The following is a 288,358-nucleotide window of genomic DNA, read 5'->3' as shown; positions in this document are numbered from 1 at the left end:
AATAGCATCAATCCATGTGTAGGGAGGAGATAAATCCAATTTGTAGAAAGAAGATACCCAAAAATGAGTAAATGCTCACATAAGATGAAGAGTTGAAAATGTACAAGGTTTATTAGTAAAAAACTATGAGCAATATTAAAAATATGAGATATTTTGGGTATAATGATTCCATTTTGACACATATGTAAGGAAGGGGAGTTCTTTAAAGGAGGTGCATATTTCACATAAGATGAAGAGTTGAAAATGTACAAGGTTTAATAGTAAAAAACTATGAGTAATATAAAAATATGAGATATTTTGAGTGTAAGGATTCCATTTTTGACACATCAGTAAGGAAAAGGAGGGCCTTCAATGAGGCGCCTAAAACACATGTTTAAATGAGTTTTAAACTCATAAAAATTGAGATATTTCATCTCTCCTCTCTCCTCATTCAAGTCTAGTTCCAAAAAGTTAGCTTAACTGACCAAAAAATGGTCAAAAAGTGACCAAACTGACTTGGAAAATTCTAGAATCAGTTTGTTTGGTTAGGAGCTCAATTTTTCCTATAAATAGAAGCCTCCCCTTGTTGAAAAAAATATAGTGTCTTATGCATTGTTACTCTACTCCACCTAAGCCAAGAACTGTGAATTCATTAATAATTCACTAGTTTTTGACACTTCCCTCTTCTTTAATTCCCATTGGTGACTCCATCAACATACTAAACCAATTGATTGGTTGGGGGCCTCTACCGTGAACAAAGAATCAAGCAATTTGTAAGGTAAGTATGGTGAATTTTGATCTTTTCTATAATTTCTCAATGTTTCTCTCTTCTCAACTCCTCTCAAGCTTGAGAAGTTTAATTGGTATGGTTTTTGAATGCTATTGAAGCTAATTGATTAATGATAGTAAAGAATTACATAAATTTCTATTTATGTTTAATTCTAATGGTTTTTTCTCTCTCTCACTTAAGAAATGGTCATACTCATGACCCTTTCTCAATCCAAATGAAGCTTTTCATAAAGCTTTTTCTTAATCCAAGATTAATCTATACTTAAAAATAAATTAATGGTTTTTTTATCTATGCTTTTAGTTTATGTATTTCATGATTATTTTTGATTCAATTCATTAAGGATTAATGATCCAATTAGGGATCATTCTAATCATTCTCTTAAAGATAAGCCTTATTTTTTAAAATAATTGAGATTTATCAGTCATAGTAGCGGAGCTATGGCAAAATTTTATAAAAATTTACACATAAAATAATTTCATTCAAAGCATGAAAAGAGGACTTCCTACCATATTCTAAGAATTATCATCCTAGATTAATTGAAAGAATTTCATTAGAATCATGAGAAAATTGAATTTTTATATTATGCATAAAGGATAAATTTTATATCAAAAGTATTACTTTTATCATTTTTATTTTATGCATAGAAGTATGCATAATGGATAAATTTTTATATCAAAAGTGTTACTTTTATCATTTTTATTTTATGCATAGAAGTATGCATAATGGATAAATTTTTATATCAAAAGTGTTACTTTTATCATTTTTATTTTATGCATAGAAGTATGCATAATGGATAAATTTTTATATCAAAAGTGTTACTTTTATCATTTTTGTTTTCATGCATAGAAGTATGCATAATGGATAAAATTTTATATCAAAAGTGTTACTTTTAGCATAATTAAATTTCATGCATAGAGGTATGCATAAAAGATAAATATTTTATTATAAAAGTGTTACTTTTAACATAATTAAATTTCATGCATAGAGGTATGCATAAAAGATAAATATTTTATTATAAAAGTGATACTTTTAACATAATTGAATTTCATGCATAGAGGTATGCATAAAAGATGAATATTTTATTATTCTATTATAAAATTATAAAGAAAAAAATGATTATTTTATTATAAAAAGTTATTTTCATCATATTAAATTTTGTGCATAGAAATGAAAAAAATAAATAAATTATTATTTTATTATAAAAATATTATTAAAAAATAATTATTTTATTACTTTTATCACAATTGAAATTCTTGCAGAGGTATGCATAAAAAAATGAGTTAGGATGTGATAAGAGGAGTTAGGATGTGATAAGAGGTGTATGAGATGTGATAAGAGGTGTACGAGATGTGATAAGATGAGATAAGATGCATATGAGATGAGTTAGGATGTGATAAGATGAGTTAAGATGTGATAAGATGAATTAAGATGTGATAGGAAGTGTATGAGATGTGATAAGATGAGATAAGATGTATATGAGATGAGTTAAGCTGTGATAAGATGACTTAAGATGTGAGAAAATGTGTATGGAATGAGATAAGAAGTGTATGTGATGAGATAAGATGTATATGAGATGAGTTAAGATGTGATAAAATGTGTATGGAATGAGATAAGAAGTGTATGTGATGAGATAAGATGTATATGAGATGAGTTAAGATGTGATAAGATGAGTTAAGATGTGATAAAATGTGTGTGGAATGAGATAAGAAGTGTATGTGATGAGATAAGATGTATATGGGTTGTCATAAGGTGAAAATGGATGTGATGTAAAAGAATAGATGTGAAGGCGTATGGGGCTATATGAAATGGAAGGAAAAAAATAGATGTATGTATGGATGTGAATGTGCATGTAAATGTGGATGTATGGATGAAGATGCATGAATGTGCATGTAGATGTAGATGTACGAATGAGGATGTGGATGTATGCATATGGATGTGTATGTATGGATGTATGGATGTATGCATGTGGATGTGTATGTATGGATGTATGTATGTGGATGTGGATGTATGAGTAAGGATGTGAAAATGGATGTATGCATGGATGTGTATGAAGAATAATGAAGGTGAATGTGTATGGAAAATAATGTGTCGTTGACATGAATGAATGGATGAGAACGAGTACATATGAAGGGAATGTGGAATAAGTGATATGGATTGAGGAGAGATAATGTGGAAAGATGGAATTCGATATAGTAACTGTATTTTGTGACTGTTTGTAAATGACTGTTTTATGTCAAGAATGCTGGGAAAGCATTTTGACCCTCTTGTGATCAAGGTCGTGGAGACCTAACTGATAAAGTTGCAACTGCTGACGGAGAGTCAATGGAGGACGTCTCGCGCACCAAGGTCGGCCGAGGTCTTGACTAGCCCGGTGCGATTAAAATGGTGAGCTTCTGGTACGGTGGATGAGGGGCCAAGGAAGCGGCCTATGAGTGAAGCGCTAGGTCACCTGCGAAGGATCCTAGAGGGTGCTGACCATACGGTGCTCGAGCTCTGGGTCGCCCAGGATACCCACGCGTTGTCGTGCCACGGCACGTCTATGGTGTGAAACCATGCATGTAAATCCATCAAATGCAAATCCAGATGCATGGGGTTAAGTGCCATGACGAGTCATTATATGATGCCTGAGTACATATGTTCATATTGTAAATGAGGTTCAATAAGACAAGCTGAGGCTGAGCCAGGTCTCGAAGCCTCTGACAGTGTGGTGTGAATCGTGGAGTTTTTTATGCTTATGGAGAATTTTGGAGATAGCAGAAACCATGTGCCTTGATAGGACTGAATTATGCTTGTGGGTTTGACTGCTTTTACTGATTCCATGAGATGGTGAAATGCTCATAAGCCGTGTCTATCATGGTTGAGTTAATATTAACACTGAGACAGAAAACGTTTATGGTATATAATGGTCGTGGTCATGATCATATGCTTCTGATGGCAAGGTCATATGTGTAATAAGGATGCCAAATGAAGCTTCTTTTGATGTGGCGTGGGAAACACCCTTAGCAAGGTTGTGGTGTGAAGGAGTTTAATTTTTCTAATGGTTATCACTCTAAAATAGATGCGTGGAATGGTAGGCGCAGCGTGGAATTTCAAAATGGAAAAAACGCGTTTTTAGCTAAAAAAGGTGGTGGGGGCGTCGATTCCCTTGCGGGAAAAATGAGAAAGAACCAGAGTGTGGGGGGAAGCGCTTATCAGAAGGAAGTCTGCAGAAAAATGGAGAGAACCAGTTCGCCTTTGACCAGAGGCTAAAAATCCTAAGTGGCGGCTACTGTTCAGCGCTTGTAGGAGTTAGAAATGATGAGTAAATCGTGTGCTATCTAGTGATAGGTTTTTTAATAAATATATATTTTCTGCCTTTCACGGCCTGCAGCGAAGCGCCGTTTGGAATTTTACAAAAATCATGTGGAATCCGCCTTTCACTTCAGATAAGTGTTGATTTACTTTTATTTAATTTCTCCACTCTACCTTCCCACGATTTGAAAAATCGTAAGGTCCATAAAACCTTAAAGGTTTTTGTAAATCAAGAATGACTTGGTGTGAGGAGTTGTGATACTAATGCATCAAAATTCGTGGGATCAAAATATCAGAAAATGCAGCAAGGCTTTTGGTAAATTTGAATTGTTTCTACCCTAGTGGATCTGAAAAGCAAGCTATGGAATTTCTTAAAAATCATGTGAGCATGTTATAGTTATGCCATATATCGTCTTGTACTTGTGAGTTGTTGGAATTTATAGGCAGGTTTTCAGGTGATAAAGAACATCATGAGATGATGGGATTGGAGATACTGGATGTATGGAATGAAAATGGTTACATGTATGTTGGAATTATTTGAAGGTTATGCTATGCCTACATGTGATTGGCTTGAAGGATTTGGAAAAAGGAGCCAGTGAATCTATGCTTGGAAAGGGACAAGCACTTGGTACACAATTTTGTGCAATCATCAGGATGAATTCAAGGATGTATTGAGGTGAATTGACACATGTATATGTCATTAGAAATGGATATGTCCTATGCTCCTTGGGAAAATTTTGTGTGTGAGTTTCCTTATTAAATTTGGTACCTACTCTCACAGCCAGAAGTCTCACACTTTCCCAGCGATACTGCCACGTCACGACAGCTCTTTGGTGAACCCGACGTGAAACTGCTGGGGTGAGAGTGTGGTGAAATATACAGGGAAGCTATGGCTGAGAATTCTGAGGGTCAGGGGGTTCATTTTGACCCCGGAGTTATGCAGATGTTTTAGATGTTTACCATGTACATGCAACAGCAGCAAGCTACTGAGAGGGGACAAATTTCCACGACCAAAGCATTACAATCAATTGTGAAGAAGGTGGATCAATTTGATGGGAAGGATATCACAAAGTACCTGCGCAATTACATAAAGGAAATGGAGCTAAACAGGGTGACTGAGGAGGATATGGTTCGAAGTTTTGAGCTGGTATGTGTTCCTGAAATAAGAGAGCGCATAAGAGGATTGCAGACAGCACATGGTGGCAGAAATTGGGAGGAGTTCAAGCTTGCTTTAAAGGACGAATATTTCATGGAGGATTCTGAGCGAGTGACCAAACGAACTTTCTTGGAATGGGTCACAAAACCTAAAATGGGAATTTCTGCCACAGAATTGCTAAGAGAGTTTGAGAAGCGCTATGCCCAGCTGTCAAGGATAGAGCGCACAACTTTGGACAGAGAAAAAACAGAGCTCTTCTTACAAGCAGCTCGGAAAGATCTCCAAGAGAAATTGGAAATCCTCCTTGAGGATAAGGATACAGAGCAGGGATTAAAGAGTGATTGGAATGATGTTGAGGATGCGGTCACCATGTTAGCAAAGCGGCAGCGAAGGAGGGATAAAATGGTGATGAGCTCCGCAACCCCCATAACTGCTGTTACCCCTGAGAATCTACCAAAACCAGCTACTACAATCCCAAAGGTAGAAGGGCCCATGGATGAGCTTATTAAGGGTATGCGTGACCTAAAATTGAAGATGTCCAGGATTGAAGAAAAGGGGCTACCATTAGGGCAGGCTTCTATGCAAAGGCCTCAAAGCAAAGAAGGGTTTACATACAGATGCATATGGTGTGATGACCCAGAACATGCAAAGAAAGATTGTGCTAGCTATAAAGAAGCTCTTAAAAATCAACTTGTGTTTTTCAAAGATGGGAAAATCCATCTTACAGAGACTGGTCTTCCATTGAGTACAAACTTTGGGAAAGGAGGGATGAAAAAGCTTGTTGAGGATATGGCTGCTAGTCATGCCATTTCTATGGTTGAGGCAGCAACCTATGGATTAAAGGTTGGTCAATCAAAGCAGGGATTTGAGAATGATGAAGATTATGGGAATGAGGATTTTTGGCCATCAACAATGGAATTAATTGCGTCAAAGAAGGTGTCTAAGCAAGCTTTGCATGAGGCAGGTGATTGTATACGTCTTGAGACTGGCTGGGAGGAGCCTGTGGATTCTTTATCTGTTCATGCCTACATTGCTAAATGCCAAAATAATGAGGCACGGGTAGAGGAGAAGCGTAAAAGGGAAAATGAGGAAGGAGGGCCATCAAAAAGAGTTACACGTGGAAGTGAAAAGAAGGATCCTGGGCCATCACATATGCCTCCACTCTATAGCAGACCTCCACAGGAAGTATCAATGGAAGAAGTGCCAGCAAAAATGAAGCATGAGAAGGAGAAGGGTAAAGGGAAAAGTCCACTCTACAAGCTTCAATCTGATATTGAAGCTGCAACAGATCTCAAAAAGGTGCTTGAAGAGAGGATTCTAAATAGCAGGGTGGAATTTACACTAGGGGAAGTCTTGGGGATTGCAAAGAAAGAATTTCATGATGAGATAATTGATATTATACGAAGGAAAAGGCAGTCCATAATTGAATCTATTCCATCACAAGGGGAGGCAAGCACTTCCAAGACTCATGGAGTACAGGTACAACAAAAGGAAGAGAGAGAAAATGTGGTGGAATGTAATCACTCTGCTGATGGGGCATGACAAGTGCGCTTTGTGAAAGAGGATGATGAAAAAGAAGTTCTTACAAAGAGTCATTACTCCAGGAGCCATTGGGCAAGAGCAACTACTGAAACCCTTGTCAAGATAGGTGATTTGGAAGAGCCATATGTTGCTCTAAATGATCATGGGTCTGAAATAAATCTTATGGCTAAAAATCTCTACAACAAATGTAAGTGGCCAATGGATGTAGATCATGGGTGGATGATTAAAGCAGCTAATAACTCATCTGGAGAGCTTTATGTAGCATGTCCAAATGTAAGGGTAACTATAGGGGATGTGAAAGATGATCAGAACTTCTTTGTTCAGGAGATGTCATCGTATCCCCTCATCCTTGGGCAACCCTACATTACAGCTGTGAGGATGGAAACAAAAGTTTTGGACGATGGCTCGGCATATGCAAGAATAAGGAGTAAAGATGGCAAGAAAGCTGTTCAGTTCTTGACAGTTTGCATTAACCATGAAAGGAATCGTGAGTCTCTTCGAGCACAGTCACTCCCAAAGATAAATAGAGAATTCATGAATTACAGGGAGATGAGGGATTTTGGCCAGGTGCCATTGTAAAGCGGGATTCCAATGGTACAAGGGGAAATGAGTTCTCACAGGACTCAGTCAATGTAAATAACTTTTCAACAAATTTTCAGGGATTCTCCAGCTATGGGTCACTGGTTTTTGTAAAAAGCAAGGATTTGAAGCGTGGCATGCGAAGACATGTGCAAAATGAACAAAAACGTTTTGAGCAGTGTGGTCTTTTGGAGAAGAATGAGTTTATTTCAGGGGTGCGTGATGAGGTGTCATTTGTAGATACTATGGATGTGCTTTTTGATATGGGAAGAGCATGCTTACAAGGTGGAAATGAGATAATAGAGGTGTCATCTGTGGAGATGTATGATATAATCCAGGAATTTGAGGGGGTGGAAAGTAAAAACATGAATTGCGAGATGGATGCTCATGTTGATACAAAGTACAAAACAGTTGCGAAGAAGGTGAAACCAGTTGCCTTGCCTTTGCCACCAGGAAGCAAGGAGAAGATAGATGAAGCTTCTATGCAACCAAATCTCAGAGATCCGAAGAAAATTGGGCATAAGTTTACTCAAGAAACTCTAAATGAGCTGAAGATTGGTGAGAAGGATTTTCTGTTTCCAGTTGAAAGGGAATGCTTTGAGGAGATGCTTGTGAAACATGGGAAAGCCTTTGCTTTTCAGCCGCATGAGATAGGCTGTGTTGATCCAAGTGTAACAGCACCAATGGTGATCTTTACTGTTCCACATGTGCCCTGGAACCTGCGGCCAATTCCAGTACCAAAGGCTCTCTTGCCAAAGCTGATGGAATTACTAAAAGAAAAGATCAGGATGGGAATCTTGGAGCCATCATGTGCTCCATATTCCAACAGATGGTTTACCGTGCCAAAGAAAAATGGAACATTGCGTTTTATTTAAGACATGCAACCTGTAAACAAAGTCACAATCAGGAATGTGGGAGCAGGTCCGATTGTGGATGAGTTTGCAGAAGCATTTGCAGGGAAAGCTATATACTCTATGGGTGATCTGTATTCGGGATATGATCAGTTCCAGCTGGATATACAAAGCAGGGACTTGACCACAATGAGAACTCCTTTGGGATTAGTAAGGATGTGTACCTTACCACAGGGAGCCACCAACTCAGTGGCACATATGATGAATGGAATGAATAAAGTCTTATGAGACTTCATACCACAAATAACTATGCCATTTCTGGATGATGTGCCAATAAAAGGCTGTGATGAGAAAGACAAAGATAAGGATTTGGATTCAAAGGGGTGCCGCAAGTTTGTGGCAGATCATATAAAGGATTGTAATATGATTCTATCCAGACTTGAAGAAGTGAATCTTACTTTATCTGGGTTGAAATCAGTGTTTGGAGTTGGTGAAGTGCTAATAGTGGGACATCTTTGTAGTACTAGTGGACGCCGACCTTGTCCAGCCAAGATAGATGCAATACAAAGAATGAAAGAGACATGCATTAATGTTACAGAGCTGAGGAGATTTCTTGGAGCATGTGTCTTTTATGTTATTTGGATCCCACATTATGCACATGTAGCAGATCCTCTTTATCAACTTTTGAGGAAAAACCAAAAATTTCTGTGGAGTGCAGTACATATTAAAGCTATGCGAAAGCTGAAATGTTTGCTCCAATCATCACCTACTCTGAGGAAGGCAGATTATGAGTGTGGCAGGCCTGTGATTGTTACAGTCGATACTAGTCCTACTGGGATAGGATGGGCAGTAGGGCAAGATGATGAGGATGATCACAGGTATGTAATCAGATTTGGAGCAAAAGTATTAAGCATCCGACAAAGAAAATATCCGCAGATCAAGAGAGAGTTATGGGAAATAGTCACTGCTCTAAAATGTGAAAAAGAATATCTTATTGGGGCATCTGTACTTGTGGAAACTAATTGCTTGCCACTTCTTGGGATGATAGCAAGTTGTACCACTCGAGATATTGCTATGCTTAGGTGGATTACTTATATCAAGTCACTAAATCCTGAGTTTGAGCATATTGCGGGAAAAGATAATCCAGTTGCAGATATGCTATCAAGAGCCAGGTATGAAGATGAAAAAGAGATGATTAGTGACATTGATGATGTGGGTACAAAGTTCTACACTATTGCATATGCAAAGGGGGACCATATTTGCCTATCAAATACACTTGAGTCTTTTACTGAGGAAATGTATGAAGGAGATTGGTTGCTTATTGGTCAATATTTGAGTACTCTGACAAGACAGGGAAGTTGGTCTCACTCAGAATTCAAGAGGATCCGTAGAAAAGCATATGGTTATTTCCTAAAGGATGGGTACCTCTGGAAGCATCCTAAGCAGAGGAATGCTATGCCACAGAGAGTCATATGTGATAAAGAGACTCAAGGGAAGCCTGTGAAAGAATTCCATGAGAGTCTCTGGGCTGGACATCGAAGTGTGTGGGCCACCTTTACCAAAATAAAGGAAAAATATTGGTGGAAAGGAATGTACAAGGATATTTTCCAATATGTGGAAACATGCATGGTATGCCAAATGTACTCAAATGTGCGGCATCGTGATGGCTTGCAACCAACCTACCCACCTGCCATGCACTACAAATGGGTAGTGGATTTAGTTACAATGCCTTTTGGAATTTGGCAGATGCGGTACATAGCACTTGCAAGAGAAGATTTGACAAATCAGGTAGAAGGGCGTGCTCTTAGAACAAAGAGTACGGAGATAGTATGCAAATTTCTCTTGGAAGATGTGATTTGTCGGTATGGTTGTATTGGGAAAATAACAGCTGATAGGGGTGAGCTAGATGTTGAAGAAGCAAGGGAATTCTTCTCTAGAATTGGCATCAGACTGTCCCTAACATGTGCTTACAATCCTGAGGGCAATGGTAAAAGTGAGCGAGGGCATCCTCCAATCATTAAAGCTTTGGCTAAGGCATGTAGAGAAAGAATGCGAGAGTGGCCAAGGCTGCTACCATATGCCTTGTGGGCTAACCGTACAACTCATAGCTCAGTGACAGGATACATGCCTGCAGAATTAATGTATGGTCAGAAGCCAGTAATGCCATTTGAAGAAGTAGTTCCAACTTGGAATGTTTTGCCCTGGATGGAAGGATTGAGCAGGGAAGACCTCCTTGCATTGCGAATAAGGCAACTGGAGAGAAGGCCAGAAGATGTAGAGCTTGCTAAAGCTTGCTTGAGAGATGCAAGGTTGAAAAATAAAGAAAGATTTGATAGAAGACACAGACTCCGGCCAAAACCTATTGAAGAAGGTGATTGGGTTCTAATGTATGATAGTAGCCTTGACAACCAATTCACTGTTCAAAGAAAATTTGCAAAAAGATGGTTTGGCCCTTACATTGTCAAGCATGTGCATGGAAATGCCACGTATACGCTGTGTGAGCTTGATGGAACAGAGATAAAGAATCTTGTGGCAGGCAAAAGAATCAAGATGTTTAAATGATAGTGATCCTTTTGATTCACAGGAGACTCAGGATGAGAGGCTTGACAGTGGTAGTATGGATATGGTTGAAGAGGAAGAGGATGATCTTCCTGGTAATGTAGAAGATGAAGACGACATCCAGTTATATGTGGATCTTGATGATGATTTGGCACATACCAGAGGATGTGCAGTTTTAGAGGGGGTGGATGTCGTGCCACGGCACGTCTATGGTGTGAAACCATGCATGTAAATCCATCAAATGCAAATCCAGATGCATGGGGTTAAGTGCCATGACGAGTCATTATATGATGCCTGAGTACATATGTTCATATTGTAAATGAGGTTCAATAAGACAAGCTGAGGCTGAGCCAGGTCTCGAAGCCTCTGACAGTGTGGTGTGAATCGTGGAGTTTTTTATGCTTATGGAGAATTTTGGAGATAGCAGAAACCCTGTGCCTTGATAGGACTGAATTATGCTTGTGGGTTTGACTGCTTTTACTGATTCCATGAGATGGTGAAATGCTCATAAGCCGTGTCTATCATGGTTGAGTTGATATTAACACTGAGACAGAAAACTTTTATGGTATATAATGGTCGTGGTCGTCATGATCATATGCTTCTGATGGCAAGGTCATATGTGTAATAAGGATGCCAAATGAAGCTTCTTTTGATGTGGTGTGGGAAACACCCTTAGCAAGGTTGTGGTGTGAAGGAGTTTGATTTTTCTAATGGTTATCACTCTAAAATAGATGCGTGGAATGGTAGGCGCAGCGTGGAATTTCAAAATGGAAAAAACGCGTTTTTAGCTAAAAAAGGTGGTGGGGGCGCCGATTCCCTTGCGGGAAAAATGAGAAAGAACCAGAGTGTGGGGGGAAGCGCTTATCAGAAGGAAGTCTGCAGAAAAATGGAGAGAACCAGTTCGCCTTTGACCAGAGGCTAAAAATCCTAAGTGGCGGCTACTGTTCAGCGCTTGTAGGAGTTAGAAATGATGAGTAAATCGTGTGCTATCTAGTGATAGGTTTTTTAATAAATATATATTTTCTGCCTTTCACGGCCTGCAACGAAGCGCCGTTTGGAATTTTACAAAAATCATGTGGAAACCGCCTTTCACTTCAGATAAGTGTTGATATACTTTTATTTAATTTCTCCACTCTACCTACCCAGGATTTGAAAAATCGTAAGGTCCATAAAACCTTAAAGGTTTTTGTAAATCAAGAATGACTTGGTGTGAGGAGTTGTGATACTAATGCATCAAAATTCGTGGGATCAAAATATCAGAAAATGCAGCAAGGCTTTTGGTAAATTTGAATTGTTTCTACCCTAGTGGATCTGAAAAGCAAGCTATGGAATTTCTTAAAAATCATGTGAGCATGTTATAGTTATGCCATATATCGTCTTGTACTTGTGAGTTGTTGGAATTTATAGGCAGGTTTTCAGGTGATAAAGAACATCATGAGATGATGGGATTGGAGATACTGGATGTATGGAATGAAAATGGTTACATGTATGTTGGAATTATTTGAAGGTTATGCTATGCCTACATGTGATTGGCTTGAAGGATTTGGAAAAAGGAGCCAGTGAATCTATGCTTAGAAAGGGACAAGCACTTGGTACACAATTTTGTGCAATCATCAGGATGAATTCAAGGATGTATTGAGGTGAATTGACACATGTATAGGTCATTAGAAATGGATATGTCCTATGCTCCTTGGGAAAATTTTGTGTGTGAGTTTCCTTATTAAATTTGGTACCTACTCTCACAGCCAAAAGTCTCACACTTTCCCAGCGATACGGCCACGTCACGACAGCGTGCGTCGAGGAAGATATTGGAACAAGGAGTAAGAGTTGTTTTCTAAAACCGGGCATGGATCTGGTTGACTGACCTTGCTGGTCCTCATCAACGGATGAGTCCATGGCTCTTTATATGGATCTGTTGGTTGATCTTACTGATCTTCAACGAGAGTCCATCTCGATAAGTGATTATATTACCGAGTATTATGGGCTAGGAACTATTGAAAATGTAAGATCCCTGTTCCCACCGAGCAACGGATTTGGGGTACTGGCAGCGGAAGTAGCGCTTCTCGCGCGGGACAGGGGTCCCACACTCGAGGCCTCGCCCACGGATATCCGGATAAGAGACTAATCCGTCGGTTGTTCCAAAACCGAACCCGGAAAAACTTTCTTAACCGGAAACACGGGCGATTCCACTAGGATAACTTTTTACTCTAACGTAGTCAAGATCATTTCTGATCGAGATGATCCAATTACATCTATAAGATACTTAGTCAGTTCAAGGAAGAAACTTGCACTTGGATCATTGGGATCAACGCTTTTTTCCCCATTCAAGAGGCACAGCCGTTGATTCCTATCCATAGAATAGTTACTATCCGGGATTTTTTTTTTCTATCGTAAAAACAAAAGTTTGAGTCTCGATTTACGGATCCATCAGTCCAGCCTAACCCCATCCAATCCCATGGATTAGCCAACCGCCCAACCACTGTAGTGATGGGATCCAATTAAAAATTTGGTTAGGTTTTGTCCCGGGTACCAAGGAAAAGAGTTCCAAGGCCCCCTAGCCGGATGTTCATGCAAAATAAAACTAGTCACACCACTCACACACCCAATATGAAATTGCCTTTTTCAACCAGATTCAACCAGTTTAAAACAATCCTTTAATAAAACCATAGTATCATTGATCACCATCTTTCAATTTATCCAATTGATTCTTAATTTCCCATCATTCCTTCATCAGAGTATCTATGGCATCATTGGCAACTAGAACGCTCAGGAGCCGTTTCGATAGTTCCTAGCCCATAATACTTAGCAATATAACCACTTAACAAGATGGACTCTCGTTGAAGATCAGCAAGATCAACCAACAGATCCATATAAGGAGCCATGGACTCATCCATTGAAGACCAGCAAGGTCAATCAACCAGATCCATGCTCGATTTCAGAAAACAACTCCAACTCTGTTCCAATATCTTCCTCGACGCACGCGTGGGTATCCTAGGCAACCCAGAACCCGAGCACCGTATGGTCAGCACCCTCTAGGATCCTTCGCAGGTAACCTAGCGCTTCACACATAGGCCGCTTCCTTGGCCCCTCATCCACCATACCGGAAGCTCACCATTTTAATCGCACCGAGGCTGGTCAAGACCTCGGCCGACCTTGCTACGCGAGACGTCCTTCATTGACTCCCCGTCAGCAGTTGCAACTTTACCATCACGACTTTAATCACAAGACGGTCAAAATGCTCCCCCCAGCATTCTTGACAGAAAACAATCATTTACAAACAGCATTTACAAACAGTATTTACAAACAGTTTACAATACTGTTTCTATTTTTACTTTCATTTTTCCACATTATCCCTCATCAATCCACATTACTTATTCCATATTCCATTTATATGTATACTCATCCCATCACATCATTTTCCATCTCAACACTTCATGTTCCTTCACATCACATATTGTATATTCACATCCATACATATATCCACATCCACATCCACATCCACACATCCACATCTACATCCATACATCTAATTTCACATCTATATCTACATGCACATTCATGCATCCACATCCATACATCCACATCTACATGCACATTCACATCCATACATCCACATCTATATGTGTACATTCTCATCTACATGCATACTTCCACATCTCTATGCATACATCCACATCCACATCCACATTCACATTCTCCTCATACATCTACATCTACATGCATACATCCACCTCCACATTCACATCCACATCTATACATCTACATCTACATGCATACATCCACATCCACATCCACATCTACATCTATACATCTACATCTACATGTATACATATACATCTCCATTCACAACTACATCTACATGCATACATCCATATCTCCATTCCCATCTACATCTATACATCTACATCTACATGCATCCATCCACCTCCACATCCACATCTACATCTATACATCTACATCTACATGTATACATCCACATCTCCATTCATATCTACATCTATACATCTATATCTACATGCATCCATCCACATCTCCATTTACATCCTCATCTACACATCTATTTCTACATGCATACATCCACATCCCATGCATACATCCACCTCCACATTCACACTCACATCCATACATCTACATCTACATGCAACATCCACATCTCCATGCATAATAAAATTCTTTTAATTAATCTAGGATGATAGTTCCTAGAATATGGTAGGAAGTCCTCTTTTTATGCTTTGAATGAATTTATTTTATACGTAATTTCTATAAAAATTTTGCCATAGCTCTGCTACTATGACTGATAAATCTCAATTTTTTTCTAAGGGATAAAGCTCATTATTAAAGAAATAATTAGAATGGTCTCTAATTGGATCATCAATCCATAATGGTCTCTAATTGGATCATTAAGAAAACAATTAGAATGGTCTCTAATTGGATCATCAATCCATAATGGTCTCTAATTGGATCATTAAGAAAACAATTAGAATGGTCTCTAATTGGATCATCAATCCATAATGGTCTCTAATTGGATCATTAAGAAAACAATTAGAATGGTCTCTAATTGGGTCATCAATCCATAATGGATTGAATCATCAATGTGCATAAATTAAAAGCATAGCAAAAAGCCATTAATTTGGCCTCAAGCATAGCTTAATCTTGGATTAAGGAAAAGCTTTATGAAAAGCTTCATTTGGATTGAGAATGGGTCATGAGTATGACCATTTCTTGAGTGAGAGAGAGAAATTATAAAAACCATTAGAATTTAAATATAAGTGAAAATTATAGCATTTATTAAATTATGTAACTCTTCACTACTATTCACCAATTAACTTCAATAGCATTTAAAAAAAACTATACCAATTAAACTTCTCAAGCTTGAGAGGGGTTGAGAAGAGAGAATCATTGAGTAATTATAGAAAAGATCAAAATTCAATATACTTACCTTATAATTTGCTTGATTCTTTATTCACGGTAGAGGCTCCCAACCAATCAATTGGTTTAGTATGTTGATGGAGCCACCAATGGGGATTGAAGAAAGAGAGAAGTATCAAAAACTAGTGAATTATTAAAGAATTCACAGTTCTTGGCTTAGGTAGAGTAGAGTAACAATGCCTAAGACACCCTATATTTTGGCTTAGGTGGAGTAGAGTAATAAAGCATAAGACACTCTATATTTTGGCTTAGGTGGAGTAGAGTAACAAAGCATAAGACTCTATCTAATTTGGCTTAGGTGGAGTAGAGTAACAAGCATAAGAGACTATATATTTTGGCTTAGGTGGAGTAGAGTAACAAGGCATAAGAGACTATCTTTTTTTCAACAAGGGGAGGCTTCTATTTATAGGAAAATTTGAGCTCCTAACCAAACAAACTAATTCTAGAATTTTCCAAGTTTTTTGACCATTTTTAGGTCAATTAAGCTAACTTTTTGGAACTAGACTTGAATGAGGAGAGAGGAGAGATGAAATATCTTAATTTTTATGAGTTTAAAACTCATTCAAGCATGTGAAATATGCACCTCCTTTAAAGAATTCCCCTTTCTTACATATGTGTCATAATGGAATCATTTTAATATTGCTCATAGTTTTTTACTAATAAGCCTTGTACATTTTCAACTCTTCATCTTATGTGAGCATTTAAGGGACTCCCCTTCCTTACATATGTGTCATAATAAAATCATTATTCCCAAAATATCTCATATTTTTAATATTGCTCATAGTTTTTTATTAATAACCCTTGTACATTTTCAACTCTTCATCTTATGTGAAATATGCACCTCTTTTAAAGAACTCTCCTTCCTTACATGTGTCATAATGGAATCATTTTAATATTGCTCATAGTTTTTTACTAATAAACCTTGTACATTTTCAACTCTTCATCTTATGTGAGCATTTAAGGGACTCCCCCTTCCTTACATATGTGTCATAATAAAATCATTATTCCCAAAATATCTCATATTTTTAATATTGCTCATAGTTTTTTACTAATAAACCTTGTACATTTTCAACTCTTCACCTCATGTGAGCATTTACTCATTTTTGGGTATTTTCTTTTTACAATTTGGATTTATCTCCTCCCTACACATGGATTGATGCTATTGGCCCATAGAAACCTTAATTGGACCATAGTCTAAAGATTTCTGAAAATCTAGATCCTTAGGCTAAGGTTCTTTATACCTATTTTCAATTAATTCCAATTGCACATTGAAAAATTCTTTTTAAATTTCTGTTTCAGGGAAACTCATCTGAATTATAAGAGATATTTTTCTATCCAAAAATATTCAAAATCTGAATATTCTCTCTCTAGAATATTTTCTCTCTCTAGGTTAAAACAGCCACAAACAAGATCTCTTATATTTTAGAAAAGGAATTGATTACAGGGGAATATACTAGACATCAAAAAGGGGTTGGGAGAGGAATCTTACATTCTACCCCACTTAAAAAACACGAGATGTCCTCATCTCGCAACTTGGAATAATTTCGCAAGATGCACGAATATGAGACTTAGAGAAAAATTTTAATCACGATTAACCACCAAGAAAAGTCTTAAAGAGAGCAAGATTCAAAATAATAACAAGATTTAAACTTTATTCATTCTCGGAACTTATACAGTAAAGATAGAGAAACTCTTTACACTTTCATAAGCCCGTCCATCATATGGTCACAAAAGCAGTCCTCACAAGCTGCACAAGTATAGGGTAACTCATCTATGGGAATGATTCTGCTGGTTATTGCCGCACCTATCTCAGTGGTATGAGGTGATCTAACAAAAGGACCTCTGAGAGGCAAGCCAAAAACGGGGTAAAGGCATATCTTCTCATGAGGAAGAAAACACGCCAGTAAGAAGACCCGCTCAGAAAACCCAAGATGCCTTGATCTCATGACGCAGTAGTATCGGGGACCCAAACCCAAGGCTTCGATAACCATGGCCAAGCGGACATTGTTACGAAAGTGCTGCTGTCCCCAGGGTGTTACCCTAGTTATGTTTTGATAGGTCCGCCATTTGGTATGCGCTACAGAAGTTCCTAGGTGAGGAAAAAGTGAGCGCTCATACTGTTCTATAAAGTCTTTCTTCACAGACTCTCTTGCGTCTTGAAGGTGAGAATCATCAGGGATAAAACTAATTCCTGTTGCCAAGCCATGAAGGAGATTAAGAAGGAAAGGAGATTGATGGGAGTAAGATTACTGTGAGTGACAAGTAAAAGTTACAACTTATATAAAGGAAGGAGCTAGCGTAACCTAGAAGCCAACGGTAACTTACCACTGAAGTTTTACCGTCTTTCCATGATTTGTGTTTGACACATTTTTCTATAGAAGGCATTAAGAATTTTGAGATGAGGAGATAAAAGAAACTTGTAGGCTAAGTCACCTACTTTCATTGAATTCAGATATAAGGATCACAATATCTGGGGGATAACTTCTTATACTCCCCAAGAGATAAAGAACTTCTTTTGGGCCATACTCGAATGAAAACCAAAACCTTGGTATCCAAAACACCGATTCTCACTCATTGTTCTAAATCCTTAAAATAGGCGTGACTCCTGAGAAGTATTTTAGGAAAAGGGTATTCCTTTTTTAAACAGAAACTTTCTTTTATTTTAGAGAGGAAATAATTATAAGATCCGAAAGGGAGATTCTTACTCCTATATACCTCGAAGGCTGGGGAGGAATCTTACATCCTACCCCACTTAAAAAGTGCGAGATGTCCTCATCTCGCAAGGTAGAGGACAGCTCTTAATCTTAAGATCCAATTTTATTCTGGGGTTCCTTATATTCTGGGTGGTCAACCCAACAGAACACTGGGATAAATATCCCTTATATAGAACTCATCATTAAATAACAATTCATTCAGATTATATCATTCATATCTTTAACATGATAATAGTCCAGTAGACCGAAAAGTTTCCTTCGGAATATTCCTCCACATGGAATTTTCAGTCAAGGAAGTTCTCAATTTGACATCCCTTAACTTGATCTACCGGTCAAGTATTAACAGTAGTAATCTGACCGCACAACCCACTAATCTCATAGTGATTTGCTGAATTCGTTATCATCATTCTAGTTATGAATATCATCACAGGGACTCGTCCCATTCCCCCTCATTGTGGTTTCATTATATTTCAACTAATTTTTAAAAATCAACATTTTTCAATCAGCATTTTCAATCAGAATCCAAATCAATTCATTCATTCTCAAACAGAATTAAAAATCATATCAATCACATTCGAAATCATCAGCTAGATAGCATTAACGCTTATAATTTCAAGTCTTAGATTTACTCGTATATACTGTCAGTAAAGAGCTGCAGTATACTCTCGGTATATACGGGTAGTCACGGCCTTTGGAATTATAAGGTAAATACTATCATGTCTAGGCCTCAAGCAAGTCAGGGTTTCTATATAATTGCGGTACTTCCATCTGAAGACCCAATTACCAAAATTCCGAGTTTCAGTTTGAATATCAAATTGTATGAATTATATCACACAATTATAACCTTTTTGTGTTTCTTGATAAATTTTTGACATATTTGTCTTCTCAGTTGATCTTTATTAACCAAATGCTCTGATACCAACTGTAAGATCCCTGTTCCCACCGAGCAACGGATTTGGGGTACTGGCAGCGGAAGTAGCGCTTCTCGCGCGGGACAGGGGTCCCACACTCGAGGCCTCGCCCACGGATATCCAGATAAGAGACTAATCCGTCGGTTGTTCCAAAACCGAACCCGGAAAAACTTTCTTAACCGGAAACACGGGCGATTCCACCAGGATAACTTTTTACTCTAACGTAGTCAAGATCATTTCTGATCGAGATGATCCAATTACATCTATAAGATACTTAGTCAGTTCAAGGAAGAAACTTGCACTTGGATCATTGGGATCAACGCTTTTTTCCCCATTCAAGAGGCACAGCCGTTGATTCCTATCCATAGAATAGTTACTATCCGGGATTTTTTTTTTCTATCGTAAAAACAAAAGTTTGAGTCTCGATTTACGGATCCATCAGTCCAGCCTAACCCCATCCAATCCCATGGATTAGCCAACCGCCCAACCACTGTAGTGATGGGATCCAATTAAAAATTTGGTTAGGTTTTGTCCCGGGTACCAAGGAAAAGAGTTCCAAGGCCCCCTAGCCGGATGTTCATGCAAAATAAAACTAGTCACACCACTCACACACCCAATATGAAATTGCCTTTTTCAACCAGATTCAACCAGTTTAAAACAATCCTTTAATAAAACCATAGTATCATTGATCACCATCTTTCAATTTATCCAATTGATTCTTAATTTCCCATCATTCCTTCATCAGAGTATCTATGGCATCATTGGCAACTAGAACGCTCAGGAGCCGTTTCGATAGTTCCTAGCCCATAATACTTAGCAATATAACCACTTAACAAGATGGACTCTCGTTGAAGATCAGCAAGATCAACCAAGAGATCCATATAAGGAGCCATGGACTCATCCATTGAAGACCAGCAAGGTCAATCAACCAGATCCATGCTCGATTTCAGAAAACAACTCCAACTCTGTTCCAATATCTTCCTCGACGCACGCGTGGGTATCCTAGGCAACCCAGAGCCCGAGCACCGTATGGTCAGCACCCTCTAGGATCCTTCGCAGGTAACCTAGCGCTTCACGCATAGGCCGCTTCCTTGGCCCCTCATCCACCATACCGGAAGCTCACCATTTTAATCGCACCGAGGCTGGTCAAGACCTCGGCCGACCTTGCTACGCGAGACGTCCTTCATTGACTCCCCGTCAGCAGTTGCAACTTTACCATCACGACTTTAATCACAAGACGGTCAAAATGCTCCCCCCAGCATTCTTGACATAAAACAATCATTTACAAACAGCATTTACAAACAGTATTTACAAACAGTTTACAATACAGTTTCTATTTTTACTTTCATTTTTCCACATTATCCCTCATCAATCCACATTACTTATTCCATATTCCATTTATATGTATACTCATCCCATCACATCATTTTCCATCTCAACACTTCATGTTCCTTCACATCACATATTGTATATTCACATCCATACATATATCCACATCCACATCCACATCCACACATCCACATCTACATCCATACATCTAATTTCACATCTATATCTACATGCACATTCATGCATCCACATCCATACATCCACATCTACATGCACATTCACATCCATACATCCACATCTATATGTGTACATTCTCATCTACATGCATACTTCCACATCTCTATGCATACATCCACATCCACATCCACATTCACATTCTCCTCATACATCTACATCTACATGCATACATCCACCTCCACATTCACATCCACATCTATACATCTACATCTACATGCATACATCCACATCCACATCCACATCTACATCTATACATCTACATCTACATGTATACATATACATCTCCATTCACAACTACATCTACATGCATACATCCATATCTCCATTCCCATCTACATCTATACATCTACATCTACATGCATCCATCCACCTCCACATCCACATCTACATCTATACATCTACATCTACATGTATACATCCACATCTCCATTCATATCTACATCTATACATCTATATCTACATGCATCCATCCACATCTCCATTTACATCCTCATCTACACATCTATTTCTACATGCATACATCCACATCCCATGCATACATCCACCTCCACATTCACACTCACATCCATACATCTACATCTACATGCAACATCCACATCTCCATGCATAATAAAATTCTTTTAATTAATCTAGGATGATAGTTCCTAGAATATGGTAGGAAGTCCTCTTTTTATGCTTTGAATGAATTTATTTTATACGTAATTTCTATAAAAATTTTGCCATAGCTCTGCTACTATGACTGATAAATCTCAATTTTTTTCTAAGGGATAAAGCTCATTATTAAAGAAATAATTAGAATGGTCTCTAATTGGATCATCAATCCATAATGGTCTCTAATTGGATCATTAAGAAAACAATTAGAATGGTCTCTAATTGGATCATCAATCCATAATGGTCTCTAATTGGATCATTAAGAAAACAATTAGAATGGTCTCTAATTGGATCATCAATCCATAATGGTCTCTAATTGGATCATTAAGAAAACAATTAGAATGGTCTCTAATTGGGTCATCAATCCATAATGGATTGAATCATCAATGTGCATAAACTAAAAGCATAGCAAAAAGCCATTAATTTGGCCTCAAGCATAGCTTAATCTTGGATTAAGGAAAAGCTTTATGAAAAGCTTCATTTGGATTGAGAATGGGTCATGAGTATGACCATTTCTTGAGTGAGAGAGAGAAACTATAAAAACCATTAGAATTTAAATATAAGTGAAAATTATAGCATTTATTAAATTATGTAACTCTTCACTACTATTCACCAATTAACTTCAATAGCATTTAGAAAAAACCATACCAATTAAACTTCTCAAGCTTGAGAGGGGTTGAGAAGAGAGAATCATTGAGTAATTATAGAAAAGATCAAAATTCAATATACTTACCTTATAATTTGCTTGATTCTTTATTCACGGTAGAGGCCCCCAACCAATCAATTGGTTTAGTATGTTGATGGAGCCACCAATGGGGATTGAAGAAAGAGAGAAGTATCAAAAACTAGTGAATTATTAAAGAATTCACAGTTCTTGGCTTAGGTAGAGTAGAGTAACAATGCCTAAGACACCCTATATTTTGGCTTAGGTGGAGTAGAGTAATAAAGCATAAGACACTCTATATTTTGGCTTAGGTGGAGTAGAGTAACAAAGCATAAGACTCTATCTAATTTGGCTTAGGTGGAGTAGAGTAACAAGCATAAGAGACTATATATTTTGGCTTAGGTGGAGTAGAGTAACAAGGCATAAGAGACTATCTTTTTTTCAACAAGGGGAGGCTTCTATTTATAGGAAAATTTGAGCTCCTAACCAAACAAACTGATTCTAGAATTTTCCAAGTTTTTTGACCATTTTTAGGTCAATTAAGCTAACTTTTTGGAACTAGACTTGAATGAGGAGAGAGGAGAGATGAAATATCTTAATTTTTATGAGTTTAAAACTCATTTAAGCATGTGAAATATGCACCTCCTTTAAAGAATTCCCCTTCCTTACATATGTGTCATAATGGAATCATTTTAATATTGCTCATAGTTTTTTACTAATAAGCCTTGTACATTTTCAACTCTTCATCTTATGTGAGCATTTAAGGGACTCCCCTTCCTTACATATGTGTCATAATAAAATCATTATTCCCAAAATATCTCATATTTTTAATATTGCTCATAGTTTTTTATTAATAACCCTTGTACATTTTCAACTCTTCATCTTATGTGAAATATGCACCTCTTTTAAAGAACTCTCCTTCCTTACATGTGTCATAATGGAATCATTTTAATATTGCTCATAGTTTTTTACTAATAAACCTTGTACATTTTCAACTCTTCATCTTATGTGAGCATTTAAGGGACTCCCCCTTCCTTACATATGTGTCATAATAAAATCATTATTCCCAAAATATCTCATATTTTTAATATTGCTCATAGTTTTTTACTAATAAACCTTGTACATTTTCAACTCTTCACCTCATGTGAGCATTTACTCATTTTTGGGTATTTTCTTTTTACAATTTGGATTTATCTCCTCCCTACACATGGATTGATGCTATTGGCCCATAGAAACCTTAATTGGACCATAGTCTAAAGATTTCTGAAAATCTAGATCCTTAGGCTAAGGTTCTTTATACCTATTTTCAATTAATTCCAATTGCACATTGAAAAATTCTTTTTAAATTTCTGTTTCAGGGAAACTCATCTGAATTATAAGAGATATTTTTCTATCCAAAAATATTCAAAATCTGAATATTCTCTCTCTAGAATATTTTCTCTCTCTAGATTAAAACAGCCACAAACAAGATCTCTTATATTTTAGAAAAGGAATTGATTACAGGGGAATATACTAGACATCAAAAAGGGGTTGGGAGAGGAATCTTACAGAAAAGGCCCCTGTGTGGACACGTGGTGAGCGTTCTAGGTCCCAATGATGCCATAGATACTCCGATGAAGGAATGATGGTGGGAAATTGAATCAACTGGATAAATTGGAAGATTGTGATCAGTGATACTATGGTTTCATTAAAGAATTGTTTTAAAGTTAGCTGATGTTGAGGAAAAGGCATTTTCATATTGGGTGTGTAAGTGGTGTGACTAGTTTTATGTTTGCATGAACTTCCGGCTAGGGGGCCTTGGAACTCTTTTCCCTGGTACCCGGGACAAAACCTAACCAAATTCCTAATTGGATCCCATCACTACAGTGGTTGGGCGGTTGGCTAACCCATGGGATCGGATGGGGTTAGGCTGGACTGATGGATCCGTAAATGGAGATTCAACAACGCCTGTGCCTCTTGAATGGGAAAAAAAGCGTTGGTCCCAATGATCCAAGTGCAAGTTTCTTCCTTGATCTGACCAAGTATCTTATAGATGCAATTGGATCAGTTTGATCAGAAATGATCTTGACTACGTTAGAGTAAAAAGTTATCCTAGTGGAATCGCCCGTGCTTTCCGGTAAAGGAAGTTTTTTCAGGTTCGATTTTGGAACAACCGATGGATTAGTCTCTTATCCGGATATCCGTGGGTGAGGCCCCGAATGTGGGACCCCTGTCCCGTAGGAGAAGTACTACTTTCGCTGCCAGTACCCTGAATCCGTTGCTCGGTGGGAACAGGGATCTCACAGTTGGTATCAGAGCCAGGTTGGCTAATAAAGATCAACTGAGAAGCCAATTATGTCAAAAAAAAATTTATCAAGAAGCACAAAAAGGTTGTAATCGTGTGATATGATTCATACAATTTGATATTCAAACTGAAATTCGTAATTTGGTAATTGGGTCTTCAGATGGAAATACCGCAATTATATAGAATCCCTGACTTGCTTGAGGCCTAGACATGATGGTATTTACCTTATAATTCCAAGGGCCGTGACTACCGTATATACCGAGAGTATAACTGCAGCTCTTTACTGACAGTATATACGAGTAAATCTAAGACTTGAAATTATAAGCGTTAATGCTATCGAGATGATGAATTCGAATGTGGTTGATATGATTTTAATTCTGTTTGAGAATTGATGAATTGATTTGGATTCTGATTGAAAAATGATGATTTCTGAAATTTAGTTGAAATGTAATAAGCTGAGCGAAACCACAATGAGGATGAATGGGACGAGTCCCTGTGATGATATTCATAACTAGAATGATGATAATGAATTCAGCAAATCACTATGAGATTAGTGGGTTGTGCTGTCAAATTGTTACTCTTAACACTTGACCGATAGATCAAGTTAAGGGATGACAAATTGAGAACTTGCTTGATTGAAATTCCCGTGGAGGAATGTTTTGAAGGAAATTTTTCGGTCTAATGGACCATTATCATGTTAAAGATATGAATGATATGATCTGAATGAATTGTTATTTAATGATGAGTTCTATATAAGGGATATTTATCCCAGTGTTCTGTTGGGTTGACCAGAATATAAGGAACCCCAGAATAAAATTGGATCTTAAGAAAAAGAGTTGTCCTCTACCTTGCGAGATGAGGACATCTCGCACTTTTTAAGTGGGGTAGAATGTAAGATTTCTCCCCCAGCCTTCGAGGTATACAGGAGTAAGAATCTCCTTTTCTGATCTTATAATTATTCCCTCTCTAAATAAAAGAAAGATTCTGTTTAAAAAGAGAAGACACTTTACCCAGAATACCTTCTCAGGAGCCCACCTATTTTAAGGATTCAGAACGATGAGTTCAGAAGTGAGAATCGATGTTTTGGATATCAAGGTTTTGGTCTTCATTCGAGTACGGCCCAAAAGAAGTTCTTTATCTCTTGGGAAGTATAAGAAGTTATCCCCCAGATATTGTAGACCAAAGAAAGAAGGTAACTTAGCCTACAAACTTCTTTTATCTCCTCATCTCAAAGTTCTTAATGCCTTCTATAGAAAAATGTGCCAAACCCAAATCATGGAAAGACGGTAAAACTTCAGTGGTGGCAAGTTACCGTTGGCTTCTAAGTTACGCTAGCTCCTTCCTTTATATAAGTCGTAACTTTTACTTGTCGCTCACAGTAATCTTACTCCCATCGATCTCCTTTCTTTCTTAATCTCCTTCATGGCCTGGCAACAAGAATTAGTTTTATCCATAATGATTCCTCACCTTCAAGACGCAAGTGAGTCTGTGAAGAAGGATTTTATAGAACAGTATGAGCGCTCACTTTTCCCTCACTTGGAAACTTCTGTAGCTCAGACCAAATGGCGGACCTATCAAGACATAACTAGGGTAACACCCTGGGGTCAGCAACATTTTCGTAATAATGTCCGCTTGGCCATGGTTATTGAAGCTTTGGGTTTGGGTCCCCGATACTACTACGTCATGAGATCAAGGCATCTTGGGTTTTCTGAGCGGGTCTTCTTACTGGCGTGTTTTCTTCCTCATGAGAAGATATGCCTTTACCCCGTTTTTGGCTTGCCTCTCAGAGGTCCTTTTGTTAGATCACCTCATACCACTGAGATAGGTGTGGCAATAACCAACAGAATTATTCCCATAGATGAGTCACCTTATACTTGTGCAGCTTGTGAGTGCTGCTTTTGTGACCATATGATGGACGTGCTTATGGAAGTGTAAAGAGTTCTTCTATCTTTACTGTATAAGTTCCGAGAATGAATAAAGTTTAAATCTTGTTCTTATCTTGAATCTTGCTCTCTTTGAGACTTTTCTTGGTGGTTAATCTTGATTTAAATTTTTCTCTAAGTCTCATATTCGTGCATCTTGTGAAATTACCCAGTTTGCGAGATGAGGACATCTCGCGTTTTTCAAGTGGGAGAGAATGTAAGATTCCTCCCCAGTCTCTCAAAATGTCTAGTATCTTCCCCTGTAATCAATTCCCTCTTCAGAAATATAAAGACCTTGTTTCTAACTGTTTTAACCTAGAGAGAGAAAATATTCTAGAGAGAGAATATTCAAAATTTTAATATTTTTGGATAGAAAATTATCTCATCTTATTAAAATAAGTTCCCTTGAAATAGAAATTCAAAAAGAACTTTCCAATGTACAATTGAAATTAATTAGAAATAGGTATAAAGAACCTTAGTTTAAGGTTCCTATGGGCCAATAGCATCAATCCATGTGTAGGGAGGAGATAAATCCAATTTGTAAAAAGAAGATATCCAAAAATGAGTAAATGCTCACATAAGATGAAGAGTTGAAAATGTACAAGGTTTATTAGTAAAAAACTATGAGAAATATTAAAAATATGAGATATTTTGGGTATAATGATTCCATTTTGACATATATGTAAGGAAGGGGAGTTCTTTAAAGGAGGTGCATATTTCACATAAGATGAAGAGTTGAAAATGTACAAGGTTTAATAGTAAAAAACTATGAGTAATATAAAAATATGAGATATTTTGAGTGTAAGGATTCCATTTTTGACACATCAGTAAGGAAAAGGAGGGCCTTCAATGAGACACCTAAAACACATGCTTAAATGAGTTTTAAACTCATAAAAATTGAGATATTTCATCTCTCCTCTCTCCTCGTTCAAGTCTAGTTCCAAAAAGTTAGCTTAACTGACCTAAAAATGGTCAAAAAGTGACCAAACTGACTTGGAAAATTCTAGAATCAGTTTGTTTGGTTAGGAGCTCAATTTTTCCTATAAATAGAAGCCTCCCCTTGTTGAAAAAAATATAGTGTCTTATGCATTGTTACTCTACTCCACCTAAGCCAAGAACTGTGAATTCATTAATAATTCACTAGTTTTTGACACTTCCCTCTTCTTTAATTCCCATTGGTGACTCCATCAACATACTAAACCAATTGATTGGTTGGGGGCCTCTACCGTGAACAAAGAATCAAGCAATTTGTAAGGTAAGTATGGTGAATTTTGATCTTTTCTATAATTTCTCAATGTTTCTCTCTTCTCAACCCCTCTCAAGCTTGAGAAGCTTAATTGGTATGGTTTTTGAATGCTATTGAAGCTAATTGATTAATGATAGTAAAGAATTACATAAATTTCTATTTATGTTTAATTCTAATGGTTTTTTCTCTCTCTCACTTAAGAAATGGTCATACTCATGACCCTTTCTCAATCCAAATGAAGCTTTTCATAAAGCTTTTTCTTAATCCAAGATTAATCTATACTTAAAAATAAATTAATGGTTTTTTTATCTATGCTTTTAGTTTATGTATTTCATGATTATTTTTGATTCAATTCATTAAGGATTAATGATCCAATTAGGGATCATTCTAATCATTCTCTTAAAGATAAGCCTTATTTTTTAAAATAATTGAGATTTATCAGTCATAGTAGCGGAGCTATGGCAAAATTTTATAAAAATTTACACATAAAATAATTTCATTCAAAGCATGAAAAGACGACTTCCTACCATATTCTAAGAATTATCATCCTAGATTAATTGAAAGAATTTCATTAGAATCATGAGAAAATTGAATTTTTATATTATGCATAAAGGATAAATTTTATATCAAAAGTATTACTTTTATCATTTTTATTTTATGCATAGAAGTATGCATAATGGATAAATTTTTATATCAAAAGTGTTACTTTTATCATTTTTATTTTATGCATAGAAGTATGCACAATGGATAAATTTTTATATCAAAAGTGTTACTTTTATCATTTTTATTTTATGCATAGAAGTATGCACAATGGATAAATTTTTATATCAAAAGTGTTACTTTTATCATTTTTATTTTCATGCATAGAAGTATGCATAATGGATAAAATTTTATATCAAAAGTGTTACTTTTAGCATAATTAAATTTCATGCATAGAAGTATGCATAAAAGATAAATATTTTATTATAAAAGTGTTACTTTTAACATAATTAAATTTCATGCATAGAGGTATGCATAAAAGATAAATATTTTATTATAAAAGTGTTACTTTTAACATAATTGAATTTCATGCATAGAGGTATGCATAAAAGATGAATATTTTATTATTTTATTATAAAATTATAAAGAAAAAAATGATTATTTTATTATAAAAAGTTATTTTCATCATATTGAATTTTGTGCATAGAAATGAAAAAAATAAATAAATTATTATTTTATTATAAAAATATTACAAAAAATGATTATTTTATTACTTTTATCACAATTGAAATTCTTGCATAGAGGTATGCATTAGAAAAAATGAGTTAGGATGTGATAAGAGGAGTTAGGATGTGATAAGAGGTGTATGAGATGTGATAAGAGGTGTATGAGATGTGATAAGATGAGATAAGATGCATATGAGATGAGTTAGGATGTGATAAGATAAATTAAGATGTGATAAGATGAGTTAAGATGTAATAGGAAGTGTATGAGATGTGATAAGATGAGATAAGATGTATATGAGATGAGTTAAGATGTGATAAGATGACTTAAGATGTGATAAAATGTGTATGAAATGAGATAAGAAGTGTATGTGATGAGATAAGATGTATATGAGATGAGTTAAGATGTGATAAAATGTGTATGGAATGAGATAAGAAGTGTATGTGATGAGATAAGATGTATATGAGATGAGTTAAGATGTGATAAGATGAGTTAAGATGTGATAAAATGTGTATGGAATGAGATAAGAAGTGTATGTGATGAGATAAGATGTATATGGGTTGTCATAAGGTGAAAATGGATGTGATGTAAAAGAATAGATGTGAAGGCGTATGGGGCTACATGAAATGGAAGGAAAAAAATAGATGTATGTATGGATGTGAATGTGCATGTAAATGTGGATGTATGGATGAAGATGCATAAATGTGCATGTAGATGTAGATGTACGAATGAGGATGTGGAAATATGCATATGGATGTGTATGTATGGATGTATGCATGTAGATGTGGAAGTATGCATGTGGATGTGTATGTATGGATGTATGTATGTGGATGTGGATGTATGAGTAAGGATGTGAAAATGGATGTATGCATGGATGTGTATGAAGAATAATGAAGGTGAATGTGTATGGGAAATAATGTGTCGTTGACATGAATGAATGGATGAGAACGAGTACATATGAAGGGAATGTGGAATAAGTGATGTGGATTGAGGAGGGATAATGTGGAAAGATGGAATTCGATATAGTAACTGTATTTTGTGACTGTTTGTAAATGACTATTTTATGTCAAGAATGTTGGGAAAGCATTTTGACCGTCTTGTGATCAAGGTCGTGGAGACCTAACTGATAAAGTTGCAAGTGTGATGGAGAGTCAATGGAGGACGTCTCGCGCAGCAAGGTCGGCCGAGGTCTTGACCAGCCTCGGTGCGATTAAAATGGTGAGCTTCCGGTATGGTGGATGAGGGGCCAAGGAAGCGGCCTATGAGTGAAGCGCTAGGTCACCTGCGAAGGATCCTAGAGGGTGCTGACCATACGGTGCTCGGGCTCTGGGTCGCCCAGGATACCCACGCATGCATTGAGGAAGATATTGGAACAAGGAGTAAGAGTTGTTTTCTGAAACCGGGCATGGATCTGGTTGACTGACCTTGCTGGTCCTCAACGGATGAGTCCATGGCAGGGATTTCCTATTCACGTGATCACAGCCTTTTTTCTTGTGATCACAGCTATTGTTCACAAATCTCAATGTTCACAAAATTCATAGTTCTCAAATCCTAGAGGGTGGGATGACCTGGTAACCCACAATTGGCCCGCCGGGCTACAAGTCTGGACCGCCGGGCGCGCAAAAGCCCGCCGGGCCTGCCTCCCGGCCCGGTGGGCTATATTGTAGTATAAAAGGGTGGTCCAGGGGGTCACTGTTCACAGAATCTTCCTTGTACTTGGTGTAGGTGGTGCTAGTGTGATCAATTTGAGGTAATTTTTAAGTTGAAAGTGTTGGTGTCATTTAATTTTTTGCATACGCTTAAGTTTAACGTTGTTTGTGATGCATGTGCATGTGTCGTTAAATGTTAAGAGGCCCGCTGCAGATGGCCGAGCGATTGGCTAGGTCTGCTGATGTGCACTCTTAATATTTAACTTATGTAGCAGTTTTCGTTGTGGCACGGTATCTGCAAATGGTCGGTTTACTGACATGTGTGATGCTTTGCTACTTAGTAAGGTATCTGCAGATGGTCGGTTTACTGACTAGGTCTGCTTGACACCAAGCTATGTGGTGAAGTTTGTTTTTGTTATTTGGTTTGATAGTCATCTGCAGATGGTCGGTATACTGACTAGGTCGGTATACTGACTAGGTCTGCTGACGATGTGTCAAAGCATTTAACTTGTGCCATAGTTTTCATCTTAATGCGATATCTGCAGATGGTCGGTATACTGACTAGGTTTTGTGTTTTGTGTTTGTTTTTGACGATGAATGTGATTATTTAGTTTGCATGACATGAGTCATAAGTGTGTTGGATGTAGAAATCTCTTAGTTAGCTTACAAATAGCATTTTTTGTGGTTATAAATGTTGCAACAATTTGTCAATTATATTGTGCAGATTGATGGCGACGCTTGCACTTACTCCTGAAATCAAGAAATCAATTCGTATCAAACTCGTTACCTTCATTAGTTGCTTGTCACCTAATCACATCGAGGGTATTGTGTCTGATAGGAATCGATTTGAGCAAATATTAGGTGAGGTTGTCCGCGCAGTGAAAAATATCCATGTGGGTGCTGATGGAGCAGCCATCAAGCATTTTGTTACTAGCATTGTGGGCAACATGCCTAGATGCGCTGTTGACCTAGGTGACGACAGACCAGCGGAAACAAATGAATCCAAGCTGGAGCACTTCCACACAAAATGGAAGGTAGAGAAAGAGAGGTCCAAGCGTGCAAAGGCCATAGACACCCAAGCTATCCTGAGCAAGAGAGCTCGCAAAGAGCTGGACCGGCCTGCTGATGAACAAGAAGATTTATCATCTGGTGCACGTGAGGTCTCTAAAGGCACCCACTTGCAGCGCACAAAGCATAATACTAACTGCAGCATGACAATTGGGTTGCCTGCAGAGGCCATCATCACAGAAAAGAAGATGGGCTCTGGATCGTACGGCGTTGTACATAAATGCCATATTCAAGGTGTCTCCTGGTTTCCAGAAGGCATTTCTTATTGTGCAAAGCAATTCCTTGGTAGTCGAAGGGCTCAATTGAAGTCTTTTGCTCAGGAGGCTTCAATCGACCTAACCCACAGGGGCATAGTGCGCAGCATTGGGCACACAAGGAAGGAGCCATGGATACTGCTCTTCCCCTCTTTAATGGGGGAAGTCTTGGAGATATAATGGAGTGTGTTCCGCCTCCTAAGGGGACCCTCAGTTCCATGCTTGCTGCAGGCAAAGGCAACAGATACAAGAAAAAACAAGTGGCTCCTCATGAAATGGAGCGATACAAGTCTTTGATTTTTCATTCTCCCGAGCTTATCTGTGCCCTTGTGAATACCATGGCCTTTGCACATGCTGAAGGGATCATCCACAATGATTGCCACCCCTGGAATATAATGATAGATTTCACCAAAGAAGGGGTGCCACGGCGGGTAGGCATCATTGACTGGGGTCTTGCATTGAGGGATGGGATTGAGTTCAAACCCACAAATATCGCCAACAAAGCAGAGCACGATCAACGCCCCTGGAGAGCCCCTGAGCTCGCAGATGTAAGGTCCCCTTGTCCATGGAGCAATGCATCAGATGTCTTCTGCTTGGCTTGGGTGATTGAAAAGTTTACATTATTTTGTGCTGAGTTTGCAGAAATGACCAAAGTGCCGTGGGTGGGTAAAACTGCCATCCACACAAATTTGATTAAGGAATGGACGGCTGCCTATATGACGCCATCAAAGGAAGATAGGAAGACCATGGCAGATTTTGAGGAGCAATTGAAGAATTTGGAAGTGTCACCTGCTGCATGCTTACGTCCACTATCTGAGATGACACCACACTTATTATAAAGCCTCTTGTAAATGATATGTTTTGGTTGGCTATCTATTCCATGACCTGCCTTTAATCGACTGACACTATTTTGGTCCCAATTGTTAAATATTATTTTGATCCCAATTCTCTCTCTCTCTCTTTCTCTCTCTCTCTCTCTCTCTTTCTCTCTCTCTCTCTCTCTCTCTCTCTCTCTCTCTCTCTCTCTCTCTCTCTCTCTCTCTCTCTCTCTCTCTCTGAGTATTTGAAAATAACAAGTTTGCAGTAAATAAACATTGATTTTATAAACTTATACCTAACATCTGAAAATAACTTTAAAGCTATTCCTAAATTAACATTGATTCTATAAACTTAAAGTGTATACATACTTTTTCTCAGATGGCTGATAATAATGAAGCTGCAAAGAAGGCATTTGAACGCTTAAAGCAAATCTCGGGCACTGGCACTGTGAATGATGCGGCACGTATTGCCGGACGCACCTCCAAATGGGCATCGGCCCATGGATTACAGTATGCCCAAGTAAATAAGAATGTGTCCAAAGAGATGGTCAAGAGCATCTGGCCTGACGTCTCCAATGATGCCATAAAAAAAGGGCGCTTGAAGCTAACACAATGTAGTGTTCCTTTAATTATCGAGCATGCGGAGCGCATTTTTGTGGATGTCATGGCCCAACCCATGCATCACGGTGACTGTCCCCTCTGGTTTGCTAAAATGCTATATGCACAATTTGTGCAGAATTCAGTTGTAGACTTTAGCTCTCGACCTCCTCATCTACATGTGGAAGACATTCGGAGTGAGTCAATCACTATGCCTCGAGATGAGTTGCAACTGGCCATTCTTGGAGCCTCAATGGAAGTTCATCACACGGTTGATGAGCTTCAAACTCAAATCAACCAAATTAGAGGCACCCAAGGCCCTCAACAGACGGAAGCAGCACCAGAGCGCGGGCAAGCACGTGAAAGTTCAAGCGCTAGAGATATACTAAGAGAGAACAAGCTCTTGAAGAGACGCATAACGCAAATGGAGGAGCAAGGCCATGCAAACTCTCCTATGACGGCATTTGAACACCCGAATAGTTTGGAGCAACCACCTCTACATGGGCACGAAAGTGGCGGACCATGCCCTATTTGTTATAGTTTCTTTCACTCATGGTCTGGCCACTACACTGTCCCATGTGGGCACATGTACCACTTGACCTGTCTTTTGCAACACATGGTCAACAGTACTACGTGTGCTTTGTGCGGCAAAGAATTTCACAAAAATTTGTATATATGTTTTAAATTGGGTGCCGACTATGATCGGTTGACCAATGCACGACACATGGACGAGTTAGAGCCGCATTTAAACTTATCTCTCTCTTAAATGCAACCCTGGAATTTAACAAGATTCGGCAACTTTGTTCAAAAGATTTCCAATGCTCTCTCTCTATCTCTCTCTCTCTCTCTCTCTCTCTCTCTCGCACACACACAAACACATGCACACAGATTACTTTGGAGTGTGTCAAAACTAACATGATTTCGTATTCTAAGTTTAACATGACATGACTAAAAACCATACTCTCTAAATTGACACTAACATGTTTGATATCCAGTTGTTGCAAGACGGATTACTTTGGAGTGTCTCAAAACTAACATGATTTCGTATTCTAAGTTTAACATGACATGACTAAAAACCATACTCTCTAAATTGATCACCAACATGTTTGATATCCAGTTGTTGCAAGACGGATTACATTGGAGTGTGTCAAAACTAACATGATTTCGTATTCTAAGTTTAACATGACATGACTAAAAACCATTCTCTCTAAATTGATCACCAACATGTTTGATATCCAGTTGTTGCAAGACGGATTACATTGGAGTTTGTCAAAACTAACATGATTTCGTATTCTAAGTTTAACATGACATGACTAAAAACCATACTCTCTAAATTGACACTAACATGTTTGATATCCAGTTGTTGCAAGACGGATTACTTTGGAGTGTCTCAAAACTAACATGATTTCGTATTCTAAGTTTAACATGACATGACTAAAAACCATACTCTCTAAATTGATCACCAACATGTTTGATATCCAGTTGTTGCAAGACGGATTACATTGGAGTGTGTCAAAACTAACATGATTTCGTATTCTAAGTTTAACATGACATGACTAAAAACCATTCTCTCTAAATTGATCACCAACATGTTTGATATCCAGTTGTTGCAAGACGGATTACATTGGAGTGTGTCAAAACTAACATGATTTCGTATTCTAAGTTTAACATGACATGACTAAAAACCATTCTCTCTAAAATGTTCACCAACATGTTTGATATCCAGTTGTTGCAAGACGGATTACATTGGAGTGTGTCAAAACTAACATGATTACATCAAACGTGAGGAGCGTCTGCGGGTGGCTTTACTAACACCAAAATCGGGTTGCAAGTTTTCTTCTATCTCTTCAATAAAGCACGAGTTATCGCTCGTATGTGGGACATTAGGCTCTACATCTCCATTCTCTTGTGCATCATACTCATCCTGAGTAATGTCATATGTCCACTTAGGCATCTCTTCGTTGTAATCATCTGACTCAATTGACTTCACCAATTTATCATTACAATACATATACACCAACTTCTCAGCTCTATCACTCAATAAACGATTTCTGCTAATAGAATGCACATACTTGTAACTGCTCCAATTACGTTCAGAACTAGAATTTGAAGCACATTGCGCAAGCACTCTCACAGCTAAGCGTCGCAAAGTTGGAACACTTCCCCCATTCAACATCCACCATTTCCAAGCAGGCTGTTCCTTAGCAAGCTTTTGCACAAACTCCAAGGCAAATCTACCTTCTTTCAATTTATACTTGGTTAGCTCAATTTCCGCTGTTGCTTGCTCATCTAGACCTTCATAAAATCGCTCCACAACATCATAGAAATCATCGATTACCTCCTCATCTAGGGCATTCACGTCCATATGCCAGTATTCTGGGTCAAGACAATATGCAACACTATGCAATGGACTATGTGCTCCTACCCACCGAGCGCTTACATACTTGGCCAAGATATTTCTCCTTGCTCTGGTGAATGGAGGACTCCAATGCTTGACAACAGTTTTAGTGGGCTCCTCTGGGTTTGCGAGGCTTTCTTGAATGGACCACCACGCCATCCAAACCTTCCCGATATTTGGCAATCTAGAATCCAACTGGCGCAAAGCAAGCATAACTGGCATCATAACATGATAACAATCTGCTGCTTCCTCCCATAAACTACGATCCGATATCAAAGATCGCATGTACCTCACCTTTTCTTTAACCTTTTCGGACTGGTCAGCCTCCCACTCAGAGAAGCCAGCACACACAAAGGTTTCCATGACTGCATTCCTATTTCTTAGGAGAGATTGAAGCATATAAAAATTAGTGCAAAATCTGGTTTCACAAGGCAACTTTAGCATAGTTTCCATGCGTTGACGATACATATCTAAAACACATTGCCGTTTGAGCACAAATTTGACAATCTTACTTGCACTATCGATAATCTCCTTGAACCACTCTGTATCAGCATTTTTGTACCAATCTTGTAACACCAAGTTAAGGCTATGAGTGTTACAACCAAATGTATAGATATTGGAAAATCGAGATTCCAACATACGACCTGCTGCTCGAAAATTAGCTGCATTATCCATAATCACTTGAAGCACATTTTCAGACCCAACTTGGTCGATAGCATCACCAATGATATCGGCGATAAATTGACCAGATTTAATTTCCCCGGAGCTATCAACAGCTTTGATAAAGCATTCCCCACGAGGACATACCAACATTACATTTATCAATGGACGTCTTTGGGCATTCGACCAACCATCACTGACAATTGTGCATCCAGACTGATTTGTGGTGTCAATTATGAGTCTTTGAACGCTTTCCCGTGTGTTGTCATAGCACTTGTCAAGTAATTGATTTCGCATGTGGTGATAAGTTGGTGGACAAAACCCAAGTCCATATTCTCCAATCTTCTTTCAAGCCATCTTCCATGAATCTTTCGTGACCATAGACAATGAAGAACCAGTAAAGAAGATCGCTTTCGCTAAAGCAAGTTGAGCATCCTCTAAAGCAGTGGCACGAAAGCTGTCAACTAGATTAGTTTGTCTGGTACGAGACATACCCACCTGAAACTCAGGAGATGCATCCATCGATATTGAGACATCTGGACCTTGGGTGTCATTTTGGCAAGTAGTATGTGTTGGAGTCACTCCTTGGTTGGAGATCCCTCCACTTGATGCTGCCAAATTCGGCGATTGGTGATTTCTTGCACAGAGATTGGGCCTCTTGTTTTGTGATGCTTGTTTACTTATCAAAGCTCTAAGGCGCTTTGCAGCATCATCAGCTCCTGCACCCTTGCATTTACCTCCGGGATTTTTTGTGCTAGTGCCAAGCAAATGCTCCCTTATTCTGGGAGCACCCCCAGATTTTACCAAGCCACAAAAATTACACTTCCATTCGACAAATCTAGAAAGATTGGAAGCAAATTGCCATTCAGGTCCCGGTGATTTTCCTCCGCTCCTCCTCTTGCCACTTTGAGACGCAACATTCAAAGTTTGTGCTGTCATATCTCGTTGCAAGGAAACTCCACTAGTTTCTAATGGTTTGTTGCTTCGTTGGGTTGATGTGCCGCAATTAGAAGCAACCATTGTAACACCTAAACAACAATCATGCAAGATTTGAGATCCAAAACAGCCTGAGTAAAACTAAAATATGCAATTATAAAGTCTAAAACCCACTTCTTGCCAATGCAACCGAACGTTTGGTGAGATGCATTTGAGGCAATCCATCCCTAAATAGAGATGATGTCCCGAATATCTCACCACCTATATCCTCCTCTAGAGAAGCTCCTACCCAGACCAAATGGCACTCGAGTAGACCACCCAAGAGGAGGTATTGCTAGTCGACCTAAAGAAACCAAACGTTTGGTGAGATGCATTTGAGACAATCCATCCCTAAATAGAGATGATGTCCCGAACATCTCACCACCTATATCCTTCTCTAGAGAAGCTTCTACCCAGACCAAATGGCACTCGAGTAGACCACCCAAGAGGAGGTATTGCTAGTCGACCTAAAGAAACCAAACGTTTGGTGAGATGCATTTGAGGCAATCCATCCCTAGATAGAGATGATGTCCCGAACATCTCACCACCTATACCCTCCTCTAGGGAAGCTCCTACCCAGACCAATTGGCACTCGAGTAGACCACCCAAGAGGAGACATTGCTAGTCCACGTAACAAATACGATAAACCATTTACAATCAAAATCTTATAAAATACAAAATATTATTAACAAGCTTCAAACAAAAATCCAGAATATTTATACTCACCTCTTGTGTCTTTTAGCCTGAGGTGAGCCACCCAAGTGCTTTGGTAAAGCACATTTGGAAGTGAGGGGAAACCCTTTATATAGGTCCCTCCAAAACAGCCAAGTTTTTGGCGCAAAAAAAAAGGCCCCGGGGCCCACCGGGCTAAACAGTGGCCCGCCGGGCCAAGCTAGTAGCCCGCCGGGAAAACCGGGATAGCAAGTTTCTCCCGGTTGTGTGAATATCTACGATATTAACAAGTGTGTGAGAGTGTTAGTAACTAGTGTTATTACCACTTCGCGGTTAACGTGATCACGTGAATGAAATCCCTGGTCCATGGCTCTTTATATGGATCTGTTGGTTGATCTTGCTGATCTTCAACGAGAGTCCATCTTGATAAGTGATTATATTACCGAGTATTATGGGCTATGAACTATTGAAAAGGCCCCTGTGTGGACACGTGCTGAGCGTTCTAGTTCCCAATGATGCCATAGATACTCCGATGAAGGAATGATGGTGGGAAATTGACTCAACTGGATAAATTGGAAGATTGTGATCAGTGATACTATGGTTTCATTAAAAGATTGTTTTAAAGTTAGCTGATGTTGAGGAAAAGGCAATTTCATATTGGGTGTGTAAGTGGTGTGACTAGTTTTATGTTTGCATGAACTTCCGGCTAGGGGGCCTTGGAACTCTTTTCCCTGGTACCTGGGACAAAACCTAACCAAATTCCTAATTGGATCCCATCACTACAGTGGTTGGGCGGTTGGCTAACCCATGGGATTGGATGGGGTTAGGCTGGACTGATGGATCCGTAAATCGAGATTCAACTTTTGTTATTTTACGATAGATAAAGTAAATCCCGGACAGTAATTATTCTATGGATAGGAATCAACGGCTGTGCCTCTTGAATGGGGAAAAAAGCGTTCGTCCCAATGATCCAAGTGTAAGTTTCTTCCTTGATCTGACCAAGTATCTTATAGATGCAATTGGATCAGTTTGATCAGAAATGATCTTGACTACGTTAGAGTAAAAAGTTATCCTGGTGGAATCACCCGTGCTTTTCAGTAAAGGAAGTTTTTCCGGGTTCGGTTTTGGAACAACCGACGGATTAGTCTCTTATCCGGATATCCGTGGGTGAGGCCCCGAATGTGGGACCCCTGTCCCGCGGGAGAAGTACTACTTTCGCTGCCAGTACCCTGAATCCGTTGCTCGGTGATACATGTGAGCCTGGACTCTGCCATGCCTATGTGTAGTATTATGCTCTCCAATATAGGGGACCTTGAATCTACCATCATCGTGAAAGCTCCAAGCTCTTCTCTACCACCATTCCAAAAGCCCTAAGCTCCTCTCGTTTCTCTTTATACACAAAGACAATGTCGCAAGTGAAGATTGCATTTCTCAGCATCCTTTGCATGTCCTCCAAATAATTATAACTAGAGTTCATTCTACACTACCCTTACACATACCATCTCTCAACATCCTGCACATGTACTCTAAATAATTATAACTAAAGCTCATTTTTTGTACACTACTCTTAGATATACCATCACCTACGTTCATGATAATGGCTATCTAGATCAAACATCAATATATGCATACTATGAATTTTTGCGACCACCACATATGTACATGATATAGGCTACAATTTCTTCTCGCCACCCTCATCCATATTACATAACAAAAATTTCCTTCATGAAAACAAATGCCAATGTGGGTCAAAATTTACACCCAAAGGCTATATGATGTTTGCCCCTAAGATTGTCCCGTAGAAAAAATATTTCAATTTTCTACTCTTTTAACATGCTTAGGTTTACTCAGAGCCTCCAGAGTTGCCATCTTCTATATATATATATATATATATATATATATATATATATATATATATATATATAAATAGAAGTCTATCTTTGCACACCTATAAGATGACCTCTTTAAAATCTTAGCATTGGTTGTATATCATGCCAACTATCTGCTTATAAATAATAGAGCAAATAATTATGTCATGCAAAATGTCAAGGTAAGTATATACTAAAGGCTTTGCTATTTGGGTCTAGAAATAGACTATCTGCTTATAAATAATAGAGAAAATAATTATGTCATGCAAAATGTCAAGGTAAGTATATACTAAAGGCTTTGCTATTTGGGTCTAGAAATAGACTCAAGGATGTTTGTAGAATTTTTCATAAATTATGGAGCTTATATTGTTATGTATTCTAATATTTTTTGAGTGCTTGTCAAATAATGTGCATATTTATGCATAGTGGTAGAATTTGTTCCAAGAAAGTTCATTAAAAAAAGTGTCTTATGTTCATGAAATTTATAAAATAAAATTTTAATTGAAAAAGAATGATATTTCTTTAAATTATGTAGCCTCCTATGTTATTTTGTAAGTCAAGTTTATTTTTATGTCACAAACAATAGCACTTTATAAATCTATGATGGTCACATGTGTTTTCAATCTTGAAAAAAATAGCAAAATTTGTGTAATTTTTAAATTTATACATGGAATTCTAGATGTGTTTTCAAAAAACGATGTTTTTAAGCCATTTTTGAGATTTCACACATTTTGGGAGGAATCTGTTTAGGTAACCCTTGTCAATTACCTATTTTGCTCGCCAACAGTGTTAACCTAGAAGCTAACATGAAAGAAGCCATTTTCTAAACATATAGCTTATGGCATAGGTACGGTTCCTCATAATCATTGCTACACCATCACTAGTCAATGTGCCTTTCCCTGAGAAGGTAGATGAGGCATCCTCTTCTTCACTATCCACAAATATAATTTTTTTCTTCTATGTGTACACTTGAAGCTTAGACTCCTTGGGCCATCTTCCATGTTAGCATGATTGAGGATTTGCTATACAGAGTGCAACTATAAAAAACTATTTGTATAATTATATTACAAAAACGTTATCTTGATACAATTATTATCTTAATTATAAAACCCTATTTTGGCTCTTGATGATAGTAGTATTAAAATCCATTTTGAAGCTCTTGAGTATCACAATTTCTTAATTGATAATATATACTTTTTTAAAAAGAGTTCGTTACGTACATATGAATTTTAAAAATATCATGAATAAGCTATTTAAAAGTTGTCTAATTTTGAAAAATAATTCCACACTCATTTTTAAAGATGTGTCCTTGATGTGACAAAAAAAGAGTTAAATGGTAATTTTAGTTATTAAATGAGTTTAGAAAGTATGAAAAATGTCTCTTTAAGAAACAAAAGTTTATACTGAAAAATGTCTCTTTAAGAAACAAAAGTTTATACTTTCCAAAATACTTTTTTGGTAAAATATCAAGCAGGGACTTAGGTTCGAATCCTACTGGTTACTACACATAGTAAGGATGTTTTAGCTATAATATTTGCAGCCAACTTAATGTTGAGTAAGAACTTCTCAACTAAGAGTTGATGTTTTCCATCAACTTCATACAAAACATCAACTTTTATGAAAATTTTTATATTTTGCATCAAGTTGATGTAAAACATTAACTTTATGTTCAAAACATTAACTTTTTATGCAAAAGATCAACTTTTTTACAATACTTGATGTTTTGTATCAACATTATACAAAACATCAACTTCCCACAAAACTTGATGTTTTACATCAACTTTGATGCAAAACATCAAGTTTTATGGAAAAGTTGATGTTTTGCATAAAATCAATGCAAAACATCAACTTTTTCGTAAAACTTGATGTTTTGCATCACATTGAGTTGAGTGGAAAAGTTGATGTTTTGCATCGAGTTGATGCAAAACATCAACTTTTCCACACAACTCGATGTTTTGCATCAAAGTTGATGCAAAACATCAACTCTACCACAAAACTGGATGTTTTGCATCAAGTTTCAGATGCTTCGGAGAAGAAAGTTAGAGGATCGGAGATCGATTTTTACAAACGGCCTGTTTTAGCGATTTCATCTGTGTTGGCATGCTCAGACGACCTATTTCACAAATTTTGAGTATCAACAAGATTGTGTTTCGATGCGACTTGCAGACGTCACAAAGCGACTTGCTGCATCGAAACACACCTTCTTTGCAATTGGAGATAGGCAACCTAAAACCATCCCACGCGTAGCATCTGGGACAAGTTCATTGTAGCCTATATGTAAACACCTAGATTGATTGCTACACAAATGGGCAAAACATAAAAGGTGATAGGGGTTGTTATGTTGACCACACACCGCAAGTCTGGACCGCAAGTGTAATGCCACACTACATACCTTAAATGAATAGTCATTATTGGATCTCAAGCGGTGTAAATGGGAGGTTGCGCCTGTCTGAATCCTATGGTCATGTAACTGTTTTATGCCTATGTATTCAGGGGTAATCAAACAATCAATCAATCAGCATGTCACGCGATAATTTAGTAGTATGTGTTAGTGAAGCATTAATCATGTCGCACTGTGTATAATCAATTCTGTATTCATTTATCAGTAAAAACTGCCTTTTCAATTGATGCTATATGCTAAGAGGGAAATCATTCCTGTATTAATGTACTAATGTTTAAGTGTGTAATACACTTGGCGACCACGATGTTCTCTTGATGATGCGGTTTCATGCGCACGCGTTGTCGTGCCATGGCACGTCTATGATGTGAAACCGTGCATGTGAGGCCATCTAATACACATCCAGATGCATGGGGTTAAGTGCCATGACGAGTCGTTATATGATGCCATGTACATATGTTCATATTGTAGATAAGGTTCAATAAGATGAGCTGAGGCTGAGCCAGGTTTCGAAGCCTTTGACAGTGTGGTGTGAATTGTGGAGGATTTTTTTTATGCTTATGGAGAATTTCGGAGCTAGCAGATACCTTGTGCCTTGATAGGACTGGATTATGCTTGTGGTTTGACTACTTTATTGATTCCATGAGATGGTGAATTGCTCATAAGCTGTGCCTACCATGGTTGAGTTGATATTAGCACTGAGACAGAGAACTTTATGGTACATAATGGTTGGGGTCTTGATCGTATGCTTTAGATGGCAAAAATCATATGTGCAATAAGGATGCCAAATGGAGCTTCTTTTGATGAGGCGTGAGAAAAACCCTTAGCAAGGTTATGGTGAAAAGGAGTTTGATTTTATATATATATATATATATATGGTCAACACTCCAAAATAGAGGAAAAAAGTCACACTCCAAAACAAAGAAAAAAGGAAATAGTAGGCGCACTGAGGAAAATTAAAATGGGTAATGCGCGATTTCAGCTGCAAAAGGGCGTGGGCGCCGACTTCCTCGCGGGAATAACCAGAAAAAAAACCAGAGAATTGCGTGGGTGCTTATCAGAAGAAGTCTGCAGAGAAAAAACCAGGTGACAGAGGCGACACGACCAGAGAGATTCATTTCATGCATTTATCGACTGTATATGGCGTGTTGGTGCTTGAATTAGAGAGCTGAGCTGGTTCTATCTAATGATATGCTTACTACAAATTCACAAACCCAGCAATGCGCCGGCTATACGCTGCCTGCAGTGAAGCGTGGAAATAATTTTTTTCAAAGAAATTCGAATGAATCGCTTTTCCCCGCCTTCAGATAAGTAAAGCTTGATAAAATCTCTTTATTTTTCCTACCTACCTCTTGTAAATACACGATGCCAACAAACCTTCAAAGGTTTTGTAAAAAAAATAAAGGGTGGATTTTGATATGAAGATATGTGAGGATATTCCATCAAGTGACATGGAATCAAAGAGTCAGAAATACAGCAACGACTCTAGTGAGAATTGATTTTGATTCTATCTTAGTGGAACTAAATGCAGGCCATGGATTTCTTTTAAAATCATATGAATATGTTAAAGTTATGCCATATATCATTTTGTGTTTGTGAGTTGTTGGAATTTTAAGCCAGATTTTCAGGTGATAAAGAACATTATGAGATGTTGGGAATGGTGACAGTGGATGTATGGAATGAAAGGGGTCACATGTATGTTGGAAATACTTAAAGGTTATGTTATGCCTACATGTGATTAGCTGGAAAGTTTTGGAAAAAGAAGCCAGTGAATCTATGCTTGGAAAGGGATAAGCAATTGGAACACGAATTCGAGGATGGATTTGTCCTATGCTTTTTGGGAAATTTTGAATGTGAGTTTCCTTGTTAGGTTTGGCACCAACTCTCACAGCTAGAAGTCTCGTACTTTCCTGGCTACTCCGCACACATCACGACAGCTTTTTGGTGAACCCGACGTGAAACTGCTGGGGTGAGAGTGTGGTGAAATATACAGGGAAGCTATGGCTGAGAATTCTGAGGGTCAGGGGGTTCATTTTGACCCTGGAGTTATGCAGATGTTTCAGATGTTTACCATGTACATGCAACAGCAACAAGCTGCTGAGAGGGGACAAATTTCCACGACCAAGGCATTACAATCAATTGTGAAAAAGGTGGATCAATTTGATGGGAAGGACATTACAAAGTACCTGCGCAATTATATAAAGGAGATGGAGCTAAACAGGGTGACTGAGGAGGATATGGTTCGAAGTTTCGAGCTGGTATGCGTTCCTGAAATAAGAGAGCGCATAAAAGGATTGCAGACAGCACAGGGTGGCAGAAATTGGGAAGAGTTCAAGCTTGCTTTAAAGGATGAATATTTCATGGAGGATTCTGAGCGAGTGACCAAACGAACTTTCTTGGAATGGGTCACAAAACCTAAAATGGGAATTTCTGCCACCACAGAATTGCTAAGAGAGTTTGAGAAGCGCTATGCCCAGCTGTCAAGGATAGAGCGTGCAACTTTGGACAGAGAAAAAACAGAGCTCTTCTTGCAAGCAGCTGGGAAAGATCTCCAGGAGAAATTGGAAATCCTCCTTGAGGATAAGAATACAGAGCAGGGATTAAAGAGTGATTGGAATGATGTTGAGGATGCAGTCACTATGTTAGCAAAGCGGCAGCGAAGGAGGGATAAAATGGTGATGGGCTCTGTAACCCCCATAACTGCTGTCACCCCTGAGAATCTATCCAAACCAGCTGCTACAATTCCAAAGATAGATGGGCCGATGGATGAGCTTATCAAGGGTATGCGTGACTTAAAATTGAAGATGTCCAGGATTGAAGAAAAAGGTCTACCATTGGGGCAGGCTTCTATGCAAAGGCCTCAAAGCAAAGAAGGGTTTACATATAGATGCATATGGTGTGATAACCCAGAGCATGCAAAGAAGGATTGTGCTAGCTATAAAGAAGCTCTTAAAAATCAACTTGTGTTTTTCAAAGATGGGAAAATCCATCTTACAGAGACTGGTCTTCCATTGAGTACAAACTTTGGGAAAGGAGGGATGAAAAAGCTGGTAGAGGATATGGCTGCTAGTCATGCCATTTCTATGGTTGAGGCAGCAACCTATGGATTAAAGGTTGGTCAATTAAAACAGGGATTTGAGAATGATGAGGATTATGAGAATGAGGATTTTTGGCCATCAACAATGGAATTAATTGCGTCAAAGAAAGTGTCAAAGCAAGCTTTGCATGAGGCAGGTGATTGTATACGTCTTGAGACTGGCTGGGAGGAGCCTGTGGATTCTTTATCCATTCATGCCTATATTGCCAAATGCCAAAATAATGAGGCAGAGGAGAAGCGTAAAAGGGAAAATGAGGAAGGAGGGCCATCAAAAAGAGTTACACGTGGAAGTGAAAAGAAGGATCCTGGGCCATCACATATGCCTCCACAGCATAGCAGACCTCCACAGGATGTTTCAATGGAAGAAGTGCCAGCAAAAATGAAGGAGAAGGGTAAAGGGAAAAGTCCACTCTATAAGCTTCAATCTGATATTGAAGTTGCAACAGATCTCAAAAAGGTACTTGAAGAAAGGATTCTAAACAGCAGGGTGGAATTCACACTAGGGGAAGTCTTGGGGATTGCAAAGAAAGAATTTCATGATGAGATAATTGATATTATACAAAGAAAAAGGCAGTCCATAATTGAATCTATTCCATCACAAGGGGAGGCAAGCACTTCCAAGACTCATGGAGTACAGGTACAGAAAAAGGAAGAGAGAGAAAATGTGGTGGAATGTAATCACTCTGCTGATGGGGCACGACAAGTGCGCTTTGTGGAAGAGGATGATGAAAAAGAAGTTCTTACAAAGAGTCATTACTCCAGGAGCCATTGGGCAAGAGCAACCACTGAAACCCTTGTCAAGATAGGTGATTTGGAAGAGCCATATGTCGCTCTAATTGATCATGGGTCTGAAATAAATCTTATGGCTAAAAATCTCTACAACAAATGTAAGTGGCCAATGGATGTGGATCATGGGTGGATGATTAAAGCAGCCAATAACTCATCTGGAGAGCTTTATGCAGCATGTCCAAATGTAAGGGTAACTATAGGGGATGTGAAGGATGATCAGAATTTCTTTGTTCAGGAGATGTCATCGTATCCCCTTATCCTTGGGCAACCCTACATTACAGCTGTAAGGATGGAAACAAAGGTTTTGGATGATGGTTCAGCATATGCAAGAATAAGGAGTAAAGATGGCAAAAAAGCTGTTCAGTTTTTGACAGTTTGCATTAATCATGAAAGGAATCGTGAGTCTCTTCGGGCACAGTCACTCCCAAAGATAAACAGAGAGTTTATGAATTACAGGGAGATGAGGGATTTTGGCCAGGTGCCATTGTAAAGCGGGATTCCAATGGTACAAGGGGAAATGAGTTCTCGCAGGACTCAATCAATGTAAATAGTTTTTCAGCAAATTTTCAGGGATTCTCCAGCTATGGGTCACTGGTTTTTGTAAAAAGAAAGGATTTGAAGCGTGGCATGCAAAAACATATACAAAATGAACAAAAAAGTTTTGAGCAGTGTGGTCTTTTGGGGAAGAATGAGTTTATTTCAGGGGTGCTTGATGAGGTGTCATTTATAGATACTATGGATGTGCTTTTTGATATGGGAAGAGCATGCTTACAGGGTGGAAATGAAATGATAAAGGTGTCATCTATGGAGATGTATGATATAATCCAGGAATTTGAGGGGGTGGAATGTAAAAACATGAATTGTGAGATGGATGCTCATGTTGATACAAAGTACAAAATGGTTGCAAAGAAGGTGAAACCAGTTGCCTTGCCCTTGCCACCGGGAAGCAAGGAGAAGATAAATGAAGCTTCTATGTAGCCAAATCTTAGAGATCCAAAGAAAATTGGGCATAAATTTACTCAAGAAACTCTAAATGAGCTGAAGATTGGTGAGAAGGATTTTCTGTTGCCAGTTGAAAGGGAATGCTTTGAGGAGATGCTTGTAAAACATGGGAAAGCCTTTGCTTTTCAGCCGCATGAGATAGGCTGTGTTGATCCAAGTGTAACAGCACCAATGGTGATCTTTACTGTTCCACATGTGCCCTGGAACCTGCGGCCAATTCCAGTACCAAAGGCTCTCTTGCCAAAGTTGATGGAATTATTAAAAGAAAAGATCAGGATGGGAATCTTGGAGCCATCATGTGCCCCATATTCCAACAGATGGTTTACTGTACCAAAGAAAAATGGGACATTGCGCTTTATTCAAGACATGCAACCTGTAAACAAAGTCACAATCAGGAATGTGGGAGCAGGTCCAATTGTGGATGAGTTTGCAGAAGCATTTGCAGGGAAAGCTATATACTCTATGGGTGATCTGTATTCGGGATATGATCAGTTCCAGCTGGATATACAAAGCAGGGACTTGACCACAATGAGAACTCCTTTGGGATTAGTAAGGATGTGTACCTTACCACAAGGAGCCACCAACTCAGTGGCACATATGATGAATGGAATGAATAAAGTCTTACGAGACTTCATACCACAAAAAACTATGCCATTTCTGGATGATGTGCCAATAAAGGGCTGTGATGAGAAAGACAAAGATGGGGATTTGGATTCAAAAGGGTGCCGCAAGTTTGTGGCAAATCATATAAAGGATTGTGACATGATTCTATCCAGGCTTGAAGAAGTGAATCTTACTTTATCTGGGCTGAAATCAGTGTTTGGGGTTGGTGAAGTGTTAATAGTGGGACATCTTTGTAGTACTAGTGGACGCCGTCCTTGTCCAGCCAAGATAGATGCAATACAAAGAATGAAGGAAACATGCATTAATGTTACAGAGCTGAGGAGATTTCTTGGAGCATGTGTCTTTTATGTTATTTGGATCCCACATTATGCACATGTAGCAGATCCTCTTTATCAACTTTTGAGGAAAAATCAAAAATTTCTGTGGAGTGCAGTACATATTAAAGCTATGCGGAAGCTGAAATATTTGCTCCAATCATCACCCACTTTGAGAAAGGCAGATTATGAGTGTGTCAGGCCTGTGATTGTTACAGTTGATACTAGTCCTACTGGGATAGGATGGGCAGTAAGGCAAGATGATGAGGATGATCATAGGTATGTAATTAGATTTGGAGCAAAGGTATTAAGCTTTCGCCAACGAAAGTATCCACAGATCAAGAGAGAATTATGGGGGATAGTCACTGCTCTAAAATGTGAAAAAGAATATCTTATTGGGGCATCTGTACTTGTGGAAACTGATTGCTTGCCACTTCTTGGGATGATAGCAAGTTGTACCACTCCAGATATTGCAATGCTTAGGTGGATTGCTTATATCAAGTCACTAAATCCTGAGTTTGAGCATATTGCGGGAAAAGATAATCCAGTTTTGCAGATATGCTATCAAGAGCTAGGTATGAAGATGAGAAAGAGATGATTAGTGACATTGATGATGTGGGTACAAAGTTCTATACTACAGCATATGCAAAAGGGGATCATATTTGCCTATCAAATGCACTTGAGTCTTTTATTGAGGAAATATATGAAGGAGATTGGTTGCTTATTGGTCAATATTTGAGTACTCTGACAAGGCAAGAAAATTGGTCTGACTCAGAATTTAAGAGGATCCGCAGAAAAGCATATGGTTATTTCCTAAAGGATGGGTATCTCTGGAAGCATCCTAAGCAGAGGAATGCTATGCCACAGAGAGTCATATGTGATAAAGAGACTCAAGGAAAGCTTGTGAAAGAATTCCATGAGAGTCTCTGGGCTGGGCATAGAAGTGTGTGGGCCACCTTTACCAAAATAAAGAAAAAATATTGGTGGAGAGGAATGTACAAGGATATTTCCCAATATGTGGAAACATGCATAGTATGCCAAATGTACTCAAATGTGCGGCATCGTGATGGCTTGCAACCAACCTACCCACCTGCCATGCACTACAAATGGGTAGTGGATCTAGTTACAATGCCTTTGGGAATTTGGCAGATGCGGTATATAGCACTTGCAAGAGAAGATTTGACAAATCAGGTAGAAGGGCGTGCTCTTAGAACAAAGAGTACGGAAACAGTATGCAAATTTCTCTTGGAAGATGTGATCTGCCGATATGGTTGTGTTGGGAAAATAACAGCTGATAGGGGTGAGCTAGATGTTGAAGAAGCAAGGGAATTCTTCTCTAGAATTGGTATCAAACTGTCCCTAACATGTGCTTACAATCCTGAGGGCAATGGAAAAAGTGAGCGAGGACATCCTCCAATCATTAAAGCTTTGGCTAAGGCATGTAGAGAAAGAATGAGAGAGTGGCCAAAGCTGCTACCATATGCCTTGTGGGCTGACCGTACAACTCATAGCTCAGTGACAGGATACATGCCTGCAGAATTAAAGTATGGTCAGAAGCCAGTGATGCCAGTTGAAGAAGTAGTTCCAACTTGGAATGTATTGCCCTGGGTGGAAGGATTGAGCAGAGATGACCTCCTTGCCTTGCGAATAAGACAGTTGGAGAGGAGGCCTGATGATGTAGAGCTTGCTAAAGCTCGCTTGAAAGATGCAAGGCTGAAAAATAAAGAAAGATTTGATAGTAGACACAGACTCCGGCCAAAACCTATTGAAGAAGGTGATTGGGTTCTAATGTATGATAGTAGCCTTGACAACCAATTCACTGTTCAAAGAAAATTTGCAAAAAGATGGTTTGGCCCTTACATTGTCAAGCATGCGCATGGAAATGCCACGTATACTTTGTGTGAGCTTGATGGAACAGAAATAAAGAATCTTGTGGCTGGCAAAAGAATCAAGATATTTAAAAGAAGGCATGATAATGATCCTTTTGATTCACAAGAGATTCAGGATGAGAGGCTTGACAGTGGTAGTATGGATATGGTTGAAGAGGAAGAGGATGATCTTCCTGGAACTGCAGAAGATGAAGACGACATCCAGTTATATGTGGACCTTGATGATGATTTGGCACATACCAGAGGATGTGCAGGTTTAGAGGGGGTGGATGTCGTGCCATGGCACGTCTATGATGTGAAACCGTGCATGTGAGGCCATCTAATACACATCCAGATGCATGGGGTTAAGTGCCATGACGAGTCGTTATATGATGCCATGTACATATGTTCATATTGTAGATAAGGTTCAATAAGATGAGCTGAGGCTGAGCCAGGTTTCGAAGCCTTTGACAGTGTGGTGTGAATTGTGGAGGATTTTTTTTATGCTTATGGAGAATTTCGGAGCTAGCAGATACCTTGTGCCTTGATAGGACTGGATTATGCTTGTGGTTTGACTACTTTATTGATTCCATGAGATGGTGAATTGCTCATAAGCTGTGCCTACCATGGTTGAGTTGATATTAGCACTGAGACAGAGAACTTTATGGTACATAATGGTTGGGGTCTTGATCGTATGCTTTAGATGGCAAAAATCATATGTGCAATAAGGATGCCAAATGGAGCTTCTTTTGATGAGGCGTGAGAAAAACCCTTAGCAAGGTTATGGTGAAAAGGAGTTTGATTTTATATATATATATATATATATGGTCAACACTCCAAAATAGAGGAAAAAAGTCACACTCCAAAACAAAGAAAAAAGGAAATAGTAGGCGCACTGAGGAAAATTAAAATGGGTAATGCACGATTTCAGCTGCAAAAGGGCGCGGGCACCGACTTCCTCGCGGGAATAACCAGAAAAAAAACCAGAGAATTGCGTGGGTGCTTATCAGAAGAAGTCTGCAGAGAAAAAACCAGGTGACAGAGGCGACACGACCAGAGAGATTCATTTCATGCATTTATCGACTGTATATGGTGTGTTGGTGCTTGAATTAGAGAGCTGAGCTGGTTCTATCTAATGATATGCTTACTACAAATTCACAAACCCAGCAATGCGCCGGCTATACGCTGCCTGCAGTGAAGCGTGGAAATAATTTTTTTCAAAGAAATTCGAATGAATCGCTTTTCCCCGCCTTCAGATAAGTAAAGCTTGATAAAATCTCTTTATTTTTCCTACCTACCTCTTGTAAATACACGATGCCAACAAACCTTCAAAGGTTTTGTAAAAAAAATAAAGGGTGGATTTTGATATGAAGATATGTGAGGATATTCCATCAAGTGACATGGAATCAAAGAGTCAGAAATACAGCAACGACTCTAGTGAGAATTGATTTTGATTCTATCTTAGTGGAACTAAATGCAGGCCATGGATTTCTTTTAAAATCATATGAATATGTTAAAGTTATGCCATATATCATTTTGTGTTTGTGAGTTGTTGGAATTTTAAGCCAGATTTTCAGGTGATAAAGAACATTATGAGATGTTGGGAATGGTGACAGTGGATGTATGGAATGAAAGGGGTCACATGTATGTTGGAAATACTTAAAGGTTATGTTATGCCTACATGTGATTAGCTGGAAAGTTTTGGAAAAAGAAGCCAGTGAATCTATGCTTGGAAAGGAATAAGCAATTGGAACACGAATTCGAGGATGGATTTGTCCTATGCTTTTTGGGAAATTTTGAATGTGAGTTTCCTTGTTAGGTTTGGCACCAACTCTCACCGCTAGAAGTCTCGTACTTTCCTGGCTACTCCGCACACATCATGACAGCGTTCACAGGGACCTCCTGATTTTGTGGTTCCCACTACTGGGCGACCGTGGCGTCTTCATTTGGAAGATGATGGTGATGATGCAACGGATAATTCTTGTTCCTTTTCTTCGTAGTTGCTGGGGCGGGATGAAACTCCCAGCGTCAATCCCCGGAAGTGCAGTCGTTCTTGCCCTCCTCCCCGTGTTGTTGTGCGAGCAGAGAGGCGATTGCCAACTCCTCCGAGTTCACCAACTACAGTGGTTCATCTCAGCAGCTATTCTCGGGACCGACATAGCCACCCACCAGTGGTAGTCCCCCCAGCATCAGCCACATGGATAGATTAAGTATGCAAAGTTTCACGGGAAATCTTCTGAGGATCCGGATGCTCACATCCGGCAGTTTGAGGACATATAATCTTAATGTGCCGCCCCCACTAGATCAATTACGTATGGAATACGTGTTCGAGTCCACTCTCTGAGTGGTAAGGCTTCCCGATGGTTGGCAGAGTACCCCATGGATCATTTGCAGACTTTTGATGCGGTGAGGATGACATTCTTGTGGTGCTTTCACGTGGAAAATATCATCGCCCAGAATTTGGAAAAGTTGCGTGTGCTTAAGGAGGGCAAGAACATAGTGGAAGATTATGTAGCTCGCTTTCGAGTCATGTTGCACAGCGGGTCCCTCAAAATCAACATCCAGCATAGGAAGTGCCAAAGACTATTTTCTCAAGGGCTTGTCTAAGGATATCCGTACGGCCTTACGAATATGGATAAGGCGGCCACGGCGCTGCCAGATGTGATTGCGAGTTAAATCTTGGCCAGAGAATCCCTGGAGGACGAAGACATGCTCAGCAGGCGGAAATCCAAAAAGAAGTTAGGAAAAAGCTCGTCTCATGTGAAGAAGCACATGAGCTCTGAAGATTCAGATGAGGAGAGCCCAGATGAAGATTCTTCTAATAGTGGTAGTGAAGATTCAGAGGCCAAACTGGTGAAAGTGACCAAGAAGACCCACCACAAGGGCGGGAAGGTCAGCACGGCGGTGTTTGGGGAATCCTCGGTTGCTAAGTCATTGAAAGAATTCTAGTGCTCGATGTGTCGCAATCCGGGTCATCCTGATATGGAGTGTGCACTAAATGAGAAATGGTGTGCCATCTGTACTTCTGATTGTCATAATACCAGATTGCTATAATAATGGGAGGGGCCAACGAGCTAGAGGCCCCATTCAATGGAAGGATAAAGAGGAAAACGATCCTATGATGGCGGCATTTGCTCAAACAGTGGGAGGTTCCGATAATGCTTATGGCTACTCCAGTGGAGGCCGGGGTCGAGGAGGTAGCCGTGGTCGTGGTCTGGGTGGCCGAGGCAGCGATCAACCACGCATCTATTTGTTCTGCATAGAGGAAGGGCATTGGCGATCAGAGTGCCGAGAGGCATAGGAGTATGACCGAAGGAAGGCAAAGAGACAAGAAAAGGCAGCAGGGAAGCAACCAAGTGTGTTTATAGTTTAAATTAAGTCCCTTGCTGACCAGGGAGATCCAGACGTTTGCGTGGTAACTCGCTTTGGAGAGAAGAGTCGGCCGCTACTTAAAGCAGTAGAATAGGCTAGCATCATTGACTGGGCACAGCATAGGAAGAAGTGTGGCATCAAGTTACCTCTTGGGTTAAGGAGCAAGCACCCAAAATTGAGGTTGAGAAAACCCCACATGCGGTTCATTTTTGAGAAAATGTAAGAGTGATTGCGGATTCTTTCGAGTCATCCAAAAGCAGTCCGCAGGTGTGCTGGAAGGATCTACACTGCCTCAGTAGGCAATAGCAATCCATAAGTTAATGATTGGGATATGAACTCTTGCAACCACCGCTTTAGATTAAGTTTGGACAATTGCTGAAGCTAGTTCCAAATTTTCACCAGTCTCTGTTGGCAGACACAGCTGATCTGGGTAAGGTTTCCCCCCCTTGAGTGGCTACGGTTGAAGCTCAGGAAGAACCAGTCCCTGATGTTCCAGTGACAGACACATGCATTCCGGAGATTTCCGTGGTTCATCATGGGACTGTCATTGATCAAGTTCTGATTGATGGTGGTTCATCATGGGACTGATTGATGGTGGTGCAGGTGTCAATATTGTGATGCAGTTGGCTTGTGAGAAGATGGGTTGGTTGGATTGGGAACCGGCCCCATTTTTGGTGTAGATGGCTGACCAACGTCGAGTTCATCCTCTTGGCATTTTGAAGGAAATAGTGATTAAAGTTGGAGGAATTCCGTTTGTGATGTCTTTTGTGGTTCTCGGTATGGAAGACTCCACAATTAGGAATACAATCTTTTGTTGGGCCGTCCATGGTTGCGACAGGCCAAGGTGCGGCACAATTGGGAACACAATCATATGACAGCTCGGCGGGGTCAAAGAAAAGTGAAGTTCTCATTACAGAAGTGCTGTCGGTTGAGCAGTGTAGTCTGCACAGTGATTGCGGCGGAAACAATAAATATGGCTGAGGGCTTGGACGAAGTTGAAGAGGAGCAATTTTTGCAAGCTTATGCAGATTTGGTCCCACTCTGTGTGGTGGATGTAGCATGCATTTCCACGGAATATGCAGCGGTGCGGATGGTGGCCCCTATTCTGGAGAAGATCCTCGGGGAGCCGTTTATCAGTGCGGATGGTCATTCCCCAGATGGTGAGATGAAATATATTTTGGAACAAAAAAGAGCTTTTGAGGTGCAAATGAGCAAAGTTAGTAGAGTTTAAGAAGATGCTTTGGAGAGACAATCTTTCTGGGAAAAGATAGGGAATCCAAACCAGCGAAAGTCAGTAGAAGTTTGTTGGATGCTAAGTTTCGGGAGGCTCTGGTGGATCTTTTGACAAAATTTATGGATGTCTTTGCATGGGACTACTCAGACATAAAGGCCCTAGATCCTAAGTTTTATCAGCATCGCATCCATTTGAAGCCGGATGATGCAATTCCTTCCAGACAGCAGCAGTGGTACAGAATGAATCCGCATGTTGCTAAGCAAGTTAAAGATGAGTTGGATCGTCTCCTCTCTGTGGGTTGAATTCATTGCTCCACTAGAGAATTTGGAGTGTATTTCTCCGATCATGATCGTGCCCAAGAAGAATAAGAAGATACGCATCTGTGTAGATTACAGGAAACTTAATGTGGCTACTGTTCTAGATCCTTTTCCCTTACCATACATGGATATCATCTTGGATAATGTGGCAGCCATGAGATGTATTCATTTCTTGATGGGTTTAGATTTAGATGGCACAATTGGGAAGTTGCCAGGCAAGATGAAGTTGCGGTGGTCCCCGATCCTTTTTGGATATATGCTCCTTGTGGGGCCACTTCATTCTTTTTGGCAAACTTACAGGGTGTTCTCTCTTCTCCAGTTAATGGGTTCCAGTTGCGGAATTATTATGTGGCAGTGTCCATTCAATGCCATTTTCCAGTTTTCGAGGAGGCGGATGTCTCTTTCATGATGATCTCTTTAACAAATAATGAGGAGAAAGATATAATCTTAACTTTTGCCCAAAGTTTGAGAAATGGTGTGCATGTGGATGTGGTCCTCCACTGTGAAGGACATGATTCGCTTTGAAGCACAGCGAGTTTGTGCGCAGGTTGCAAGAGGAGCCACAGTAAATTCTAAAGTAGGGAAGATTTTACAGGTATTGTTTTCTATGGAGCCCAATTTCGTGGTTTGTATGTGCCCTCTTTGCCATTTCTCAGGGCCTTTCTCTATTAGTGCTGAAGTCACAATGGTAGCTTCTAGTGGCACCACTCACACAGGTGGTAGTTCACAACGAAGGGGAAGGAAACACACATCTCTGGCCTTGCTTAATACTGTTTCACCTGTGCTGCTGATGATTGTTGAATCAAGCAAGGCTCAGAGGCTAGAGATCCATGTGAATACTCCACCAGTCTTCTTCAAAGTGCCTGGAGATATGCATGTTTCACCAGTTTCTACAGTTGGATTTGTATCAGAGAAAATTGAATTTGCTCTATCCACTCCGGTGCGGTTTAGTTTAGAAATGACACCGGAGGGCGTCTTTACTTTTAATAGATGGTGCAAGCAAGTGCAGCAAAAGATGGTGGTGTGTGCGGTACACTACAAGGGATCGGGCTCATACCCACGCTCCTAGCCGCTAAAAACGACTTGTGAAAAAAAGTAGCGGGCCCGTGTATCAGCGCGTGTATCATCGCGGCCACAGACATGCGTGTAAAAGCGTGTGTATAGGACGTCCCAGACGCGCTTATACACGGGTGTATAGCCGCATTCTATTCAGTTCAGATGTACTCAGACGCATTGATACATGCGTCTATACACGCGTTTCTTTAATTTAGATGCGCTTATACACGCGTAATTGTCAGTTTTGATGCGTTAATACACGCGTATTTTACAGATTATCCGCGTATATACACGCGATTTTTACCAGGTCTGACGCGTTTATACACGTGAACAGAGAGCAAAAAAAAAAATCCAGAGAGTGCTATTTGGTGCCTGAATACTGTTCCAGCATTCCAGCACCCAATAACACTCTCTGGATTATTTTTTTTGTGCATTAGACCATCCACGAAGAACATATGCACGAGGGAGATTAAGACAAGAACGACATGAATGCATACATTGTCAATACACGATTCAAGACGGACATGAATGTAATACTATCGATTCACGATTCAATATTAATATCAAAATTTCATACATGTATACAAGGGAGTCCATATCTCGAAGTAGCCCATGGCTTCAGTTTACAAAAAAATATATACAACCACATCCTCAATATGGAATGTGATACTATAAGTCTGAGTACTACTCAGACCCAGATGATGACTCGGTGCTCCCTCCATGCTCAGATGAGCTCACATCGGTCGGAATGTCCAATGAGTAGTGCTCACGTCCACCCTCTGCAGTGGCGGCGAAAGATGGTGGTGTGTGCGGACGTACCAACTGTACATGTTTCATCTGCAATTACAAGTTCTGTAGAGCCTAGCCCGGTTAGTGTGGTTGTGGGGGGTGTTTGTGAGATTGCAACACCTTCCATGACTGCGATTCATACTGATGCGGTGGTATAGTGACCGCACTGCCTTTTCCTTGGGAGTAGCCGTAGTACACTTTCCAGCCTGCTCATTTGGAAAGTTGTGCTAGATTGCTTACTCATGCGGCACACTCTTTACATACTATGCCGCAATCCAGTGCTCAAGTGGAGCGACTGCAAGCTTTGGAAGAGCAGGTACACGCTCTAGAAAGACAAAATAGTATTCTGAGAGAGGAAGCTGTTGTTGTACCTCTACTGGAAAGTAGAATCACTGCATTAGAGAAAAGGGTGCAGGCTCTGCAGAAATCAATGAGATGAAGAGAATGTGCGAGATGCTCATGAGAATTTTTCTCGAGCGGTCATGGAGGAGATTGCTCAGCCAACGCATAAATGATGCTTTGGCCAATTATTTTATGCTTAATCCGAGCAACATTTTGATCAACATGGAAGATCTGAAGTGATTGGCAGTCACTCTTTGCCTCAGCAATGGGAGGAACAAATTGCACTATGGCGCAGTTTAGTGGCAAGCAGGCCCAATGCAGAGTCTGGCCTCCCTATAGAACCCGCTCCTACACAGAGGTTCCTAATGGTTTTGTTACACAGGGTGACAGGGGTAAACAAGTGATTGCTGGAGACACTGGCATGGATAGTTATGATGCTGTTATGGCCACATTGGTTTGTGAGCGTGATGAGGCAGTGCGAAAGAGGAAGCACCTTACAGTAGCATTTAGCAGGCAGAAGGAGGTTATTCGTAATCTCTGCTTTTGGCTTGAGGTGTGCTCCCATAGTTTTGCTCAACATTTGCCTCCTCAACCTCCTTGGTGGAATGCGGCCAATGAATTCTTGTCACGACACTATGATCGGCCTTGTCGAGTACATAGGCAGAGTACAGGGGTGCTGCTATGGCATCTTGTGAGGTAGCTTGGTTTCAAAAGCTACTTGGTGACATAGGAGAACTCATGGTTAGGGCAATTGTCATATATTATGACAACATGAGCAGCATATAGTTGGCCACTAACCCAGTATATCATGCTAGAACGAAGCACATTGAGCTGCATTATCACTTTGTGAGGGAAAAGGTTCTAGCAGGAGATGTAGATCTAGTATATGTCAGCACAAAGGATCAGGTGGTTGACATCTTCACGAAGGCATTGGGTACAGAGAAGCTCCACAGGTTTAGGAGCTTACTTGGAGTGCAGTGTGTGGAGTTGAACTCGAGGGGAGTGTTGAGATATCGAGCTCAACTAGTGCTACAGTGGACATTGATGACCCGCCTAGATGATAGCTTCCGCATCTACACCACTGGCATGGTTGGTAAGATTATGGGTGATATGCGGCCAATGGGATGACAGGCTGTGTGATAGCCATTTTTGGATTACTAGAGATTGGCATAGTTATAGCGCCAGCTCCTTTATCCGGGTTCACATTATGAACCGACCCTTGTATGTTGTAGTAGTTGAGTACTAACCCATATAGCGTGTACTCTTATCTTTATGTTATGTTGGTTGAGTAGAGTAGAAGAAGATAGAAGAAAATTCAGCTATCCATCTCTCTTATGTCTTGCTCTCTCTTGTGTGTGTGTGTTTGCTTGCTAGGGTTTGAAGCTCTCCCTCTCCTCCACATTCTCTTTAAAAATGGCCTCCATATCACTTTTACGTCAATAGCCAAGTGTGTGAATGAAATCGCTAAGTGCATTTTTAATGCTAAAAGTGAAACTTTAATGCAACCATGGCCCGTGGAAAACGATTCCTCAAGACTCATTATCCTGTTTGAAGCACCAAAAACTAAAGAAAATACATCAACATCCATGCCTGTGCACAGGTACCCAAAGAGCATATAAAGACCCTAAGTTAAGGAGGAAGTCTTACTTTTGTTGACAAAGAAAAGGAAGGGTGTGAACAAAAGTAAGGGAATATGGGTACCCACCAGCTTCGAGAGGTATTAATTAATTTGTTGGAGAGAAACAACCTTAGGTATGGAAAGATCTAACTGAAAGAAGCTTAGTTAAATGAGAGCTTGGCACTTAAAGACACGTGGAGGGGGATCTTTCTACACGATTCTGGGCATGGAAAAAATATGTTCTCTCTCATGCGGACCATGTTTCAAAGCAGTTTTTTTTTCCCTTTATTGCTTTCTCATGTAGGCGATTGTAGATGATTTTATTTTTGTTTTATCGCTCTCTCGTGCACACGATGCACAGGAGATGTAGATGAGAGAACATCATGCTTGCTCTCTCTCTCTCTCTCTCTCTCTCTCTCTCTCTCTCTCTCTCTCTATTAAGTTGAGAAGACATCATGCTCGTGCTCTGCATGCAATGAGAAGGCGTCCTGCAAGCAAGGAAAACTCCATTCTCTCTCTCTTCATGCTCTGCAAGGATGCAGACCTCTCTTCACTCTCTCTCTACCTGTGTGGGAGAAGACATCGAGGACAAGTATGTCTAACGAGCTCTGGTGAAGACCTTAGTGTAGATAAGGTTTTTTTAATTAATTAACCAAGCCAATAGGCGTGGTTAATTAATAAATGTGTGTCTAATGAATATGTCTAGTGAGGAATTATGTTTGAATAAGGCAGGTGTGGCCACCGTTGGCAGCTCCATGGGGTGAAAGTTAAAAACATTAGGAAGTTAAGGACCTTATTATAGATTAGAGACTAGTCATCTATACTAATACCTCTACTGATATGAGAGAAAATCATAACTCCTAAATGCCTATGTATTCCACATAAATGTTTTCATATGAATTTTTCAAAACACATGGAAAAAATTAATATTGACATAATGGGTCTTCATTGACTTGCACACATTTTAGAGAAAGAAAGTAGAGCGAGTCTTTGTTTTTCCTAGGACTAGTTGGCAACCCGTGCTTCACACATCTTCTGAGGCTTCCAAAATCAAATTCTACCCAAACCTCCTTAAACCTCCTCCTCCCTTTCCCAAACCTCCAAATTCTTACCACATGGCAGCTTTGTGAAACTCTTCCTTAAGATACTATAGAGAAGAGAAGAGATACTCAGGAATACTAGTGTCCATATATTGGGTCCTTGTTTTTTCTATTGCAATTTGGGTGTGCCTTAGACGAACCTGCCTATACACACATTAGCAAACTAAGGTTTTTGTAAATATGAGAACCTAACAAACTAATTAATTTTCTTTACTTTTTTACTGATTGTAGCCCCTTAGTTAGGGCTGTGTTACCGTTCATATGCAAAATGGACGGTGGAGCTTGAGTACTCAGATACCACCCACCGTACGTGTGGGGAGCTGGCATAAGGCGGAGGGGAAGGCTTATGTAAGGACATGATTTTCTTGCTCCCAGTTGGCTGGACGGCGGGGATCTTTGCCTTTCATGTTATCTGCTGAAGGAGGTTCTCGAACGTGTGGGCATCGCAGGGTAGCCGCAGGACGCCCGCGTAGGAGCAGCCAAACTCCTGGGAGGACTTTTCCAAAAGCTCTGCGAGGAGAGGATGGCCGAGGATGGAAACCCTAATCACGTACAAGCAACTGCAACTGTACAGTTCCTCTCCAACCAGCAACACAGGCAAATAGCCCTTGGGCGCCTTCATGACGCCTTTCTTGCCACACCCATGCAGACAACGCCCTTCGGCGGCAGAGTCCACAAGCCTCTGGTACCGGCCGCGGACAAAACTCACGATTAAGGTCTCTACGTCCAGCTCACGAACACAACTAGAGGCCGATTTGGCAAGCTTTCTGAGTAATCTAGTGGCCATTTTGTGTGTGTGTGTGTGTGTGAGTGAGAGAGAGAGAGAGAGACAGTGAGAGAGCGAGCGAGCGACACTGAGTGTGTGGGTGTGGGGGAGGAAATCGAGCAGACAAAAATGCTTGGATTTTGCATTACAAGAAGTTGATTTTTATAGCTTTTTTCGAAGAGAATATATTTATTGTGCAGTCGTTTTAATAGTTTTTAGGACACGACACGTTTTGCCAGTACGCGAGTCGACTGTGTTTTGACTTCGGAATTAAAAGTTCGAAGTTAACTTGGGAGTCGCGCTAACTTAAGTTTTAGTGCGTTTGAATAAAAACATGCGGATCAATTGTCAACTTTCAATCCTATCAAACAAGCTCTAGTTTGACACGGCACTCCTCTCTCTCTCTCTCTCTCTCTATATATATATATATAGTTACACATATATATGTGTGTGTGTGTGACACACACTTATATATGTGTGTGTGTGAGACACACACACAATGTGATGGTGGTATCCCTTTGGCCTTGTAGGGTCTTGACAATGAAGGTATGAACCATAGCTGGGTTGATTCCATGTTGATTTACACCTTGGTTTTGATTCCGTGTTGAAGTAAAGAAGATGAAAAAATTAACAAGACGAAACTCTCTCACTGTCTCTCTCTCATTACATTTAACAACTTAATCCAATGAGGACTAAAATGTTAGACGTGCGTTATGAAGAAAATCAATACCTTATAAATAATATATAAGGTTAAATTTAAACATCTCAAAAGAAAATCAATACAGGTCTCATAAATGCAAATTTTATATGACCTTTGTGTGAAAGGTTTTTCTTTTCATGATGTATATCTTCTATATGGTATAGATCTCCTAAAAATCTCATCACCTCACTGTTCATATTTTTTATTTCTTGCCTAACAAATGTAGGCTTAGGAAAAATATTTGCTAAAATGTAGGCTTTTCTTTAAAAATAAGTGTGGAATTATTTTTCAAAATTAGACAACTTTTAAATAGCTTATTCATGATATTTTTAAAATTCATATGTACGCAACGAACTCTTTTTAAAAAAGTATATATTATCAATTAAGAAACTGTGATACTCAAGAGCTTCAAAATGGATTTTAATACTACTATCATCAAGAGCCAAAATAGGATTTTACAATTAAGATAATAATTGTATCAAGATAATGCTTTTATAATATAATTATACAAATAGTTTTTTATAGTTGCACTCTGTAGCACATCCTCAATCATGCTAACATGGAAGATGACCCAAGGAGTCTAAGCTTCAAGTGTACACATAGAAGAAAAAAATTAGAGGATGCCTCGTCTACCTTCTCAGGGGAAAGGCACATTGACTAGTGATGGTGTAGCAATGATTATGAGGAACCATACCTGTGCCATAAGCTATATGTTTAGAAAATGGCTTCTTTCATGTTAGCTTCTAGATTAACACTGTTGGCGAGCAAAATAGGTAATTGACAAGGGTTACCTAAACAAATTCCCTCCCAAAATGTGTGAAATCTCAAAAATGGCTTAAAAACATAGTTTTTTGAAAACACATTTAGAATTCCATGTATAAATTAAAAATTACACAAATTTTGCTATTTTTTTCAAGATTGAAAACACATGTGACCATCATAGATTTATAAAGTGCTATTGTTTGTGACATAAAAATAAACTTGACTTACAAAATAACATAGAGTCTACATAACTTAAAGAAATATCAATCTTTTTCCAATAAAAATTTATTTTATAAATTTCATGAACATAAGACACTTTTTTTAATGAACTTTCTTGGGACAAATTCTACCACTATGCATAAATATGCACATTATTTGACAAGCACTCAAAAAATATTAGAATACATAACAATATAAGCTCCATAATTTATGAAAAATTCTACAAACATCCTTGAGTCTATTTCTAGACCCAAATAGCAAAGCCTTTAGTATATACTTACCTTCACATTTTGCATGACATAATTATTTGCTCTATTATTTATAAGCAGATAGTTGGCATGATATACAACCAATGCTAAGATTTTAAAGAGGTCATCTTATAGGTGTGCAAAGGTAGACTTCTATTTATATATATATATATATATAGAAGATGGCAACTCTGGAGGCTCTGAGTAAACCTAAGCATGTTAAAAGAGTAGAAAATTGAAATATTTTTTCTACAGGACAATCTTAGGGGCAAACATCATATAGCCTTTGGGTGTAAATTTTGACCCACATCGGCATTTGTTTTCATGAAGGAAATTTTTGTTATGTAATATGGATAAGGGTGGCGAGAAGAAATTGTAGCCTATATCATGTACATGTGTGTGGTGGTTGCAAAAATTCATAGCATGCATATATTGATGTTTGATCCAGATAGCCATTATCATGAACGTAGGTGATGGTATATCTAAGAGTAGTGTACAAAAAATGAGCTCTAGTTATAATTATTTAGAGTACATGTGAAGGATGTTGAGAGATGGTATGTGTAAGGGTAGTGTAGAATGAACTCTAGTTATAATTATTTGGAGGACATGCAAAGGATGCTCAGAAATGCAATCTTCACTTGCGACATTGTCTTTATGTACAAAGAGAAAAGAGAGGAGCTTAGGGCTTGTGGAATGGTGGTAGAGAAGAGCTTGGAGCTTTCACGATGATGGTAGATTCAAGGTCCCCAATATTGGAGAGCATACTACTACACATAGGCATGGCAGAGTCCACGCTCACATGCACCCTCCTCCTCGCATATTTGCTTATAGTTCTTCAGCTTTCAAATTGAATTGTAGAACAAAAATCAGGATTGGTGAATCAATGGACTCGTGGTTTTCCAAATCAATAGAGCCTTGCACATCTGGATTAAAACCAATGGATTATAGGTCATCATGGATTATCTCATCTAGCTCTTTTGTTATCATAAAATTTTTGGCATCTACTATGTAACGATATTATTTATGATACAAAGGTTACATGGTTACATAAACAAGCATTTTTTTTAATGACCTCCTCTCAAATTTGTAGTCAAAGGTTGTGACTATTTGTGTTTTTCAGGTCCTTAGCCCTAAACCTATGTTCTACCTATATCACCTTATCCTAGGCATATTTTTTCTTTACTTCTATGATTTATAAGTTTTTTTTAAATTTTTTGAGATTTTATTGGCTACTATCTACTATTTGGAATGAGATTTTATAGATTTATTGGTGATAAAAATAAAAATAATTCTAAAAAAAAGTGTACAAATATTTCAAAGTTAAGAAAAATAGCCTCCTAAAAGTTGATGTTTTACATCAAAGTGAATGCAAAACATCAACTTTTCCACACAACTCAATGTTTTGCATCAAAGTTGATGCAAAACATTAACTCCACCACAAAACTTGATGTTTTGCATCAAGTTTCAGATGCTCCGGAGAAGAAAGTTGGAGGATCGGAGGCGGATTTTCACAAACGACTTGTTTTAGCGATTCCATCCATGATAGCATGCTTAGACGACCTGTTCCATAAATTTTGAGTATCACCACAACTATATTTCGATGCGATGTGCAGATGTCACAAAGCGATTTACTGATGGCGGCAAATCGCTTTGTGACGTTTGCACATCTCATTGAAACATAGTTGTGTTGGTACTCAAAATTTGTGGAATAGGTTGTCTGTGCATGCCAGCATAGATGGAATCGCTAAAACAGGCTGTTTGTGAAAAGCAACCTCCAATCATCCAACTTTCTTCTTCGAAGTATCTGAAACTTGATGCAAAACATCAAGTTTTGTGGTTTTGCATCAACTTTGATGCAAAACATCAAGTTGTGTGGAAAGGTTGATGTTTTGCATCAACTCGATGATGCAAAACTTGATGTTTTGCATCAAGTTTGATGCAAAACATCAAGTTTTATGGAAAAGTTGATGTTTTGCATCAAAGTTAAAACATCAACTTGATGAAAAATATCAAATTTTCATGAAAGTTGATATTTTGTATCAAGTTGATGAAAAAGATCAACTCTTAGCTGAGAAGTGCTTACTCAACATTAAGTTGGCCCCGCAAATGTTGTAACTAAAATATCCTTACCATGTGCTTTTTCATGCTTTCTAAACTCATTTAATAACTAAAATTACCATTTTAACCCCCTTTTTGTCACATCAAGGACACATCTTCTCAAAAAATGAGTGTAATTATTTTTCAAAATTAGACTACTTTTAAATAGCTTATTCATGATATTTTAAAATTCATCTGTACGTAGTAACGAACTCTTTTTAAAAAAGTATATATTATCAATTAAGAAATTGTGATACTCAAGAGATTCAAAATGGATTTTAATACTACTCTCATCAAGAGCCAAAATAGGGTTTTATAATTAAGATAAAAATTATATCAAGATAACGCTTTTGTAATATAATCATATAAATAGTTTTTTATAGTTTCACTTTGTAGCACATCCGCAATCATGTTGACATGGGAGATGACCCAAGGAGTCTAAGCTTCAAGTGTACACATAGAAGAAAACAAATGTATTTGTGGATAGTGAAGAAGAGGATGCCTCGTCTACCTTCTAAGTGGGGGAAAGGCACATCAACTAGTGTAATGGTGTAGTAATGATTATGAGAAACCATAACTATGCCATAAGCTATATGTTTGGAAAATAGGTTCTTTTTATAGTTGTATCATTTTTTTAAAATGGATTAAAGATGAAGATAAAAAACATTGTCTCTATTTTGGTATGTTTTTTGAAAACTTATTGTTAGATTTTCAATTATAATCTCAAAAAGTAAGCAAAACGAAGTCTTTTTTTTCATGTCAATTTTTGTAAGAAATGTATAAAGTGCCCAAAATATTATCATTTTTTGGCAGTGTTGTACACATGCGTAGACCACTTTTTAAAAAGAGGTAAAAAACTGAACTTTTTTTATGGAATCTTTGAAAGATGCCAAATGTTTCTCGTTTTCAAGAAATATTACCTGTTTTGTCCGCAATAGTGTTGGTGCTTGAAAGCACCTGAAAGTAGCAGTCATTTTGTTTAAAAGACCTTTGGGATTATTTAAATCACCCTAAAGTAGTTTGTCACTTTGTTCATTTGGTGCTTTTGGGTGCCTTCAACCTCAAGAATACCAAATTAGCAAAGTGCCAAATGCACCAGTTCAATTGAATGATACTTGGTTTTTGATGCACCCAAGAACATCTTTTTGTCTTGCTTAAAAAGGGCTTTCTCTTTGTACCTACTTTAGGATGTTTTAAAGCACTAAGTTAGATACCACTTGGCTATTGTTTGCAAATGGCACTGAAAAGAACTTTAAAAAAAACTTGCTATTTTTTAAGAAAAACATAGCCACATGAAAGAGCGAAGCAAAGCATGTTGGTCCATCAATGGAAAATATTCAATCATACAAGTAGTTAGGTAAACCTAAAATCCATTCAGCTTTAGTATTCATGCTCATTTATTTTATATGGTTTTCAAGTTCTCCCAATGGTCACCCAGGTGTAGAAGTGCCTGAAGCCTCCCAAGTTTGGTCAGCCCACAAGCCAATTGAGGTAGATAATATTGTGAGCCCTAGAGGATGGCTAGTTTGCCAAAGATGGACGTGTCTGAGAAGCACATTAGGGAAAAAGGGAGCTCATTTTGGGGCCTTTTACGGTTTGGAAAAATAAGCTCTCAACCAATCAACAGAGGGCCAACGTAACGTTGGAAATTCACAAAAATAAGAGAAAATAGATAAAAGAAACAATACTTTATGTAGGTACAAGCGTGCTACATTAATGTGGAGATTGGTTTTTTATTCTCACAAGATCTTTGGACATGAAGATAGAATCTAGTCTGACATTTTCTCTGACAAGGGCCTTCCCGCTTCCACCTTCCTTTGAACTTTGAAATGTTGTGCTGCCTTTCCTTCGAAAGGTCTACCATTCTACACCACTGCCTCATTATGCAGCAGCCTCTTCTTTTTCAAAACTGCTCCCTTGATCCTGTTTGGCTTAGAGTAAGATGTTTCTTGTCAACTGTCTGTCTGCCCACTTTCTCTTTCTTGAAACTTCACTTTGTTATCTTGTTTACATTACTTTGCTGTTGTTACAGATTCACAAGGTCTCCATGGTGAATAAAAACTATGGTTGTTCTTGTGGAAGACACTCTGTGGATGATAATGCTATGAAGGCAGAATTATACCACACATCATTACCCCGTCGACTTGCTTCTTCTATTTCTTCGGTAGAGAATTCAAGTACAGTCAAAATAGAAGGAACTTGGGAAAGGTTTAGTGTTTCGAAAGGAGCATGGGTGCTCATGCAACCTAGCAAAAGAAAGAGACCCCAGACAAAAAACATTTTCTTGGCGTCATGGAAGGGAAGAGTACGAGATTTTAAAATCACCAGAGGGAAGATATCGGTGAAAGAATTTTTGATTAAGCATGTGTACATGCATAAAGAACTTGTCTTGCGAGACTATCCAAATGATCTTCCGCAACACAGGCCTAATTATATATTTTTCTATTGTGGTTTTGTTCTTTATGAGGTGTATGGATTTTTAAGATAAAGCTTTCTTTCTTTGCTTATTGACATTCTTGTGTTATTTTATTTCAGATTTATACCCTTCATCGTATGAGACATGGCAAAACATCGATTGTATTCTGGGATTTATAGATGTTTTGCATGGATCGATAGGAGAACAACAATACCAAGGTCGATGTGCAACAGAGCTAGCTCAATCGGGTATATTTTTTACTGATCATTTTTATCAGTTGGCTGGACAATGCTAACACACATGGTGTGTTAAGAAAACAAGATCATCTGACTTATCCTAGTCTCATTAAGCACTGCTATTAGTTTACTTTACCCTATTGATTCATATTACTTTTTTGCAGGTGCTCAAAAGAAGAGAGAGTTCAATAAAATGCAAAGACATTGAAAATTTAAAAATTGAGATAACACAGACTCCATAAACAAAGGTATTATATTCAATAAAGTAAAATTTTGTACAGAAGTGTTTAATTGTATATGTAGAACATATTCTTGACAACCATTTTCTATTTATCTACAGCCTGATCCAGAGATTGCTCTACATGGTCCAAGCTCTCCGTATCATCTTTTTTTGGAGAATCTGTTTTCTGCTACTCCATCCTGTCCTGTACAATCTCTTGGTGCTGCTCCATTGTCTTCTCTACTACCCCTGGAGAATCTGTTTGCTGTGCTGCTCCATCTTCTCCTTAATAACATCAGCAGCAGGTCCTTGTTCCTGTGGCTTCTCCTCATCATCACTAGGTCCTTGTTCTTGTGGCACCACATCAGCATCATCTGTGTCATCAAGGTGTATGACACCTTCTCGGACTTCAGAGCTCTCACCCAACTCGATAGTAGCTGGTACAATAGGTTTGGGAGAGGCATACTTCAAAAACTTCCAAATTGTATCAGCTCTGAAAGTATATATATAGTTCGAGCTGAAGCTATCTTCTCTCATCTGCAATGGCATATGATGATTTAGAACACTTTGTACCAATATCAATTATTTTGAAGCTAAATGGAAATTATTTTTTCTTACAAGGTCTGGCTGTCCTATCTCAAAATAGCTTGAAAGTATATATTTGGCACTGATCAGCACTCTCTAGCAGCCCCGCAGCTACTTGAATCATCTTGTTGTGGTGTCTGTACAGTTGGAAAGATATGTTAGAAACTGTTAACATCTGAACAAAACAAAATTATTCAATAGGTTCAAAGGCATAGCATGAAATAGACATCAGTAGGGGAAACGACTTTCTACCTCTAAATTTATTGACTCTATTGAATCCAAAAGATTGACAGTAGGAGGACAGTGATCCAATGCATCTAGAAACCTTCTAATACAACTTCAATACATATAATTCAGTTAGTGTGCATTAAAACAAAATAATAAAGTTTAAAGTTAAAAATAGCACACACACCACTTACAATTTTAGCTCTCTGTGTGTGTTTTTAAGAGAGTTGAATATAAAGCATTGCTTCTGCTGGATATCAATAGAAGCAAAGCTCCAGTGGTCACTGTGTAAGAAAAAAAGCATTAAGAAATCAAAGGCTACAAGAGTTCTCAATCTTAAAGAAGAATCCCAAAAGAAGCAGTCACCCACATACCTGTTATGGTATGGAAGTAGCAAAACATCGATAACATCAAAATTGCAGTGTCTGAACCAATTGAAAATATCCATGGGAGTTTCCTTTGCATCTCTTAACCTGGAGGAAATGGCAGGATTAATAATATGAACTGTATGTTGTACAGCGTGGTTAAGCCAGCTTCTCATCATGCTGCATTGGACCAAACAATAATTAGGGTAGGGTGTGAAGGAGGTACAAGAAGGATTGTTTTGCAAACAAATGTAAAATAAAAGACACTTACTAGAGCATTGCAAGAATGATAGTATCTGAGCAATACTCATTCTTATGAGCCAATGCTGCCAAGCATGGTTTTGTCAAGTTAAAATTATTCACTGAAGTTTCATCCTCAATATGGACAACTATGTTAGGGCCCCAGCTCCTGCAACCTTCTCTGTATCTGCAGCTCCCTCTTTACAGTCTCCACATCTATAACAGATTTGGATTCTTTTATTTGCTGCTTCAGTGACTCCTCATAAGTAGCTTTCCCTCTGGTGTTCTTTGAGTGGGTTACTTCAACAACCTTAACCTCATCTACCTTCAACTTTCTTGTAGGTGGAATTAATAATATGTCTCTCATCTTGATGTCCTGCCATACATTGCATCTTCAAAATATTTCTCCAAGTAATCCTCTGCCATTTCCTGTAAGGAAAGAATGGCAGTCCTGTTCCACCTGAAACCAAGGTGCCAACTATCACATATGTCTTTCACTAGTCTCTAAAAAGGTACCTTGGGGATTGCAAAGCCTATAGCTTTCTATTGCTTCCTGATCTCCTTTAGCACACCTGCACCATGTTTCAATCTCTTGGCCTTTTGCTGGAGCAGGCTCATTGGCTTCCCCTTCCTGCCATGTGCAACTCTTCCCTTTGGAGGCACACTAAATTCCTTGATACCTGCCCCAGCTGCTGCTACTGCAAGCCCTGGCCCCTTGCCAGCACTCCTTGTAGTTGACTTGGTTCTAGCCATCACTCTGACAAGCTGCACACAAAGCAATGGAAAGAGATTACAGCCATGGAGAACATGGAATGATACAAAAAGGCAATGACAGGGGTGGATGAAGCAACATTTATAAATTTGCAACAAAACGCGATTTCAACAGTTTGAAATTTCTAATAGCTCACTCTCGCGTTTTCCTGCAAATACTTGAAGTAACATGTTGGTACATTTCTATAGTGATTTCTCTGTCTTTACAACTAAATACAATACATTAGGAAAAAAGGAAGCTCATTTTGGGACATTTTAGAAGAGAGAGAAAATAGGCTCTCAACCAATCAGGAGTGGGTCAACGTTACGTTAAAAATTCAACAAAAGAAGATGAAAATAAGAAAAATAAATAGTACTGTATGCTCATAGAAGCGTGTCACATTAATAAGGTGATCTAATTTGAATCTTTAAAAAAATTATTTTTTGTGCAGAATTTGGTGATTTTGACACTGCAAACGCGTCCGGAACGGCCCAAAACCCCAAAAACGGCACTTGAAACGCTGGAATCGGACATCCGGAGGCCCGGAAACGGCCAAAAAAGGCCCCAAAAGTGAATTTGCAACAAAACGCGATTTCAGCTGTTTGAAATTTCTAAACCCTTCTCCTCGCGTTTTCCTGCAAATTTATGAGACAACCTGCTGGAACATGCCTTCAGTCATTTCAACCAGCCCAATTTAAAAGTCTTTCTGCTTGTGGTATTTATTCTAATATCTAAGCTACATCACATCCCAAAAGTATGTGTTATACTATTAAACAAGAAGATAGGGATATAGAGAGTCTTACTACTGACCTGGAAGCTATCTGTGGGTGTGCTGTGCTGTTGATGAGTACCCTGTGCTGGGGATGAACCTGTGCTGCTGGTCAGGATGCTGATGGTGCAGAGTAGGGAGGTAGGGAGGCAAGAGAGCTGAGAGGGGAGGGCCAAGACAGGAGAGATTAAACAAGAGAGAAAAGATTAGTGCAAAATACAAAAAAGGCAGCTACTAAATGATGGAGCCGTTTTTTCACACGTGTGGATGGGATCCAGATCTCTTGGAGTTTGAAACTTGGCACTGTGAATGGGACACTTTTTGCCTTGGAACTTGTGCCAATCATGATTTTATAATCAGTTCCATAACCACTCTTCCCTCCCCGTCTTTCATCCTTGCCAGCACCCTCCCATCATCCTTTTCCTTCCCTCTCTGATCCCTTCCTGCCCAACACACTCCATCCCCAGACTGCAACCTGCCTGAAGACTACTACCATTGCTAGATCTCCAGGTTACCTAGGCTGTAGCTCAAGTTTGGGAGAGAGTAGAAGATTCACCAGTGCAACTCCAACAGCATGGAAAAGGAAAAGAAAGGTCAGAGTTCTATATCATTTTCAATGTTTTTTGATATATATTTCTTCCATCCATAGAATTCTTGATGTCCAGATATTTGGGCAATTCCCATCCACCACATCCCATATCCCAAATTTCCACATCCTAGTTTTATATTTGCAACAAAATGCGATTTCAGCTGTTTGAAATTCCTAAAGCTTTCTCCTCGCGTTTTCCTGCAAATTCATGAGGCAGCCTGCTGGAACATGCCTTCAGTCATTTCAACCAGTCCAATACAAAAGTCTTCCTGCTTGTGGTATTTATCCTAATATCTAAGCTACATCACATCCCAAAAGTATATGTGTTCTACTATTAAACAAGAAGATAAGGATATAGAGAGTCTTACTGACCTGGAAGCTATCTATTTGAATGGAGATGGATATCAATAGAACCTAGAAGTTTGCAACAAAATGCGAGGAGAGTGCTTAAAATTTTCCAAATAGCCCTATATCGCGTTTTCCTGCAAATTCCTATATTTCTTTTGGTTTTCATTTCTTCCTCATTGTTTTGCTTTCTTTGGCCCTGGGGAATTCTTCCTAGTATCATCTACTGTCCAGGAATCTTTGAGGTGATCCTAGCATTTGATTGGAGATGGATAGCAATAGAAATGGAAAATTTGCACAACAAAATGCGAGGAGAGTACTTCACATTTTCCAAATGGCCCTACATCGCGTTTTCTTGCAAATTCCTGTGTCCCTTTTGGTTTTCACTTCTTCCTCATTGTTTTGCTTTCTTTGGCCCTGGGGATTTCTTCCTTGATGATGAGAAAAGTTTTTGCTTTGGAACAGTTGATTCTCAAGCCCCTCCTTTCAAGAGAAAGTTGGACTTTTCTGCTGCTATACTTAGACCACAGCAATCACCAGGTGAGTCATGTGTGCTCATGAAGGGAGTTGTTTGGTGATATCCTATACATTCCCTGATTACATATGTCAGCATATAGAATTCATGATATATAAATTTTGGTTCAGGCAAAAGGAAGAGATTGGAGCAGAAAGCTGAGTCTTCCCTCTCAAAACAAAAGGAATCAGAAGAGCACAAATCTCCAGATTTGCTCCTATTTGACTTTCTTCACAAATGCAAGGCTCAGAGGAACTTCCACATATACCACAGTATTTTCAAACAGGGAGTTCACTATGAGCTCTGTATTGGAGCATCACAGAGATTTTCTTTCAGATCATTGGGATACCTTCAAACAACTGCCAGAGGCAGGAAGAATTGTGGAAGGTGAAAAGGTTTTTGTGCATATAAATCATATTGTCTCCATTGATAGGCTGAGGTACCATGTGAATAGAAGATTTGACAGCCTGCCTGAGAAATATAAATTCAACTGTAGCTTGCACACCAGAAAGTGTAGAGTGCTTGAGGAAACCATGGCATTCCTTATGTACATTATCTTTAGTCAGTACTCTCTAGAAGAGCAAGGGCAGGAGGCTGAAGAACAAGACACATTTGAAGCAGAGGAAAAAGAGGATGTTCCTGTGGCAACAAAAATGGCAGAGCAAGAATTAGATATCACTCTCCAGGAAAAAGAGTCCAATCAAGATCAAAAAGAGAGTTCCGATTGGTAGGCCCTGGGAGTAATAGGATTTAGTCATCAAATATAGCACAAACATTATGCTGAAGTTGAACTGATTTGTACAAAGTCTTTGATCATCTACCTTTCCCTTTTGCATTTGTCCCATCACCGTACGACACTTCAATACTCTTCCCACACTCAGTAGCTTCTAAAAGCGTTTGACACTCATCAGTACACACTTAGTAGCTTCTAAAAGCGTTTGACACTCAGTACACACTCTCAGTATCTTATTGGTAAGGATCAATAGTGTGTCTAGCATAATTAAGTAGTATTGATTGAATTTTTTGTGTGTAGCTCATGGATGTATTGATGCTTGTTTAATATAGATCACATGTTTCACAAAAGAAATACTTTTGGTGGAGTCTCAAAACATATAGGCATAACACCAAGAGTCACTTGTTCCACAAAATAAAAATCTATTGATTGAGTTTGAAAACATGTGGACATAACACCAATAAGTTACAAACTGCTATTCATGTTTACTTGTCCATTTATGGTTTCTAAATATCTTCGAATCCCTCCATTGTCTATGTCTCTCTGCTGCCATTGAATTGTCCAAAGTTTGTCTTCGTCTTTGCTTTTGGGCTAGAATAAAAGCAAGCTTGACTTTGGAGCTAGCAACTTTTCTTTTAGCATGCAGCCTCTGTAGTATGCCTCGGTAAAACCATTGGAAAACTTCCTTCAGACTATTTGCCTTTTGACTCCCTCCGTAGTGTTGTGTATGTCTGAAAAATGCATTACGTGCCATGTAGTGAGACTTCTCCATGCCTTGGGTAGACCAAATTGTTGGGCATCCATACTTTTTGACAAAATAGGGAAGGTGGTTGTAGATGATATGCTGTTTTCACAGAGACATAAGAATGCATAGTAAGTTTAAAAAAAAAAAGAGGATCACACTTAAGTAAAAGAAGAAGACAGAACTTTACCATGTAGTGAGTTATATTGCAGGATGTCCATGCATCTTTCATTGACTTCCCAAAATGTTTAATTGCCTCTTCAAAGTTCTTGTAATCACTTTTTTTCCATGTTACATTGTCACAGAACATGAAGAGTTGATCAAGAGACCTCCACACCTCTGCCTTCACATTTCGTGCTTCTCCATCTGCCTCATGATCTTTCACGGCATTATGGACTTGCTTCCACAATCCATAATTAATCCTTGAAACTGTTCTACCTTGCCTTACTTGCTTACTACTGTGTTTGGGTCGAGACAAGAATCTTCTTGCCTTAACACCACCAATAGAGGGCTTGATTGGTACCTCCTTGCCATTGGTAGACTTTTCAAAATCCTTTGTGATATGAACATCACCTCCATGCAGACCTATATCAGATAACACTTTTTCCAATGCTTGAAGAGCATCCTTTCTATTTTTTTTGGGACGAAGTTTCCAAGCAAATCCAATATACAAAAATACCAATTTCTCAATAATTCGACATAAACCATGCAATGAGCATATGTGAACATTACATAGTGGAATGTCAAGAATGGCCTTGAAGTCAGGGTCAACTTTATCTCTATTAGGTGCTCTCTTCCACCATTTGGAATCCATTACTTGAGCTGATTCTTTGCAGTAAAGACAAGGAGACTTTGAGTTGCCTCCTTTACTAACGTTATACATGCACTTAAGTGTTTTAAGATCCCCCGCCATGTGCCACTCTACTTGAAAATCACCTTTTCCTGCAACATGGAGATTCTCTCCTCGCACTTGTCTTTTATTTATTCTTGATATTTTCGTGTGGTGAAACACCCAATCTAGTGTTTCATGGTCTTCTATCTTTACCTGTGATTATAGAAAACAAAAGTCTTACTATAAAAGATTTGAAAACAATGACTAAAATCAAGTATGAAACAAAAAAATGATCATACCTGGAACGAGCCTAACCACCATATGTGTTTCTCTGACTGCACACTAAAATACTTCGAACTCGCTTCAGTCAATGATGTATCAAGTGCTCCATTCATCAATGTAATAGTAATCCTTTCCATTTTCTTTTCCTTTACAACCTCACACTCATCCAGTTTGATAACAAATTTCAAAATGCCTTTGCACTCCTCAAATGTTATTCCATAAAACTCGACCATTCTTCTTTGAAGTTGTTGTAGATCTACAAATATATTGTTCCAAGGGTCATACACAGTGGTTCCTTTACAACCATGAAATATTTCTTCAATATGCTTGTCAATCTCATAGTCTTTTTGTAACATGAATCGTGGAAGTGTGGCAGTATACATGTAAATATTTTGAAAAAGTGCAATCATCAAGTTCAGTGATGGATTCTTTATGAGAGGCCTGCACACGTCGTCAAAAGAGATGCGGAATCTTCGGGAAACAAAAAAAACTAAGGAGATATTTAATGCAAAATCGTGTTAGTTAGACAAAAGATTATCTTATTCCTTTCTGAACTGACAGTTCTGTAGTCCTTACTGACAGTTCTGAACCACGTTTCCGTATTTTACTATTTTTGAGGTCTTTTAGGAGAGAAATAAATCAAAAAATAGTGAATTTCTTACAGGGCCCCAAAATGAGCTCCCTTTTTCCCTAATGCTTGATGAAATCGTCAACCACTCACAATTTTCTGTGATTCAGTGCTTACACAAGATATTTCTAAACATGGCGAAATGACAAGTGATGCTATGGTGAGACCTGGGGAGATGATGTGACTCTTCTTTCGATGCTATTTAAAGCTGGTGGAAAGAAGCGCAAGGCAGCCTGTGTAGGCGAAGACGTTGAGATTGGTAAGCATTCATCTTACATTGCTACTAGTCTAATTATTGGTGTTGATTTAATGATGTATGAACTAAGCCATGTTCTTTCATCAATGTGTGCAAGTTTGCAGACAAAGAAAGGAAAGTGTGTGGATGTTGGAGAAAGCATTCTAGAAGGGACTAAAATAACATTTGTGGAAGAGAATGCTCCATCACCAGCACACAAAAAATGAAAGACTATGGATCATACTTATTGCAAGCCATGTGCATGCAAGAAACTACATACAAATGCATAGGGTTTAGAATTTTGTGCAAGGAATTTCACCTTGCTATTGTTCTATGGTTACTTTTGAACTTATCTTTCAATTATAATGCAAATTGCATTCCGTGTGATTTGTTTTTTTTTAAACAAATTTGCCAAAATATGTATTGTCTATTGTAAAGTGTTGGGATGACAAGAACCCTCTTGCATTGTGGACGTATTACTTCCTATCGGCCTCAAGGGGTTTTAAAGCACACCGAAAGTGGAAAAGTCATTGTGGCCCCCACTTTGGTAAAAAGCCATAGTAGCCAAGTGTGGGGTTACATGGCCTAGTGGACCTATAATTTTTCTCCCCAATGGTGAGTGACCATGGCTAAAGGCATCCATGACGAGGCATGCGCTTCCTGCACCAAAACATGAGTTCACACTCCCCAAGTGCACATAGCCTCGTTCTCTAATCCTTGACATGAATGGTTTACTTGTACATATGCACCAGCGTGACAAGGTGTGGGCCTGGCCTCATCAACATATATCAATGCGACTAGTATGTTCATTTGGAGATGGGATAAAAGCCAAAGATCAAATGATCACACTTCTTATATGACCAGATGTAGTAGTATTCTTGTCATAGAGACAGCATGTTGGTTTGATGTATATAAAGATTAAATGATCACATTTCTTGTATGCCCAAATGCACAATAGTATTCTTGTCATGGAAAACATGGTAGTTTGATGTGTATATATGGAGTTTACAATGCATTAACAATCTGAAGAAACGATGCTTCAAACTCGTACTTCCCAACTTGGAACCATTGATTTCAGGTTTCATGGATCAAGAGTATTGTGATGAGGATCATTTCAAGTTTGAAGGTGGAAAACCCATGTTCTTCAAACAACTTTTCTATTGTTGGGAGAAATCTCCTCAAAATAAGGAGTCAAACACACTACTATTGGATGATAACTTATACAAGTGTGCTGGGAGCTTCAATGGAACATACACTATACTCCCCAATGTTGGATCAATCCTAGAGTAGCTATAGGAAAGATTTCTATTATCACATGTTGTGCCATGGCTTTGGCAATGGTTGTTGTCACACAAGATCGATTTGTAATTTGCCTCCAAATATTGTTTTGGTTCTTGGGGAGATGAAGAGTCCTTAGAAGTTTTTGAGAATATTTTTGAAAATCCAAGAATTACTACTGGATCAAGACAATGTGTGGACACACCACCTGCGCTACTAATAGAAGGAAGCAAAATAAGCCAGGGCCATTGGGTATAGGGTTTACAAGAGACTTGGAAGAGGATATTTATGTAGGAGATGAATAACGAGGCTAATGTATTATATTAATGTTCAGCCACATTGTTTATTCAGCTCTATAGGATATCTAATCAATATTGCAATTTAAATCCGATTTTAACTTGAATTGGTGTAAAAAATAAAAATAGAATTGAGTGTTTGTTTTTTTATTTAGCTCTATTTTTTAGAGAGGTGCAACGAATTATTTCTCTTAACATTATATGAACATGATATGGCAACAAGAAGTATGTAGACTAAGTTGTCCTAATTAACAAGCACTGTGTAGAGTACTATCACTAAAGCAATGACAAGCAGTCTCTTGACTGCCTTGGTTGTCAACAAGCATTAACCTTGTACACATTTTTGGGAGAGAGAGAGAGAGAGAGAGAGAGAGAGAGAGAGAGAGAGAGAGTACTTGGTTGTCAACAAGCATTAACCTTGTACACATTTTTGAGAGAGAGAGAGAGAGAGAGAGAGAGAGAGTACTAATATTATCTATTATTATTATGGATTCCCATTGTCTATCGGCTGTGAAAGTACTTTGTTACAGCTATTTTCATTACTTTACAATGCTCTTTATAGAGCTTCCAAGATGCTTTCAAACAGAGGGTGCAATGCTTTCTAGGATTGTGGCTAAGTGCTAGAAAGCATTATAGATAGTGTTTTCTAGCTCTCTATAATACTGCTTTCTAGCACTATATTAGTGCTTACAAGTAATCTGCTACTTTCAAGCTTTTTCTAACACTGTGTCAATACTTTATAGTATCCTTTGAGTTCTTTGTAGCCATTTTCCACCAATGGTTTTTAGCATTGTGGTACAAAGTAGAAAGCATCGAATATAGTGCTATCAGGCAATTTTTAAGTGCTTGAAAGCACTATAGCACAGGTTGAAAGAACTATAATATAAGTTGAAAGTTGTGTAAGAGTGCTATCAAGATTTTATACGTCACTACTTTCTAGCAAAATCTCATTACTTTTATAAACAGAGAAGAACATTGTCATGATTTTGTACCTCTGCTACAATGCTAACTAGCACTTCTACAGAGCTTTTAAGGTGGTTTTAGCTCTTTTTTAATGCTTTCTATAAGAGTTCTTTCAGGCACTATTACAGGGTCTTCTTGGATTGTGTGAGTGCCTTCTAGCAGTAAGAAGTGATTTGTAAAATTGTTTGACATCTCTCTCTCTCTCTCTCTCTCTCTCTCTCTCTCTCTCTCTCTCTCTCTCTCTCTCTCTCTCTCTCTCTCTGTGTGTGTGTGTGTGTGTGTGTGTGTAAGACATACACTTGGAGTTAAAGTTCAAATGGCATGCTATTGTGTAATGATTTGTCTAATCCTAGTGAAAGATGAGACATATTGTGGACACCCTCCATAGGCTCCATAGGGAATTTGATAGCTCTCACTAGGGACATCGTTGAGTAGTCCATTAAGGATGTCACCCACCAAGAGAGGTTGGTGGTGGGGATGGCTTGGGAGATGAGGGGGTGACAGTAGAGTTGGAGAGATAGGTGGGGATATGTGGTCAGTGGTGAAGTGAAGGGGAGGAGAGGTGAAGCACATGTAAGGGGTTAGTTTAAGGGGAAAGGCATCACCAAGGAGGGTAGGTTGGTGGTGAATTGTAGGTGAGGCAAAGTCAACTAGAGGTAAAGGGTTGGTCAAGGGAGAAAGACATCGCCAAAGCGTGTATCGTATCTTTTCCTTTGGAGTGGAGGGGCCCAAAGTTGGTATGGAGGAAGATGGGCCGCTTGATGGTGAAGGGCCATGAGCAGGCACACTAGGACCACTTGCATCACTATCTAGGGGGCCCTCTTTGGAGAGGTCTTTGCTATCAGATGCACCATCATCGTCATTGGAGGGACACCCTAGAGCCTATGAACCCAAAAGTCAAGGCCACATGATATAAATTATGTTGTCCATGACTTAGAGCTACTTGCAATAGTGCATCCTCTAAATCTTTGGAGACATTTTCTTCTTGGGTAGAAATTTACTTTGGTGGTTGATCATAGAGTCTAAAGTGGATTTTCACTCAAAGTAATCTCAATGTGAGGTAAAGAAGATGGATGTAGACTCTTCCAAGAGCTTGAATTTTGAGATTAAGTATAAATCAAGGAAGGAGAATGTGGTTACAAATGTGCTTAGCAAAAAAACCATTTTACTCGCTTACCCATTGTCATCAAAGAGAAAATTGGATAAGATGAAAGTTTCTTTTACTCTAGACTCAAGAAGGATATACTATAGCATGTTCTTCAATGCTTAATATGCCAAAAATTTAAGGGTGGAAGAGTAAAATTACCGAGAAAGTTACATCCTTTAGACATTCCACTGAGAGTATAAGAAGGTATTACCTAGGCATTGTGGGACCATATTATATGATTACAGAGAATTGGAGATCAAGCTTATGAACTTCTACTTCCACTGTATCTACAAATCCACAATGTCTTCCATGTTAGTCTACTGATGACGAGGTATGTTCTAGATTCTAATCATATTTGGGATGATGAGACAATTGCCTTGCTCAAGGACAAGGAACTAGAACTGGATGTAATGTTAAATGTCAAAGAGAAGCCTCTTATAAATAAAATCCTAAAAGAGTATCTAGTCAAGTGGAAAATTTCCAAACCAAAAATGTCATTTGGGAGAGAGAGGATAATTATCCCATTCATGAGATGAGGACATCTCGGTCCTTTAGATGGGGAAAAATGTAATAAGATATCTCTTACCATGGGAGACAGAGGAAGAAATGATGAAGAATTATCCCTAGTTTGTGAGATGGGTATATCTCGGTTCTTTAAGTGGGCAAGAATGTAAGCATATACCTCTTACCATAAATTAGCTAGGGACATTATTTTTTGTGTTGTATATTCTAGAAAGAGACTAGCAAGCGACTAGAGAGAGAAGTGTCAAATTAACAAGGAAAGCTCAAGACTCTGGGAAATTAAGATTAGATATATGATCGCCGCTGAGACGAGAGTCTTTTCTTTCTACCTACTTTGCTACTTGCACATGCGGAAAGGATGCCTGACTCTCAAAGGTAGCCGAAGGACAACTATCAAAACCTTTGACCTCTCGAATCAAAAGGCAAACCGAGAGACCAATGATCAAATCTCCTCAACAAGAATAAGTAGTCACCCGGATCAAAAGGATTGCTACCATAATCTCCAACCCATACAATTTGGCTACCACATATACTAGGGTTGAAAGTAAAGTACATCGATACATCCATCAAGATGAAACATAAATCCAATACCCCATGTGCAAGAGGACCTCCATCATTCAAGGTCAATATAATAAAGCCACCTATCTCATGGGAAACCCAATTGCTAACACCCATACCACATTGTCATGCACCACGGCGTGCCACATAGTCATGTACCATGCATCTCATGTGATAAGTGGTGCATCCGAAAGTGAATGTCCCAATATCATATACCATAGAATCACTTTGGCATCCACAAAAGCTAAAGGTACACACCTCAAAATCAACATCCGTATGAACATAAGTTTCATCGTCAATATCCACATGAAATTATCCACGACCGCAATGCATGATTCAAGATTTACAAGTAAATCAAGAAAATCAAGAACGCTATCTCTTTTTTGAAATTTTTACAAGAAATAAAGAAGAAGAAGATGGATAAAAGCCTTGTCTTTGATGCTATTGAAAGAACGCTACACTAGCTACATCTAGATTGGCCTTGGAATAGCCTAGCTTAGTCTTGGATTAACCTAGATTAGGATTATTAGCCTTTGATTAGGGAAAAAAATGGTTATTTTTAGTAAAGTTGTTAGTCAAGGTTAACAAGAGATTAGGACCCATATTGCGTTATATACTAGGCTGCCCTTTCACACTACACTTAAAAGTGGCCATGGGCATGCCCAACCCTTGTCCTAACCCTTATCCTGTTCACATCCCCTTCATCCCTTGGCCAAATTGGCTTAAGCCCCTTTTAACTTCGTTAGACTTTGTGCAAAGATAAAAGAGAAAAAAGGCTTCAAATACGAAGACTTGCGACCTCATAACTCCCATTACAACAGATTGAGAGTCTAGCAGTGAAAATAGTAGTGCTTTTATAACTACAAGGGTATGAAGATGTAAGGCCTATTTTATTGCTAGAAATGCTACTATTTTCACTACTGCAATGAGATCACTATTCAGCAGTAAAAAGAGCAACAAAATTTTAGACATGTGCAGTGTAATTTCATTACCTAGAAGCAAAATTTTGCACCTATGCAGCGTAACTTCATTACCTAGAAGCGAAATTGTGCTGCTATTTTTTCTGCTCAATAGCAATCTAGTAACAACATGTTCAAAAAAAGCTGGGGTAGACTAGGGAGTCATCACGATATTGAGATGTCAAGCTCAACATGAGCTAACACTCACAAGGCGCCTGCATGATCGTTTGACATTTACATCACTGGTGGTTTTGATAGCTTGCACTGACATATCTTTGCCAGAGATTCTACAGCTGGAATATACCAAACTAGTCCACACCTACCACTCCACTTAGCGTGTTCACATTATGGACCGCTTGTATATAATCTATTATGTGTGTTAGTCACTTTATCTCATTTGTAGGCCTCTTTTTTTGTGTGAAGAAGAAGAAGAAGAATTTTCAGCATCTCACCTTGTGTGTTCTCTTCTAGGGTTTGTGCTTGCAAGAGCTCAAGCTCTCTTTTCCCCTGCATCTTTTCATGGTATCAAAGCACGGTTCATGCTAAGGGCTAAGCGGCAAGCAAGAGAAGAACAGGAAGTGGTACGAGGGTAAGAGCTTCATCTACTCTTCCTCCTTTGTGTTGGCTACTACACCCTTGTCTCGGGAGCTCTTTGGGAGGCACCGGCGGCAAACAAACTCCTATTGAGGCGTTTTCTTTGCAAGAGAGAAGTGATATAAGGCAACATTTATATGCCAAAATAACATTTTGGGCGCATCTGGATCTTTGTTTTTCAGTGCATAGATGTTTACGAGAACTACGGGTAAGTTTCGATTCTCTGTAGAACTCTATTTTTGGAACTGCAGGAAGGGCGATTGGTTGTGCAAACACTTTGTATACTGCAAAGAGGTCTTAAAGTTGCCATTGGGTTTATGTATGCAAGTTGAGGTCACTGTGGTTTGTTACAATTTGGGTGTAGCATAGTACCGCTGTTGTGCAAAGAATACAACAGTTGTGCAGGTCAAACAAGAGTAACGTTGTTGTGTTGCTGACAAGATGTCGATTGATGGAATAAACCAGATTGTTGCAGAGAAGCTTGATAAGAACAAATTCCATTCTTGGAGGTTTAGATTGACAAATTTCTTGATGGGAAAAGGTCATTGGAAGGTGAACATGAGGAGGCACCAGAAATATCAGAGATTAATCCAACTGCTGTAGATGTAAAAGAACTTAAGGATTGGAATCAAGGAGCAAGGAAAGTCATGTATTGTCTTTCTATTAGTATACAAGACACCATGATTAGGCATATACAGGATGTCAACTCACCTAAGGAGGCATGGGAAACCTTGGTGAAGTTGTATGAAACTAACACCAAGGCGCATGAAAGATTCAGTTGAAGAATGAGCTTCATACTATGGAGAAGAAAAATATGTGAGTGAATAATTATGCGTTGAAGATCAAGGGCATTGTGGAATCCCTTGCATCAATTGGGATTTTTGTTGATTGATGATGATAAGGTGGAAATGTGTCTACATGGTCTCGAGCCACAATACAAGTTATTCAAGATGTCTATTCAGACTCGGGAGAACATTCCCAACTTCATAGATTTGATGTCAATGTTGATCATTGAAGAGAAGAATTTTCGTGAAGATCAACAGTCTTCACAAAACAAAAATAGTTTAGAGCAATAGGCCTTCTACACAAGTGTAGGTAGACGACGAGGTAGAAGTCATGGGGACGTGGCCACGATGGTGGCCAGACAGGTAATCAAAATTATGGTCAGCAGAAGCAACAACCCCAGGATTCACAACAATAACACACAGGTGGAAGAGGCCAATTTAGAGGCAGGGGGGTCAACGAGGTTGTGGTAATTTGCAAAGGCATAACAATGATACACAAGGCTATTTTTATTGTGGTAAGACTAGACATGTGCAAGTTGATTGCTACTATAAGAAAAAGTGACATGCGGCGACGAATGGAAGGAAAAGTGCAGCAAAACAACTATGCATCCTCTAGCAGAAATAATGAGGATAATGAGAGGTTGTTTGTTATGCAACATGTAGTTAATGATCTGTCTGGAAATGATGTAGCAGCATGTAAGGAAGATCTATGGTATGTTGATTCAGGTGCTTCAAACCACATAATGACAAGTCATGGGGAGTGGTTCAAGGAAATGAGGAGTCTTGACAAACCGGGTTTTGTTGAAACAGGGGATGACACTGCTCATCCGATTGCCCATGTTGGAGATGTGTCATTGTCTATGCAGGATGGTAAGATAAAGTACCTTGCAATGTACTTCATGTTTTGAACATTACAAAGAATCTAGTCTCAATTGGCCAGATGACTAAGAAGGTTTTACAGGTTCGGTTTAACCCTGATTGGTTGTTATGTAGAAGACTTTAAAGATAAGTGCAGGTTCATTGCAAAAGGCAACAAAGTGGCAAGAATGTTTACATTGAATTTAAATATGCCTAAAGTGAGTGCTGTAATGTTTGCAAGTGGTTCACGATGAGTTGTTGCAGATACACACATTTGGCATAAGAGAATTGGGCATGTAAATGTGCAAAGAATGAAGTCTATGTAGATTAAAGAAATTGTGACAGGGTTGCCTAAGTTTAAGGTTAAAGTTATGCATAAAGTATGTGAAGCATGTAAATTTGGAAAGAAAACAAAAAGCACATATTTTCGCATGAAAGAAATGTGAGTGGGAATGTACTAGATGTTGTGCATTCAGATGTATGGGGTTCTATAAAGACTATGTCTAGAGGTGGCTGTATAGGTACTACATAACATTCATTAAATATTCCTAAAGTGAGTGCTGCAATGTTTGCAAATTGTTTGCAAATATTCCTAAAGTGAGTGCTGCAATGTTTGCAAATTGTTCACGAGTTGTTGCAGATACACACATTTGTGGCGTAAGAGAATTGGGCATGTAAATGTGCAAAGAATGAAGTCTATGCAGACTAAAGAAATTGTGATAGGGCTGCCTAAGTTCAAGGTTGAAGGTATGCAGAAAGTATGTCAAGCATGTAAACTTGGAAAGAAAACAAAGCATATATTTTCGCATGACAGAAATGTGAGTGGGAATGTACTAGATGTTGTGCATTCAGATGTATGGGGTTCTGCAAAGACTATGTCAATAGGTGGTTGTAGGTACTACATAACATTCATTGATGTGACCACACGATGAAAGTGTGGGTGCATTTCATGAAAGAGAAGAGTGAAGTGTTCACTCATTTTTAAAATTTCACAGTGATGGATGAAAAACAGACAAGAAATCATGTGAAATGCCTAATGTTAGATGGAGGGGGAGAATACTTCTCCAAATTCTTGCAAAAGAATGGGGCATTCATAGATAATTTACATGTAGATACACTCTAGAGCAAAATGGAGTTGCTGAGCGGAAAAACAGGCACATTGCAGAGAGAGCACAAGCATTGATGACAGAGAAGAATATGCCGCATAGCTGTTGGGCTGAGGCTATTTCTACAGTAGTTTATATCATGAACAAGACTCCTACTGCAACCAGACATCATGTAATACCAAAGGAGAAGTTTACTGGTAAGAAACTTGATTTGTCTCACTTGAAAGTTTTTTGATGTATTACATATGTGCATGTGACAGATGAGTTGCAAACTAAGTTGGACCCAAAGGCAGGAAAATGTTTGTTCATTGGGTATTCCCTTGAGCAAAAGGGATATAAATGCTATAATCTTCCTACACCTGAATTGAGGGTAAGAAGGGATGTTGTATTTGATGAGATGAGTAGCTGGTATGCTGCTAAAAAAGATCCTATTGGGGCTGATGCAAGTGGAAAGGTTGCACAAAATGCAAGTTAGCAATCACAATCATTAAGTGGAACAGGAGAGTCCTCTTCCAACGGTTCTATTGATAGACCATGGAGTGGTAGGCTGTGCCATAATACCAATCCTAGAAATGTAATTGGTACATCATATAAAGGCAAAGAGAAAGTGGTTGAGCCCCTTGGTATGCCTGATATTTCTGTAGTAGGGCATTTTCTTATTGATGGAGAGTCTAGTAGCTCGGAGATGAGTCTTGATGAGGAGCTAGGGATTCCAGCAACAATGAGGACACTCGGTGTGAATAAGGCTATGGAAGCCATGAATGCAAAGTTACGAAGATCTGGAAGAGTCAAAAACCCTGTGCAGAGGTTGACTTATGATGGTTATGTGGCACATCATTATGCTTATATGGAAAAAGTTGTACAGGTTGTAGAACCCACATCTTTTAATGAGGCTATTGGAAATGTGTATTGGGAGAAAGCTATGGATGAGGAGATATATGCATTTTACGAAAATGAGACTTGGGATTTGGTGCCATTGCCTAAAGGCAAGAAAGCTATTGGTTGTAAGTGGGTGTATAAGGTGAAACATAACAGTGATGGTAGTATAAGCAGGTACAAGGCTAGATTGGTAGCCAAAGGATATGTGCAGACACATTGATTATGAGGAGATATTTACCTCGGTTGCAAAGATGGCAACTATGAGAGCTATGATTACGGTGGGTGCAAGTAAAGGTTAGTTTTTACATCAGATGACTTGGGATTTGGTGCCACTTAAAGCTATTGGTTGTAAGTGGGTGTATAAGGTGAAACATAACAGTGACGGTAGTATAAGCAGGTACAAGGCTAGATTGGTAGCCAAAGGATATGCGCAGACACATGGGATTGATTACGAGGAGATATTTGCCCCGGTTGCAAAGATGGCAACTATGAGAGCTATGATTGCGGTGGGTGCAAGTAAAGGTTAGTTTTTACATCAGATGAATGTAAAAAAATGTGTTCTTGCATAGTGACTTGCAAGAAGAAGTGTATATGGATCAGCCACCTAGTTTGAGGATACAGGTCACCCCGGAGTATGTATGTAAGCTTCGTAAGGCTTTGTATGGGCTGAAGAAAGCTCCACGAGGATGGCATGACAAGATTGTTGAGTATCTTGTCACTATTGGTTTTCATATGGCAAATGCAAATCACTCTTTGTATGTGTGCAAGAGTGATAAGGGTATTGTGACAATCACCATCTATGGAGATGATCTTATTGTTGGGATTGACAACTTGGATGAGATTGAGAATGCGAAAAGTCTTCTCAAAAGGAAGTTTGAGATGAAGGATTTGGGAGATCTATGCGCTACTTTTTGGGAATTGAGGTCATTCGCACATCTGATGGTATTTAGCTGTCACAGAGAGTATGTATTCGACATGTTGTGCAAGTATGGGATGGCTGATTGTAAGTCAATCTCGGTGCCATTAGATCAAAATGGTAAGCTTAGTGCGGATGCAGGTTATGTGTTGGAGGATCCCACTATGTACAGGAAGATTATGGGGAGTTTGATCTATGTCATGATCAGTAGGTTAGATTTGAGTTACATTGTTGACTTAGAGAGCCAATTTATGCAAGTTCCACGCAAACCACATCTTGACAGTGTGCAACGCACACTTTGGTATTTGAGGGCTACTATTGATTATGCATTGTTCTATGCAGTAGGTGTACCGTTGGAACTATATGGGTACATAGATGCAGATTGGGCAGGTAACATCTCAGACATGATATCTACCAGTGGATTTATGTTTTAATTGGGGAGTGCTGTTGACATGGAGCAGCAAGAAGCATCCCACAGTTACCTTGTCGAGTATAGAGTTAGAGTACAGAGGAGTTGCGGTGGCAGCGTGTGAGGTAGCTTGGTTACGCAAGCTACTGCTGATTTAGGGTTGCATGTGGAGAGAAAGGTTTTTATATATTGTGACAATCTTAGTAGTATACAATTGGCTAGGAACCCAATTTTCCATTCACGGAGAAAACACATCATCGACTTGGCCTACATCAGCACACACGATCAGGTCGCTAACATCTTCATGAAGACCTTGGGGGCTTAGAAGCTCCGTAGATATCGAGATATGCTTGGGGTTCATGAGCTGGAGTTGAGCTTGAGAGGAAGTGTTGAGATGCCAAGCTCAACATGAGCTTACACTCACGAGGCACTTGCATGACTATTCGACATTTAATTGGTAGAGTGACATCCCCACTTGCTCTCCTTGGATAGGTCGGGCATAGAAACTATTGAAGGTGTGCGGGGTGGGTGTTGAGATGTCAAGCTCAACATGAGCTGACACTCACGAGGCGCCTGCATGACCGTTCAACATTTATATCACTCGTGGGTTTGGTAGCTGGCACCGACATATCTTCACCAAAGATTCTACAGCTGGACTACACCGACTAGTCCATATCTACCCACTCCTCTTAGCATGTTCACATTATGGACTGCTTGTATATACTCTATTATGTGTGTTAGTCACTTTGTCTTCTTTGTAGACCTCTTTTGTTGTGTGAAAGAAGAAGAAAAAATTTTAGTCTCTCAGCTTGTGTGCTCTCTTCTAGGGTTTGTGTGAGTGTGTATGTTCTTGCAAGAGCTCAAGCTCTCTTATCCCCTGCATCTTTTCATGGTATCAAAGCTTGGTTCATGCTAAGGGATAAGTGGCAAGCAAGAGAAGCATAAGAAGTGGTACAAGGGTAAGAGCTTCATCTACTCTTCCCCCTTTGTGTTGGCTACTACACCCTTGTGCGGGAGCTCTTCGGGAGGCACCAGCAAACGAACTACGATTGACGAGCTTTCTTTGCAGGAGCAAAGATATAGGGAAACTATACTATCTGTTGGAAAACCCACTTTGGGCGCATCTAGGCCTCCATTTTTCGGTTCGCAGGTGTTCACCAGCACTGCAAGTAAGTTTCGATTCTCTGCACAGAACTCTGTTTTTGGAACTGTAGGTAGGGCGATTGGTTATCCAGACACAGTGTGTGTTGCAAAGAGGTCTCAAAGTTGCCATTGGGTGTATGTATGCAAAGTAAGGTCATTGCATTAGGAGGTATTTGAATATATTTTGGGCCTTTTGCTAATGAAAGTAATTAGCAACGGACCAATAGGAATAGAGGATTGTGCACATTTGGTCTCCTTTGAATATAGGGAGGGAGACTAGGCTGTAGGGAGGGGGACTAGGATTTCAGTACTAATAATTACACTTGTCTCTCTAAAAAAGTAGGGGGTTTAGGGTAGGTATGGTCCCACCATTTTTGTGGCTCAAAAAATCCTTAAAATTTTGAAATTTTTTAGACTTCCCCAAAACTCACTTTTCCCCCCAAAAACCCATCTCAAATTTCATTGTAGTCAAAAGTTTCATTTTCAAGTCCACTTTCCCTCTTGGATGTCCAAATTAAACTCTTCCTCCCTTCCTCTTCCATCTCTATCTCATTTGCCCAACCCTAATGAAACCATCAAGCCTAAAACCCTAATCTACATAGCATCTTTGCGTTTTCTTTCTCTATCTCATTTGCCCAACCCTAATCTTACTACTATGGCTTCACAATTGATATGGCTGCACCACGAAGAAGACCAAAAGATGATATTGAGGAGATCTCACTATAAAATAAGAGGGACGATGATGGTGCTTGGGTGAGAGAGGCATTTTGCAAGGGTGCTTGGGTTTTCTTGTAGTCTACTGTTGGTCACCGAGTTCGATGACAAGATGTGATGATGGAGTAAGTATCATATGGAAGGAAGGAGGCTTGTGATATTATGATAGCTATATCTTTCATGTTTAATGATCTTATTTTTGGGTTGTAGGTACTGCATGAATGTAACTCAAATGGGGTGACTTTTTCAAGGGCACATAAGAAACAGGAACACATATGGAAGGAGTTGAACAAGCGTGAAGGCGTTTTGGAAATAGATCTTGGGAACTATGAGAGTGTCTCCTCTGATGAAAAGGTAATAGATGCATTAAAAGAGGGATTAAAGCAGGCACAAGATCTTTGTGAGTCATTGGGCCTCAAACCTAGCACAATTGAAGGCCTTAAATGGTGGACAGAGCCTTGGATAGATACAAAATCAACGTGGTCAAGGATAGATGCTGAGATGGGTGCGGCAGATGAACATGATGACTTTGTGGAGCCTTGTGGCGAAGACGGGCCCATTGGTGAGGGCAGCGATGGAGATGACGAGATTATCGCTTTGAGTGAGATTCGACATGAGGTGGATGGGATACTAGACGAGGCAAGTAGTGAGGCCGGGAAGAAGACTATCTCACCCCTGGTGGAGGTTGATAAGAAATTCATCTTCAAGTCTACATTGGTGAGTCAACTCAATGGAAACTCAACACTGTCAAAGGATAGGTTGACTAGGGTAAGACAAGGAGTGTATTTCAACAACGAAACAAAGTCAACATTAAGAAGTAATGGGAATTTCTTTGGAATAGGGTCAGATTGTGCGGTTTACTTCCATGATGAAACACATGAAGAAGGAGGCACAATTTCAAAGAGAATTGGAAAAGACACAACGTTGAAGAAGATGCAAACTCTTCATAGCACTTGGTACCTTAGAAGAGTCCAGAAGATGCGAAAGAAGGTGGGTGGCAAATATGTAGATTACAAGCGGGGTTTTGACTTGGTAGATCACCCACAAGGGGTGGAGGTTCAACTCGGTTGGTATCAAAAGGTGAAAGGGCGCCAGCCATACTCTTATGATGTGACAGACTTAAACATGATTGGTATTGAGTCGGTTATCGCATTGGCACATTTAACATACAATGAAGCTAGTGATAGATATGTACTAGATCAAAATGACTACCGGCTTTTTAACGATTTTGTGAAGTCTGCTGATTAGTTGTTCATATACTTCATGTAAGTGTGGAACTATTTGGTTGTTTATTTGTCATGTTATAACACTTGTGACCTCATTTGTTTTGTTGTCATCTACTTACAGGCAACACATCCTCCACCTTGGAGAGAGGCAGGGAGTTGAGTGACATGGGCTGAATTTTTGCAAGGCTGGAGTTTTTTTGGACCAGATTCCAAGCCTTTGTGGCTACGACTTATGCATGCTCATGCTTTTTGCACCCATACTACATCCGCCTATATACGAAGACTATGTACGAACTCGCTATATGCGAATGTAGTATGCAGGAAGACAAATGCTAGCAAGAGTATCCGGATGACAAGTAATTTCCAGCCATTGTCTCTTCCTGGAAGAATGGTTTTGATCAAAAACATTATGCAAGATGTAATCATAATTATTGTAATCAACTCAATTTTCAAAAATTCAAAAATGTCTTCTTTTGTCTCTCTTGTCATGGATAACCTACAAGTCTTTTGGTTATGATCTACTTGCAGGCAACACATCCTCGATCTTGTAGAGAGGCTGGGAGTTGAATGACATGGGCTGAATTTTTGCAAGGTTGAAGTTTTTTTGGTCGAGATTCCAAGACTTGGTGGCTACAACTTATGCAAAGACTACGTATGAACTCGCTATATGCAAGTGTAGTATGCAGGAAGACAAATGCTACATCTGCCTGTATACGGAGACTATGTACGAACTCGCCATATGCAAGTGTAGTATGTAGGAGGACAAACGCTAGCAAGATCTTCTGAAGAACATGTAATTTCCAGCCATTGTCTTTTCCTCAAAAGAATGGTCTTGATCAGAGACATTATGCAAGATGTAATCATAATTATTGTAATGAGCTCTATTTTCAAAAATTCAAAAATGTCGTCTTTTGTCAGTCTCTTGTCATGGATAACCTACAAGTTTTTGCATGCATACCACCTCTGTCGTAATCTTTGCTGCTTAATTGCTTTTTGGCATGTGCATGAATTTCTAGTTTTATCTAAAACTTTGTGTGAGGACAATGTTGTGTTTTCTATGTTGGGGCTTGGGTGTCGATTGCCTATGCCGAGCCATCTTTGGTGACATGTCAGCAAAGACGACATGCACATTGGAGCAAAGTCTTGCTAGCTGTAGACACTTGGGATGACTAGCCATCTTCGGTCACAAGTATGCTAGCTGTGGTGCTCTTTCAAAGGCACAAGACATGCTTGACAAGCTCCATTCTCAGGATGTATTAGTTTTTTCCATAAAATCTGGATACTAAGATGGTCTGAGATACGTCGGTAAATCAGCAGCGACTCCCATTTTAGGAAAGTCAACAGCAATGGAGCAAAATCTTGCAAGCTCTAGACACTTGGGATGATACCCATCTTTGGTGACATGTCAGCAAAGATGACATGCAGATTGGAATGACAAGCCATCTTCGGTGACATGTCAGCAAAGACGACATGCACATTGGAGCAGAGTCTTGCTAGTTCTAGACACTTGGGATGACGAGCCAACTTCGGTGACATGTATGCCAGTTGTGGTGCTCTTTCAAAGGCACGAGACATGCTTGATAAGCTCCATTCTTAGGATGTAACAGATACTTAGATGGTCTGAGATACATTGGTAAATCAGCAGCGACTCCCATTTTAGGAAAGTCAACAGCAATGGAGCAGAGTCCTGCTAGCTCTAGACATTTGGGATCATGTCTGTTGGACTATGTTGATTGCAGGATATGCACAAGAAGGTCACGCCAAGCAAGCACTTGACTACCTTGAAGAGATGAGCATGAGGGCACCCTTCCAGATGCAGTGACCTTCATATGCATCTTGAAAGCATGTGCCACGATCGGAGTAGCTGACATGAGGAAACAAATCCATGCCGAGATTGCAAGGCAGGGTTTGGCTCAGAACGACATTGTGCTGAGCGGTGCTCTAGTGGAAACAAATCCATACCGAGATTGCAAGGCAGGGTTTGGCTTAGATTGACATTGTGCTGAGCGGTGCTGCTCTAGTGGAAACAAATCCATGCCAAGATTGCAAGGCAGGGTTTGGCTCAAAACGACATTGTGCCGAGATTGCAAGGCAGGGTTTGGCTCAGAACGACATTGTGCTCTAGTGGAAACAAATCCATGCCGAGATTGCAAGGCAGGGTTTGGCTCAGAACGACATTGTGCTGAGCGGTGCTCTAGTGGACATGTATGCCAAGTGCTGTTTCAAAGGTGCGACAAGTAGTCGACTGGCTGCTTTCTCGAGATGTCGTATCTTGGAGTGTACTGATTACAGGATATGCACAAGAAGGTCACGTTGAGCAAGCACTTGACTGCTTTGAAGAGATGCAGTGTGAGGGCATCCTTTCAGATGCAGTGACCTTCATATGCATGTTGAAAGCATGTTCCACGATCTGAGCAGCTGACAAAGGGAAACAAATCCATGAAGAGATTGAAGCATGTGCCACGATTGGAGCAGCTGACAAGGGGAAACATATCCATGACAAGATTGCAAGGTAGGGGTTGCTGTAGAACTCTTCGTGCTGGGTGGTGCTCTAGTGGACATGCATGCCAAGTGTGGTGTTGTTTCAAAGGCGTGACAAGTGCTCGATGGGTTGCCTTCTTGGGATCATGTCTCTTGGAGTATGCTGATTTCAGGATATGCACAAGAAGGTCACGCCAAGCGAGCACTTGACTACCTTGAAGAGATGAGCATGAGGGCATCCTCCCAGATGCAGTGACCTTCATATGCGTCTTGAAAGCATGTGCCACGATCGGAGCAGTTGACATGAGGAAACAAATCCATGCCGAGATAGGGTTTGGCTCAGAACGACATTGTGCTGAGTGGTGCTCTAGTGGACATGTATGCCAAGTGCGGTGCTGTTTCAAAGGTGCGACAACTGGCTGCTTTCTCGAGATGTCGTATCTTGGAGTGTACTTATTGCAAGATATGCACAAGAAGGTCACGTTGAGCAAGCACTTGACTGCTTTGAAGAGATGCAGTGTGAGGGGATCCTTTCAGATGTAGTGACCTTCATATGCATGTTGAAAGCATGTTCCACGATCTGAGCAGATGACAAGAAGAAACAAATCCATGAAGAGATTGGAAGGCAGGGGTTGCTGAAGAACAACATTGTGCTAGGCGGTGCTCTAGTGGACATGTATGCCAAGTGTGGTGTGGTGTCAAAGGCGCGACAAGTGCTCGACGGACTGCCTTCTCAGGACGTTGTCTCTTGGAGTGCATTGGTTGCAGGATATGCACAAGAAGGTCACACCAAGGAAGCACCTTATTGCTTTGAAGAGATGCAGCATGAGGCCATCCTTCCAGATGCAGTTAACTACGCATGCATGTTGAAAGCATGTGCCATGATCGGAGCAGCTGACAAGGGGAATAAAATCCATGGTGACATTGCAAGGCAGGGGTTGCTGAAGATCGAATTGTACTGGGCGGTGCTCTAGTGGACATGTATGCCAAGTGCGGTGCTGTTTCAAAGGCGTGACAAGTGCTTGACGTGCTGCCTTCTCGAGATGTTGTCTCTAGGAGTGCAGTGATGACAAGATATGCACAAGGTCACGCCGAGCAAGCACTTGGCTGCTTTGAAGAGATGCAGCGTGAGGGCATCCTTCCAGATGCAGTGATCTTCATATGCAGTTGAAAGGGGTGAAATATGTTGTTAAGCCAAATGTAGAGTCTTATACTAGCATGGTTGACCATTGGCATTTAGGGAATCAAGAAAAGGCATTAATGTTGCTTCTTGATGGTTCAAGAAGCGCCACTTTTTATTATTCTGCAATTTGGCTTGCCAATTGGGTGCTTGTTGAAAATGGGGAGATGCTAATGTAGGGAGATGGGACATGGGTAGTGAATAAAAGCAATGGGTCAATTTATGCCCTCATGGAAGACATATACATATAGTTTGCATGCAATATAAAGCAGAAAACATTGAAGTTAAGAAATAGGAACGAAACATGAAATATACCATGGCATAGGGTAAAGGGACCAGTGTTGTGGCACAAAAACTCCCTTCTTAGGGAGATATCTCTTGGAATGCACTAATGTTGGGTACGCAGCCGTACCCAACATGCAGCCGTACGCTGCATGAGAGGGTCAAGATAAGCAAACTCTAAACTTTTTGGATTGCACGTAACATGAGGGCATTCTTTGAAATGCAATGGCCTATGCAAGATACCAAAGTCTTATCAATTTTTCCTATGACGTAGTCCATAATGCCAATCTTTACATTTTGAAGATCTTAAATCTACAGGATGGAGGAGAAAAATGTATAAGCTTAAAATTTTAAAAAAACAAGAGGGTTATAATAATATACCACAAAAGTAACAGGAGGTATGCATAAAATAGGGAAAAAGAGGTTACAGAGGGGTTTTAAAATATGCCTTTGAACGCACGTGATACACGTGATTTTTTAAGGTGGACCCCCCGAGTGCAGAATAGACAAAACTATGTAATGTAGAGAATAGAGACAAGTCAGAGACCAACCCATGAGACATTCTTCAGTATTAGGTTGAACTCTCAATAGTACAATACATCGGCAAAACTCTGCTCATGAACTCTCCACTCAACTATCCCCTCAGTTGCCAATCCTCTCATCCACACATATGGAATTCATCCCCTTTGCGGCTTATTGCTGCTTACATCCATCCGGGTACTACCCATTTGTAAGAAAACCATTACAAGGTTGTTACAAAGCAAGAAAATAGTTTGTTACACAATGGGATAGTCTAGCATAGGTGACTTGGGTAGCACGGGCTGGTTGGCCCGCCACCAACAATAGCATAGTTGGATGTACATGAGATTCTAACCTTAATCTTAGGTTGTCTGACTGCTATGATAGCAATCTACTAATAAGGGTGGCCCCTCTTAGCTCAACTATGAAAGATCCAGGAATCAATTATAGTATTATGAATTGGACACTCTCACATAGATCCTTATGTGAGAAAACAAATAATGGATTGACAACAATCACACCATTTACGAGCTTAGGCTACAATATGAAATCTGAAAGTATGAAATAAAAAATTATTATTTTTAAAGCAATACCTCCTGCTAAAAATAGTACTTGGGAGACTTCACCTCTAGGAGAATGTTCTCATGCTCTGTAGTATGACTTGAGATAGGTTAAATCGGATCCCTAGCTTCATCTAGCTTGAAAAACTTGTTTCGGTCATAAAAGATCTTAGGGGGTGCACTACCATAAGAAACCCTATGTATCATAAGTGTTCATGAGATATTTAGAGAACCCCTTACCTTGTTGTGAATTTTTTCATGAATAAAACGACCCCTTTGTCTTCTCTATGGACTTTGAAAATATGTAGGGGGAAAGAGAGCTTGAGCTCTTGCAAGCACACACACACTCACACAAACCCTAGAAGAGAACACACAAGGTGAGAGGCTGAAAATTCTTCTTCTTCTTCACACAAAAAAGAGGTCTACAAAGAAGATAAAGTGACTAACACACATAATAGAGTATATACAAGCGGTCCATAATGTGAACACGCTAAGAGGAGTGGGTAGATGTGGACTAGTTAGTGTAGTCCAACTATAGAATCTCTGGCGAAGATATGTCGGTGCCAGCTACCAAACCCACCAGTGATGTAAATGTCAAACGGTCATGCACATGCCTCGTGAGTGTAAGCTCATGTTGAGCTTGACATCTTAATAGACTTATGGGTATTATTTTTCAAAATTGATTACAAAAACCCCTTTTATAAATGTATTTCTACAAATTTACCTTAAAATTTTAAATTAAAAAACTCCTTTATTTCAACTCATGTGCTATACTTACATATTTTAGGTGAACCCCCCGAGTAAAAGATCGAGTACTTTTCTAAGCACTGATTCAAAAAATTAAGACCCACTGGGGGGGCTATCTTCACATAGTGCTAAAAATATCTATTTTTTGTGCACACTAAAGCTATGTGGTTATTAGTGAGATTAGCTAATACGCTTACTCCTAGACTATTCTGGTTACAAATACACTAGTTGGTTTGGTTGCAAATACACTAATTTAAGCCAAGTTAGGATAGAACAGGCTAAAAATAGCCATCCTTATGTCTATATAAGTCTTGTTGTTTGCCACATTATTTTGTATAAGTGTTTTAGGTAAAACTAAGATAGTCTTTGTGTGCTAGTAGTTATGCGAGTGATTGTAGACCATATATACACATAGAAGTGTTGTGGCTCCCTAGGTGTCTGTAACTTGCATAATACAGCAATGGTATGTGTCTTGCTACATGAGGGCATTCTATTCTTGTGTGATTTTATCTACATATTGAACAATAGATAAGCACTTGAGATACTGAACACTAGATAAACTCTCTTCTTTTGGATACAGGTGATGAGCATTGCTTCTCAGAGGTTCCCTTACCTTTTCTAAGATGGCCAAGGTTAATTCATTATCTGTCCTTGTATCCATATCCCCTGACATCAAACTAGGAGCACACCCCCCCTCAAATCACAAATGTCAAATACATAACATGGGTGAACTCCTACCATACAAATGCACATGTAGAGCCAATATTAAAAAGCATTGTTGCCTTCTACACATATGCAATGGTATTTCACTTTCATTTTCATTACTTGCTATCTTGCATCTGGCTACACATAAATTTCTTTTATATGTATATTCAATTTTATAGGCATTTTAAATACTCAAGCCTTCATCCTCATGAACTACCCACCAACATATTTAAAATCTTTTGTTTAATAAAGAGTTTATCTTCTAATTTTGGATTTTTCACCACTTGCAATGAGTTCCTAAGGGTTGAAACAAGAGAAGAATCAAATTTGTGATGCTCCCTAGTATTCATTGTAATATTAGAATCATTCATCATCTATTGTTCCAATATAGCCCTGCTTACAAAACCTACTATCATCCATAGAGTGTACAAGTCTAAAATTTTACTTCTCTTGACATCATCCTTCCAATATGTTGGCATGTGTGTGTTTCTACATGTCTCTCCAACTCAATTCTTTTCCTTTGTTCTTGTTTCCTTGACATTTTATAGCTCCTTATAATTTGCAAAATAGAATCACTCAATGTCCTACTTTTTTAATTTTCAAGATAAGGAAAAGTTTGGGATCACATAATGAACAAAGCAAGCAAGTTGTCTAAAAGCATAGAAGAAAAGATTATTGAAGATGAATAAAAAGAAAAATAGAATAGTTTGTTGAGTCAATAACTAAGGAACTCCTTCCATTGAAAATTACAATTAATATGAGCTTTTTAATTGTAATTGTTAACTTCTTGAATAACTAAATGTTCAAAGGTCCCACCAAATAAACGCTCACCAAGAAACACTAAAAAAGGTGGTTTTTTTATTAGTGGAAATAGAGAGTAGCTTTAATATTATTAAAAGTAATACGAGTAAGAGATAGAAGGGGGGGGGTGATCAACTAAAACTTCAAGATCATGATATATACAATGTTACTGTGTAAAAGCAAAAGATAGGCATGGAGTGGAAAGCCTGAAGAAAACCAACTGCAGATACACATACATTTAATGAGATGAAACACATTTATACGAGACACTAGTTTTAGGTCCACATTACCATGCTTCCACCCACTTGTAGCTCTAGTGGCATTCAAAATTTCCATGTAGTAACATGCAAACTTGTGACCATAATGCTTTCTTCTTCGATAAATTATAAGGGCAACTACACATGTCAAGTGCACATAGGTGAACTATAATGGCTAGAACGTCACACCCATTACATTACAAAAAATCTATCTTTTGATTAACCAACAAGGGGGATGATGACAAATCTCTTCCTCTCCAGATCCTCTAGGGTGCATACAACATAGTTTGGATAAAGAAAATCACCTCTTATAAGAATGTGATCCTTTTAGTGTGTTGTACAAAGGGCCCTGAATTTTGATAGGATGGTGAAATGAGCAATCCATCAACAAATTTAAATAAGCTAAAATTGTATGCACAATGCTTCAAAAATATATATTAAAAAGACATCAAGAAAAAGCCATGATAAGTAGCATTTTAGGGCATGCATGAAAACTACAAAACTGGAGAACTGCTCCATAAGACATAAAACTTTCACATGCTCCATATGGCGCACTTGACATCACATTGAAACTTGCATATACACCTCAACAATATAAAATGTTGATTGGGAAAAACCTAAATCAAACCTTGAACACCAAAAAACAAAATTCAAAATTATTGTGCACCATTGGATCCCATGATGCTTAACCCAAGCACATAGAACATTTTCCATGGCCAAATTAACTTGGTTGCGGGAGCATTAAATGAAACTAAGTCTCTTGTTTTATCTAAGTAGGCCAAAATCGTCTTATAAGTTGCAAAATGCATCCAAAACTTGGCATCCATATCACTTCTCCGTTAGTAGCCATGCAAGTGAATGATATTGCTAAGTGCACATTCAATGCTAAAAGTGAATGAAAATGGCCTCCATATCACTTCTACGTAAGTAGCCAGGCGTGTGAATGAAATTGCTAAGTGCATATTTAATGCTAAAAGTGAAACTTTAATGCGACCACAACCCGTGGTGGAAAAAGGTTCCTTAAGGCTCAATGTCTTGGTTGAAGCACCCAAAACTAGAGAAAATACATCATCATCCATGCCTTGTGCATGGGTACCCAAAGAACATATAAAGACCCTAAGCTAAGTTGGAAGTCTTACTTTTGTTGTCAAACAAAAGGAAGGGTGTCAACAAAAGTAAGGGATTATGTTTGAATAAGGCAGGTTTTGCCGCTAGCAGCTCCAGGGGCGGAAGTTGAAAGCATTAGGAAGTTAAGGCCTTTATTAGAGACTAGTCATCTAATTCCTCTACCGATGAGAGAAAATCATAGCTCCTAAAATGCCTAGGTATTCCTCAGAATTGTTTCCATATGAATTTTTCGAAACACATGGGAAAACCAACGAGTGCTAGCTCATCTGGTAGAGCGTTGGTCTCTACTCCCAAGGTCTTGTGTTCAAGTCTTGGCAACCTCGTTAGGTACCTACCCTTGATGGGTTGATTATAAGCATGTACGATGGGTTCGCCAGCCCTCATCCCGGCGGGGCCGCCTCCACCTCACGGAGGCTGGGTTTGTGTGTGTTTCTAAATTTCCTGTACCTTCGAAAAAAAAGAAACACACGAGAAAAATTAATGTGGAATTAATTCGCATATAATGGGTCCTCATTCACTTGCACATGTCTGAGAGAAAGAAAGCAGAGCAAATAAATAATGGGTCCTTGTTTTTCCTAGGATACTCCATCACGAATACGACTATCAATATATTGGGTCCTTGTTTTTTCTGTTACTTATTGTGCCTGATAGGGATGTAGACCTACACAGTGCACACGTTCGAGAGAGAAAGATACTTGCGAGAGGAAGAGAAAATGGGGCAGATCTACACATAGGAGAGAGAGAGAGAGAGAGAGAGAGAGAGAGAGAGAGAGAGAGAGAGAGAGAGAGAGAGAGAGCCGCACGTCTAATGCGATTTAAAAAAAAAATGGAGGCATGTGTGATGGAGACGGTAGATCCAATATTAAAAAGCATTGTAGATCCAATATTAAAAAGCATTGTTGCCTTCTACACATATGCAATGGTATTTCACTTTCATTTTCACTACTTGCTATCTTGCATCTGGCTACACATAAATTTCTTTTATATGTATATTCAATTTTATAGGCATTTTAAATACTCAAGCCTTCATCCTCATGAACTACCCACCAACATATTTAAAATCTTTTGTTTAATAAAGAGTTTATCTTCTAGTTTTGGATTTTCACCACTTCCTTGCAATGAGTTCCTAAGGGTTGAAACAAGAGAAGAATCAAATTTGTGATGCTCCCTAGTATTCATTATAATATTAGAATCATTCATCGTCTATTGTTCCAATATAGCAGTGCTTACAAAACCTACTATCATCCATAGAGTGTACAAGCCTAAAATTTTACTTCTCTTGACATCATCCTTCCAATATGTTGGCATGTGTGTGTTTCAACATGTCTCTCCAACTCAATTCTTTTCCTTTGTTCTTGTTTCCTTGACATTTTATATCTCCTTATAATTTGCAAAATAGAATCACTCAATGTCCTACTTTTTTAATTTTCAAGATAAGGAAAAGTTTGGGATCACATAATGAACAAAGCAAGCAAGTTGTCTAAAAGCATAGAAGAAAAGATTGTTGAAGATGAATAAAAAGAAAAAATAGAATAGTTTGTTGAGTCAATAACTAAGGAACTCCTTCCATTGAAAATTACAATTAATATCAGCTTTTTAATTGTAATTGTTAACTTCTTGAATAACTAAATGTTCAAAGGTCCCACCAAATAAACGCTCACCAAGAAACACTCAAAAAGGTGGTTTTTTAATAGTGGAAATAGAGAGTAACTTTAATATTATTAAAAGTAATACGAGAGTAAGAGATAGAAGGGGGGGGGTGATCAACTAAAACTTCAAGATCATGATATATACAATGTTACTATGTAAAAGCAAAAGATAGGCATGGAGTGGAACGCCTGAAGAAAACCAACTGCAGATACACATACATTTAATGAGATGAAACACATTTATATGAGACACTAGTTTTAGGTCCACATTACCATGCTTCCACCCACTTGTAGCTCTAGTGGCATTCAAAATTTCCATGTAGTAACATGCAAACTTGTGACCATAATGCTTTCTTCTTCGGTAAATTAAGGGTAACTACACATGTCAAGTCCACATAGGTGAACTATAATGGCTAGAAGGTCACACCCATTACATTACAAAAAAACTATCTTTTGATTAACCAACAAGGGTGATGACGACAAATCTCTTCCTCTCCAGATCCTCCAGGGTGCATACAACATAGTTTGGATAAAGAAAATCACCTCTTATAAGAATGTGATCCTTTTAGTGTGTTGCACAAAGGGCCCCGAATTTTGATAATATGGTGAGCAATCCATCAACAAATTTAAATAAGCTAAAATTGTATGCACAATGCTTCAAAAATATATATTAAAAAGACATCAAGAAAAAGCCATGATAAGTAGCATTTTAGGGCATGCATGAAAACTACAAAACTGGAGAACTGCTCCATAAGACATAAAACTTTCACATGCTCCATATGGCGCACTTGACATCACATTGAAACTTGCATATACACCTCAACAATATAAAATGTTGATTGGGAAAAATCTAAATCAAACCTTCAACACCAAAAAACAAAATTCAAAATTATTGTGTACCATTGGATCCCATGATGCTTAGCCCAAGAACATAGAACATTTTCCATGGCCAAGTTAACTTGGCTGCGGGAGCATTAAATGAAACTAAGTCTGTTGTTTTATCTAAGTAGGCCAGAATCGTCTTATAAGTTGCAAAATGCATCCAAAACTTGGCATCCATATCACTTCTCCGTTAGTAGCCATGCAAGTGAATGATATTGCTAAGTGCACATTCAATGCTAAAAGTGAATGAAAATGGCCTCCATATCACTTCTACGTAAGTAGCCAGGCGTGTGAATGAAATTGCTAAGTGCATATTTAATGCTAAAAGTGAAACTTTAATGCGACCACAACCCGTGGTGGAAAAAGGTTCCTTAAGGCTCAATGTCTTGGTTGAAGCACCCAAAACTAGAGAAAATACATCATCATCCATGCCTTGTGCATGGGTACCCAAAGAACATATAAAGACCCTAAGCTAAGTTGGAAGTCTTACTTTTGTTGTCAAACAAAAGGAAGGGTGTCAACAAAAGTAAGGGTGTCAACAAAAGTAAGGGATTATGTTTGAATAAGGCAGGTGTGGCCGCTAGCAGCTCCAGGGGCGGAAGTTGAAAGCATTAGGAAGTTAAGGCCTTTATTAGAGACTAGTCATCTAATTCCTCTACCGACGAGAGAAAATCATAGCTCCTAAAATGCCTAGGTATTCCTCAAAATTGTTTCCATATGAATTTTTCGAAACACACGGGAAAACCAACGAGTGCTAGCTCATCTGGTAGAGCGTTGGTCTCTACTCCCAAGGTCTTGTGTTCAAGTCTTGGCAACCTCGTTAGGTACCTACCCTTGATGGGTTGATTATAAGCATGTACAATGGGTTCGCCAGCCCTCATCTCGGCGGGGCCGCCTCCACCTCACGAAGGCTGGGTTTGTGTGTGTTTCTAAATTTCCTGTACCTTCAAAAAAAAAGAAACACACGGGAAAAATTAATGTGGAATTAATTCGCATATAATGGGTCCTCATTCACTTGCACATGTCTGAGAGAAAGAAAGCAGAGCAAATAAATAATGGGTCCTTGTTTTTCCTAGGATACTCCATCACGAATACGACTATCAATATATTGGGTCCTTGTTTTTTCTATTACTTACTGTGCCTGATAGGGATGTAGACCTACACAGTGCACACGTTCGAGAGAGCAAGATACTTGCGAGAGGAAGAGAAAATGGGGCAGATCTACACATAGGAGAGAGAGAGAGAGAGAGAGAGAGAGAGCCGCACGTCTAATGCGATTAAAAAAAAAATGGAGGCATGTGTGATGGAGATGGTAGAGAAATGCAAGGAAAAATTATGAAATGATGTAGTGGTCGAGTTAGCACGCACACATGGTTATGAACGTGACATTTGATTACTCATATTTCAGTCGCTCATACACATCTTAGCAAACTAAGGTTTTGTAAATAGGAGAACCTAACTAACTAATTAATTTTCTTTCCTTTTTTACTCATTGTAGGCTCTTATATTAGTTAGGGCCTGGGTTATGTTACCGTTGATATGGGAAATGCTTGGGTACCACCCACCGTACGTGTGGGGAGCTTTCTGTACACGCTTGTATGGCATAAGGCGGAGGGGAAGGCTTATGTAAGGACATGATTTTCTTGCTCCCAGTTGGCTGGACGGCGGGGATCTTTGCCTTTCATGTTATCTGCTGAAGGAGGTTCTCGAACATGTGGGCATCGCAGGGTAGTTGCAGGACGCCCGCGTGGGAGTAGTCAAACTCCTGGGAGGACTTTTCCAAAAGCTCTGCGAGGAGAGGATGGCCGAGGATGGAAACCCTAATCACGTACAAGCAACTGCAACTGTACAGTTCCTCTCCAACCAGCAACACAGGCAAATAGCCCTTGGGCGCCTTCATGACGCCTTTCTTGCCACATCCATGCAGACAACGCCCTTCGGCGGCAGAGTCCACAAGCCTCTGGTACCGGCCGCGGACAAAACTCACGATTAAGGTCTCTACGTCCAGCTCACGAACACAACTAGAGGCCGATTTGGCAAGCTTTCTGAGAAATCTAGTGGCCATTGTGAGAGAGAGAGAGAGAGAGAGAGAGAGTGAGTGAGTGAGCGAGCGACAGTGAGTGTGTGAGTGAGCGAGCGACAGTGAGTGTGTGAGTGTGGGGGAGGAAATTGAGCAGACGAAAATGCTTGGATTTTGCATTACAAGAAGTTGATTTTTATAAGTATATTTCTTGTGCAGTTGGTTTATGACGACTGCGTTTGACTTCGGAGTCCAGACATAAAGCAACCACTAACTAAAGTTTGAAGTTAACTTGGAAGTAAAGTTTTACGGAGCAAATGTGGAATGCAAAGTGGAAGGACAGCCTAGGGCCAATAATTGGACATGCTTCAGATGGTGATAGTAGACGTCGTAAGCTTATGCTTGAAGACTACCTAAAAAAGAGTGATAGACAATTTGACATCAAATGGGGTGGATGGAAGCTCAAAGGGAGAATGGTAGGAGGCGAGGTGTATGGGTTGCATGATCAAGATTTTGTGCATTGTGGAAAGAAGCTTGTGAGCCCTCTTGATAGTCCTACTCGGCAACTAGCAATTGGGCAAGTATGGATTACGCTCAATCATGTTGCTATGGTGTATAATACCTTCTCTGTTGATCAACACAAGTTACGAGAAGGGGATATACAACGAAATGATCGTCAGAACTGGAGAACGGCCCAAATGATTGTCTCTAGACAAGTACAAAAATGTATGAGGGAAATGCAAAAGAAAGAGAGGAGCATGACTTGCTCTAGTGCGTTTGAATTAAAAACACTTTCAAGCCTATCAAACGAGCTCTAGTTTGACACGGCACTTCTCATTGTCTTTTCTCTCTCTCTCTCTCTCTCTCTCTCTCTCTCTCTCTCTCTCTATATATATATATATATATATATATTCACACACATATATATATGTGTGTGTGCGTGCACATGACACACACACACAAAATGTGATGGTTTCCCTTGGGCCATGTGGGGTCTTGACAATGAAGTTTTGAAACATTAGCTAGGTTGATTCCATGTTGATGTACACCTTGGTTTTGATTCCATGTTGATGTAAAGAAGATGGGAAAACTAAGAAGAAGAGACTCTTTACGAGTCTCTCTCTCTCTCTCTCTCTCTCTCTCTCTCTCTCTCTCTCTCTCTCTCCTGAGAGATGTAGGCATTACATTTACCAGCTTAATCCAATGAGGACTAAAATGTTAAACGTACATTATGAAGAAAATCAATACCTTATAAATTATATATACGGTTAAATTTAAACATCTCAAAAGAAAATCAATAACTTATAAATGTAAATTTTATGTGACCTTTGTGTGGAAGGTTATTCTTTTCATGATATATATCTTCTATATGGTATGGATCTTCTAACAATCTCATCACCTCACTATAAACATATTTTTTCTTTCTTGCCTAACAAATGTAGGCTTAGGAGTGGTTCGAGAAGCTTACTTAAAACCTGGATGATGCTAAAGCATGTATAAATAAAAGTGAAGGGGTGTTGAGTGGTGTGGGCAGTGTTGTAGGAGAAACTAAGGGCTTCATGCTTTTAAAGAATTTATAGGTAGCAGATTTTGTTGACCGCAAGCTCGAGGCTGACATATAAGAAATCACAGATATTCTGGAGATTCTTGGGGCTTTTGCAAACTCGTTGGACATGAAGATGCATGTGGCATCCTTGTAGATTTCTAGAAGTGGTTCTTGATGATGTTCAATTTTTTCTTCATCCTATACATGTTGGGGATAAGGTGGTTAATCATTTCTTTTAATGGGTTTGTTCTATAGTTGGAGGGGGACACCTTGGTAGGATCACTTTGGGAGGCTGTTCATCAACAATTGGAGTTTGCCAAGGAGGTTCTTAGTTAGGTGGAGAACAACAATGTTTTGGCTCTCGTTCCATCACCACCACTTACCTCCAACCAGCAACACAACAGCTCACGACAACAAATTAAAATTGTTATTGATTATGCGGCATACAGACTAAGGTTTGCCTATTTGTGCCGCATTCAAGCTACATGTTTACATATAGGCTGCAATAAAGTTGTCCTAGATGCTGCGTGCATGATGGTTTTAGATTACCCATCATCGATTACAAAGAAGGTTGTATCAAATGTATGTTAATGCATATTCTATGTACACTTTGCAAAGGTTATGTTTTTGAGGATTTATATCAAAGCTTTCTAGAACTAAGGTAGTGCTTTCTAACACTGAATCATAGTTTTCTAGACTAGGGTAGTGGCTTCTCACACTGAATCTAAACTTTCTAGAACTAAGGAGTACTTTCTATCACTATTTCAAGCACTATAGCAAGTGGTAGAAAGCACTATAGCAAGTTCTATAGTGATTTCTAGCATTGTAAATAGTGCTTTCTAGCACTATCACATATGCTAGAATGCACTATGCAAAGTTCTTTCAAAGATGGTGTCATTAACAAGAAAGCACACCAAATCAATTGAAAGCACCTTTCATTTAAGCCATGTGATGCTTTTGGGTGTTTTATAGCACTCAAAAGCACAAACTCAACAAAGGAAAAGCTACTTTCAAGCACCCAAAAGTAGCTATAACTTTGTTTTGATGCTTTAAAGCACCCCAAAATAGTAGTGAAGAAAGTAAAAGGTGCCTATGAGCACCTACTAAAAATTGTTCAAATACCTATGAGCACCCAAAAATTGTTCAGCTGGTGCTTTTAAGCACCAACAACTACTTTTCATTGAAGTCAACTAATGCTTCTGGGTGCTTTAAAACACCCTAAACCACTAATTGTGGAGAGGGATGGAAGCATGCTAATGTGTTACACTTTTTTGTGTCTGGGATAGGTGCTAGTTAGCATGACTTTTTATAATGAAGTTTGGGTCCAAAGATGATTCACAATACATAATTTCCTATCATGCTATACATCATTGGAAAGCTCTTGAAAAAGAGAATCTTTAGTATAATCACTCAAAAAATCTAATTTAATTTGCAAAATTTTTACCACATGCCCATTTTCATGTTATCACTACTAAAAACCTAAAAAAGCATAGCACGTTAACATGCTTCCACCCAGAGGGAAAGCTTCTTTCAACTACCTCAAAGCACCTTTCACTTTGTTCAATGTAGCTTGATGTTTTTAGGTGCTTGTAAGAACCTCCAAAGTAGCTTTGAACAAAGTGAAAGCTATAAGCACATTTATTCAATGGAGCTTTTGATGCTTGTAGGTGCTTATAAGCAACACTAAAGAAGCTGAACGTTGCTTTTAAGCATCAAAAGTAGCTTTTACATTGTTCAATTAGTACTGTTAAGCTCCCAAAAGCACCTTTTCATGGTAGCTTCTAGGTGCTTGAAAGTACCAAAACTCAAGAGTCATTGTTTTCAATCCGAAAAGAAAATGTCACTTTGTTCATGTTGCACATTTGGGTGCTGAAAAGAACTAAAAAACAAAACTGCTATTTTTTTTCGCACAGGAGTGAAGAAGAGCATGTTGGTCCATCAATGGATAATAATCAATCGTACAAGAAGCCAGGTAAACCTAAAATCCATTCGTGATTAGTATTTTTGCTCATTTATTTTTTATGGTTTTCAAGTGATGGCAATGAATACCCAAGTGTATAAGTGCTTGAAATGTGCTAAGCTTGGTTAGCCCCATAAGCCAATTGAGGTAGATAATATTGTGAGCCCTAGAGGAGTGGCTAGTTTGCCAAACCTGGATGTGCCTTGATCAAATCGTCGACCACCTCATAGTTGCTTGTGATTTAGTGCTTATGTAGCATATTTTCCAACATGGTGAAATAGAAGGCGATGCTATGGTGAGCCTTGGGGAGATGTTGTGACTCTTCCTCGGATACTATTCAAAGCTGGTGGAAAGAAGCGCAAGAAGGCAGCCTATGTAGGTGAAGACATTGAGATTGGTAACCATTCGTCTTACATTGCTACTAATCTAATTATTGGTGTTGATTTAATGATGTATGAACTAAGCCATGTTCTTCCATTGATGTGTGTAAGTTTACAGAAAAAGAAAGCAAAGTGTCACGATGTTGGAGAAAGTGTTTTAGAAGGGACTGAGAAGACGTTTGTGGAGGATAATGCTCCATCACGAGCACACAAGAAAAGCAAGAATATGGATCATACTTCTTGAAAGACATCACTGTCTACCATTTCCGATAATACCCAAGCAAGTAATCACGCAACCTAAAAGTGCTAAGTGATCCTTTGATGCAACCAAAGGTGACTTCTATAATAGTGCTACTGACAATGGAGACAAGTAATCACGCAACCTAGAAGTGCTAATGATGCAACCGAGGTGACTTCTATAATAGTGCCACTGACAATGGAGACATGTAAGGTGTATGAGAGAAATGCATAGTAAAGTGAGTAGAAATTTTACTCGTAAAAGATGTAGAGATTGATGTCGCTGAAGTGTATCTCGTAGACAAGATTCGGTGTGCTAAGTGTTTGATGATGCTTTCACATGTATTTGAACACCCATCTGTAGTACATTTGACAATACTACTCTAGAAATATGATAAAGAACAATGTAAATCTGGTCCCCAAAGTTGTTTATACAAAATCAAAAACCGCAAGAATGGCCCCCAAAATGCACCTGAAAGGAAAATTTGATTGTATAATTTTAGTACAAAGTACACACACTGCAAGGTCCTCTTTCATCTCCCATAAGGGCTCCTTGATCCGATTCAAAAGACAGGCAACTCGAGGTGAAGGGTAGGCAGTAGGGAAACAGGGGGGACGAGGAGCATATGCTCTGATGCCAAATGTTGGAAACATGGTTGCACAAATGCACACATATACACACACAACAAAGAGGCTTAAGGGATCACACAATGATAGATAGATAATGAATTTGTGTTGTACAAAGTTGATAAGTATACTCCAAGATGGGTGTATACTAGCATAGGGGAAAAACCTCCTAAAGAGGAAAAACATGCCCCAGCTGATCCTAGTGTGTTCACACACATCAATACCCAAATGGTCTCAATAGCATCACATATCTAATGACCCATCTCTACACCAATCTCAGGCGTTTTGGTAAAAGGAAGCTTCTCTTGCCCACATGGTGTCCAAAGTGCAAGGGGGAGATGCCTAGTCTACTCCTCCTTGGGTTTCCTATCTTGGTCCTAAAGATGGCCTACATCATGGCCCTAGAACTCGGTCACCGATTATGATAGTCCACCTCCAAGGCTAAAATGAACTCAGCATAGAGCTAATGTGAAAATTATATTAGAATCTCATGATAATGGGGCATGGTAGCATAGTACGCCAAATACTACCGAAGAATGTGGATCACCATAACTGCATGAGTACATCAAGCTGCCTTAAGCTGCCATGTAGTCACCACTCACCCATCCTCATGAATGAATAGCTAGTTTCATGTCTTTGAATAGCTACGTGGAAGTCTCGAAACCTCTTAATGTGAGAAGACACAATGCACATGTCCACCCTGTTGGGTCTCTAACCATGATGTCAAAGACTCCACATCGTTCGAGGGCATGTAGAGTCTTGAGCATGCTCTTCAACAATGCAGCAGGATGCATGGTGGAGGGATGGGGATATCTCTAACCATGATGTCTAGAATCATTGAATACACATAAAGTCTCAAGCATGCTCTTCAAACAATGCAACAAGATGCATGGTGGAGGGTGTCAAAAAAGATGAGCCCGCACCATGCATGGCTATGGTGTGCTTAATCCTAATTATTATGATTAAGAAACACTAATCTTACAGTGAGTACAATCTAATTAATAACATTATGATGATGAAAAGATTATGCTAGCTAAGCTTAAGACCTAAGCACAATTAGGTTACAAGATTGAGACTTGTACTTATAAAGAGGCTTGAGAGCTTGCTTCATATTTCATTGCTTGAAATGGTCCTCTTTTATATGACGAGGCATTAGGGCCAAAAAAGTTTAAAGAGGGCCGTATTTTAATCACTTGTATCGGATTTGGATAAAGCTTTAGGCTAACAGAAATGCGACACTCAACCACAAATATGACATTGGGTGTCATATCCACTTTTTACTAACTTCACTAGTTTTGGGTATTTTATTGGGTTATCACCACTTTAATGTGATACAACGTGGCTATTTCAATGGCACTTTAGTGGGTTCCAACTTGCAGGGCCTGTCCCCACATACCAAATGTTAGTACTTCAAAAAAAAATTGAAATTTAGGTTCCCCCCCAAAATGAGTAAATGCATTTGAATTTCCCTAATCTACAATGATTGCACCTCCTTCTAGTCATCTTTTTGCATCATCATCTCCTCTTCATCATTTAACAATGTTGAGACAATAGTCTAGCTCGCGACACACTCCTAATGCCATTTCATCATGCATTCTTCATAATGTTAAAGATGATCAGGGTGTGTGGAAAGGTATAAACTTTAAATTAAACAATTTGGAGACTATGCGATCATCGTGCAAAGGTCCTGATAGGATAAAAAAGTAAAGAAGAGGCTTAGTACAATACCATTGGAAGGGATGTCTCTTGGAATTCAAGATAGAAAAAGATGGGTGGAAGGTAAAAGTGCAGCATGTACACGACAATAGACATGCACATGCATCCTTCTACTCCAGCATCTACATTGCAATATCATTGTAAGATATTTTTTACAATTTTATTTACGTTCTTTATGATTCTATGGTTTATTTACATGTGTTGTATATGTGATAGATGTTTATCCATCAACAAGCATTGAGTGGTAATTTGTGGAGTCATTCTGGTACTTTCAAGGCCATGCATGCTAATCTTGGGAAAGTATTATTTTCCGATCAACCATCTACTTTTTTCATTAATAAATATATATTTTTATACAACGCTAAGTATATTGTCCCTACAAGACCAAAAGCTGATGGAAGACTGGAGAGTTTGGCTATGCCAGGCTAGATTGGGGATTTCCAGACAAAGGTACTCTATTAGCATTTAAATCCAAGATTGTCTCGGATATTCAGAAGTCTATGAAAGCAGGAAGGATTTCTAAGAGGATTAGGCTATCATGGTGTATACCTCTCCATGTATTTGTGGCATGTTTTCGAGAAGAAAATATGAAGAGGACAAAAGTAATATGACTGTCTACACATATATATGAGCCTGTCTTGGATAATGCAATCGGACTAGAATGGAAAGTGAATGAAGTCATCCATAGGGGTGATATTATAAAATGTAATGCTTGCATTGAATCTATGGTGATGGCATACAATATCTCTCGACAAACCTTGTACGTCATCTTAGAGTACAGACAATGGAAAAAGAGTAAAGGGACTTGGATGCCATTAGATTCAGAGGAAACATTTGTGTAGTATTACCTAATGATCAACTTGAGTGATGATGACAATAGAGTTTTCCCTATAAATGCAAAATGGACATTGAGGGATGTGTGCACATCCTTGGAATTTCTATTAGATGACATACCATCTTGACTTCAAATTTAAGGTAGATGGTATTACGGTGGAAAGAATGTCCAAGAATACTTTTATTTGCATGAAATGTCTCTCACTTGTAATCTTGAAGTTTTCTTAATACAATTTAATTTGGCACCCATCTATCAATATTTTGTAAAATATACATTCAACATTATTAAGACAAGATGACCAATGTTAAACAAGAAATTGAACTCAATATGGATTTCATATATATATTTATTACAATGGTATCTATAAAAATTGTTTGGTTACAAAGCATAATAACTTTCTACTCTTTCTTTGGCTAGTCGATGTCCATAGAAGCTTTGGCATCTTGCAATTCCTTGGTTTGCTAGGACTCCGACTGCCTGAGCGACTGCTTGGACTTAGTTTTCTTTGATTGTTTTTGTTTTCAAGAAGCCTTTTCCTTATTCTTCGTGTTTTTCATTTTCTTTGACCGAATTTCAACGGAGACACTATGGGAAGACCTTCCTTTCTCAATGGATTCTTTGTAGGTTTAGGTGGGATTGATGGTGGTGGTGAATTTGGACCTGCGGGTACATGAAGTTGTAAACTACAAAGAATTATGATATAATGCTTAGTAAACATTAGTATGATATAAAAGTTTAACATAAATTTATAAGTTTTTATTACTTTCTTTGATGTCTGTTGAAAATACTTATAGCTACTCTTTTTGATGTGTCTATTGGAAATTTTGATTGCATGTATCTCCATGTATTTGTGACCACTCTCCATCCACATGATCTTCCATCAGTTTGTAATGGAACCTATAGCAATGATAGTTATTGTTAAAACTCTCAACAAAATCTCTATTAGAAACTTTAAAGTTGTCATTGATACTCTAGCATATAGGTAAAATGAAAAATTGATGTGGAGTTTTATTGTCAAGGAGTGGAGGATGAATGGTTTCTAATGTGCTTATTATACTCTTAGATGCCCTGAAAAATAACAAATCACATATATTATTCAATTTAATACAATATGAATGAATACAATAAGATATGAACAATTAAATTAAGGACTTACAATTTTTCTTCTCCATGCATACCAAGCATGGAATTTAAGAAACAGGTCTTTCTTTTCTTGAGATTGATTATAAATACACTCCAATTGCTCCTACACAATAGAAAAAGATACTCTGAACCATCAACAAAATTTTCACCTGAACAACAATGTGTCCAAGTGTCTTCTTTAAATATTGAAGATATTTTTCATCAAGGTCCATCAACTCATCCTCCATTATTCTTTCTTCCTCAATTATTCTTTTTTCCTTAGAAGAAATCTTTTCTTTGCTCTTTTCGTCCTTTGCTTGATCTACAGTTCTAGTATCCCTTTCATGCGTAACGTCTTCAATCTTAATTCGTGCATCCTTGGGTTTTCTAGTTGGAGGCACATTTAAGATGTTAAATGCCCTAGAGTCACTCAATGGTATAAGACGCAATAGCTTTTCAAATCTATATCTTTCAAGCTTACAGGTTTGCATATCCTTGTCCATAAGAGTGACCCTCTGAGCATGGGCAGAACATATGTAACTCTCAATAAAAAAATCTATAACAAAATCTTTAGTAGCCTCTTGAAGGGCACATATTGCATTTCCAACCCATCTCATCTCAAGCTTCAAATCATCACAAATCTGTCTTACAACTCTCATGAATGTAAGGTTATGAGAAGCTCAATATGATTTTGGGCCCTCCTTATCTCTCTGAGGGCTTTCACATGTTGGTTTATCCTTTTCTTCAACTTTTGCCTTGCTATTTTACTTTGATTTATTGCTTTCTCTTCCAAACCTTGACTTGGGCCAACCATTCTTGCTGTTTTCTTTTTTCTAGCAATCTATGGTCTGTCAATCAAGAAATAAAGAAAACATATCACATTTCAAAAAGATCCTATCTTCCAATTAAAAAGAAAGAACAAGACCCTATCTTCCAATTACAAAGTCAGAACAAGAAATAATATATACTAATAAATAAGGAATCCATAATTCAAAAAGTGGAAAATGGAGCAATTTTGACCTGATTGAAAGACGGAGCGCAGAGGACAATCCACTCTCGACTGATTGTTCTTAACTGCGCAATCTTTCCATCTAGTCAGATTGAATCTATTTTCACATTCAATTACAAAGCAAGAAAAAGAAATAATATATACCAATAAATAAGGAATCCATCATTCAAAAAGTGAAAAATGGAGTAATTCTAACCTGATGGAAAAACGGAGCGTAGAAGGACAATCCACTCTCAACCGATTGCTCTCAACCGCGTCGTCTTTCCATCTAGTCAGATTTGATCCATTTTTCACATTCCAATTACAAAGCAAGAACAAGAAAGAATATATACCAATAAATAAGGAATCCATCATTCAAAAAGTGAAAAATGGAGCAATTCTGACTTGATTGAAAGACGAAGCATAGAAGGACAATCCACTCTCGATCGATTGTTCTCAATCGCGCCGTCTTTGCATCCAGTCAGATTTGATCCATTTTTTACATTCCAATCAAAAATCAAGCATAAGAAAGAATATGTACCAATAAATAAGGGATCCATCATTGAAAAAGTGAAAAATGGAGCAAAGATGGAGCACAAAAGGACAATCCACTCTTGACCGATTATTCTCAAGTGCACCGTCTTTCCATCTAGTTATATTTGTTCCATTTTTCACATTCCAATTACAAATCAAGAATAAGAAAGAATATATACCAATAGATAAGGAATCCATCATTGGAAAAGTGGCAAATGGAGAAATTTTGACCTGATCATGATATGGAAAGGCAGAGCATAGAAAGACAATCCACTCTTGACCGACTTTTCTCAACCACGTTGTCTTTCCATCTAGTAAGATTTGATCCATTTCTTACATTCCAATTAAAAAGAAAGAACAAGAAAAAATATATACCAATAAATAAGGAATCCATTATTGAAAAAGTTAAAAATGGAGAAATTCTAACATGATGGAAAGATGGAGCGTAGAAGGACAATCCACTCTCGATCGATTGTTCTCAACCACCTCATCTTTCCATCTAGTTACATTTGATGCATTTTTCACATTCCAATTACAAAGTAAGAACAAGAAAGAATATATACCAATAAATAAGGAATCCATCATTGAGAAAATTGAAAATGGAGAAATTCTAACATGATGGAAAGATGGAGCGCAGAAGGACAATCCACTCTCGACCGATTGTTCTCAACCGTGCCGTCTTTCATCTAGTTGCATTTGATGCATTTTTCACATTCCAATTACAAAGCAAGAACAAGAAAGAATATATACCAATAAATAAGGAATCCATCATTGAAAAAGTGAAAAAATGGATAAATTCTAACATGATGAAAGATGGAGCGCATAAGGACAATCCACTCTCGATCGATTTTTCTGTTGCGCTTCGTCTTTCCATCTAGTCAGATTTGATCCATTTTTTCACATTCCAATTACAAAGCAAGAACAAGAAATAGTATATACCAATAAATAAGAAATCCATCATTGAAAAAGTGGAAAATGCAGCAATTCTGATATGTTGGAAAGACGAAGTGCAAAAGGATAATACACTCTCGACTGATTATTCCATCTAGTCAGATTTGATCCATTTTTCACATTTTCAATGATTGGTTACATATTTATACTGATGTGGATAAAAGTCTTTATATTTATGCGAATAACTTGTTGACATTGATAGAATAGAGTGCTCTTACCAAATGTAATGATGGTGCACAAAGGACAATCTAAACATGACAGTTGCGTGTACCCGCATTGTCTTTCCAAAGAAAGGCAAGGCAAAGTAATTCAAAGAAAATCAAGGCAAGGGGGGCAAAGTAGGACTCACATTATCTTTCCATGCGGGGAAAAAAATAATAATAAAAATTCACTCATTCATTTATAGGCTCTCGGTCGATGACATGGCTATACGAGCCACGTGTACTCCATACAGCCACGTGGTTGTACTGACATGTGGTGTTATACTGGCAGGCCACTCGTGCGCCACACTAACACATGGTGGCGATATACTATTGGCCACACGGGCGAGCCACATGTGTCACGATTTTTGTGTAGCCACACATGCGCCTCACATGTGCGGCACATGTGGAGGTATACTATGTGGCTCACACGTGTGGATTGTACGGACCTCACAGCTTTATAAATATTTCGGGGTATTTTTTTCTGTTCTTTGTAAATTCACTCGAATCGCTCCAACTCCCAATTCCCCTAGTTTCCCCATTTATCCTTGTTCTCCGACTCCTAATTTTCCTAATTGGACTAGTTACCCTTGTTCTCCCACTCCCAATTTCCCTAGTAGCCATTGTTTCCCTAGTTTCTCTACCAATAAAAACACGGTGCGAATACAAAAAGTGCAAGGAGAACAGAGTGTTCTGATTGCTTCGTACTTCCAAAGGGCTTTTGGGTTCCTTTATATCACTTGGAAGGCTTTTGCATTCCTTCATATCACTTGCAAGGCTCCTTCAGCATCTTCTTGTGTGATAGTATCTTCACATGGAAAGACGGCACGTACATAGGGTTTCGACTACAGTGGATGTACGAAATCTCACCGTTCTTTTAGACCTTGAAAACCAGATATGTTTTAAATATTTAGCTATTATTGTTGTTTTAATTCATTTTTAAATGGGTTCAAGTGATGAAGGCATTCATGTGGTAGAGGAAATCCCTTCAAAGAAGCTCTTTGACTAGTAACAAGTGCACATGACTTGTTTATATCTTATAGGAAATCCTTCAATGGTAGTTTTGACTTATGTTCATTCATTGATAATTTCAATGTGTACTATGAATAAGAACTGGAAGCTTTCCTTGAGTTAACACTGATGCTGCTCTAGATATTGATGGTGGAAAATTTTATCATCTTAGTATTTTGGCAAATGCACCTTTGGAAAAGGCCATATTGCAGAAGAAATATGATGTACTTCTAGAGCATTTGAAGGTCACTATGAATCCATGCAGCCTACATAATAGAAAGTGCAGGCTCCTGTAGCATCATGTAGCCTTCCTTTTCTATCTGCATGCACAAGCAAGTATATAAGATTCGGGAAATAGGAGTCCTGACGCTTCTGTTGTGCAATTTGTGGCATTTCTAGGTGATATTGAAAATCAAGAAGATATGAATGATGTAGAAATGATTGTAGATAAGGAACAAGAAGAAATATTGAGTAAAGATTTTGATGTTGTAGATTTCAAAGCAAGTTTAATTTTGAGAAGAAAAGGATGTTCCTATATAGGTTTTAGAGAAGGATATCACTCTTTCATGCCTTCCATTCTTCCCACTTAAGGAGGACAAGGATTTTATACTATTTACAGATATCCAAAAACTTTTAAATTTAAGAGAAGACTATTGTCTTGGATTAATAGTTGATGGATGTCAAGTTGCCTTAGATTTTGTAGATCCAGATGAAGTGGATGAATTTTTAGTACTTGATACAAAAGCATCTGGGAGTAGTTTCAAGAGTCCATTGAGTTCTGATGAAATCACTATCAAAGCGGTTACAAGTGCAATGCACAACTATAGCCAACCACGGAAGACTCTCTTGAAGAGGGTTGACAATGAGGAGTCTTGCATAGTGCCCCACCACGTGGTTTTGGAAGGCATCCACTATGGTATCATATCCTTGAGCTCCATCGCCAACAATGATAGCATCATTTGAGGAGCATTCATGATCCTCTCCCTTTCTTCCACAAAACCCAATCAAAGTGTCATCCTTTGCATTCCACCTACATACCCATGAAGCTCCATTTTAATGTCTTTATTTCAACATAAATAAATTTCAGATTTGACACTAAAACAAAGAGAGAGAAAATCAACCCAGCTTTTACCTGATGCGGCGCTTGATGGTCGTTTCATCTTCAGCAATAATGAATGGCACCCGTGATGCTATTCCATGTTTGAACTTCGCATCTTTGTATATTTTACCGATCGCATCAACAATATACTCATGCTCCCCCAATTGAAATTGAGTTGCCTTTCTTCCATGCCTCCTTGTGGTTGACATGGATGGCCCTCCAATGTTTACACTCAGGAAATCATGTAAGCGCAGCCCGCCCCATAGCTTTGCAACCTCAAAAATGATCTTTGTGGATTCTGTAAATCTTTGCCCCTTTTTGGATCTTAATGCATTATTTGCAATGTCTTGAAGAAAATCCCATATAGCTGGCTTGCCTCCAAACTTTCCTTGCTTGTGAGCCTCAATAATGTTATTGCAAAAACACCGCACATCCCTCCTATTAATAGCTTCATAGTTTGCTTCTTTTAAGGACCTGATTCTCACTGAAAGCACCACAATCTTTGCCTTCAACCACCATACCTTTCTCCCTACCTCTCGCATGTTTTTCTTTGTCTCAACTGCGACACTTTTTAGCTCCTCACCGGAAAGGAAATCCAATCGCCTTCCTTGACCTGTTTGTCTCTCTCCCCTCTTCTCAATTGCAATACTCTCTCGATACACCCTCATGCGAAAATCATTGTAAGTTGGAATTTTCTTGCAATACTCGCATGTGAAACTTTCAAAGGGCATTCCAATTCTCACGATACGAAGACAACACACATGCCTAAAGCACCCATCTATCGTGTATTCTTTTTTTCCATCATACAAAGTAGCTTTTGTATGCGGCTCACAAAACCACTCTTTTCCCATCTTTAGGTCTTGTAGATGAGGTTTTATATAAACCGAACTACCATTAACATCAAGTGTACATTGCCATAAGCCCCAGCACAACAGATTTAGACTTGATGAAGGCAAGCTTGAATCACCTGTGGGGACGGAAGCCTCCGTACGCATGGTTGATGTGAGGAATGCACCCAAAGTTTGTTGACGTGGATCCTTTTCAAAATGCTTTTTAGGCCGCCCACTAGCTCCTGTCAAGAGGGGAGATGCTTGATTTGGTGTGGTCTTGCTCCATGCATTGATGTGAGATTTTGCGTTGATATGTTCTGTTAGGATGGTATGCAAATCTGAACCTTGAGGGCATAGGTGCAACCACTTTCCATCATACTTACACACCACTCTGACAACATTTTTATCGTTGTAATCATGCAAGGTTGCTTCAATCAGCTGAAAATCAGCCCCTACACAAGGACAAAAAGAGCGTAAAAAATTAGCTGAAATTAAATCTGATATGCATAGGCAAAAGCCCTTAAAATAAGAACCAAAACAAGGGGCTGAAAATTCTGTCTTGCATGAATCTGTCATAAAAGGAGAGAATGGTTTAATTGTAAAGCACGAAGCAAGAAGTTGATGCTTACGTTCATGAGTGCTATTGAACTTAGTCATCTCCTCGATAGCCGCCAAGATCGTCACTGCATGATCATAATCATCCTCGTTGCCTTTTGTACTACTTCCACGAGTACCATGAGTAGGAAATGCATCAAACTTCAACCCTCGGTTGGATAGGTATCGTTTTTGATGTGCTTGACCATCTAGAATGTGAAATCTCATGAAGTTTGACAAGCATGAGTATGCTGATTGCTTGCCACCAATCACTCCCGATCCATAAGCACTTCCACATTCGTTGCACCACACTCGAATCAAAGGATGGTCATTGACATCTTCCGTGATAAGTTGAAACTTATCATCTCTTGGTGGCTTTCTCTCACTCAACTTCTTGCGAGTCTTCTCACATTGGAGCTCCCAAAGATCGAGAGCTACTTTTGATACGAAAACACTCTTGAGCATGTTGACTTTCCCACCTTCAAGATTATATATCCTTTTATCACCCTCTTCCCTCGTTTCATCACCCTCTCCCCTTGCATCCATATCACTAGCTTCTATTGCAACATTCGAGCTTCTACAAACACGCTTCGAGGGCCCACCACCATCGACCGCAGCTGATATCCTTTTTATGCCAACACTTTTATTGTTCTCAACTTGCCAACGCTCTTCTTGTAATGCATTCAATATGCAAACTTCATCATCTTCTTCATCTTCAAGAACAAACTCGAATGCTTCACTTATAATGCCATCTTGCATGATCTCTTTGCGTATAGCACTATAAGTGCAATCTCCCATCACTCTAACATAACCCAACAGCTTCTTCTCACTACTCCCATGATCGAGCACCTTGATACGAGCCTTAGATGCCATCAATGATCAACTCTCTATGAGCTCTCTATTCAAAATAAGCATACAAGAAAAAATATTACACGAATGTACATAACAAAACATGCATACAAATAGAAAAGTAAATGTGCAAAAGTAAATTATTCAATCAAAGGCTCAATAATATGGATGCTTAAGCAATGTGAAAATTCTTTTCTCTTAATCATATGAAAGAAACCATAAACATCATAAAGAACTCCAAAGCACACTCACCTTCTTAGCGACTAGTCGTGAAACTTGAAATAAGAAAGTTATCTCAGCTTGTAGTTCCAAAGCTTGTAAATAAAAAGCATTAATCAGCCTGCGCAATAAGAGAATCAAGCTACGAGAATAAATATCAATACATACATAAATTAATGAGCTTATGTACTTGGTAAATCAATGAGAAATGCAAAGTAAAAGAAAGGACAAGGAAGAGGCTGCATAGTCATTGATTTAGTGACTTGCCAACATAGATGGGATCCCGTTGGAAACTTTTTTTACCTGTAGAGAAATGAAAGTAATCACTAATTGATCAACAAACATGCACACTGTATCTCTCATCTTTCATACCACTCACACAGATGCCTCCCTATCTTTGCCCCTCTCTCTCTCTCACATCAAAACACTAAAACTTGGTGTCTTCTTTTCGAATACGGCCTCTCTGTTACACACACCCTCTCTCTTATACACAAACACAAACTCATGCGTATGTACGTGGTGCACATGCACAATTTTGTCTCTCTCACATACACATACACACACGCACATACACACAAACATAAACACTTGTACATAGCTCGTATGCTCATATACACACACACACATATACACACAAACATAAACACTTGTACATAGCTCGTATGCTCACTGCACAACTCTCTCTCTCTCTCTCTCTCTCTCTCTCTCTCTCTCTCTCTCTCTCTCTCTCTCTCTCTCTCTCTCTCTCTCTCTCTCTCTCTCTCTCTCACGGAGACACACACCAACATACATGCACATATACACATCTCATATGCATATTGCATAACCTCTCTGCGGTGTATTCATATACACACTCTCTCTCTCTATCGATCATTAACATATGTTTGGGACTCCCTCTCTACCTTGTATCTCTCTCTCTCTCTCTCTCTCTCTCTCTCTCTCTCTCTCTCTCTCTCTCTCTCTCTCTCTCTCTCTCTCTCTCTCTCTCTCTCTCATACACACACACACACACACGCTAGACATGGGAAAGAAAAGATTTGTGTGTGAGACATAGAAAATGGGTATGTTTATGCTGAGAGAGAACAAAACATGAGAAAGAAGAATCCTTTTGTTTGGCTGTGTGTGTGTGTGTGAGAGAGAGAGAGAGAGAGAGAGAAATTAAAGCACTGTTGTGAGTGGGTATGAGGGGAGGAGAAAATAAAATAAAACAAAGGAGATGTATCTTACCCTGTGTGAGAATTTGCATTTGACAAAGAAGGAACCTTTTCCTAGCTTGCTTGTGACGCTTATGCCCTCCTTTGGGAGCTCCAATCATCTACATAGGAAATAGAAAAGAGCTGCAATCGTCTGCACAAGAGCAAGAGAGAGAGAGAGAGAGAGAGATGCGCGGGCTTTTTCTCCTAGCTTTGAAACAAAAAATTAAGGAGCGTGACGATCTAAGGAGTGTGAAAAGGGAGGATTTGAACGCTCCACCTATAACTAAATAAAAAGTAACGTTACCACTACAACAATAGCTAATTCTGAAGTATTTTGAATAAAAACATCCCTTATTTTAGTTTCTCCCGGTGGAATAATAAGCCCCCTCCTTTCTTTTTAAAACTGTAGGTCAATTTGAAATTGGATCCCCTCCTGTTGAACGCACGTGCTACACCTACAGGTTTGTAAGGTGGACTCCCCGGGATTCTGCATCCATTCTTTGTTGTGAGTGCATTCTTGTCTCTGGATGTGAACTCCTGTCTAGAATCATGACAGACCTAGGAACTAACCTGCTTGCAGTCTTGACTAACTCCCTAGGCTTAGGTAGATAGGTGGCGCAACAACGTGCCATCGTTGGCTTATCACATTGGGCACAATTGCATTAGTCACCATGCAAGAGTCAACTAGGTTGTCTAAAACCACGTAAATGCTGGGTCTTGACAGGCTCCAACACTTTTGGCAATCTTGCTGGGGAATGGTATGTCAGGAAGGGGAGTAAGAAGGTAGATGCTAGTTCTAAGGTTGGTCCTGCATATCAAGACTGAATAGGAAAGCTAGTTAGGATAGATCAAGAGAGGAAGTACGCATGTCCTTGTGTTGGGTATGTTCACGAAGGAGTCATAGGAGTGCAATGGACAATGCATGGAAAATGAAGAAAGCTCAGATAGAGTAATGCGGTATCACCCAGGTAGTTCAAAGCTACAGGAAGTGAAGGATAACTGCATCATCCAAGAAGACTTTCAAAAGGGATTCTACGCTAGTAATAAGAATGGCAAAATGGCATGAACCCCTGAGAAATCAAGAGGAAGAGGAGGAGCAATAGGAGCTTCAAAACAAGAGGCAAGAAGATCAAGAAGAAGAAGCACTGGTAGCTATAGGAAGGATGTCTCTCAAATACCCAAAGTTCAAGGGCAAGAGTGAGGAGGATCCAGATGCTCACATCTTCGCCTTTGAGACCACATTATTGGCCACACGAGCTTTATTGTTGCAAAAGACAAGGTAATTTGCGACAACTCTAGGTGGCAAGGCCACTTGCTAGTATACATAATATGGTGAGAGGAGCACTTCCAAAAGTTTGAAGAATTAAAGAAAGCTTTCTTGAAAAATTTCACAAGACACAAGACTATCACAGAAGTAATGGAGAAGCTACAAAGGCTGACTTAGAAGAAGAGGCCAATAGAGGATTATGTGGTAAAATTTTGAGCATTTCTCATGTGCCTAGATCAGCCCAACAAACCTACCCTAGCCACACTGAGTCAGTGGTTCATGAGAGGACTGAGGAAAAAACTCGAGACGGTGGTGGCCTTATATGATTTCGAAACCCTCACCTTTGAAAAAGTGGTGGTGGGAGCAACCAGAGATGAGGAGATGTTGAAGCAGACAAGTAAATACCCCAAGAATAAAAGAAGGAAAAAAGAAAGAAGAAGGAGGAAGAAACTTCCGAGTCGGATTCTGGAGAAGACACCTCAGAAATCAGATTCCCAGTCAAGAGTTGGATGCCGAAGAGAAAAAACCTTGGAAGAAGAAAGGTAGGAACAAGCAGGCAGTGGATGTTCAAGAAGAACTGAAGGTTGCCCTATCCAAGCATGCCCGCCCGCCACCAGGCTTGGGGGGTTCACTATAAGTAAACCCTCTGTATCACGTGCATTCAAGACCTATTTTAAAAATCCCTTATCTATAAAAAATTTTTACGAATAAAACATTCTCTTTTTATATTCAATCTGTGAATATCCCCTTTAAATGGTACCCTTCTGTATGTAAAAAGAGTGTAAAAAGGGATTTTGTAAAATCTCTTTTGTTGAACCCTTGTGCTATGCTTACATATTTATTGAGTGATCCCTCCGAGGCCAGAGGACACACAAGATCTAGAACTGAGATTGAACGTCTGGTGCAAGAAGTGTAACAACCAGAGTTCCAAATAAAAAGCACTATTAATCCCATTTTTTATTAACAAAGATGCTCCTACAATTGAGGACATTAATAAGTGTTATATAAAGGCATTATAAAAGTTATACATTTTGAGATATTGGCCACCCAAGGCCTTACTTGTGGACGAGCAAAGTGTGTTGTGATTGGAAGAGTAGTATGTGGTGAGGAGAATGCCAGATTCTTGTCAGAATTCGAGTCTTCCCTACAAGCCCAAAAAAAGGTTGACTAAATTACGTACACTGCCAATTGGGTCCATAACAAAATTGGCAATGTTCTACATGCCTCTAGCATCACTAATCAGGCACTTCAGCAAAGAGCTAATGAAGGATATGGCCAACTTGGAAGTAGAGCAAGAATCAGCAAGAAAAATGTTAGAATTGGTAAAAATGCACTGTGTCCGATTAAAGAACACTTGGAGGCAAGTACAAGCTTTTGGAGTAATATGAAACATTTGACTGAGGAGCTTACAAAGAAGGGTTTGTGGGTTATGTACCCCAAACCAATAGACCATCCAACAATCTCCGCAATTATGAAGGTAGACATTAAATGGTAAGATGAACATTCCATTAATAAAATCTATGTTTTATCTTAGGGCTAGGTCCTTGCAATAGTATCTACTAACCCATTCCATACATATGTAGGTGTGTTTATTATATGGACTTGGCTTTTGTAAAGATACCATTGATGTGGTGTTTGCACCATCGCTACACACATATCACATGTTGTGTGCAACACACTTCATTTTTAAGAGTGTCTGTAATGTATTTCACCATCCTGCACGATAAGTATCAAATGCATGGGTGGTTGTGATGCCATTCATAAAAATTGGTAAATTTTCTTTACCACATGTGATTCTTTTAGTAATCATTACAATCCTAGATTAGTAATATGTTGTTAATCTAGGAGAGTGCCTAGTACTATGTTTGTACTAACATATGTTAGTACTAACATAGTCTTATTTTAGTATTAACATAGTGCTATGTTAGTACTTACATATACTATATTAGTACTAGTATATTAGTACTAGCTTAATTTTATGTTGGTACTTAAATAGTACTATGTTAGTAATAACAAAGTACTCCGTAAAGTACTACTATTGGGTGTTACCATGGCATCTCTCTGATTCATAGTACTATACATGTTTATATGCTAATATTATTATCTTGACATCCTAATAGTACTATGTTAGTACTATCAACTTATGCCTTATGCTTATTGTACTAACACAGTCTACTACATCAACATTACAGGATAATTGTAATATTTAGTACTATTTGCTGATTTAACTATTTTAGTACTAGTGGTGATGTGTTACAACTAAATTGGCACTATATACAAGTACTAGTTAGTGCTAATTACTGATTTTACTATTTTAGTACCATTTGCTTCTCTGTTACAACTACTTTAGTATTATGCTAGTAGTGATTTAGTACTAAGGTAGTAGTGATTAATTGTATATAGGGTAGTACAATTGGTTTAGTACTAAACTAGTTTCCAATAGTAGTAATTTAGTACTCAATGCAAATGTAGGTGGAGTCTCTCATACAACATGTCCGGCGAGCTGGAAGAAAGACCAACATGGATCTGCATGGGCCTCGTGTGGAAAAAAAAGGCAATGACATCCTTGTGGATGGTAGCCACTTGGGTGATGATGATCTCGTACATGTCAACATTCCCATCACTACAACACGTTAGGGGCATAGCAACGTTTTTTTTTTAGGATGTCGAGGATTCCATTCGCTTCTCCACAACTCTTATAACAATGAAATTTTGCTACTCCACAATGTTTATAGCAGCGAAGTTCTGCTACTGGCAGCGCTTATAGTAGCAAACTTTCCCTGCTATACTATAATTTTGCTGCTGTGAATAGCAAAAATAGTAGCAAAATTACATTACTATTTTTGCTGCATGAAATTCCAGAGAGTTATTGGATGCTGAATTTTAAAACTATATGTCACATACACACATAAAATTATGTATAGTTGTTAAAAAAACCATCCATTAGAACCCTTGAAGCCATGTTTCAAGCAGAAAAAAAAAAAGATAGTTGAAAACTTTTGAGAAGCAAAATAATGTCAAGATCATGAATCTATCCCATCTTGTAATAAATCCATATGTGTTGCTTCATCAATGTCTATATCTAATGGAAGCTCAATGAAAAGATGGGGTTCCATATCAATATCAATATCACTACTAGAAATTATTTTTAGAAATCCTAAAAATTATTATTTTTAAAATATCAATGGTATTTTGGCAAATTTATTTGCTAAATGTTTTCTAGAAAAATATAGATTTGGAGTGCCATAAGATAGGTTTTGGTGGAATTCAAAATTAGTATATTTTAAGGTCCTAAAAATTTAAAAAAAAATCATGATAATTCTTTTTTCTCAAGAATTCTTATTTTCGAGGGTTACTTGGTGTCTAGTATATTTTTATGTACTCACACTAGGTAAATGTGGGTTATTCATATATTATTAATGTGAGCATGCCTTGTATTAATAATTTATCCGTTTGGATTGATTCTAGACAGTATTTTCATGATTTTGTTTACCAATATCTAGCCACCAAATGCTAATTGAAGCATTTTTCTTATGTGCAGTTGATTCTAGTGAATTAATTTGCTAGAACTTTTGGTCAAGAGGGGTCAAGATAAGGGTAAAGAAAAGTATAATCCAAATTCATAGAGAACTCATCTACCATGGCTCATATTGACTTTTCGATCAATGACAATGTCGATGACACGAGTGATCATCCCAATTCTGGAAGGGAAGATCTTAAATTCCATGAAGAAGAAGAGGAGGTGGTAGCAAAGAGCGAATTTTTGGAGGTGATACAGCGTCTTGAGGCTACAATAGCAGAGTGCCATGATGAGATGGAATCACTTAAGGTGCAGATCTTAACTCTGCAAAAGCTCTTCTAGCCACCTCATCTACTCCTACCAACAAAGTTGCTCCATCTTTTGCACCAAAGGTGTAGGGCGGGGAGAAGAACGAGAAGACACAAGAATGTGTGAATGCCTAGCTTAAAAGGTGGACTACACACTTTGCTTTTCACCCTTTCACTGATGCGCAGAAACTGCAGATGGCATAGGGATTATTAAAGGGGAAAGCTTTGACTTAATGGAAGGATCAAGATTCTATTCCCACTACTTGGCAAGGATTTGAAGATGCATTCAAGAAGAAGTTTGTCCAACTTGAGGATGAATGCGAAGTTATTACGAAGCTAGTTAAAATTAGCATGGCTAATCAGTCTTTTGATAACTATGTGCAAAAGTTTAGACAATTGGCTCTACCAAAGCCAAGTTTGATGATCATACCTTGTGTGGTATTTTCATCAATGGTTTATCTTGTGATTATCAATACTAGGTGAAAAAGTGCAAAGTTAAAACGGATGAGGATGCTAATCAAGCTGCTAAAGTTTTTCACAAGACAATGATTGCCGCCAATTCATCAAAACCAACATCAAGTGAAAAGAAATCCACGTTCACTTATTCAAACAGTGGACAGAAAAGAAAATTGGTTTTCACACCAAAACCAAAAAATGGTGACAACGCCAACAAAAAACTAAAGTTTGTAAGAAAAATCTTACATGCTTTAAATGCAAGGAGAAAGGCATACAAAGAAATTTTGTCCTTTGAATGGAGTTACAACAACTTTGGCACCTGGTCAAAAGGCATCACCGAAAATTTTCATATCGAAGAAATTTGTACACATTATAGAACTTCAAGGTAAATTCTCTGAAGTCAATATTACACATCCTGCAAGAACCCAATGTTCAAATTATATTTTCAGCAAAGACGTTTATCGTCCAAAGGAATCACTTCGTGTTTATGGATCAGTGAAAGGACATCAGGTTCATATTTTGTTTGATCCTGATAGTACTCACAATTTTATTAACAATTTTGTGGTACTACAGAGTATGAAGCTGGATACCATGCAAAATGATCACATGTACAAGGTCAGTATGGCTGGAGGACAAGTGAAATTTTCGGATAAGAAGGTATCAAAACTATCGTTAGACATCCAATTGTACTCAAATAGGCTTGTTTTCCATGTCATGAGCTTGGGTCATGTAGATATAATTTTGGGAATGGAATGGTTTCATAGCAAAAAAAAAGATTTTTTCTATTGATTGGGTTAAACATTTGATGTCTTTCCATCACAATGGGAGCCATGTAACTCTTAAAGGAAACATTGTTATACCCAAGGAAACTATTATCAATGAGCTGGAATTAATGGAAGATATTTATAACTATGAACTTTTCCAGCTAGTTATGGATCCAGTGTCTTTATGTGTTCATTTTGATGTAAACATTGTAAAGTAAAGTATTAAGTTCCATTAAAAGTGAATTTCAGGATGTATTTCCTGATGAGTTGCCTCATGGATTACCTACTAAATGAGAGGTGGACCATAAAATAGAGCTAGTACCAAGGGTGGAACCTATTAGTATTCCTCCGTATCGGCTTAGCCAATCTGAGGAGGATGAGGTAGCCAAACAACTAGCTGAATATTTGAGGATAGGTCAAATTAGACCAAGTAAGTCTCCTTGGGGTGCACCAGTTCTCTTGGTTAAGAAAAAGGATCAAGGTACCTAGAGGATGTGTATTGATTACAAACGTCTTAACAAGGTTACAATTAAAAATAGATACCCATTGCTAGATCACATGATCTTATTGATAGGTTACATGGAGATAAGTATTTTACAAAAATTTACTTGTGAACCAGTTATCATCATATCCATATAGCAAAGGAAGATGTGCCTAAAACTGCTTTTAGGACAAGATATGGCCATTATAAATTTTTAGTGTTACCCTTTGGTCTCACTAATCCACCAGCAACTTTCCAACAGATGATGAATGATATATTTCGAGATCTATTAGGAAAATGTCTGGTAATTTTCTTAGATGATATTTTAATATACAGCAAAACTTTGGATGAGCATGAGAGTCATCTTAAAGAGGTTCTAGGAAGGCTCAAGAAGGAAAAACTGTATTGTGAATTATCTAAGTGTGATTTCTTTAAAAAGGAATTGTTATAGTTAGGTCATAAGATCTCTCGGGATGGCTTGAGTATAGATTTGGATCGGATCCAAAAGGTTTTGGAATGGCCAGTTCCTTGTACGGTCAAACAGATAAGATCTTTCTTAGGTTTTGTAGTATTTCTTCAAAAATCTATTAAGGATTATTCAAAGTTGATTGTACCTTTTACCAATCTTCTTAAAGGTAAAAATAAGAAGTCAAATTCTCTGATTGTGTGGAATGATAAGCTACATGAAGCTTTTAAGATTTTGAAAAATAAAGTTCAAGATGCTCCTGTGTTAGCCTTGCCAGATCCTAGCAGACCTTACATTGTTGAGACTGATGCTAGTGATTTTGCAGTAGGCGTAGATTTGTTCTAGGATGCGAAGCCTATGGCCTTCGAGAGTAAGAAACTCAATGATGTACAGATTGAGTACCCAATTTAAGAGAGAATTATATGCAATCATTGATGCTTTAAAGCCATGGAGAAAGTATCTTACGGGTCTCAGTGTATGGTCTTAACAGATCATCAGTCTTTACAGTATATTTGTGATCAACCAAACTTAAATGGTAGAAAAGCCAGATGGCATGAGTTGATGCAGGACTTTAATTTCATGATTAAAGGAAAGGTAGCTTGAATCGCATTGCTGATGCGTTGAGTTGAATTGGTGAAGTTAATGAGCTTTGCTTCACTGTGATTACTTCTAACTTGTATGATTCACTCAGGGATAAATGCAGCACAAATATTTTCTTTGGAAAATATTAGAATTTGGCAAAATCAGGGTCCAACTCTAAAGTAGATCAAAACTTGGTGAAAGGAAAAGCCAACCAATTTTTTATTCGGAATGGTTTTTTATTCCGAAATGATAAGGTTTGCGTGTTAGATGTGCCGAAAATTAAGTTAAGGATCCTATTTGAGTGCCATGACGCATCATCGACAGGACATCCTGGCATACAACGTACCTTGGCTTTAGTTAGAAGGACATTTTATTGGCCAAAAATGAAAGATTTTATTGAGGGTTGTGGTTTGATGTCATCAATGTCAAATAAACAAGGCTAAATGCCTTAAATCTTTTGGATTATTACATCCTTTGGATATTCCGTCTAGAAAGTGGGAAAGTATTTCCATGGATTTCATTACGGGACTTCCATGTACCAGTAGGGGTCACGATGCCATTTGGGTAGTCATGGATAGATTGAAAAAGATGGCTAGATTTTTACCCACAAAGACAACAGTTAAAGCTTCGGAATTGGCTTACCAATTTGTCGAGCAACTATTTAGACTATATGGTCTACCTTCTAATATTGTGAGCGATATGGACTCTAAGTTCACAGCTAATTTTTGGCATGAAGTTTTCAAGAAATTGGAAACAACTTTGAGTATGAGTTCCTCTGATCATCCTTTGTGTTTGATGGGCAAACAGAGCGTGTGAATCATATTGTAGAGAATATGCTTCGTGCATATGTCTCTGGAAAACCATCAAATTGGAAAAAGTATCTTACAATGATGGAATTTACCTATAACAGTTCTAAACACCGCTACTAGTTTTAGTCCGTTCATGCTTATGTATGGGTATCAACCCAAGGCACTTTTTGATGTCGATCTTAAGGACATTGAGCTTGATGCATCAAGGGATTTCTTGCATGATATGCAGGAAATGCTGACCAAAGCTCGGAATTCTATCAGGACTGCTCAGGATAGGGCACGGTTTTATGCTGATAGAGGATGCTCACCTCGGTCTTTTAAACGAGGAGAATTGTTTTATTTAAAAGTTCCTAAAGACTCTCAGACTTTATCAACAAGAAAATGCTCGAAATTATCTCCTAGATATTGTGGTCCATTTCGAGTTATACATCGGATTGGCACGGTTGCGTATGAACTAGAACTGCCTCCACATGTTAGAGTTTATCCAGTCTTTCATGTTAGTAGATTGAAAGAGAAACTCAGAGGTGAGGATAACACAGTTACTCCTCAAGAACTTGTTGAAGTTGAAAATCCTAGGTTCCACAACATGAACCTAAAAAGGTACTTGAATTCAGGGAAAGGAAACTTCATAGTCGACTAATCCTTGAGGTTAAAATTAAGTGAAAAGATACGAAAATAGGGGATTCGACTTGGGAGTCAGTTGAGAATGTTCAACGTAGATTTCCTTCTTTTCATTTGCAAGAGTGCAATGTTTTGAGAGAGGGGAAGTATGTCATATGCACATTATATGTGCATATAATAGGAGGCTAACCCACATTAGGCTTGTGAGCATGGGAGCATGGGAACAAGCTCTAGTGGAGCATGGGTTAGGGCTAACCTTAAGGGTTGAGGTTAGGGTCATGCATCCAAGGGTCACACATGGAAAACAGAGAGTCAAGAGTCACTTGAGGGCCCTCCTATATAATAGGGACATGGGGCATACTCAAGGGATGTTCTCTTGTGTAGAGGATTGTATCTACATTCTTGCCATTTCATACTACAGCTGAGTGCTGTTGGATTGGAGTCATACCTCTTGGTGGTATGGGACATCAAGGTTAAGGTATGAGGTACTTCATTGTAATTCATGTGTTCATCCTTTAGGCTTGGGGGTGGTTGGGTGGATGAGTTTATGCCTGGTTTATGCATGTTTATGCATGATGATTTTCTAGAGAGATCTTAGGGTTTTAACATTAATGGTGCACAATACTTTTCTAAGATTAATCTTAGATTGGGGTATCACCAAATTAACGGAAGAGGATATTCCCAAGACCGCATTTAGGACTCATTTTGGACATTATGAGTTCTAAGTTATGTCGTTTGGCTTGATGAATGCACCAACGACATTTATGACACTGATGGTTGGACAATGTGTTACATCCATACTTAGAAAAATTCATAGTAGTTTTCCTAGATGACATACTAGTTTACAATAAGTCTAGAAAGCAACACTTATAGCATTTGTGTTTTGTATTCAAATTGCTTAAGGAAAATAAGTTATTTACGTAGAAAAGCAATTGCACATTTTGCGCTTAAAAAATTCAATATTTGGGCCGCCATATTATATTCGCAGAGAGAATGCGGATGGACCCTGGGAAAGTATAATCCATTCTCAAACTAAGTTGCATTATACGTCTCGTATAATGATATTTTATCGAAAAATACGAGGATATACATGAATAAATGTATAATTCAAGGAATAACATTTTTTTTAAGCATTTGATTCGATCGAAAGATATTCAAACGAAAGCCATTCGATCGAATAAAAAGCGCTAAAATAAAAAACGTGAAATCGCCCCGCATTTTCATCATCTCTCTCTCTCTCTCTCTCTCTCTCTCTCTCTCTCTCTCTCCCTCTCTCTCTCTCTCTCTCTCTCTCTCTCTCTCTCTCTCTCTCTCTTACCATTTGCATAGGTAAAACAAGCAAAAATTTAAACTTTTGTAGATATGAACTTTACTACAAATTTTGTAACTGCACCAAAATTTTATGTGTAATGAAAAGAAGTACTTGGTGTTTTTTTATTTGATTCCGACTTATGTATGAAAATAACATTTTTGAATTTCTTGGTGGTCTTTAAATTGATTCTGGCTTGTGTTTGAAAACAAAAGTTTTGAAGTACTGAGTCTTGTCATTTTAATCATCCTGAAGCAAAACGGGAGCTATATCATCAATCTCTGATACATCAAAGACGTTTGAGTCTATCTCCCATTCTTCTTCTTAATCTTCACTTCCCCTTTCCTCGGCAATCACTTCATGTGTTTGCTTTGGAGCCATTCGTATATCTTGTTCTACCGCTCGGGTTGCAATGGATTGGGGCTTATGTAGCAACCTCATGTTGCAAAAGCAGTACACAAGCGCGGAAGATCTTGTTGCCTTTAATCTATTACGTCTTTTGTTGTGAATAAAATCATATGCTCACCAATTTCTGTCGCAACTACCTGACGATGCAGCAATGCTCAACACACACACAGCAATGTGTTGCAATTCAAATGTTTGACTGCCATATTCTTTCCACCACAATGGGGGACTTAAGTGTTTCATGGCATCCAAACACCATTCATCACCAAAGTTTTCAATTCTATTTTACTAAGTTGGACACACTAGTGATTAGCATCTTTACCTCATCACCTGGTAAAAATAATGTGCTACACACTTCTTTGAAGTTAGCCATGACCTCACTATTGCTAGACTACTCATGCATTTGAAAGGCTAGATCTAACGCAAAGGCCGCACCATGAAGTGGAGTATGCATCATAGTCCATCTCTCTGTAGCGCAAAAAGAAATCTCCTTTCGCTCTCTTGTTGTAAGTTTTTCATGAGATCCAATAGTTTTGATAACTTGAGACATTAGCCAGTACACCTTGCCCATGACAAATTCATCGATGGTACAGTTGATCTTCAGTATGTGAAGACTGATGAGCAGGTGGCAGACATCTTTACAAAGCCACTTAGCAGGGAGAAGTTTGAGTACTTCCGTACTATGTTGGGAGTACATGGGATGAGCTTGAGGGGGAGTGTTGAGAGTCTTGATATCCCAAGCTCATCTACATCTTCATCGGCAGTACATCATGAGCTTGAGAGGGACTGTTGAGATTCAAGCTCGATGTCAGTGTGAGCCAGCTATGCTATGTGCTGGCATGTTAGGTAGGAACATGTGTGAGACATAAATGACCGCGTGTCCAGCTGGTCATAGTGTGTGGACATTAGCTAGGGTTAGATGAGTGTGGACACAACTCATAGTGTGTTGTGTGGATTATGGATTATGGCATTATGCATTGTGTGAGAATGGAGATGGCTTCCCTCTATGGTTAGGGTTTGCTCCTGTGTGTGTGTCTCCTCCCCCTCTACCATTCTTTCAACAATAGTATGGGCAGCATGCTTGCTTGTCCACACCTGAAAACGTTGATCTACCACAATTTCATGTAGAGCAGCTCGAACCAATAGAAGCCTTTCTAACACATAATAGCGTGTCGCGCGAATCTTGTGGTTCAAAATATTTGCAAGCACTTATCACTCTTAGTCCGAAAGAGTGCATAAGTAAACTGATGTTCGTGAATGAATTTCACAATATGGTTAGCGTCTACAAGAGTTGGCTGAACAAAAATCATCTTTCCAATATCTTTTAACAATAAATTCAATGTATGCGCAGCACATGGCACCCATGTAATCTCAGGATATTTCTCCTGAATCAAATGGCCAGCATTTTTGAAGTTTGACGCATTATCATTGCATATTGTAGTTACATATTTTGGACCACCCACACGGTCAATAGCCCTTTCATACAGTTTAGCAAGATAAGAACTTGCCTTCTCTTTAAGTGAAGTATCAATTTGCATCTAGGAAAACTATGCCCCTTGGACATATACACATAATGTTAATTAATGGGTTTTTTTGACAACTTGTCCATCCATCAAGTGCAATAGTACATGCAAAGCCTGGCACAAAATAAGGCATTGTGTGTGCAAGGCTTTTCTCCATTGTATGCTTTACTTTATCCAAGTACTCTGTGCACATTTTATTGTAAGGTGGAATAGTAAATTTTGATCCTGCTTTTGTTGTGCAAAACAATGCATCTTGAAATACAGGATTATGCATGACATTAAATGATATCCCACAAGCAATAAACACTTGTGTCCACTTCAAATTCATCTCCAATGTTGTAGTTCGATCAAAGGAAGAATATAGTGGACTATACTGTTTACTCACACCATTACTTCATCTTGAGGCAGCAATGCACATAGGAGGCATCGACGAGTGCATGTTAGAGGGTTTCCCAATTTGCGAAGGAGCATTCTCTTACTGAGCCAGCGCATTCTCTTACTGAACTGACACATTCTCTAACGCTACTGACGCATTCACTTGTGGACATACCGCATCCTCATCCTGACTAATGCATCCTTGACAGCATGATTCCCTTAATATGTGGTGATATTTGTTACCTTTGGTTGCCATGGATATTGCCTTGGTTTTTAGTTTTGTAGCATACTATATAACTTATTGCTAACGTTAGGTGGCGGATTAGAACAAGCTGCAACATTAACACCGACACCACTGAATAGATGCTCCTCCTTAACCCTAGTTACACTGCCATGAAATTCATGGACACAAGACTTACACTTAACATGAGATGTGTATCTACCATGCTTCAACTCTTTGACATAGTCCCACTCAGGCCCTCGGGATCCACCCATCATAATCTTAAGCTGTTTAAAGCACAAAATGACTCATGAGCAACTTTACATCAATAAATGATCATTGATTCCATAAAATAACCTACACATCTACCATTATGCATTCTACACTTTAAAATTTCTATTTCTAGTTTTGAATTCATATTGAAAAATAATTGTATACACAAACAACGAAGCAAATACAAATAACGACAAATATTAATAGTTATTGAAAAATAATTGTATACACAAACAAAGAAGCAAATACAAATAACCACAAATATAAATAGTTATTGAATCCTACTACCCCAATGCCATTTGTGAAGCTAGCTTCTAACACGGTCTATCAACAATGTCCCACCCCTTAGACCCGAGTGTGAACTATGTTCAAACACAAGGGATTCTAGCTTTTGCAATTTAATAACTTATACCCCAGTGTGAACTATGTTCCAACACAGGGGATTCTAGCTCCTTTAAGTAACCTAAACCCTAGTGTGAAAGGATGTTCCAACACAAGGGATTCTAGCTCCTTTAATTAACCTAAACTCTCATGTGAACCATGATCCAACACAAGGGATTCTAGCTACTTTAATTGACCTAAGCAGACCCAAAATTGGCACTTTAAAGGGTTTAGGGATATACGATTGATATAATTGACATCGATCAAACACCTTCCTTAAGCAAGCCAGATGGTCTGCCCATCAAGAGTGTGCACACATATCATCAATGAATACCTCCAACCACTTCTGCAAGTAGTCAGCTGTGCACATCAATCGTTGGAATGTTGCTGGAGCATTGGTGAGACCGAAGGGCATGACTTTATATGCAAACGTCCCCCACATTGTATTGAAAGCTATTTTATGTTGGTTCTCTGGTGCTATCGACACATGATTGTAGCATGAAAATCTATCCAAGAAGCTATAAGCTTCTTCACCAGCCACTCTCTCCAAAACATGTTCCGTATAGGGCAATGGATAAATGTACTTCCTAGTAGCTGCATTGACCTTTTTAAGATCGACACATACCCTAAGTTTTCCATTCTTTTTTGGCACTATTACGATTGGTGAGACAACCAATCCATATGTTCTATCTCATAGATGAAATCTGCAGCAATGAGTTTATCTATTTCCTCCTTTACAATTTCCGCATACTTAGGATTCATCTAGTATGGTTTCTGCTTGGTTGGTCTTGATCCTTCCATGATTGGGATCGTATGCTGCACCACCTCAGGTGGTATACCCTTCATCTCCTTGTAATTCCAAGAAAAACAATCCTTAAATTCCTTAAGGAGTCATCCTTAGCAATATATACGAGTCTGGCTTCCTCCCTTGGTCCCGCAATATCAACTTCCTTGACTTTAGTCAGGCCATCGTATGATGTGGACAACCCATCTTCCTTAACACCTTTTGCCGTCAATCGGACCACTTTCCATTCGTCCACAACAATGTAGGTTTTGAAGTGGTCTGGTAGTACTGAAAGCAAGTCTAGTTTATCCTCATTCTCACTTTTTGTTTTAGCCATGACTTATTTGGACTCTCACTCGGCTTCTGCCAAAGCTTTGTTCCATTTTCGATGCCTAGCTTTTGTAAGCTTAGGTGTTTCTGGCTCTTGAAGGATGATTTTCTCCTTATGTTTCCCCTCCAGTGATATCTTACTCAATTCCTCACCCCAATCCTTAGAAAACTCATCATGTACCTTAGTGGCTTCAAGGTATCTTAGCCACTCAGCATCCGTGGGTTTTCTTCGTAATAGGGAATTTCGTCGGGCAATATATCATTTCTGTTTTTGCCATCTTCTGAGGCGTTGAGCGTTGGTACGGCCTTGTGATCTAGTCCCTTCTATGCTAGAGGCCTCCTCTTCTAATTCTTCATCAATGGTTTGCCAATTAACCATACAGAGACAGAGGTCTAGGAACAGTTCCCAGATTCCACATATTGGGTCCCTCTAGGTTGCATCACATCTATAGTAGATAGCACATGCATCTAGTTATCACTGAAATCTGGAGGAGGAAGTGATGCATACATTTTAGTTTCCTCTTCCTCTTTGGAATGAAGGCTGGCATATTTGTATGGATGTGGTCCGCTCCATTGTGTCTGAATCATTACGGAATAGTTGCCCTACCATGGGGTGTGCTCTCCACCTTCTCATATCTATCTTTAAAATTTGTGAATCCCTACGCACATACACATGATCTAATGCCCAATCATGCACCAATTTGGATTCCCTCATGAAGGGTCTCCCCAATATTATTGGTTGGCGTAGGAAGTCCATTACCACAAATGTATGATGGTAAAGAAATGTAAAGAGTTTGAGTTTCACATTCTCCAAAAGTCCAATGGGTCTTGAAGATGTTCCATTTGCAATTAGATCTGCTCTTTTTAGATTGGATTTTTCCCAGTCTTCCCAGCAACGTTTTGTGATGATGCTAACCCACACCCCACCATCTAGGATAGCCAATGCTTAGTACCCATCATGAGATGAATTAGTATTGTAGCATTTGTGTTGTCACTTTCGTAATGTCCCAATTAATTAACTGGTATCTGGACGACTCTGGTTTCCCTTGTGTATTTTAGGGTTCTTTCTGCCAGAGGTGGCAGAACATCCTCTATAGTGTCGGCTGGCCACCTTCTACCCATTCCTTTATGTCTGTCCATAGGGTTGGTGAATTGCGTAGCAGTTTCCCCAATGGCATTTGCACAGACATGGGGACGGTACAACTGCGAGGCTTCCTATGTCTTTGGGTTCTCTGGTGATTGAGGGTTCCCTCCATGTGTGTGTCTCGTATCCATCCCTAGGGAAGGAATGGATGGACTCACCCTATGCATTTTCCTCAAACAACTTAGACATTGTGTTTGCTAGAGATCCCTCTTCCATTTCTTTTGGAATTGGAGTAGGTACGTCCAATTCTCTTTCCCTTGTTGGCTTGTTTCTTGGATACATTGTATCCTTGACCCGATTAGCCCTTAGCTTGGCTTCATGAAGCCATTGACATTCTTCTACTAAAGCCCTAGCGTCTTCGAGCTTCCTTATCTCCTCTTCGACATTTGGGTACTCACCGACTCCTTAAGGGGTTGATGGTCTTTCCCTTTGCTCCTCTAGGTCAATCTCTTTGTGGTTGATCGCCTGATCCCCTTCTTCTCTCGATTGGGTGGATCCGGTGTCGATCGTATCTTCTTCGGATCCATCTTGGCTTGTGACCTTGATGTCACCCTTACCCACTTTTTTCACTCTTCTCCTCTGGCCAGTTCTGCAAATGGTCGCATATACTCGGTTCTTCTCCTTGTCTCCCAATTGGGCCTGGGCTCGTATCAAGACATTGAGTGGTGTGATATTTCAAAGCTACACACTAATGGTTCGGATGGTGGCCTGATTAGAAGTGGAAGTCTAACCACTTGTACAGTATGGACAATCCTTGATCAAATTATCAATACCACATTTAGTACAAGTAAGTATTGGCATGTCATTGGACGGAGCAGTCAATTGTTGGGGTTGGTGCCCGTATGAACCAAATTCTTGTTTGGGCACTCAATGATTTGATGCAACCCACCATAACCAAAACATTGTAGCGGTCCTCTCCTCATGTTTGATTTCATGTCCTTACCCTTCCACTGTACCGTGGTTTGAAACATAGGTACTGGCATGTTATTCTTTAGGACATAGAATTCAGGTACGATCTCCACAACTTCCTCATAGTATTCTCCACTAAGTTCTACTTCACATATCATATCAATATCTTATGATGGCTCTTCAATCAATACTTGGTTGATTATAGCATGTGGCGGTTGTGGTGGTAGAACACATGGTGGTAGAGGTGAAGTGTCCTATACCCGAAACATCTCCCTAGGCAGATACAAAGAGTTGGGTTGTCCTACAGAGCTGCTGTAGTGATTTACACAGGTGGTGCTGGTAAGGCCAATGGAGCTCTAAGTGCCGGCAGCTGTGCAACTATTTGGAACTTTGGATATTTGCACATTGAAGTGTCATGATTCCCTAATTTTACATAGTGTGCACAATAGAGTAGTGGCCTTGCTCTTAACTATGGACATTCAGTGGTAGTGTGATTCAATCTACACATGGAGCACCACACCAATTCCCTACTACGAGGGAAAAGATGGTTATGCCCATGCCCATATGTTTCTCTTCCCTCCTTTACCTTCAATTTCTATAGTATTGCATTACTGATCTCGTCCACAGTCATGTTTCCGACTTGCTTGCTCTCTGAGTTCCAATCTCTTGGGTGACTCAAAACACGCGAAGTCATTGTTTGCCGAAGATATTTTGACATCTTCCAGTTGTGAAAATTCTAGTATATTATCTTCATATTCAATTGCCAGTTTGCAACATGCATCTAAAGTGGCGGGTTAGGCTAGTACCAGATAATCATGCATCTTGTGGTCTCTCTAACTCCTCTCCGGAAGCAAGGCAATAACTAATAGTTAGCCTCTCTCGTAGTTTGCACCTTGAATTTAAGTGCTTTAGTCGAGACACAGTCTCTCATCAACTCTATTTCCTTTTGTTTAATATTGTGTAGTTGTGCCACAGAGCTCCATCTATCGCCACTTCTGGCAAAGCTGGGCACAAACACATTCTTGAGTCGTGTGAAGTTAACCTTATCCTCGGGTTTGAGGGTTTTGAACCAGTGATGCACTTTCTCTTCTAGGGTCAGTGTGAGAAAGCATGAATCATTGTCACATCACTTACTGGCCCCACAGGTTTCGCATGTGGATTCAAAAATCTCTACGTGTTGAATAGGATCCCCATCCCCAGAGAATTTTTGAACGAGATTAGAAATGATGTGTGGCTTCATTTGAGAGCATCGGGATTCTAGAGCAGTGCCTAGTTCCCTGATCATTCCTCAGCCCATTTCTACCGCCATATTCAATAGATCCGTCCTTGTGGTTCCATTAAGATCAATGGTTGGATCCACTCTTGGTCTTTGAGGAATTGCTTCCCCCCTACCTAGACCTCATCCTCTTCTTGTGTTGGCCCTTCTAGGCATCTCCAGTCCATGGGATGGTCCTGCTACTGCACTTTGGAATGGCTCATCATTAGTTGCCTCTATACGCCATAGAATTAAGAGTTCCATGTCTTGTAGGAATGTAGGATGATTGATCATCTGCTCGATGTCCTTTTTGGTGTAGAGATAGTCCTCCACTTCGCCCGCCTGCTCTTGCTAGGTTATCCTCTTCTTCTAGGGTTACAAACCCTTCCTCCACTTTGGGCTCTTCATTTACGCATTCTAAGTTTGGAATTTCTCCCTCACTTCTTCCCATGACTATTTTTGGCTCCTTACCCCGTGATTGGAGTAAGTTTACACTTCCCATCTCCTTTTGTTCAGCTCTCGCCCTTCGAGTATCGAGCTCTTGTTTCCTTAAGCTCAACTCTCGTAGCTGTCGCTCCACCTCGATCCTTTTTAAATATAACTCTACTTCCTTTGAGGTTGGGAAGAATACTTGACCCGTCCTAGCCGCTCTTTCCATGTCTCTTCTCATTCGAGGAGTGCTGGTGTTTAACAGCCTCGAATTTGACGTTTGGATGGGCACTTCTTGCATTGGACCAAGTCCAGCGCTAGTTGACGGACCCATGCCCGCAGATTGGGCTTCTTTGTCATGGCTAGTTTGGAGACCAAAAAATCCCCAATCGATATCAATGATACCACTGGATCTGGTTGGGGAGGGTGGTTTCTCCTCTTCCCCAAACCCAGAGTATCGCAACCCTTCTTCCATGGATTCTTCACTACTAGTTTCAACGGTGGTCAGATTCCTTTAAGACACTCAAGTGAGTGCTTACTGAGTGGCCTGAACCTACACTTTTTTTATAGAAAGATCCTGGGTTATTTGATGCACTATCGTCAAGTGTAAGGTCATCTTCGATGAGCTTTCCAGACCTTAAGTGCATGTATGTATGATTTGATAAGCTATTAAATTCTATCAACCTATTTATGAGGCCGTGAGATTGCAAAGAACAGTGCACGACATGAAGTGTCAGAAAACAATTCAGGTCGTGAATGATTTTCTACACTTTCACGTGTTTAAATTTTTTGCTTTTGGGATCAGAATTCCATGTTACCTTGTTATTGTTGTCAATTTTTCAAGACTTTCTTAGCCTTAATCTAACTATACCAAGTTCGTGAGTTTAATTTGATTAAGGCATGAGATTGCAAAAAAAGTTCACCCTGTGAAGAGATAAGGTTTCACATCGTGAAAAGTAATAGGTTCATGTCGTGAACCAAAAAATAGTTCACGCCGTGAAGGGTTCTAAAATGGTTCACGTCATGAACTAAAAATGGTTCACGTTGTGGAGCGGGAAAAGAACACGGGGACAGGCCTTTATAGCTTCCCACTCCCCCAACCTTGGAATCACTAGCAACCTGGGGCACCACCAGCACACTGGCTGGAACACTTCTCACACAATTCACCACACCACCCACACCAGAAAAATAGCCCAAAATAGGGGCACCATAGACAAGTAACACCCAGCAAACACATACACTTCCACTGTGTGCATGACGAGGTAATCGAAGGCTGGCACAAAGTGCACTATGAGAGTGTAAACCGTGGACTGCACCACCAAACACATCAATCATGCCTTCTCCTGCAAATCAACACACACACGATACCAACACAACCATAGCCAGATACATCACAGTATCATTCATCCTCGAATTCCCAATCAACACTTCCATACAGCTTCTTCCGACACAGAAGCTTTTACTCACACAACCATATCACATACATGACATCTTCAAATCAACACACAAGATGTATACTCACAAGGCTATCCCCATTTATCTTGGCTAATCTCTCTCTCACCTTTTCTTAGAACATCATCACCTCAGCCAGCACACCACTCTGTGCTCAAAGGCGGCAACAAGATAACACACAAACACTCTCTTGTACCACCAGCCTCAGAGAATAAGCACACCTATCTCCTCCCCTTCTTCATTTTTTTGTTACAGTGGACGCCACCACCTTGGACGTGGCTGTTGATGCTCACTTTTTCCTCCTCAGTCAATGCCTTGCTTTTTCTTTACTCTACAGTCCCGGCCTGCAGTTGACGCCTGTTACCGGAAGCGGCTCCTTCACTAGACGGCACCACCAACTCCTTCTCTGCTTCTGCAGACGACGTGCTCTTCTCTTCTACTGTCCACGTTCCATTCACGACCTCGCCCTCCCTACTCGCTTCTCTGCAGCCAACCCCACTATTACCCCAGGCGGCCCACTTAGCAACAAACTCCTTTCCTTCGTTGTTTGCCACCTGCCGCAAACCGTCTTCAATCGGCGTTTTCTTTTCACCTCTCCTTCTCTACCTGCGTGCTACCAGCCGCCACCACCCCGCTTCTCTTCTCTTTGTTGCCTTCCACTCAGAACTGGCGGCTCTGCAAAACAAAAGAACCCGCCCTTACATCGCCAGCGCCTCGCCTTTTTTCCATTGGAAACTTCAAGAATTCTTTGGTGGAATCGGGCAAGTCTGCATTTGGAAATCACACGCCCACCACGCTTCCGTTGGTTTGATTTTTTCCATTTTCGCCACCCTTGAAAAATACATGGTATTTATTAAGGCCCTTATATATTAAGGCCTTTATGCTCCATTCACATCTTTGGCTCGATATTGGTGATGAAGATCTCCGATTGAATGTGTGCCATCAAAATTTGATCTACTCTTGCTCTTCTACATATGCTCACGAGATCCCAACCCCAACACAACTCACATTCCGTGGTATTCCGCAATGTGTTCGAAACATCATACCATTGATGCTTACACCATCTCCAACCAACGTATCTGCATCAAACACATCATCACATGCTAAAAAGGCTTCATTGCCACTTCAGTGGTGGGTGGAGTATTGGGCATCCCAGTGTCACATAAACATGCATCTATATGTACATATGCCAGAAACACTTTTGTAAAATTTTGCCTAACATACTTTGCCAACCCCCCAATCTGCTAGAGCATTTATGCTCAGCAGCAAAAAGATAAAGTCCAATAGCTATCCACCAGGATCAAAAGGAAATTGCTGTAACTCACCATCCCATTTCCCAACAACTGTGAAAAATAATGGCTGCATCACTACATACCAAACATCAACCATATGTGCCACAAAATCATTTGAGAACACTTCACCCACAACAAACCTCCTTGTCTTCAAAACATGTGGCATTGCAACATCTAGCATCCAATTCATCAATACCAGTGAAGGCCAAGTTCCAACATTATGACCTTTATGCACACAAAAATCCACATCCTTTCCAACAGTAGTGTCTACAAGTACTTCCAATTCTTGTAAAATAGGCATCTCTTCACAACCTGTGCGCTTTTGCCACACAGGTCGTAGCTGGGGACTTGCCGAACACCGTATGCGAGCCACGAATGGCTACAAGCATACAACCAGGAAAGCAAGCTCAAATAGAATGCAAAAGATGTGTCACTCACCGCTCAACCGCCGCCTTGAAGGATTCCCATGTCGCAGTGAAGAAGGAGCCACCGTCGTCGCCGCTCTACCGCCTCTCCGCCGCCGTGCCGCTACTCAGTGCTCGATCGCTCTCTCACTCTCTCTCTCTCTCTCTCTCTCTCTCTCTCTCTCTCTCACGCAGGAGAAGGAAACCAAGGAAATAAGGCAAGAGCACTCTTGTATTCACAACACATGAGAATGAGGGTTTTAGGGTTACATTTGACTCTTATAGGTGACTTGGCCGTTCACACATGGGCACCCATACATGGTCGGCCGATCCTAACCCTTACCCTGCTGATATTCAAGGTGCGCCTCTCATCGGCGATCACCCAATCCCTTTATCCTTAACATATGGTGACGACAAGCCCGGCCCATGACTCAGAATATTTAAATTAATGACGTAAAACATAGTACGTCTCAATGTCCGTCATGGGTTAACATGCCCCCCTTCCTGATATAGATTCCGTCCTCGGAAGCTATGGTATGGTAAGCTCGATAGGGTTGTTGTGGTGGACCGTCTGCAAAACAGGGAAGTAGAGTGAAAGTATGCTGGAATTCAAAAGATATAAAGTGTATAAATTCAAGCATGTTAGACCACAATGGATGTTGCTATGAGAACTTAGTTTAAGGGTCACATGAATGAGCTAATGTAGCAAATTAACAAGAGTTTAAAATTATTGAAAGTAAATCAAGAGTTAGCAAGGTGTCAAAGGTTAATCAAGTTTTATAACTGGCCTAAGTCAAGGAAAATACCCAAGCTTAACAAATAAACAGATGACCACACTGTGTCTACTCTAAGAACAAGTTAATACCATGAGCCTAGGGACACAAGAAACATCAGAGTTACAGGAGCCTTTTGCCTTTATTTCTTTACGCACGTGACAATTTTTATACACAATGGCGACCTTCCTAAGGCAAAACTAACATTGATCCTGGTACCATGTTTAACACAAGGCATTATCTAGGAATCTATTAGCTCACTTTAGGCAAGGCTACCCCCTATCAACCAAGGCATCGGTGTGGAGTAGAATACTCCTCGCCTACCAAGTATCAATAAGGCGATAGGCCAACATTAAAGCACATCATAGACTTGTATTGCCATTTATTGTAGGCTCTTTTTTTTCAATAATTTCTTTTGATTGTCACTCTTGAACTATAATTTATCTTGCATCCTTTCGACAAAGGGGTAAAAGCTATGTCCTAGAGGTCAACACACACATGGCCAGGTGTCAAACATTAAGATGGTTTGACCCTAGACCTAAGACAATCGTATTCCAAGGTTAACTAAAGACGTCATGCATTCTCAGGAATATATCCAATAAGGTTAAGCTCATTAATGATTTACACTAGCACGTCAAGCAACTTCAAAAACTAAGTAGTACATTGACAATTTCCATGTGGTCATGCATTATAGTTCATGCAATTAATTGAACAAAAAAAATGAAAGAGAGTGGGTATGGAAGAATTACACCTGTATTTTGGAGATCTCCTTGATTCAATGAGAGAAATGCCCGCAATTTGATGAGATATTTATGTATGAGCGTTGCGGCTATCTCAGGACTTGAAAGCGAACCCACCTCAAACATTTCAACCTGTACAATCAACTAACAAGCACTATACCTCGAGAGGCACATCAGTTGTGAAAAATTAAAGACTCGTTTAAGGAATCCAAACTAGAAAAAGCTTGAAAACACTAACCTACCTACCAGTCACCACAGTACTACTGAGGATACGGTAAGAGGATGTTGTAGAGTCTTGGCTCTAGCCTTAAGGCTAAGCCTCTATCCGCATCATCCAAATAAATAAAGTCAACCTCAGTAGTGCCATGAGTTTCATCCGTCCATTCATCATTGTCAGATATTTCCTTTTCATTTTCCCATCCACATAAACTCATCAAGAATGTAACCATGCGAGGATAGTCATCTTGTGGAAAAGGAAAGCATTGGGCTATCGGGGATATTTCCTCTACGGAGTAGGGGTCAGTCATGGTCAATAGGCGAATTAGCCATTCTAATTCCTCAACATTTTCCTCTCTGGCTAGTACATCTATATGATCCCATTCAGTTTCAATTACAGGATAGCACATGTGAAATATCTGAGAAAGGTACAGATGATACCTCTCATCAAAGGTGGGAGTGGATGAAATGTATGATGATCGTGCATCTGTCATATCTGCAAACACAGATATAGCATCAGTAGGTTTATGACAGGTCAATCTAGTTCTTGATTGGATACGGATTTTTCTCCTCTTTTTGTGCTCTTGTCTTTTTACTATTTTTTATTTTTCTATTCTTTGTTTTTTTTTTTAATGTATGAAGCTATATATATACATCCCCTTGAATTTGGCAATTACATGGTCAGGGGAGAAGGTTAAGGAAGAAGCATTAGAATGTCGAGCGTGAGTACATGCTCCCCCTTTCCTTGGGTAGATCATATTATTTGCAATGATGTTGCAGCCTCTTGGAACCAATTTGTCCAGCGGGTCATAGGTTGTGATGTGGGCAGATAGCTTTTTATGACCCTTGTGGCCACATCCAATTGCAGAGATGGTAGTGTACGCTCCCATTGACGAATGGAGGAAATGGTTTCCGATGATACTATTACAAGGGGAGATGTAGACTCATCGGTTTTTTGTTGGGTGTTGACAAGAGTAGGTGTAGAGCATGTAGAAACTTCTATATGAGTGTGTGCCTGGCATGAGGAGCTAGAAGCTTCATGTGGCTCCCCCCTTCCTGAGCTAGGTGGTAATGATCGATATCGTTTGGGAATCCAAACTAACTGTTGCAAGGTTTTACAGGTGATGTAGAGGGATTCATGTTTAGGGACCCAAATCTGGTCATTCCCCTCGTAGTACCCTTGGGCTCCTAATAAATTTTTAGGAATCCATCGCGATGTTACATTGCCCTTTCTCGGGTGGGTAGCTGCTTTCTTTTTACGAGGCTTCTTGGTGGCTGAACGAGATTGAGCAGGGGAAGTAGCTATTAACGAAGCTTTTGGGACCCATTTGTATGTGTTTTTTGGCATAGTAAGCGGAGCTTTAGAGACCACCCTGCACGTTTCCACTCTTGGTGTTGAAGTGTTAGAGGGGTGGCAAACAATCAAAGGTGGTTTTGCCACTAGACTTTGTGATTTTTCATTATCTAACATTTGAGTGGATGACTTAGGTGCGGAATTTTGAGCGGTCAGACCTAGTGTTGGTTCTTGCGTTGTGACTCGTCTAGTTGCCCAATCGATATTGCACTTGGTGGCCATCATCCATTTGCGCCCTAAGTTTACACTCCCTTCCATGGTACCCGCAGGCATAACCAAAAAACTTTGAATTATGGTCCCCTTGTCATAGGCCACCGGAGTGTGCAGAATTCCTGAGACAGGAGTTTTCTTCTTGTTGATGCCTTTAATTTGGATAGCACTCTTGGATAAAGGTGGTTTTCCAAGTTGACACCACACGCCATATGATAGCAGATTGTGTTGAGCTTCTGTATCCAATAATGCATTATATAGCACCTCCCCGTAAAAAGGACTCTGTAACTCAATTGGGTATCTTAGAGGTGGGTCAGATTCCAGTGCATCCTCCTCTGCTTCCTCAAAAAATACTTGCGTAATTCCCAAGTTGGCTTCTCGTTGTCGCCTAGCACGCTGTTGACGTTCTTTGGCTTTGACTCTCGCTTGTATCTTTTTAAGCTCAGCTTGTTCTTTAGCTGCCTTCTTTTGATGGATTGCATGTAACTCCTCTTGGCTCAGGGGGTCATAGTATCTTTTGAATTTACTCCCATTAAGGAATCCAATGGTTTCAACTCCGTCGAGAGTCTCCACTCTAATGGTACCTTGCGAGGTAATTTCACATACTCTATACGGTCCCTTACCAGCGTATTTGAGCTTCTTCTTTTCGTTACGCACTCCATACATCAGGACTTTATCCCCAACCTTGATGTCCTTGTCCTTGAGGTGGCGATCAAACCATTTTTTCCTTCTATCCTTCTCCACAAGGGCATTGTATACAGCCAATTGTCTTTCTTCGTTTAGCCACTCAAGGATATATTGATGCTCTATGCGATGAGCTTCAACAGTCTTTGTTAAAACAGAGATTAATGTCTTGTTGGTACTCTCGGCTTGACCATTTGCTTGCGGATAATAAGGAGTAGATTTATGATGGGATATCATGAAATTTGTTGTGAGCTCCTTAATCACGTCATTTATAAAATGAAACCCATTGTCGCTCACAAGTTCAAAAGGACAACCGAAGCGTGTGATTATATTTTCAAAGAGGAACTTGGCTGTTGCCCTCGCATCTGCCTTACGTGTCGCTTTCGCTTCAGCCCATTTGGTCATATAGTCAATGGCCACAATAATATAGCGAGATTGTGTGTTTCAAGCCGCTGGGCTAATTGGACCTACAAAGTCTAAACCCCACTTTTCAAATGGTTGGTTTACTTTGATTGGATGCAGGGGCATCTGATCTTTCCGTTGGGGTTTCTTGTATCGTTGGCATTCATCGCAACCCTTCACAAAGAGTGATGCATCTTGGAACATAGTGGGCCACCAATACCCTGATTGTAAGATCTTTCGCGCAGTTAAGTCTCCTAAGAAGTGACCACCGGCTACGCCCATATGTGCCTCTTGCAAAATATATAGATACTCATCCTCTCGGGCACAACGCCTAAGAATGTCATCCTTTCCTGTTTTATAAAGAGTCCCAGCTATCAGGCAATAGGGTTCGCATTCTTTGATCAGCTTTCGAGCTAGATCTTTACGAAGCTCCTTGGGTGGAAAGCCATTAACCAAAAAGTTAACAATCTTCTCACTCCATTCAGGCATTGTCTCCACCATGAACAGGGAAGTGTCAGGTAAGTCATCATCAACCCCCGTAGGAGCCTCACCATTAGGTATGCGAGACAAATGATCAGCCATAACATGTTTTTTGCCAGGTCTCACAACAACAGTGAAATCAAACTCAAGAAGAATCAATAGCCATCGTGTGATTCTTCCTGTGGAGCATGGTTTGTTTACCAGATACAACAATGCTTGATGATCCACATAGAAAACAAACTTGGTGGCAAGGAGGTAATAACAAAATTTCCTTACTGCATATATCATTGCCAACCCTTCTCGCTCCGTAGTGGTGTAGTTCATCTCAGCATCGTTCAACTGGCGACTGGCAAAGCTAATGGGGTAGTCTAGCTTGTGTTCTCTAGGTTGAGTTAACACACACCCAATAGCAAAGTTTGATGTATCAATATGCACATGGAAGAGTAAATCCCAGTTAGGCATTCTCAAGATTGGAGCACTCGCCAAGGCCTTCTTTAATAGCTCATAGGCACGGTCACATTCTTCGGTCCAAATAAACTCGATGAGAATCTTATACAATGGTCGAGCTATCTCGGCAAAGAAGAGAATAAACCTTCGATAATAACCAACGTGGCCCATAAAGCGTTGGACTCCCTTGTAGTTGGTGGGTGGTGGCAATTCTAGAATGACCTTGATTTTACTCTCGTCTGTGGAAATCCCATTTTTGGACACTATATGCCCTAAGATAACTCCGTGTTTAACCCAGAATTGGCATTTGAAAGGATTCAAGGAGATGCGATATAATCTACACCTTTCAAATATTTTTCGTAAAGTGCTCGTCCCAAGAGGAATGAACACAAAGATCATCTAAGAAAGCTTCACAGAAGTCCCTTAGATATTCCTTAAAGGTCGTGTTTATCAATCGTTGGAATGTTGCAAGTGCATTGGTCAAGCCAAAAGCCATGACGCGAAAGGCAAACACTCCAAACTCCGTGATAAATGCTGTTTTAGCTTGGTCCTCGACTGCAATTGTGATCTGATTGTAACCCGAGTACCCATCTAAAAAGCTATATGCCTCTTTGCCTGCCACTCTTTCAAGCACATGTTCAGAATATGGCAAGGGGTAATGATCCCTTCTGGTGGCTGCATTAACCTTTTTGAGATCAACGCACACTCTAAGTTTCCCATTCTTCTTTGGTACGATGACTATCGGAGAAACCCATTCTGAGTGCTCAATAGGGTATATGAATCCACATTTTACAAGCTTTTCAATTTCCTCTTGTACAATCTTTGCGTACTTAGGATTCATTGGGTAGGGACGTTGCTAGACTGGTTTAGCAGTGCTAATCATTGGAATCGTGTGTTGCACCACCGAGGGTGGAACACCCTTCATATCATGATATGTCCAAGCAAATATGTCCTTGAATTCTTTAAGAAGCTTCGTAAGTGCAGCTTCTTCCGCCTTGGTGAGGTCTTGAGCAATAAAAACTGGTTTAGACTCCTCACCCGGATCTGCTAAGTCTATCTCCTTAACTACCGCAGGGCCATCGTAGACACCGCTACTCCCATTGGTAGGCGTTCGTTGGGCTTTTGTGTAGACCACTTTACGTTCCCCTGTGGTAAATGATTTGAAATGCTCGGGTGCGGGGTATAAGTCTACTGGTTCTTATTGTGCCAGGCTTTTTTCTTTCAATTCCGCTTCCTTTTGTTGCTGAGCCAACTCTTGGTTTTGCAGCCTTCTTGCAGTACGACTTAGTTTCGGCTTCTCTTCGATTTCTAATTGGGCGACGTCATGAGGTTGCGGAATACACCACATGACACTTTGGAGGTATTGTCCCCAATTATCCGCTAACTTTCGATGAGCGTCAATGGCTCCTACATAACTAAGCCATTCTGCACAGTGGATCTTTCCTTGTTTATTGCAGTGCGTACATTAGCTCGATAGCGTTGGCGCTTATGTCTCGTTTTCTTCTTACCAAGTTTTTGATTTTTGTTTCTATCAAATTCGGACTCACTTGGTCGATCCTCACTTGTGTCCCCCTCACTTTCGGATGAACTGCAAGAGGTCACTGGCCTTGAGCACCTTGCTCCCACATTTCCCATCAGGCTCAGAGTTAGTTTCTTCTTGAGATTCATACTCGGACTTACATGGGTCAGAGTCTTCTATACTTTCAATGTCAGTGGAGTTTGTCACTTTCTCGCCATCAGGAGTCAAGTGCATAACACCTATCATGTTTATTGGCACTAACGGTGGCATATCTTGCCCCTCAGGTGTTACCCAACTTGTGCCTCTATTTTCCCATGTGTCTATGGTTGCCGCTAGGTGTACCCAATCCACGTTATCCGACTCAGTCATACCCGGTAGGACATCCATATAAGGAGAATCTTTCCCATCATCAGTCTCTTTTTTGCATGTATAGCAATACCTTAATGGGACGGAGTGAATAGTGGGATCGATTATCAATGATAACCTTACTTCCTAAAGGATATGCACGATCATTCTCAAGATCAACTCGAATGACAGAGTCCTAGAATTATAGATAGACATGGTTTTTCGACCAGTCATGCACCATTTGTGCTTCCCTCATGAAAGGACGTCCTAAGATCATTTGATATGGCATAGGATGCTTGGAGAAATCCATTACAATGAAGGTATGTTTTACCTTGTATCCCAGAACCTTGATCTTAAGGTCCCTTAACATTCCAATAGGTTTAGCTATGGTTCCGTTTGCCATCTTAACCACTATGTTTGTGACTTCGAGGTGAGGTCTCCCCATAGATTCCCAACAATTTTTAGTCACAATGCTCACTCCAGCACCACCATCAAGGATTCCCTTTAGAGTTAATCCCTTGGTAGTAATGGGGAGGGTTGCATTAGATTCGTCACCTTCAAAGTACTGTCCCAACTTGTTAACAGGTATTTCAACGACCGAGTCTTCATGCAGGTTGGGTTGTAGATCCCAATGTTCCCCTTCATCTTGAAGCGTGACGGGTCTATCCATATTTGCAAATTGTGGTAGCCCTGCCTTAAGTTCTCCATTGAGAAATGCCCGAAGAGCTAAGAATAGCTCAGGATCTCCGTATAATTTGGATATGATCGTGGTTCTGAATTCAGAAGACATGAAATCCATTAGCTTAGACACATTCAACGGTACTTTTCGAGACATCGCCCCTTGACTAGGGACTGGTGAAGATGGAATCACTTGCTCTTCGATGGGGTCAGGCATTCCCTCACTAAACATTCTTTCAAGCAAAAAGGGTGTTTGCCCACTTCCTGATGTCCTATCCTCACTTTCTTCCCGAATGATACTAGGTATAGCTAGTGGTTTATGGTTCGTGTGAGGCTGAACTTGCGTAGGAAACACTGTGTCTGGAATTTTGATTTTTCTCGGGTTTGGCTCCAGTTCTCTTTGTGTTTCTTCCACCAAACCCCTTAAGTGTTGCACTTGTTCAATCTCCTCAACTGGGTTTGGGTAAGTTCCAATCTTTTTCTTGAGGGTTTTTGGCCCACGTGGCTTGTCTTGGGGAGTCTCAGTCAGTTTGGGTGGTCGAGAGGGCATTAACTGACTTGGTTGTGGGGCCGAGGAAGTTTCCTTCTGTTTTCCCTTATTTATGTACTCGCTTGATTCTCCTTCATTGAGATCCCGAGTGGGTTCCTCCCTTAAGGTAGTGGCTTTGGTCCCCATGGTTTCTATTGAATCGGAATCATCTTCAGGATCATTCATATACACGGGGTCGTCTCCTGTCCCTATGTTAGTCTTTGAACTAGGCTTGGAGCTCGTGGCATTAAGCGATCTCTTCCGCCGTGTTTTCTTTTTCTTTGCCTGAGCGATTGATGCAGTATCCCTCTCTTCAAGAATGTAGTTTTGATTTTGAAGCATTGACCGTGTAACTACATTCGCAGGTACAACGGGTGTGGTTCCTCGTGCTTGGTTGGTGACCTCAACCAAATTCAATGGCGTAATCTTGGGTGCATTAGGATTATGTGGACATTGAGCGATCAAATGATCTATGCCACAACGATTACATGTAAGTACCGGCATTCCTGATGTGCTCCCTTGATTTGGTTGCATTTGAGTAGCGATCTTCTGTAGCCTATTAGGGCACTCCGCTACACGATGCGGTCCACCACACTCGTAGCATTGAAGAGGTGGTCTCCTCGCTAAGGTATTAAGGTTTTGCCCTCTTGTGGCGAGAGCAGCCGCTTGATATACAGGCTTGACTTGCCCGAAATGATCCTCCATGTAGTACTGGGGAATCATTTCAAACGTATCAATCCCATATGGAGCAGTGGGGCCTATCTCCTCTTCATAATCCCCACACGCACTATGTGACTCACAACCCATCTGGTTTATTGGGGTAATCCTTGGATGTGGAGGTTGTGGTCCTAGCACTGGCGGTGGTAATGGCACAGACTGGACTACATTCGGATTCCTTGGAACTATATGCTGTGACGGTTGCTCGACAGGTTGTGCAGGCATCAGCGCGGGTACTTGAGGTGTGTTTGACCAAGCTAGTGGTGCCTGATTCACCAACATTCGCTTAAGTACTAGGAAATCTTTAGATTGATGGCCATACTTACCACATGCATTGCAATTCCCATTGAATTTGACTCTGAATGTCGAACATTCACTCGTGCTATGTGGTCCTAAGCAAACCGAACACCATTGTTGCTCTCTTCTTGGGTACATATGGCTATTTTGAGGAGCTTGATTATCCCTAAAGTATTCTTGGAGAGCCTTAGTAAGGTCGGTCACAGACATTTCAAATATCTTGGGCTCCTTGGCAATAGGTTTCACCGTCATTGACTCGTGCCCAGATACTTGCGAACTAACGGATTTTGTCTCCGAAGACACCTTTTTACTTGCAATCGTCAAGTTATCTTCTACCTGGATTGCATTGGCAGTGACTGCTTCCCACGTTGTAAGACCTCTAATGACTAGGCCATTGTATATGTCCTCGTGGCGCAATCCTCGGATGAATCTATCGAGCAGTTGGTTATTATTGAAGCGCTCATCGGGAGTGCAACGAGAATTTAGATGCTTCAATCGACTTATAAAGTCTCTCACTGACTCCCCTTCCTCGCGTTCAGCTTTTTGGAGTTGAGATGCTACCCCCCACCAAAGCACACCCTCACGTATGTATTCTTTTAAGAACAATCTCTTGAGAGTGGGGTAGTGAGTGCGCTCTTCAACCCTTAAGGTTCGATACCAATCTCCGGCCTTCCCACTCAAAGTTAAGCCTAAGGCTTTACACTTATGCAGCTCATTGTGCTCTTCCAAGGAATCACACACGTGTTCAAAGACTTCAATGTGCTTCCTAACATCCTCGTTACCACTGAAGTTTTGAGTGAGCTTAGCCACTTGTACTGCCTTGCTTCTAGGTTCTCTCTCAGGCATACCCCGCATGTTTTCCGCAATAGATCGTCCGATCGTCTGAGCAAACGCTGCAAGATCACCTAGGTGAGCAGGCATAGCTGGTGGAGGCACTTCTGGGATAGCCTAGCTGATAGGAGTTGGCGTTGGTCTGAGTATGTTGGCAAATGACGTAGGATATGATATGTGGCTAGGCCTAGCTCCTCTTGGATAAGGGTTGTGATAAGGCGTTCGTGGAGCATACGCCATTGGCATACTAAGAGGCGTAGGAGCTACATGAGCATGAGTAGCGATAGGTACATAGGGTCAATAGGCACTGGCACGCACTGTTGTAGGTACTGTTCCACTAGGTAGCGGTGTCGTACTAACTATAGTGGTAACAGGTGCGCTTTCGGTCATGCTCATCATTGGGGTAGGCATTTTGGAGTCCTTAATGGAAAGTTGAGCCAAGGTTGGAAAGCTAAAGTTACTACTCATGGGCTCAACCTGCATTGAGACTCCAGGCGAAACAACATACGAAGGGTCTATGGGACTCACCGAGGGAGTCTCCAATTGTGATAGGGTTGGTTGTTTGGCCTTGCCCGTATCCAAAAATCTCATAGGGCCACTGGAAACTAAGTTCACTCCCCTATTTTGCCTCTCAATTTGGATAATTCTATGAGTAACCTCACATATCATTTGTTGTTGCTCCTCTAGATTAGTGTTGCTAGATGTAGATCGTAGGACTTCTAACCAACCTACATGGTATGTGTAACCCGTGTATAGGTCAGTTAGAGTCTCTGTGTGTAGATCATATTCCCAATTTTCATTGAGAAATATCCCATCCAGACTTGGTGTGCCAAACGGTTTCTCTTGAAGTGGACGCAATGTCACTTCTTATGGATTGCCTTCTAGGGACCTCTACTTTAGGAAGAGCATCGGAATGTGGTAGCTCAGTAGGGCCCTCATTAAACGAAGTGGGTAGAATATCCACATGGACACTCTGTGGGAGGGTAGGGTCCACATAAGATGTGAATGGCGAATCTACTACCCCTCCTTTCTCATTTACTTCGCTTGTCGCATGTTCAAAGCGTGTAGCTCTACTGAAGGTCTCTATTAGACGACTAAACATGCTAGATTCGGGTTGTGGGGCCCAAACTAGCATGTTTTGGCTTGTCTCCTCAGGGTTCTTGGTAGAGTGCCCTTCCATGGCTTCTGAGTCAGAGGACGAGTCACTATCCACTATTCGTGGATCTTGGGTTGCACTCCCTTGGGTTCCAGCCGGAAGGCCAAGATGCTAACGTGGAGGGATGGTGTGAGCCTGCGTAAACTGAAACGCTTTCTAGTGGCTCAGGCTCTAGCACCCGACCAGAACGTAGATGCATGTGACGTGGTTACCCCACGTGCGTTGGTAACTATCCTTGAAGCCCACACAAGTGGTTTCTTGGGTATTTCGCACCCCATTTTTACTTGTTTTTAGATTGTTTTTAGATTGTTTTTAACTCGTTTTTGACCCCCTTACTTACGCTCGAACTTGGACTAGGACGTGTGATAGCTCGAAACGAGCGTATCGTTCAAAGGGTCCTAGCGTGCTTTACAGCACCGTGTTTGCCTATCCGGAGCTCTCGTGGTCCTCAAAACAGTTCGTTTCCCTATGGGGGAAGGGGCGAAAGCCTATTTGCTTGTGGAGGAAAGGGTGAGGGCTTTATCCCACATGCTCACTTTACTCCTTGGGGAGTGGGCTACATATAGGGCACAACTTCCCATAAGCTCTCACTTGAAAGAAAGCTATGGAGGCTCACTCTCCTATATATATATATCAAAAGACCGAGACCGGGGCCGTGGGTCGTGGATCAATTGGGGTTTTTTCTTTTCAAAAATTTTTTTCTCCAAATAAAAAATCTTTCCTCTCCACACGTTTGGTTTTTTCTTTTCAAAATAAAATTTAATTTTTTATTCTTTATTTTTTTTTATTTTTTGAATTTTTTTTGAGATACGTTTTCTAGGGTTTCTTTCTAGGTTTCAACCTTGGCCGCGGTGCGGTTCACACACAGCACAAGTCTGGGAATTCAGAAATCCTCCCCGCACGCAGAAAACCAGATAACAGAACGCACGCCCACACGCGGAGCGAAAAAATAACAAAAAAACAGAAATGCAGAAGATAAATTGCAGAAACAGATTGCAAAACACGGAAACACCTCAACAACAAACAAACAGTCGTTTTCCTACAGTGTAAATTAAACTTCACGCAGCAGCCTAAGCTGCAAACTGGAGCTTAGTGCAGGGCAACTCCCCGGCAGCGGCGCCAAAAATGTGCGCTTTTGCCACACAGGTCGTAGCTGGAGACTTGCCGAACACCGTATGCGAGCCACAAATGGCTACAAGCATACAACTAGGAAAGCAAGCTCAAACAGAATGCAAAAGATGTGTCACTCACCGCTCAACCGCCGCCTTGAAGGATTCCCGCGTCGCAGTGAAGAAGGAGCTGCCGTCGCCGCTCTACCGCCTCTCCGTCGGCCGCCGTGCCGCTACTCAGTGCTCGATCGCTCTCTCACTCTCTCTCTCTCTCTCTCATACACGCAGGAGAAGGAAACCAAGGAGATAAGGCAAGAGCACTCTTGTATTCACAACACATGAGAATGAGGGTTTTAGGGTTACATTTGACTCTTATAGGTGACTTGGCCGTTCACACATGGGCACCCATACATGGCCGGCCGATCCTAACCCTTACCCTGCTGATATTCAAGGTGCGCCCATACATCGGCGATCACCCAATCCCTTTATCCTTAACATATGGTGCCGACAAGCCCGGCCCATGACTCAGAATATTTAAATTAATGACGTAAAACATAGTACGTCAATGTCCGTCTCATGGGTTAACACAACCATACAACTCAACTGGTTCAGAATCCTTGTCACCCATGGACTTTGTCTTTAGCATTTCAGCAACACGCAAAGAAGCCTTAGTTACATTCTCAACCATATTTGCATCCATGTCCATCTCTGGCTCCTGTTCTCATCAAGGCTAGCAACTTCCCATATATCATCCTCAAGCACAATACTCTTATCACAACGCTCTTCATCAGCCCAATCTACATGCGTATCTTCTTGAGTGTTGCCAACCCCCCTAGTATCATCGTCCAAAGACTCCCCAGCACATAATGCATCAAATGGAAAAACATCCACATCATTCATCGCAGGTACCATACCACCATCAAGCTGTCCAAGAAAATCCATAACAATAGGATCTTCCTCCATGCTCTCCACATCCGCATTGCAAACCGTCTTCACTTCATCACAAGTCTCTACCCCATCCTCCTCCCTTGTAGAATCTGGCAAAGAATCATCCTCAAGGCATTCTATATCCAACTCCTCTTCCTTCTTATCATCAGCCAATCCCAAGGCATCATCCTCTTTGCTTCCATGTACATGCATGTCATCCAAATCCGAATGCAAATGATCTTCAATAGAACATTCCAAATCACTGTCATGCACAGCCATGACGTCCCAATCCAAAGAAGAATCCACTGGCACCTCCTCATCTGCAAAAGTCTCAAACCTTGACCTAGATTCCTCACCCTGCTTTTCAACATGCACATCCTTAGTTTCAATCGCAACATCAATAGGGAAAACCTTAGCTACATCCACATCATTCATCAAACACACATCTTCACTTTGCTCCTTCACCTGCTTTTCATCCACCTTCACATGCTTTAAAGACTTTGGAAAAAAATTAGAAGGCACATAAAACATCCCCCTTTGCACCTGTATAGGCCTTTGAGGTTCCTATCTAATCAAACTTTGCATAGAACTCTTATCCACCTCAACCAAATTTACATGCATATCCCTTGCAGACACAACACCTTTAGGCGGATAAATACCCATCTCCATCTGCTTCAAAATCTTGCCTTCCTTTTCCCTAGCAACCCTAACTGCATCATCAAATGACTTGGGATTCTTCAACTCAACCCTGACCTTCAAATGGGGTAACAAACCATCAATAAACAAGCTTTTCTTCAAAAACATAGGAGGAACTTCCTGCTTCAATGTCGTATACCACTTACCCCATAGACATGTAAATACCTTCACAAAATCATCCATTGATTGCCCATGGACCTGCTTCAAGATGCTCAACTCCTGCCAAAGCACACTAGGCTCCTCCGCCGCTTTGCTGAAAATGCTCCAAAAGGCCTTCTTTCAACCTGTCTAAGGTCAAAACACCATGTAGCTCATATGCCGCATCCTGTGCTTCAAAATCTTTAAGCCAGCTTCGGGCATCTTCCTTCAAGAAAATCTTTACTAGCCTCAAAACCTGCTCTTCATCTGTAACATGATTGTTAATGCATGCCGACCTTCCTTGCAAACCGTCTTCAGTCGGCGTTTTCTTTTCACCTCTCCTTCTCTACCTACGTGCTACCAGCCTGCCACCACCCCGCTTCTCTTCTCTTTGTTGCCTTCCACTCAGAACTGGTGGCTCTGCAAAACAAAAGAACCCGCCCTTACATTGCCAGCGCCTCGCCTTTTTTCCGTTGGAAACTTCAAGAATTCTTTGGTGGAATCGGGCAAGTCTGCATTTGGAAATCACACGCCCACCACGCCTCCGTTGGTTTGATTTTTTCCATTTTCGCCACCCTTGAAAAATACATGGTATTTATTAAGGCCCTTATATATTAAGGCCTTTATGCTCCATGCACACCTTTGGCTCGATATTGGTGATGAAGATCTCCGATTGCATGTGTGCCATCAAAATTTGATCTACTCCTGCTCTTCTACATATGCTCACGAGATCCCAACCCCAACACAACTCACATTCCGTGGTATTCCGCAATGTGTTCGAAACATCATACCATTGATGCTTACACCATCTCCAACCAACGTATCTGCATCAAACACATCATCACATGCTAAAAAGGCTTCATTGCCACTTCAGTGTGGGTGGAGTATTGGGCATCCCAGTGTCACATAAACATGCATCTATATGTACATATGCCAGAAACACTTTTGCAAAATTTTGCCTAACAACGTCGTGAACTGAAAATGGTTCACGCTGTGAAGAGTTCTAAAATGGCTCACGTCGTGAACTAAAAATGGTTCACGCCATGAAGAGTTTTGAAATAGTTTACGTCGTGAACAATTTTTTGCATGTTCACGATTCTTAATTTTGTCAGACCTCATGGTGTCAAAGGTGTTAGGATAAGGCTACCTATTTTTGGCAAGGTAATCCTGTGAATTGTGACGTTAATCGTGGCGTTGACACCGGGAGTGGTTCATAGCGTGAAGTTGCAGAAAATAGTTCACGTTGTGAACGATTTTCTTGTAGTTTCACGTGGAAACTTCCCACATCAACTAATGTAATTCTGGGTGCAAAATACTTATCCAACTATTTCCAAATAATTGTGCCACGCCTAAGGAGTATAATACAAGTTCAAGTCACAATCAATGGCTCCTTATTTTTTCAATTTTAGTGAATTTTTAAAAAGAAGGAAAAACAAAACACCAACCTGCTCGTTCACGTTGATGATTCCAATGATGAAAATATCAAAAGTAACTGGAAAAAATAGTGAAGCTCTCTTCCAAGACCACTCCACCACACACATACATAACAAACACGACCGATTTCTCACGATTTTTTTACTTCCACACAAATCTTATCCATTCATTTCCCACACAATGCAGTACCAGAATGCAAAGGCAATCATGAATCTTATGCAATGGGAGCTGAAACTCCAAGAGGAAGGAAGAAACAAAGGTGTTTCCCCGACAATGGCGCTAAAAAATTTATGGGCTACCACACCTCTAAGAGGGAGCTCAATGCATTCACCTAAAGGAAGAGCAATAGAACACAACTGTCGTAAGGCACTTACCAATGCTTTGAACTTGAGTACCTTAAGGTCTCCAAGCTCACTTGTTAAGCTCCAAACCTCCAAGCTCCACCTTCACGCTGTCACTGTAGAGTCGCTGACACCGTCGCATAAGGCAATGACTCTGTCTCACTCTCCCACACAAGCATGAAACATACAAGCATAGAAGAGGCATAAATGCTAGAATTCTCTCTCTCAATCTCTCTCAAGACACGAAGAAGAGCTCTCAATAGCACAAAGGGGGATTGTGTCTTTTCATTATGAGAAAATGCCTTATATACATTCACACTTGGGCGCCCAAAACTTACTTAACTAAGGCCTTGGGTGACCAATATCTCATAATGTACAACTTTTATAATGCCTTTTCATGACACTTATTTATGTCCTCAATTGGAGGAGCATACTTATTAATCCAAAATGGGATTAACAACTACTCTGAGTATAAGTATGGCTGATCATTCGTGGTTTGATGGTTAGAAAACGAGAGAGTCAATCACATGTTAGAGGACATGGTTTGAGGATATGTCAGTAAAAAGCAATCCAATTGGGAGGAGTATCTGCCACATTTGGAGTTTGCTTATAATAGTTCGAAACATTACTGGATTTAGTCCAATCATGTTAATGTATGGTTTCCACAATTGAGATCTCATGTGGCCTTAGGGGTATAAAAGAAGAAGATTTAGTTGTCAAGGATTTCCTTAAAGACATGCAAGGTATGCTAAAAGTAGCAAGAGATAGCATTCGTAGTACACAAGGTTGTGCAAAAACGTATGCTGACAAGAGTCCTAGAGAAGTGACCTTTGAAGAGGTGACTTTGTTTTTTTGAGAGTCCCTGTAAAGTTGGAGACTCTCAAGACGAGGAAGTGTCAAAAGCTTTCTCCTAGATATTGCAGTCCATTTGAAATCCTTAAGAATATCGGTAGCGTAGCATACAAACTTGAGTTGCTAGAGAGCTCTTGAGTGTTTTTCATGTTAGTAGACTTCGAAAAATCATTGACCATAAGGAGAACATGGTTACTCCTAACGTTTTGGTGGAACTTGTTGAACCACCATCTCTTCCACAAGGACCCAAGAAGATTCTTGAAGTTAGAGAATGGAAGACGAGGCATAATGTGTACCAAGCGGCACTTGTTAAGTGGAAGGATATAGAAAATGAAGCGTCCACATGGGAACACTTGAGTACGCTTACCAAGAACTATCCAGAGTTTGTTTTTGTAAATGAAAACTCTTCTTAAGGGGGAGGTAATGTCACGTAGCATGTAGCGTGTACGTGGGCTCAATTGTACTATGATACCACATGCTGGAGAGCGGGTGTCTAGGCTAGTCCAGTGTGAACGCCCGCACTAGCATAGACGCCCACAGGGCTTACCAAGAACTATCCAGAGTTTGTTTTTGTAAATGAAAACTCTTCTTAAGGGGGAGGTAATGTCACGTAGCATGTAGCGTGTACGTGGGCTCAATTGTACTATGATACCACATGCTGGAGAGCGGGTGTCTAGGCTAGTCCAGTGTGAACGCCCGCACTAGCATAGACGCCCACAGGCATCCAAGCTAGTGTGGGCAGGCAGGCCCCTACATATAGCCCAATGGGATGGGGGGATCCCTGATTTTGATCTATGGCTAGGAGGTGAACATAAACCTTGCCTTCTCCATCTTGGGTAGTCAGAGTGTGTCTCGTGCGTGTCTATAGTGACAGAAACGTCACATCATCCCTTGTTAACGAGTTTGGGAACTCACGTTGCCTTAGCTTATTATATCATTTGGGACTTGCTGAATTTCCAAGCTCATGGTGGTGCTTCACCTCCATGTGTTGAAATATGCTTATCAAGTGGTTCTCCTATGCTTGTCACATCAAAGCAGCTCCAAGTGTTGTAAGTAGTGCATGCTTTGAAGCTAATAGCATGTGTGGTTAACGAAAGCTCCAAATTGCACACTAGCAATGCCTAGACTTGCAACAAGAAAAGAGTAGAAAAGGGAAGTAAGAGACACCAAAGCTAAGGAGGGTGTTGCCTTTCCAAACCCTAGTAATAACATAGCCACACACACTCATAGAGTTTTTGTTAAAAAGGAGATAGAGAATGGAGAGAACACTCAATATTATTGACAAATGGTGGAAAGTTCTTCATAAACATGAGAAATTGACTTATGTACTTCATAAGCCATTTCTTATTAGGCTGCCCATGAGTAAGTGACCTATCTCCTGTTAGATATATTCGATAGTACTACGCTATGAGGTCATGCACTTATGCCATGGGAACTTTTGTCCTACTGGGTTTTCCTCAGACCATCCGAGTGTGAATGGGAAGCAACACCTTATGATTAACTAGTATATTAGCAACCTCATTCTCAGTTTAGGGTTGCTATTCATTTTGTACTTCATTGTACCTTGAGCTCTTGCTCCTAGTGAACTAGCCTCGACACACTCTCGCTCCTCTATGTTCTCTTTGATATGTGAACATTGGGTGTGAGAGTGTTTTTGCAGCTTTATTTTCATCATTAACTCATTGTGCTTGAATCTTATTTGGGTTTCAATAATTCCCTCTGTCTTTCTTTGAGAGACAACGAAACCCCTCTTACCTATTGTTAGCTTACTATTGCACAAGGAGGAACAGTTCAGAAAGAAAGTTTTTGAGAGTTCTAGTTAACTTGTTGCTTAAATCTTATTTGGGTTTCAATAATTCCCTTTGTCTTTCTTTGAGAGGCAATGAAACCCCTCTTACCTATTGTTAGCTTACTATTGCACAAGGAGGAATGGTTCAGAAAGAATATTTTTGAGAGTTCTAGTTGTGATCGGGCTCTAGCATCTAGGGATAAAGGGTAAATTACAAGAAGCCTAGCCATGAAATTGAAAACTACTTCAAACTTCAAAATGAGGAAAAAAAGAAAAAGAAATCTAACAAGGGTCCTATAAATTTTACCTTTGATAATCAGAGTTCTAAGAAATTGGACTCTGCTAATGTCATTATCCATAAAGTCTTCTCACTAATGGCTATTTACAATTAAAATCTTGATGAAGATACATGTCTTAGTGCAATTGTCCTCTGATAGTTAGTTTCTTGATAGTGGTGCTTCTAAGCACATAACTTCTCAATGAAGTTTGGTCAAAAACATATGGAGACTACGTAAGATGGTCACGCTGTTTGTGAGATTGTTCTCACTACTACAAATGGTGAGGATCTTTATCTTCAAATGTACTTTTTCTTCTAGCAACATTTAAAAGAATCTGCTTTCTATGCCCACTCTACCAAGGGGGGTCTTAATGTTAAATTTACAAATGCATTGTCTATGACATAGAACATGATAAACAGATTATGCTTACTAGATCTTTAACCACCAATGGTTTATACGAATTGGACATGTATGACAAGTGTGATGTTTCTTGTTTGTCAGAAGACACTTTTAATGCAATGAAAGATGCCCAGTTTTGACATGCTAGGTTTAGCCACACTTCTATTGGTGGTTTGATGCTTTTGTAGTAATATGGGATGGTTATTCGTGTTGGATGCCTAATCTATTTGTGTAACTCACGGCTAGATATCTAGTATAATGTGTCACAACTTTTAAAGTTCTAAGCATTGGCAGCCATTTAAAAGTATCTTCAGATACTTGCAAGGCACTTAAGATCTTGGATTGTTATATGCCAAGGTGGGTGATTTACAACTGCAAGCCTTTAGTGATTTTGATTGGGTAAGCGATTACAATACACGACAGTTTACATTTGGAAACTGCTTCTTTCTTAGCAATTCGTGCATATCTTGGCTAAGCAAGAAGCAACCTACTATGGCAATGTAATCCTATGAAGTTGAATACAAAGTAATGTTCACTATGACAATTAAATGTGTATGGTTGAGAAGATTGAAGGAGGATCTTTGTGTAGCTTCAAACACCCCTACTCTTATTCTCACCCTGACAGTCAAAGTGTAATGGTGGCAACTACAAAGAATCCTATCTTTCATGCTAGGACCAAGTACATTGAAGTGCATTGCCACTTTGTTATAGAGAAACTTCATGCAGGAGGGATCAATCTGATCTATTACAATATGCATGACAATGTGGCAGATCTTTTCACTAAAGCCTCGTGAAAAGTTTAAGGCCTTCCGCAAAGCTTTGGGCCTCTTCCCTTTAAGAGACTAATCTGCAATCTTTGTTTCAAACCTCACAGTTGTACTACAAGGGGGTTTGTTAGATATTTGGTAGCGCTACAATGTGAGATCATGCACTTATGCTATGGGCACTTTTGTTTCACGGGGTTTTTTTCCCAAGGCCATCTAGGTGTGAATGGGTATCGTAGGGTTAGCTAGTATATAAGCAACCTCATCCTTAGTCTAGGATTCCTGTTCATTTTGTACTTCATTGTAACTTGATCTCTTACTCCTAGTGAACCATCCCCTCCCTCCCTTGTGTTCTCTTTGATTTGTGAAACATTGAGTGAGTGAGTCTTTGTAGCTTTGTTTTCATCAAAGCTAACATCTCCTAGTTTTGGCTTATTTACATGGATTTGGCCTTAATTGCCAGCTTTCTCATGAAACAAACTCGATGCCCTCATTTTGTATAACATAGCAAAATATACACTTTTACAATATAATGATGGTGTGATAAAAACATCTTTAGTGGAATTACACCCGATATTAACTTGATGCCCTTATTTTGTAGACATTGCCAAAATAATTACAACATAGTAAATACACTTCTACAGTACAATGATGGTGTGATAAAAACATCTTTAGTTGAATTACTCCTAATAATTACAATATACCAAACACAATTTTATAGTACAATGATGGTGTGATAAAAATGTCTTTAGTGGATTTACACCCAATATTATGGATGAATTATTGGCTATTGTAGGATCCAAGTTGGTGGAGCGCTCCACCAACATGCTAGATAGAATTAACATGTATAATATACGCATGCTCTCTTTCTCTCTCTCATGCTAGATTTATATTACATGCATGCTCTCTCTCTCTCTCTCTCTCTCTCTCTCTCTCTCTCTCTCCCCGCCCCCTTGCTAGATAGAACTGATGGATAATACAAAAATAAGAAAATAAAAAACTTGCAATGCTAAGCTTAAGAGCACTTGATGAACAATGACTTCCTAAGCGAGCAACCAAACTATTGGTACAAAAAGGTACAAGTTGATGGTATGGAACGTGGGAAAGCGAGACACAAAGAGGAACACATGTCATGTAACAAGTGAGAAAATATTAAAAAGAAACAAGAAATACATAAAACACTACCCTTTCATATGGCGTTTGTTGCAACATGTCAAGCAACGTTGGTCTATTAGGTGCATAAGTATCCCTCTCTTTCCTCTCATTTTGTCAGTAGAGGATCCTTTGAAGTAAGAAGTGTGCATGCTGCCGATGTTCTTTTAATGTCCACATGTATACACATCTCACATGATGTTTAGGTAATTTAGTCCGGACAGTGGGCTAGACATTGGATTGCCGTCCCATGGTGAGGTTGGGCTTGCAACTAAAGCCCAACCACCTACCCAAATCCAACACCACGTAACCCACTTTTAGGCATTGAGTTGTACGAGTAGTCTCACTTGTCTTCGACGGGTTAGAGCCTACCCCTCCTCGAACCTCCAAATTCTTACCATGCTGCCACATAGTAGCCCCATGACACTTTCCTTTATATAATATAGAGAATAGAGATATAGATGTTGCGGACGAACCTATTGCTCCTCGTGAACAGCCCTTAAGATGTCAAATCATATCAAAAGCACTATGATTATGATGTGAGAATGAAACTTTTCAGAAGAAATTTAATTAACAATTACTTTAATGGAGACGAGAAAACAGCATTTTCTGCTTTGATTTTTATGTGTCCATTTGTACTCTTAAGAAACGGAAAGTAGAGCAACATGCACTCTGCTTCCAGGGCTGTAGCAGCCCTTCTTAGGCGATCACTTAACCATTCAGGCAATTTTTTTTTCCATATTTCTGTCAAATCAAACTCAACTTTTTAATTTTGGCTTTACGATCTGATACGTTTTTATAATGGCTCTTCAGGAGTGGGCGCATGGTCTGTCCTGCAAAACCACCACCAAAAGCTTTCTACAACTGAAGGGGAGTCAGAAACCCACAATGACTTCAAGCCAGTCCACAAGGCCCCTGATGAAGTCCTATCAGTAAGGGAGCAAATAGAAAAGGTACTACCAAACATCAGCCTCTAAAACACACATAATTCACCTTAATTTGACATGGGAAAAAATGATTTATTTATTGAGGTGAGTGAAACAAATTTATATTGAAAAGCTTACCCCCAAAAGCAAAAGAAAAAAACCCTTCTGCTGTGCGGAGTATTGGTATGATGCTGTGCAGAGTATTGATATGAGAACGTGTCATGTGCGTGCCCATGCCCAAGCACGCTGGCTCATGGACATGCGTTTCTACCACAGCTGCCTAAAGGGCAATTTTTGGGGAGGTGTGGACCAGAGTGGCAGTGTTTGGGCAGCGAGGCGCCCATGGTCAATGCCACTCTTTGGGTGTTTACAGTTTATGTGCTTCCGATCTCTGGATGAGCTTTGGACCTATGGATGGGCTCCAAAGTGTGACATGAGTTATGTGGATTGGCACCTCGTGGTAGGGGACTTATGTCTACACCAAGGACCAATAGATTGGATCTGGTAGGCTAAGGACTTTGGTATGCACTCAGATTCAGAGGATGATATTCTGGTTGGCTTGGGGCATAATGTCTATGTGACCGCCAGCTATAAGCTAAATGAAAGAGAGATCGTCCGATACATTTTTTGCATCGCATGGCATATTTGTCAAAATGCACAGTGGAAATGAAGACAATTGTTGTAGAGAGCAAAACGCAGATGAGAGAGGGAGTGAGAAGCTGTATAAACTCTGTATATACACTAGAGAAATCCCGAAATGATACAATGGCAAGTGTTGGGGGAAGGGGCCCATATGGCCCCAGGCTGCTGGTCGGCCAGCCCAAAACAGGCCGACAGCAGATGCTCACGACTAGCACAAAAGTGCTCATGACTAGCAGTAAGCTAGTTGGCCAGCTAACCAGCAGTCGGCCAGGTAACCTGGTCAAGTCGGGTAGTAACTCAACTAGTCGGCCAGCATCTGATACAGGCGACATGCCTCCCACACCTAGAAAAAATGGAAAAAATACATGGAAAGTGAGGAAAAATGGGGGAATACCAAAACTGGGTGGATACACCCACAACAGAGGCCCTGGTGTAATGTACAGAGAGGAGATGATTGCTAACACCCCCTTTCAGCTCCTGGATGTGGAACCAGCCTGAGTGAGCTGGGGTGCTGCCGGAGCATAGCGTGAGGTAGAGACTTCGTGAAGAGGTCCGCTGCATTGTCCTTCGTCGAACAATAAACAAGCAAGATGTCACTAGCCAAAATCTTCTCACGAACAAAGTGATATTGTATCTCTATGTGCTTGGTCCGAGCATGGAAGATCGGGTTCTGAGCAATAGCGATACAGCTTTGGTTATCACACTGGATGACCGTGGGCTCCTTATGTGGAAACCCAATCTTGCCAAGCAACCTCCGCATCCACACAACCTCGCAAGCAGCACCACAAGTAGCCCGGTACTCTGTCTCTGTAGACGACAAGGCAATAGTTGACTGCCTCTTGCTGCACCATGATATAGCTCCTGAGCCGAGGATAAATCCGTAGCTTGATGTAGATCTCCTCGTGTCTGGATCTCCTCCCAGTCCAATCTGGTGTCCAACAACCAGATCAATGAACCAACCAACTTTCGATACAGAGAGGCATCAACCGGCTCACAAGGATCAGTCACTGTAAGCTTCGTGTTCGGGTCCATTGGTGACGTGATAGGCTTGCAGTTCTCCATCCCAAAGGCCTCAAGCAACTCATGAACATACCGCTGCTAAGAGACAAAGAACCCCCTCTGGGTCTGCCAGATTTCCAATCCCATGAAGAAGTGGAGTAAGCCTAAGTCGGTCATCTCAAACTCCTTTGACAAGGCAGCCTTTGTCACTGCAATGTGCTCCACATGACCGCCAGTGAGAATGAGGTCATCCACATAAAGGATGATCAACGTGACCAAGCCGCGTTCTCGAAAAAGAGATACAAGTTAGGATCTGCAAACTGATCTCTGAAATCCAGTCCGTAGAAAGAAGGAATCAATCTTTTGATTCCAAGCCCTGGGAGCCTGCTTAAGACCATACAAGGCCTTTCGCAACCTGTAAATCATCCCCTTTGATCCTGGAACCTCAAAGCCTGGAGGCTGCTCAACATACACCTTCTCTTGCAAGTTGCCGTTAAGGAATGCGGATTTGACATCCATTTGATATACGGGCCACTGCTGAGAAGTGGCAAGGACAAGAACGGTTTGAATCGTGGTCATCCTTGTTGACGGTGCAAAGGTATCCTCATAGTCGATGCTAGGCCGTTGAGCATAACCCTTAGCCACAAGTTTGGCTTTGTGTTTGTCCACTGACCCATCTGACGTATACTTGGTCTTAGAGACCCACTTGACACCAATGACTGACCATTTTGACGGCCTCGGAACCAACTCCCAAGTTTTATTCTTCTCTATGGCATCCAATGCCACTTGCATGGCTTTCCTCCAAGTATCATGAGAAAGGGCTTCCTTCATGGAAGTGGGCTCTTTGTCCCGCATGATATGAGACATCAAAACATGGTTTACCTGTAAGAGCTCAGCTGAATGACTTTTGGCATGAACTCTATGCGATCTTCGAGGTCCGTCCTCTGTGGTCCACTCGGAGGGAAGCTCCATAACACCCGACTCCCGAAGGGTGTCTAACAACCACCTGGGTACTCGAACAGAACGTGGAGCACCCTGCTGCTGCTGCAGGGACTCATCTCGAGCCGTTGGCTCAACCTCTACAACTGACTGAGGCTGTCCAGCTGGAACAATAGACTGGGAATCATCATCAGACTCATCCGGGTCTCCAAGAAGTGGCGGCTCATCAACAGTTGTGGAAGCTGGAACATGCTCATCAAAAACATCTTTGCTGACAACAACCTCGTTCCGCTTTGGGTCATACAACCTGTATCCTTTGGAAAGAGAGTTATATCCCACAAATATAAGCTTCTGGGACTTCGAGTCAAGCTTCCCCCTTTGCTTCTTTGGAATCTGAACATAGGCATCACTCCCAAACACACGGAAATGGGAGACATCTGGTTTCCTGCCAAAATAAGCCTCAAAGGGAGTCATCTTTGGTACTGAAGTCGTTGGAGATCGGCTGAGGATATGGACAGCCGTAGCCACAACCTCTGCCCAAAGTGGACGAGGAAGATTACGATGCTCCACCACAGTCTGGTTCTTTTGCTCAATCACTCCATTCTCTGAAGGTGAACCTGTATTGGCCAGCTCTCGCTTGATGCTATGTTCCGCACAAAACTGCACAAACGCATTGGAAGAAAACTCTCCTCCTTTGTCAGCCCGAAGAGTCTTTATCTGCAATCCAGACTCTCTCTCCACCATCACATGCCACTCCTTGAATTGAGCAAAAGCTTGGTCCTTTTGGGAAAGGAAATAAACCCTTGTGAATTTGCTACAATCATCAACAAGCAACATAAAATACAAAGAACCTCCCTAGGATGGGGCCTGCATAGGTCCACACAAGTCAGTGTGTACCAACCATAGTCATAGGGGACGGAAGGTGGAACGGAGGGACGCCGAGTCGGGACGGATTAGCAACGGGGGTGGCAGGGGACGGTCGGACGTCCCCCTGAAGGCGTTCACAAGGGACGGGGAAGGGGACGGCGGCAAGAACGGGGACGACTGTGGGGGGACGGTAGGGAGCCGTTGCGCGCAGTCTGACTGTTTTTTTTTGCCCGTTTCTAGCTGTTTGCCTTGGCCGTTTCTAGCCGTTTATGGCTGTTTGGCTTGGTCATTTGGGGATGCCTTGAGCCTTGAGGCTTGGGCCTTGAGGCTTGCCTCTCTCTTGCCTTGGCCTTTAGGCTTGGGGCCTTGGGCCTTGGGCCTTGAGGCTTGGCCCTTGCCTCTCTCTCTCTTGCCCTTGCCTCTCTCTCTTGCCTATCTAATATCTACATAAGAACAAGGCTACAAGGCTACAAGCACACACACACACCCCTTCAAGTTTTCAACTTTCAAGGCTTCAAGGCTTCAAACTTCAAAGTTCAAGCAACTCTCTCTCTCAACTTTCAAGCCTCAAGCCTTAAGCTACACTCTATGAGTGTATCTACGCTCTCTAGTCTCTCTCCCTCAAGCTTCTTCTAACTTCCAACTTCCAAGTTCCAAGCCTCTCACACAAGGCCCTACTCTCTACTATCTAGAGTCTAGACTCTCTCTCTCTCTCTCTCTCTCTCTCTCACACCTAAACCCTAAACTAAAAAAAAAAGAATTTTTTGAGTGCCGTTCCCTCCCCCGTCCCCGTTCCCTACTTATGGCCGTCCCTCGTCCCGTCCCCGTCGCCCGTCGCCCGTCCCTCGTCCCTTGTGACTATGGTACCAACTCCAAAGGTTTCGAAGTTCACCTGGAAGCCTGCTTCGGAAAAGATTCCCTGTGCTGCTTACCATGAATGCAAGAACTACAGCGTCCCTGCCTGCTTCCAACATTTGGCAAGCCATCCACCATTTGGTCTTGGAAAGCCTGCCCGCAGCGCATCCACATTCAAGTGGCCAAACCGGAAGTGCCACAAATCACCGATCTGAGTGCGTGTAAGAGAAAAGAGTGCTGAGAGTTTGTAGATACCGTTCTCCACTCTGCCTTCCCATACAACTTGGTGTGTTTCTCTGTCCCATAGAGCAACCGAATGTGAAACCGGCCTTCAGAAATCTGACGGGCGGTGGAACAAACACTCGCACACAACACTTCATCACCCATGGGAACCTGGAAAAGGAAAACAAACAGGGGAGCTAGAGTGCTCCTGCAAGTAGTACAAGGATACCGATTGGCCCCAAAACGCAGTGGTGCCCCTTGTGGTATTTCTTTACTTGATCAAATATGAGTACAAAGTACAACTTGTCGAATCCTCTACCATTAGGATCCCTCCAAGCTTTTCACCCAGGACTTCCAAATAAGATCTCTCGTTACTACAGCAAAGCATTCCATAGAGAAGGCACATCTGTACGACACCTCCCTGCTTGAAAAGGTCTTCTCCATCTCAACCATGGATCTCACGAACCCTTTCCCAAACAGCAGTAGGGCTGCACCAAACCATATGTCCTTCCTATAGTCACAGCTTGCATGTAACCTCGAGAAAACGAGAACCTGTTCACATGAATCCAGAGACATGCTTTCCTCATGAAACCAAAGACCTGTATCTGATAAACCATAGACATGTATCCATAAACCATAGGCCTGTATCCCCGATACCAAAGTCCTGTCCTCTCGAAGGATCCATGTCCTATTTCCATAAGAAACCCACAGATACACCATCCAATCACGGTGCCAAAAACCTAGAGAGAGAAAGATAGAGGACGTGTCAAGCCATCCCTGAATACACATAAGTCCAAGTCGAAGAGCAACAACACATCTCTTCCAAGAACATCATCCTGTGCATATGCAGCTTGATCCTCTGTATCTCAATCTTGTAAACAAAACCTGCTTGCAAAGAAAGAGAGAGAGACTCCTTGGCTGTTAGCCCCTTGGTGCCTCCTTCAGCTCACCTTCTTTTAAGAGATAGAGATAGAGAGATCCACGTTGACTGCTTCCACACATGCAGCCACCTGGCGTAGAGAGCCTCCCATCTGACCCTCGTCTGACTGCCATATTGTCTGCAGAGAAACTCTTGCATGACGTCTGCCTAGCTGCTCATTGCTGACAGTAGCCCTTAGATATAGTTGCCTGGTCTCTTTACACCGGTAATAACCCATGCTCAACCACCTGATCACCTGCTTTACTGCCCATGCATAACAGCACTTGCCTGAAGCCTAGGTGCAGCAGCGCCCTGCTTGTGGACCATGCACATCAGCACCCTGTCAGCGCCCAACAGCTGCAGCAGTCGCTTCCAACAACAACACCCGGCGGTGGGTGGTGGCAGCAGTACTCGGTGGTGATAACAGCAGCAACAGATGGCGGTAGCCCTCGTGCGCAGCAGCAGCAGCACCTTAGCAGCGGCAGTGGTACCCGGCGGCGGATCTGTACCCGACGACCGCGGCTGCATCAGACGGCGGCAGCGACGGCGGATCTGTACCCGACGACGGTGGCGGCGGTACTCGGCGGCAGCAGCGGTACCCGGTGGCAGCAGCAGTACCCGGCGGCGGCGGTAGCAGTACCCGGCTGCGGCGGCGGCGACACCCGACGGCGGTGACACCCGTACTCGGCGGCAGCGGCAGTACCTAATGGCGGCTCTGAACCGGACGGCAGCGGCTGTACCCGACGGCGGCAGCGGCGCGTAGACCATCGGCCACCTTGAAGATCCATACGGCGATCTCCCACGGCTTCACCACCACCCTGCCCTCTCGAATCTCCGCCAGCTTCCCTTATATAAAGAAAGGATGCATTTTTCATAAAAACGCCAAAAAGCGAAGTATTAAAAACACATGCTTTTCAAATAATAATATTATTATATATATATTTGTAAAAATCATCAAAGGTTTTAAAACCTTATAACTTTTAAAGTTCCTTTTTGTCCCCTTTCACACTTGGGCTAGCCTCCAACATGGGTTTCCTTTTCCTATCTAACTGATGCATGTCCACACTGTGCGTCCTGTGCCTATGCCCGTGCCCACCTGCTCGTTGTCCAGAGGGAAAAACATAGGGTCGTAACAGAATGCTCCTCAAACTCCACCCGGAAGCTAGTCTTGCAAACCTCACACACTGACATTAGATGAAAACCAAGTGCGGGGACGTAAAGAACACGAGAGAAAGATTAGCCCCAATGTTACGACTGAATCGCACGGCTCGCTGACGCTTCCGCTCCCCCTTGCTCGCGCTGCAGCTAGCACACGCACCCCCCTCCTTGCCTCCTGTCCGCCTTCGCTCCCCCCGCCTCTGTTCATTCGCCAGCCCCCCCTGCCTTTGCTCATTCGCGCCCCCCCCCCCCCCCCCCGGGCCTCTGCTCATTCGCACCAGCCCCCCCTCGCCTCTGCTCACTCGTGCCAGTCTCCCCCCTCCCCCCCCCCCCCCCCCCCCCCGCTTTTGCTCTTTCGCGCCAACACCCCCCCCCCCCGCTCCGTCTCCTTTGTCCCCCCCTTTTTTTTTCGTCCCCCCCCCCCCCCCTCCCCCCCCCCGCGGCCTTTGTTCTAATCCTTCCCTCTTTCTCTTCCCCCCCCTCCCCCCCCCCGTTGCTCTTCCGCCCCTCCCCGCTCCGCCTCTTGTGCAGCTTGGTTCTTGCAGGACTTTCCGCTTCGCTTCGCCTTCGACAAAGCTTCAGACTCTGATGGAGGCTCCTCCCGCCCCACCTCAGAGGGACTCTTCCGCAGCCCCCTCGCCCGCCCCTGAGGATACCCCCATCAGGCTCTCTCTTTCGCCAGAAGAGGAAGCGAGCCTCGCCGCAGAGGTGGAACACCTTCAAGCACATTCCACCATCTGCCGTATAGTCGGCACTCGCCCCAGCAGAGGGGAGATCCGGGATCTTCTCCAGGCCCGCCTTCTTGCAGATGTGGGCAAGATCCTGGACGTTCAGCTACTGGGCCGCGGACACTACCAGATTGAGTTCGAGACAGCCCAGAGCGTGGCCCAGGTCCTAGCCACGAGTCCCCTTGACATCAGGGGCGCTCGGGCCTTCTTCAGACCTTGGTAGCATGGCTTTGACCTAGCAGCGGCCGAGCAGGGAGAGCGCCTATTTCATGTCACAGTTTGCTTCCCTGGACTCCGCCGCCGCGAGTACCTTCTGCTCCTTTCTAGGATAGGAGCATTGGTGGGTTCGGTGCTTGAGACTGGCCCCACAGCAGCTTCAGTGGTGGCTAGAGCAGCTGGCGTGCCTTCGGTCAGAGTTCTGGTTCCTGACATCTCCTCTCTTCCGAAGGTCATTCAGTTACCTAGGATAGGGGGGGGGATGGATCGATCAGAGAGTGGAGTTCTCGGGGCTCCCGAACCAGTGTTTTATATGCAGGCAGGTCGGCCACCTGGCCAAGGCCTGCCCTCGCAGGAGACCCCGACCTTCACCGCAGCAGCAGGCCCCCGATGGCCCGCCCACAGATGCGGCTCGGCAGGCAGCCTCCGGGACACCTGCTCAGCCCACAGAGACCTCGGATTGGTAGCCTGGACAGGGGCGCCGTCGAGGGAGACAGCCACAGCAGCAGGCCCAGAGGCCGATGCAGCAGCAGTCACAGCCTCAGCATCACTGGGTTCCAGTGAGGAACAGCTTTGCTCCCCTCTAGGAGGAGACCCCAGCGCAGACTGAGGATCTGGAGATGCCAACACCCCCTCCTTTGCCCCCACCCCCCCCTCCCCCGTCCCCTTCTCCCGCCTCGCTTCCGCCTTCGCCTCCTCCCATTTCCGCTCGCGTTTTGTCAGCAGCTCCTTCCCCACCCCCTTCTCCCCCCCCCCTCCCCCTCCGCTCCTCGGGAGGCCCTGGCAGTACCCTGGCGCTCACCTGCTGTCCGGCGGGCACTGAGCACCGACCTTGCGCGAGCACTGCAGAGGAGATCTACCATGCGGATTCGGGCTTCACGGATATCCTCTATCCGCAGTCGGCTGAGTAGGCTCGACATTAGTCAGCGCTCGGAGGCTTTTGATTACTCCTTCACACGGCTTTTTGGAGCGGAGGGCCCCCATGAGCCAGCCTTCTCCTTCCCTCTCTGTGGCACTAGTGACAGGGAGTGGACTCTGGATCTCGCTCTTAGCATACTGAAGACTCAGGCAGTTGAGTTTTCTCATCATGTGAGCGATCTGGAGGTGACAGACGTGATAGGCCGACTCTGGGAGCTGGCTCACTTTTTTGATTCCGGGAGTGTGGATGCCTCCGGGGTTCGCCACTTGGTGGTTCGCATAGTGGCGGACCTAGCACACGACCCTGGATATGTATGTATACACGAGGTTGCTCTCTCTGAGCGGGAGGCAGTTGCCATGGGACACAGCCGCTGGCGCCTGATCCGAGATTCTTGCAGCACACCGGGTGGACAGATTCGTAGCCGCTCGGATGAGGACTATTCTCCATCCAAGCCGCTTGCGAAGGCCCGCCGTATGGCTGAGACAGCCTCCACCTCAGCAGGTCATCCATGAGGATCATCTCATGGAATGTACAGGGCCTTGGCGGTGCACACTATGTACGCTATCGGGGATGTTTGAGGCAGGAGCTTCAGAGATGCCTGGTTGGGGGCAGTATTGATATTCTGATGATGTAGGAGCACCATTTGAGTGAGAGCAGGATTCGGAGATATGGTTCCGTGATGCCTGGCCGATGGGACACATTTTGGTCTGCAGGGTTTGGCCCCTTGGGTGGGCAGGGAGGAGCATAGTTGTCACGGTACGAAAATACGATACCGTATGGTACGATACCGTACGGGAATATTCGGTACGATATGAAATTTTGGGATACGGTACGATAAAATACGGTTTTTATTTTTTACACTTACAAGCTATGGAGCTTCAAGCTTGAATGTGAGGGAAGGTTGGGAGGGGAGGAGTCTACAGTGCTTGAGAAACCAGTACATGGATATGTGTCTCTCCCGGTTGGATCTCCCGATTGTCTCCAAAAAAGAACCTGGATGGGTAATGCAATACCAAAGGTCTCCCAGTGTAGCGTTTATGACTAAGGGACCGTCCTTGCACAAATACGAGGAGTGCATCTAGGGTGATAAGTTTAGGGACTCCTCTCTAGATCAAAATGGCCATGTCCAAATGTTCTCCCTTGTGCATAACTTGAGAATCTAATTGTCTAGCCTACCTATACCAGGGATCCCCAAGTGATGTAGCAAGATTCTCTCATCCTACCAATCAAGTGTACACTACCAGTCTACCTCGCCAGATTTTTTAGGTCTCTCCACAACCCCATATGGAATACTGAGTGGACACGAAAGTTGCGAAGTATTGCGAGCATTTGGGATCTTCATAAAGCAGGGTTTCTATTTTTTTTTAGCATTTGGAAATTTTTTTTCAAGGAAAAAAATTTTTTGGGGGAAAAAAAAACAAAAAAAAACCTAACTCGTACCGTACGATATCGTACGAATTCGTACGGTATCGTACCGTACGACTCGTACGTACGAACAGGTTCGTACGCGTACGAGAAACAACTATGGGGAGGAGTATGTATGGTCATTGCAGATGCATGGCGGCAGGCCATTGTGGATCGCGGGGTCATTGTGCCTGGTAGAGCACAGTATGTTTTTCTGAGGATGCACGATGAGCTCTTTGGTGTGCTCAATGTCTATGCGCCCAACCATGCTAGTGCCAGAGCAGAGTTCTGGACCCTTGTTACAGATGCATTGCCCGAGGCCGCACATTGGTGTGTCGGAGGAGACTTCAACATGCTTGAGGACCCGGCCGATAGGGTGGGAGGTAGTCATGTTACAGTGCACGGCACGGAGCTTGCAGCCTGGGAGCGATTTTGCATGACACTGAGGATTACTGATGCATGGCAGCATGAGGCTTTCTCCCGCTCTCAGGACAATCTTAGTTTTTCTCGGTCGGATCGCCGGCAGGGAGGGACTAATCTATCATGGATTGATCGCTTCTATGTGGGCGACAGGTTCGGGGAGCGTGGGGGCTCCGTTGGCATTCTCGATGGCACTTCTTTTTCAGACCATGCGCCAGTTATTTTGACACTTGAGGAGAGGACACGGGAGACCAGCTTGCAGTTGAGGATCCCAGAGAGGATACTTACTGATTCCAGTCTTTCTGAGGACATTGAGAGGATATGGCATGATAGTCAGAGCTCTGACCTGGATGCGGCAGGCCAGTGTGCCCAGGGACTCATCGAGCTCAGCTCTTTTTTGCATGCAGTAGCCTTGACACGGCTGGGAGAGACACGAGAGCGGGAGCGCCGCTTGAGACGTAGCCTTGCCTCGCTCCAGCGCCTTCAGGCATGGTATAAGTACATAGCCTCACAGTGCAATACTACCATATATCTAGAAACCCTCCCATGTGGTACAAATGTCAAGTTTTACACAGAGATTGCATATCAGTCTTTGAAAGGGAACATGCCCAAAGCTTTGCGAAAGGCCTTAAAACTTTTCATATGATAAGGCTTTAGTGAAAAGATCTGCCACATTGTCATGTGTACTGCAAGAGGTTGTATTGATCTCACCTGCATGGAACCTCTCGTTGACATAGTGGTAAAGCACCTCAATGTGCTTGGTCTTAGCATGAAAGACATGATTCTTTACAACTTCCATTGGAGATTAGATGATGATTAAGATGTGATTAGTGAGTAATTAACTGATAGCTTAATGTAGGCATGGATAATCAAAAACCAGCAAATTCTCATTAGGCCAATGCCTCAATTTATAGAGTTTACATCCAAGTATCTAATCTCATTGATCTCTCCTTGATTCACTCCACCTCTTTTGCTTGATTCTCTCCACCTGGCCAAGGCCTTGAGTTTGAGGATCCAGCCCTTCCTTGGGGAGTTGATTCATGCTACCCAGACGGGATTCGTCAAGGAGCGCAGTATCCTTGACAACATTTTCACCTTCTGGGAGGCGACGGCCCGAGCTAGATTTCTCGGTGAGGACCTGGTCGTTATGCTTCTCGATTTTGAGAAGGCATACGATAGAGTCGATTGGGGTTTCCTAGAGGGCACTATGCTTCGCCTGTGTTTTGAGCCTGTCTGGATTCGAGGGGTGGCGGCTCTATATTCCACAGCTCGTAGCCAGGTGTTGATGGCAGGAGGACGGGGGCCGAGTTTTGAGTTGACTAGATCAGTCCGTCAGGGGTGCCCTCTTGCCCCGTTTCTTTTTCTCTTCTTTGCTGAGGCTATGAGCATGTATCTGACAGCAGAGGAGGTTGGTTTGAGAGGACTCCAGCTCCCAGTCCGGGGGGAGGACCTGCCCGATTCTGAGTTTGCTGATGACACGGGATTATTTTTGCATGGCCAGGAGGCCAATCTTCAGAGGGTAGAGCAGTCACTGCAGGTTTTTGGTGCAGCTTCAGGAGCATTGATCAATTGGCGCAAGACAGTGGCCTTTTGGATCAGTAGCGCTCCCACTCCGGCATGGAGCCCAGACCTGGGTTTTAGATGGATTCCTCCTGGCACAGCAGTGCGGTATTTGGGATGCCGGATTGGACTTGATTTGGCACATGGGCAGCAGATCGCCCCGCTTCTTCTGAGCATTCGGAAGAAGCTTTTGTATTGGAGTACAGCTCGGCTATCCTTGGCTGGGAGGGTGGTGGTGACAAATCAGGTGCTTTTAGCGACCATGTGGTACAGCATGTCTTGCTGGATTTTCTCAAGCTCTTGCATCAGCCAGGTACAGAGGCTGATCAGGAACTTTCTTTGGTCTGGGCGGGACGGTCAGCCAGCCCGGGCTAAGGTTGCTTGGGCAGTTATTACTCTTCCGCTGGCCCAGGGGGGCTTGGGCATTATAGATCCAGTTGATCAGAGTAGAGCCTTATTGGGGAAGCTTATTGTTCGGGGGCTGCTTCCAGGCGCTGAGCCTTGGAAGGAGCTTCTTTTTCAGCGACTGCAGGCTAGGGCTCCTCCAGCAGGGGGCACTTGGGTACCAGAGATACGATGGATCTTCATAGAGATGAGGAGGACAGGCCTCAGTAGAGGATGGGAGGACATATTTGCCTTGAGCATCCTGCGAGCATCTGGAGCCCCGCGGTACGCACTGAGCAGGGTCATATGCTGGGTTCTCGGCCTCGTCTAGCCTGGGGACCATTGGCGGCAGGCCTAGCACGCAGTTTTGGAGACTGGCAGGCCTTCTGCAGTCTCCCAGAGGCGGTCCAGGTGGAGAGGCTGAGTCACTTCAGAGGGGGGCTGATTATGAGGGATGACATTCAGGAGGCACTCACTGAGGAGTGGTTTATGCCTTTCGAGCCAGTGGCCCCACGGTGGATGGGAGCCTTTACACAGATGGAGATCCTGATTGCTGTCAGAGCTTGCACTGAGGATGGCAGATGCCTCTACTATGAGATCCAGGATGAGGGTAGACTTTAGAGAGTGGAGGCGGAGTCGCCTTTGGTTGCAGAGTGCATCTTTCAGAGGGTACGGGTAGTGGCCGCCGCTTCTCGGAAGTGGCATATTGATCTAGACCCTGCAGATGTGGACTCTGATTGGCGCATTTGGGCATATGCTGCGCGCCCCTTGGCCCGGCTCCAGTGGGACCCTGGCGAGTACGAGTGGCATGATCCTTATGCGTCCCCCGAGGCCACCGAGATTACCTTTTTCCAGTACACTGTTCGGTTGGGGAGGCATATTTTGACTGCGAGGAGGATGGTCTCTCCAGTCGCAGCGGAGCATTGGCGGCTACAGGGACTCTCACAAGAGTTCCTGGAGGATTTTTGGGCCAGGCTCTGGGCTAGTCGACAGGCACGCAGGATCTCGACTTTTCAGTGGCTGGTTGCCCACAGTGGCTGGTTGCCCACAGGGGCTTTGCAGTTGGCACGTGGCTTGTCTACAGTGGTCTTCCGGCGGCCTGTGTCCGATGCGGCCACCCATTGGAGACACAGAGACACTGCCTATGGGACTGTCCATAGGCGCAACAGATTTGGCTGAGGATGCTGCGCATTTTGGCCCCCCTCTCTCCAGAGGGCATGTATACGTGGGGTGCCGTTGCTTGGTCGACATCGTCAGGGCCTGCTCTGGGATACGAGACGGAGCAGGATAGCCAGGCCATCAGATTCATTAGGGGCCAGCCTCGCCTTGTTCCTTCACCGGATTTCTCGTCCGCCGTCTGGACACAGGAGAGGGATTTACGATGGGAGCTCCTCAGCAGCCTCATCATCTGGTTCACCTGGAGAGCCCGATGTTTCAGGACCTTTGAGGGGAGACTTGAGCCACCAGCAGAGACTGTTCGGGGGATTTGGCAGGAGCTGATCCACACCCTGCGCGGACAGTATGACCGCATCGGGGGCGACTCGGATGAGGCGATCTTGCGGCGCCAGGCCTTCCACACCACTTGGCGCAGCGGCCCCTTCTATACACTTCACGCGGGTACCCCCCGCTGGCATTACAGGCCACCTGTTTGGCTTTTCCCCCCTCCTATTGTATGATATAGCTCTCAGTCATCTGTACTGATCTTTGTACCCCCTTTTTTTTCACCTAGGGAGAGTCTCCCTAGCTGCCTTGATTGGATCTTTGCTCTGCCTTCTTATGAGTAGGAGAGTTTTTTGTAGCCCAGTGGGCGTTTTTTAAACTAATGAAAGGATCTTTTCTCGGGAAAAAAAAAAAAAGAAGAACACGAGAGAAATGCTTTCCCCCTCTGCCATAGGGAATGATCTCCATCCTGCCCTCACTATGAATCGGTATAGTGGAATTGTCGCCAATGAAGATGCGACCTAACTGCCGTTTAAGATCCTGTAAGAACTCATGGAAAGGAGTCATGTGCTTGGAAGCACCACTATCAAGAATCCACTCCCGAGTATCCTTGGCGGTGAAGCCAACTGCCTCCTCGCTCGAAGAAGATGAAGCATTTGTGTCTAAAATCTCCAAGTGCACAAAGGCTGGAGTCTTTGCAGCTGAAGTTGAAGATTCAACACTCTTCCCGGTATTCCGCTTGGGACACTTTCTTCAATAGTGGCCTTTCTCGCCACAATCGTTACAGGTCCGCTCGGCCTTCAGTTTCTCACGGTTTGAATCGGGCTTCTTCTCAAAAGACTTCTCTGATGAAGACTTCCCTCTGCCCTTATTGTTGTTGTTGTTATGGCCTTTCGACCATTGGCTAGTCAAGGCCTCAAAACGTCCGCCATGTGGAGGGTTCGTAAAACGCTCTTCTTGGTCCAAGACCATAGGCACAAGCTCCTCGCACGTGATGGTGCTGAGCCTCCCACTGGTGAACAAAGAGGAGTAAAATGCTGAGTACTGAGAGGGCAAATGAGACAACAACTTACGGCCATGTCCTCTGAAGATCTCTTTCCCTGCGTGAAGAACCTCCTGCTGAAGAGCCTGCAACTTGTTGATGTGGTCCCGCATTGTTGACGACTTTGCAGGATTCATCACCCGCATCTGCACTTCCAAGGAGATCCGCTTCATGGGTGATACCTTGTTATACAGAGAAGCCAAATGCTGCCAAATCCCTCTGGCCAACGTCAAATGCTTTATATGATTAATCACCTGTGGTGTGCAATTTAGGAAGATGAAAGAACGCACATGGGCATTGATACGATCCCATATCCGTGCTTGAGCCTCCCGTAACCCTTTCTTTCCGTATAGAGGGTAACTCCCCGTCTGCCAACTCCGGCCATGGAACACCAACTACAATGAAATCAGCCAAGTCATAACACTCCAAAATGGACTCCATCATTACCTTCCATATGCCGTAGTTGTTCCCGTCTAACTATCGGTCCACCAAGAACGTGGGGAGTGTAGGGATCTTCACATGCTTCTCAGCCATCTCAAGCAAGTGTGCCATCTCAAGGGTTCACAAGGTCTTGTGAAGGGAGGGTGGGTGGGAAAAAAGAAGAAGAAGAGGCTGCAAATAATATGCAAGGTGTCACCAATTGGCCGACCATTTGGTCCATCTCCAGTTTTTGCGTCTCGTTCACTTGAGGCCAGGCCGGTGTCTCGTGTGAAGAGGCCAGTATTTTGCTGACATGGACGGGAGCCAGACTGGTGCCACCCGTGTGTTAGCAGGATGGCGTCGTATGGACGGGAGCCAAACCAGTGCCACCCGTGTATGACTTGGACTGTGTTCGACCCATGGGATTGTCACGCCATGGAAGAGCCAGTATTCGTGCCGTGTTTTGCCTATGGGACTGTCACACCATAGGGAAACTCGTGCCTGGAACTGTGTCTTACCTATGGGACTGTCACTCCATAGGAAGACCAGGTTTTTATGTTTTTATGTCGTGCCAGTTTTGTGCCGACAGATATTTTCTACTTGTTCCATGAACGGGAGATATGTCCATGTTACTATTTGCACATGCACACATATTTTGCATGTTTGAAACTGTTTTCGCATGACATGTATTTGTGTGTTTGCCTGCTTGACGTGTTACTTACTGAGCGGGGACGCCTGCCAGTGAGTCGTGAAGTCTGCTCTGTATTCTGACGAGTTTTGGTGCATGTGAACAGGTGGTAAGTATGTTGCACATGTTGTCTCTAACCTCTTATTTTATAAGGTTAGGTGTTCACATTTATTTAAAAGTGGGCACCCCCTTTGGGCACCCACTTAGGGGCCAAGGTGGGGAGTCCCACTTTAAGTGAGTGTGGGGGTGGGCATGGGCACCTACCCAAACTCCCCACCCACATGCAAACGTGGGTATCACAAAGTTAACTTCACTTTTATTTTATTAAAAAAAACTCCCTCCTTCAAGCGTAGGAAGGAATCGCTTCTTGCGTTGTTCATCACCCATCGCTTCCACCTTCTTGCGTTGAGAAACCGGCGACCATCTTCTCTTCGCTTGCTTTTCCCAAGCGGCTGGCTGCCTTCCCTGCACAACGACTGCAGTACCCTCTGCTCTGCTGGCTGCGCCTACCTCTCTACAGGCGGCTGATTTTGCTGCAGGTGGGCTGCGCCTGTTTTCCAGCAGGTTGCCTTGGCTACAGCAGGCGCCTGCATCACTTCCTCTCCTATAGGTGGGCTGCACAGCGTAACTGAAGTACTCATCCAGCAGGCTGCCCATCCTCTACCGGCTGCACCTCCCCATGCTCCCTTGCAAGCGACAGGCTACTATTCATGCTTTTCTACTGTCTATGCAAACTACTGGCTGCGCATGAATTTCTACAAGGCGACTGTGCACACCATCTTCAATAAGGCAGGAGGCTGTGTGCTCTAACTCTAGCAAACTGCTCATTCTCCCCACGTTGCAGCCAGGCCGCTCCTCCCTTGCAAGTGGGCACTCCTACTCTCACAGCAGGCGGCTGTGCTTTTTGCGGGTGTACTTATCTTGGTGGCAGCACTAAGTTCACCACGAGGCAATTGTTTCTTCAACAAGGGTGGCTTCAGCGTACCACAAGTATTGGTTTTCTATCAACCATCTACAAGTAAGTGATTTTCAGATTTGAGTAAAGTATTTTATGTTTAAATCTGATAAAGGATTCATCCCGCTCGGCCAACACCCGTTCGGTGCCGGGTTGTCCAAGCTATATTGGCGAACCTCGGTCCAAAGGTGCTGAGATCGGGAGAGCCAGGCGTTAGCACGAGAGCGCCTGTTTGTGCGTGGTCTCGGAACACCAGTGAGGCGCTCTCCGCGGAGTCCAGTGAAAGCACAGGACCGTAGCGATTGGACCACACTAGTGGTCGTTCTGCTTCGAGCTTCTACATCGAAATTCGAGCCTATTTGTTTGGTACTGTTTTCATATGTACATGGACATTATCTGGTTCTTGGAACCCATGGAGCATTGTATTCATTAAATACTCCCAATAAATATATCATATATTGAGGGGGGGGTCGGCCCGTTCCGGCCCCAGTGCTGGTGTCCATCTTTCCATTTCATTTCATTTAAATTTCAAGTTGTTTTAAGTTGTCCATTTCATATTTGTGGTTTTAAAGTTGTGCTATTAAGCGTGTGGGTGTCCAACGGAGTCTTTCCCACTTGACGGGATCGGTTTCGTTGGTATCAGAGCACGGTTGTTTCCCTCTTCCTAGTGGGGAAACGAACCTGTGTACTGGACATCCCGCTTTTAGCAAACTTTAAACACAATGGACAGCCAAGGCAACCCTTTGGAAGTGCCTAATTCGAGGGGTCCATCTAGTGCCTCTCGTGGGTCTGATGCCCTGCGAGGAAGACACAAGCCCCTTGAAAGGGTTATGGATAGTGAATCCAAGGGTCAACTGTCTCCAAGAAAGACAGTTATGCTTGAACAAGAACCTGATGCTATGAGGGCTGAAATGGAACATATGAGAAAACTTTTGCAGGCTCAAGAGCAAGAGTTAAAGTTTTTACATGAAGATCCCCATCTACAAAGTGCTATTGAAGCCCGGAAGGCTGATGCTATGGTTGATGTAACCTTTGAATCAATGGCTCGTGAAGTAGGCAAGAAACCAAGGGAGTTGGCACTTGCCTATCTCCTTCGCAAAGGTGATATCAAAGAGGGGGATGACGGAGAGCTGAAATTCAGAAATCCACCTCGTTTGAAGCATGGAGATCCCGCATCCCAAAGGCTGAAATCTTTTATGCAAAAGGAAGAGGTGACTGTCACCTCTCGACATGCATCCTCTCCACAAGGCACAAAGCCTGATAGATATATGTATGCCAGTGCTCATGGAGGGCATGAAAGTCACATGCATGCAAGATATATATCTCATGGTGACAGGTCTACTTCCAGAAAAATTTTGCCTTCTGAGTTGTCTCATGGAGAGACCATGCCATATGCAGGTAAGTCACATGCATCTGAGTTTCGAGTTCGTGGAGCACATGCCACCGTGCCCCATGAAGCTTCTATGACGGCCCATGGAGCCCATGCAGATAGGGCTGCCCCGTTGGATAAGGGGAAAAGAAAAAGAGAAGACCATGAGCCTCATGCCAGGAAGCTCAAGGAATTCAAAGCAGGTGATAAATCTGTCAAATTTGATGTCTTTCATGGTGAACATGATGCTTCTAAGGTGTTAGCATTTGTGGCACAGTTCGACATTGCTTTTAGCGATGAGGACTTCACAGAAAAGTCAAAGGTGCGCCATGCTAGCATGTTTTTGAAAGGGACTGCTGCTCATTGGTGGATCACTGAAAAGATCACCAAGGACCCCATCTCCACTTGGAAGGAATTCAAGGATAGATTTTATGCTCAGTTCTTGCCACCCAATGCAGAGCAAACTCTCACTCAAAAGTGGGACAGGTTGGAGCAAAAAGATAATGAGAGTGTGCAACAGTATGTTAACAAATTCTGGAAAGTGTTGCTGGAAGTGACTCCCTTCATGCAAATCACAGAGGAAGAAAGAAAGAGGAAGTTTCGTTTTGGATTGCAACCAGCATATAGATCGGGTATTGAATTGCACCCGAAACATACGTTGCAACAACTCACAGCTTCTGCCCTTGCTACGGAGCAATTGGTATTCAAGATCAAGCAGGATCAAGGAGGTTCCAAGGGGAAGGACAAGGCTGTCCCAAATCAGCAAAAGGGTGGACAGCCACCTAAAAGGAACTTCCGGGAACCTTACAAGGGTGGTAAAGCTGAAAATAACACATCTAAAGAATAGGGCCCAAGGAAGAACAAATTCGGCTTAACCCCGGAGCAAAGAGAGCAATATGCTAAGGATGGAAAATGCTTTTCTTGTGGTAGCAAAGACCACATGTTCCGACAATGCCCAGATCGCAAATCAAAGCACGAGGATAAGCACACCAAAGCTAATGTACATGCAGTTCCTGATGTGCAAGGTAATACAGGTCATGATGCAAAAGAGCGAATGGTTTGCAAGGCTTGGGGGCAAATCAAGGATCAGCCCGCACTCTTCATGTTTGATGACTGTGCAACTGACAATTTCATCTCTATGCAAATGGCAGCTGCATTGGGTATTGAGGTTGAAAACATGGGACCTCAGATTGAAGCCGAAGCTGCATTTATTGGTAAAGAGGTGCAGGTTACCCCTTTGATAGGGAAGTTGCGCATCCATATCCAGGGCTACCTTGATAATGAGCATTTTCTAGTTGCTCCACTGAATGGATGTGATGTATTGTTGGGCAAGCCGTGGCACCATAGGCTTGAGCCCCGCAAAGATTACAAGTCCAATATGATTTCTTTTATGCATAAGGCCGCATGCATTTTATTGATGCTGGCAAAGAAGGGGATTCCATCCCAGTTGTATCACACATCCAAATTAATAAAGCAATGAAAAAGAGTCTTTCAGCGTACTTGGTTTTTGTGCATGATAGTCTTGTGCCAAATCGTCAAAATGTGGATGCTATGTCTAATGATAGGCTGAATTTTCTTAATGCATTCAACAACTGTTTTGCTGACTCGTTGCCAGGTGAATTACCTCCCCAAAGGCCCGAAGATCACCGTATAGATCTTGTGCCAGGTAGTTCTCCACCTAACAAACCCGCATACCGAGTGAGTGCTGCACAACAAGAAGAAATTATGAAGCAGGTAAACGAGCTTTTAGAGAAAGGTTTGGTTCAGCCCAGTTCCTCACCTTACTGCTCTCCTGTGCTTCTTGTTCAAAAGAAGGACGGATCATTCCGTATGTGTGTAGACTATAGAGCTTTGAACAAGCTTACCATCAAGAATAGATTTCCTATTCCACGTATTGATGATATCTTAGATAAGCTTGATGGTTCGGCTTGCTTTAGCAGACTTGACTTGAAGAGTGGTTATCACCAGATACGCGTGGTGCCACAAGATGTCCATAAGACTGCATTCAGGACAGCCTTCGGATTATATGAATTCTTGGTAATATTAGCCTTTTGGTCTCACCAATGCTCCTGCTACTTTTAATCGTATGATGGATAGAATATTCCGACCCCATCGCAAGTTTACAGGAGTCTTCTTTGATGATATCTTGGTTTTCTCCAAGAATGAGCAGGAACACAGAACTCATTTGGTCACAGTGTTCGAAGAGTTGCGGAAGCATAAACTTTTTGTCAATGCCAAGAAAAGTGAGTTTTTCCTTTCAGAAATTCATTATCTCGGACATATTGTATCCAAGGATGGAGTTACAATGGATCCTGCAAAGATAGAAACCATTCGGAATTGGCCCGAATTGCAAAACGTACATCAAGTACGTAGTTTTCTGGGATTATGTTCGTACTACAGGCGTTTCATAAGGCATTTTGCTATGATTGCCACTCCTCTACATGATCTCACGAAGAAGAAAACTGCTTTCAAATGGACTTCAAAGGAACAGGATGCTTTCTTGCAGCTCAAGCATGCGATCATATGTGGTCCAGTATTGATTGTTCCTGACTTACACAAGTCATTCGTGGTTGAATGTGATGCTTGTGGTGATTGCATAGGAGCTGTCCTAAATCAAGAAGGGCATGCAGTTGCATACGAGAGCCGTCGTTTGCATGATGCTGAGCTTCATATGGATATCTATGAGAAAGAGCTTTTGGCTGTAATTCACGCCTTAAAGATTTGGAAACATTACCTTCTTGGGGCTGAATTTGTAGTCAAGACAGATCATCAAAGCTTGAGATACTTTCTATCTCAAACAAAGCTTTCAGAGAAGCGAATGAGAATGGCAAATTTTCTTTCCATGTTTCATTTTCAGATTGTGCATACTCCAGGAAAGAAAAATGTGGTGGCCGATGCACTATCTAGCAGGCCTTATGTTGCTGCAATCTCAGTGGCCTCTCATGGAGATTTATCTGCTATGAGAGATTTGTATCATTTGGATGCTGATTTTTGCCATATATGGACTGATTTGATGGCTGGTCATTCACATGCCTCTTATGTTATCAACGAGGGTTATCTCATGAAGGATAATTGCCTATGTGTGGTGAAGGATTTGCGTCCAAAGGTTATGGATGAATGTCACGCTCCACCTTATGCTGGTCATAGAGGTATTATGCCTACTACTCGCATGATTCAGAGGTATTTCTTTTGGCCGAGCATGCGTAAAGACATTGAGGCTTATGTGCGTGCATGTATTACTTGCCAAAAGGTGAAATTTGACAGGCAAAAGCCTCCAGGTTTGCTTCAGCCATTGCCTATTCCCTCGCAACCTTGGGAAAGTATCACGATGGATTTTATTATGGATTTGCCTAGATCCCAGCATGGGAATGATGCTATTTGGACTATTGTGGACAGGTTTAGCAAGCAAGCTCATTTCTTGCCCGTCAAGAAAACCATTAAAGCTGATCATATGGTAAAGCTTTTTCTTGCTAATATTTTCAAGCATCATGGTATGCCTAAATCCATTGTTGGGGATAGAGATCCCAGGACTACAAGCCTCTTTTGGAGGGCTTTGTTTGATAATATGGGTACTAAACTTGAGTTTTCATCAGCCTATCATCCCCAAACGGATGGCCAAAGTGAAGCTGCAAATTCAGCCATGTTGGATTTATTGAAATGTTATGTGACAGATCAAAAGAGTGCATGGGAGAAGTATCTTCCACTTGTTGAGTTTGCCTACAACAATACGATCCATGCTTCCACAGGAAAGGCTCCGTTTGAGATTATTTATGGCAGAGTGGTCTTGCCACCCATCCTTCGTACAAAGGATGAGATATTTGCAGCTGATGAATATGTTCGTGACTTGGATGTTGCCTTTGGTCAGGTGCGGACAGCCATTGCAAGATCTCAGGATAAGCATAAAATGGCTGCTGACAAGCATAGAAGGGACATGGAAGTCAAAGAAGGTGATTGGGTATTGCTGAAATTTGAGAAGGCTAGGCTTCGGAAGAGGCCATTACGAGAAGGATCATATCCTAAGCTTTCTCCTCGCTATTATGGACCTTTCAAGGTGATTCACAAAATCAATGAAGTGTCCTACAGGCTTGCTTTACCTAGTCATTGGAAGATTCACAATGCTTTTCATGTGAGTCTATTTCGGAAATATGTGGGGCCAGATCCTGATGAGCCTGTCACAGAAGATCCGCCAGAAATTGAAGAGCTTGAGGAGATCCTCCAGCCAGAACAGATTGTTTTTCACAAGGAGAGAAAGCTACCTACAGGAAAGCTTTCCAGGAGATACCTTGTGAAGTTTAAGAATTATTTGCCTATCGATGCCAAGTGGGTAAATGAGGATTATTTTGCAGATTATCCACTATTGTTGCAGGCATATCTTGAGGCTTTTCAGTTGAGGTCAACTCTTTAGAAGCCCAGGGGGATGTCACCAATTGGCCGACCATTTGGTCCATCTCCAGTTTTTGCGTCTCGTTCACTTGAGGCCAGGCCGGTGTCTCGTGTGAAGAGGCCAGTATTTTGCTGACATGGACGGGAGCCAGATTGGTGCCACCCGTGTGTTAGCAGGATGGCGTCGTATGGACGGGAGCCAGACCAGTGCCACCCGTGTATGACCTGGACTGTGTTCGACCCATGGGATTGTCACGCCATGGAAGAGCCAGTATTCGTGCCGTGTTTTGCCTATGGGACTGTCACACCATAGGGAAACTCGTGCCTGGAACTGTCTTACCTATGGGACTGTCACTCCATAGGAAGACCAGGTTTTTATGTTTTTATGTCGTGCCAGTTTTGTGCCGACAGATATTTTGTACTTGTTCCATGAACGGAAGATATGTCCATGTTACTATTTGCACATGCACACATATTTTGCATGTTTGAAACTGTTTTCGCATGACATGTATTTGTGTGTTTGCCTGCTTGACGTGTTACTTACTGAGCGGGGACGCCTGCCACCAGTGAGTCGTGAAGTCTGCTCTGTATTCTGACGAGTTTTGGTGCATGTGAACAGGTGGTAAGTATGTTGCACATGTTGTTTTTATTATTTTATCTCTAACCTCTTATTTTCTAAGGTTAGGTGTTCCACCCACATGCAAACGTGGGTATCACAAAGTTAACTTCACTTTTATTTTATTAAAAAAAACTCCCTCCTTCAAGCGTAGGAAGGAATCGCTTCTTGCGTTGTTCATCACCCATCGCTTCCACCTTCTTGCGTTGAGAAACCGGCGACCATCTTCTCTTCGCTTGCTTTTCCCAAGCGGCTGGCTGCCTTCCCTGCACAATGACTGCAGTACCCTCTGCTCTGCTGGCTGCGCCTACCTCTCTACAGGCGGCTGATTTTGCTGCAGGTGGGCTGCGCCTGTTTTCCAGCAGGTTGCCCTGGCTACAGCAGGCGCCTGCATCACTTCCTCTCCTACAGGTGGGCTGCACAGCGTAACTGAAGTACTCATCCAGCAGGCTGCCCATCCTCTACCGGCTGCACCTCCCCATGCTCCCTTGCAAGCGACAGGCTACTATTCATGCTTTTCTACTGTCTATGCAAACTACTGGCTGCGCATGAATTTCTACAAGGCGACTGTGCACACCATCTTCAATAAGGCAGGAGGCTGTGTGCTCTAACTCCAGCAAACTGCTCATTCTCCCCACGTTGCAGCCAGGCCGCTCCTCCCTTGCAAGTGGGCACTCCTACTCTCACAGCAGGCAGCTGTGCTTTTTGCGGGTGTACTTATCTTGGTGGCAGCACTAAGTTCACCACGAGGCAATTGTTTCTTCAACAAGGGTGGCTTCAGCGTACCACAAGTATTGGTTTTCTATCAACCATCTACAAGTAAGTGATTTTCAGATTTGAGTAAAGTATTTTATGTTTAAATCTGATAAAGGATTCATCCCGCTCGGCCAACACCCGTTCGGTGCCGGGTTGTCCAAGCTATATTGGCGAACCTCGGTCCAAAGGTGCTGAGATCGGGAGAGCCAGGCGTTAGTACGAGAGTGCCTGTTTGTGCGTGGTCTCGGAACACCAGTGAGGCGCTCTCCGCGGAGTCCAGTGAAAGCACAGGACCGTAGCGATTGGACCACACTAGTGGTCGTTCTGCTTCGAGCTTCTACATCGAAATTCGAGCCTATTTGTTTGGTACTGTTTTCATATGTACATGGACATTATCTGGTTCTTGGAACCCATGGAGCATTGTATTCATTAAATACTCCCAATAAATATATCATATATTGAGGGGGGGGTCGGCCCGTTCCGGCCCCAGTGCTGGTGTCCATCTTTCCATTTCATTTCATTTAAATTTCAAGTTATTTTAAGTTGTCCATTTCATATTTGTGGTTTTAAAGTTGTGCTATTAAGCGTGTGGGTGTCCAACGGAGTCTTTCCCACTTGACGGGATCGGTTTCACAAGGTGGCTGTCCAACGGTGATGGCCGCCTTCTGCCTGATCTCCAGGTCCCGAACAGCCCAAGTAATCTCCAATCATCACCTCAAATCAGCAAACCCTCAAGGTCCCACTGTCTCCAAGCTTCAAGCTCTAATACCATGTTAGAATGCACAACGGAAATGAAGACAACTGCTGTAGAGAGCAAAACGCATATGAGAGAGGGAGTGAGAAGCTGTATAAACTCTGTATATACACTAGAGAAATCTCGGAATGATACAATGGCAAGAGTGGGTGTAACTCGCGGCGGCAGTGCCCGGGGGACTAGGACCTTTGACACACTTGTTGATACCATCAATGCATATTAAAACATTAAATATGGCCACAGCCTTAACATATATCCATCATCATCACTTTGCATGAAACATAAAAGCGATAAAACATCCACAAATGCTGAAAATGGAGCTTGCACACGTGACACCACATAGAGGCCGGAATGGGCCGACTCCCCCCCCCCCCCCCCCCCTCCCCTTGGAGTATTTTATTACCCAAGGAGAATAATTTTCATGTACAAGCTTTGAGGGCCTTACTCTCCCCACGGGAGATGCCGGATTATCCATATACAAATGCCATAACACAGCCCAACACGAGGCTACCAAGCCGGAACATAGGCTGTAGAAATGCTGAGCCAACAATACAATCCATATACCTTCGTGTGGGTACTGATTCTTCCCCAAAAACCACGGGTCTTCATGCAATAGAGCTGGTACAGCAAGAACAACTCTCCATTCAGCCAGTACAGCAGGTACAATGGCTGGTACAGCCGGTACAGTGGCTGATACAGCAGGTACAGTGGTTGGTACAGTTGGTACTGTGGCAGGTACAACAAGTACAAATGTTGGTACAGCATGTACAGTGACTAGTACAGCAGGTACACTGGCTGGTACAACAAGTATAGAAGCTGGTACAGCCGATACAATGGCTAGTACAGCAAGTACAAACAAGTACAAGGATTGATAGAGCCAGTACAAAGGCTGGTACAATAGGTACAAAGGCTGGTACAACAAGTACAATGGCTAGAAATCATAATAAATGATTAAATACCCTTGCCTTCAGTATTTCTTCGCGATGGAAGCCTCCAAACTAGTACAGCAAGTACAAACAAGTACAAGGATTGGTAGAGCCAGTACAAAGGCTGGTACAATAGGTACAAAGGTTGGTACAACAAGTACAATGGCTAGAAATCATAATAAATGATTAAATACCCTTGCCTTCAGTATTTCTTCGCGATGGAAGCCTCCAAAACAGTCCCCAACAGCCGGTATTCTTCATGGGCAGCCTTCAAGAGAGAGAGAAAGAGAGTAACCATCATTAGGGCAGCCTGTAATGGTGGTAGAGGCTAGTGTGCAGCAAGAGAGCCTCCATTAATGAAGAGGGGGCTCCAATTTATAGATTTGGGCCTCCCATGAGCTAAAATGGCAAGAGAAGGCTACAATGACAAGTGGAGAGCCACACAATAGCTGAAGTGACAAGTGTGAGGCCACTTGTCTCACTTTGATCCATTTTCTAACGAGTGTCAAGCCACTTGTCTCACTTTGGTCCACTTTCTTGCCACACGTCCCAATCTAAGACGTGGGTTCTCCCATAATCTTTATCTCTAAAAATATCCCAACTAGTAGACATTCAGTCATAGGTACTTTGCCAACTGTTGGTATCGGCTCAATTCCAGATGTAATGACGTGAACAGAATTTCCATCGGAGTCAAGCCAAAAATAGCAACTCTCCTAAATTTTAGGAGTGTGGTTCTTTGTATTCTAGGATAATCCCCCATTCCCAAAGCTTGTACTTTCCAAATTTTTAGACATCTTGGAGTCCACAAGACCCCTTTCATACTGGGAAATGTCCAAGCTGGTGACATCCTCCCCAGCTTCTGAAAAGTTGTCCGCAACTTTAAGCTTCAAGCGATATATTCAAGATATAATCATGTCCCATCAGTGGGCGAGACGAGACAGTCTCAAAAATCCAATATAATTGAAGAATTCATGTCCCAAAGAAATGGGTGAGACTAAATAAGTCTCCATAATACCGATATCAAAATTATGTCCCAAAATAAATGGGCGAGAATTCCATGGAAGATATGTTAGACACAGGCACAAGAGCCGATTGTGTCTCAATCACCAATATCAATGAGATAATCATATGCCAATGAAAATCACGAACCAGGTGCTAAGACTCTTAAATAAGTGCCATCATGCACAAGAAACTAGTGCCTCGCACAGAAACATGTGCTATGCACACAAACTGATGCCATTCAAGAGTACAAACCATGGTGACAGAAAAGCTGGTTCTCGATAGTTCTGGCAATCCTTTCTCCCAATCCCAACAGTTCCCATGTTCTCCCATACAATCCCAACTCTGATCAACAAGCATGGTGTGGAAACAATGAAACACTCACTCCACAATCGCAACACGAATCCACGTGTATGGTGGAGTGTTCATTGAATTGCCCTCTCACAATCCCAACATGAATCTACATGCATGGTGAGATGAACAATGAACCTTTTGGCCTCTGTATGGGGAGATAGTGATTCTAATATGGCATAAAGATAAATAAATCCATGTCCCAAATAAATGGGCGAGACAAAACAGTCCCATAAGTCGAGATATCATAATCATGTCCCAAATAAATGGGCGAGACAAAATAAGTCTCCTGCCAACAAGGCATCGGTCCACATGACCCTTGGCATAGACACAAGTCCCGTGCCAACCAGGCGTCATGTCCGCTTTACCACTTGCACTTCGTGTTGGTACTCTGACCACATACCTTGGATGAGAGGTGGGCTCAAGTAACAAGATAAAACAATCACTCGCAGGCATAGATAGCCTGGTGTTCCATAAGCATTTCTGCTACACATAGTTTATAGGCATTTCGGCCGCCAATAGTTTGTAGGCATTTCGGTCACCAACTCACACTACCCTCTCAAGTGCCCATTTTCCCTTCCATCTGCTCTCTATTGTTCCACCCAGATATGGTAGAAACAATCTTCAAGAGAGCACGTAGGACAAGAGAACACTACACACGGCATGTTGTGCTCAACACTACCCTCTGAAGTGTCCATGTTCTCTTCCATCTGCTCTCTATTGTTCCACCCACACATGGTAGAAAGAGTCTTCAAGAGAGCACGTAGGACAAGAGAACACTACACAGGGTATGTGAACCATGAGTTTCATAAGTCCAATGCATCCCAAATAAAGGGAGCCATAAACAATGTTTCCCTGAAACCATCTCAAGGCAAACAACACCACCTTTCTCCTTGCATGTCTATACAAGGATTAGTGAACATCAAAAACACTTCATAGTAAATAGCCAAAGCACAACCTTTGCAAACTCAAAGTATACTTAGCTTTTCTTTGCCAGGTTGGTCATGAAGCCAAAAGATATATCTCCTCACCATATCCTTAAGATATCCCGAGATATATCTCCATATAGCTTTCCTCTAAGCTTGATAATATAATCCACAATATCCACATGGAAAGAGTGCTAAACGTGTGCACATAAAGCCAACTCCATACTTCCAAGATAAATTTTGTGAATTCATAAATCCTTAGATCAACAAGCTGTCTACTGCTCATGCTCTTGCTTCATAAGCTATGAAGCGGCTGGCCATGCTTAAGAGCAATGATGGTAAGTGTGGTTCCAACTTGAGATCTTTTCTCTTCCTTATTGATAGAAGGAAGCCTCCGCTTCCAAGCAAGCCTATGCTCTGATACCAATGTAACTCGCGGCGGCAGTGCCCGGGGGACTAGGACCTTTGACACACTTGTTGATACCATCAATGCATATTAAAACATTTAAATATGGCCACAGCCTTAACATATATCCATCATCATCACTTTGTATGAAACATAAAAGCGATAAAACATCCACAAATGCTGAAAATGGAGCTTGCACACGTGACACCACATAGAGGCCGGAATGGGCCGACTCCCCCCCCCCCCCCCCCCCCCCCCTTGGAGTATTTTATTACCCAAGGAGAATAATTTTCATGTACAAGCTTTGAGGGCCTTACTCTCCCCCACGGGAGATGCCGGATTATCCATATACAAATGCCATAACACAGCCCAACACGAGGCTACCAAGCCGGAACATAGGCTGTAGAAATGCTGAGCCAACAATATAATCCATATACCTTCGTGTGGGTACTGATTCTTCCCCAAAAACCACGGGTCTTCATGCAATAGAGCTGGTACAACAAGAACAACTCTCCATTCAGCCGGTACAACCGGTACAGTGGCTGCTACAGCTGGTACAGTGGCTGATACAGCAGGTACAGTGGTTGGTACAGCTGGTATAGCAAGTACAACAAGTACAAATGCTGGTACAGCATGTACAATGACTAGTACAGTAGGTACAGTGGTTGGTACAGCAAGTACAGAAGCTGGTACAGCCGATACAGCAAGTATAACAAGTACAAGGACTGGTAGAGCCAGTACAATGGTTGGTACAGCAGGTACAAAGGCTGGTACAACAAGTGCAATGGCTAGAAATCATAATAAATGATTAAATACCCTTGCCTTCAGTATTTCTTCGCGATGGAAGCCTCCAAAACAGTCCCCAACAGCCGGTATTCTTCATGGGCAGCCTTCAAGAGAGAGAGAAAGAGAGTAGCCATCATTAGGGCAGCCTGTAACGGTGGTAGAGGCTAGTGTGCAGCAAGAGAGCCTCCATTAATGAAGAGAGAGGGCTCCAATTTATAGATTTGGGCCTCCCATGAGCTAAAATGGCAAGAGAAGGCTACAATGACAAGTGGAGAGCCACACAATAGCTGAAGTGACAAGTGTGAGGCCACTTGTCTCACTTTGATCCATTTTCTAACAAGTGTCAGGCCACTTGTCTCACTTTGGTCCACTTTCTTGCCACATGTCCCAATCTAAGACGTGGGTTCTCCCATAATCTTTACCTCTAAAAATATCCCAACTAGTAGACATTCAGTCATAGGTACTTTGCCAACTGTTGGTATCTGCTCAATTCCAGATGTAATGACGGGAACAGAATTTCCAGCGGAGTCAGGCCAAAAATAGCAACTCTCCTAAATTTTAGGAGTGTGGTTCTTTGTATTCTAGGATAATCCCTCATTCCCAAAGCTTATGCTTTCCAAATTTTTAGACATCTTGGAGACCACAAGACCCCTTTCATACTGGGAAATGTCCAGGCTGGTGACAGTGTGGGGCAGGGGCCATTTTATATGGTCCCAGGTTGCTGGTCGGCCAGCCCAAAACAGGCCAACAGCAGCCAGATGCTCACGACCAGCACAAAAGTGCTCACGACCAGTAGTAAGCTAGTTGGCCAGGTAACCAGGTCAGGTCAACCAACATCTGAACCAATCTGCCAGCATCTGATACAGCCGACATGCCTGCCACACCCAGAAAAAATGGAAAAAATACATGGGAAGTGAGGAAAAATGGGGGAACACCAAAACTGGGCAGGCACACCCACAACAAAGGCCCTAGTGTAATGTAGAGACAGGAGATGATTGCTAACAATATCTGCATGCATGGACAAATATGCCTGGAATTGTTTTACTTCCTGTAAGATTTGTATGTGTAGTTTACAGGTAGGGGACTCCCTCCCATGAACTGTGCATGTGAATTTGTATTTTGATCTTGCTTGTGGGGTGTAGACAGGTGGTAGGTGTGACTCTAAAGTCTCTGTTTATTGTTAGAGTTATTCTTTATTTTTTTGTTTTGCAAGCTCACACTTTCTTATGAAAGGTGCTTAGGACTGAAAGAAGACATAGAGCTTCCGTGCATGTAACAGTCCTAGCATGGTATACTGGGTTACTGGCGCGGTGGTTGTCACAATAAATGACAACGGTTCTATCCACGGGCTTACCCATATGACCAAGTAGCTTCTGAAACCAAGCTACCTCACAAGCTGCCATAGCAATGCCCTTGTACTCTGTCTTTGTACTTGACAAGGCAATTGTCGGCCGTTTCTTGCTGCTCAAACTCACATAAACACTCCGAAAAGAAAACATAAAGCCATTAGTAGATCTCTTGTCTGCGATGTCTGCGACACTACCAGCCCAATCAACATCTGTGTATCCATGTAGCTGTATCTCTGTGCCAATGACATAGAAAAGTCCATAATCAATTGTGGACTTGATGTACCTGAGAATTATCCAAGTATGGCCGTATGGCCTCCTGGGGGCCTGCATAAACTAACTCACAAGTCCAACAACATACCTCAAATTCGGCCTAGTAATGGTCATGTAGATCAAGCTACCCACTATGTGCCTGTACATAGTGGGATTCTCCAAAAGCTCACTTGTATTTGTGGAAAGCGTTGTATTCTGCTCCAAGGGCATTGAAATAGGCTTACAACGTGTCTGTAACATGCGGAAGCTTCGGGGGAGATTGGTAACTTCAATGCTCAGAAATCAGCACACTTTTCACGACGGAATTAACGCACAAAACTGAATGAAGTTGTGCAGAAAATAGAGAGAGAAAGAAAGAAAGAAAGAAAGAAAGATTTTATTAACGTCTTCCGAAAGAGGACATAGTATTGGGTCCCGAATACCCTCTGTAGGGCCCCCACCACGAATGGTGTATTTGCTTTATTAGAATGATGCAAATCTGAAAAGAAAATACAAAAAACTTGACCTTTCTTGCCTGAGAAATCTCTGCCCTTGACCTGCAGTCCTTCACCCCTTTCCGTTAGCAACCCCTTGGTTGTCCTGGCCCTTTGGTAGCTTGAGCACTTGGTGAATTATGAGATAACACAAATGGATTGTGGCTCTCCTATTTATACTACCAACTAATAGCAGTCGGCCAGCATTAATCCAGGCGTTTGACTCTTTCTGCCCACGACTGGAAATAAACAGCATTAAATGCTGGGAAAATCCAATAAAAAGCTGCGCTTTTCTTCCCTTGCTGGCTAGATACTAGGCGCCTGAATCCAAAGGGGCTGGGCAATGTTTACAAGCTGTTTGGGGACTGGGCAGCCTGTATGGGCTTGCCCTACAGCCATATAAAGGCTACATATCCTATATGTTTTCCCCTAACCTGCCCCTAGGGTTGTCCTACAGCCCCTCCATGGCTGGTGGGTTCAGCCATGGCCTTCCTGGCCCTCATGGGGGTAGTTTTACACTATCCCCGTGCCCACACAAAGACTCGGGGTAGCCCTATGGGCTGGCCCCTTTTCCTAAAAGCAAACCCAAACTACCTACTCAATGATCTGGCATCCAGTACCGTACCAGATACACAGAATCACTGACATCATTCCAGAGGGAGACTCAGAGCGCGGACTGGCACTGTTTCATGTGCAGGACAGTGCACATGTGACCTTGGACTGATGTGCAGGACAATGCACACCTGACCTCGGACGACTGGGATGGATCCTTGGCTAACTCGTCCCGGACTGGGCTCAAATGGGACTTGTTTACCATCCCAGGTCTTGCACCTTCTGTACAGATATGTCGACGTGGCATCCAAGTGCGGGATGCACGTGACATCCCCTTCTGCTTAAGTTGACGGAAGCTGCATAGCCTCCAAATAATCCGTCAATAAAGCCGGATAGGCTTCGAAAAACTTTGTCAAGCCATACTGCTTCATGGGTCCCTCGGTCTTGAAACTTCGTGAGAAACTGTCTTTGTCTTCGGCCTGAGCCATGCTCGAAACAGTGCAGAAGGATCTGTTCAGGAACCATAACTTCTGCTTCATCAACAATATCTGGTTCCGCCTCGTCTTTAGCTTTTGAAGGGATAGGACCTGCATATGGCTTTAACCAACTGACTTGAAATACATCGTGCATAGTCCAACTCGGAGGTAGCTTTAACTGCATAGACACCTCATTAATCTTCTTCTGGATGGGAAAAGGTCCGAAGCTCCTGAAAGACAACTTTGGGCATCGCTTGCCCACCTATTTCAACCTTTGGCATGAATTTACATTCTATGCAGCATGGTGCTCTCAAAGATAGTTGATGTGCTTTCAAAGTGAATTAGGAACTTAAACTTGCATCAACATTATGGGTCAATGTGGGCTACTTCCCATTTTGCTTTCCATTCCTTGGCCATGGCCAGGCTCATAGCCATGGCTAATTACACGAGTATACATAGCAAGCAACCAGCAAAACCAAGAAGAGATACAAAAACTTGCCATGGAGTTCTTTGCCCACAAACCACCAAGGTTCTCCCACATATAAATGGGATTTCATAGTAAGTAACCAAGCAACTAAGAAGAGATGTTGAAACTTGACCACAACCAAGACCAAAGCTATTCGCCTCTAGCCATGGCCAAGGAATTGGAGAAAAAAAAAGGAAGTAACCCACGTCAACACTAGCTACTTCCTTTATTTTTTTCTCAAGATTCCTTGGTGGCAAGGCTAATAGCCATATTCATGAGATTTTTTTAAAAAAGGAACATTATACCAAGAGTAGGAAGAAGGGCACATGAGCTTGCAGAAGACTTGAGACAAATGTCACATGTCTAGATTCTAGTCCTAATCATTGACTCCTCAGGCATTATAGAAGGCCACTAGAAGTCCTCTTGTTCTTTATACCAGGTTTAAAAGTACTATAAGCATCCCTCAGAGCACGGTTGTTTCCCTCTTCCTAGTGGGGAAACGAACCTGTGTATTGGACACCCCGCTTCTAGCACACTTAACATAATGGACAGCCAAGGCAACCCTTTGGAAGTGCCTAGTTCGAGGGGTCCATCTAGTGCCTCTCGTGGTTCTGATGCTCTACGAGGAAGGCACAAGCCCCTTGAAAGGGTTAATGATAGTGAATCAAAGGGTCAACTGTCTCGAGGAAAGACAGTCATGCAAAAAGAAGAGCCTGATGCAATGGTAAACGTGACTTTTGAGTCCATGGCACGGGAAGTGGGCAAGAAGCCAAGGGAGTTGGCACTTTCCTACCTCCTCCGCAAAGGTGACATCAAAGAGGGGGAAGATGGAGAGCTGAAATTCAGAAATCCACCTCGCTTGAAGCATGGAGATCCTGTATCTCAAAAGTTGAGGTCTTTTATGCAAAAGGAAGAGGTGACAGTCACCTCTCGACATGCATCATCTCCACAAGACACAAAGCCTGACAGGTATATGTATGCTAGTGCTCATGGAGGGCATGAAGGTCACATGCATTCAAGACATGTATCCCATGGTAGGGGTGATAGGTCTGCAACTAGAAGAGCTTTGCCCACTGAGTTGTCTCATGGAGAGACATTGTTTTATGCAGGAAATGCATTTGATTCTCAAGTTCGTGGAGCACATTCCACCGTGCTTCATGAAACTTCTATGATGGCTCATGGAGCCCATGCAAATAGGGCTGCCCCGTTGGATAAGGGGAAAAGAAAAAGAGAGGACCATGAGCCTTATGCCAGAAGTTCAAGAAGAACAGATTTGGCGTAACTCCTGAGCAAAGGGAGCAATATGCAAAAGACAGGAAATGTTTTGCATGTGGAAGCAAAGAGCATATATTTCGGCAATGCCCCAAACGCAAGCAAGATGCAGGAGGACAAGCAGTCTAAGCCTAATGTGCAGGCAGTTTCCGTTATGCAGGGTAGTGTTGATCATGCTGGCAAAGAGGGATATTCCATCCCTATTGTATCTCACATCCGTATTAATAAAGCAATAAAGAAGAATTTGGTATGCATTGTTCAAGAACCCATATGTGGCTGCAGTTTCAGTGGTCTCTCATGGGGACTTATCTGCCATGCGAAATTTATATCATTTGGATGCTGATTTTTGCTATATATGGACTGATTTGATGGCTGGTCACACTCATGCCTCTTATGTGATCAAAGAGGGCTATCTCATGAACGAAAATTGCCTATGTGTGGTGAAGGACATTGAGGCTTATGTGCGTGCATGTGTCACCTGCCAAAAGATGAAATTTGATAGGCAGAAGCCTCCAGGTTTGCTACAATCATTGCCTATTCCCTCGCAGCATGGGAAAACATTGCTATCAGCCCATCACCTGCAAACTGATGGTCAAAGTGAGGCTGCAAATTCAGCCGTATTGGATTTGTTCCAGTGTTATGGCACCCAGAGCAGATTGTCTTTCACAAGGAGAGAAGGCTACTTGCAGGAAAGCTTTCCAGGAAATACCTTGTGAAGTTCAATTTTTTTTTTTTGCCTATTGATGCAAAGTGGGTAAATAAGCACTATTTTGTTGCCTACCCACAGTTGTTGCAGGCATATCTTGAGGCTTTTCAGTTGAGGACAACTCTTTAGAAGCCCGGGGGGATGTCACCAATTGGCCGACCATTTGGTCCATCTCCAGTTTTTGTGTCTCGTTCACTTGAGGCCAGGCCAGTGTCTCATGTGAAGAGCCCAGTATTTCAGCTTGACATGGACGGGAGCCAGACTGGTGCCACCCATGTGTTAGCAGGAAGGTGTCGTATGGACGGGAGCCAGACAGGTGCCATCTATGTATGACCTGGATTGTGTTCCATCCATGGGATTGTCACGCCATGGAAGAGCCAGTATTCGTGCCGTGTCTTGCCTATGGGACTTGAAACTGTTTTCGCATGACTTGTATTTTTGTGTTGGCCTGTTTGTCGTGTTACTTACTGAGCGGGGACGCTGCCAGTGAGTCGTGAAGTTTGCTCTGTCTTCTGACGAGTTTTGTTGCATGTGAACAGATGGTAAGTGTATTGCACATGTTGGTTTAATACTTTATTTTCTAACCTTTTGTTTTATAAGGTTATATGTTCACATACACTTAAAAGTGGGCACTCCCTTTGGGCACCCACTTAGGGGCCAAGGTGGGGAGCCACACTTAACTTGTGTGTGTGTGGGGGTGGATGCATGGTCACCTACCCACACCACCATGGACCTGGCCGCCCACATGCAAACATGGGGAGCCAGCCAGTTCTAATTGTTTACTCCCCTCCAACATCCATAATAAAGGTGACCACCCTTCGTGGAGGAGAAACGGGCGATCGTTTCCACCATCTATCCGGCAACCATCTCTTGCGCATGTTCTCCCCGGCTGCTGCTGACAGTTTGCGCTTCTGCTCCCAGGCGGCTGTTGAACTGGCTACGCTGCTCCTCTGCAGCGACTGGCTGCCAACTCCAGCAAGTTGCGCATGCTGCCACCCCTAGCAGAGGGCGCTGCTACTCTACTGGCGGCTGTGCGCCTGTTCTCCAGCCAGCTGTGTTTTTGCCGTCAGGCGGCTGCACTACAGGTTGCTGCGCAGCCTACCACACAGCAGCCGGCTGTGTGTCCATCACCAACAGGCTGTGTGTTCATCTCCAATAGGCTGTGCTCTGCAGCAGCTAGGCAGTTGTCCACCACCAGCAGGCTGCGCTCCAGCTCCAGCAGGCGGCTTCTCTTCAAAGTGGCGGCTACTACTCCCCTTCCTTCTCCACAAGAAGGTGGCTGTGACCTGCACAACGGGTGGTGGTTTTCCTTTATAGGCGGGTGCACTTCCTTTACATAGGCGGCATCTCCTTTCTTCAGGAGGTTATACTTTTTCCTCAGACAACTACTCCTCACGACATGCTGCCGCACCTTGGTGTCCCACTCAAGTAGCTGCACACAGACACCATGGGTATTGGTCTTCCATCTGCAATCTACAAGTAAGTGAATTTCAGATTTAAGTAAAGAACTTTGTGGTAAATCTGTGAAGGGATTCTCTCCACGGCAACACCCGTTCGGTGCCGGGTAGTCCAAGCTCTTGGAGAACCATGGTCCAAAGGTGCTGAGATCGGGAGAGCCAGGCGTTAGTACGGGAGCACCTGTTTGTGCGTGGTTCTGGAACACTAGTGGGGTGCTCTCCGCGGAGTCCAGTGAAGGCACAGGACCGTAGAGACTGGACCACTCAAGTGGTCGCTCTACTTCGAACGTCGACTTCGAGCTTATTGTTTGGTACTGTATTCATTTGTACATGGACATCATCTGGTTCTTTGAACCCATGGAGCATTGTATTTGTTAAATACTCCCAATAAATATATCATATATTGAGGGGGGGGTCGGCCCGTTCCAGCCCCAGTGCTGGTGTCCATCTATTTCATTTCATTTCATTGCAAATTCCAGTTGTTATTAAGTTGTCCATTTCAAATTGTGATATTAAGTTGTGCTATTACGCGTGTGGGTGTCCAACGGAGTCTATTCCCACTTGACGGGATCGGTTTTAGTCCCTTAGGAATCGGCAAGGGCTGTAACAACCCTATCTTCTTTCCACGAGGAGCTTTCACCTTTTGACAAATATTACAGCGTTGTACATATGTAAACACATCTCGCCTCATCTTTGGCCAATAATATTGTCGTTCCAATTTCTCCAGAGTCGAATTCATGCCCCTATGACCACCAATAATGGCGTCATGGACATCATGGAGAAGAGTTGCCCTAAACGACTTCATGACACATAGTCGGCCTTTGTAGAAAAGCCATTATCGTATCAGAAAGTGGCATGGTCCTGCGGCATCCAATGCCTGTTCCCACTGTGTACCAAATTCCTCGGAATCCGCGTACGTGTGCTTCATGTCATCTAGTCCTGTACCAACAAGGTCGAGTCTAGTGGTCTGAATCGAAGTCACTTGTCCCTTCTTGCTCAAAGCATCCGCCATTGGATTGGCCTTTCCTGGAAGGTACTCAATCATACCACCGAATTGTTGGAATATGTGGCTCCGGCGGTGTTGTCGATCACCTGAAATGGCTCGTCCCACGAGGCAAGTGCTAAACAAGACGCTTCTGATAGAGCCACCTTGAGGTTCTTGAATGCCTCCAACACTCGTGGAGTCATTCGAATCCGTTGCCTTCTTGTCTTCACACCCTTTAGAGCAGATCGGTGAGATCCGCCGAGAGGTCAGAAAACTTGTCTATGTGGGTGGAGTATGCCTGGCATATACCCACAAAGGATCTGATGTCATATACTGTTTGAGCCGAGATGTATGGTGAGATTGGGAGGTGCCCATTATATATATATATATATATATATATATATATATATGTATATATATATATATGTATATATATATATATATATGTATATATATATATATATATATGTATATGTATCAATGTATATATATATATATATATATACATATATATATCTATACATATATGTTCCCAATTGACAATCTCGGCCACTTTAGCCGGATCAAGTCGAATGCCTTCTGCACTAATTATTTATCCCAAGTAATGCACCTGGAACAAATAAAATTCCGACTTCTTTTCATTGACGTAGAGCTCGTTGCTTTCCAGCAACCTAAGGACTTTCTCCACATCAATGTCATGCTGCTCAACCGTCTAGCGGAAAATACCAGTATGTCGTCCATAAATACGTACACGCCCTTTCCAATCAAATCCCGAAAAACACGCATCATCATGCGGTTAAATGTAGCTGGGGCATTCGTCAAGCCAAATGGCATGACCACAAATTCATAGTGGGCCCGTTCCGTTCGGAAGGTTGTCCTCGGGATGTCCCCCTCCACAATCCTCACCTGGTGGTACCCACTCTTTAAATCAAGATTTGAGAACACCTTTGCTCCATTCAGCCTCTCGAGAATATAATCTATTCGAGGCATCGGGAATCTACTCTTGATAGTCAGCTTATTGAGTGCGCGATTATCGACACAATCGAGAAGACCCATCTTTCTTCTTGACAAATAAGATCAGTGCTGCAAATGGCGACACGTTGGGGCGGATGAAGCCAGATTGCAACAATTCTTGGAGTTGGCAGTTCAACTCCGATTCCATTGCTTGGAAAGGCGATATGGAAACTTGCTCGGGGGTTCCGAGTGTGGGAGGAGGTCAATCTTGTGGTCCTCCAGTCTGGACGGGGGGAGCTGGGGAGGGAGACTGTCCTAAAAAAATCTTCTGGAACATTTCATGGAGAGCTGAGTACTTCTCGGAAGCACTGGCCACCGTCTGGGCTGTCTGGATGTATATCATCCCACAATGTGCGCCTTTCCTGACTGCTCGCTTAGCCTGCAAGTGGCTTATGAGTGGAAAGTTCGGAATTCCTGGCTCACACTTAATGGTAATCGGGGCATTTGACACATTCCGATTGATCTGGAACGTGTGCTTGTCCCACTTGACATCGGGAAGAAACTTGTGAAACCATTGAATATCCAAAATTATGTCTGCTCCTACGAGAGGGGTAACCATAAAATCACGCACAAATTATATGCCCTGAATAACTAATTTAGCACCTAGAGCTTCATACTTGACGCTTGTTGTCATGCCTGTGCTAAAGCCCTCAACCTGTTTGTCCATCGAAGTCAGGACAAAACGGGCATGCCTAGCGGCCTGTTCTGTGACCACATCCTCCGTGCTGCCGCTGTCAAACAAGACGACTCTCTGGCCACCTATGTAGCGAAAGGGTTTGAGCAATTCGTTGCTCATACTCCTAGTCATGGGCGCCCTTCTGCTTATCTTTGAGCTCCCAGCTAATAATTGCTCCAACTGAAGCACCGAGATTTGAAGAACTAGGGGCAGCCACTGGGGTCTGTGTGGGAGCTGAGCTCACCACGAAAGCTGTGGAGGCAGCGGCGGCGGGCTTTGGAGGCCTCTTAGGACACTCCCGAGAAGTATGTCCTTTTGTATGACAAAAGAAACATCTACCCTCCTTCTTGTACTGAGAAAGCTCCTCAGCACTCAACTTGCCACCTGTCTTGCCTGCCTCCGCTTTCTGGTATGGAGTAAGCTTAGACGCATTGTTCGAGTTCTTGGAGCCAGAGGCTCCTGGGCTCTGTCCCGGGGAAGACCCCGTCTGGTTCTGGCCTTTTTCCCTCGAGGCGGTAGCCTCGGGAGTAGCTGGCTGGGAAGTCTTGGGCTTGCTACCATTATGCTTCATTTCTGCACTCTGCGCAAGCGAGAGAGTGTCTTCGAAGGTGGCTGGCCTAAACATACGCACCTCCCACTGGATTTGCGTGTGAAGGCCATACAAAAACTGCCCTTTCTTGTCCAAATTAGATAAGCCTAATTGCAAACATAAAGTCAAAATTCTATTGGTGGCAAACTGAAGGATTGGTTGCGCGTTTTGACGCGCTCCCCTGAACTCGTCTTCGAGTTGCTCAAGGTAGTGGGGCGGTAGAAACTCCTGCTTAAGGTCGCGGACAAACTCGTCCCACACATAAGCTGCCATACCTAATCTGGTGTGGGCATGAGCCCATTAAGTCCACCAAGGAATGGCCTCACCTTCCAAGTACCAACTAGCTAAGATCACTCTTTTAGTATCTGTCTTTCTAACTGCGGCAAAGTAAGCTTCAAACTGATGCAACCATGAATAGAGAGTTGTGGGGTCGAGTTTACCATACTTACTGAAGTTCATTTTTCTCGGGAAAATGATTCGAGGGCGCCGTCGGTGTCAATCTGGCGTCCAAAGCTGCTAGGTAACGCTCGTGTTCCACCCGTCGCATGGCTTTGTCTTCACGTTGTCGGATCTCCAATGTACGCATCTGCAACTCAAGCAAAGAGCTCGGCTGCGGTCGTGACCCCGCCAGAGGGTCCCTATGTGGAGGATTTGGAATCTGGGATACGGAAGGAGAGGGAGGAGGAGATGGAAAACGCGATGCTGGAGAACAGGTACGTTCTTCCAGAGCCAGAATCTGCGCCTTCTGCTCTTCCAACTTGGTTGTCTGGTCTGCGATTGCTCGCATCATTTGTTGGAACATATCTGTAACACTCAAGCCTGGTGCCTTTGCTGGGCTGCCTGGTGCACTCTTGGTCCCAAGGTTCTTGGTCTCTCTCATCGTCGAAGCTTGCCATAGCAGGAAAACGCACTTCCTTTTTGGAGCGCAATCTGACCATCCACTATGTGTGTGGGAAACGTCCGGAGGCTGAAAACCAACCGTCCTTCGAGGGACAAGAGTCACTCTGAAAGGGGTAGTCCACTGGCGTCTAAAAACCAACCACACGAGCGAGAAAAAATTCTGGTTTCTTTGCTGAATCTTTGCACTTGAAGTAGGCTCCTATACCATTGTAACATGCGGAAGCTTCGGGGGAGATCGGTAACTTCAATGCTCAAAAATCAGCACACTTTTCACGACGCAATTAACGCACAAAATTGAATGAAGATGCGCAGAAAATATAGAGAGAGAGGGAGAGAGGAGAGGACACAGTATTGGGTCCCGAATACCCTCTGTAGGGCCCCCACCACGAATGGTGTATTTGCTTTATTCGAATGATGCAAATCTGAAAAGAAAATACAAAAAACTTCACCTTTCTTGGCTGAGAAATCTCTGCCCTTGACCTGCAGTCCTTCACCCCTTTGCGTTAGCAAGCCCTTGGCTGTCCTGGCCCTTTGGTTGCTCTCCTATTTATACACCAACTAATAGCAGTCGGCCAGCATTAATCCAGGCGGCTGACTCTTTCTGTCCACGATTGGAAATAAACAGCATTAAATGCTGGAAAAATCCAATAAAAAGCTGTGCTTTTCTTCCCTTGATGGCTGGACACTAGGCGCCTAAATCCAAAGGGGCTGGGCAATGTGTACAAGCTGTTTGGGGACTGGGCAGCCTGTATGGGCTGCCCCATACTTGCCCTACAGCCATATAAAGGCTGCATATCCTGTATGTTTTCCCCTAACCTGCCCCTAGGGTTGTTCTACAGCCCCTCCATGGCTGGTGGGTTCAGCCAGGGCCTTCCTGGCCCTCATGGCGGTAGTTCTACACTATCCCCGTGCCCACACAAAGACTCGGGGTAGCCCTATGGGCTGGCCCCTTTTCCTAAAAGCAAACCGTAACTACCTACTCAATGATCTGGCATCCAGTACCATACCAGATACATAGAATCACTGACATCATTCCAGAGGGAGACTCACAGCGCGGATTGGCATTGTTTCATGTGCAGGACAGTGCACACCTGACCTTGGACTCCTGTACAGGACAATGCACACTTAACCTCGGACGACTGGGATGGATCCCTGGCTGACTCATTCCCGGACTGGGCTCACATGGGACCAGTTTACCATCCCAGGTCCTGCATCTTCTGTACAGATATGTGGATGTGGCATCCAAGTGCGGGATGCATGTGACAGTGTCATACCATACTTAGACAACATATCTAAGCCATACTGCCTCTGTAACAACAAAATGCCATGAGGTGATCTCACCACCTCTATCCTTAAGAAATACCGTAGCTCACCCAAATCCTTCATCTCAAACTTTTACTTTAAAAGCATCTTGATATCATGTATGTCAGCATCACTATCATCAATGATAATCAAGTTATCCACATAAATGACTAATAGCATGATCCCTCTATGTGTCTTTTTCACATAAAGTGAAAAATCTGCATTGGATATCTCTAATCCAATGGTAATAAGATACTCCCTGATCTTGTTTGACCATGCTCTGGGTGCCTTCTTCAAGCCATACAAGGCTTTACGTAACTTGCACACAAAATCTGAGTATGCATCACTCTCATAACTTGGTGGTTGCATAATGTATACTTCTTGCAAATCACCATACAAGAAAGCATTCTTTACATCCATCGGATGTAAAAACCAACACTTCGCTGCAGCCATAGCAATGACAGCTCTCACGGTTGCCATTCTTGCAACCTTCCCATAGTCAATGCCATAGGCTTGTACATAACCTTTGGCAACCAATCCTGTCTTATACTTGCTCATTGATCCATCTGAGTTATGCTTGACCTTATACATCCACTAACATCCAATTGTCTTCTTTTTCTTAAGCAAAGACACTAACTTCCATGTTGCATTTGCATCCAATGCTGCCATCTCCTCATCCATGGCATCTTTCCATTTATTTTCAAGTGCCTGCTCAAAACAAGTGGGCGCCAACTCTTGTATTGCTTTAACCATATAAGCATATTGATGGGCTATATATCCATCATATCTCAACCTGTCAACAAGGTATCTAACCCTCGTAGACCCGCGTACACCTTGATCGTGACGTACGGAAGGTTTGGGTAGTCTTCTTTCAGCCCTAAGCATTCCGTAGAAACACTTGAGACAAGAATAATCAACAGACAGAGAATAGAGAGAGAGATGGCTGTATATTGAGTATATTCATAGAGTACCAAAAGTATAAGTTGTCGGCTGTCTTTAATAATCCCAAATACCTAATCTAGACCTCAAGGGTCCTATTCTAGACCTACCTCTAAGAGGGAGATGAGATGAATGAAATGATTTCTTGGCTTATCCTTTATAGGCCCAAATATGCCAGGAACTGTTGGGATGAATTCTTGCCCTCTTGCTCCTCACGCTGCCCTGCCATGTGGCAGTGCATTATCCCACAGTGTGGGTTGGGGTCTAATTGATTCCTCTGTATAGAGCTAAATAGCCTCATTCCCCTCCTTTATGGTGGTTCACGAGATCTTTCGGTGGGGGGGAGCCCGGCGGGTTGTTGGCCTCCATCTGTGTGCTGCGTCTCTGCTTACACATGCTCTTCTTCTTGTCACGTGCACACGTTAATCCGGTGCCACGTAGACATGACTATTTCTTACAGCCGCCCCGGCCTTGTAGATGCCCGGAGGTGCCTAGGACATGCACCAATGGTTGGGGCATATTATGGGCACAATATGAACACATTTTATGTCATTTTTGGTGACTTTTAATGGCCTGAAAAGTGAAAACCGACCTGATTACGACTTGCTATCACTTTACTATATAAAGGCAGGTCATGGATCATTCATAATCATTCAGAGACAGAGATTGTAGAGCCAAGACCAAGGACATGCAGTCTAATAGTTTGGATCAGCCAAGTACATCTCCAAATCAGTGTTTTCCTTTAACGCATAGTGGAGAACAGTAAGCATACGTTCATTCATAGCATTCATAGTCTAGATCTACATTGGATCTATGACAATCATTGTAATTACTCATTCATTCAGTAATATATAGTAGGAGTGGGTTAGGTAAAGAGTCTCTCTCTTCTCCTTCTCTTTACTCTATGTCATGAGCATGTGATTAGCGTTAATCTTTATTGCTTTGCGTTAATCATCATTAAGCACGCTTCCGCAGAGTAGTCATGTTACATTGGTATCACAGCATGTCTAGGTTGTTCCTAAGAAAAGTTTTTCATCAATGCTAGGGTTTTCATGTAAATCAACAAATTAGGGTTTGTGTTTTAGGTTTGCAAGTAAAACTAGGGTTTGCGTTTTTTCATCAAATCAGCCTTTTTGCTCATTGTTAGCATAGTATAGTACTAGAAGGTCTAGATTTCAGTCTAGCATGGTTCTAGGTTGTCTAGGATGCATGTAGAAGCCTAGGTTTAGGATTTTGGGACTGATTATTACAGAAAAACAGCAAGCGTTTCTTCATGGAAACTATAGAGGATATTTTCGCTTTGATGAAAAGGCAAAGTGAAGCTAGTTGGGCAATGTTCGAACGGCAATCCCAGTAAAGGGAAAAACTTTACCAACAAGCATGTGAAGACCAAGATCGCTAAAGGAAACAACGTGAAGAAGAAGCAAGGCAAGAAAGGAAACAACGTGAAGAAGAAGCAAGGCAAAGAAGAAAAGACGACGAAAGACATGAAGAAGAGTATTGGAAAGAAATAAAGAAGCTTTTCGCCATGATGAGTCAAAGTACTCCAATGGAAGCAAGTGTGGTAAAGACCAAGGAAGAGGACAAGAGTACCATAGTAGAAGACCAAGGACAACGAGATACCAAAGAGGCACTAGAAACCATGTCGGATCCACAGGTTGAGGTCAACCAGGAGGTACAATTGTTCGAGTATGCGGAGCCACAAACAATTCTAGATTCCATTCGAGTTTCCGAGATAATTATAGCCATCAAGGAGGTAACAGTTTGCGAGGTTTCCACAATTATCTCTGAATCCATTGACGAGGAGGAGAAGATAAGTACTTCAGTTTCTGAGGTGTTCATGGAGTCTACCATGCCAATAGAGCTTCCAAAGGCAAAGAGGCAACTTCCATTGTCCACAGTTCCTTCCCGAGGAGATTGTCAGCATTTGGTCCATCTCCATTTCTGGAGGTACTTCTATGGGACTGTCACCCCATAGAGCGGCTAGATTTGTGCCATGTTCACATGGGGCCAAGCCGCTGTCCCATGTGAAAGGGCCAGTCTTTTGGTGTCACATGGATGGGAGCCAGATTCGTGCCATCCGTGTGTGACCAGTACTGCATCACATGGACGGGAACTAGTTTTGTGCCACCCGTGTGTGACCTGCTTTGTGCTGTATGGACGGGGGCTTGTTGGTGCCACCCGTGTATGGCCAGGATGGCGTCTTACCTATGGGATTGTCACTGCATAGAAAGACTAGGACATATATTCATATTTTTGTCGTGCCAGTTTTGTGCCCAACATGAACTTTTTGTACAAGTTTCATGAAAGTGAGATTTCGTCCATTACATGTGCACATGCATAAACTTGTTTGTGTTTGCGTGTGTGCCTGTTTTGCCGTGCCAGTACACTGGATGGGGACTCTCCCAGTGTACCGTAGAGTGCTGCTTGTTGACACATTGGTGTGGCGTGCGAACAGGTGGTAAGTATCACCATTTTGGTCCTTTTAAAATGTAAAATCCATAAGCTATGGTTAACTTTGATGTTTAATAATACTAAAGGCAACTATTGCATGGAACATGGGTATTTTTTCCCATGTAGGTGGTGGCCAACTATCTCTCTCTCTTCATCGCCTGCTCTACCCGGCTATACCTGTCTGTTCTGTACTCGCCTCCCACCTGCATCCGTGTGCTGTATGGCTGCTAAACCTGTACCTGCCTGTATCTGCTGTTGGTGTGCTGTATCTGATGCTGTACTTGCACACTGTACTTGCACACGTGTGCTGCAGTACTTGAATTGTACCTGTTATACCTGAATTATACTTGCTGTACTTGAATTACACCTATAGTACCTGAATTGTACTTACAATACCTACTGCACTTGAATTGTACCTGTTGTACTTGAATTGTACTTGCTATACCTGAATTATACTTGGTGTATCAGATTACACCTGTTGTACCATATTATACTTGCTGTACCAGGACCTGTACTTGTTGTACCAGGTGCCTTGTATTTCTTATTTGTGTAAAACTAAAATTTGCTAAATTAAGCTAAAAGATTTCTTTAAGTTTTGTGTAGAGTAGGAACAAAGCATGTTTATGCTAACAATGCTCAGGAAGCTTTCTTAGTTTGGTTAGTTTGTCCCTGAGTGGTAGTGCTAACCACGCCCTCAGAATTAATTTGTGAGAGCCAGTGAAGGTTAGAGACACTAGGGAATCTGGGCGCAAAGCTTATCTGGGAGAACCAGACAATGTTCCGTTCGCGGTGTATCCCTTTGCCTGTGCTAGTTGTTAGATATCATCCCCTACTTGCTGGCTTCCTGTTTGGTGTCCTATTTTAGCCTCTAGGGTTGACCATGTTAGTCAGAGGGGTTGGTCACCCCTCAAATATATTTTCCCACATTATTCCCCATATTATGCAGTCTTGGGTATTTTCCCAGTCGTGGAGGTCTTTTATCACCAGTTGGCTGCCTACTCATGGGTATATATATAGCTGGCTTGCCTCCTCATTTCTCACTGCTTGCTTAGCATTGTTTGCTGTAGTCCCTCACATACGAGGTTTTCTCCCCTCTTGCACAGGACATGTATTCCTTTTGGTGATGATATTGAGAGTAGGTTCTCACCTGTGTTTCCTCTCCATCTCTCTCTCTCTCTCTCTCACTTTCTCTCTTGTGTTTCCACTTTCCCTTCTTCCACTGCACATTCTATCATGGTATCAGAACACCGGTGATCTTCAGTGTTGGATGCTCCCTCCTCTCCCATATATATAGCTGGCTTGCCTCCCTCATTTCTCATTGCTTGCTTGCATTGTTTGCTGCAGTCCCTCACATACGAGGTTTTCTCCCCTCTTGCTCGGGACATGTATTCCTTTTGGTGATGATATTGAGAGCAGGTTCTCACCGCTGTTTCCTCTCCATCTCTCTCTCTCTCACTCTCTCTCATGTGTTTCCACTTTCCCTTCTTCCGCTGCACATTCTATCATGGTATCAGAGCGCTGGTGATCTTCAATGTTGGATGCTCCATCCTCTCCCTCGCGTTTTTGCGTTTTCAGCAAGGTGGACAGATCCATGTTTTTTTTTCTCAGCAATTGTGCCGGTCGCCTGCCTCTTCCAGGCATTTCTTCTCAGCAGCCCGTGGTCATCCATAGCCGGTTTGACCTCTTGAGACTTCCTTCACACTTGTTTTATGCACTGTTTTGAGGGCAGCAGCACCTAGTGTGTTGCATTTTTTAACAGGTGGCTGTCTACAACAGTTTGCAGCAGTTCTCAGCATTCATACCCCCCCTTAGTGCTGGTCGCCTGTTTTGTACAGGCCAGCAGCAGCATATTTGCTGTGTTTTTTTCTTCTACAGGTTTTTGATGCTGATTTGCTGATCTGAGGCTTGGGTGTACCTATTTCTTCTGCGTTTCCAGATTCAGCCCTTTCTACTGCCCTGAATATCTTTGCGTTTTCAGATTTGCAGCCATGGTTGTTGCGTTTTTTCTGAACTGATCTTGCTGGTAGCTCTACCTTCACCTGGGCTTCATCTGTTGGACCCGAAGGTACCTTCTCTTCAGCGTTTTTCCTCATAGGAGGTGTGGACATTGGCTGGCCTGAATTTTCAGGTTTGTAGCCCCTTGTTTGGCTGCGTTTTCTTCTCCAGTGGACATAGATCACTTGCAGAGGGGGTTTCTTGTTTGGATTGTGGCTTTGGAGGCAGTTAGGTACTTGAGGAGGATTCTGAATTTCTGATTTCAGTCAGTGTTTTGCTGATTTTGGAGCATCTATACCTTTGTTTTGTTCCTGGCCTACACGGTTTCCTGGTTTCTTCATGTTCCTTGCCTGTTGTTGGCAGTGGAGTGCTATTTTTTGCTGGATAGCAGTGTTTTGGCTGCGTTTTGCTTCCCACATGAGTTTTCTACACTCAGAGGGGACCTTTCTCCAACTACTTCACTTGAGGATCAGTTTCGGGAGCTGTTTTGTATTTGTGGAGACTTTCTTCTGTGATAGGAGTTTACAGATTTTGGAGGAGAGCAGTGATCTTTTCAGAGATCTTGAGCAGAGTTTATTGTGTCCGAGCCTGTGTTCTTTGCAGTGTTTGCAGAACAAGGAGGGTGTTTTGTCCTTGAGGTGTGATCCTTTCACATGGATCATTGATTTGTTGTTGATTCTTGGGATCTGATTCTACTTATGGAACAATCTTCTGCTATCTGTGATGCTTTTGAGGACTTTGTTACCACTGCAGTTTATATTCCTGCTTCCCTTCCTCATTGTGAGGAGTCTACCCCTGCCTCTCTTTGTGATACTTCTGAGGATGCCCCTCCCCCAGCCAGTTCTGTAGGCTTGTTGTTTTGGGGATGGTTTTTTGGACCCAGTGGGATGTTTTGGATCTGTGGTTGCTAACCGTGCCTGGGGCACAGTGGTACTTCTAGCGCATTCATATACAGGGTTATTTGGATCATGAGCATTTCTTGATTGCCCCACTCAATGGATGTGATGTATTACTTGGCAAGCCTTGGCATCATCGGCTTGAGCCTCGCAAAGAGTATAAAACCAATAGGATCACATTTATGCATAGAGGCCGCATACATGTTATTGATGTGGGCAAGGAAGGGGATTCCATCCATGTTATATCTCACTTCCAAATTAATAAGGCAATGAAAAAGAGTCTTTCCGCGTACTTGGTTTTTGTTCGTAACAAAATTGAACAAAGTAATGTGAATGTGGATGTATTGACTCAAGATAGGTTGAATTTTCTTCATGCATATAAAGATTGTTTTGCCGATGCATTGCCAGGAGAACTACCACCAGAGAGGCCTGAGGATCATCGCATAGATCTTGTGCCAGGTAGTTCCCCACCTAACAAACCCGCATATCGTGTGAGTGCTGCACAACAAGAGGAGATTATGAGGCTAGTAAATGAGCTCTTAGAAAAGGGTTTGGTTCAGCCAAGCTTCTCACCCTTTTGTTCTCCCGTACTTCTTGTGCAGAAGAAGGATGGATCTTTCCGCATGTGCGTGGATTATCGAGCTCTAAGCAAGCTCACCATCAAGAACAGGTTTCCAATCCCACGCATAGATGACATCTTGGATAAGCTTGATGGTTCGGCTTGTTTCAGCCGTATAGATTTGAAGAGTGGTTATCATCAGGTTCGTGTGGTACCCTAGAATGTCCATAGGACTGCATTTAGGACAGCTTTTGGATTGTATGAATTCTTGGTAATGCCTTTTGGCCTCACCAATGCCCCGGCAACATTCAACTGTATGATGGACATGATATTTTGACCCCATCGTTAAGTTCACAGGTGTATTCTTTGATAACATCGTGGTTTTCTCCAAGAATGAGGAGAAGCATAAGACTCATTTGGCTACAGTGTTTGAAGAGTTGCAAAAGCATAAACTCTTCATAAATGCTAAGAAAAGTGAGTTCTTCCTCTTAGAGATGCACTATTTGGGGCACATCGTATTCAAAGAGGGTGTAAGAATGGATCCCGCTAAAATTAAAACCATTTGAAATTGGCCAGAGTTGCAAAATGTACATCAAGTGCGTCGCTTTTTGGGGTTATGTTCATACTATAGGCGATTCATCATGCATTTTGCCAACATTGCCTCGCCATTGCATGATCTTACAAAGAAGAAAGCCACCTTCAAATGGACTTTGCATGAGCAAGATGCCTTCTTGCAACTCAAAAATGCTATCATTTGTGGGTCCGTGTTGATTGTTCCCGACTTGCAAAAGCCATTCACGGTGGAATGTGATGCATGTGGGCATTGTATAGGGACTGTCCTAACTCAAGAGGGTCATGCAGTTGCTTGTGAAAGCAGTCGATTGCATGATGCCGAGATCCATATTGACATTTATGAAAAAGAGCTCTTGGTTGTAATTCATGCCTTAAAGATATGGAAGCATTATCTTCTTGGGGCTGAATTTGTAGTCAAGACGATCATCAAAGCTTGAGGTACTTTTTATCTCAAACTAAGCTCTTGGAGAAGCAAATGAGGATGGCAAACTTTCTTTCCATGTTTCATTTTCAGATTGTTCACACTCCGGGAAAGAAGAATTTGGTGGCAAATGCTTTGTCCAAGAAGCCTTATATAGCTGCAGTTTCAGTGGTCTCTCATGGGGACTTATCTGCCATGCGTTATTTGTATCATTTGGATGCTGAATTTTCCCATATATGGACTGATTTGATGGCTGGTAACTCACATGCCTCTTATGTGATCAAAGAGGGTTATCTTATGAAGGATAACTGCTTATGTGTGGTGAAGGATATGCGTCCAAAGATTATGGAGGAATGTCACGCTCCACCTTATGCTAGTCATAGCGGTATTTTACCTACGACACGCATGATAAGTGAGTATCATTTAGCATTGCCTGAACCAATTGTTCCCATTTCGATTGCTGGTCATGGCGGTATGATTTGAGAACGTCAAAGGCCAATTGATTGCAAATTTTTGTTTGGCCATCTGTTTGAGGATGGAATGCACTAGACAAGTGCAAGTTAGTCCCAAATTATCGAACAATGCTCTCCAAAAATGGGACGTAAATTTAGGATCTCTATCTGATGTGATAGTGTCAGAATATGCAGCGGAAATGAAGACAACATCTGAAAACACCAAGAGCAAGTGCACAGTAGAAAAATGCAGAACTGAGAGAGAGAGAGAGAGAGAGAGAGAGAGAGAGAGAGAGAGAGAGAGAGAGAGAGAGAGAGAGAGAGAGAAGCGTATAACTCTGCTATATACACAAGAAAATCTTGCAATACAATATGTAGAGTGTGGGGGGCAAGGGGCCATTATATATGGCCCCATGCTGATGGTCGGCCAGCAATAAACAGCCGACAGGAGCAATAAATGCCCATGACCAACACAGGGTGCAGTCGGCCAGTACAAGGGAGTTGGCCAGGTGTTGGACAGTAGTCGGGAGAGAATCTACCAATTGGCCAACACACAGAGGTACCCGACAGCCCTCCCACACCCAGAATGAAATGGGAAAAATAGGGAAAAAGAAGGAAAGTAGGGAAAAACGAGAAAACACCTAAATCGGGCGGGCCCACCCACAACAGAGGCCTTGGTGTAAATATACAGACAAGAGATGACTGCTAACACCCCTTCTGGATGTGGAACCAACCCTAGTGAGATGGAGTGCCGCTGGAGCATAGCCTGAGGTAGAGACTTCGTGGTCCGCCACATTGTCCTCCGTCGAACAATAAAGAAGCAAGATGTCACCAGCCAAGATCTTCTCACGAACAAAGTGATATTGTATCTCTATGTGCTTGGTCTGGGCATGGAAGACCGGGTTCCGAGCAATAGCTATACAGCTCTGGTTATCGCACTGGATGACCGTGGGCTCCTTCTGTGGAAACCCAATCTCGCCAAGCAACCTCCGCAACCACACAACCTCGCAAGCAGCACCACAAGCAGCCAGATACTCTGCCTCTATCGATGACAAGGCAATAGTTGGCTATCTCTTACTGCTCCATGAAACCGCTCCTGAGCCAAGGGAAAAACTGTAGCCTGATGTGGATCTCGTCGTGGTTGGATCTCCTCCCCAATTTGAGTCACTCCAACCTTGGAGTCTGACTCCATCCTTCAATCCCTCTCCTGTGTAAAAGAGTCGAAAATCCTTCGTACCCTGCAGATACCGCAAGATCCGCAATCCTGCGTCCTAATGAGACTTCAATGGCATCTGCATGAATGAGCTCAACAGCCCCACAGAAAAGCTCGAGTCCAATCTGGTGTTCAGCGCTTCCGGTATAGAGAGGCATCAACTGGCTCACAAGGAGCATTCACTGTAAGCTTCATGTTCGGGTTCATCGGCGACATGATAGGCTTGCAGTTCTCCATCCCAAAGGCCTGAAGCAACTCATGAACATACCGCTGCTGAGAGACAAAGAACCCCCTTTGGGATTGCCAGATCTCCAATCCCAAGAAGAAATGGAGTAAGCCTAAATCGGTCATCTCAAACTACTTTGACAAGGCAGCCTTCGTCACTGCAATGTGCTGCATATGACCGCCGGTGAGAATGAGGTCATCCACGTAAAGGATGATCAGCGTGACCATGCCGCGTTCCCGAAAAAGAGATATAGGTTGGAATCTGCAACCGATCTCTGAAATCCAACCCGTAGAAAGAAGGAATCAATCTTCTGATTCCAAGCCCTGGGAGCCTGTTTAAGACCATACAAGGCCTTCCGTAACCTGTAAACCATCCCCTGTGATCCTCGAACCTCAAAGCCTGGAGGCTGCTCAACATACACCTCCTCCTGCAGGTCACCATTAAGGAACGTAGATTTAACATCCATCTGATATACGGGCCACCGCTGAGAAGAAGCAAGGGCGAGAACGGTCCGAATCATGGTCATCCTCACTGTCGGTGCAAGGGTATCCTCATAGTCGATGCCAGGCCGCTGAGCATAACCCTTGGCCACAAGTTTGGCTTTGTGTTTGTCCACCGACCCATCTGACGTATACTTGGTCTTAAAGACCCACTTGACACCAATGACAGACCGTTTTGACGGCCTCGGTACCAACTCCCAAGTGTTATTCTTCTCAATGGCATCCAGTTCCACCTGCATGGCTTTCCTCTAAGTATCCTGTGCAAGGGCTTCCTTGACGGAAGTGGGCTCTTTGTCCCCATGATACGAGACATCAAAGCATAGTTTACCTGTAAAAGCTCTGCTGAATGACTTTTATCACGGACTCTGTGCGATCTTCGAGGTCCGTCCTATGTGGTCCATTCGGAGGGAAGCTCTGTGACACCTGACTCCTGAAGGGTGTCCACCAACCACCTGGGTACTCGAACAGAACGCGGAGCCTCATGCTGCTGCGGGGGCTCATCTCCAGCTGTGGGCTCAACCTCTTGAACTGACTGAGGTTGTCCAGTTGGAACAATCGACTGGGAATCATCATCAAAATCCTCTGGATCTCCAAGAAGTGGCGGCTCATCAACAGTGGAAACCGGAACATGCTCATCAAAAACCACATCCGTGCTGACAACAACCTCGTTCCTCTCTGGATCATATAACGTGTATCCCTTGGAAAGAGAGTTATATCCCACAAAGACAAGCTTTTGGGACTTTGAGTCGAGCTTTCCCCTCTGCTTCTTCGGAATGTGAACATATGCATCGCTCCCAAGCACACGAAAATGGGAGACATCAGGTTTCCTGCCAAAATATGCCTCAAAGGGAGTCATGTTCGGTACTGAAGTTGTCGGAGACCGGTTGAGGATATGGACAGCCGTAGCCACAGCCTCTCCCCAAAGTGGACGAGGAAGATCACGATGCTCCAATATCGTCCTCGCCATCTCCACCACAGTCCTGTTCTTACGTTCAACTACTCCATTCTCTGACGGTGAACCTGTACTGGCGAGCTCCCTCTTGATGCCATGTTCCGCACAAAATCTCATGAAAGCATTGGAAGAAAATTCACCTCCTTTGTCAGCCCGAAGAGTCTTCACCTGCAAGCTAGACTCTTTCTCGACCATTACATGCCACTCCTTGAACCGAGCAAAAGCTTGGTCCTTCTGTGAAAGGACATAAACCCATGTGAATCTGGAACAATCATCAACAAGCAGCATAAAGTACAAAGAACCTCCCAAGGATGCTGTCTGCATGGGTCCACACAAGTCAGTGTGTACCAACTCCAGTGGTTTCGAAACCCGCCTGGAAGCTTGCTTCGGAGAAGATTCCCTGTGCTGCTTACCACGAATGTAAGAATTGCAACATCCTTGCCTGCTGCCAACATCTGGCAAGCCAACCACCATCTGGTCCCAGAAAGCTTGCCTTAGCGCATCCACATTCAAGTGGCCAAACCGAAAGTGCGACAAGTCACCAACTTGAGAACCTGTCAAAGAGGAGAGCGTGAAGAGTTTGTATATACCATTCTCCACGCCGACTTCCCAAACAACCTGGCGAGTCTCGCGGTCCCGTAGAGCAACAGAATGCTCCTCAAACTCCACCCGGAAGCCAGTCTTGCACACCTCATGCACTGACAACAGATGAAAACCAAGTGCGGGGACGTAAAGAACACGAGAGGAATGCTTACCCCTTCTGCCATCGGGAATGATCTCCATTCAGCCCTCACTGTGTATCGGTATGGTGGAATTGTCGCCAATGAAAATGCTACCTGTAGTGGCCTTTCTCGCCACAATCATTACAGGTCCTCTTAGCCTTCAGTTTCTCTCGGTTTGAGTTGGGCTTCTTCTCAGAACACTTCTCCGATGAAGCCTTCCCTTTGCTCTTGTTGTTGTTATTACGGCCTTTGGACCGTTGGCTAATTAAAGCCTCAGAACCTCTGCCCTGTGGAGGGTTCGTGAATCCCAAGACCATGGGCACAAGCTCCTTCCATGTGATGGTGCTGAGCTTGCCACTGGTAATCAACGAAGAGTAAACGACCGAGTACTGAGAGGGCAAAAGTGACAGCAATGTTATGGCCATATCCTCTCACGATATCTCTTTCCCTGCCTGGAGAACTTCCTGCTGAAGAGCCTACAGCTTGTTGATGTGCTCCCGCATCATCGACGACTTTGCAGGATTCATCACCCGCATCTGAACTTCCAAGGAACCCTGTTGTAGAGAGAAGCCAAATGTTGCCAAATACCTCTGGCCAGCGTCATATGCTTTATATGATTGATTACCTGTGGTGACAATTGACGAAGATGAAAGAACGGACTCTGGCATTGACACGATCCCATAACTGAGCCTGTGCCTCCCGTTCCTTCCGAAAAGAGGGCAACTCCCCTTCCTCTAACTCCGGCCGTGGAACCCCAACAACAATGAAATCAGCCAAGTCATAAGAATCCAAAACAGATTCCATCATTACCTTCCATATGCCGTAGTTGTTTCCGTCCAATTGACGGTCCACTGGGAACCTGGGGAGTGTCGGGATCTTCACGTGCTTCTCTGCCATCTCAAGTAAATTTGCCATTGCGGGGGTGTAACTGAAAAGGGGGGGTGGGTGGGAAAAAAAGGAAGAACTAAACCTACAAGTGGCTGTCTAGCAACACGGCCCGCCTTTCGCTTGCTTCTCCTCTTCCCGTACGGCCCAAAATAGATGTCACGTGCATCCCGCACTTGTATGCCACGTAGACATATCTCTACAGAAGGTGCAGGACCTGGGATGGTAAATTGGTCCCATGTGAGCCCAATCCGGGACGAGTCAGCTAGGGTTCCATCCCAGTCGTCCGAGGTCAGGTGTGCATTGTCTTGCACATGAGTCCAAGGTCAGGTGTGCATCGTCCTGCACATGAAATAGTGCCAGGCCGTGCTGTGAGTCTCCCTCTGGAATGATGTTAGTGATTCTGTGTATCTGGTATGGTACTGGATGCCAGATGATTGTGTAGATAGTTAGGGTTTGCATATAGGAAAGGGGCCAGCCCATAGGGCTACCCCAAGTACTTGTGTGGGCATGGGGACAGCGTAAAACACCCCCATGAGGGCCAGGAAGGCCCTGGCTGTACCCACCAGCCATGGATAGGCCATGGAGGGCTGTAGGAAAGCCCTAGGGGCAGGCCAGGGGTAGCATACAGGTTGTCCAGCCTTTCTAAGGGCAAGTATGGGGCAGCCCATACAGGCTGCCCAGTCTCCAAACAGCATGCATACAGTGCCCAGGCGTGTTAGAAAACAGGCGCCTAAATACTACCTTCTCACAGGTCAGGACAACCATATAGAGATCCCAGGAAAAGTAGAAGAAAGCTGTAGATAAACATCAAAAACAGTTGCAGTTCATGGAGGGTGATTGGGTTTTATTGAAATTCCAAAAAGCTTGCCTCCATAAGAAGACAAGTAAAGAGAAAATGTATCCCAAGCTATCTTGCAGTTATTATGGACCATTGCAGATCTTGGAGAAGGTCAATGAGGTAGCTTTTCAATTGGTGTTACCAGATCATTGGCGGATACATAATGCCTTTCATGTCAGTCTCTTGAAACTATATGTTGGTCCATATCCTTTGGAACTGGTAGTGGAGGACCAACCAAGGATTGATGAATTGGAAGAAATCTTGCAGCTTGAGTAGATTTTTTTTAATTTTTTTTTTTGGAAAAACTATCCTTCTATTAGTTAATGAGAAAACGCCATAAGGCTACAAAGCTCACCTCACAAGGAGGGATAATAAACACAGTGAACACCGGAGCTCCACCCCCGTGGCTGGCCGCTCTCTGGGGGGGGCTACCTAGTAGTACATGCGGGAGGTGAGAAGAACCAAACTGGAGGCCTGTAGTGCCAAGTGACATCCTCGCCCCTCGCGATGAGGAAAGGGCCAGGCTGCCAAGTGCGGAGGAACGCCTTGCGGCGACCTCTCATGCGATCCGAGTGGCCCTGAAGTTTCCCCCAGTGTCCTATCAAGGTGTGAATGATGTCCACCTAGAGGGCCTGTATGACCTCCGCAGGTGGAGTCGCCTGGCGGTCTATGGCCTCCCTGCAACGGGCTCTCCATATGTGCCAAGCCGTCATGCTGCTGATCATCTCCCATCTGTGCCCGTCCCCCTCCTGGGAGACTGCCGAAGAGAAGTCTGGCGTCGGAACCACCGCCATCGCCCTGTCAGAGACCTGGATGGTCACACTGCCAGGGACGTCCTCGTATCCAAGGGCCGGGCCGCTGTCCGTGGCCCAAGCCACCGCACCCCACGTCGCCATCATCTCACCTGGCAAGCCTGCAAAAACCATCCTGAGAGCGCGCTGCCAGACCTGCTGTGCCTGTGGGCAATCCCATAAGCAGTGCCGCTGCGACTCCACTGCATGGCCACACCGAGGGCAGGACGCTGGGTGTCTGCCAAAAGCTAGCCAAGCCCCCACAGCCAGTCCTCTATGCGCTGTAAGCCTGAGAAAAAGCGTCACCTTCCGGGGCCGGAAGCTGGCCCAAAGGCGCTGCCAGAAGTCCCTAAGGAAGGCATGGGAGAGCCCCTGTCGCCGCCAATGCTCGGCCGCCGCCGGGGTGCCCGCTGTCCTGTGCCTCTGGATCCGCCGCCCCAGCCTCGCTGTGTACTGAAAAAAGGGGATGCCTGGGCTGGTAGGGGCCGAGTAGGGATCTCGCCAAAGCCACTCGCCTGGATCCCACTGAAGGCGAATAAGAGGCCTGCTGTCCCAAGCCCATAATCTCCAAGAATAGTCCTCCCCTATCGAGGCCGGTGAGGGGTCTACATGCCACTGTCTCTGATGAAAGCCGACCACCCGCACCCTCTGAAAGATACAACCCTGGAACTCATCCAAATCTAGTCGGGTCCTCTGAAGCTGGCCTCCCTCTCCCACCTCGAAGGTGAGTGGGGCGACTCTCTCTGCTGAGCCGCAGACCGCTAGAAGGATCTCATGCCGAGTAAAGACGCCCATCCACTGTGGAGGTGGAGGGTCCTGTACTGGAGTCCGCCACTCCCGGGGGATGGCCGCCTCAATGTCCTGCCTCATCAACTCTCTGCCCCTCATCCCGCTGAGTCTCCTCTCCTGAGCCTCTAGAGGCAGCTGCTGAAAACATATCCAGTCGTCTAGGGACTGGGCTGGGCCGGGCCGGAGCTCAACGGGCCCCACGACACGTGAGATCGCGATCCAACCATATGACCACTGGGAAGTCGGATCAAGGGGTTCCAGATCAATGGCTTCCTCAGGCGCTCCTCATCGGTGCCCGGGGGAGTCTGGAAGAGTGACGGCCTCAGATGCTCCCAGGCCCTCAGAAGGCTAGCTGCAAAACGCTCCTCGAAGCCAAGGCCCACTCCTCTCGATCGCTGCTCTGTATTTACTATAGTCTATACATATGGATTATGGATTATGGATGATGGATGATGGATGATGGATCTTGTTTTGTATTGACTCTTTTGAGGCTTGAGCCTTGAGCCTACAGTTGTCATTTCTGAATTTTGATCTATCATTTGAGTCTTTGACATTGAACTTAAGCAAAGATGTATTTTCAAGCTTTTGTAATGTTTTTATTAATTATATATGTATGTATTAAACCCTAAAACCGAAACTCCGTTTCCCCGTTTCTTCCCGAAGGCCGAAACTCCGAAACTCCGTCTCCCGCCGTGCTCCGCACCCCCGTTTCCGAAACTCATGGAAACTATGATCACAGCCCATGCCACCTTGGCCCTGGCGGGCCGCCCGTCGCCACCGGACCAAAGAAAGTTCCTGATGAGCCTCTGCACCTGGCCAATACACGCCCGCGAGAAGGCCCAGCAAGAAGTGATGTACCACATGGTAGCAAGCAGAACCTAGTTGGCCACAACCACTCGGCCAGCCAGAGATAAACGAGCGGTACTCCAATACAGAAGCTTCTTCCGAATGCTCAGAAGAAGGGGGGCTATCTGCTGCTCCGAAGATATGTCAATGCCCACATAGCATCCCAAATAGCGCACTGTAGTGCCGGGGGGCAGCCACTGAAACCCATCAACTGGCCCACAGAACTGACCCACAACCCACACGACTTGTGCCAGTTGATCAAAGCGCCCGAGGCTCTGCAAAACCTGTCCATGGCTGAGGCGAAGCGGCGGAGGTTCTCCTCCCCTCCCTGAAGATAGACAGCAGTGTCATCCGCAAACTCCGAGTCTAGGAGCTCCTCCGAGGTGCGGATGGGGAGCTGGAGGCCCCGCAAACCTGTATCCTGTGCCGTCAAGAAAGTGCTCATGGCCTCCGCCACAAAAAGAAAAAGAAAGGGCGCCAAGGGGCACCCCTGCCGCACCGAGCGCGAGAGCTGGAACCTCTCTCCGCGCACGCCCTGTATCAGCACCTGGCTATGGGCCGATGAGTAGAGTGCAGAGACCCCACGGATCCACTGAGGGGGGAAGCCCATCCTCTCCATAGTGCCTTCCAAGAAGGCCCAGTAGTCCACCCGATCATATGCCTTCTCGAAGTCGAGAAGGAGCACTGCCAGATCCTCCTGCCGAAATCTAGCCAAAGCCGTAGCCTCCCAGAAAGAGAAGATGTTATCCAGGATGCTCCTATCCTGGATGAAGCCTGTCTGCGTGGAGTGGATGATGTCCGGAAGGTGAGGCTGAAGCCGCCTGCTGATCGCCTTAGCTAGGACCTGTAGCTTGAGTAGATTGTCTTTCACAAGGAACGAAAAGCGCTCGTGGCAAGCTTGTTCGTAGATATCTGGTTAAATTCAAAAACTACCCAGCACTTGATGCGAAGTGGGTTGATGAAGAATATTGTCAAGACTACCCGGATCTCCTTACAGCATATATGGATGCTTTTCAGTTGAGGAAAATTGATTAGAAGCCGAGGGGAATGTCACAATCCTCCAGAGATTTGTACCATGCGGAAGAATTTCCTAGAGCATGATGGATTCACCCATGTAAGAGTTGGTGACTTTAACGAGTGATTAGAGTTGGTGACTCTAAGTCAGTAAGAAGAGTTGGTGACTTTGACTACTGTAGTTATGCATTCATGCAAGTGTTGGTGACCCTAGTGTCTGCATAAAAGAGTTGGTGACTGTGTTTAGTGAGTATGTTAACTCATGGAAGGGTTGGTGATCTTGGTGAGTTAGCTTGGATCATGCAAGGGTAATGGCTTTAGTGAGTACAGCATTTGGATCCAGCGTGGGTGGTTCCCATGGTCGCGACAGTTTGTGTACAAGATGGCAAGTTGGGGGATCTAATCCAAATCATCGTGCACAAGCCTTTGGCTGTGAAGTGCACTTGCATGTGTGACTTGTTTTGTTTGCTTGGACATTGCCATGGTATTTTGCCTATGAATGTACATGGGCATCGGGGATGCTTGAACACCCCATGGACGCGCGGGTGCACACCTATTTGGGACTAAGGAGGTGGATTTTATGTGTTTTTGCAGGTGGTAAGTGTGCACACTGAACCTTATTTAATTATTAATTCTTTGTTTACTAAAGTCTATGGTTGCGGGTTTACATTCATTAAAGTTTGGGCAGACAAACGAGTTCACAAAGGGCTAGACTATTTTAATGAACCGGGACCAATTTTTAGGTTTGGGCACCCGGGCATGGACCAGAAACCCACGAGATGCCAAAAGTGACCTTGGGGGATATTTTTGCTAGACACGAGTTGCTTTTTTGGGTGCTTGGGGTGTGGAGCAGCCAAGAGAGCTGGTCTATTACTTCTCTAGGGAACATAGGGCTGTAGGCAGCAAGGAAGAGACCTGTGTGGCTGGCCAATTCCATCTATTGCTGCCAGACAGTTGGCCGACTCATGGAACAATGAATATGTGGCTGGTTGACAGTTGAAACATTAGCTACAAGGCTCGCCGACAACGTTTCCTCTTTTCTCTAGTGCTGGCCATGATGTATACATGCTATAGCGGTCAGTCGAGTTGCATAATTGCTCACTAATGCTGGTCGACTTCCTCTACTGCTTCTCTTTTGGCTGGCTGTACTGAATTACAGTAAATCTCAGCCATACTTCATGGGTTTCCTTGAGATGGAACTGACACAGGTTGTGCCAGGCTTCAACATAGCTCATGGGATGCAAATTGATTGGTCTAAGTGTTGTTTTGGCCTGTTTGGAGCTACTGAATTGCACAATCGTGAAACTAAGGAACATTTGGTGATTATTAAGCCCAAGTTGGTGACCAAGGGCTTGGTTTCATTGGAGAGTAGTTGGTGATTGCTTTGGCCTTGGTTGGTGATCGAGAGTTGGCTTTATTTGAACAACAGTTGGTGACTGCTTTGTCCTTGGTTGGTGACCGAGGATTTGTTTTCTCTATTGGGCAGTTGGTGACTGCCTTGCTCTGGTTGGTGACCGAGAGCTTGTATTGCTTTGTTTACATAGATTTGGATAAATTTGGTGTCATCAGAGGAGTGGAACTCCTGGGCACCAGCATCTTGTACAAGAGAGTACTCTGTTGGTGATAAAGATACCTCCGGGGGGGGGGGGGGGGGGGGGGGGGGGTGTGTAGGACTCGGGCCCAACTTCAGCCCGTAGTGCTATGTCATGTGCAAGATTATCATATGTGGTTTCAGGATGTATGCTGTGATTTGGGCCACTGGTTTTTTGTATTACACGTGCCCGCTTGTGACAGCACACCTCGGAGGGGTGAGCAACGGTGGTATGGGATGCTATGGCTAGGCAAGGAGCAAGGATAGTGTGGGGGTGCTCTGCAAGAGCTATGGTTGGGAGGTGAGGCACCAATACCACCTTTCATGTGAGTGTTCATGTGTTTGTATGCAGAATACGCTCGGGAGATCAAGTGGCAGTTTCATAGGCCTCACCCTAACACCCTTAAGGCTATGGTAAAGTGCAAAGACTGTGTATTATATGCCAGGCTTTTGGTGTGCACAGTCTTCTCCGCTTTGGGACAACGTCTCCAAAGCTGGTTCTGGGTTTATTCCTTGGGGCTTATCATGCATGCTTGTACGCTTATAGTATTTGGGGATAATATATGGATCTTTTCTTGGAGAGAGACGATAATAAGTTGATAGATGGGTATTGATTGGCATGCTTGTGGGCTTTTATTCTGCCGAAAAATAGTTCCCCTGAGACCTTCAGCTCTCATTATCTTTGTCTTGTCCATATGGAATGTCCTTATAAAATCGAGTTTTTTTTTTTCATTGCGGTTTTTTGTTTCTACAGGGGAAATGAAAGCTGACATTCAGTTTGTTTTTAATAGGACATAAAGGAGAATCCAGTGTTGCTTTTCATGAAAGGTGTCCCTGATGCTCCACAGTGTGGGTTCAGTGCAATGGCCACTCGCATATTGCAAGTGCATGGTACTTATGAACCACTCTTTTTTGTGTGCGTGCATCCATGTATGCATGCACTAGTTACTATTAAAGTCGGCATGGTGTGGTGATTTGAGTTGCATGTATACTTGCAGGTGTGCCTTTTGCAGCAAGAAACATCTTGGAAGATCAAGAACTTCGACAAGCAATGAAGAACTTCAGGTATCCAAATGCGGCCATACTGGTAGCCTAAAATGCCAAGTAGTAGTTGTGCCAATGGAGACCAACTATCTAGAGGGAAGTCAACAGATTGCCCTGAATCTGCTACCAGTACCCCTCCCGAGTGTGATAAAATCTACAATCATTGCATCTAGCCGTTCAAATAGTGAGATTAGTGAGCATCTCATCTTGCAAATGTGGACTGTTCAGGTGCCATTCTGACTTGTCAAATGCATCATGCCTCCGATGCATTTGCCATCTCTATTGTGGCTCTGTACAGTTAGATCATGAGAGTGACGGGGGCGGTTGTGAACCCTAACTTTATAATACGACAAGGCTATCAGTGTACAACCAAGTATGGATGCACTGGGTTAATGTGTGTGCATGTCTGATGGGAGGAATCAGTACGTGCAGGCAAACGGCCTATGAAATCGACATGCTAGGAACTGCTAGAAAATGTACAATCAATGGGAGAGGAGAAAGAAAGAAAGAAAGAAAGAAAGTTGTATTAACGTCTTCAAAAGGCCAAAATGACCTATGAGACCAAAAGGTTACATCATATCCACCATGAGGTACATTATCCTGGGTACAAAATAGTAATAAAGAAAGATAACAAAAAATCTAGAACTTTAAAATCTGATCTAGGTACATGAGCAGAGAGCTCTCATATCACCCTAATACATCCCTCATGGGCCGCTGTGACATGGTGCTCAAGGTGGTAAAACTGAGCTGGTGCGAGAAGGTCCTGTCACCAATTGGCCGACCATTTGGTCCATCTCCAGATTTTGTGTCTCGTTCACTTGAGGCCAGGCCGGTGTCTCATGTGAAGAGGCCAGTATTTTGCTGACATGGACGGGAGCCAGACTGGTGCCACCCGTGTGTTAGCAGGATGGTGTCGTATGGACGGGAGCCAGACAGGTGCCACCCGTGTATGACCTGGACTGTGTTCGACCCATGGGACTGTCACGCCATGGAAGAGCCAGTATTCGTGCCGTGTTTTGCCTATGGGACTGTCACACCATAGGGAAACTCGTGCCTGGAACTATGTCTTACCTATGGGACTGTCACTCCATAGGAAGCATAGTTGTCACGGTACGAAAATACGATACCGTACGGTACGATACCGTACGGGAATATTCGGTACGATATGAAATTTTGGGATACGGTACGATAAAATACGGTTTTTATTTTTTACACTTACAAGCTATGGAGCTTCAAGCTTGAATGTGAGGGAAGGTTGGGAGGGGAGGAGTCTACAGTGCTTGAGAAACCAGTACATGGATATGTGTCTCTCCCGGTTGGATCTCCCGATTGTCTCCAAAAAAGAACCTGGATGGGTAATGCAATACCAAAGGTCTCCCAGTGTAGCGTTTATGACTAAGGGACCGTCCTTGCACAAATACGAGGAGTGCATCTAGGGTGATAAGTTTAGGGACTCCTCTCTAGATCAAAATGGCCATGTCCAAATGTTCTCCCTTGTGCATAACTTGAGAATCTAATTGTCTAGCCTACCTATACCAGGGATCCCCAAGTGATGTAGCAAGATTCTCTCATCCTACCAATCAAGTGTACACTACCAGTCTACCTCGCCAGATTTTTTAGGTCTCTCCACAACCCCATATGGAATACTGAGTGGACACGAAAGTTGCGAAGTATTGCGAGCATTTGGGATCTTCATAAAGCAGGGTTTCTATTTTTTTTTAGCATTTGGAAATTTTTTTTCAAGGAAAAATTTTTTTGGGGGGAAAAAAAAACAAAAAAAACCTAACTCGTACCGTACGATATCGTACGAATTCGTACGGTATCGTACCGTACGACACGTACGTACGAACAGGTTCGTACGCGTACGAGAAACAACTATGATAGGAAGACCAGGTTTTTATGTTTTTATGTCGTGCGAGTTTTGTGCCGACAGATATTTTGTACTTGTTCCATGAACGGGAGATATGTCCATGTTACTATTTGCACATGCACACATATTTTGCATGTTTGAAACTGTTTTCGCATGACATGTATTTTTGTGTTTGCTTGCTTGACGTTTTACTTACTGAGCGGGGACGCCTGCCAGTGAGTCGTGAAGTCTGTTCTGTATTCTGACGAGTTTTAGTGCATGTGAACAGGTGGTAAGTATATGGTACATGTTGTTTTAATATTTTATTTCTAACCTTTTGTTTTATAAGGTTAAAGTGTTCACATTCATTTAAAAGTGGGCACCCACTAGGGGCCAAGGTGGGGAGCCCCACTTAAGTGAGTGTGGGGGTGGGCATGGTCACCTACCCACACTCCTCACCCACATGCAAGCGTAGTGTAACTCCACCTTTAATTTTATAAAAGAAAACCTTCCCTTTCAAGCGTGGGCATGAAACCGCTTCCAGCTTCTTTCGTAAAAACAAAGACAGCGACCACCTCCTACGTTTGCTTTTCTCTGGCGGCTGGCTGCTCTACCGACTGGTGGCACCTGTCTGGCTCCCGTCCATACGACACCATCCTGCTAACACACGGGTGGCACCAGTGTGGCTCGCGTCCATGTCAGCAAAATACTGGCCTCTTCACATGAGACACCGGCCTCGCCTCAAGCGAACGAGAGACAAAATCTGGAGATGGACCAAATGGTCGGCCAGTTGGTGACATCGCCCCGGGCTTCTAAAGAGTCGACCTCAACTGAAAAGCCTCAAGATATGCTTGCAACAACTGTGGGTAATCAACAAAATAATCCTCATTTACCCACTTGGCATCAATAGGCAAATAATTCTTGAACTTCACAAGTATCTCCTGGAAAGCTTTCCTGTAGGTAGCTTTCTCTCCTTGTGAAAAACAATCTGTTCTGGCTAGAGGATCTCCTCAAGCTCTTCAATTTCTGGCGGATCTTCTGTGACATGCTCATCAGGATCTGGCCCCACATATTTCCGAAATAGACTCACATGAAAAGCATTGTGAATCTTCCAATGACTAGGTAAAGCAAGCCTGTAGGACACTTCATTGATCTTTTGAATCACCTTGAAGGGTCCATAATAGCGAGGAGAAAGCTTAGGATATGATCCTTCTCGTCCTGGCCTCTTCCGAAGCCTAGCCTGAAGCGTGTGCAGTCGGTAGAGCAGCCAGCCGCCAGAGAAAAGCAAACGTAGGAGGTGGTCGCTGTCTTTGTTTTTACGAAAGAAGCTGGAAGCGGTTTCATGCCCACGCTTGAAAGGGAAGGTTTTCTTTTATAAAATTAAAGGTAGAGTTACACTACGCTTGCATGTGGGTGAGGAGTGTGGGTAGGTGACCATGCCCACCCCCACACTCACTTAAGTGGGGCTCCCCACCTTGGCCCCTAAGTGGGTGCCCACTTTTAAATGAATGTGAACACTTTAACCTTATAAAACAAAAGGTTAGAAATAAAATATTAAAACAACATGTACCATATACTTACCACCTGTTCACATGCACTAAAACTCGTCAGAATACAGAACAGACTTCACGACTCACTGGCAGGCGTCCCCGCTCAGTAAGTAACACGTCAAGCAGGCAAACACAAAAATACATGTCATGTGAAAACAGTTTCAAACATGCAAAATATGTGTGCATGTGCAAATAGTAACATGGACATATCTCCCGTTCATGGAACAAGTACAAAATATCTGTCGGCACAAAACTGGCATGACATAAAAACATAAAAACCTGGTCTTCCTATGGAGTGACAGTCCCATAGGTAAGACATAGTTCCAGGCACGAGTTTCCCTATGGTGTGACAGTCCCATAGGCAAAACACGGCACGAATACTGGCTCTTCCATGGCGTGACAGTCCCATGGGTCGAACACAGTCCAGGTCATACACGGGTGGCACCTGTCTGGCTCCCGTCCATACGACACCATCCTGCTAACACACGGGTGGCACCAGTCTGGCTCCCGTCCATGTCAGCAAAATACTGGCCTCTTCACATGAGACACCGGCCTGGCCTCAAGCGAACGACACACAAAATCTGGAGATGGACCAAATGGTCGGCCAATTGGTGACATCCCCCCAAGAGTTGACCTCAACTGAAAAGCCTCAAGATATGCTTGCAACAACTGTGGGTAATCAACAAAATAATCCTCATTTACCCACTTGGCATGAATAGGCAAATAATTCTTGAACTTCACAAGGTATCTCCTGGAAAGCTTTCCTGCAGGTAGCTTTCTCTCCTTGTGAAAAACAATCTATTCTGGCTAGAGGATCTCCTCAAGCTCTTCAATTTCTGGCGGATCTTCTGTGACAGGCTCATCAGGATCTGGCCCCACATATTTCCGAAATAGACTCACATGAAAAGCATTGTGAATCTTCCAATGACTAGGTAAAGCAAGCCTGTAGGACACTTCATTGATCTTCTGAATCACCTTGAAGGGTCCATAATAGCGAGGAGAAAGCTTAGGATATGATCCTTCTCGTCCTGGCCTCTTCCGAAGCCTAGCCTTCTCAAATTTCAGCAATACCCAATCACCTTCTTTGACTTCCATGTCCCTTCTATGCTTGTCAGCAGCCATTTTATGCTTATCCTGAGATCTTGCATTGGCGGTCTGCACCTGACTAAAGGCAACATCCAAGTCACGAACTATTCATCAGTTGCAAAAATCTCATCCTTGGTACGAAGGATGGGTGGCAATACCACTCTGCCATAGATAATCTTAAACGGAGCCTTTCCTGTGGAAGCATGGATCGTATTGTTGTAGGCAAACTCAACAAGTGGAAGATACTTCTCCCATGCACTCTTTTGATCTGCCACATAACACTTCAATAAATCCAACACGGCTGAATTTGCAGCTTCACTTTGGCCATCCGTTTGGGGATGATAAGCTGATGAAAACTCAAGCTTAGTACCCATATTATGAAATAAAGCCCTCCAAAAGAGGCTTGTAGTCTTGGGATCTCTATCCCCAACAATGGATTTAGGCATACCATGATGCTTGAAAATATTAGCAAGAAAAAGCTTTACCATATGATCAGCTTTGATGGTTTTCTTGACGGGCAAGAAGTGAGCTTGCTTGCTAAACCTGTCCACAATAGTCCAAATAGCATCATTCCCATGCTGGGATCTAGGCAAGTCCATAATAAAATCCATAGTAATACTTTCCCAAGGTTGCGAGGGAATAGGCAATGGCTGAAGCAAACCTGGAGGTTTTTGTCTATCAAATTTCACCTTTTGGCAAGTGATACATGCACGCACATAAGCCTCAATGTCTTTACGCATGTTTGGCCAAAAGAAATATCTCTGAATCATGCGAGTAGTAGGCATGATACCTTGATGACCAGCATATGGTGGAGCGTGACATTCGTCCATAACCTTTGGACGCAAATCCTTCACCACACATAGGCAATTATCCTTCATAAGATAACCCTTGTTGATAACATAAGAGGCATGTGAATGACCAGCCATCAAATCAGTCCATATATGGCAAAAATCAGCATCCAAATGATACAAATCTCGCATAGCAGATAGGTCGCCATGAGAGGCCACTGAGACTGCAGCTACATAAGGCCTCCTGGATAATGCATCGGCCACCACATTTTTCTTTCCTGGAGTATGCACAATCTGAAAATGAAACATGGAAAGAAAATTTGCCATTCTCATCTGCTTCTCTGAAAGCTTGGTTTGAGATAGAAAATATTTCAAGCTTTGATGATCTGTCTTGACTACAAATTCAGCCCCAAGAAGGTAATGTTTCCAAATCTTTAAGGCGTGAATTACAGCCAAGAGCTCTTTCTCATAGATATCCATATGAAGCTCAGCATCATGCAAACGACGGCTCTCGTATGCAACTGCATGCCCTTCCTGATTTAGGACAGCTCCAATACAATCACCACAAGCATCACATTCAACCACGAATGACTTGTGCAAGTCAGGAACAATCAATACTGGGCCACATATGATAGCATGCTTGAGCTGCAAGAAAGCATCCTGTTCCTTTGAAGTCCATTTGAAAGCAGTTTTCTTCTTCGTGAGATCATGTAGAGGAGTGGCAATCATAGCAAAATGCCTTATGAAACGCCTATAGTACGAACATAATCCCAGAAAACTACGTACTTGATGTACGTTTTGCAATTCGGGCCAATTCCGAATGGTCTCTATCTTTGCAGGATCCATTGTAACTCCATCTTTGGATACAATATGACCCAAATAATGAATTTCTGAAAGGAAGAACTCACTTTTCTTGGCATTTACGAAAAGTTTGTACTTCCGCAACTCTTCGAACACTGTGACCAAATGAGTTCTGTGTTCCTGCTCATTCTTGGAGAAAACCAAGATATCATCAAAGAATACTCCTGTAAACTTGCGATGGGGTCGGAATATCCTATCCATCATACGATTAAAAGTAGCAGGAGCATTGGTGAGACCAAAAGGCATTACCAAAAATTCATATAATCCGAAGGCTATCCTGAATGCAGTTTTATGGACATCTTGTGGCACCACGCGTATCTGGTGATAACCACTCTTCAAATCAAGTCTGCTAAAGTAAGCTGAGCCATCAAGCTTATCCAAGATATCATCAATTCGCGGAATTGGGAATCTGTTCTTGATGGTAAGCTTGTTCAAAGCTCTATAGTCCACACACATACGGAATGATCCGTCCTTCTTTTGAACAAGAAGCACAGGAGAACACTAAGGTGAAGAACTGGGCTGAACCAAACCTTTCTCTAAAAGCTTGTTTACCTGCTTCATGATTTCTTCTTGTTGTGCAGCACTCACTCGGTATGCGGGTTTGTTAGGTGGAGAACTACCTGGCACAAGATCTATGTGATGATCTTCGGGCCTTTGGGGAGGTAATTCACCTGGCAATGAATCAGCAAAACAGTCGTTGAATGTATTAAGAAAATTCAGCCTTTCATTAGACATAGCATCCACATTTTGATGATTTGGCACAAGGCTATCACGAACAAAAACCAAGTACGCTGAAAGACTCTTTTTCAATGCTTTATTAATTTGGATGTGTGATACAAGTGGGATGGAATCCCCTTCTTTGCCAGCATCAATAAAATGCATGCGGCCTTTATGCATAAAGGAAATCATATTAGACTTATAGTCTTTGCGGGGCTCAAGCCTATGGTGCCACGGCTTGCCCAACAATACATCACATCCATTCAGTGGAGCAACTAGGAAATGCTCATTATCAAGGTAGCCCTGGATATGGATACGCAACTTCCCTATCAATGGGGTAACCTGCACCTCTTTACCAATAAATGCAGCTTCGGCTTCAATCTGAGGTCCCATATGCTCGACCTCAATACCCAATGCAGCTGCCATTTGCATAGAAATGAAGTTGTCAGTTGCACAGTCATCAAACATGAATAGTGCGGGCTGATCCTTGATTTGCCCCCAAGCCTTGCAAACCATGTGCTCTTTTGCATCATGACGTGTATTTCCTTGCACATCAGGAACTGCATGTACATTAGCTTTGGTGTGCTTGTCCTCGTGCTTTGGTTTGCGATCTGGGCATTGTCGAAACATGTGGTCTTTGCTACCACAAGAAAAGCATTTTCCATCCTTGGCATATTGCTCTCTTTGCTCCGGGGTTAAGCCGAATTTGTTCTTCCTTGGGCCCTGTTCTTTAGATGTGTTGTTTTCAGCTTTACCACCCTTGTAGGTGTCCCGGAAGTTCTTTTTAGGTGGCTGTCCACCCTTTTGCAGATTTGGGACAGCCTTGTCTTTCCCCTTGGAACCTCCTTGATCCTGCTTAATCTTGAGCACCAATTGCTCCGTAGCAAGAGCAGAAGCTGTGAGTTGTTGCAAAGTATGTTTCGGGTGCAATTCTATGCCCGAACGATATGCTGGTTGCAGTCCAGAACGAAACTTCCTCTTTCTTTCATCCTCAGTGATTTGCATAAAGGGAGTCACTTCCAGCAACACTTTCCAGAATTTGTTAACATACTGTTGCACGCTTTCATTGTCTCTTTGTTCCAGCCTGTCCCACTTTTGAGTGAGAGTTTGCTCTGCATTTGGTGGCAAAAAGTGAGCATAGAATCTGTCTTTAAATTCCTTCCAAGTGGAAATGGGATCCTTGGTGATCTTTTTAGTGATCCACCAATGAGCAGCAGTCCCTTTCAAAAACATGCTAGCATGGCGTACCTTTGACTTTTCAGTAAAGTCCTCATCGCTAAAAGCAATGTCGAACTGTGCCACAAATGCTAACACCTTAGAAGCATCATGCTCACCATGAAAAACATCAAATTTAACAGATTTGTCACCTGCTTTGAATTCCTTGAGCTTCCTGGCATGAGGCTCATGGTCTTCTCTTTTTCTTTTCCCCTTATCCAATGGGGCAGCCCTATCTGCATGGGCTCCATGGGCCGTCATAGAAATTTCATGAGGCACGGTGGCATGTGCTCCACGAACTTGAAACTCAGATGCATGAGACGTACCTGCATATGGCAATGTCTCTCCATGAGACAACTCAGAAGGCAAAATTTTTCTAGAAGCAGACCTGTCACCATGAGATACATGTCTTGCATTGGGCATGGGGGAGGTGTAGAACCACCCCCAAGGGGCCAGGAGGGCCCAAGCTTTGCCCACCAGCCATGGCATGGGCTGGAGGGGCTGTCGGCCAGCTGTACTGCTGCTGGACAGGCAGCCGACAGGTCTAATACCCTACCCAGCAAGTCGGCCAGGTGTAGGGAGCAGTCCCACACCCATGCGCTGATTGCCCAGCAGCCAAGATGCTGTCCCAGAAGGCTGCGCAGAATGTCCAGCAATTAAAGGGGTGAAGGACTGAAGGTCAAGAGTAGGTTTTCCAGCCAAGAAAAGGTCAAGTACTTTGTATTTGTTTTTCAGATTTACATCATTCTAATAAAGCAAATACACCATCCGTGGTGGGGGCCCTACAGAGGGTAATTGGGACCCAATACTGTGTCCTCTCCATCTTCCCCTTCTCTCTCTATTTTCTGCACATCGTCTTTCAGTTTGTGCGTTAATTCCGTCGCGAAAAGAGTGCTGATTTCTGAGTTTTGAAGTACCGATCCTTCTCCGAAGCTTCCGCATATTACAGTGGTATCAGAGCTCACTTCAAGGACAAAGATTCAGCAAAGAAAACCAGAAAATTTTTTCGCTCGTGTGGTTGGTTTTTAGACGCTTGTGGACTACCCCTTTCGGAGTGACTCCTGTCCCTCGAAGGACGGTTGGTTTTTAGCCTCCGGAAGCCTCCGGAAGTCTCCCACACAGATAGTGGATGGTCAGATTGCGTTCCGGAAAGGAATTGCATTTTCCCGCTATGGCGAGCTTTGGCGACGAGAGAGAACCAGAACCATGGGACCAGAGTGCACCAGGCAGCCCAGCTAGGGCATACGGCTTGAGTGTACAAGACATGTTCTAACAGATGATGCGAGCAATCGCAGACCAGACAACCAAGTTGGATGAACAGAAGGCGCGGATTTTGGCTCTGGAGGAGCGTTCTCGCTCTCCAGCGTCGCGTTTTCCATCTCCTCCTCCCTCTCCTTCCGTACCCCAGATACCAAATCCTCGTCACAGGGACCCTCTCGAGGGGTCACAGCCGCAGCCAAGCTCCTTCTTGAGATGCAGATGCGTGCATTGGAGATTCGACAACGCGAAGACGACGCCATGCGACGAGTGGAACACGAGCGTTACCTCAGAGCTTTGGACGCCAGATTGACACCGGCAGCGCCCTCGAATCATTTTCCCGAGAAAATGAATTTCAGTAAGTATAATGGTAAACTCGATCCCACTACTCTTTATTCATGGTTGCATCAATTTGAAGCTTACTTTGCCGCAGTTAGGAAGACAGATACTGACAAAGTGATCTTGGCTAGTTGGTACTTGGAAGGTGAGGCCATTCCTTGGTGGACTCAGTGGGCTCATGCCCACACCAGATCAGGTATGGCAGCTTATGTGTGGGACGAGTTCGTCCGTGACCTTAAGCAGCGGTTTTTACCGCCCCACTACCTTGAGCGACTCGAAGACGAGTTCAGGGGAGCGCGTCAGAACGCGCAACCAGTCCTTCAGTTTGCCAATAAAATTTCGACCTTGTGTCTGCAATTAGGCTTATCTGATACGGACAAGAAAGGGCAGTTTTTGTATGGCCTGGACATGCAAAAACTATGGGAGGTGCGTATGTTTAGGCCAGCCACCTTTGAGGACGCACTCTCGCTTGCGCAGAGTGCAGAAATGAAACACAATGGTGGCAAGCCCAAGACTTCCCAGCCGGCTTCTCCTAAGGCTAACGCCTCGGGGGGCAAAAGCCAGAACCAGACGGGATCTTCCTCAGGACAGAGCCCGGGAGCCTCTGGCTCCACGAACTCGAACAATGCGTCTAAGCTTACTCCAGACCAAAAAGCGGAGGCAGGCAAGACAGGTGGCAAGTTGAGTGCTCAGGAGCTTTCTCAGTACAGGAAGGAGGGTAGATGTTACTTTTGTCACACAAAAGGACATACTTCTCGGGATTGTCCGAAGAAGCCTCCAAAGGCCGCCGCCACCTCCACAGCTTCCGTGGTGAGCACAGCTCCCACACAGACCCCAGCGGCTACCCCTAGTTCTTCAACCCCCGGTGCTTCAGTTGGAGCAATTATTAGCCGGGAGCTCGAAGATAAGCAGAAGGGCGCCCATGACCAGGAGTCTGAGCGCAACGAATTGCTCAAGTCCTTTGGCTACATAGGTGGCCAGAGAGTCGTTGTCTTGTTTGACAGCGGCAGCACGGAGGATGTGGTCACGGAACAGGCCGCTAGGCGTGTCCGTTTCGAGCTAACTCCGGTGGACAAACAAGTTGAGGGTTTTAGCACAGGTATGACAACGAGCGTCAAGTATGAAGCTCTAGGTGCTAAGTTAGTAATTCAGGACATAGAGTTTGTGCATGACTTTATGGTTGCCCCTCTTGTAGGAGCAGACATAATTTTGGGTATCCAGTGGTTTCACAAGTTTCTCCCAGATGTCAAGTGGGACAAGCACACGTTCCAGATTGATCGGAATGTGTCAAACACCCCGGTGACCATTAAGTGTGAGCCAGGTATTCCAAACTTTCCGCTCATAAGCCCACTTGCAGGCTAAGCGAGCAGTCAGGAAAGGCGCACAGTGTGCGATGATTTACATCCAGACAGCCCAGACGGTGGCCAGTGCTTCCGAGAAGTACTCGGTTCTCCATGAAAAGTTCCAGAAGATTTTTCTTCGGGACAGTCTCCCTCCCCAGCTTCCCCCGTCCAGACCGGAGGATCACAAGATTGACCTCCTCCCAGGCTCGGAACCCCCGAGCAAGTTTCCGTATCGCCTTTCTAAGGCAATGGAATCGGAGTTGGACCGCCAACTCCAAGAATTGTTGCAAGCTGGCTTCATCCGCCCCAGCCTGTCGCCATTTGCAGCCCCGATCTTATTTGTCAAGAAGAAAGATGGGTCTTCTCGGTTGTGTGTCGATTATCGTGCACTCAACAAGCTGACTATCAAGAGCAGATTCCCGATGCCTCGAATTGACTATATTCTCGAGAGGCTGAATGGAGCTAAGGTGTTCTCCAAACTGGATTTAAAGAGTGGGTACCACCAGGTTCGGATTGTTGAGGGGGACATCCCCAAGACAGCTTTCCGTACAGAACGGGCCCACTATGAATTTGTGGTTATGCCATTTGGATTGACGAACGCCCCAGCTACATTTAACCGCATGATGATGCGTATTTTCCGGGAGTTGATTGGAGTATGTGTGTTCATATTTCTGGACGACATACTCATTTTTTCAGCTACAGTTGAGCAGCATGACATTGATGTGGAGAAAGTCCTTAAGTTGCTGGAAAGCAACGAGCTCTATGTCAATGAAAAGAAGTCAGAATTTTATCTGTTCCAGGTACATTACTTGGGATATATAATTAGTGCCGAAGGCATTCGACTTGATCCGGCTAAAGTGGCCGAGATTGTTAACTGGGAAGTACCTCAGACCGCTTATGACATTAGATCATTTGTGGGTATATGCCAGGCATATTCCACCTACATTGACAAGTTTTCTGATCTCTCGGCAGACCTCACCGATCTGCTAAAGGGAGTGAAAACAAGGAGGCAAAAGATTCGAATGACTCCACGAGCGTTGGAGGCATTCCAGAACCTCAAGGTGGCTTTGTCAGAAGCGCCTTGTTTAGCCCTTGCCTCGTGGGACGAACCATTTCAGGTGATCACCGATGCGAGTAACATTGCAATTGGAGGTGTATTGCAACAGAATGGTCATCCAGTAGCTTACATGTCTCGTAAGTTACTGCCCGCCGAAAAGAACTACTCAGTCTATGATCGTGAACTCCTAGCAGTTATACAGGCCTTGAAACATTGGAAACATTTCCTGTATGGCCGTGACTTCGAGGTCCGCACTGACCATCAGGCATTGCGCTGGATTCAGATGATGCCAAGTGCACAGTGGAGTGATCGACAACACCGCTGGAGTCAGATATTCCAGCAGTTCGGTGGTATGATTGAGTACCTTCCAGGAAAGGCCAATCCAGTGGCCGATGCTTTGAGCAGGAAGGGACAAGTATCTGCGATTCAGACCACTGGACTGGACCTTGTTGGTACAGGACTCGAAGACATGAAGTACACGTACGCGGATTCCGAGGAATTCGGTACGCAGTGGGAACAGGCATTGGATGCCACAGGACCATGCCATTTTCTGATACGCGATGGTTGGCTTTTCTACAAAGGCAGACTGTGTGTCATGAAATCATTCCGGGCAGCTCTTCTCCGTGATGCCCATGACGCCATTACAGGTGGTCATAGGGGCATGAATTCGACTCTGGAAAAATTAGAACGGCAATACTATTGGCCAAAGATGAGGCGTGATGTGTTTACATATGTACAACACTGTGACATTTGTCAAAAGGTGAAAGCTCCTCGTGGAAAGAAGATAGGGTTGTTACAGCCTTTGCTAATTCCTGAGGGTCCTTTCCAGGACATTTCGATGGACTTTGTCACAAATCTGCCTCCCAGTCCGAGTAAGCGTAATACACAGTGTTTAACTATTGTTGACAGGTTCAGCAAATTTGTGATGCTTATTCCTTGTAGGGCCAATGTGACCGCCGAGGATGTTGCCCAGCTATTCATTCGGCATTGGTACCCGATTGGTGGGATTCCTAGGACCATAGTGTCTAAACCGAGATGCCAAGTTTACCAGTCATTTTTGGAGGGCATTGTTTGATAATTTTGGTACTAAGTTGAGTTTTTCCAGTGCATTCCACCCACAGACAGATGGCCAGACAGAGATATACAACCAGTTGGCCTTTGATGTGCTGAAGTGTTATGTCCACGATCAGCAAGGTAAGTGGGAATTGTTTTTGCCTTTAGTTCAAGCTGTTTTGAATGACTCTTTTTCTTCAGCTATTGGCAGGACTCCATATGAGGCAACGTTTGGAAGGCCTTTCCAGTCGTTGTTAACCAGGACTTCGTCTTCAGTACCGGAGGCGAACAGAGTGACAGAGACTTACCAGGAGATCCTAGAGTCCGTTAAAGACAGATTGGCTAAAGCGCAAGAGGCCTACACTCGACAGGCCAATAAAGACCGAAGGGACATGAAGTTTTCGGAAGGAGATTGGGTGTATCTTCGGATAATGAAGCAAAGATTGAAGCAGGTGGGCAAGCGATGCCCAAAGTTGTCTTTCAGGAGCTTCGGACCATTTCCCATCTGGAAAAAGATTAATGAGGTGTCTATGCAGTTAAAGCTACCTCCGAGTTGGACTATGCACGATGTATTTCATGTCAGTTGGTTAAAGCCATATGCAGGTCCACCCCCTTCAGAGGTCAAAGACGAAGCGGAACCAGACATTATAGATGAAGTAGAGGTAATGGTTCCAGAACAGATCCTTTTGCACCGTTTCAAGCATGGCTCAGGCCGAAGACTACGACAGTTCCTCACGAAGTTTCAGGACCGAGGAACTCATGAAGCGGTATGGCTCGACAAAGAATTTTTCGACGACTATCCGGCATTATTGACGGATTATTTGGAGGCTATGCAGCTTCCGTCAAGTTAAGCAGAAGGGGATGTCACGTGCATCCCGCACTTGGATGCCACGTAGACATTCTGTACAGAAGGTGCAGGACCTGGGATGGTGAACTGGTCCCATGTGAGCCCAGTCCGGGACGAGTCAGCCAGGGATCCATCTCAGTTGTCCGAGGGTCAGGTGTGCATTGTCCTGCACATGCGTCCAAGGTCAGGTGTGCATTGTCCTGCACATGAAGCAGTGCCAGTCCGCGCTGTGAGTCTCCCTCTGGAATGATGTCAGAGGTTATGTGTATCTGGTTTGCAACTGGATGCCAGGCCTATGTAGGCATGTAGGTTTGCATGTAGAGATGGGGCCAGCCCATAGGGCTACCCCAGTGAGAAGAACTTGCACTTGCACTTGTAGTGTGGGCATGGGGGAGGTGTAGAACCACCCCCAAGGGGCCAGAAGGGCCCAAGCTTTGCCTACCAGCCATGGCATGGGCTGGAGGGGCTGTCGGCCAGCTGTACTGCTGCTGGACAGGCAGCCGACAGGTCTAATACCCTACCCAGCAAGTCGGCCAGGTGTAGGGAGCAGTCCCACACCCATGCGCTGATTGCCCAGCAGCCAGGATGCTGTCCCAGAAGGCTGCGCAGAATGGCCAGCAATTAATAAAGTGTGAATACATTTTATTGAATGGGACCCAGTCGTGGAGCTTCCTGAAGCCAGCCGACTGGATGCTGAAGGGGGTATAAAAGCCCAGCCAAGAACTCAATGATTCCATCTCATAATTCACCAAATGCTCCAAGCAAACAAGGGCCAGGACAGCCAAGAACTTGCTAAAGCAAAGGGGTGAAGGACTGAAGGTCAAGGGCAGGTTTTCCAGCCAAGAAAAGGTCAAGTACTTTGTATTTGTTTTTCAGATTTACATCATTCTAATAAAGCAAATACACCATCCGTGGTGGGGGCCCTACAGAGGGTAATTGGGACCCAATACTGTGTCCTCTCCATCTTCCCCTTCTCTCTCTATTTTCTGCACATCGTCTTTCAGTTTGTGCGTTAATTCCGTCGCGAAAAGAGTGCTGATTTCTGAGTTTTGAAGTACCGATCCTTCTCCGAAGCTTCCGCATATTACATGCATGCATGTGACTTTCATGCCCTCCATGAGCACTGGCATACATATATCTGTCAGGCTTAGTGCCTTGTGGAGAAGATGCATGTCGAGAGGTGACTGTCACCTCTTCCTTTTGCATAAAAGATTTCAGCCTTTGAGATGCGGGATCTCCATGCTTCAGACGAGGTGGATTTCTGAATTTCAGCTCTCCGTCATCCCCCTCTTTAATATCACCTTTGCGGAGGAGGCAGGCAAGTGCCAACTCCCTTGGTTTCTTGCCCACTTCCCGAGCCATTGATTCGAAAGTTACATCTATCATTGCATCAATCTTCCTGGCTTCAATAGCACTTTGGAGATGGGGATCTTCATGCAAAAACTTTAACTCTTGCTCTTGAGCCTGCAAAAGTTTTCTCATATGTTCCATTTCAGCCCTCATAGCATAACTGTCTTTCCTGGAGACAGTTGACCCTTGGATTGACTATCATTAACCCTTTCAAGGGGCTTGTGTCTTCCTCGCAGGGCATCAGACCCACGAGAGGCACTAGATGGATCCCTCGAGTTTGGCACTTCCAAAGGGTTACCTTGGCTGTCCATTGTGTTTAAAGTGTGCTAAAAGCGGGATGTCCAGTACACAGGTTCGTTTCCCCTAGGAAGAGGGAAACAACCGTGCTCTGATACCAATGAAACCGATCCCGTCAAGTGGGAAGACTCCGTTGGACACCCACACGCTTAATAGCACAACTTTAAAACCACAAATTTGAAATGGACAACTTAATACAACTTGAAATTGAAATGAAATGAAATGGAAAGATGGACACCAGCACTGGGGCCGGAACGGGCCGACCCCCCCTCAATATATGATATATTTATTGGGAGTATTTAATAAATACAATGCTCCATGGGTTCCAAGAACCAGATGATGTCCATGTACGTATGAAAACAGTACCAAACAAGCAGGCTCGAAGTCGAAATTCGATGTAGATGCTCGTAGCAGAATGACCACTAGCGTGGTCCAGTCTCTACGGTCCTGTGCTTTCACTGGACTCCGCGGAGAGCGCCTCACTGGTGTTCCGAGACCACGCACAAACAGGCGCTCTCGTACTAACGCCTGGCTCTCCCGATCTCAGCACCTGTGGACCGAGGTTCTCCAATAGAGCTTGGACAACCCGGCACCGAACGGGTGTGGCCGTATAGGGAGTTGGGAATCCCTTATCAAATTTAACACAAAATACTTTTACTTAAATCTGAAAGTCACTTACTTGAAGGTTGCAGATTGTAGACCAATACCCGAGGTATTCGTGTGTGTAGCTACTGGAGTGGAATACCAAGATGTAGCCTTTAGGAGAAAGAAAACACCGCCTATTGAAAGGAAGTGCAATAGTTGTTGAAGATGGCCCACGTCTGCCTGTAAGAGAACAAGGCAGTGTAGCTTGTGTGTATGCAGCCGCCTGATAGAGAGCTCACGCAGCCTGCTGAGAAAGAGAACGGATGCAGCCGCCTGTAGTGCAAAGTAAACAGCCGCCCATATGACAAGCTGGTGCAGCTGTCTAGGCCAATACAACCGTCTGTAGTCTGTTCTGCTATCTTGTATAGTGGGCAGCCCACGAGTAGAGGGTACAGCCGCCACAGATGGTACAGAAGCGCAGCCTGGACAGCATATATGCGACTGGGTAAACAGCAGCGCAGCAATTTTATACAGTTGCTGCCTGTATACGTTGATACACAGCAGCCTGGGAATGGTAGACGGTGGGCAGCTTTGCTGAAAAGACAGGCGCTTGCAGCCGCCAGTAGATGGTGGGCAGCCTGAAGCGTGTGCAGTCGGTAGAGCAGCCAGCCGCCAGAGAAAAGCAAACGTAGGAGGTGGTCACTGTCTTTGTTTTTACGAAAGAAGCTGGAAGCGGTTTCATGCCCACGCTTGAAAGGGAAGGTTTTCTTTTATAAAATTAAAGGTGGAGTTACACTACGCTTGCATGTGGGTGAGGAGTGTGGGTAGGTGACCATGCCCACCCCCACACACTTAAGTGGGGCTCCCCACCTTGGCCCCTAAGTGGGTGCCCACTTTTAAATGAATGTGAACACTTTAACCTTATAAAACAAAAGGTTAGAAATAAAATATTAAAACAACATGTACCATATACTTACCACCTGTTCACATGCACTAAAACTCGTCAGAATACAGAACAGACTTCACGACTCACTGGCAGGCGTCCCCGCTCAGTAAGTAACACGTCAAGCAGGCAAACACAAAAATACATGTCATGCGAAAACAGTTTCAAACATGCAAAATATGTGTGCATGTGCAAATAGTAACATGGACATATCTCCCGTTCATGGAACAAGTACAAAATATCTGTCGGCACAAAACTGGCACGACATAAAAACATAAAAACCTGGTCTTCCTATGGAGTGACAGTCCCATAGGTAAGACACAGTTCCAGGCACGAGTTTCCCTATGGTGTGACAGTCCCATAGGCAAAACACGGCACGAATACTGGCTCCTCCATGGCGTGACAGTCCCATGGGTCGAACACAGTCCAGGCATACACGGGTGGCACCTGTCTGGCTCCCGTCCATACGACACCATCCTGCTAACACACGGGTGGCACCAGTCTGGCTCCCGTCCATGTCAGCAAAATACTGGCCTCTTCACATGAGACACCGGCCTGGCCTCAAGTGAACGAGAGACAAAATCTGGAGATGGACCAAATGGTCGGCCAATTGGTGACAGGTCCTGCGATGATGGCCCGGATCTTCCTGTGGTGGTGGCGTGGCTGTGGGTGAGGGCCATGGGGTCTGGGGTGTCGAGCTTTGCATAACTCATTGGCTCTGTCGAGTGTCACACCTCTCGGCCGAGCTCCTACACTAGCCTGTGGTTTGGGTATGATGGGTGGATCGGCCCTCGGAGTGCTGGTATGGAAGAAGTCGGTGAGAGCTCTCTGTGCTAGTCCTCGAGCAAGTACAGCTGATCTGGATCTCACTAAGGACTCCGTGTGTCTGCGGAGCTCTAGAAGAAAAAGTCCCAGGCATCTCTGATCCGGGAAGTCCATGATCCTGGAAAGTGGTCTGAACCCAGCTCGGAAGAGGCAGTGGAACCTCCCCCGAATCTCATAGTATACAGGGCATCGGCATATGTAATGGTCCTCTGTCTCGGGCTCTGTGTGACAGAGCTGGCATATCCTGTCCTCTGGTGTGGCCGCCCTAGGCCCATATCTAGCAGTCTCCACTCTCAGTTGGTGGGACGAGGTGCGGATCTGGCCGATCACACATCTCACCCCAAAGGATAGGTGTATGTCCATGTAGCATGGACGGATGATGAACCCATCCTCTGTCAGGCATAGGAGGTGATCTCTGTAGAAGGCCATCTTCATCCCCAGTGGGACGACTAGGTGAACTCCATGTCCTCTGAGTATCTAGTCTGACAATGTCCTTCTTGATAACCCTGTTCCGCTCTGTGCGGCTGAGAGCAAATGACGGGGCCTCTATGCTGTACTGGAAGGGGGGGAGTGCTTCCATCTGCATACCGTGCATGCCAAACCAAGTGCCTACCTGTGCATACCAGCACTCTGTATCTCCCTCAAGTGTCAACTGTCTCGAGGACTCCAAGGCTAGCCGGGGGTATCTATCAAGTGGAAGCTCCCATAGCCTATGCCAGTATGCCACTGTCTGGAATAGAGCCTCTGTCACTATCGGTGCAGCACCCATCTCTGCCCGCACAATCTCATGTGACACTGATGGTTTACTCCTAATCATGCGTGAGGTCATCGCCACTAGGGGCCTCTCCATCGGCTTCCACCCATCATATACCTCCTCTGTATTTGTCTCGGCCGGCTCTCTCCTCTGTTTCCTCCGTGGTATAAGCTAGGACCCTAGATGGGGCACCATACAGTAGTGCAGGTGTAACTAGAGTATCAAATAGCCAAAGCTTCGTCCTCGGCTCCTGAAACTGTATCTGTGAGCATTGCCTCTCTAGCAAGCCAAGGGCTGCATATCCCCTCGTCAATTTAGCGTTAGCCGTCTTCCGCATCGAGAACTGAGGTCCAGCAAAAGTGATCCCAAGGTATACATATGAGGTAACATACTCCACAGGCTCTCCACTGTATGTAAACTGTACTGCAGATCTAGTTATCCATTGTGAGGAGAGGTTAAAGATCATGACCTAACACTGATCCATCGCCCGTGGATGACGAGCGCGTAGCCTGCTGCCCCCTGCGCCTCCCCCATCGCTGTCGCCGCCAGCCTTCCCAGCCCCCCGCCTGTCCCCGTAGCCCCTCCCCTCCCCCGCTTTCTTCCCGCCTGCCCCCCTCAGCCCCCCGCCTGCGCCGCCAGCCTTCTCAGCCCCCCGCCTCCCTCTTCCGCGCCGCCCTCTTCTTCCCCCCCCTTCGCCTTCCCTGCGCAGCCCCCCCTCGCCCTCCTGCCTCCGCCTCCCCCCCCTGTTTTCCGCCTCCTTCCTTTCTTCCCCCCCTCCTCGCGTCGTCGGCCTCTCTGCCCCCCGTCCCTGCTTCTCCCCTTCTCCCCGCCTCAGCCCCCCGTTCCCCTTTTTTCGGCGATTTCCGCGTAGTGGAGAGGTTTTTCTTGGGTTCGTCTCTTCGATTCAGCCAGTACCTGGTCTTTTCCCTTAGGAGGACTCCATGGCAGCCTCTCCGTCAGCCCCGACCGATACAGGTCTTCGATTAGACTTCTCAGATGCAGAGCAGCAGCTTCTCGCGTCCTCCGTTTCTTCCTTGGAGGCCTCTTCCTTGGTTTGCAAGGTGGTGGGTAGCCGCCCAATGCGGAGAGAGCTACGCGACCTACTGCAGGGTAGCCTCATTGGCGAGACTGCAAGAATCGTCAGCGTGGATTTTTTAGGCCGCGGCTACTACCAGGTGGAGTTCGAGTCCCCTCCAGCAGCTCAGAGGGTGCTGGCTCGGAGCCCCATTGCCCTACGCTCCTCTCGGGCGTTCTTTGCTACGGTGGACCCACGGTTTCGACCCGTCGTCTGATCCACTGGCAGGCGCGACTGGATTCCCCATCACCGTCTGCTTTCCAGGTCTCCGAAGGGAGTACTTGCCCCTCTTGCCGTCCATAGGCAGGGCTTTCGGGCAAGTGGTGGAGGTGCCACAGACCGCGGCCTCAGTGGTTGCTCGGGCAGCAGGACTCCTGGCCATTCGTGTTGTGGTTCCGTCACCAGAGTCCCTCCCGAAGACGATCCTCCTCCCTTGTCTTTCTGGAGGACATCTGATACAGCGCGTGGAGTATTCGGGTCTCCCCGGCCAGTGTTTCATATGTCGGGAGATGGGCCATCTCGCACGCGCATGCCCCCGCAAGGGGGTTCATCCTTCACGCTATGCGGCCTCTGGACCCACTGCAGGAGACCCGAGAGGTGGCCATCCACCTCCGAGACCGGACATCCCTGGCTCGCCACAGCAGGCACCACCATCGGACGAGCAGGCTCCAGCGGAGAACGCCGCGCAGACCCAGGAGACTGGCGGCTGGCAGGAGGTTCGCCGGCGGAAACGCCCGGCCCACAGGGACCGTCGCAGACGCCAGCAGGCAGCACAGGCTGGCAGACAGGCTGGTGGACAGGCGACTCCGGCTGGCGTACAGGCACCTACCCGCATTTATGCTCCAGTCAGGGATAGGCGGCCTGCAGGTCCCACCCCGATGGACGAGGATTCAGACTCAGTGCCCGTTGTTGAGGCCGATGGTGGAGCCTCTCACGTGGAGACACCACTCCCGCCTCCCCCCCCGGGGGGCCCTGCCCCCTCCTTGGAGCAGTTTCCTGAGGATCCCCGGCCGCTCTCTGCGACCCCCGGTTCCCCTCCCCCCCACCCGGAGAGCACTCTTTCCTCCCTCCCCTCTCCCCTCTCCCCCCCCCGCCCCCCCCCTCCCTCCTCCCCCTGCGGCCCCCCCTGACTCCTATCCTCTGGCAGATGCCTTTCCATCCTCCACTCGCTCCCCCCCCTCCTCGCCGCGAGCCCCCATCCCGCCTTCGGCCTCTCCAGGATATTTCGCCAGACCACCCGCTGCCCCGGGGCAGCGCAGCGGGGTAGGCCAGAGTTCAGTCCAGCGGCTGTTTCACCGCCTCTCCGGGCCGGTGGAGATGGCGATCCTAGCTTCGCCCGCCACAGAGTTCTCTCCAGCCTCCCCGGGGGGGCCCCCACGAGTGATGGGGCTTCCAGTGGATTACAGTTTTTTCAGGTGCCTCCAGCTGGATGCTGGCCCATTCGAGACACTGGTCTCGCCCTTGCGAGTTTGCGTGGTGTGCCATCCCTCTCGTTCTCCTTCAGTGGTGAGCAGCATGGTGGCCTTCTCCTTTCCTCTCAACGTTGCCCCAGACACAGCATGGGACTGCAACTCTGTAGAGGAAGTTCTTCGTGACCAGATACTGGAGTTTTCTCACCACTTCAGTGACTTGGGGCTCACGGACTTATTGCAGACCCGACTACACTCAGCCCGCATGAGCCTGTTTGGTATAGGAGATTGGCGGGTGGATCCGGTCCACACATCAGTTGAGGCGGTGCTATTGATTCTCCTCCATGCCGCCCCGAGGGTGCAGCCTACCTTTCGATATTTATATGCAGAGGAGTGGTCTCACGCCTATGCTCTGGACAGGGCGAAAGCTGGACACAGACTCAGGTCACCCTCTTTCTGAAGAGACTCCGCACCCGGACAGACAGTGACTACTCTCCCTCCAAGCCGGCGCCCAAGACTCACAGAGTGGAGGGCAGATCATCCGGACCGGCTGAGAGGGGTGAGCCAGTGGTGGCTGCTTCACTTGCCACAGCTCATCCATGAGGATCCTCTCATGGAACATCCAGGGTCTCGGTGGACGTCGCTGTTACATTGGTCGGGGCAGACTTCGCCAGGAGATTCAGAGGGCTCTCGTTGGAGGACCCATAGATATCCTCTTCATCCAGGAGCACCACCTTTCTGCCGGGCGTACCCGCACCTGCGGGAAGATCTTGCCAGGCAGGAGTCACACTTTTTGGTCCCCGGCATATGGCCCCCAGGGGAATCAGGGCGGAGTATGCATTTCAGTCAGCGAGCAGCTTCTTTCCGAGGTTGTGGACTCTGGCACCCTGGTTCAGGGTTGCGCGCAGTGGATCATCCTTCGGGTTGGGGAAGATCGCATTGGCTTCCTCAACTTCTACGCCCCTAAAACGGGGCATCCGGGAGAGCTGAGTTCTGGAGCACCATTAGGCAGTCCCTCCCCTTGGCAGACCACTGGTGCCTAGGAGGGGATTGCAACATGCTGGAGGATGCAGAGGACAGGCTGGGGGGCAGCCAGGAGACCATTCATGGGCCAGAGCTCGCTGCCTGGGAGGAGCTTGTGCTACAGGTGAGAGGCCAGGATCCGTGGACTCTCCCGGAGTTTGGCAGGTTGCAGGGGAGTCTCTCTTTCTCGCGCTCGGATAGACGGGCCACAGGAGTTAACCTCTCTCGCATCGATAGGTTCTACATTGATGAGTGGGCTTGTGATAGAGGTGGCACCGTGGGCATACTTGCAGGCTCCTCGCTTTCAGACCACTTCCCAGTGCTTCTCCAGATTGAGGACCCTACGAGAGGAGAGCGGGGCTAGAGCGTCCGGATTCCAGATTGCCTCATAGAGGAGCCTGAGATCGCGATCAGAGTTGAGCAGGTCTGGCAGGAGCTGCAGTTCAGGAGAGGATCGGCAGCCAGTGATCTTGCCAGTGGCTTGCAGGAGATCAGTCGGATGCTCAGACTGGCTGCCTTGGACCGTCTGGAGGCCTTCAGAGAGCAGGAGAGGAGCCTACGGAGGAGTCTAGCGTCCCTTCAGAGACTCCAGGAGAGAGATCCTCTGAGCCCCTGGATCTCAGAGCAGATGGAGACAGCCCGCACTGAGATCAGATCCATCGAGGAGAGGCGGGTGGAGTTTCGATTCCATGCTCGGGCTTCTTTTTGGACTCAGGCTGGAGACAGAGTGACTCGGGATTTCTTTGAGGCGAATGGGCCTCGATTCAGACGAGAGGGTCTCAGGCGGCTTCGCCAGGCTGATGGCCAGGTTGTGGTGGATCCCCCCAGGGTTCAGGCGATAGCCACAGATTTTTACAGGGATCTTCTCTCTGCTGAGCCAGCAGACGACAGGGTGAGAGAGGCTAGGGAGGCGGTCTGGAGCTTCACGAGACCGGTTGTGCCGGTCCATTTGCAGCACTCCCTTCTCTCCCCTTTCTCGGATACGGAACTGGAGGAGGCTCTACAGGCATTACCTCGGGGCAAATGCCCAGGAGAGGACGGTCTCTCAATGGCTTTCTTCCAGAGATACTGGGGCCTCCTTCATAGGGGCTTCAGATTGGCACTCCAGGAGATTATGGAGACGGGAGTCATGCCGGACAGCATGGCAGAGGGGTTGATCCACTTGATCCCCAAAGAGGGAGGAGACAGACTGGAGATTAGACAGTGGAGACCGATCACCCTGCTAGGCACGGCCTACAAGGTCCTAGCTAAGGCGATCAGCAGGCGGCTTCAGCCTCACCTTCCGGACATCATCCACTCCACGCAGACAGGCTTCATCCAGGATAGGAGCATTCTGGATAACATTTTCTCTTTCTGGGAGGCTACGGCTTTGGCTAGATTTCGACAGGAGGATCTGGCGGTGCTCCTTCTCGACTTTGAGAAGGCATATGATCGGGTGGACTGGGCCTTTCTGGAAGGCACTATGGAGAGGATGGGCTTCCCCCCTCAGTGGATTCGTGGGGTCTCTGCACTCTACACTTCGGCTCATAGCCAGGTGCTGATACAGGGCGTGTGCGGAGAGAGGTTCCAGCTCTCGCGCTCGGTGCGGCAGGGGTGCCCCTTGGCGCCCTTTCTTTTTCTTTTTGTGGCGGAGGCCATGAGCACCTTCTTGACGGCACAGGACACAGGTTTGAGGGGCCTCCAGCTTCCCATCCGCACCTCGGAGGAGCTCCTAGACTCGGAGTTTGCGGACGACACTGCTGTCTATCTTCAGGGAGGTGAGGAGAACCTCCGCCGCTTCGCCTCAGCCATGGACAGGTTTTGCAGAGCTTCGGGCGCTTTGATCAACTGGCACAAGTCGTGTGGGCTGTGGGTCAGTTCTATGCCCCCCCGACTTGGAGGCCAGTTGATGGTTTTCAGTGGCTGCCCCCCGGCACTACAGTGCGTTATTTGGGATGCTATGTGGGCATTGATATATCTCCGGAGCAGCAGATAGCCCCCCTTCTTCTGAGTATTCGGAAGAAGCTTCTGTATTGGAGTACCGCTCGTTTATCTCTGGCTGGCCGAGTAGTTGTGGCCAACCAGGTTCTGCTCGCTACCATGTGGTACATCACTTCTTGCTGGGCCTTCTCTCGGGCGTGCATTGGCCAGGTGCAGAGGCTCATCAGGAACTTTCTTTGGTCCGGAGGCGGCGGGCGACCCGCCAGGGCCAAGGTGGCATGGGCTGTGATCACTTAGCCGAGGGAGAGAGGCGGCCTGGGCATTGTAGATCCTATTTGCCAAAGTCGTGCTTTGCTTGGCAAGTTGGTAGTTCCTGGTCTCCTGCCAGGCGCTGAGCCGTGGAAGGAGTTTCTTGTTTCCAGGATGCTCAGCCGCACTCCTTCTCTTAGCGGCCCCTGGACCCCCAGCATCAGGTGGATCTTTACGGAGCAGCGATCCAGAGGAGTGGGCCTTGGCTTCGAGGAGCGTTTTGCAGCCAGCCTTCTGAGGGCCTGGGCGCATCTGAGGCCGTCCCTTTTCCAGACTCCCCCGGGCACCGATGAGGAACGCTTGCGGCAGCCATTGATCTGGAACCCCTTGATTCGACTTCCCAGTGGCCATATGGTTGGCTCGCGGTCTCACGTGTCGTGGGGCCCGTTGAGCTCCGGCCCGGCCCTAGACGACTGGATATGTTTTCAGCAGTTGCCTCCAGAGGTTCAGGAGAGGAGGCTCAGTGGGATGAGGGGCAGAGGGTTGATGAGACAGGACATTGAGGCGGCCATCCCCCGGGAGTGGCGGACCCCAGTACAGGACCCTCCACCTCCACAGTGGATGGGTGTCTTTACTCGGCATGAGATCCTTCTAGCGGTCTGCGGCACAGCGGAGAGCGTCTCCCCACTCACTTTTGAGGTGGAAGAGGGTGGCCAGCTCCAGAGGACACGACTGGATTTGGATGGGCTCCAGGGTTGTATTCTTCAGAGGGTACGGGTGGTCGGCTTTCATCAGAGGCAGTGGTATGTAGACCCCTCACCGGCCTCGATAGGGGAGGACTGCTCTTGGAGATTATGGGCGTGGGACAGCAGGCCTCTTATTCGCCTCCAGTGGGATCCAGGTGAGTGGTTTTGGCGAGATCCCTACTTGGCCCCTACCAGCCCTGCCATCCCCTTCTTTCAGTACACAGCGAGGCTAGGGCGGCGGATTCAGAGACATAGGATAGCGAGCACCCCGGCAGCGGCCGAGCATTGGCGGCGACAGGGGCTCTCTCCTGCCTTTCTTAGGGACTTCTGGCAGCGCCTTTGGGCCAGTTTCCAGCCCCGGAAGGTGACGCTTTTTCTCTGGCTCACAGCGCATAGAGGATTGGCTGTGGGGGCTTGGCTAGCTTTTGGCAGACACCCAGCGTCCTGCCCTCGGTGCGGCCATGCACAGGAGTCACAGCGGCACTGCTTATGGGATTGCCCACAGGCACAGCAGGTCTGGCAGCGCGCTCTCAGGGTGGTTTTTGCAGGCTCACCAGGTGAGATGTTGGTGACGTGGGGTGCGGTGGCTTGGGCCACGGACAGCGGCCCTGCTCTTGGATATGAGGACGTCCCTGGCAGTGTGACCATCCAGGTCTCTGACAGGGCGATGGCGGTGGTTCCGACACCAGACTTCTCTTCGGCAGCCTCTCAGGAGGGGGTCGGGCAGAGATGGGAGATGATCAGCAGCATGACGGCTTGGCACATATGGAGAGCCCGATGCAGGGAGGCCATTGACCACCAGGCGACCCCACCGGCGGAGGTCATACAGGCCCTCTGGGTGGACATCATTCACACCTTGAGAGGACACTGGGGGAAACTCCAGGGCGACTCGGATCGCATGAGAGGGCGCCGCAAGGCTTTCCTCCGCACTTGGCAGCCTGGTCCTTTCCTCACCGCCGCGAGGGACGAGGATGTCACTTGGCACTATAGACCGCCAGTTTGGCTTTTCTCACCTCCATCATGTATTACTAGGTAGCCCCCCCCCAGAGAGCGGCCAGCCACGGGGGGGAGCTCAGGTGTTCATTGTGTTGTTTATCCCTCCTTGTGAGGTGAGCTTTGTAGCCATATGGCGTTTTCTCATTAACTAATAGAAGGATCGTTTTTTCAAAAAAAATTAAAATAAATAAAAAAAAAATAAAGATCATGACCTTGGTCTTTCCAAGGTTCACAGTAAGGTCCCGGTCCTCGCAGAAGGCCCGTAATGCATCCAAATGCCTCTGCAGCCCCTCTGGTGAATCAGAAATAAGAACAATATCATCTGCATACAAGAGGTCAAGAATCTTGCCAAATGTGCTCCTGGTCCTCCCTGTCTGTCTATGTAATCCGAGATCTCGTCAATGTATGGACCAAATAGAGTAGGAGACAAGGGGCAGCCCTGCTTCACCCTGATAGTGCTGTGTATGATCTCTGAGTCACCTCCTGGAGCCGGTACTTTGCCTGTGACTGACTCATAGTGTGTAATGATCCCCCACAGCATCTCTGCTGGCACTCCCATATCTTGCAGTCTCTTGATGAGTCTGGCCCGTGGGACAGTATCAAAAGCTTTGCGGAAATCCACAAAGCAGCAGTATATCCATTGCCCGTGAGCTCTCCCCTCCTCAATGATCCCCCGTAGTGTAAAGATATGATCTAGTGTGGAGTGCCCTCTCCTGAAGCCTGCCTGCCCCGGTGCTCTGAGTGTCTGCTCCTCGGACCATCTACTAAGCTCATGCTCCAAAATCGAACCATAAATCTTGGCCAAGGTGTGACCAATCATGATAGTCCTATAGTTGTTGGGTCCGTGGGGTCACCTGCTTTCAAGATAGGTACAATAGTATTCGATGACCAGTTGTTGACGGGGAAGCCCTCACATAAAGCCCTGCTAAACATGTGAACCAGTAAAGGGGCTAGTGTGTCCCTAGCATGGGAGAAATGCTCGGTGTGGAGTCCATCATGATCTTGTGCTCTCCCAGTCTGCATCCTGTCAATAGCATCTCTCACCATGCTGAGGTGAAAGAAGGAAGAGTGGGGGACGAGGTTCGGGTGGATGGGGGAGAGGTGGCTGCTCGGGGACATGGTAGAGAGAGGTGGCATAGGTGTGCCAAGTGCTGGGTGAAGTAATCGGAGTTGGAAGGCGATGATCCTGGAAGATCCTCCAAGCCTCCTTACAGTCCCTTCCAAGAAATAGCTGGTATAGCTCCTGCTCAAGCTTGGCTAGGTAGGCTCTCTTCTTTCTCCGTGTGAGACGTCGAAAGATCACTCGCGCCTGCTGGTGACCCCCTCAATATATGATATATTTATTGGGAGTATTTAACAAATACAATGCTCCATGGGTTCAAAGAACCAGATGATGTCCATGTACAAATGAATACAATACCAAACAAAAGGCTCGAAGTCGACGTTCGAAGTAGAGCGACCACTTGAGTGGTCCAGTCTCTACGGTCCTGTGCCTTCACTGGACTCCGCGGAGAGCGCCCCACTGGTGTTCCAAGACCACGCACAAATAGGCGCTCCCGTACTAACGCCTGGCTCTCCCGATCTCAGCACCTTTGGACCGTGGTTCTCCAAGAGCTTGGACTACCCGGCACCGAAAATTGCCGTAGAGAGAATTCCTTATCAGATTTATCACCAAGTTCTTTACTTAAATCTGAAATTCACTTACTTGTAGATCGCAGATGGAGGACCAATACCCGAGGTATTTGTGTGCAGCTACTTGAGAGAGACACCGAGGCACAGCAGCGTGTCGAGGAGGTTGAGGAGGAGCTACCTGTGTAGAAGGTGTAGCCACCTAGGAGGTGCAAAATCCTCTTGTAGCCGCCAATGGAAAGGAATTGCAACCTCTTGCAAAAAAAAAGAGATGGAGCAGCCGCCTTAGGAGAGGTAACGCCTCGCTGTAGAACACAGCCACCAGATGTATAGAAGAAGGTGGCTCAGCCTAAAGAAGCGTGGAAGAGCAGCCAATATAGTCGCCTGGCTGCAGTGGAGAAAAGGCAGCCTGGAGGAGATAAACACACAGCCTGCTGGTGATGGACACACAGCCGGCTGCAGTGGTGGGCAGTGCAGCGTGTTTGGCTGCCTGTCTGGAGGCACACGCACAACCGCCTGCTGTGGTAGCGGGCAGCCCACTGAATAACCAGCGCAGCCACCAGCCGTATGAAATGGAGGTGCCTGGCTGCAGCCTGATAGGAGCAGAAGCGTAGCCTTCCGCCTGCTGAAGGAACAGCAGCCTGTGCCGCCTATATGGGAAAGCACACAGCCGCTTGTGGAGTTGCAGCCGCCTCGGAGCCACGGGAAAGAGCAGTGTGAAGGAGATTGTCAGGACCCTGTGAAAGTGGAACAGCACAAGTGTGGGCATGGTGGTTGGTGAGCAAGATAAATATTTAATGATTCATATTTGGGTGCCCGGACAAATAGTAATATGTGTGGACATCCCCAAGTGTGAAGGGGGACCAAGGGATTTATTATTTATAATGTTTTAACCTTGGGTGGCCCCTAGGCATAAGTGGCCCTTAGAAAGTTTGATAAACTTTAGAAAGGGGCCACTAAGATATTATTGGAGGGGGCTACTCCATTTTGGAGGGGGCTACTCCATTTTTGGAGGTACACGCCTCTCTCTTCTCTCTCTCTCTTGCTTTTGGAGAGAAGTCGTGCAAATTGGCTGCGTGGAGGAGAAGGGGAACACAGCTGCGTGGAGAGTAGCCGTACAGAACACAGGCCGTACAGAACAGGTGGCTGTAGGCTGTATAGAACAGGCAGCTATAGGTTTACTGGCGGCTGGTACAGGCGGTACTGGCAACTAGGGTACGGACAGCAGGAACAGTCAGGTACGGTGCAGTTCCGTACAGCTGGTATGACAGCTGACACAGGCGGCAGCTGCTCACTATTTGGTACAGGGGGCTGCAGGTTCAGGCGACTACTGTGCAGGTGCAGACCTGTACGGTACAGGGGCTGCAGGCGGGTACTGTACGGACAGAACAGTACAGTCGCTGCCGGTCATCTGACGCAGACTGGTACAGGCTGGTACGGCTATTGCAGGCTTTCTGACGCAGGCGGCTGCAGGTCCACTGACGCATGCAGGTACAGTTCTGTACGGACAGGTCTAGGCGGGTACAGACCGATTTAGTCCAGCAGTTCAGGCCGTGCATCAGTAAGGCGGCTGCAGGGAGAAAAGTACAGACAGGTACACACGTGCTGCAAGTACAGCTCCGTACAGACAAGTGCACACGTGTGATGCAGAGTTGTTGATACAGGCGGGTACAGACTGGTACAGTCAAACCCTCCGGTGCAGAGCTGCACATAAAAATTAGTAAGCTCTGAACATATCAATCTTTCTTTCTTTCCACTTGCTTATGTCTGCTGTAGAGTTGTTTCATTTGGCCCTTTGTGAGAGGAAGGGTATAGCAGTTTGAAGGGTGGAAACAGAGACTGGACAGTGGATTGGTTTTTAGGTTGAGTTTGAAGCCATGAACATGGAACAGCCAGATGTGTGCTCAAGGCTGCCCTGTTGAATTGTCTTGGTTGATTAGAGGGAAACACAGTGTTGCTTTTGTGGGACACAGATCTGTATGCGATGTAGGAAATATGAAAGCAAGAGCAGACTAGAAATGTGATATGCAGCGGAAGTCTTTGTATTGGTTGATCCTGTCACACAATATGCTCACACCGTCTTCTGTATCCTGAGTTTCGTGAGTTTAGCAATCCATTTCATTTACTTCAAACTTTAAAGAGTTGAGAGAGAGAGATATGAACACTGTACACCAGATTGGGTCCCGAATTACCCACTGAAGGGCCCCCTATCCCGATAACGAGATAGTATTTGCTTTATTACTTTAGAGAGAATGACTTTGGACTGTAGATAAGCCAAACGCAAGATCTCGGAGGATCGGAGTATGGCTGATCTGTACACTGCTGTAGAAACACCTCGATGACTTGATCTCGAGCCTATGCACTCCTCCCAAGGGCATGAGGAAGGGCTGCACACCTGAGGCTCAAAGAAGAAGAAGGTGGACTGTTCTACACACTGTTAGAATGCTGAAAACACATATGAATGCTGTGTTACCTTCACCAGATGACTGCTGAATGTGTTGATGATGCAGAGAAGGCTGGACACTGATGCAAACAACTGTTTCAATGCTGGAAACTGTTGTAAACTGTTGCTTCAAGGCTGGATCCTGCTGTGGACAGAAACGCTGAGGGCTGGAGAGGACTGTGGACTGAAACGCAGCAGCAACAGAGGACTGTAGATCTGCTGCTGTACGGCTGGAGCAAAACGCAGATGACCTGCTGTACTGCTGCACCAAAACGCAGGTATGAAGGCTGATTGCTACTGATTTCTGGCGTGGAACTATGCTGAGGAGTATGCTGAATCTATGGCATGGACTGATGCTGAATTCAGGACTGAAAGAGGGCTGAGGACAGACACCTAGGGCTGGGCTGAAGCTATGGATCTCAAGGGGCTGGAGAAGAAAGCTTATGGGCACTAGGGCTGGATTAGTTTTGGGCTGAAAGCAAGAGAGAGGAGAGCTCTTAGCACAATGAAGACTGAATGAGCAAAAGAGGCTCTAGGCAAGCCTATTTATACTAACTGGAGGTTGGTCATTTAATAAAGTTAATATTTATAAATGCCCAATAATGCAAATAATGATAAATAAATACTAATAAATATGGGAAAAATACCAGATAAATCCCAGTAAATTCCCTAAGGCTTTGGGGATGTTCTAAATGATGCATAGGCATATGTATGCATATTATGCAAGATGCAGAGTGCTTTCTGATGCAAACCCTAAGGCTTCTATTGACTCTACATGCATGAATGATTCTCTCCAAGTGGGTTAAGGGACTTGACTGACTGACTGACCCACTAAGGCTGAGGAATGACCTACGTAGCTCGTGCCTGACTTATCCTTGGACTGAGGATGTACAATGGGGTCACGGCGTACGACAAATATCATCCTACTGGGTTCTAAAACTGTAGTCCGCCAATAACTGGGGGTACTCCTGGAAGAACTCCTCGTCGAGCCATACGGCTTCGTGGGTACCTCGATGTCGGAACTTCGTATAGAACTGACGAATCCGTCGACCGGAACCATGCTTCCATCGATGAAGAAGGATCTGTTCAGGCTCAATAACTTCTGCCTCGTCTACCACGTCTGGCTGCTGTTCATCTGAAACATCAAACACTTCTGGACCAACATATGGTTTTAGCCAAGAAACATGGAAAACATCATGCATTGTCCAACTGGCAGGCAACTTTAACTTCATTGAGACATCACTTATCTTCTGAACTATTGGAAAAGGGCCAAAACTATGGAATGAAAGCTTGGGACAACGTTTGCCCACTTGTTTCAATCTCTGCTTCATGATACGCAAATAGACCCAATCCCCTTCCTTGAAGTGGACATCTCGTCTAGATTTATTTGCCTGTCTGCTATATGCTTCCTGAGCTTTGGTCAAGCGGTCTTTGACTGACTCAATAATCTCGGAAAATGCTTCCGTGGTTTTATTAGCCTCTAAAGATGGAGGCACCATTCTTGTCAAAAGAGAAGAAAAACGGCGACCAAAGGCTGCTTCATATGGAGTCCGTCCGACACTGGATGAATGCGTGTCGTTCAAGATAGCTTGGACCAACGGAAGATAGTGCTCCCATTTGGACTGCTGGTCATGACAATATGACTTGAGGACATCAAAGGCCAACTGATTATAAATTTCTGTCTGGCCATCTGTCTGGGGATGGAATGCACTAGACAACTGCAACTTAGTTCCAAAGTTTTCAAATAATGCCCTCCAGAAATGCGAGGTAAACTTGGAATCTCTGTCTGATGTTATGGTGCTAGGCAAACCACATATTAGATACCAATGCTTGAGAAACAGACGGGCTACGTCCTCGGCTGTGGCCGTATGCTTGCATGGGATGAGCATGCAGAACTTACTAAAGCGATCCACAATGGTAAAACACTGAGTGTTACGGGATCCAGTGGATGCTGGTAGAGGCCCTACAAAGTCCATAGATATGTCGATGAAAGGTCCGTCGGGGATAGGCAAAGGTTGAAGTAAACCTGCCTTCTTTGAATGGGGAACCTTGACTTTTTGACAAATCTTACAGGCTTGTACATGTGCATAGACATCACGCCTCATCTTTGGCCAATAAAAGGACCGTTCTAATTTCTCGAGGGTACTGTTGATACCCCTATGTCCTCCAACTAAGGAGTCATGGGCATCGTGGAGAAGAGCAGAACGCTTTTCCCGAGTAACACAGAGACGGTTCTTGTAGAACAACCAACCGTTGTGTACTGAATAGTGGCCAGGCTCAGAAGTGAGGGCCAAACTATAATGAGTACCAAACTCAGGGGAGTCGACATATTGGTCTTTCATACTATCCAAGTCCTTCCCCGTGATTTCGAGAATGGTAGCTTCTTGGACTGCCTGGATGCTGGACTTTCGACTTAGAGCATCTGCTACTGGGTTATGCTTACCAGGGATGTATTCAATCATACCTCCAAACTCTTGGAAGATTTGACTCCACCTGGCTTGTCGATCACTCCACTGGGCACTTGGCATGGTCTGAAGCCACTTAAGTGCTTGGTGGTCTGTTTTCACTGTGAAAGCCTGTCCATAAAGAAAAGGCTTCCAATGTTTGAGCGCTGTGAGCACACCCAAAAGCTCTTTGTCATATACCGAATAATTCTTTTCAGCGACATCCAACTTTCCGCTGTAATATGCCACGGGTCTATTGTCCTGCTGGAGGACTGCACCTATGGCTACATTGCTGGCATCGGTGATGACCTCGAAAGGTTCGTCCCATGATGCTAACTTTAACACAGGTGCTTCTGAGGCAGCTTTCTGGAGTGCACGGAATGCATCAAGTGCCTTACCTGTAACTAAGACTTTCTGCTTGCGAGTCTTCACCCCCTTGAGCAAGTCGGTAAGAGGTGCTGCAAGGTTGGAAAACTGATGGACATGTGTGCTATAGGCCTGACAAAGACCTACGAATGAACGGATTTCTTGGGCGGTCTTAGGAATATCCCAATCTAAGATCTCTTGAACCTTTGAGGGGTCCAGTCTAATCCCATCGGAACCGATGATGTAGCCCAAATACTGAACTTCCTTAACACCAAAGATAGACTTTTTGGCATTTATGTAGAGCTGGTTATCTCGCAAAAGTTGCAAGACTTTCTCCACATCTTTCTCATGCTGCTCCGCAGTGGCTGAGAAGACTAGTATGTCATCAAGGAATATGAAAACACACTTCCCAATATGGACTGCGAAAATCCTAGACATCATCTTATTGAACGTTGCGGGTGCATTTGTAAGCCCAAAAGGCATGACTACGAACTCGTAGTGACCACGCTCTGTCCTGAAAGCTGTTTTTGGAATGTCAGCTTCAAAAATGCGGACCTGATGGTAACCACTCTTGAGGTCGATCTTAGTGAAAAATTTAGCACGGTCTAAACGCTCCAAAATGTACTCTATCCTGGGCATAGGAAACTTATTCTTGATAGTGAGTTTATTTAATGCCCTGTAGTCTACACAAAGGCGTGCGGACTTGTCCTTCTTTTGGACAAATAGGATAGGTGCAGCAAATGGGGAGGAAGAAGGCCGAATGAATCCGGCTCGGAGAAGCTCAGATAACTGCTTTTCCAACTCGCCCTCTAAAGTCTGGGAAAGACGATAGGGAAACCTGCTAGGAGGGTCTGATCCAGGGACCAAATCAATGTGATGGTCCTTAAGGCGAGAGGGTGGGAGACTGGGTGGGAGATCGTCCCTAAGCATAATGTCCTGGTGTCTGGATAGGAGGTCTGCTAACTGAGGGACTGAAGATGTAATGGATGCTACTAATGAGGGAGGGTCTGCTTGAGCACGAACATAAAGGAGTGCTCCTTCTGCTCCCTTGCGGATAGCTCGTCGGGCCTGGAGATGCGAAATCAATGGGATGCCAAGAATGCTTCTATCCCCCCGAATCATGACAGGCTCAGGAAAACCTTTACAAATAGTAAAAGTGTCCTACCCCCAATTGGGAATAGGCTCATACTGACGGAACCACTGAATTCCTAAGATCATGTCACACCCTAACAAAGGTGAGACGATGAAATCTCGTTGAAATGAGGCCTTCTGAACTTCAAAGGCAAATTGCTGTGCCTTCTGGGAAATGTGGGTGCGAAGACCAGGTGTAAACCCATCCACATCCAGATGATATGGGACTAAAGTGCAGTTTAAATTATTAGCCAACTGGGGAGAGATGGCGTCTTCAGAACTGCCCATATCGAAAAGGACTACAAACTGTCGGCCCTGGGCAGAACCATAAGCTCGGATAAGGCTCTTCTGAGCAGCATCGCTCTCACCCTCCTGCTTAGCATCAAATACCACGGATGGTATAGGATGCATGGAAGGTAAAAGTTGAACTGCATTTGAGGTAGTAGGCGGGGTTGGAGGAGCTGGGGAAGCTGTGGCAACTGTGGCAGAAGGAGCTTTGGCAGCTTGTGCCGCTTGCCATTTGTGGCAATCCTTCTTACCATGCCCTATAATATGACAGAAAAAACATCTATTTTCTGACTGGTACTTCTTTTGCTCCTCTGGAGGAAGATAACCTCCAGTAATGCCTGCTTTAGCCTTTTCATCAGGGGTTTTCTTAGGTTCTTTATCCTTTTTACCCCCTGAATTGGAGCTATTACTGCTGTCCTTCTTAGCATCTTTAGAAGATGCGTTACCTTTCCCTGTCTGTGCAGCTGATTGCTGCTGCTGGGGTTTGGTACTGGACTGAGATGTCTGCTTGGGCTTGCCCCCGTTGAGCTTCATTTCTTCGTTCTGAGCGAGAGTCAAAGCCCGGTCATATGTACTTGGTTCAAAGTTGCGAACTGTGAACCGAATGTTGGAGTCCAATCCACGAATGAATTGCTCCATCTTGGCCTGCTCAGATAACCCTAACTGCTGCGCTAAAGTAATAACCTTACCGGAAAACTGAAGCACTGGGGAACTGTTCTGTCTGAGTCCATAGAACTCGTCTTTCAGACCGGTCATGTACTGGGGCGGGAGAAATCTGGTCTTCAGGTCATGGACAAAGATGTCCCAGTCAAAGGCTGTGACACCTGTGGCCTGGTCAGTATGAATACTAGACCAATGCTGCCACCAAGTGACTGCCTCACCAGTGAGATGGGGAGCCGCTAAGTGGACTTTGTCTTGTGGGTCTGTGATCCTAGCTAATGGAAAATGAGCATTAAATTGATGAACAAATTGATTAACTGAAGAATGATCACACTTACCATCATACTTGCTGAAATTCGGTTGACTGCGAATGATGGTTGTTGCTGCTGCGGGATGCTGGCTGGTGACACCTATGACTGGGGAGACTGAGGAGAGCTGCTGATACCTCAAGTGTATGGCCTCCTTTTCCCGTTGGTGTTCGAGTAGCATACGTTCTCGATCAAGCTCACGTTGGTGTTCCCGAGCGGTGAGTTCAGCCTGACGCCGGTCTTCGTCGATCCTGCGTTGGGCTTCCTCATAGTCCCGTCTTTCTTCTTTTTCTCTTCTCCTTCGGGCCTCGTCCTCTCTCCTTTGTTGTTCCATCTGAAAGAAGAGGGAGATGTAGTCGGGTGCTGCTGGAGGTGTAGAAGGACGTGCTGCTGCTGCCTCCAAGAGTTGGAGACGCTCCATGAGTAGCTGGTTCTGAGCTCTTAGAAGAGCTATGGTGTCTGCTGTAGGCGGAAGAGCAAGGTCTCCTTCGGGGGAGACGTCTTCCGGCTGATGAGTACTCTCTCCTGTAGACATGATGCTGAAGTCGGTGGTCGTGCCGGAACGCAATCTAACCATCCGAGGATGCCCCCACGCTAGGATACGGTGTGTGTGGACTATCTGAATCTGATACCAATGTGATATGCAGCGGAAGTCTTTGTATTGGTTGATCCTGTCACACAATATGCTCACACCGTCTTCTGTATCCTGAGTTTCGTGAGTTTAGCAATCCATTTCATTTACTTCAAACTTTAAAGAGTTGAGAGAGAGAGATATGAACACTGTACACCAGATTGGGTCCCGAATTACCCACTGAAGGGCCCCCTATCCCGATAACGAGATAGTATTTGCTTTATTACTTTAGAGAGAATGACTTTGGACTGTAGATAAGCCAAACGCAAGATCTCGGAGGATCGGAGTATGGCTGATCTGTACACTGCTGTAGAAACACCTCGATGACTTGATCTCGAGCCTATGCACTCCTCCCAAGGGCATGAGGAAGGGCTGCACACCTGAGGCTCAAAGAAGAAGAAGGTGGACTGTTCTACACACTGTTAGAATGCTGAAAACACATATGAATGCTGTGTTACCTTCACCAGATGACTGCTGAATGTGTTGATGATGCAGAGAAGGCTGGACACTGATGCAAACAACTGTTTCAATGCTGGAAACTGTTGTAAACTGTTGCTTCAAGGCTGGATCCTGCTGTGGACAGAAACGCTGAGGGCTGGAGAGGACTGTGGACTGAAACGCAGCAGCAACAGAGGACTGTAGATCTGCTGCTGTACGGCTGGAGCAAAACGCAGATGACCTGCTGTACTGCTGCACCAAAACGCAGGTATGAAGGCTGATTGCTACTGATTTCTGGCGTGGAACTATGCTGAGGAGTATGCTGAATCTATGGCATGGACTGATGCTGAATTCAGGACTGAAAGAGGGCTGAGGACAGACACCTAGGGCTGGGCTGAAGCTATGGATCTCAAGGGGCTGGAGAAGAAAGCTTATGGGCACTAGGGCTGGATTAGTCTTGGGCTGAAAGCAAGAGAGAGGAGAGCTCTTAGCACAATGAAGACTGAATGAGCAAAAGAGGCTCTAGGCAAGCCTATTTATACTAACTGGAGGTTGGTCATTTAATAAAGTTAATATTTATAAATGCCCAATAATGCAAATAATGATAAATAAATACTAATAAATATGGGAAAAATACCAGATAAATCCCAGTAAATTCCCTAAGGCTTTGGGGATGTTCTAAATGATGCATAGGCATATGTATGCATATTATGCAAGATGCAGAGTGCTTTCTGATGCAAACCCTAAGGCTTCTACTGACTCTACATGCATGAATGATTCTCTCCAAGTGGGTTAAGGGACTTGACTGACTGACTGACCCACTAAGGCTGAGGAATGACCTACGTAGCTCGTGCCTGACTTATCCTTGGACTGAGGATGTACAATGGGGTCACGGCGTACGACAAATATCATCCTACTGGGTTCTAAAACTGTACAAATGTTGCACTTCTGATGATGAGCCATCTTGTCACCATGCACTAAGTGCAGAGTGCATGTGACAAGAAATGAAACAAGAACACAAACAAATGAAAGACAAAGAGTTACCTTGAGATGAGTGTAGACAAGACACAAGATTGATAGATTATTGATGTGACACCTACAATTTATAGGTGAGAAGTACAAGATTGAGTAGACTCACTTATGGGATAAATGTAGAGGTGCCACATGGCACTAGACTCAAGACACAAAGACTCAACTGAAACTAGACTAGAGAAATAGTACACCTAGTGTGCACTTATTTCCAACACCCTCCTTAAGTGGACACTAGGAGGAAGACAAAAAGACAAGACTATGACATGACAAAAGATAAGACCAAGACAGAGAGACTAGACAAGGATTGAGAGACAAGCTAGAAGACAAGATGGACAAGACTAGAAGACAGACATAAAGACTGATAGATTGAGAGACAAGACATGAGAGACAAAAGATCTTGAGACACCCCTCCTCAAGTGATATCCTCATATGGGTCCACAAGGGTAGGGACAAGAGTGGATCATAGACAGACAGAGAGAGAGACAATCAGCCAGTAGAGTGGTCCAACAGAGAGAGAGAATGTCAGATAGACATGAGAGAGACTGACAAATAGAAGATAAATGGGGACATAGACAAAAAATTGCCAAGAGAATGTGGGTAGCTAATCCACAAAAGAGAGGCATATAGACTGATAGATAGAGTGTCAAAGACATGTGACAGGATAGACACACAGGATAGACACATAGACAGAGAGGCTGACTGATTGTAGATAGATAGAGAGATGGACCTAGATAGATAATCCCTCCTCAAGGTCAATCCTCCTGCTAGAGTGGGTAATGCAAGGGTGCCTCTTGGATAGGGACAAGATAAGTCCATGTAGACAAATAAACATGATATTACCCCATGATCTACATCATTGGTGATCAATGGTGGTAGATAGCATGAAAACATAGACAATTATGAGAGAGATGAGAAGGTCTTACCATATTTGGCAGTGTCTAATTCCGTACAAGATAGAGATTCAGAACTGAGATTTTTAATTTTTCAAGAGATAGAAAGTAAACTGAAAATAGAACACAACATACACTGGATTTCTGCTTTAAATTTGTTGCTGCAGGTCTGGCTGGTCCAATGGACAGCTAACCCACATGTGAAGATGAAGAGGAAATGGGAAATAACAAAGGGGAAAATGCCCTTTGCACAGATGTTGCAAATCAGGTCCAAAATCAGCATTGGAGTTTGCCTTCACAAAAGGAGGTGTCGAGCTGATGTCGAGAAGACCAGAGATCCAAAAATGACGAGTTGTTGCATGAGTTGAATGTCCAGGAGGTCCACGACTTGAGAAGACATGTTGATGAAGAAGAGAGTGCGGGGGTAGCTGCTGCATGTGCAATACTAGAGGACAGGCCGCCGGCAGTAGAGAGAGAGAAGGTAGAGATGCATGGGCCTGACATGGGCAGGCAGATCTGAAATTGTGCCTTGAGCTGCTGCTGTAGATGTTGCCGCTAGGTGAAAAAACGAAGGGGAAGATCAGGGCAGCGATGAGGGTAGGGGCAGCACGGGCTGCACCTAGAGAGATGCCATCGAGAGAAAGAGTCGCCCAGCTGAAGGAAAAGATTCGCACCATAATGAAGAGCCTTATGCTGATGGAGTAGATGAAGAACATCGTCAGGAAGAAACATGAACCCTTCAACTGGAGTATGGCGAGGCAGAACTGATGGAAAACAGGGGCGGTCAGAATTTTGTGGCGGGCAGAATAATGGCGACCAGCAGCTGCCCGTGAGGATGCTAACGCTGATGTCGGAGCTCCTCCTACCACTGTCCCGACAGTAGTAGGGGTTTCTTGATTCGCCATTGCTTGATAGAGAGAGAGAGGTTGGTGCATGCCAGAGAGAGAGGCCCATGTGTTAGAGCGCGTGCCTTCCGTGTCCTGAGGTCCATGGCGATGGAGGCTTTGCACCGAACAGATCAAAACGAGAGAGAGAATTGAACCAAGCAAACACCAAGGGGCTGCGCTGAATTGAGTGGGACAGCTTGGAGAGAAAAAACAGGGAAACCCTAAAACCATGGCTCTGATACCATGTAGGAAATATGAAAGCAAGAGCAGACTAGAAATGAAACAAGAACACAAACAAATGAAAGACAAAGAGTTACCTTGAGATGAGTGTAGACAAGACACAAGATTGATAGATTATTGATGTGACACCTACAATTTATAGGTGAGAAGTACAAGATTGAGTAGACTCACTTATGGGATAAATGTAGAGGTGCCACATGGCACTAGACTCAAGACACAAAGACTCAACTGAAACTAGACTAGAGAAATAGTACACCTAGTGTGCACTTATTTCCAACATGTGAATCCTCTATGCTAAGAGGTCTTGAGGGCTGCTAGATTGAACATGCAGGTTTACTTTCCTTGACTGGCTTTGTTGTACTCAGTTATACATTCCATTGAATTTGAATAAAGAAATACCGAAAGGGGCGCCAAGCTTTGGGGCCAATAGGTGTCGATTTCCTTTCAGTTCTGGAGCATTCTAGCTCCTGTTAATTTGTTATTTATTTGGACTACAATTGGAAGGGTGACTGCTAGTCTACCGCACTTTGGTTTCTACCAGAGGCCGGTTTCAAGGTTCCGTTGCCGGGACCCATCATCAACTTTCTTAAGGGGGTGAGCTCGTGGTTGACTCGAGGAAAGTCATTGCTGAAAAATTCAGCAACATGTCAGACACAGAAGATGAATATTTTTATGATGAAGAGGAAGAGCAAGAGACCTCTCTTGAGAGAAATGAATCTGAGGATATTCTTGCAGGAGAACAGGCTGCAGTAGATGCACAATATGAGGATGTAACACAGCCAGAAGATATACCTAGTAAAGAGGAAGATGATGATCAGTTTAAAAATCGTTTGGCAGGTGTAATGGATGTGTTTATGCAGCTCACTCAAAGTGAGAAGTTTTCTGAATTTATGAGATCTCGTTCTGAGCCTGAAAAGAAGACGAAGAAAGTGCGTTCTAAGAACCCACCTCAGGGCAATAGTGGTGCCTTCCCACAGGATCCATCTTTTGGACAGTTTCCGAACATGCAACATGCTTTTGGTGCCAACTCACAGAGTTCCTTTTTCCGACAGCCATCTATTCCTCAGCAGTCTATGCATCCAGGCTATTTTCGTGGTGGCTCTGTGTTCCAATCCATGACTGGGGGTTATCCTCAGGGAGGCATGGGTATTCCAAGGAATTTTGGAGCTAGTTTTCAGCGTGGTATGCAAGGGAATATGTATGGTGGTATGCAGTCCGGAATGCAAGGAAACATGTTTGGGGGCATGCAGTCCGGAATGCAAGGAAACATGTATGGGGACATGCAGCCCGGTATGCATAGTGGTATGTTTGGAAACATGGCTGGAATGTATGGAATGCCAGGTGTGGGAATTGGTAATGTTGACCCTATGATGGGCATGAATGCCGGGGGTAGCAATCTTGTGAAGCCACTTCCTTACGATAATCTAACGCCTATGGGTAAGGCGAAGGATTATAGGGAAGGGGGAGCTGCAGTGAAATTTGACACGTTCAGTGGGGCCAAAGATAAGCTAAAGGCACTTACCTTTTTATAGCAGTTTGACGCTGCTTTTTCTGGTGGTAATTACACGGAATCCTCTAAGGTGAGAAAAGCTGCAACTTTTCTCAAGGGCAATGCATTGCAGTGGTGGTCCACTCTTCTTTTACAGGGCATAGCACCATCTACTTGGGTACAGTTTAAGCAGGTGTTCTCTTCCGTGTATGGCTCACATCTACTTTTGAGGTGGATGTAATGACAGCATGGCACAAGTTGGATGCATCAAAGTGTGAAAATCTGGAGGATTATAATAAGAAGTTTTGGGAAGCTTTACTCCCAGTTACTTCTTATCGTGCAGTGCCTTTGTCTGAGCAGGTGGAGAAGTATTGTTGTGGGCTGCCCAAGGAAGTGCGTGACTATTGCATAAAGACTCGAGTAACAAATATGTCGCAAATGATAGAGAATGCTATGACAGCAAATGCGTTACTCACTAGGGTCTCATCTGGATTTAAAGGTAGTAAAAGCTCAAGCAAGAAATCTGAAAAGTCAGGGCATGCTTCGCGCGATGCAAAAGGGTCTACAGAGAAGCGGTATAAGAAGTTACCAATGCCCAAGAGAACTCCTGAGGAGAGACAGGCTTTGATGGATGCTCGGAAATGTTTTTATTGTACAGAGGAGGGACATATGTCTTTTAATTATCCCAAGCGTAAGTCCCAAAAGGAGTCTGACACAAAAGGGGAGCCCAAGTCTAAGAAACCAAAACCTTTGCAGACAGTGAGGAGTTTTTCATCATGCCACTTGATGGATGTGATGTTTTGTTGGGTATGCCATGGTGCCATAGAGTACATGCGGTGGTGGATACATACAATAGGAAGATTACTTTGACTCATAGAGGGAAAGAGCATATTTTGGATGTAAAGCTTAAAGGGGAATTTGTTCCTATTGTATTAGCTTCGGCAATTTCATCAGTAATGAAAAAAGCATCTTTCTGCGTACTTGATTTTTGTAAAGGATGTAAAAGATGATGAGTCTAAATCTAATTTGTCTATGTTAGATAAAGACAGGACTGATTTCTTATGTGAGTTCCAAGATTGTTTTTCCGAGTCATTGCCAGGAGAACTTCCTCCGGAAAGGCATGAAGATCCACAAATAGACTGCCGTACCGTGTTAGTGCAGCCCAACAAGAAGAAATTATGAGTCAGGTACAGGAGTTGTTGAATAAAGGGTTGATTCAGCCTAGCTCATCACCCTTTTGCTCACTTGTACTCTTAGTGCAAAAGAAAGATGGTTCTTGGCGCATGTGTATTGATTACAGGGCGCTAAACAAGAATACCATCAAGAATCGATTCCCTATTCCGAGGATCGATGACATACTGGACCGCTTACAAGGCTCAACAGTCTTTAGTCGGATAGACTTGAAAAGCGGGTATCATCAGATACGTATTAGACCCGAGGATGTGCATAAGACAGCATTTCGAATCACTTTTGGGTTATATGAGTTCTTGGTTATGCCCTTTGGTTTGACAAATGCACCTGTCACATTTACCAGAATGATGGACAAGATTTTCCGGCCTCATAGAGCGTTTGTGGGCACATTCTTTGATGATATGATTGTGCATTCACATACTGAGGAGGAGCATAGAAAGCATTTGGCCATTGTGTTTGAAGAACTCTGGAAGCATAGGCTGGTCATTGGCAAGAAGAGTAAGTTCTTCTTGGAAGAGATACACTTCTTGGGGCATATTGTGTCTAAGCATGGAGTCCGTATGGATCCTTTTAAGGTGGAAGCAATTCTTAATTGGCTAGATTTGAGGACCGTGCATGATGTACGCAGCTTTTTGGGATTGTGCTCCTATTACACGCGGTACATACGGTATTTTGTTGAGATTGCTTCGCCTCTTCATGCCTTAACAAAGAAGGCAACTCCGTTTAGATGGGCTGATCAAGAAATTACAGCCTTTAAAAAGCTTAAAGAAAAGCTTACTTCGGATCTCGTATTGGTATTACCGGATCTCCGAAAGGCTTTTGTTGTCCAATGTGATGCATGTGGAAACAGCATTGGGGCAGTTCTCATGCAGGAAGGATATGTGATAGCCTATGAGAGTCGTATATTGCAGAATGCCGAGAAGCATTTACAGGTTTATGAGAAAGAGATGTTGACTGTAATTCATGCTCTTTCTACATGGAAACACTATTTGTTTGGGGCTGATTTCACTGTGCAGACAGATCATCAGACCTTCCGTTATTTCCTCACGCAAACTAAACTTTCTGAGAAGCATATGCGATGGGCCAATTTTTTGTCTATGTTCCACTTCCAAATTGTGCATGTGGAAGGTAAAAAGAATGTTGTGGCAGACGCTTTGTCACGCAAGCCACAGGTCTCAGCAGTTTCACTTGCTTATCATCATGAGCTTGATGAGATGAAAGAGCAGTATGCCCATGATGAGGATTTTGGAAGGCTCTATGATCAGATGTCTGAGGGTCAGCGGCATGATCATTATACTCTCAGAGATGGTTTTTTGTTGATGCATGGTAGACTATGTGTTACCAGGCAAATACGACTCAAGGTCATGTTTGAAAGTCTTGCTCCACCGTATGCAGGTCATAGAGGTATTGATGCCACAGTCAAAGCAGTTGAGACTTTCTTTTATTGGCCGACCTTGAGAAGAGATGTTGATGCTTTTGTTAGGCAATGTATCGTATGTCAGAAGGTGAAGTTTGACCGTCAAAAGACACCAGGGTTACTTCAGCCTTTACCTATTCCAAATAGACCATGGGAGAGCATTGCCATGGATTTTATATTTGATCTTCCCCGTATACAAACGGGGAATGATGGCATTTGGACTATCATATGCAGGTTCAGTAAGCAGGCTCATTTCATTCCCGTGCGTAAGACGATCAAAGTTGATCATATGGTGAAGTTGTTCATGGCGAACATCTTCAAGTATCATGGCTTGCCTTCGTCTATCATTAGTGACCGTGATCCACGGATGACGAGTTTATTCTGGAGAGGGTTGTTTGACAACATGGGTACAACTCTCAAGTTTTCATCTTCATTTCATCCACAAGCAGATGGTCAATCGGAAGAGGCTAATTCTACAGTGTTAGATCTTCTTAAGTGTTGTGTGTCAGAGCACAAGCAACAATGGGAAAAGTATCTTCCTTTGGTGGAGTTTGCTTATAACAACACTGTCCATATCTCGACGGGCAAGGCGCCTTTTGAGATTGTGGAAGGAGGGAAGAAGGTACCACCCATTTTGCACACAAAGGATAAGATCTTTGAGGCTGATCAGTATGTGGAGAACATGGATGAAGCTTATCGGAGAGTTAAGTTGGCACTCCAGAAAACTCAGCAAAAGCAAAAGAAAGCAGCAGACCGTCACACAGACATGCATTAGAGTTTGCATTGGGTGATTGGGTTCTTTTGCGATTTGAAAAAGCTAGGCTCAAGAAGATGAAGGGTAAAGGCGCTTATTCCCTAAGTTGAGCATGCGTTATTTTGGACCTTTTCAGGTATTGGAAAAGATTGGTGAGGTGGCCTATCACTTGCTACCAGATCACTGGAGGATTCACAATGCATTTCATGTGAGTCTACTTAGACCTTTCCATGGGGATGTGCCTGAGGATGTATTAGATGAGGCTGAGCCGGAAGTTGAGGAACTTGATGAGGTTCTTATTCTAGAGCAGATACTGGCACATAAGGAAAGAAAGGTACGAGGTAAAGTTTCCCGTCGCTATCTTGTGAAGTTCAAGAACTATTCACCGATGGATGCGAAGTGGATGGAGGAAGGTGACTTAACAGATTCACCTCAGGTTTTGCAGCTTTATCTCGATGCCTTTGAGTTGGAGCCGACTCTTGTTACGGCTCATACAAGTTCAGCAGAGCATGGGTCTGGAGCATTGCCTGATGCTCAAGAGGGGGGTAGCACCTCCACTCCCTTGATACAGACAGGCTCAGATGACATCTAGAGGTCGGTGCAGCTTTTGTCTCACCCGAAGGTACTGATGGCTGACAGTACATCTGTTTATGGGACTTCTATGATATATGTGTACTAGTCACATTGGATTTTGTGGTTGTGTATGGTTCACAGTGGTATACAACTTGGACTACTACTACACCATTGGTTTGCAGTGAATGTTGTTACATATGCATGGCTTAGAGAGATTGGGACACTGATCTTGCCATATTGTACATTTCACTTTGGATATTTTGTTGTATCACCAGATTGCAATCGAGGACGCTTGCCATTTTTCAAGAGGGGGGTATGTCATGACCCTGTAAAAGTGAAACAGCACAAGTGTGGGCATGGTGGTTGGTGAGCAAGATAAATATTTAATGATTCATATTTGGGTGCCCGGACAAATGGTAGTATGTGTGGACATCCCCAAGTGTGAAGAGGGACCAAGGGATTTATTATTTATAATGTTTTAACCTTGGGTGGCCCCTAGGCATAAGTGGCCCTTAGAAAGTTTGATAACTTTAGAAAGGGGCCACTAGGATATTATTGGAGGGGGCTACTCCATTTTTGGAGGTACACGTCTCTCTCTCCTCTCTCTCTCTTGCTTTTGGAGAGAAGTCGTGCAAGTTGGCTGCGTGGAGGAGAAGGGGAACACAGCTCTGTGGAGAGTAGCCGTACAGAACACAGGCCGTACAGAACAGGTGGCTGTAGGCCGTACAGAACAGGTGGCTGCAGGTTTACCGACAGCGGCTGGTACAGGCGGTACTGGCGACCAGGGTACGGACAGCAGGTACAGTCAGGTACGGTGCAGTTCCGTACAGTTGGTACAGGCAGCGGCTGCTGTACGACAGCTGACATAGGCGGCAACTGCTCACTATTTGGTACAGGCGGCTGCAGGTTCAGGCGACTACTGTGCAGGTGCAGACCTGTACGATACAGGGGCTGCAGGTGGGTACTGTACGGACAGAACAGTACAGTCGCTGCAGGTCATCTGACGCAGACTGGTACAGGCTGGTACGGCTGCTGCAGACTTTCTGACGCAGGCGGCTGCAGGTCCACAGACGCATGCAGGTACATGTACGGACAGGTCTAGGCGGGTACAGACCGGTTCAGTCCAGCAGTTCAGGCGATGCATCAGTCAGGCGGCTGCTGCAGGGAGAAAAGTACAGACAGGTACACACGTGCTGCAAGTACAGATCCGTACAGACAAGTGCACACGTGTGATGCAGAGTTGTTGATACAGGCGGCTGCAAGTACAGACTGGTACAGTCAAACCCTGCGGTGCAGCGCTGCACATAAAAATTGGTAATTTCTGAACATATCAATCTTTCTTTCTTTCCACTGGCTTATGTCTGCTGCAGAGTTGTTTCATCTGGCCCTTTGTGAGAGGAAGGTGTTGGGGTAAAGGCGTTATGCCCACCCTTATAGTGTGTACAAGCCCATAAGTTATAGTACATAGTACACTTAGTACTTTTAATGTACTAAGTGCACTATGTGTACTATTGCAATATACATGTGTGATAGGGGAGTCACACACTCATGCTTTTCATGAGTTGACTTATCCCCACAACTCTCTCTCTCTCTCTCTCCCTTGCTTCTCTGTGTATGTCTCCCATGAATGAACTCTAACCCTAATTCAGGTTTCTCCCCATCAACTGGTATCAGAGCTAGCAGCAAGTGACTGGCTTGGGTGTGTACATGCAGGCGAAGCAGGCTTCCTGCAGTACAAACAGCGATAGCGTGAGCAGCTTACATCAGAGTCGCAGCAGGCAGCCAGAAGCTTGCAAGAGAACGGAGGAGAAGAAGGCGAATACAGGACTGTCGACTTCAGGCTGGGCGAGCACGTGGCACAAGGCAGCATTCGCAGTCTAGGCGAAGCGTGAGCGAAAGCAGGCTTGAGCGTGGAGGCGAGCGAAGCGAAGGCTGGCGCTAGGGCGCTGGGCGTAGATGCGCACGGCGTAAAACAATCAAGGCGTCGGCAGCAGCCAGGCGAGTGTGGCAATCGAAACGCAAGCGAAGGCTTGGCGCTAGGCGAAACATTCTCATCCGCAAGCTGAGCGAAGCGCACAGCACACAAGTAAGCGAAGGCAGAACTGCAGAACCCTTCCAGGGGGCCCTTTCGCTCGCTGGAGAACTGGCGGCTGACTCCTTCGAATCCATCTCACAGACAGCCACTAGCAATCGGGCTATGGCAGGATTAGCGAAGGGAAGCTGTGCTAAATGGACCCTTGTGATGCCGTCCTCGTCTACAGATCACCCCTCACAAGCAGAAGAGAGCAATAGGCAGCAATAGCTTTCTGCATCAGCATCAGCATCAGCATCAACCCCTCTTTTCCTGCAACAGCCTGCAAATTGAAGAGAAAAATCAGAAATTTGAAAGGTATTTTGCTTCAATTTTTTTTTGGGACTTGCAATTGAGCAGGTACAATTATCAATTGAGCAGGTACAGGTGCCCAATTGCTCAATTTTTGAGCAAAATTGGCAAAATTGGGTGACATTGGTCACAATCAGGATCAATTTGCAGGAAATTGATCAAATCAGGATCAATTTGCAGGAAATTGGATGTCGAAATTTGGGGCTTTTGATGTAATTGTGCAATTAAGCACTCATACATGCTGTATGATGTGAAAAATCGCACATTTGGGCAAAATCGCAGCAAATTGCAGTGCAAATCAAGGGGCTTTTGTGCCGATTGAGTTGATTTGCATGCAGGCAATCGCATTTGATGCTGTGGATAATGTGCTGATGCCTTACAAGCACTCAATGTGCCTGTAAATCAAGGGGCTTTCATGTATTTGATGTATATGTGGCCAGGGGGAAGCATCGTGAACACTCTGGATGCCTTCATGTGCGTCAATGTACCATGCATGATCAGAAATTGATCTCAAATCAAGGGGCTTTTCAAGTTTGTATGCTTGTTGAGCTTGGCAAAGCAGCAGGCAAGACATTTATGCCTTGAATCCTCAGAAATCAGCTTGCAGTCAAGGGGCTTTTGCCCAATTTCTGTTCGGGACTGTTTTATGCAGTGTTCGTGACTGTAAAAATCTGATTTTCACTCATTTGGACAGCCAGGAGAGCAATTATTGCTATTGTACCTGCTGGTACAGATTTGGCACAGCTTTGTGCATGTTTTGACATGGCTGTACACTGTTTTGAGTGATCAAAAGGTTCAAATTCAGCTGCTGAAATTGTCGGTACAGGTTTGGTACATCATTGGTGAGCACTTGGTACTGCTGTACAGTACTTTGGAAGGGCAAAAGAGCACATTTAAGGTGCTGTCCAAAATCTGCAGCAACCAGATTTTGGTGTTTTCATCACATAAAGTGGGAGAAAAGTTGCATTCTTGCTTCCGCAGTGGGAGATAAAGCTTGGGAGAAAAACTGTGAGCACTTTGTGTGCTTTTGGGTGCAGTGTTTGCACATTTGCAGGGAGTCAGGCATTAAAGGTTGCATTTTGCTATGGCAACCACAGGTGAGAGCTCTTCATTGCTTCACATCAAGAAGCTTGAAGGCTCGCATAACTATGATATTTGGCAAACCCAGTGCTACAATGTGTTGCTTCAGAAAAAGCAGCACAAGCCTATCAAAGAAAGGGGTGTGATGCCCGCTTCTCTTACAGCTGAAGAGTGGGAAGATATGGATGAGCTGGCAAGATCTACTATCATGTTGTCTGTGTCAGACTCATTACTTTTCAGCATTCGTGAAGAGAAGACAGCTTGGGGAATGTGGCAGAGATTGCAGGACTTGTATGCCCAACAAAGTGCCTCAAGCAAAGTGTATTGGTTGAAGAAACTCATAGGTCTTCAGATGAAGGAAGGGGCGTCTATGACAGCCCATCTCAATGAGTTTAATGGTATTGTCAGCCAAGTTATCAATCAAAAGCTGGCAATGGACGATGAGTTCAAAGCCACTTTTCTGTTATGCACTTTGCCAGAGAGTTGGGACACATTCAGGACAGCCACTAGCAATTCGCATGCTATGCTGTCATATGCAGATGTTGAGGGTGCTCTTCTTCAAGAAGAGATGAACAGGAAAAACAACTCTGTTGGAAAGTCCAATGCAATGAATGCACGTGGGAGATCCCAACAAAGGGGAAAAAGCCAAGAAAGGGGAAGGAGCAAGTCTCGCTCCAAAAAGGATTTGGAATGCCATTATTGTGGCAAGAAGGGACACATCAAAAAACAATGCTACAAATGGAAAAATGATCAAAAAGAAAAGGGAAAAGGCAAAGACAAAGAGAAGGATGAAGCCAAAGATGTAAAGCCAAAGGGCAAAAGTGGAGTCAAGATCGAAGAAATCAATGTGTCACATGCAGGTGGCAGTGAGGATGAGGTCCTATTTACTTCTTGACTTGATGCCCATTCACTTCTTACAGGTGGTCATGGTATGCACTCATGGATCATTGATTCAGGTGCCTCCTTTCATGTCACAGGTTGCAGAGACTTGTTTGTCAGGTATACTGCTGGCAATGAAGGAGTGGTTTATTTGGGTGATAACCATGCATGCAAGATTCTTGGCAGAGGTGATGTGAGGCTTGTGTTTTCAGATGGCTCACAGCTTATGCTCCATGATGTCAGGCATGTGCCTGAGATCAAGAAGAACCTGCTTTCTACTGGACAGCTTGATGATGCTGATTATGTTACCACATTTGGTAGTGGAAAGTGGAAAATTAGTAAGGGCTCACTGGTTGTTGCCAGAGGCTCTAAGGTGGACACTCTTTATTTTATGCATGCAGGTGTTTGTCACCATGCTAATGTAAATGCAACCGAGCTGCCGGAAATTTCTATGTGGCATAGCCGGTTGGGACACATGAGTGTCAAAGGAATGGAGCAATTGTCTCGTTTGGGTTACTTGCCTTCTCTAAAGTTTTCAAGTTTTCAGTTTTGTGAGCATTGTATATATGGTAGGCAACTACAGTGCCCCCACAAGAAAGCACTTGGACAGAAAGATGCTCAGTTAGAGCTTGTGCATACAGATGTATGTGAGATGCCTCAGCTTTCTTTGGGAGGGGCAAAATATTTTGTGTCTTTTATTGATGATGCCACACGCAAGGTGTGGGTTTATCCTCTTCGTTTGAAGAGTGATACATTCTCAGTGTTTGAGAAGTTTGTTGCTCTTGTTGAGAATCAAACTGGCAAAACACTGAAGGCTTTGCGTTCCGACAATGGTGGAGAGTATATGTCCAAACAGTTTCAGGACTTTTGTGATGCTAAAGGCATCAAGAGGGAGCTCTCTACTCCTTATGATCCTCCACAAAACGGGACAGCAGAGAGGATGAACAGGACCATACAGGAGAAGGTCCGTTCTATGTTGTCACATGCTGCATTACCTCATGGTTTTTGGGCTGAAGCTGTTATGACAGCCGTTCACCTTATAAACAGGTCACCTAACACGAGGCTTGGTGGGAAAGTGCCAGAAGAAGTATGGACAGGGAAGCCTCCGTCATACAAGCACTTGAGAGTGTTTGGTTGCGTTGCGTACGTGCACATACGCAGGGAAATGCGCACCAAACTTGATCCCAAGTCTCACAAATGCATATTCCTAGGATATGGTGACAGAGGTGAAATCGGGTATAGACTTTGGGATCCCATAAATAGAAAGATCATACGCAGCAATGATGTCATTTTTGATGAAACATGCATGTATAAGGAGCCTGCAAGGCAACAGGAGCCTGGCAGAGTCATCTTTGATGATGATGGACATCATGGACAACAACAAAGGGCTGTAAATCAGCCATTACAGCAGGAAAACCAGCCCTTAAATGGTGCTGAAAATGGTCCAAATGGACAGCCAGATATGGCAGAAGATATCCCTATGGATATACCACAGTTGGAGGATATACCGGGCATGATTTTTCAGCCTTATGGCATGGAACAGGAGCCACCAATGGGTGATATGCAGGCTGGACAGCAACCTGCAAATGATGGTCATTGGGTACGGAGGTCCACTAGACCCTCCAGAGCCCCTGACAGGTTTGTTCCAGGGGTTGACTACTTGATGCTCACTGACTGTGGGGAGCCCTCATGTTATAAAGAGGCTTTACAGAGGGCAGACAAGGCTCTTTGGGAGCGTGCCATGAAGTCAGAGATGGATTCTCTGCATAAAAATGGAACATGGAAATTGGTGCATTTGCCTGCAGGCAAGAAGGTTTTGCCATGCAAGTGGGTATACAGGCTCAAAGTTGCATCAGATGCAAAGCCAAGATACAAAGCCAGGTTAGTGGCTAAGGGCTTCAAGCAGGAATATGGTGTGGACTTTGATGAGATCTTCTCTCCAGTGGTCAAAATGACCACACTTAGAGCTGTGTTGGCTTTGGTTGCGCATGATGATCTGGACTTGATTCAGATGGATGTGAAGACTGCTTTTCTTCACGGTGATCTCCATGAGGAGATATATATGCAGCAGCCAGAGGGTTATGCAGTGAGTGGAAAGGAGAAGCTTGTATGCAAGCTGAAAAAGAGTCTTTATGGGCTCAAACAGGCACCAAGAGAATGGTATCATAAATTTGATACATTCATGAAATCACAGAAATTCAGGAGAAGTGACATAGATCACTGCTTGTACACCAAGAAGGCTTTGGATGGCAGTCTATTGATCCTCATCTTGTATGTTGATGATATGTTGATTGCCGGGAAATCTCGTAAAGAGATGGATGCCTTGAAGCAGAGGCTGCATCAAACCTTTGATATGAAGGATTTGGGTGATGCAAATCACATCTTGGGTATGCGGATACTTCGGGACAGAAATCAGCATGTGTTGTATTTGTCTCAGAAGGAATACATTGGCAAAGTCTTGCAGAGGTTCAATATGGACGGGGGGAAGAAAGCTAGTACTCCTTTGCCTCCATATGTGAAACTCAGTGCTATGGACAGCCCACAGTCAGATAGAGACAGGGCTGATATGGCCAAGATTCCGTATGCTTCAGCTTGTGGCAGTCTCATGTATGCCATGGTTGCTACTAGGCCGGACATTGCATTTGCAGTGGGAGTGGTTTCTAGATACATGGCCAACCCTGGCAAGAAGCATTGGGAAGCAGTGAAAGGTGTCATGAGATACCTGAAGGGCACACAGGATTTGTGCATTTGCTTTGGCAAACAGGATGCATTAGTGCATGGTTACACGGATTCGGATTATGCCGGTCATCCAGATAACCGGAAGTCTACTACCGGTTATGTGTTTACATTCACAGGAGGTGCTGTGTCATGGATATCCAGGATGCAGAAGTGCACAGCCTTATCTACTACAGAGGCCGAGTATATTGCAGCCACAGAGGCTTGCAAGGAGGCATTATGGCTATCTCGGTTAGTGGTTGATTTGGGCTATACAGGGGATATTCCATTGTTGCATTGTGATAGTCAGAGTGCCATCCAGTTGGCAAAGAACCCTGTCTTTCATGCAAAGACGAAGCATGTGGATGTGAAGTATCACTTCATCAGAGAGGTGATAGAGAACAAGCAAATTCAGCTTGTTAAGATTCATACGGATGACAACCCGGCTGATCTGTTGACGAAGAGTTTGCCTCCGGAGCGGTTTGCTCATTGCAGACACTTGATGGGCATTGGATGAGGTCATTTTCAGCCTTGATATGGCCTTGTATATTATCATGTACATGCTGATTTTTTCTTTTCCTTTACTTAAGGGCACTTTGCCTTTAAGTGGGAGGTTGTTGGGGTAAAGGCGTTATGCCCACCCTTATAGTGTGTACAAGCCCATAAGTTATAGTACATAGTACACTTAGTACTTTTAATGTACTAAGTGCACTATGTGTACTATTGCAATATACATGTGTGATAGGGGAGTCACACACTCATGCTTTTCATGAGTTGACTTATCCCCACAACTCTCTCTCTCTCTCTCCCTTGCTTCTCTGTGTATGTCTCCCATGAATGAACTCTAACCCTAATTCAGGTTTCTCCCCATCAGAAGGGTATAACAGTTTGAAGGGTGGAAACAGAGACTGGACAATGGATTGGTTTTTAGGCTGAGTTTGAAGCCATGAACATGGAACAGCCAGATGTGTGCTCAAGGCTGCCCTGTTGAATTGTCTTGGTTGATTAGAGGGAAACACAGTGTGTTGCTTTTGTGGGACACAGATCTGTATGTGAATCCTCTATGCTAAGAGGTCTTGAGGGCTGCCAGATTGAACATGCAGGTTTACTTTCCTTGACTGGCTTTGTTGTACTCAGTTATACATTCCATTGAATTTGAATAAAGAAATACCGAAAGGGGCGCCAAGCTTTGGGGCCAATAGGTGTCGATTTCGTTTCAGTTCTGGAGCATTCTAGCTCCTGTTAATTTGTTATTTATTTGGACTACAATTGGAAGGGTGACTGCTAGTCTACCGCACTTTGGTTTCTACCAGAGGCCGGTTTCAGAGATCGAGCATGCGTCAGAGATGGTCGCCGGCTATTCTCTCTTACGAAAGATGGTGGAAACAATTGCCGGTTTTTTTTTTTTCCTCGAAGGGTGGTTCAGTCCAGCAGTTCAGGGTCGATTTCCTTTCAGTTCGCATACAGTACTTGTAATTCGCCCCGTTTTTTGTTGAGTTCTTTGTGCCAAGACATCTTGCTTGGGGTTAGCCAGATAAAGGAAGCAGACAGATCTGTTAGTACTTACCGATACCTTTTTTTGATCAGTATGCAGTTTTACATCTGAACGATTCTCTTGTTTTTGTTGGTTTGTAGCAACTGGCCGACTTTCCCTCAGGTATACATAAATGGAGAATTTGTTGGAGGCTCTGATATCTTGAAGAAGATGCACGAGGTGAGTCATCTCCAAGTTTCTTCTGCAGTAAAAAGGCCCGGCGCAGATGCACTTAAAGCTTTCTCACACCGTGCTTTCACAAAAATCTGTATTTAACATGTCCTTGCTTGTTTTGTTCGGGCAGTCTGGCGAGCTAGAGGAGATGCTCAAAACAGTTCCACGGAAATAAGACTTCAAGAACAGTCTGTCAGCAGTGTTCTAATCCCAGTTTTTCCCTGAGGAATCATTTACAGGTTCTTGAGCAAGCTGCTATAACTGCCTGTTTTTGGTGCTTTAGAGTTGTTATATTATTTCTTCTTTTTTGAAAAAATTGAAGTGTACTTTTAATATTCATGAATCTTTCTACTTGTTTGAGCCTGTTGAGTCTTTTCTTATTTGGAGACGCGGCAATGTCTCGTAATCATACATTTGAAATAAGGACGGGTAGTCAGGGGATACAAGGATCTCCACTTGTCAAAGTTTATTTTTGAAAGACACTTGTTCACATTACTATTTTAGAGTTTGTTTCAAACCTGTCTTGATAAATAAGAATGCCCTTACTCTCCTCTCATTATGTGCAAGTATATGTTGTCCTTTCTTTCAAGTGATGTCGAGGAAATACACTGCTAAGCTATTTCCTAATGCAATGCAATGAAATCTAAGCCTTGTGGGCTTCAATCAAGTAAATCACCAAATAAACTAGGCTTTTTTCCCTTCCAAGTATTAAAGTAATGTTTCTTTATACAAACAAGCTTCAAAACAAAATAAAATACAGCAAGTCGAACACATCTGAAGCTCAAAAACTGTATGTTTTTTGGAGTCAGGCCTCTTAAACAACAATGGGTAATATTGGGTGATCCCAAGCTCGGAATGTTGAAACTAGCAAGTGATGTTGGGTAAATGTTAGGAACAAGGGGGAGTGCTATGTGATCATGAATTGCCGTATAAGTTCCATTAGTCATAGAATAAGGTTCAAAGGAAGCCCAAATGTGAAGGTTTACGTGGATTGTCCATCCCAAATGGAGGCCAAAAAAAGGCACCTAGAAGGTGGGAAATAGTCGAAGTGGATTCTCACTTCAAGGGAGGTGGTCCTCAAATGTAGGCAAGATTAGGGGATAGATTAATTAATCTTAAGAGCCATAATTAGTGGCTAATGGAGATGTACTCAAGTCTATATAAGGGTCCTCTATCTAATGGATTATCATATGATCTTTTTGATAAAATCTCATCTTGTCATTATGCTCTAGTTTTGTTATTAATCTTAATATCTTTCTTATGTTCCTATCATGTAAAGATGTTGATACTAATCTAGTTCTACACACCCTAATCCTCTCTAGGCTTGAATTTCAAGTTGGTATCAGAGCCACCTATCATCCTTTGATCTCCTCGGATAACCCTAGTCAATAAAATCTTTAGCATTGTAATTAATCATTAATCCATTTTCTCCCTCTTTTCTCAAGCTCTAAAATCATCAAGAATCAAAGTGTTTTGCCTCATCTATTGCAAGGAGGCATTATTTGGAGCAACTAAATCAACTCGAGGATAGAAAGCATGAAAGAAGGCAAGAAGTGATCAATATAATCATCCAAGAAACTCCCTTAAAAATTTCAGCATACAAGGGTAATTTTGATCTCTTTGATCATATCTAGCATGATTGTTTGAGCCATGGAGTTATAGTATCACATGTAAAATATTTGAGCTTTAATTTTCAAATCATTTTCTAGTTTGTTAAGAAAAAATTACCTTAGTTAATAATGTGATTAGTGTTAATTACAATAATTAAGGGGTTAAATTTACCATTGGAGTATTGCTAAAGCCTTGTGCACCATCAGATTTATTTTTTTTCCTTGGTTTGATACTCCAATTTACTCTCCTAAAACATGGTATTCTATTGTTTTGCAGTTTTTGAATTGGGAAGAGTTAATCATATAAAATGTATCTCTCTACCTTTGTAAGGGACTAGATACTAGCATTGGGTCACTCTATTGCTAAGATCTTTTCATTTTCATAAGGAAATCATGATAACTCCACTCAATTGATAAATTTAATGGTGGTGATGTCTTTCATGCATGGCAAGTAAAGCTTAAATTTGTAATCAGGAAAGACGGACTTTGAGGGATTGTTAGTGGAAGAAAGAAGCATCCTAGATTGGAAGGAGAAGAGAAAAGACTTTATCTTGGAAGAGATGAGAGAGTCCTAGCCATCACTACATTAGGACTAGAAGATAGTTTTATCCACCATATTTCATTGGAAGAAAAAGCATGGGATGAACTAGAAAAGTTGTTTGGTGCCAAATAAAAGAACTTTAAAATTAGTTTGAAAATTCGGTTTTTTGGATTCGACATCAAAGAAGGTGAGTCACTTCAAGCTCTCTTAAACAAAATGAGAAGTGTTATGAATAACATGCATGTATTGGATCTCCAGTGGATGAGGAGAATCCCATAGGGCCTTGGAAGCATTTAGCCCATTGGTGGCTACCTTAAAAAATATACTCGACGATCCCACCTTCATCGTCATTGAAGGAGCCTTGATTGAAGAGGAGAAGAGACAAAGTCAACGCGGGTGAAACTTCACATTATGATGAGAAAATATTCTTCACCAACAAAGGACCAAGAACCAGAGTGAAGCGCAACTTTTGTGGCAAATTAGGCCACATAAAGAAAGATTGTTTGGAACAAAAAGAAGGCTCAAGCTAACACTCAAGAAAATATATAATGATCAAAGAAGAACCAAATGAAGGGGCTTTCCAAAGAGGCCAATCATTGAAACATCTCTTCTAAATGATGGAAGAGCGCACCTCTCTCACCTTGTGTTTAATCCACTCATTATATTCCTACCCTTGTATAAAACTTCAAGCCCTAAGACCATATTGTAGCCTATGATGCATTTGTGATAGACCACTCTAGAAAATGACTAAGAGTGTAGATCGAATATATGTATGGTGGTAGTAGTTCAACACTTTCGAGAGAGTGTTGAAAATAGCAAGTGATGTTGGGTGAATGTTAGAAGCAACGGTGAGTGCTATGTGACCCTCAATTGATGGATGAGCTACATTAATCGCTACGTTATCCGTAGACTAAGATTCAAAGGTTGAAACGAAGCCCAAAAGTCAAGATGTCTTGCCCAAATTGAAGCCAAAAGAAGGCAACTAGAAGGTGGGAATGCTTGTTGTTAGAGACTAGTAGTTTTCCATGATTATAACTTTGTAAAGCAATACCATTCGACGAAAAATTGCATGTTAAACGATCTCTTTTTATGGGAATAGGTGTGGGTGTCTTGTTTGAGGTCGGTGCTCACTTTAAGGGAGGTGGTTCTCAAATCTAGGCAAGATTAGGGAATGGCTTAGTAAAGCATAGGATCCATAATTAATGGCTAATGGAGATGTGCTCAAGCCTATATAAAGGCCCTCTATTTAATGGATTACCATATGAGCTTTGTGATAAAGTACCTTGTCTTGTCATTACGCTCTCCTTGTCATTAGTTAATCTCTTTCTTGCATTTCTATTATATCAAGATGTTGATGCTAAACACCCTAATCCTCTCGAGGCATGAAATTCAACTTAGAATGGATGAGAAAATCAAGCTAAGTCCTATGATTTTTCCCATTTTGATGGTGCCAAATATGTTCAAGTCAAGAGCTTACCTTGCCAAATCAATGGTCATTTGGTACTTTGTCATAGAGTCCTAAATGCAACTTCTCCGCTAGCTCATCCGTTGCCGCCCTCCTCACATTGTTGTCACACCAAAATGGGTGTGATGATAGAGCTTCCTTTGCCTAGATGCACGTAAGAAGGAGATAACCTTCAAAGTGATTTTCTCTCACAAAAGATGGATGGCGAAGAAGCTAATGAGAGGGAGAAATCTAAAATCAAATCTATCTACCAAGCATCCATCATGCAAGTAAGATTCAATAAAACACAAGCAAGAGGGTAGGGATATGAAGGACAATTGATAAGGAATCTATTACAAGGGAAGGCATGCGTATTTATCAATGTAAAAAACGCTTTATATATAAATAACTAGCTTTCACACTAGGCCTGGATAAAACTTAAAGTAGTCCCGGGGCCCACTAGTTCTAGGCATAAGCAAATATGTACATAAAGTTGATCACTTCCCCGTTTGGCATTAAGCTCATGCAAGATTAGTTTCTCATCAAGTTTCTATTGCAAGATTATAATAAAATCTTTGAATTTTGAGATAGGTGTAAAAAATCATGCATGGTGCATTTTAAAAATATTAAAGCAAAAGTGAGGATACTGTAATTTACTTCCTTGTAATTTTTTGACCATTCTCAATTTGGCTTCATGGTCATACTAGCACAAACTCATTACAAATGACCTTGTTCACCATATTAATATATGTGTCATTATCTTCATTTAGAAAATTACCATGGTTAATGTGGTTTTTCAACTTACATGACCTCTTTATGTATAAAATCATTCTACGAACTAGATAATCACAATGATGAACATAAAGTATCCCCAATTTGACACATATGCACACACTCACATAAGGATCCTTTTCATCATGTGATGTTGACTTAAAAGTGTGACATTTTAGTTTACAATTTTGACTAAAATAGATTATGGTGTAAGCACTTACTTTGTAGTAACAAACATTATTATGGTAGCATATATAGTTTGATACGCTTAGAAGTATAAGTAGCTCTAACATTGGGTGAAACTTGGTGGACGGTTTAGTAGTAACATTATTTCATAGTATCCAACATTATTCCAATCATATACAATTTGAAATGTTTGGTGGTACAAGTATTCATAACATCGGGTGCAACTTGGCGGGTGCTTTAGTGATAACTTGATATTTAAACTTTACGTGAAATGTCTCTCCATGTCTATTTGTATGCCCTCTCTCTCTCTCTCTCTCTCACACACACACACACACACACACACACACACGCACACACACTCTTCATGTGCAACTATATTTTCTTTCCTTTTATTACATGTATCCTTGCATTTCTAGCTCTCATAACTAATTAATGAACTTTGTTGTGGTTGATTTTCCAAGTGCTCCCCTTGTGATGGCAAAATTTTATTTCCTTTTAGCACTTCTATTACTTGCATTTAAAAAAATCCAATCAATTTTCACCATTTCTACTCTTCTCCTCAACCCTTTCTTACTTTACTTTCTAGATAATTTGTTTTCTCACTTGGTTAATATGTGTGTATTTTCTCACTTGGCTAATTTGTGGTTATATTTGCGTTTAGTTTTATTGTGACTCTTATAACATGTGGGATGGGTAAGACACTTGCCTTCCCGATGGAAGAGTCATGAAATACCTAATTTTGTTTTGGATGGCAATTCTTCCTCTTCAATAATTATGGATTCAGAGAAAAAGCTAAATCCATTAGTTCCTTCTCTCCCTACTTGGTGTTGATGGTTATCATGGTGGTACTTGCTATTAAAAACAAGACATTACACTATCTCAAAATTCATCATGGCTACTTTTCTCCTCAATTGTTTCCTACTTTTTTTTTCGATTGGCCTTAAGGCCCAAGATCCTCCCATAGTTTATGATTTTCCACCACTTTTGAAGGGGTCTGAGCTTTATAAACTGCAAGCCTGGCCTCTATTGTGAGGATCATATCAATATTTTCTTTGTCTATCTTGGCTAACGCATGCATTAGTTTGACATTTTGCATTTGGAGCTCCTCAATTTCCTTGGTTATATTCATGCTTCCGTCATTCAAGCCACCTTTCAATCCACCTTTCAATCTATCTTAGATCGTTTCCTATACTTAAATTGGATTTTTGCATTGCTCTCATGCTCAAGAAATCTTTCCTTCATGTTTCTTTCCCCCGTCCTAGAATTTGGTCTTCTCTTCCATGGGAGACTAATTGGTGTTATAGATTTTTGTATGGGAGCCTCCATAACAACTTTCAACTTTCGCAAATACTCCTTCACACCCCCTTTAACTCATCGACAACATATTCCTCCAATTTCTCCATCTATGTAGGGGTCTGAGATTCATAAATTGCAAGCTTAACCTCTATTTTATAGATCATCTTGATCTTTTCTTTATCTGCCTTGGTGTGTATGTCCTTAACCACCTCCAGATGCCCGTTCAGCACAAACACCTTTCTTCTTTTGGGGTACTGTGGCTTTAGCAGTAGTTATATTCAACCCTTCCTTGATTTGCATTGCTTCTTGTTTTGATGGCTCCTCCTACCATCTTGTGGTTGTTTTTCATTTGCTTACATTTCTTTAGTATAGATATCTCTTTCGGTTGTACTATCAAGATTATCCCTCAAGATACCTAAAGATAATTTGCTCCACATCTACCTCAATTAATGAGAGAAAGTCTAGGTTTTCCCTCAGAATCTACTCTCTCCACTTTTCACCATGTTCACAAAATCAGTGATACAACCAACGCTCTTGGGGGCTTTAGTTGAAATCGCCCAGGTGTGGCATCCACTTTCACCATGTTCACAGTTGGATATTGTTAACATTCTTGGGGGATTTTTTTGTAATCTCTTGGGTGTGGCATCCACTTTCACCATGTTCATAGTCAAAAACTACTAACACTCATGGTGGCTTTCCTTATAAACTAGTTGTGTGGCTGGCTTGTAGCTGGGGTATCACATTTCTTGGGAGCATTCATATTTTGTTTAGGAGGAGGAGAGGTGGGATCAGATCTATGGTTTACTGAATATTGAGCTACGATTTGATAGGGTATGAGTGGCTTCTGTGAAAAGTAGACTGCTGTATGTTTCTGCTGTGTTTATAAATATAAATATAAATATAATTATGCTAAAAAAAATAACCAAGTGGAAAAAAGGTGCAAGTTTTAAAAATGAAAGTAAATTTTGGAACTTACAGAAAATTTGTCTCCTACTAGCCTCCCCCATGAAAACCTCACATCAAACGAGAGGCCTTCATCTAATGTATGAGGAATCTTGCTTCCCTTCCATTTCATTGCCGCACCCCCTTTCTTATACTTCGTGTATGTCTGAGTCTTAGCAGGGAAGAAAAAGGGTAATCCTATTGTCTCCCCCTTGCATTAGAGGGAGATAGAGAGAGAGCGCTTTGCACACACACAAAAAGGGAGAGAGGCTTCCCTCGTGAATAGAAAAATGGCATTGCTCCACTCCCTTTCTTGTACTTTGCATAACTCTGAGTCTTTGCAGCTATTGACATACAAAAAAGTCCAATTCGATCATTGCCCTCTCACATGCACATACGAGAGAGAAAAATGGCATCGCTCCACTCCCTTCCTTATACTTTACATAAGTCTACATAAATCTTAACTCACTGTAGTTAAGACACATAGAAAAAAGGAAATTATATCATCTCCCCTCTCACATGTACATATGAGAGAGAGAGAGAGAGAGAGAGAGAGAGATTATCATACTTTTATTTTTTCTTTATAGTTGTAGCATCTATTGTGTAAATTTGCTACATATTCTATCAAACTTAAGTTTGTGGAGAGGGATGCCTCCTAAGCATTTGTAAAGTTTATCATACTTTTATTTTTTCTTTATAGTTGTAGCATCTATTGTGTAAATTTGCTACATATTCTATCAAACTTAAGTTTGTGGAGAGGGATGCCTCCTAAGCATTTGTAAAGTTTGGCACTGATCACATTGCATGCCATTCAGGCATGAGATGAGGTTAAAAAAACCCACATTTTGGACAAATCTGCCCTCATGTTGGGAAAACTCACGTAGAAAACATGAGATAGAGTACTATATCTTACCTGAATAACATCCAATGACGGTGACAAAACTTTGTGTGTGGAGAGGGGTGCTCCCTACACACTTGCAAAGTTGGATCACCATTACCATAATGTATGATGGGGTCAAGAAAATTCACATTTTGGGCATTTGCATTGGGGAAACTCAAATAGAAAATAGGAGATGGAGCACCATATCTCACCTAAACGATGTGCGATGATGACTAAACTTTGCAAGTGTATGAAGAGGGGTGTTCCCCACACAGTTGTAAAGTTTGGTCACACCATCAGATGTTGTTTAGATTGATAGGGGTGAGAAAACAGATATTTTGGGGGTTTGGACCCTCTTCAATAGCAAGTCATAAAAAATGTTCACAAAATTGTGCAAACATTCACTCAACTCCATTTTTGGGATAAAAAACCAAAAAATGTACCTTTTTTCAAATTTATGAAGATAAAAGACATACTTTCATGTCAAACATTTTAAAAAACCAGTACTTTTATGGAAAAAAAATGCATAAAAAATTACTTGCGTTTTACTCTAAACCCAAAAACGTCTAATTTGAAAAAAGAATTACAAAGGAGAAGAAACTCTTCCAATCAACTAGAAGAGTCATTGGACCTTTTGCTTAAAAATATCAATTATTTTTTGGCGCAAGTGTCCATAATTTTTTTAACTTAAATCCATACACAAGAATTTCTATATCATACAAATTAAGCATGTCCACATGTTGACGAATTACACTTTTCTTTCCTTTTTTGCTTTGTTTAAGCATCTCTAGATCATACTTTCTCTTGAGCACAGATAAGTTTTGTACCAATACATGTTTCGAGACTACGTGTTGTATGTAGCGCGTGTTATCTACAAACTGATAGGTGGTAAAATTGACGTTACATTTAGACCCAATATAATTTGATGAAACTCTCTTACATGGGACTAGTGCATTATCTAAGAAAATAAATTTTCTTTGTATACAAAGTTGATCCAATGGTTGAATTTAAGCATATTTTGATATTAAGGTAGGTAGGTATATGGAGTCCATGGCCACAGAAGAGGTTTATTGAAGGCAAAGATGTCTCTAGATTTAGATAGAAATCCAACGATCCCAAACGGTCAAATTTTAGACGGTAGTGAATACTATAATTTATCACTTTACTTTATTTTGATCTAATAGTTCGATTATCAGTTATAGTCTTTGCAAAAACATAGTTTTTAGTTTATAACACTTGAATTTTGAGCCATGAAAATGACAATCGTTGTTGTTTTGAAAAATTGATGAAAATTTGGATTCTAGAATCCATTTTGTTGATTCTAGAATCCAAAATTCCGTGACACTAGCGTTTGTATCGTGATAGTGAAATTTTTGTCCAAAAAAAGAAAAATTTTGGTCCATAATAACTTTACTTTTATTAGACAAAAAATTAATGTTGGAATTAGGGTTGCAGGAAAGCACACAAAGCTTGGAGAAGAAGGAGCAAGAATGCACACAACACAAAGTGTATTAGATTGTGTCAATGTACAAAAGATAAGTTAGTCCTAGAAGGATGGGCGTATATACAAGCCGGGGAAAAAAACCTCCTAAAGAGGGAAAAAGTGCCCCGGCGGTCCTAAGTGTGTTCACACACATCACTGCCTATATATATATGGCAACAAATCCCCCTTGAGAGTGATGGTGTGAACGAGAGCTGGCACTCATGTATAGGGGAGTGCCATGCCCAAAGTAGATCAGTCCACAAAGGGGAGCAAGCCCAAAGCTTTGCGGAAAGCTTCGAACTTCTCACGAGGAAGCGCCTTTGTGAAAAGATTGGCGAGGTTGTCCTGTGTTGGCACATAGGCCAAGCTGATCTCTCCTGCTGAGAGTCTCTCCCTGACATAGTGATAATGCACCTCAATGTGCTTTGTGCGAGCATGAAAAACTGGGTTTCTGGCAACTGCCAATGCGCTCTGACTGTCAGTAAAGATAGAGGTGGCAGACTCCTGTCCCAACACCCAAGTTAGCCATAAGCCGTCTGAGCCACACACACTCAACCGTAGCTGTGAAAGCTGCCCTGTACTCAGCTTCACAACTAGAAGTGGCCACAGTAGGTTGCTTCTTGCTCAACCAAGATATGCAT

The 288,358-nt window shown here is 43.0% G+C and overlaps 3 protein-coding genes and 1 long non-coding RNA gene across 4 annotated transcripts; 2 read left to right on the top strand and 2 right to left on the bottom strand.

Moving 5' to 3' along the window:
* Positions 1–60,119: 60,119 nt before the first annotated feature.
* On the bottom strand, positions 60,120–60,503 carry LOC147630987 (auxin-responsive protein SAUR21-like). Its single transcript, XM_086809122.1, has one exon. The coding sequence runs from the start codon at positions 60,501–60,503 to the stop codon at positions 60,120–60,122; it is 384 nt and encodes a 127-aa protein (XP_086665248.1).
* Positions 60,504–66,829: 6,326 nt separating this feature from the next.
* LOC147630986 (uncharacterized) lies at positions 66,830–67,667 on the top strand. Its single transcript, XR_015267454.1, has 3 exons — positions 66,830–67,172; positions 67,325–67,408; positions 67,501–67,667. It is a non-coding gene; the product is annotated as an uncharacterized LOC147630986 (long non-coding RNA).
* A 34,773-nt stretch (positions 67,668–102,440) lies between these two features.
* LOC147630985 (auxin-responsive protein SAUR15-like) lies at positions 102,441–102,824 on the bottom strand. The gene has a single exon (XM_086809121.1). It carries the CDS (start codon positions 102,822–102,824, stop codon positions 102,441–102,443), a length of 384 nt encoding a protein of 127 aa, XP_086665247.1.
* Positions 102,825–163,257: 60,433 nt separating this feature from the next.
* On the top strand, positions 163,258–279,067 carry LOC147630984 (monothiol glutaredoxin-S15, mitochondrial-like). The gene is made up of 6 exons (XM_086809326.1): positions 163,258–163,412; positions 163,503–163,642; positions 224,602–224,701; positions 224,809–224,875; positions 278,492–278,570; positions 278,695–279,067. The coding sequence occupies exons 1-6, from the start codon at positions 163,355–163,357 to the stop codon at positions 278,737–278,739; spliced, it is 489 nt and encodes a 162-aa protein (XP_086665452.1). The 5' UTR covers positions 163,258–163,354; the 3' UTR covers positions 278,740–279,067.
* The last annotated feature ends 9,291 nt before the right edge of the window (positions 279,068–288,358 follow it).

The sequence above is a fragment of the Cibotium barometz genome, chromosome 15 (genome assembly GCF_041138505.1).
Source record: "Cibotium barometz isolate CiBa-2024 chromosome 15, ASM4113850v1, whole genome shotgun sequence".
In the NCBI taxonomy this organism is placed as follows: domain Eukaryota; kingdom Viridiplantae; phylum Streptophyta; class Polypodiopsida; order Cyatheales; family Cibotiaceae; genus Cibotium; species Cibotium barometz.
The sequence above is the reverse complement of the archived record's forward strand: the minus strand, read 5'-3'. Positions and strand labels throughout refer to the sequence as shown.

Excerpts from the sequence above, each read along its gene's own strand:
- LOC147630987 (XM_086809122.1), bottom strand. The coding sequence starts at position 60,503 with ATGGCCACTAGATTACTCAGAAAGCTTGCCAAATCGGCCTCTAGTTGT.
- LOC147630985 (XM_086809121.1), bottom strand. The coding sequence starts at position 102,824 with ATGGCCACTAGATTTCTCAGAAAGCTTGCCAAATCGGCCTCTAGTTGT.
- LOC147630984 (XM_086809326.1), top strand. The coding sequence starts at position 163,355 with ATGCACTCTGCTTCCAGGGCTGTAGCAGCCCTTCTTAGGCGATCACTT. Across the intron at positions 163,413-163,502 it reads GCGATCACTTAACCATTCAG|GAGTGGGCGCATGGTCTGTC; the intron begins GCAATTTTTTTT and ends ATGGCTCTTCAG. Across the intron at positions 224,702-224,808 it reads TCGCATATTGCAAGTGCATG|GTGTGCCTTTTGCAGCAAGA; the intron begins GTACTTATGAAC and ends GTATACTTGCAG.